Source organism: Triturus cristatus, chromosome 1_1, assembly GCF_964204655.1.
Source record: "Triturus cristatus chromosome 1_1, aTriCri1.1, whole genome shotgun sequence".
NCBI classification, from domain to species: Eukaryota; Metazoa; Chordata; class Amphibia; order Caudata; family Salamandridae; genus Triturus; species Triturus cristatus.
The window spans coordinates 27,989,283-28,277,640 of record NC_140579.1 but is presented as its reverse complement, the minus strand read 5'-3'; the positions used below and the strand labels follow the sequence as shown (position 1 = coordinate 28,277,640).

Here is a 288,358-nt window from a genome sequence, read left to right as displayed (position 1 = left end):
GCGCGTTGGGCCCGTTGCCCAGGTAATGGGGTATTCCATCTCAAAGGGGCGAGTTCCGGAGGTCAAGGGAAAAATTACAGACTTGCTCCAATTTATATGCACCCCGGAGAGATCCCCATACTGGATCAATTCTTGCATAATAGGTGATAGATTTTCGTCGGGATTGGACATGTAAAGTGTAATGTCGTCGGCGTAGAGCACGGGTACTCATAGTACGGCCCGCAGGCCGCCAGCGGCACGGCAAGCCTTCCTTGGCGGCCCGCGGACCTTGCAGGCAACATACCTCTGTGTTTTTCATACCGCCGGTTGCAGCAGCGCGGAGCTATGGGGGCCGGGCGATTCTTTTAAAAACAATTCACTTGTTAATAAGGCCTTGTTCAATTTCACCTCTTCTTAGCGCCCCTGCATCTCCACTCTGATTGAGTGGAGATGCAGGGGCGCTTTTGAGTGGAGATGCAGGGGAGCTAAGAAGAGGTGAAATTAAAAAAAGACTTATTAACAAATGAATGGTCTTTAAAAGACCTGTGAAGTACTTGGGTGCGGTGGCTGTGTGTGTTCCAGGGAAGCTGTCTCAGCGCTGCGTGAGATGACAGGGACAGCAGGGTGAGGTGAGGGGGGGCAGCAGCTAGTGAGAGCAGCGGGTGAGTTTACAGCGGAAGAAAGACAGAGTGCGACAGAGGGTGGGAGAGAGAGAGAGGGAGGGAGAGGGGGAAGACAGAGTGGGAGACAGAGAGAGAGAGACAGAGAGAGAGGGAGACAGACAAGGAGACAGAGGGAGAGGAAGGGAGAGGGAGGGAGACAGAGGGAGAGGGAGGGAGACAGAGGGAGAACAGAGGGAGGGGGAGACACAGAGAGAGGGAGACAAACAGAGTGAGTGAGACAGAGGGAGAGGGAGAGAGAGGGAGGGAGACAGAGAGAGGGAGGGAGACAGAGAGAGAGGGAGACGGAGAAGGAGACGGAGACAGAGGAAGGGAGACAGGGAGGGAGACAGAGGAAGGGAGACAGGGAGGGAGACAGAGGAAGGGAGACAGGGAGGGAGACAGAGGAAGGGAGACAGAGAGAGAGGGAGAAAAACAGAGTGAGTGAGGCAGAGGGAGACGGAGGGAGGGAAACAGAGAGGGAGGGAGACGGAGGGAGGGAGACAAGAGGGAGGGAGACAGAGGGAGGGAGACAAGAGGGAGGGAGAGGGAGGGAGGGAGAGGGAGGGAGGGAGACGGAGGGAGGGAGACAAGAGGGAGGGAGAGGGAGGGAGGGAGACGGAGGGAGGGAGACAAGAGGGAGGGAGAGGGAGGGAGGGAGAGGGAGGGAGGGAGAGGGAGGGAGGGACTGAGACAGAGAGAGATAGAGTGAAAGAGACAGAGAGAGATAGAGTGAAAGAGACAGAGAGAGATAGAGTGAAAGAGACAGAGAGAGACAGAGAGAGATAGAGTGAAAGAGACAGAGAGAGATAGAGTGAAAGAGACAGAGAGAGATAGAGTGAAAGAGACAGAGAGAGATAGAGTGAAAGAGACAGAGAGAGATAGAGTGAAAGAGACAGAGAGAGATAGAGTGACAGAGAGAGATAGAGTGAAAGAGACAGAGAGAGATAGAGTGACAGAGAGAGATAGAGTGACAGAGAGAGATAGAGTGACAGACAGACAGACAGACAGACAGACAGACAGACAGATAGATAGATAGATAGATAGATAGATAGATAGATAGATAGATAGATAGATAGATAGATAGATAGATAGATAGATAGATAGATAGATAGATATGTGTGAATGCCGGGTCTGGTGGCTCAGTGGACGAAGGCGTCCGCTGCAGGGGCCTGTGTTCAACCTCATGGTCACAGGTTTTTTAAAATCTAGCCCCGCCCCCTCCCCCACTGCCCCCACCCCCACCGGTGCGGCCCTCGGCCACAAACCACACTGCAAATTTGGCCCCCGAGAGAAAGTTTGTGAAAACCCATGGCGTAGAGGGATATCCACAAGCTGCGTGATGTGATCCCTATGCTGCGATGTGTGTGGTGTTGTCGGATACGGGCCGTCAAGGGCTCAGTGGGGATAGCAAAGAGAAGGGGCAAAAGGGTACAGCCCTGTCTCGTTCCCCTGGTTATGGGGAAGGGTTCAGAGACCAGTCCATTTAGTCTGACGCGCGCCATGGGCATTGTGTACGATAATTGTATTTGTTTAATGAAAATGGGGCTAAGCCTTATTCGATGTAACAGAGGAAAAAGGAAACTCCACTCCAGGGAGTCGAATGCCTTGGTAGCATCTAGTAAAGCTGCAATTGCGGGGACGTGTGGTGCTAGATAGTGCATTAAAGCAAATATTGTTCGAAGGTTATGGGATGTCAACCGTCCTGGTATAAAACCGGATTGATCTGGTAAAATTATTCTAGCAAGTGGTTGCAGTCGAGCAGTTAAAAGTTTTGCGAATATTTTCACATCAATGTTTATTAATGAGATGGGGCGATAGGAGTCACAGTGGGTGGGGTCTTTAGCTGGCTTTAAAATCGTTATAATAAGAGCTTCCCTTATCGAAGGGGGCAGTTGTCCTATCTCCAGAGCTTCATGGAATACCGCCAGTAGGCGAGGAGCTAGGATCTCTGCAAATTCCTTATAAAACTGGGCTGTCAGGCCATTGGGGCCAGGGGCCTTATCTGCCGGCATTCCCCCTATGATCTGTTTGATATCTTCCACTGTGAATGGCATCTCCATGTATTCTCGGTGGGCATTTTCAAACCACACTAGTGCTATGGAGTCGAAATAGTTTTTTAATAAGGTCTCAGTCAGACAGGTCTCAGATTTATACAGTTGTGCGTAAAAACTACGCATCGTGTCAAGGATAGCTGGTGGGGAGCGAACTGGTTCCCCTCCTCGTTGAATAGTTCTGTTATGATTGGGGCGCCCCTGGGCGTGCGCATGAGATTGGCCAGTGTCTTGCTCGGTCTGTCCCCCTCTCCGTATCTGCATGCTGTGGCCTGTCTATGCAGGAATTTGAGTTCCCGTTCAGCTTCCTCTTGGTGGGACGTGAGTGCGTTGCGTATCTGAGCTAATAGTGCGGGTGTGGGTGCAGTGCAATATTGTGCTTCAAGGTCGTGTAAATCCCTTTCAATCCGATTTAGGCTGTTTCATAGATCCCGAAGGACCCCTGATTGCCCTGCTATACAGTGTCCTCGGATCACCACTTTAAACACCTCCCAGACGGCGCACTCCGTCATCACCGAGCCGAGGTTGCGTTCAAAGTATTCTAGGATATGTGTTCGAACACTCCCGAAATGCTGAGTCCATTAAAGAATTATAAGGGATGCGCCACGAGAACGGCTGTCGATAAGGCTGTGGAATCAGAAGAGCTAAAGCTACAGGGCATGGTCCGATAGCGTCCTTGCGTAGTGGTGAGCCTCTTGCACCCAGACCTGAAGATCTCTGGTTAATAACCAAAAATCAATCCTGGACCAGGCTTGTCGGTGGTGCGTAATACAGGTGCCATTCCTCAACGTGGGGTGAAGTGCCCGCCAGGAGTCGGATAGGTCATAGTCTTGGATTATGCTGTGTAATGTTATTGTCGCGTGAGGGGGATGGGTGTTTGCTATGCCTTCCCTGTCAAGGTGAGGGGAGAGCATGATATTAAAGTCTCTGCCCCATAATAGTGCGGCGTCTCCCAGGGATTGGATCTTGTGCCAGAGGTGTTGGAAAAAAGTCGGATTGTCTGTGTTAGGCCCATAGACGTTTGCTATAATCAGCGGGCGATGGTATAATGTACCTTTTAGAAGAAGAAATCGTCCCTCCGGATCCTTGATCGAGTGGTGTGTCTGTCAGGGGACCCTTTTACGAATGAGAATTGCCACCCCTCTGGAGTAATTTGAGTAGCCTGCACTGTGGATTTTGCCCCAACGAGCAGCGGACAGTCACGTGCCTGTCATCGCTAGAAGATGTGTCTCTTGTAGGAGGCCAATATCTACTTGGTGTCTGGATAAGTAGGAGTGTACAAGTCTGGACTTCCGGTGGTCATTCAGACCTCTTACGTTCCAAGTAAGGCAAGTGAGTTTAGACAGGCGGCTGTAATAGCATCTCTGTCTTTGAAGCTATTGTGTCCATGTCTGGGTCCACCCCCCATTTTGACCTTGTTCTCATATGTGATTCGTTATCTGCCTTATGTGTATATCTGCATAACATCGTGTGTACTTGCCGCTGGCTGTAGGTGAAAACGTGGATGTATTTTACCGTATTGTCTTGCATCAAACAACAAACAACAACTCCCCCCCCCCACCCACACCAACCCCCCAATCAGGTTGTGTCTCCCGTAAGGAACATCTCCCACCATGTGGGACCCCAGTGAACATCATGAAACTGGGAATCATCCCTCTGGGGGCGTGGGTCGCCTGCTAACAGCCCTGTCACTTTTGGACAGGGTGGCAGAGCGTGTATGGAAGGCTCTGGTGTACAATATCAATAACAGTGACTCCCCGGAGCTGTACCTTATATTGTCCTCCCTGGTTTACTTGTTATCAGTCATTGTCACTCATCTGATTGTTCGGATCATGTGAAGCCTCCGCCTCCTGCTGTCGATTCTTCTTAGCATGCTGTTTCGCGAACTTCAGAGCGGCACCGGCGTCTGTAAAGAATAGAGGCTTCCTTACGGTTTGAACCCTCAATTTGGCTGGGTACATCATAGCGTATTTCGTACCAGATTGTTGCAGCAGTTTTTTGGTCGGTGTGAATTCGCGTCTTGCAGTTTGGACTGCCTGAGTGAAATCCAGATACAATGCTATCCTGTTGCCTTGATATTGGACGTCTCCTTTCTCTCTGGCAGCCCTTAGCACAGTGTCCCTGTCCCTGTAGTTAAGTATGTGGGCAATGATTGGTCTCGGTGGGGCCCCTGTTGGTGGCCTGGGGCCCAAGGTGCGATGCGGAGTAAGGTCAGCTGCCTACAGGTCCCGGAGCAGGTCTTCCACGTTGTTAGACCTGTCAGCCCTAGGGTGGTCTCCCCCTGTATTTTTGACCGTGCCTCATTTTTTCCACCCTCATTTTTATGTTGGACTTAGGTCTCCGGGCACCTTTTCATTGCCAATCAGTGTTAAGGTGCAGGTGCTCCCTTCTCCCAAGATGGCTGCCACAGGCCCCTGCTCCTGCAGAGTGGTCTTTCTAGTAGCACCCTAGCTGTCAGGAGCTGGCTGGAACCCCACAACAATGTTGCGACACCAGCCCGCCTTTTTTGTCCCATAGGTAGAATGGGGAAGCTCCTGGAATGTGCTGGAACCTTCTAGAAGGGAGGTGCGGTTTTTACTTTTGCCGCCTTGGATAGTGGTCACCTGACCTAGGGCAACTTAACAGAGGGAGGGAACATTTTGTAGGCAGTTGGGGTAAAGCAGACCTGGGGAACCCACGCAGGAGTTTTAGGCGGTAGGGCCTAGTCAGGGACTTATGCCTCTGGAAGTGACAGGGCTCAGGTGCTGCCTTTCAAGTGAGTGAGGGATCCTGTAACTAGCCCACTGATCTTGCCCAGCGGTAGGGGAACCCAGGGGCCGTCTGCCAAGCTTGAATAGGAGTGGACTAGTCACCAACTCAACCCCCCCCCCCAAGGAACAGAACCCCTAAGGGCGCCACAGACATCTGCGTCATTAAGACTGCTGAATGCTAAAACTGAATGCTGAAACTACATGCTGAAACTGCATGCAAAAGCTGAATGCTGAAACTGAATGCTGACACTCACTACTGAAACCCAAGCTGAAAGTGACCGCTGGACTGCTGGGGGATCAACCAGGTACTAGCGCTGTGACCCCTGCGCTCCCCGACCTTGCCTGGGATCCCCCGAGTCAGTCCTCCGCTGAGCGCTGAGCTCACCGTTGACCCCTTAATTTGTACCACCCCCCGGCGTGGGGTCCAGAGGCGCACTCACCGCTGCGACCCAGGGCCCAGAAGCCTGCCCCTCATCGAGTCGGGGCCCGCGGAGAAGCCCGGGGCCCCGCCGCTGCCGTCGCAGCTACTGCCGGAGTCGTGGAAGGCCTGGGAAGGCTGTGAAGCCGTCTTCTGCCCCCACATGACGAGGGCGGACTGCGCGTCCCGCTGAGCGCTCCAATCGCTGGGCCGCTCCCCCGCAGGCCGCACTGCCATTGGCGGCTGAGGGCGTGGGCCCCTGAGGATCCCCGGAGCGTCTGCCCGCAACAGAGGACGTCGAGATCAAGGTAACCCCCGGGGTAGGGAGGTAGCGTGGCCGTGCTGAGGCCTGGGACTCACCCCCCTGTCCCCCGGGAGGCTTGTGGAGGACCCGGTGCGCCCCCTGACGATCGGGAGCAGCACCGCACCGACTGGCGGCCGCTTCCCGGTGCCCAGCCGAGACTCTGGTTCCCCTCCGTGGGATTGCCCCCCTTGCTTCTTGACTGCTGTGTACTTCTCGCCTCCAGGGAAGAGACCCGTCCTGGAAAAGGGGACCGTTTGCTTAAGGGTTTACTACGAGTAGCGCTGTGTTCTCAAGTTCTGCTCTGAAGTGCTTATTGCCTGTTTACTACGAGTAGCGCTGTGTTCTCAAGTTCTGCTCTGAAGTGCTTAATGCCTGTTTACTACGAGTAGCGCTGTGTTCTCAAGTTCTGCTCTGAAGTGCTTATTGCCTGTTTACTACGAGTAGCGCTGTGTTCTCAAGTTCTGCTCTGAAGTGCTTAATGTCTGTTTATTACGAGTAGCGCTGTGTTCTCAAGTTCTGCTCTGAAGTGCTTATTGCCTGTTTACTACGAGTAGCGCTGTGTTCTCAAGTTCTGCTCTGAAGTGCTTATTGCCTGTTTATTACGAGTAGCGCTGTGTTCTCAAGTCCTGCTCTGAAGTGCTTAATGCCTGGTTATTACGAGTAGCGCTGGGTCCTCAAGTTCTGCACTGAAGCGCTAGTCATGTCCTGAGTAGCCATATGTTTGCAAGTCCTGCCCTGAAGCGCTAGTAGTTCTCCAGGTGTGGCGCTACGTTTTCCAGTCCTATTTCAAAGCGCTGATAATTGCTAGATACCGCGCGAGGTGCCCACGGCAGATTGAAACGCTAGTGGTGGGAGGGGCGCAGCGCTCTGGTTAACCGCTATGTTTACCGCTCCCCCAGGTTCGCCAGGTTTTGCCAATGGAACTATAATGAAGTGCTCTTGAATCTGACGCTAAGGTATACAGGTATTGCCTATTGCATCGTATTGAAGTGCTGGTGAATCTGACGCTAATGTATTCATGTACTGCCTATGGCACCATAATGAAATGCTGGTGAATCTAACGCTTATGTATTCAAGTGATGCCCATTGCAATCTCAGGAACTGTACTTGCATATAATTTGATTAGATAAAACTGATTGATTTGCATTGAACCTACTGTGTGGCGTCCATGATTGTGTGCATTTCCTGCTTCAGGGGATGTGTGTGTTGTATGGTCGCTTTACACTTAAGCCTTCGGGTGCCCAACCGCTCGAGTCACGTTACCCCCTTAGGGCCCGGTGACCCCAGGTCTTACACACGTAGTGCTCCATGTTTGGGATATTGGTGGATTCCGGAATCCCCGTAATACGGACGTTATTTCTCCTAGGCCCAGCCTCCGCTATTCTCCCGCCGCAGTATGCCGCCCCTTCCGCCCCCGCAGCCCGTGCCTCGCTCCTGGGGTGAGCGGCGGTCGCAGCGGGGGGCCTCTAAGCACACGTCGCTGGCGGTCTCAGCTGCTGTTGCCCCCGCTGTGTCCACAGGCCGCCGCGCGGGCCTCCCGGGTCTCTGTGGATTTTGCCACAGTTGTCAGGATTTCTCCGCCCTGAACCTCTCAGCTCGCCCTACAAGGGGTATGTCAACTCGTTTTATCGATTTTCACTCGTGAAGTGTACGCCAGGCCACGGATTTAAGACGGATGTTGAGCTCTGCCGGCAGAGCCACCAGGTTATGCGGCCATCTTGCGGCTCGGCTACGCCCCCCTAAAACTCCACACTTAGTCGTTTTTAGGAAGGAAAATTGTCAATGTTATCCTACGGAGGACAAACAGGTTATCGGTTTGCAGGTAGGTAAACGACTGTGGGAGTTTAGGTTGAGGGGTGAGACTCAGGGGTCCCCCAGGGTCAGTGAGGCACTGAGATTGCACCCTCAGCGGCACTAGGGCGGCCGGGTGCAGAGTGTTGAGGCCCAACGATATCCTTCGGAGGATAAGGGGTCTCCGGTTGATGGCTGCTGGCTAGCAGGCCACACGACTGGGAGCAAAAGCTCCTAGGGTTAGGTCAGGGCCAAAGGGGAAACAAGTAGGCACAAAAAGTGCACCCTCAGCGGCCGGGTGCAGAGTGCGGTTTCGATGTCGGGCGGCCTGTTGAATTCTATGGGGAACCTCCAGGTTGAAGAAATACTGCAGGCTCGGGGACGAGGATCTTCTGGGTGTGACCACCACTTCGAGGGGTAATTTGGGATGTCTTGGATTGGCTAGGCACTGCTGGTTTGGGCACACAAGGCCATAGGCATCGTCAGGAGGTTTGAGGCGGGTCAGGAGTCTCCGGATCTCAGGTGAGGATTGCCGGGGTGACCTCCTCGTGGCGTTTTTCCACTCAAGCTCGGACCGGCGGGTGTAGAGTGGGCTGGATTTGCAGTATCCGGCCAGAGCCAGAAGCTGCTGTTTGAACAAGTCCGATGTTCACGGGAGATTCAGTCTTTGAAGTTAAGGCAGGCAGGTCCTCCGGGGTTTTTGAGGTTGCTGGCTGCAGGACAGACCGGGGTTTTGCAGGAGCAGGTTCGAGGAGAGACAGGCCTGTAGGGTTGGGGCCAGGTCAGTGGGCGTCATCATCTTGTTAGCTCTGCACGGCTCTTCATCCTTCTTCTTATCTTCATTTCTTGTCATTTCTTAATCTGAGGAAGCACGGTTCAGGGTGCCCCCTAAATATTAAATGTAGGGCCGTTACAGGTAGGTCAAGGGCAGGGACCAATGGGTCCCTTCCCTGGGGTGGGTATACTCCCTATTCTGCCACTCTCCAGTGGGAGGGGGCAGGAGCCTGTCCCTGGTTGGCGGGGTCCCCCCATCCTCAAGATGCGCTTCACCTTGCCTCCCCCACCTGAGGGGTGAGGTTGGCAGAGGTGGGCACACCTCTCTTTTTCACTTTGTTTTTTCCGCCGTCTCTCTCACCCAACGTGGGGGATAGATCCAGTGGGGAACAGTTGCTGAAAGCAGAAAATGGTCTTGGAGAGGCTCACAAAGGCGGCACGCCTTTGAAGCTTCTCCTTCGTGAACCCTGCCTATCCTGGCGGAGGAGGCTTGGCACCTCGTCCCAGGAAGTGCATTGTTTCAGGCCCCCGAGAGCGGCAGGCTCTTGACCCAGGGTTCTGGAAACATGTCTGGTGGTAGCAGCCTACGCATCCACTTAGTCAGGTCACTAGTAGTTGGTCAAATTTCAGGGGGGTATCTGTGTGGTATCAGTGTGGGTTTAATGTGGTGAGAAGTTTGATACCAAACTTTCCAGTCTTCAGTTTAGCCATCATGGTGCGGTGGAGTTCGTAATGACCAACTACCAACACCATAAACTCTTAATGACGGCACTGCACTTACAGTGCCCAGGAATGGACTCGGGCACTGTAGGGGCACAGGGCTCATGCACCTGTACCCTCACCACTGGCATAGGGTGCCCAGCTGGACGGGTGGCTGATCTAGGCCAGGGCAGTGGGTTGTAGGCATGGCTCACAGGGATGTGTGCCATGTCGACTCTTCACTTTGTTCTGCACCAAGACACGCAGCCTGCAAAGGCAGTGTGTGTGTGAAAAGGTGCAGGGCCTCTAAGGGTGGCACAATAAGCGCTGCAGCCCTTTGGGGCCCTCCCTGATCACAGTGCCTTGGGTACCTGCGGTACCATTTACCAGGGGCCTATCTGTGGCCAGGGATGCCAATTGGGTTCAGGCTTCAATGCAGTTTTAGGGAAGGAACATAGGCCCTGGGTACCTGATTAGCAGGAGTCCAGGGCACACTCAGTCAAAGAACATCAGCAATTCAGCAAAAAGTGGAGGCATATCATGCAGAAAGAGGGCACTTTCTCACAAACCATTAATAAAAAAAATAATCAATTAATCTGGATCCCTCATGCCCAGGGAACTACAGGCCTATCTCCCTGCTTCCGGCTGTGGAAAAGATATTAGAAAAGCATGAAATCAAAAATCTCTCCTATTTCTGGAGGAAAACTCCGTCCTCCACACCACGCAGACAGGGTTCCGCCCACAACATAGAACTGAAACCACACCTTTTACGGAGGAGCTGAAGATGCCGCTGGACTAGGGTGGGTCTTCCGCCCTCATCCTTCTCAACCTGAGTGCGGCCTTCGATACAGTAGACCATGAAATACAAAGAATGAGTGAAGCCAGAGTAAAAGATGATGCTCTAAATTGACTCACTCCCTTCCTAAAAAACAGGACATTTCAGGTCTGCAAAAACTCCTGCGATTCAGACATCTTCCCCCTTGAAGTGTGGGGGACCGCTGGGTGCAGCCCTCAGGCCCACACTTTTTAGGTAGAGCCTAGAGTCAGCGTGCATGCTCTGTGAGGCATGCTGTAATCGCTCAGTGGAGTTTCAGCACACCTACCACTTTTTCATTGGATGCTTGTTCAGCCTTTCCAAATTGCATTGGTGTCATTGTTGAACAGGGTGCCTTTGTCCCACCTTGTGGCTGGTTTGTTATCGCCATGGCGACTGACCCTGCTACAAGAATCGTTTCACTAGTGGCCACAGGTTTCGTTTTAATGCACTACATTTTTTTTCCGCCCTATCCTCGCAGCTCGCGTGTGTGTTTTTTTAAGGCGCGAGTTTCCCTCAAGTCGTGTGGATACTATCACAGTGCTTGTTACTTTATAAACAGGTGGCATGTTTCGTATACTTTCCGTCTCCAGCTCATGGTTTAGGACTTCACCTCAGAAGGCTTTTTACACATGCCGCATTTAACCCCCTCCGGATTTGCAGCTTGACCTGTCCTCCCCCACCCTCGCGCTCCTTGTTTCAGTGGCTACATTATTATCTTTGTTTCCTCCCTCTGGCTCTGGCTGGGGTCCGAGGAGAGTGTTGTGTCCTGCTGGACGCAGTCTAGTGTTTTGCCAGCCTCTCCCTTGAGGGCTGGTCCATACACCCACACCACACCCATCCAACACAGGGGTCACCAGTCAGGTGACTGCCAATAAAAGGAGCTCGAGTGCACGTGCTCGGACCAGTTATCCAGTACCCTGCTACTGTGTCCGTGTGTGTCATTCATCAGCATGTGGGTCTAGCGCCCACAACACAACATTGGCGGCGAGCGGGTCTGACCCGCGTTTATGCCAGCAGCCATCCCGCTATTTCTCGCTAGGAGATGGGTAGCCCATGTCTGGGGGTACCCACGCACTTGGAATTTGCTGCCTACACAACAGCAGCAGAGACAAGACAGGATTGAAGCCTCCTAGGGGTGAGCTCCCATACTCATGCCCCGGCCGTCGGAGCAGCACTGAACGACTGAGGCGGGAGAGAAAAGACTGCTTGCCCCAACACCGAGCAGTCAGCCTGTAAAGTGAAGAAGCAGGCAGCACCATCGGCAGGACGCCAGTGGAGAAGGCGCGGTGACCCCTCCAGATCCAAGGAGGCCCACGGGATGATATGCCCGTTCAGCAGAGGCGCAGCAACCAGCCTGAGTCCACCGCCACCGATTGCATGAGGTGAGAGGAGCAGAGAACTTCGAATAGGTGAGCGCATGTACGTAACCTCAGCGTGGCCCGACAGCAGGCATCCTCACAAAGCAGAACCTTGCTGCTCCCGCACCCTCACTTGCCTGCTGGGCACCACGCGGTGCATGAAGAAGTCATGTGGCCACTGCGAGAAGCGTCTTACAGCATGGACCTGACATCGGCTGTAAAGCACAGCGCCCTGCCCTCAAGTGTAAGGAGTACGGCCAAGAGCCGATGGTCGCCCCGCAAATAAGCGTTCTCCCCCACACCAGCAAAGAGGCCCGCAGCATTTTAAATACACTTATGAGCCATTTCTGCACTACTACCCAGCACTGGCATCTCCAGAGGCCCCCGGTCTGGGAAGCTGGCCCGCACCTGCACGAGTGACTGAAGCACCCCCTGGGGGCCAATGAGCTAACTCGCACCAGGCGAGAAAGACTATGCTGCCAGAGCACCAGACCAAGTAAAGCAAACAAGCCGCCCTGCCTCACGCGAATCCTGCAACACCCCCCTTGTCACTCAGTAGAAAGGGCCTCGGACACAAGTAAGTTTTGTGGCTCGGTGAGAGGCATCCGACCGAGTGAAACTGTGGCCAACAAGGAGAGGGGCACAGCCGCACCCCTCCGAGTGCTGCCCCCTCCTTGCTTCTGTCCTCACAGCAGCAGCGTGCGAAACATAACGCCGACATTGGAAAGCAGCCGCAACTTCCTAAAGTGGCCGCCGTGCCATGCAGCACTTCCTCTCTGCACTACCGTCCCTACACATGTGAGAAGGACAGGTCGTTCCTCCATTGTGCAGCCAGACCACGTGGCCAACGTGGCAAAAAAGGACAGCGCCATCTAGCTGTCATTGGTAGCACTGCACCTGAGCACAGATCAGAGTTGTTGAAAACAACCCAAGAATCGGCCATTTAAACATCGGCTATGACGCCCGGAATGAGTGCGATCTGGCCAAGCCTTATACACAGTAAAAGAAGAGACAGCAAGCCCCACTGTGTCAGTGCACACACCGCGCAGCCCATGTTAGCTTCTGTTACCTCCTGTGCCATCCACACAGCACTGTGTGGTGACTTGCTGACGTGGGTGGAATATGGAACATGGTGTGTGTTCCATATTCTCAAGAAGGGAGTTTGTCCCAGGCTTGCATGGATGTACCTTTATCTAACTCCTGAAGAATAAATCTACTGTTCAACATACCTTGGTGTGGTGTTACCTCGTTATTACACTGGCGACGATTGGAAAACCATGGGAGCAAGCCTGGAGTTCTGTTATTGACAGATCACGATCCTGCCATCCATGAACACTCGTCTGTACAAATTGACGACAACTGGAAGCAGTCGGAGCCTTTCCGCCGTCCTTACGAGTACGTTTCTGAAAACCGGAGCGTTCTGAGGCAAACGGTGAGCGTGTAACATATTTTAAACAAAAATCGGCACAGACTTGACACCGCGCATGCGCAAGCGGCTGAATTTCACGCATGCGCAAGAGTGTGGTTGCACGTCATCACGGGGCCAGCGGGGCCGGCCATACTTTGGGATATCGTGAATGCTGCATTTCAATGTGGTGATGTACGTGACAGTTGCGCATCGCTGATATGCACAGCAAAACAGTGATTCGTGGATAACTTGGTGCTAAGTTTCATCCTATGATAGGAACTGGATAGCATGTGACATTTAACAGTGTCCTTTGGTATTTCATCTACGCATCTGCAGTAAATTGAGTCAAGCGGCCAATGTAATTACAATTAATGCAATTCAAGGTGGAAATAAGCATAAATGTAATTACAATTAATGCAATTCAAAGGTGGAAAGTACATAAGCATTATAGGTCATAGCTTTATTATTTTTTTTTCTCTTCATCCAATTTTTAAATATTAGGAGGAGTTCAATATCATTCAATTGGAAGGTTTTAATGCTCCTCCTCCGTTCTTGCCATCGCCTGGTGAACCAACACTGGAATGGAAACGATGGAAAGAAGGATTTGAAGCTTATGTGGAAGCCATAGGTGGTGAAGATTATACGGAAAAGAGGAAACTGGCTATATTAAAACATTGCCTAGGTGCTGAAGGGAGACATATATTAAGTCATCTGCCACCCGCGGATAGTGTGTTTTCGTCAGATGAAGATGCAGATGTTTTTCAAGACGCAATTAAAAAATTGGACAAACGATATATAAAAAAAATTAATGAGGTAGTGTGTCGTCACAAATTTTTGAGTAGAGGCCAAATTGTAAATGAGTCTATAGACACATTCGTTAATGATTTTAGAATACTTGCATCTAAATGCAATTACTCAACGTTTCACGACCAAATGATACGTGATCAATTGGTACACAAAGTTGCTAATGTAAAACTCCAAGAAAAATTGCTTGCTGCAGAAGACTTAACTTTAGACAAGGCTCTTGATATTTCTCATCGGTTTGAAGACATGGAATTAGGTTTAAAAGAGCTGGCGGAACAAAAAGCAGCAGAAGTTAACGTAGTGAAAAAACCTAATAGCACTGAGAACAAGTTAAATAAAACAGGACTTCATACTCAGAGTGGTTATGAGAAGAAAGACTACATTTGTTTTAAATGTGGTATTCCTGGTCATTTAGCTAATGACAAAAAATGTCCTGCTATAGGTCAAGTGTGTAGATATTGTAGAATGAAAGGTCACTATACAAGAATGTGTAGAAATAAGAACAGACTAAGAAACAAAAGTTTAGAGCAGAAGAGTCATATTGATGAAAGTGTCAAATAAGTTAAAAATGATTTTGATGAGGATGAGTATCTTTTGGCTGTGTATGAAGTGAATGGTACCATGAGGGATGCTCCATTCTGCACTATTAAAATAGGTGATAAGGATGTAAGAGTCATGGCTGATTCGGGAGCCAGACATACACTTATTGGAGATGAGTGGTTAAAAGAATTTGGTGATGTATGCCTATCACCTCCAGATATTAATTTAGTGGGGTACGGTAGGAAACCAATAGATGTATTAGGTTTCTTCACATCTTCTCTAACTTTTAAAGGGAAAACCATTCAATCCAAAATGTATGTAGCTAAAGAAGGTTCATGCCTTCTGGGTTGGCCTCAGCAAAGAGACTTAATGATCACTTTGGATCCTAATCATCCGGAACAAGTGTAGGATATGCAGATTTAATTGCTCACATTAATGTGGATCCTGCATCTGAGTGGGAAAAAAGATTTCCAAGTGTATTTTCGTCGACCGAATTAGGCCTACTAAAAAACTTTACACATAAAATTATTTTAAAACATGATGCTGTACCAAAAGTGCACAAAGTAAGGAATGTACCTTTACATTTAAGAGGAGCAGTTAAAGATGAACTTAAGAGATTGTGTGATCTGGGCATTATTGAAGAGATAGAATCTTCATTATGGTTAAGTCCGGTTGTTGTCGTACACAAACCTAATGGCAAGGTTAGGTTATGTGTTGACTTGATAGACCTGAATGATAATGTGTGGGTGGACAGACATCCTTTGCCAAATATTGTTGAGATGTTCACAAAATTAAAAGGTGCTTCTATATTTTCGACCCTTGATTTGTCTAATGCTTATCATCAAATTGAACTTCATGAGGAGAGTAAACATCTAACTTCATTTATTACATCTGAGGGAGCCTTTAGATACAAAAGAATGCCCTTTGGATTGATTTCGGCATCTTCTGTATTCCAAAGGTTAATGCACAAGTTATTCAAGAACATGGAAAATGTGCTATACTTTCAAGATGATATTTTAATATTTGCATCTGACTCAAATGAACATGCTGATACATTACACAAAGTATTGTGCATTCTTCAAGACAATGGTTTGACATTGACCAAAGATAAGTGCAAATTTGGTGTATCATCAGTTGATTATCTAGGCCATTCAATAGATAAAAATGGGGTATCACCTAAGAAAAATTTGATTAAAGCTATTGAGCAAGCACCTAATCCACAAAATAAGGATCAACTTGGATCTTTTTTAGGGCTTGCTGAATATTATGCTAAGTTCATACCACGATTTGCTGACAAAATCACACATATGAGAAACTTATTGAAAAAGAATGTTTCATTTGACTGGGATGATAATTGTGGATATGAATTTATGTATTTAAAAAAACAAATAGCATCTGCACCAGCTTTGGCAACATTTAATACTGCATACGATTCAATAATCATTTCAGATGCAAGCAATGTTGGGTTAGGTGCAGTTTTGATGCAAATTCAGAAAGGTCATTTGGTTACTATTGGTTTTGCGTCTAGACCATTGAAAGGCGCGGAATGGAAATACTCTACATTGGAAAAAGAGACCCTAGCTTGTTGGTGGGGTATTGAATATTTTCGGAAATATGTATATGGTACACTATTTAAAGTTAGATCAGATCATCGGCCGTTGGTAGATCTTTTTACTACAAAAGGTTGTGGAAAAGCCACGTCAAGAATTGCTAGGTGGCAATAAAAATTACAAGATTTTCATTTTAAGATTGAATATATTCCAGGTGCAAGAAATGTTCTTGCAGATTGTTTATCAAGATTACCAGTGGATGATGACAATGAAGTTATTGAGGATAATGACAACCTAGAAAAGGTAGTTTCGATTTGTGAAGTATCAAATGGGTGTATCCAAGAAAAGGAATGGAAATTAGCTTGTGAAAATGATGCGGTGCTTAAGAGTGTTATGCAATATATCAAGTCGTCATGGCCTAATAAAAGGGATATACCAGAGAGTATGCGATCATTCCATCAGATTTCGCATGAATTATCTATTAAAGATGATGTTTTAATGAGAGGTTTACAGCTAGTCGTTCCTACTGTGTTGCAACAAACCATTTTGGATATGGCTCATGAGGGACATCCCGGTATGACATGCAAGAAACGTAGGATTAGAAGTGAATTTTGGTGGCAGGCTATGGATAAAGCAGTGGAGAGAAGAGTCAGGGACTGTATGGAATGTTGTATTAGTGACAAATCTCAAAAGATTGTATCGTATGAACATCTTCCTGTTTCTAAACCATCAAGAATGTGGGAGTGTGTCTCTTTAGATATTGCAGGTCCCATATGTCTAGGTCAGAATCCTGTGTATGCAGTCGTGCTCATTGATCAGTTTTCACAATGGCCTGAAGTTAAAATTGTTCCACATATAACTTCAAGAATAGTTATTCAATTTTTAAATGAGGTCTTTGAAAGGGAAAGTTTTCCTGAGTATCTAATAACCGATAATGGTGTACAGTTGATTTCTATTGAAATGAAAAGTTATCTGGATAGTCATGGGATTATTCATAAACGTTCTTCCGTATATTACCCTCAAGGTAATGGGATTGTTGAAAGGTGGATCAAGGTATTTAAAGAGGGTTTACAGTTAGCCATTGCAAATGGAAAACATTGTAATCAAGCCATTAGTGAAGTTGTGTGGAGCTATAGGAATACTCCTAGAAGAACTGGTGATCAATCACCTTCTGAAAAGATGAGAGGAAGGAAATGCATATCCAATTTAAATCAAGCGTGGATGAGGAATTTACTGGTCGATGAAAATGACAATACTAGGTCACATGAAGATGTGGATAAAGTTATCATCTGGCCGGTTAAAGTTAATGACTGGGTGAGCGTTAAAAAAGGAAGGTTTGTTAAATCTGGTGAATCCCGCTTTTCTCATCCTTTGAAAGTTATTCGAGTTGGGTGTCAAGTGGCTGAATTATCTGATGGAAATGTTTGGAGTTTTCCAAATTAGTGAGGGTTCCTGAATGGTTGTGGCCTGATAGAGAGGCGCCTGGTAGGGAGGTTTCGATATCCAGGGGTTTAGCGTTACCTAATATCCCTGATAACACAACTGTTGGAAAGAAGGTTGCTATGTCAAGGGATGGAATGTCTGATAAATCTCTGGGCAAAGGTCCGGGAAAATCCCTGTATGGCATAAAGATTATATTGTTAAGTAGGTTGTCATTGTTTTATTTCATGATATCATTTAATGTATGTATATAATTGTAATGTATAATGTCGAGAAATGTTTGAGGTTTAAATGCAGTGGTTATTATTTATGTACTATTGTGTCTCATAAAAGTTTTGTGTTATTGTTTTTAAAGAAGGGAAATGTGTGGTGACTTGCTGACGTGGGTGGAATATGGAACATGGTGTGTGTTCCATATTCTCAAGAAGGCAGTTTGTCCCAGGCTTGCATGGATGTACCTTTATCTAACTCCTGAAAAATAAATCTACTGTTCAACATACCTTGGTGCGGTGTTACCTCGTTATTACACACTGCCAATCACCTGCCAGAGGGAAGAGAGCCTCACCCCGCGCTGTATCCAAAGTGAGAGCAGCTACTGGGACATTGGTCAGAAGAAGCAGCAGGGCCCACTGCATGAGAGTGGCTACCATGTGAAGTGGAAACAGAGCCACCTGGTGGACATTCCCCGCACTGCACCAAATTCTATACAAGCAAAGCAAGTCGGAGTCATACAGATACGACCTCTTCACAAGGCAAGCCCCGCAGAAGACTGCCACACCACACAAAGCAAAGGAAATTGTGGCCTGCAGTGCCCTAGTATGAACTGTACTGCTCTAGGTTAAGGTGAGAGACTAAAAACCCAACAGAGTGCCCCAGAAAGAGAGGTGACAGCGACTCAACCCTGCAGCGTGCAGCAAGTACCGCTGCCACAACAGGCAGTCGGATATCTTGGCCACCACTGAAGGCACAAAGTGTACTATTCTGAGGAGAGGCCACACGACCAGTAAAAGAAGTTCCTGCAGAGAGTAGTCTGTGCTACATGACCCCTAACAGCTGCCAAACCACCCCAAATTAGAGAATGGGCACGTCCAGGGCCAGCCAAGGTCGACCATGAAGGACAACTGATAGCGCGACATCAGAGGTGCGCAGAAGCCGCACCAGTGAACCTGACAGCACGGCAGGAGCCAGAAAGAGAGAGACACCTCTCTCCGAAAAGAAGAATCAGGCAACAAGAGACAATACGAAAAAATTTGGTCATACGGATTGTACCAGGTTGGTTAGAATTTACTAACGTCATTTTCAATGTAGGGGTCTTTGTCCCCATTGCTTATAAATCGCATTTGAATACTCAAGCTGAGATGCAATTTTCTTCTGCAGATAAGATTTTGACAGCTGTTCAGATGGCGATCTTGAAAGAACGCTCTCTGGCTCAGGGTAAACGCATCTTCATAGTTTTGGCGGTGCCTGCTGTAGAAGCAGTCAGGAAGGCTAGTGTACCATATTCTAAAGCATTGCATCACACGTTGGATACAACGGGCTAGTTCTTTGACGTCGGCTGATGTCAATTTTAGCTTTGACCCTTCTTTGCAGATGCAAGAGTTTTTACAATATGAACATGGTCATCCACCTCCATCGTCTTTGCTCCCTCTTGATTAGTATAAAAGCATTATTTACACAGATGGATCTGCACAGCCAGCCATTGGTTCTTAGCATGCTTATTCATCAGCCTGTGCAATAGTGGCTGGCACGATAGTTGATGGTGATTTTCAATCCTCCGTAGTACGCACACAGTCCCTTGGGGATTGCACAGCACAGTCGGCCGAGCTACGTTCTTTGGGCTCTTGAGTTTGCAGATCCAGAGGTTCCTATGCTCATAGTGTGTGATTCATTTTACTGTGTACAATGGTTTTTGTGTTTCTAAAGGTAGCGTAAAAAAGCATAAACCGCTTTGGGTCCGAGTGGCTGCTCTTAAAGGACGTTTGCCACTCACACACGTTATCCATACATTGGGCCAGCAACGTGTGGGAGCACATGCTGTTGGTAATTCAATGGCTGATGAAGCAGCCAAATCTGCAGTTGCCACATGCTCGGTAGCAGCAGTTACTAGATCCATGACTAAAATTGATGATGATATTTTGGCGGCTGTTACCGCCACAAGGGACGGAACGCAGTTTCCGCAAGGGTTCCCTTCTCGTTATTCTTATCATTTAACATCAGATCAAATTCCATTTGTGACTATTCGGTCAGTTGGTGATCGTTTGATTCCCAATGAGGACAGCAGACTTTCTTTGATCGTAGCTGCACATAAAGGCGTGGCTTCTGCCCATGCCGGCGTGACAGCAACTTTTTCACTTCTGTAGCAACGTTTTTGGTGGCGTGGCTTATACCAACAGGCACGTAAATATGTTCTCTCCTGTGACATTTGTCAACAGATTAAACATTCAACTGTTTCACGTCCACCCCATACACAACTGTACATTTCGAATCAACCACTTGGTTGCATTTATCTTGATCACTGTGGACCTTTGACATCGGATAATGTCTGGGATTGGCAAAAATTAAGAAATGAATGCCCCGACCATTCCCTCTGAGGCTCGCTTTGATAATTGGCAGACTTTTTAATTCTTCATTTTCAAGTCCTGGCAGGTGATTACTGTGGCCATTAGACACAAATGAATGTCATGTTCAACTTCTTAATTCCACACCCGGGTTCAAATCAAGCAGACCTGATCCCTGATATTGACAGTCAACATTCTCTAGTATCATAACCACCTATTGGTTAGGAAAGTTATGTCAACAAGGTTGGAACATTCCACACTGTCTGCAGTGAAGCTACATCTTTCTCTCCTGTCTGAAGACACGAACGTATCTGATTTTCTTGTTGGTCCTAAATCTCCACATTCTAAAAGATTTATATATGCTATTTATAATGAAATTTGGAAATTATCCCAAATGGAAGCTGCTTTACATTTAAGACAAATTAACCGAGATGATTTAGAGAAAGGCCTTGCTGTTGTCAATAATAGTGTTAATACTTTGTCATCTCGTATTTACAATTTATATAACATTGTGGCATCTGCTATTGCTATTGTCGAGTGACATGTCAACTTTGTATCATGAGCAGTCAGCTTAGATCTATCATGCAGTTTAGCTGGACGCTCCAAACACTAAAGAATGGGTGCGTTCCATGGCATTACTTAAATTTCAGTCATTTAGTCCTGCCTTTTAATTTAACACACAAACAACAGTCAATGGTCATGAAAGATACGACCTATAGAATGCTACATTTAGAGAAATTAGAACAACTTCCATTCACTATAGCCCAGATGCCTTTGGTGGTGTGGTTAATACACGGTTATTTCATTGCATGTTTTGACATTTCAATTTATGGCCTACATGAAACATTTCCCTGTAGGTTGATATGAACCCCTTGGCAGCAGCTACACACATGCATTATGGTAATTTCCTTTCACTTATTGTTGTGACCGTGCTGACAAGAAACTCTTTGTTATTGGGGAAGAGTGCGACTCTAGTGTTAGACAATCACTTGTTTGTCAACACGTTAAGATACATGTCACAGGAAAAATTTCAGCGCCCGGAATTCTCCCCTTCATTTAGGTACTTTCTCATGGAAGTTCCCATACTTCGTAATCAAAACTATTGGTGTATGCGGGCTGGAGTCCTGTATGTTGTGTCTGTTTCCCAGTTAGTCACTCGTTGCAACAATGTCTTGTTTCCTTCTCCGCATGGGATTGTGGCCTTCCATTCCAACTTTGAAGGCAGATTTCGACAAGCTAAGCAGACTCAAAGCATTAATGTTCCAACAAGAAGTGGCTCCCACATCTGCTTGTGCAACTTTCGAATTGCAGGTGGATAAAACATCTAGGGCCATATGTAGGAAGCCAAATACCGGTCGGTAACGGCCGAAATTCGGTAAATATCCAGTTACCGACCGGTATTGAGGCACTTGAGATGTAGGTGGCTGATTTCTGGATTCGGTATTTACCAAATCGGAATTTTAAGAAATCGGTAAAATACCGATTCGGTAAATACCGAATCCAGAAATGCTATGTAGGGGGCACTCAAGTGAGTGCATTATTGGTGTCTGGATTCGTTATTTACCACCAACTACAAGTTGATGGGAAATGACGAATACCTTTAAAAAAGCATTTTTGTGCAATTTGTGAAGTGCCATGTGGCAGACATACATGCCCTTAGGGCATGTATGTGCGCCACATGTGCACACATGCACGAATCAGGGGTGCAACAGGGTGTCAATGTGACACCCTGCCACCCATGATAATGCCTCCCCTATTACCGATTTGGTATTTACCGAATCGGTAATAGTAACTGGCTTCCCATTCATTCCTATGGGAAGGGATGCATTATTACCGATTCGGTAAATACCGATTCATAAATACCGATATTTACCGAATCGGTAATGATTACCGAATAATTACCTACATACTATTTACCGATTCATAAATACCGAATCGGTACAATTCGGTATTTATGAATCGGTAAATGTTATGTTACCTACATATGGCCCTAAGTGAAATACAGTCATTGCTGAATACAAACCTTTCCCTGCATTTCGGAGAATTGTACATCAAATCTTTAGTGCCTCTAATACGGCTGGCCTGGCCTACTTTTTAGGTTTTGCCTGCACAGCACTTGCGCTGTGCTTGTGAAATCTATTGTTTTTAATATAAGCTTAAAAGGGGCTTACATCCTGCCCCCTCTCTTTCCTGGCTTTTCATTGGTTCCTGTGCGTGCCCCTTACTGTTCCTCCATTTTCATTGGCAATAGCATGTTTTCCTGCATTTACCACTGCTTGCTCCTCGTCTGCTTCTCTTATCGTTTCCCCTTCCCAACATACTATTAAGATCCACTTTGGTGAAACTATATTTCATAAAATATTGCCTCTTTTTGCTAATTTGTCTTGCAGCAAATTTATATAGCAGCCTATCATCTGGAGAGGTTAGGAGATTTGTCCAGAATCACAGGATGTTGCATGGCAGAGACTCGAACCAGGATCCCCAGCTCTCAAGTCAGCAGCTTTGGCTGCTGTGCCACATCCTCTCCACTCCCATGTTACTTGTCAGGGAGCTTGTTTCTTCGTTCCAGACGATGATTGATAAAAATTGCTTTTTATTCATCACATAGGCGAAATTGATGCATTACCAATGCTTGTTTACGGTTGTAGGCTCTGGCCTCGTTACTTCTGTTCAGACCATCTTTGAAGAAATTCCGGCTTTTATACACTCTATTTTCTCTAGTGTATTCAGAGGATTCCCGTTGCTGTTATTCCTCATTTGCGTCATTCTCCTCCTGTTCCTGCTTCTCCGTAATGGATGCTCTTCTTGTGGCCACTCTGGAGCTGGCACCGCCCCAACACTAATATGAGCGTATGCTTTAGATCTGTGGAATGCTTCTGCTGCAGGAGCTGGATCTTGATTGGTCCTCAACATTTCAATCTGCCTGCTCTACCTGCCTGCAGCCCGTGATCCATTGTAACTGGTGCCCCTTTGAATGGGCACTGAACATTTGCCTCGCTTCACTGACACCCAATGCCCTGGACGTTGGACTGCTGATGAGTTCCTTAGCGACCCATTATGAGAACTGCTCTCTGGACCTGCGACTTCTACACAATGTGAGTTTTGCGCCATTGGACTACGAGGAAACCTGTGCATCGGCATAAGGATTACAGAATTGCAGACTTCACTGATACAAATGTATGTTGCTCGGTAACTGTCTCAGCGTCGGCTGAGACCGGGGATCATGTCTGTTCTTTAGAACTTGTGAACTGGGCTGTCCACCAATCATCATCTGCAAAATCAGACTTCTTTGTGGAGTCGTTGGCCTTTGCAATGGTAAGTGCCATAATGGAGCCGTCTAAACCACCATAATCTGGCTTTGTTTACAAATTGACATTTTCCTTTTTTAGTTAGGAATAAATGCCACCCATTTCAATATGCTTTGAATGTATTTATCTTCTGATTACATCCATTATTTGTAGCTTCCTTTCTAGTGCGATCTTCCTGACCAAATGGAAGGTGTCATGTGTTTCCTGTTCGGGTCATTGCAGTTTTCCCTGTATTAGTTTAACTGTGCACATATTAGGCCGCATTTACTTTTGCACATGTTACTATATAAACACGCCTGTCTTTGTTCCACATTGTACTTTCACCCAGAACCAGCATACATTTTTGTGTTCTGTTCTTTTCTTGGGATTAACCCGAACACAACAGACAAGGTCAAACAAGAATTTCTTTTGTTATTCATTCTAGTACGGCACTAGCACCTAGAATAAGCCCGGGCAGAGCAGGCGGAGTTGCTTTGCGCGGAGCTCTACCGAGTTGGGCAAAAACTCAGTTGAGCTCCTCTCCGCGCCTCCCACCCCCATCAATAAATATAGGAGGGCAGCCCGGAGATGCCGCGATAAAGGTACGTGCGCTTTTATTTACCTTAATTGTAATTTGTATATGATAAATATTAATTGAGGGGATGGTTGGAGGTGGGAGGGTCCGGGGCTGAACTCCGCTCCGGAGTCAGAAGTTTTGCAGGAACTTTGCTTTTTCCACGGAATGCGGAGTATGCAAAAATCCACAAATTCCGCCAGCAGAGCGGAGTTCGCGGGCCAGGGTTAACCTAGACCTAACACAAGAGTGCAGCTGCTGTTGTATGAGCATGTATGTCTTGTCATATAGATGAGCACAAAAGCACAACACGCTCAGGAAGAGAGAATTATGAGAGGAGATCATAGCGTTAGCTAAGATGTAGAACGTCCATCTGTGTATGCTAAGGTACAGGGTCCAACACTAGTCCCAAACATCATTGATATATAATCATTTAGCCTCAGAAGAAGGGGGGGTTTAGGATGCTTCGTCTTATAACATGACAGGGCTTTTCATGATAAATGGTTTATTTAACTATGTTAACCGTATTGTTAGTAGGCATTTATTTTCTAATTGTAGCATGAATACTACATCTTAGAGCAGGATAGTTGAAATAAATATTTCAAATTGCCTTCGTGTCTCTGGTTTATCATTTTGTGGCCAAGTACTAGTCAGAGAGCGAAAGGGTGTATCCTGCTACGGCGAGCCCTGAGAGGGTCGGGAGTGTTGTGTTCTGGTGTGTCAATTCACTTGTCTTTCTGGTAAGGTTAGGACGGCAAGTTAGCACTATAACTAGTCGGACTCAGGCTCATGGGTACTGAGGTGGTATGGTGACTCAGTCCGTACCTACTGATGTTCTATGGTCCCAAGCATAGTTTTGCAACATGGCCCCACCAATGTTTGGTCAGGTACTTACTTGTGGGAACCCTGAGGAGCGCGTGTGCTTGTCCAAAATACCCTTCTACCTTTTCTTGAAGACGTCTGTGGTGCTTGGGATTTCACCTCCACAGTTTTTAGGGACCACCTAGTTCTGTTGGTTTTTCAAGCTTGAATATTAAAAGGTTTACAACCTGTTTGTGCTATGCTTTCCTTTGAATCAATTTCACTATAGCACAGCCTGTGCTGTTCCTGTTAACTGCCATCGGGCAATTACTCATTACATTTGCTCTCCCCCACCTCTATTGCCCCGGCCCCTTTTACACATAAAGGGGCTGTGACGTCAACCACTGACAAAGGGAGCAGCTTATCTTCAGCAACATTGCGAGTCTGAAAGGACTGATAGTATTCCGTTGCGTTTAACTGTAGAAAATTGTTCTTTTCCTGCTTGGACCAACTTCCCCCTTTAACCCCTTTGTACGCTTGCAGGCACGAACTTAAAAACAACCTGCCGGACGGCTCTCAGCCGGTGGGAGCACCAGGGAATACTCTATGCTGAGAACGCACAGTCTGTGTCAAAGAGCAGGAAATAGTACTTCTCTTGTCCAATGTATCAGGCTAGGTGAATGAACGGGCCATGTAAAGTAATGTAAACCACCCGTCACAACTATCAACATATGAGAATGGCATGGATAGTACATTTTCAATTTTATGAGCGACTGAGGAAACCAACCAACATACCCAACATTTTGTCGTATTGTATGCAATGTGCGTTTGATGCAGAGTTTGAATTAAAACATTATCTTTATAGGACTCCTGTGCTCCCCCTTGTGGGGTGTTAGATTAACAAAGATATGTTCAGGTGGGACAGGCGGTAGTACCAATCAGTGTACGTGAATGGTATTTTTCCTCCAGAAAATGTGTCACCCCAAGTACTATTATCAAGGAAACCAAGGTGATTGCTACAAACACAACCTTACTTTTCGTAGACCAGGTGGACCAGACAGGTCCATCCCGTCCAAGACGCGGACCCGCAAAAGGCTGCTCCTTCTCCTGGAGAGAACGACCAAATGGCGCAAACCAAAACGCGGGAACAACTCTTTCAAGAATATTTTCGCCGTCGCCAGAGCGGTGTTCTCCTTAGTTGGGTACGCCTCATCCCATTTGCTGAATGCACAGACCAACACGTATTTCAAATTATTGACTCGTTCCATTTCGATATAATCCATCTGGAGAACCTCGAAAGGGAAGGAAGGTTGTGCAAAACTACCAACAGGAGTGGGGGTACCTTTTCCAGGATTGTGCCTCAGACAGATCATACAGTACTTCACCAAATGCGCTGCAACTTTAGGGATATTGTCATTCCGCCATACAGGGTCTAACAGTCTACATATCCCCCTTACACTAATGTGAGCTGGTCCGTAGTAACCACAGGGAGAACATATGGGTCCGGAAGCATCCATCTCCGCTTCCCGGATTTGTCAATCCAGAATCCATCCTCCTCTAGATCAGCCGTGCTCTCCTGCCATATTGCTAACTCCTCAATTGTCACCTCACTCTGTATCTCCTTGACATTTTCCAGTGTGTCCTCAAACATGTCATTTTCAGGTACCCACCTAGCTGGACCCGCCACAAACATCTTCCTCATCTTTGTGCGTGCTGTCTCCTTTGCTATCTGATCTGCAAATGCATTCCCCATCCCAACATCATCAGTTATTGCTTTGTGGGCACTGCACTTCACTATTGCTAACTTGTCAGGGAGTCCCAGGGCAGACAAGAGTCGATGTATTTGGGGGCCATTCTGGATCCTCATACCATGTGACGTTAGGAAACCCCTCTCTGCCCACAATCGCCCAAAATGATGAGCCAGGCCGAATGCGTACTGGCTGTCAGTATATATGTTGACAGCCAGCCCCTTACTCAACTCATAGGCACAAAGAAGGGCCACTAACTCTGCAGTTTGCGCTGATTGGTAAGGAACTTGTGATGTCTCAACTACAGTGCGTAGGGTTGTGATAGCATAAGCTGCTGTTGTTGTACCATCCGGTAATTTAAAACAAGAGCCATCGACATATAGTTCCCCTTGGTGTTCAGATAAGGGAACATCAGTCAGGTCTACCCGTCCCTTCGTCTCCCGCATCACAGCGCAGGAGCGCTTAACCCTTGCTTTGGCGACTCGTGCGACGGCACGAAGTCGCAATCATTTTTTGCACCGCATCACAGCGCAGGAGCGCTAACCCTTGCTTTGGCGACCCGTGCGACAGCACGAAGTCGCATTTACTTTGCCCCGCACCTAAGCACAGGAGCGCGTGAGCCCTTCCTAGGCTGCTCTTACATCAGCACGAAGTCGCACTGGTGCCATTTCTTCACCTCATCGCAGGAGCACTTACATTCAGGTAACCACTTAGAGATTCCTGTTGCCTGTTCCCTGTATCTACCCACTGTAACTGGTGCATGTGTCTGATCCCACTGTAATCCGCGCAGTTATTACACCTGCCTCCTCTCTCACCATTAGGTGGTGTCGACACACGACCCGGAAAACCACGGAGGGTGCCCCACCACGACATCCACTATATCGCTCCCTTCCACTTCCTGGCAGCCTCCCCCGGTTCCCTCTTTGACCTGGTTAGTGCACTTGCTTCTTCCAGTAGGAGAAGGGCGCAGGAGGGGGTTGTCCATGTCGTCCCCGTCGGATCTCTCCACAAACCAGAGGTAAGAATTGTGGGGACCTGACAGAATCCGAAGCCCACGATACTTATTCCACCCAGACAACATGGAGAACCCCGAAGTTACCTTGCAGGACATAACAGTTATGCTAACTAGTATCCAAGCTGAGAACCGTAGTCTGAGACACGACATTACTGCCTTACAAGGGCAGATGGGTGCAGGAACCGTAGGACCGTGGGGCACATCCCCGGCATATGGACCTCGGCAAGAAGGAATATTGAGACCGCCATTGTTCAACCCGGGGGGTCCAGCACCTACTCTCTCAACTACTCCTCCTTCCGTTCAGGTCATAGCCCAACGCGCAGCGCAGTTGGCTGCACCAGAACGTTTCTATGGCGATAACACGAAATACAGCATATTTCTTAACCAATGCCATCTGCACTTCATGGCCAGAGCGACTGCTTTCCCTGATGACGCCTCCAAGGTCGCTTTTGTTCTCTCCTATTTAGGAGGGGACGCCGCTCAGTGGTCCATTCCCTTGGTAGAGAACGACGAGCCTCTAGTATACAACTTTCCGGTGTTCAAAGAGACCATGCGACGTATGTTTGCCCGCCATACGTTCGTGCAAGCTGCAGGCAACGAATTACTCAATTTAAAACAGGGCAACACAGATTTGCTGCATTACATTACCACCTTCACTCGTCTGGTAGTGGAAGCCCGCTGGCCAGAAGCAAAACAAGTGTCGGTGTTCTATAGGGGCCTACGTGATGAGTTAAAGGATCTCATCTCTCAAATGACAGACCCACCAGAGGAGATCGGCCCATTTATAGATATGGTAGTCAAACAGAACTCTCGCCTACAAGAGCGGAGGACCGAAAAGACCAAGGGAGGTGAGGAGAATCCCTGTGTACCGAGACACCCCAAAACACCGAGATGTTCCCGAGCCCATGCAGATCGGAGGCGTTCGTGCCCCCTTGACTAAAGAAGAGAAAGAAAAAAGACGGAAACAGAACCTATGCCTCTATTGTGGCATGAATGGTCATTTTGTGCGGGACTGTCCTGCAAAGCCCCGCCAGCCCAGAGAGAGGACTCCTTCTGTTCTACCAATCATCCGAGGAGAAGGATTGGAAACGGGACCTCCCAGTAGCAAATGGGGTCTGTCTATTGGGACTGCTAGCCGAGAAAAAACAGACCCCTACCATCTGTGCCGACCACCACCATATGGGCGTGCCGGTATTCTTGCAGTCGTCAACCGGATCATCCTGGCACGTCGTGGCCTTGATCGACTCAGGAGCAACCAGGAATTTCATCGATGCCCAGTACATCTGGGTCTGGGCATGCAGAAACGAACAAAGAGAAAACCCGAAACAGTGAAAGCAGTGGACTGTACGGACTTGACCTCAGGACTAATCCGATACCAAACAGAAGAACTATAAATGGTGCTGGAAAACCAGCACACTGAGACCATCGCCTTCGACATCATCGATGCACCTCAGTTTAGGCTTATCTTAGGCCTTCCCTGGCTGGTACAGCACAATCCCCTGATTAATTGGGCAACCGGCAAAACGGTATTGGACTCTGATCATTGTGTTCAGTCTTGCTACCCCTCAGAGATGAAAACCGTGACCAGAGAGGTCCAGGCCTGTACACTGCCACGGGATGGAATGGGCTTGGTTACACACGAAACTATACCCCGGGAATACAGAGACCTGGCCCAAGTCTTTGACGAACAAGGTGCCAACACCCTACCCCCGCATCGCCACTTCGACTGCAGAATAGATATAATTCCAGGGTCCACGCTCCCCTGCAGCCGGGTTTACTCCCTCACGGAGAAGGAAAATGAACATCTCCGCGCCTACCTCAACCAGTACCTACAGAACAGGTTTATTCACCATTCCAAGTCTCCCGTCTCTTCCCCTCTCTTCTTCGTGGCAAAGAAAGAGGGTGATCTATGCATGTGTATCGACTTTAGGGCAATGAACGCCATAACTGTTAAGAACAGGTATCCTCTACCATTGATTCCCGACCTACTGGACCAAGTGAAAGGCGCGGCCATATATACAAAGCTGGATTTGCGAGGGGCATATCATCTGGTCAGAGTCCGTGAGGGGGATGAGTGGAAAACCGCCTCCCGAACACGGTACGGGTTGTTCGTGTATCGCGTCATGCCCTTCGGTCTCTGCAATGCCCCAGCCGCCTTTCAATATTTCATCGATGAGGTGTTAAGGGAACTCATCGACCGCTTCTGCATCGTGTATATCGATGATATACTGATTTACTCCAAGGATATGAAAGAGCACCTCCAACATGTGAAAGCTATTCTCCAGCAATTGCAGCAACACGGGCTGTATGTGAAACTTGAGAAGAGCGTGTTCCACACCACAACGGTGGAATTCTTGGGACACATTCTAACACCAGTAGGCGTTCATATGGATTCCAGAAAAGTCGACGCCATATTGTCATGGCCGTCCCCAAGCTCCGTGAAACAAGTCCAGAGGTTCCTTGGGTTCGCAAATTACTATCGACGCTTTATCGAGGGTTTTTCCCGGATTGTTACCCCCATTACATGTTTATTACGTAAAGGGGCACGTTTCTCCTGGGACACCAAAGCAGAACGGGCATTCCAAGAACTAAAGACCAGGTTCACCTCGGCTCCGATCCTGAAACACCCCGATCCTACTCGCCCCTTTATAGTAGAGGCCGATGCCTCGCAGAACGCCCTAGGGGGAGTATTATCGCAAAGAGACAACAAAACCAATCTGCTCCACCCGGCAGCCTACTACTCCAGGAAGTTACAACCAGCAGAATGCAACTACTCCATTGGAGATAAGGAGCTCTTGGCCATCAAAACGGCATTTGAGGAATGGTGGCACTACCTAAAGGACGCTAAACACACGGTGACCATCTTTACCGATCACAGAAACCTACGGTTCCTCCATTCAGCCAGAGCATTGACGGCGAGGCAACTACGCTGGACCCTCTTCTTCAATGAATATGATTTCCAGATCACCTATCGACCCGGAAGGGAGAACGCGAAAGCCGACGCCTTGTCACGATTTAAGGAAACCTAAGACCTGGTCTCCACCACAGAACCCGTACCCGTTCTTCCCATCCAATGTTTCCAGGGAGCCGTGACTTCCTCCTCCTTTTTAACACAACTACACCAAGAGTTACAACAGAAAAATCTGAAGGAATGGACCGGCAACATCCAAGGACTTACGGAAAATGATGGATTCCTGTTCAAGGATGGGCGGTATTACTTGCCGCTGACTACGCACCAGCAACAAGCACTGGTCATGTGCCACGACCATCCCCTAGCGGGTCACCCGGGGTACCAAAAGACCAAGGATCTACTGCAGAGACAATTCTGGTGGCCTACCCTAAACCTTGACACACAGGCCTACATAGCTCGCTGCACTGTCTGCACTCAAGGGAAGACACCCTCACAACCCATGGGAGGGTTGTTGCATCCCATTCCGGTTCCCCCTTGCCCGTGGCACACTGTCTCAATGGACTTCGTAGTAGAACTCCCTAAGACCTCCACAGGATACACTACCATCCTTACAATCGTGGACCACCTAACAAAAATGGCACATTTTGTGCCACTGAAACGACTACCCTCAGCAGCAGAATTAGCAACCATATTCATGAAAAACGTGGTACGACTACATGGCATCCCTTCAGTGCTAATAACAGACAGGGGAACTCAGTTTGTGTCCAGGTTCTGGACAGAGGTTTGCTCACTTTTGCATATGGAAGCCTGTTTGTCATCCTCCTACCATCCCTAAAGAGATGGGCAGGCAGAGCGAACAAATCGCACTATGGAACAATACCTCCCTTGCTTGCTGCTTTCCATGGAAACGGAATGGTCCAACGTTTTATGGATGGTGGAATACGCCTACAATAACAATAAACATGCTGCCATTGGGGTTTCCCCGTTCTATTGCCTCCAAGGACACCACCCCAGAACGACTCCCTGGGAAGAAACCCAGACTAGTGGAATACCTACCATACAGGAGCATCATGCCCTCCTCCGCACCGTATGGCAACAAACCCGTTTTGAGCTCGCTAAAGCCAGAGAATACTATAAACAAAACACTGATAAGCATAGGCAGCCCGAACCTTCCTACGTAGCAGGGGATAGGGTATGGGTGTCCATCAAGAACCTCAACACACATGGACCCAAGAAACTGTTGCCCCGATACATAGGTCCCTATCCCATAGCTCGGGTTATCAACCAAGTGTCCATGAGGCTTTCTCTGCCTTCCCACATGAAAATCCACCCTGTCTTTCACGTATCTCTCTTACGTCCTGCCCATCCTAACTGCTTGATAGCGGAGCCCCCTCCTCCTGTTCCTGTGGAGGACCACGTGGAATACGAGGTTCGGGCCATCCTTGATTCTCGCAGAACGAGGGGGAAACTATATTACCTGGTGGATTGGAAGGGGTACGGTCCAGAAGAATGCTCCTGGGAACCCCTTTTGCATGTCCGCAATGCTACTACCTTAGTCCGTGCCTTTCATGCCCGACAACCCCAGAAACCCCGTCCTGTTACCCCTCTTTGACGGTGTGTTGGTCTATTTTAAGGGTGGGTGCTGTCATGTTCCCACTCGCTCACCTCCCGGAGACCGGCAATCAGGCATTCTCCTCACCTCCCGAAGACCGGCAATCAGGCATTCTCCTCACGGAACGAGACTCCTCCCATCTGTTTCCGCCTGACAGGGTTGCAGTCTAGTCATTCGAAGGCACGCAACTGACGCCCCCGGCCAGCCGGTACTTCTGGATGTTTCTGCATTTGAACGCGGAAGACGCCCACCTCGGCGCTTCGGATACTGTTCCAGAGCTTCGCAGGCACGCAGGAGCGTAAGCGAAGGCTCCAACTTCAACCGGACATTCCGTCCGGACCGCGCAAGGGCGCCTAAAGAACCTACCTTGGTGACTCGTGGGGAGGCACGGAGTCACGATTGCACTCCTCCCTCAATTCAGTGCACAAGCACTGAATACTCGCTTTCAGCGACTCATGCGACGGCGCGAGGTCGCATTTACCTGAGCCCCGTCCCACAGCGCCATAGCGCTGTAAACCTGCCTTGGTGACTCGTGCGACGGCACGAAGTCGCATTTCCTTTGCCCGCATCACAGTGCAGGAGCGCTTAACCCTTACTTTGGCGACTCGTGCGACGGCACGAAGTCACAATCACTTTTTGCACAGCATCACAGCGCAGGAGCGCTTAACCCTTGCTTTGGCGACTCGTGCGACGGCACAAAGTCGCAATTCCTTTGCCCGCATCACAGCGCAGGAGCGCTTAACCCTTGCATTGGCGACTCGTGCGACGGCACGAAGTCGCAATCATTTTTTGCACCGCATCACAGCGCAGGAGCGCTAACCCTTGCTTTGGCGACCCGTGCGACGGCACGAAGTCGCATTTACTTTGCCCCGCACCTAAGCACAGGAGCGCTTGAGCCCTTCCTAGGCTGCTCTTACATCAGCACGAAGTCGCACTGGTGCCATTTCTTCACCTCATCGCAGGAGCACTTACATTCAGGTAACCACTTAGGGATTCCTGTTGCCTGTTCCCTGTATCTACCCACTGTAACTGGTGCATGTGTCTGCTCCCACTGTAACCCGCGCAGTTATTACACCTGCCTCCTCTCTCACCATTAGGTGGTGTCGACACACGACCCGGAAAACCACGGAGGGTGCCCCACCACGACATCCACTATATCGCTCCCTTCCACTTCCTGGAAGCTTCCCCCGGTTCCCTCTTTGACCTGGTTAGTGTACTTGCTTCTTCCTGTAGGAGAAGGGCGCAGGAGGGGGTTGTCCATGTCGTCCCCGTGGGATCTCTCCACAAACCAGAGGTAAGAATTGTGGGGACCTGACAATTCATAGGCAGTTAGACGTGCACTGGTAAGGTGCTGCGTCTTTGTTTTGTTCAAAAGTGTGTCCACATCATGTGGGGCCATGACTGTGAGATCAGTATCAAGGGCGAGCTCTGCCTATTGTGGGATAGAGATGGCCACAGCCGTGACCACTCTCAAACAGCACGGGAGGGCTCTGGCAACATTGTCCAGCAAAGCTGAGAAGTAAGCACGCGGTCTTTGCTTACCTCCAAAGGCCTGTGTTAAGACAGAGTGCGCACAACCAGCCGTCTCGTGTACATACAACACGAACGGATTTTGGTAGTCAGGGGTGCCAAGCACAGGCACAGAGCAGAGCGCTATTTTTAGTTGCTCAAAGGCATGCTTACAGTCATGTGTCCAAGGCAGGGGTTTATGTACATCTTTAATGATTATTCGCAGCAGGGGTTTTGTTGGTAAAGAAAAGTTTGAGATGCAGTAGCGACAATACAAAGTAATTCCTATGAAAGACTGCACATCCCGTTGGGTCTTAGGAATGGGTATCTTAGTTATATTAGCAATGCGGTCAGGTGTTAGTCTCCTTTCCCCCTTCGACTGTAGGTGACCCAAATAAGTCACCTCATGTCGACAATATTGGAAATTAGAAAGGGACACCATATGTCCATGACAAGCCAGATGTAAAAATAATTTGACTGTTGGGTCATTGCAACCCTTTTCAGTATCTGAAGCAACAAGTAGATCATCCACATATTGCAACAGGACATTCCCAGCGGGAAGGGCCAGGGAGTCCAGTTGCCCTTTTAGAGCTTGACTATAGATACATGGACTTTCGGTGTAGCCTTGAGGAGTCGTACAGAATCTAAAACTTCTGCCGGCCAATGAGAACCCAAACCGATACCTGCTATCTGGGTGTATGGGAATGCTAAAGAACGCATTCTTCAAATCAATGACAGAGAAGTAGGTGGCAGAGGGAGGAATCATAGTCAGAAGAGCGATAATGTCAGGGACAACAGGGAACTGGGGAACTACTATTTTATTCACCTCACGCAAGTCAATCACAAAACTATAAACACCTGGATGGTCATCCGGGGAACCCAACTGCACCTTTTTTAAAATGGGAAGGATAGGGCTAATGCACACGTTTGCATTTGTCTCTTTGACCACCCCAGATGTAATCAAATCCTGTATAATGGCAGCAGCGCCTGTTCACCAGCATTTGGTATTTTATACTGGGGAAGGCGGGGCAGGACAGCATTGGCCTTAACTGTGATGGAAACCGGGGGAATCTGCAACAGTCCTACATCCTTATCCCCGGTGGCCTACGGGGCAGTCGGTACCTTCCTAAACTCCTTGGACAGGGGCTTATCTGTTAACAAACATTGTTTGGTACTCACCACCCTGGGTCCTGTGGTCATATAGACACGATCAGGTGAGCATGATATTGTTGCATGCAACCTCTTCAACAGGTCCAAACCCATTAACGTTTCCCGACAGCCAGAGGTCAACAAAAAGGGTGAATCTACAGTAAAAGGGCCTATAGTCAGGGTCAGTGGGTCAGAGATGGGGCTCACAACTGGTATGCCCGAAAAACCTACCGAAACGTTATTTTGGCTAGACAGGGCTGCCCCGGGGTCCAGCGAATGAGACACAGAGCTATTCATTGCGGCTGTGTCTACCAAGAATTTCTTCGCTGAGCCGTGCAGATCAGCAGTAACATAGGGTCCCTGCTGATCCACAGGGATCTGAACTGATATCTCACGCTGCCCCTGGCTATCCTAGCCGTGGTTCATTGCCGTCATATCATCTAAGTCATAATAATCATGGTACTACTGCCATCCCCTTGGGTCATCAAAGTAGTTCTGCGCAGACTCATTAGGCCATTCCCGATTACCCTGACCTCCGCCATAGCCACTCGCTCCCTGTCCTCGGCCTCTCGACCCCGTCCCCTTGGGGCCTCCACCTTCTTCAGCAGGAGCGGACATTCGCTACGCCAATGACCTTCCTCCCTGCAATATGCCCACTGGTTTGGCCCCACAGGCGCAGTATTCCCTTTAGTAGAGGTAGCTGTCGAGCCGGACCCACTCCCCTTCCACAACCATTCCCTAGAGACACCTGTTTTTGTTGTTTTTTTTCTTAGAGTTTTATATAGCGCGAACTAGACCCAAAGATATCGGGTATCAGAGCGCTTTACATGAGCACCAGTTTCATTACACAAGGACACATTCATTTTTTTGTTAGGCATGGGGAGATTAAGTGATTTGTCCAGAATCACAGGATGTTAAGCGTCGTTGCCGACACCCAAACCCAGGTCCCTAGCTTCGAGGTCGACCGCTCTACCCGTAAGGCTACATCCTCTCTCCAAGTTGTTGCATCAACACCTTTGTCTGCAGTTCCTTATTTTTCTTCTCCACTCTCTCTTTCTCTTTGTTCTCTCTATGCTCATAGTACTGTGCCATACTCAATATTACAGATGGGGAGGAAGTTGTCCAGGTGCTCTCCGAAGTCTGCAACAGAGTCGCGATCTCAGGGAGCAGATTCGTAACAAACCTGTTAATATACAGCTGGATACTTCCCTCTATTGACAAATCTTGGCCACTGAAATCCAAGAACACCCCTTCAAACCTTGTGAAAAAGTCTGATACACTTTCATCTTTCTTCTGCCGACATGCCGTCAACTTATCCCAATCTACTTTCTAGGTGGGATCACAGAGTGCATGTAGGTGATAATCCGACTCAGCAGAGCTAATATCTCTGCCTTAGGCTTCTCACCAGGCTTGCGCTCCTTATCCAATGCCCTAATCTTAATCTCGTCCCAAGTACCACCCAACTCCACAACATGATCCTGCATATGCACCTGTCTCCCAATGTCCACAGGTACCAACAACCCGAAAAACAACTCAATATCTGCCAACGTCATCACCGTCGATGATGCAGCCTCTGCCAATTCTTTATAATATGCCATTGGATTCTTCCTAGGGTCTAGCAGCTGACTCTTGAGAGCTAATACCTAACTCCTTTTCCATGTGTATACCCACTGCTCCTGAAAATGAGCCTCAACTCGCTGCTGGACAATAACATTCCCTGCATCACGTCGTTCTGGAATCTCAGATGATATATAGGATGCACCTCCCTCATTGGGAACTGGGACACTGTTGTTGGCTTTTTCTGATGCAACCGACCCTTGTACCCAATCATCGTTGCAACATTGCTAAAAACATCATTAGGTGCCATGTCCTTAGCATATACACGGTCCCGAATGTTATATATTATTTGGGGCGCTACACCACCAAAACACTGTTCCCATAGCCCTATCAACGTAGCCAACATATGCTTGAGGGCATGCTGCTGCACAAAGGGCTCAAAATCTTTCACTACACTCCACACGTCTTCTACACTGTAAATCGGGATGTGTGCCCACTGTGCAGCCTGGTCGGCCACCATCTTTTTCTCCTCACTTCCCACATCAGCTCCCTCCCCAATCGCTCCTGGGCCGTAGCCCAATTCCCTTTGTTCAACCCACCTACTGGCATCCCAGCACCCAACGACATCGGGGATGTAATATCCGGAAAAGACACAATGGATGAAGGGGCGGCCACTAATGTTAACAACGACTGTATTGAAGAGGTGAGCGAAGGAGGGAGAACCTGAAATGCTTGCCCGTTGATTTACAGATATTGGAGAAACCTAGACATCAGGGTGCCCTTCTCTCCCACCCTCTGTTGTCCATCAGCTTGCCCACAGAACCCCCTCCCAACTTGTTGTCCTTGTCAATGTCAATGTCAATGTCAGATGTTTTTGTACAGCGCGCATATCACCAGACGGTCTCAGGGCGCTTTGCAGCCAAAGACAAGGAAAGTACAGTAACTATAAAGCTCAGCCTAAATTAAAGGGCAAAGAGCCAGGTCTTGAGCTTTCTACGGAAGAGTAGGTGGTTAGTTATAGACGTTAATTCCAAAGGGAGTTTATTCCACAGTAGAGGGGCCAGATAAACAAGCATTGAAAATGCAATAGGTCTCGCCTTTGATTAAGTAAAAGCCATTTGCTTTGCTAATGGTATTGTATAGCAAAGCAAATGGCTTTAACTTAATAAAAGGCGCGACCTATTGCATTTTCAATGCTTGTTTAGTTTTATCCCATTCCAGGAGAAGTATCTGTAGAAATATAGCAGATCCACATTAACTGCTCAGCTGAAAGGAATCTGGCATTTCTCTGCTGGCTCCAGCTGTTCATTCACACACAGTCCATGTTTGTCAGAGGTGGCTGAGAGCTGTAACTGGTCCATGCGAGTGTGCCGGGTGCGGGATACGACTGCATTAATGCTGTCATCTGGGCCAGGAGTTTCAAAACACCTGGCCAGTCGATTAAAAAGTGTTTTGATGTCATCTCCTCTGGTACAGCTCCACTCACGCCTGATAGATAAAAGGCCCCAGTCTTTGTTAAAAACACACACAACCAAAATCTGTTTTCAAAAGAAAACAAGAAAACAGATTACTTCAAAGTACCCATGATTTTGGGCCGCGCTCTAATTCCGTCCATTGTGGTTTTCCCAGACTCCAGTGGAAAGCCAATAATTGATAAATGCGCAGCCCATATTCCAAAATGTCGGTCTTCCCCAGCAGCAGCATTGTCTCTGGCAAATAAAATGCGCAGGTGAAGTTTATAATACGGTTAACTCCATCTAAAGAGCAGAAATTATGACCCGGTGACAGGACAGGCAGAAAGAAGAATGTGGGGAGGAAAAGCAATCCATTTGTTTCCTCGAGTTAGAACTGACCCCCAACTCTGGAGTGGCAGTGAGAGGAGTTCTGAATTAGAGGGAACGCTCTCGATCCCGGTGCCCGTGTGTTGGGTCTCCGGACGTGTCTGTCTTTACAACTAGCAGCGTGGGTGCACTGAAGCAGGTGGTGTCACCGGCTGGTGCCTGAAGAAAGCAAATGCGTGTTGTGCAGACTTGTGCTACCGCTGAAGTGCGAGCAATCACAAACTACTTCACACATAGAAGGTTCTGAGTTATATGGCATTGCTGTGAGAGACGTCTCTCCAAACTGAGCACTGGTTCAGGGATTGTACACGTCTCTGAAGAAACGAACGCATCATGGACCTATTAAGTCTTCCCTCAGAAGAATTAGCTGGGCGCGCGTGCTTGCAAAAGGCGCGGCCCTTTTAATGCAGGTGCTATAAAGTTGTCACACAAACACGCAATTGTAGAAAACATATAAAAAGAGGTGCAGGTCGATATGTGGGAAGAAACGGGGCAATAAACAGTACCCACATCTGTTAATAAGCTCGTACTTAGAATTACTGCTAAGCATTCTAAAGCAATGTTCTAACACCTCCGTTGTATACTTGATATTCAACCAGGAGCTAAATAAAACTAGGGACTGGTTTCTGCTACGCGCCGACTGCCTTTTTGAGCATTTCCGAGTTCACTTGAATTAGTAGCATTTGACTGTATCGACCCAATGACGGCTTCTTACAAGCGAGAAAAATAATTATAATCAGATTGTGCAAATTCGATTAATTCCAATGTCCCTCTGGTTTGTGATGTACTAAACTTAAGGTGAGCGCGTTGAAATCGGCTTGGACACCACACCGGCAGCATTTAACCCTTTCAGGATCTACCAGCTCTTATTTAGCATTCGACCAATACTCCGCCCACCGGTCCCCAGCGGTGCAGCATGCAAGGCCACCCAGCACTGCTACATGGCTAATGCTTCAGACCCAGGTTGCCCAGGTTCACAAACTTGGTGCCTGTTGCGCAGTGCACAAAGGAAGGCGTAAACTGGCTGGGGCGAGTGTAACCGACGGAGAAAGAAAGGGCTGCAGTGCACTTCACAACAAGCGACGAGCAGAAGCACCAAAGACACAAGCTCTTCTTGTAGAGCAGGGAAGGGCAGCAGTAGAATAACAAGCTTTCGCCACGCGGCCGCGGCCGCGAAAGTGAAAGTGATCGCGATTGCGATCGCCGCGAAAGTGAAAGTGATCGCGATTGCGATCGCGTGCTGCAGAGGAAAGACACATGGCACTGCGCGCATGCACGTTCACGTGCACTGAAGCTTTAGGCCACAGCAGCACTTTGAAAATCCCAACTATAAAATGTCTCTCCGAGCCAGCGCAAGCGCTGGGGCTCAGCGAGACCTAAAAAAGGATCGGCCACCATTACGTACCGTCCATATACGCGGCTGAGCAAGAAAAAATCTAGAGCTGGACCGCAAAGAGCGTCCAGGAACATACCATTGGAGCTTCTTAGCAAGATACATTGGGCCTGCTCCGTACATTACCTTATGAGTGAGACTAAGAATTTTAAAACGCCCTCTTTGGCGGCCAGATAGCCAATACAGGGTTTTAAGAGTAGGGGCAGAGGGAGATCGGGGAGGGAGATTGAGAACCAATCTGGCGGCCATATTTTGGAGAATCTGAAGCTTACAAAGCAGGTCTTGGTTGAGCCCGGTAAACAGGGCATTGCCATAGTCCAGACGGCTTATTATAAGGCCCTGAACCAAAGGTTTCCTTGTTTCCAAAGGTAGCCACTTAAAGATCTTCCGTAGCATACGCATGATCCCGAAACAGGTCCCAAGCACCTGATTTATATGAGTCTTCAGGGACAAAGACTTGTCAATCGTAATGCCAAGATTACGCATTGCTTGCTTTGGCTGGGGACAACTGCCCAACTCTTCCGGCCAACAGTCACTGGACCAAAGCTGTTCAGCTTTTCCAAAAAGGATAACCTCCGTTTTACCGCCATTAAGTTGAAGCTTATTCAGGTTCATCCAGTCATTGATCCGGATCATACAGCTTTTAAAACGGACACGCACATCAGTTTGATCCGACTTACAGGTGACAAACAACTGAGTGTCATCGGCGTATGAAATTGTTTCAAATCCGTAGGTCCTAATAATGTCGGCTAGAGGAGTTAGATAGACATTGAATAACATAGGGCTAAGAATGGAACCCTGGGGAACCCCGAATGTAACATGGAGTGTTTTGGAAGCAATGCCATTAACAAATACCGTAGTAAAACGGTCTGCCAGGTAGTTCTCAAACCACTTAAGGGCCTTCCCTCTGATACCTACCTCCCACAGCCGGAGTGTAAGAATGCTGTGGGAGATGGTATCGAAAGCTGCAGACAGGTCCAGAAGGACCAAAATTGCAGATTCTTGATGGTCCAATGCTAGTCTGATATTATCCACTACTTCGATAACGGCAGTCTCAGTGCTATGGGACGCACGGAAGCCAGATTGGGAAGGATCAAGGAGCCTATTCGTCTCAAGAAAAGCTGTCAGGCGTTTATTCACTAATAGTTCCAAAACCTTCCCAAAGTAAGGGAGCAAAGAAATGGGACGATAATTAACAGGCAAACTGGGGTCAGCTCGAGGTTTTTTAAGTATAGGCTTGACCAGTGCATGTTTCCATTTACGGGGGAGGGTGGCTTGGTCCAGAGATAAATTAAAAACTGTTGTAAGAGCATCCACAAATAGAGGTAAGATATTGGCACAGGCACGAGGAGGAAAGGGATCGGCAGGGGAGCCAGATTTAATCCTTCCTAGACTTTCAGAGACTTCACAACTTGTTATAGGTTCAAATTCAGTAAGGAAGAGAGAACTGTTGGGTTCCAAAAGCGGGGGCGGTTCACTGGTGAGGATCGTAGGGCAGCTATGAGTGGTTTCTGGAGACGGAAAAGAGGCATAGATCGCTTTAATCTTATTATCAAAAAACAGGGAAATAGAATCAACCCACTCCTGAGTAGGCACGCAGGAGGATTGCTCAACCGTGGGAGCAGTGAATGCCTTCAGTATTTTAAATAATTCTTTGCTCGAGTGAGCCGCCCTGTTAATGCGCTGTGTGAGGTAGGCCTTTTTAGCGGATTTAATATTGTTAATACAGATTGCGTGGAGCTGTTTATATTTCCTGCGGTGTTCTTCAGATTTGGATTTCCTCCACTGACGTTTGGCTGCCCGACTTTGTTGTTTAAAGCATTTTAATGAGGCAGAGAATCAAGGGGAGGCATTATTTTTTATTTGTTAACCCTCCTAACTCTCCCTCCAGCTCTCTATGTTGCCTTACATCCCCCAATAACCAAAAACCGCTATGATGTGATTATCGCTGGATTAGTAAGTGCTTTTTACCTCACGCCCTCCATGGTCAGAGTTGCTACACCACCAAATGCCCTCCTTCTGTTTTGCCTCTTGGAAGCATCACAGCACTTTTTTACGTTCAGACATGCTGCACAACAGCTGCACTGCCATACAACATGGCTAAAAGAAAATGACAAAGCAACTAACTCTCTTGTAGGAGAGACCTATTAGCTTTGTCATTGCTTGTTTTCTTTCTTGCTCAGTTTATTTTAACACTTCATTTGCTTCCCGTTTCTTTTACTCGTAGCCCTTTATCTTTTCTTCTGCCTAATTTTCCTACTTCCCTTCTCCATTCTTTTGCTTTCTCACTCTTGACAAATGTTTGTATCTGGCACATGCTTTTTTTTGTTCCTGATTTGGAAATAAGTCCAGATGGATGTTCTGCTCAAAGGCCTGACACTTAATTATTATGACAAGCTGCCTCAGACATCCTGGTCAGTGCGCTGCTCTCCTGCCGCTCAGCCTAGTGAGTCAGCTCCTCGCCCCCAGTCTTGAGGATGCCGGTTCGGCCCCAGGTCACAGCTGCCACTGACGTCCCTGGGCCACCATTCAATCTAGCCTTGTTTTATTTCTTTTTCATTTTTGGTGTGCATGGGTTAATATTTGCTGCAGAGTTTAGATTTATCTTCAGTAGGTTGGGTTGGGTTAGGGTTGCTTGTTGTGACCAGTCCCCTCGCCATCTCGCTTCCGCTGTTCTTCCCACCATTTCCTGCCTCCCTGCTAGTCCCTACCACCTCTCAGGGCTACAACTGGAGGCTGCTGCATGGCTGCATGCAGAGGGCGTGCCGCTGGTGTGCCAAAGTCAAGCCCGTGTGTGCCCGTTCTCGCCTTGACCGCGGCCAGCACCAGGACTCCCTGCCCTCCTGCCATCCAATGATACACCATAAAGGAACTCCTGGATCTGGACCCGGACAACGAAACAACAACTGCTTCACTGCCTCACCTTGATCAACCAAAGAACCCTTCACCTGCTGACACTGCCACTTCTCCTGCAACACAACCTATGAAGGACACCACGCCACTCCCACCCAGAGGATCAAGCACAACCTGGAATTGCTCCAATGCATCTGTCAAGGTTCCCCGATGTAATCCTCAGGATTGTGCTGATGCTTAGAGGGGTCCACCTCTCGACTGCCCCAAGTCCGAAATAAATTTTAACACGGACTAGTGAGATAGTCAAGCGAGGGAAGGAAAGGGTAGGAGCTGCAGGGAGGGAGATCTGAGAACGACAAAACAAGAACACCGTAAGTAATCTTTCCCTCAATACATAACACCTACGGAGTCTACAATGCTAATCATAGAAGTATTTTTACGGACTGTATCACACTACCTGTAAAGGAAAGAAGGAGCTCAATCAGGAGAGATGAGTGGGTGGTTGCAACATCCCAACAGAAATACCCGTCTAAGTGCTTGAAACTTGGCGTGGAAAGGCAGTTGTCTTCCTGGACACCCCCTACTAATCTCTCCTACAATCAACAAACGAAAGAACATGTAAAAGAAAGACCATAGCTCAATCTATTTATTTGTCTGTATTCCACCACAATGGAACTTCATTAGTATTCCTGTACCATTTAAAATGAGAAATGGAGTTCATACGATAAGCCAACTGAGCAGTCAAGGTTAGCCTGATCGTAAGAAGCACTCCGATTTCAATGGACAAAGAGAAAAGCAACATAGAATACTGGGCAAGGAATGTTCTCCTAGCCCTCTGAAAGTTAATGAGTTTTAGTCTCTAGAATCCGAGATTTGAGTATTAAATCCCATTGAAAATAACACCTCAATCCTGATGTCTCTGCTTGAAGTAGTTTAACGAAGACCGGGCACTTAAGCAAAAATAAACAATGCCCTCCCCACTCTTACCAGTACGAGAGTGAGCGCGCTACAATGGACTCCACAATAAACTTGTCGCTTAGATTCTTCCCTGCATGAGACTGCCGAAATTGCAGGTCTCTCCAACAGGGAAGTAATGCAGAACAACAGGCAAGTAATCAGCGCTCTCCCCCCCCATGAGATTGCCACCACCGCAATCTCTCTAACGGAAGAGACAAAAAGAGAAACAACACAATCCGCTGGAGAACCAACCAAAGAATGTGTAGAATAAGGTAACGATGGTGCACAGAGCACCCTTACCGCAACTTGCTCACGAAGAACATAAACTGCCTGTGGACCGAGATACACAAAATAATCGGCAGCCTCCTGCTCACACTCCTCAACTTTATCCGGGGTCCCTGACGTAACGTACTGATCACGCAGAACGTCTGTGTCAGGAAGAATGCTGGGAGTTGTAATTCTCGTTGCCCCCGCTCCTCTCTCAATACGATTGCCAGCAGTCAAAGTACGCCGGACTGATGCACCCTGACCCCGTATGTCAGTGGACGCCGGGCTGGTGCGCCCTGACAGCATCCTGCTCAATGCCCGCTCCACAAGCATGCCACAGAAATCTGGGACTCCATCACCACCCTCTCCACTGATGGTACCTTCATCACAGAAACGTGGCTCAACCCCTCACCACCCCCGACAGCTACAAGATGATACACCGACACCTCACCAACAAACGATGGTGACACATCATCATCATCTTCAAGGAAACCATCAGATGCACCATCACCAACGATGACCCCACGCCTCTCATGGAACACATCAACTTCCAACTACAAACAGATGCAAAGTCCACGATAAGAGGCAGCCTCGTATACAGACCCCCTGGACCCCAACCTACTTTCTGCAATGCTGTCTTGTAAATGTAAATGTAAATGTATGTGTCTTGTAAAGCGCACTGCTGCCCTGAGGCGTCGTGGCGCTGTAGACCGCTGGGGAACCCGTCCTGGCTATCCCTGTGAGATGGTCCCTCCTGGGTATCTCCAAGGTGAAACCAGGCATCCCCGGCGAATGTGGGGGGCCGTTGTGGAGATGAGGCAAGCTAATGCCCAGAGTTGCCGAGTGTGTTCCTGGTTAGAGTAGGTACCGAGGCGAGAATTATCGAGTCCGTTTTTGACTCTGGTCCACGACCCTGCCGCGTCGGGGATTGAACCCTGGTCCCTGGCCGATTCTCTGCTTGCGGATCTGCCGCCTCTAACCAGTGAGCCACACCTCTTCAACCACATCACCCCTCAGGCCATCGACTTTCATCACTACGACCTCCTCGGCGACTCAACTTCCACAACGAGGACAACAACTCCATCGCCCTCCTGGAGAACATGAAGAACATTGGCCTCACCCAACTAGTCACTATACCCACCCACACAGTGTGTCAGACACACACTCGACCCCACCTTCACCCACCCTCACCTCCAGTGAGAGAATCAAATTCAGGCACACTACAGAACTCACCTGGACTGACCACGCCATCATACACTTCACCAATGCCCAGTTTATCATCACCAAGTGTCACACCTCTTCCCGCCATAGCTGTAGCAAGGTCACCGGAACTCAGTGGACACCTGCCCTCACCACCACCCAACCCGAAACCCGATCAGACCTTGATGAGACCATTCTGAACTTTTCTGCCTGGATCACCAATTGCACCGAAAGATTTGCCCCACTGAAACTGACAAAAGCCAACTAAACCTCAAAACAAGCAAGCTTGTACACCCCTGAGCTCAGGAACACCAAGCACAACTGCCGCCAACTGGAGAAGCATTGGCGAGTAATGAAAAGCTTTGTAGAGAGAGCCGCTCACAAAATAGCCTTCCACATCTATTACCGGCACATCAAGGAAGCCAAGAAAGCAGCCATGACCGCCTGAATCGACACTGTGGCCACCCACACTAAATAACTCTTCAAAATAGTTAAAGAATTCTCCAACCCAACAGACACAGAGAACACCATCCACCCCACCCAAGATATCTGCAACACCCTCTCTCAGACTTCATCTACGACAAGATTACCACACTCTACAATAATTTCAATCTCCAAAACACCACCCTCAACCTCAATGACCTCACCAACCAGCAACCACCAGACAAACGATCACCACCTGGTCTCCTCTCACCACCCAGACCACAACAGGCATCATGTCTTCCATCCACTCCGGGGGCGCTCACCGGCCCCTACCCCCACCACTTCTTTAACCTCAGATCAAACCCAATCAGCTCCGAACTCCCCTTCATGCTCAAAACCTCAGTTACCAAGGCAACCTTCCCAAGCAGATGGAAACATGCAGAAGTCGGACCCCTCCTCAAGAAACTCTCCAACGATCACAGCAATCTCACTGTTCCCCTACCCCGCCACACTACTCAAGAAAGCCATCAATCAACTACTCACTGAATTCTTGGAACAAAACCACCTACTGGACATCTCACAATCAGGATTTTTTGCCAACCACAGCACTGAGACCGCACTGATGGCTGCCACGGACAACAGCAGGAATCTCCTCGACCATAGAGAAACTGTGCGCTGATCCTCATAGACCTCTCTGCGCATTCAACACCGTCTCCCACAACACTCTCACCAACAGACTCCACAACATTGGCATGCATCAAGACGCCCTCAAGTGGATTGCCTCCTTCCTTATAGGACGCACACAAGGTATCCAGTTCCCCCCCTTCAGCTCTGCACCCAAGAAAATCATTTGCGGCATACCCCATGGATCATTACTCAGCCCCACCTTATTCAACACCTACATGACCCCCACGCAGACGTCATGAGATCCCACGGCCTCAACATAATCTCCTACACAGATAACACTCAACTTATACTCTCACTCACTGCGGACCCCACCTACACCAAAACCAACTTCTCCAACGCCATGACCAATGTAGCCTACTGGATGAGAGACAACTGCCTCAGACTGAACTCCGACAAGACCGAAGTACTGATCTGTGGGAGCACCCTCGCCTGGGACCACAGCTGGTGGCCAGATGGTCTTAGACAAACTCCATAACCAACAGACCACGCACACAACCTAGGGATCATCCTTGACAGTCAACTGACCATGAAATGGCAATTTAATGCAGTCGCCTCCTCCTTCTTCCACGCTCTTTGCATGCTCCGCAGAATCTCCAGATGAATCCCAATCAACACCTAAAAGACCGTCACTCAGGCCCTTGTCACCAGACGCCTCGACTATGGCAACGCTCTCTCTATGCTGGTATCTCCACCCAGCACCTCGGCAGACTCCAAACCATACAGAAGGCAGCAGCCAGACTCATCCTGGACCTTCCCAAACGGTCACACATCAATCCCAACCTCAAAAACCTTAACTGGCTCCCCATCCAGAAAAGATGCCAGTTCAAGATCCTCATGAACACCTATACGGACCATCCTACATCAAACATCGATTGAAATTCCATCAACCCTCCAGACGCTTGCGTTCCTCCTCGCTTGCCCTCGCTTACACACCCCGCATCCATTGCAGCCAAAGTGGTGGCCACTCCTTCTTTTACTTCGCCACGAAGACCTGGAAATACCTGCCCCTCCACCTCCGGACATTACCATCCTTGACGGACTTCAGGAGGACTCGAGACTTAGTTTTTCGATGGAGACACGGCATCATTGGTGACCAGATACCCCTAGGGGTGACATTGCTGCACTTTACAAATGGTGATTGATTGATTAATTAAATGATAAGCAATCCGACCCAGATCTTGAAGCTCTTTCACCTCACTACAGCCTGCCCCTGGGAGTGAGATGCTGGGATAAAGAGAGGCCCAGGCAGAGAGGCGAGACAATCAGATAATGTGGGGAGGGTGAAGATGAATGGACAGGTGGAAAGAGAGAGAGGTGTTGGGCTAACATCAGTCTAATCGAAGAGTGGGTGGCCACAGACAAGTAGCTGCAAACAATAATGCACCAGGTGCAGTGACACTGGGGCCCAGGGAAGCAAGGGGCCTGCTTCATCCCAATTAGTACCATTTTTCATATGCAACACTATGGGCTGATGAGCAATTTCCTTGCTTCCATTAGGGCCATCCAGCCCTTGTTACGCTACAGCAAGCAGCATTTTGCAGTTCACCAATCACGACAGCGGGTTGCTGATGTGATATCAGCACGCGTTGCATGGAGATAGGCATGAGCCTGCACTCACTGCCATGGTGATGTATTTTGAGTGGGTCCAACGATTTTTCGCTGCTGTTATTTTGAGCATGTGGGGGCATCCAGGCACTTAGGCAGACATAGCTGCCAAGGCTTCAGATTGCTATGTGTGACATTTTCATAATTTCAGTGTATTTATGAGTGACATTTCAATGACTATGAATGACACTTTCTTGCGTGCAAAATCAAACAATGAAGATGAAGAACCGATATAAATATCAGAAATTACACCCATTTGTGCAACGAGAAACTCTCGGAAAGTCACTGAACTGAAGTGCGATAACAGCAGACTACTGAAAACTGAGCAGAGTCAGACTGCGTGAATGTCACTGCACCCTCATGCTGACCAGCCTGCCAGGTGTCTTTGCAAACTCGCAAGCGCCAAGGAGCTTTCCATCAGTTACATGTTAATGTAGCTCTACAAAATAAATACATAGGATGTTCTCTACAGAAATCAGAGGTTTACCTGTGAAAGGTTACACTTACTCCAGCACTTTAGAAATGTCACTTCATGTAAGGTCCAATCAGACCTTTAGCTCAGCACCGGCTGTTCTAAAAAGCAGGTGCCAAGACGGGTCTCTATCGGGATCTCCATTTGTGCCCTCACCATCAGGGTGAAAAACAAATCGTACCTCTGCAGCAGCATCACCCTTCACTTCAAAGAGACTTGTTATGGTTCTGGCACAGTCTCATCATTTCAGAACTGAAGCATTTTCAATATTATAAACAACAAAGACATAGTTGTTGCTTATTGATCTAATGCAACTAACAACCATTGATAAAGCAAATAGTCCTGGCTTGCTGTAGGTGTAATGTTACTTGTATTATATATTTGGATACAATGACAGAGGCAAAATACTAGTCTGGCGGCAGACTATGCTAAGCACAGATTTTTAGTTTAAATGAATTAAGCCAAGCACTTAATTACATCGATCATGCCCCTTTGAGAGACCCCTGAGATTTTTCATCCCACTTAAACACCTGCAGGCCTCCCATAATGTCTGGTTTCTCTGCGTAGAAATGCTTTAAAGTTTTCTTTAAATGCTAATCTGTGGTCAGATTAAACCTTCCAAAAAGAGCTGTTTTCATCTGTGAGCAATGTAATCAGACCGTTTCTGGGACGCTAAAATCCCAGAAAGACCCAGTGACCTATAGTACTTCCTCAGTGATCTTCTGTCTGAGGCATGGTGCAGAGGGTGAGGGGAGAGCCGTAGTCCATTGATAAAATCCCAGAAAGACCCAGTGACCTCTAGTACTTCCTCAGTGATCTTCTGTCTGAGGCATGGTGCAGAAGGTGAGGGGAGAGCCGAAGTCCATTGATAAAATCCCAGAAAGACCCAGTGACCTCTAGTACTTCCTCAGTGATCTTCTGTCTGAGGCATGGTGCAGAGGGTGAGGAGAGAGCCGTAGTCCATTGATAAAATCCCAGAAAGACCCAGTGACCTCTAGTACTTCCTCTGTGATCTCCTGTCTGAGGCATGGTGCAGAGGGGAGAGTCGTAGTCCATTGATAAAATCACAGAAAGACCCAGTGACCTCTAGTACTTCCTCAGTGATCTCCTGTCTGAGGCATAGTGCAGAGGGGGAGGGGAGACCCGTAGTCCTTTGATAAAATCCCAGAAAGACCCAGTGACCTCTAGTACTGCCTCAGTGATCTTCTGTCCGAGGCATGGTGCAGAGGGGGAGGGGAGACCTGTAGTCCATTGATAAAATCCCAGAAAGACCCCGTGACCTCTAGTACTGCCGCAGTGATCTTCTGTCTGAGGCATGGTGCAGAGGGTGAGGGGAGAGCTGTAGTCCATTGATAAAATCCCAGAAAGACCCCGTGACCTCTAGTACTTCCTCAGCGATCTTCTGTCTGAGGCATGGTGCAGAGGGGGAGGGGAGACCCGTAGTCCATTGATAAAATCCCAGAAAGACCCAGTGACCTCTAGTACTGCCTCAGTGATCTCCTGTCTGGGGCATGGTGCAGAGGGGGAGGGGAGACCCGTAGTCCATTGATAAAATCCCAGAAAGACCCAGTGACCTCTAGTACTTCCTCTGTGATCTCCTGTCTGAGGCATGGTGCAGAGGGGGAGGGGAGAGTCGTAGTCCATTGATAAAATCACAGAAAGACCCCGTGACCTCTAGTACTTCCTCAGTGATCTCCTGTCTGAGGCATAGTGCAGAGGGGGAGGGGAGACCCGTAGTCCTTTGATAAAATCCCAGAAAGACCCAGTGACCTCTAGTACTGCCTCAGTGATCTCCTGTCTGGGGCATGGTGCAGAGGGGGAGGGGAGACCCGTAGTCCATTGATAAAATCCCAGAAAGACCCAGTGACCTCTAGTACTGCCTCAGTGATCTTCTGTCTGAGGCATGGTGCAGAGAGGGAGGGGAGACCCGTAGTCCATTGATAAAATCCCAGAAAGACCCCGTGACCTCTAGTACTTCCTCAGCGATCTTCTGTCTGAGGCATGGTGCAGAGGGGGAGGGGAGACCCGTAGTCCATTGATAAAATCCCAGAAATACCCCGTGACCTCTAGTACTTCCTCAGCGATCTTCTGTCTGAGGCATGGTGCAGAGAGGGAGGGGAGACCCGTAGTCCATTGATAAAATCCCAGAAAGACCCCGTGACCTCTAGTACTTCCTCAGCGATCTTCTGTCTGAGGCATGGTGCAGAGGGGGAGGGGAGACCCGTAGTCCATTGATAAAATCCCAGAAAGACCCCGTGACCTCTAGTACTTCCTCAGCGATCTTCTGTCTGAGGCATGGTGCAGAGAGGGAGGGGAGACCCGTAGTCCATTGATAAAATCCCAGAAAGACCCCGTGACCTCTAGTACTTACTCAGCGATCTTCTGTCTGAGGCATGGTGCAGAGGGGGAGGGGAGACCCGTAGTCCATTGATAAAATCCCAGAAAGACCCCGTGACCTCTAGTACTTCCTCAGCGATCTTCTGTCTGAGGCATGGTGCAGAGAGGGAGGGGAGAGCAGTAGTCCATTGATAAAATCCTAGAAAGACCCCGTGACCTCTAGTACTTCCTCAGCGATCTTCTGTCTGAGGCATGGTGCAGGCGGTGAGGGGAGAGCCGTAGTCCTGTGATAAAATCCCAGAAAGACCCAGTGACCTCTAGGACTTCCTCAGTGATCTCCTGTCTGAGGCATAGTCCAGAGGGGGAGGGGAGACCCGTAGTCCTTTGATAAAATCCCAGAAAGACCCAGTGACCTCTAGTATTGCCTCAGTGATCTCCTGTCTGGGGCATGGTGCAGAGGGGAAGGGGAGACCCGTAGTCCATTGATAAAATCCCAGAAAGACCCAGTGAGCTTTCAAATCAAGTTTTGGAATTCTAAAAGGCATGAAAAAAAAACCAAATGCGATGTATCAAACAGGACAGTCTTAACGTGTGCTGTTCTCAAACTTTTAAATAATTCTGCACATTTACAAGTATGGTGTTTAGGATGGCCAACTTTACATTTTACATTGCAGGGCACTTTGTATGTGTAGGGAGACACTGTCTGCGCTGATATATCAGAAAAGGTTTACTGGGCAGCAGGGATTCTATGAGTCACCTAGCTACTATGGGGCATTTTGAGGTTTTAATTCTAAATCCTCTCCTCTAAATCCGGTCATGTTAATAGATATAACGCAGTCCGAGATTGAGTTTGTGTGTGATTATAATTCATAGTGTTTTTGAGTTCTAATTTCTTTAAAATCTTCTGAAGTAAGCATTGACTACCCACTCCTGCAACCTTTGAGACAAGTTTAGAAATTTATTGAAATAGTTACAAGTTTTAAAAAAGTGGTGGTAAATTTCAGTATCTATCATGAATACTTCCCAGTAGTCACCTACCACCATGGGACCTGATCAATTTGGTACATTCTAATTATGGAACTAGGTTTTTCTGGCATCTATTTTCAGCTTTACTGTAAGAGATCGCTGATACCTAGTTTTTGAGGTATTGCATAATATGGGTTCATGAGTAGAATGGCAACTAAGAATAGGGGGGCTTATTTACAAACCATGTGCACCACTGGGGCGTAATTGTTTTGATGCTCCAGTGGTACAGAGTGCAAACCAATATCTACAAGACCCTGCATGGCTTTTAATGGCCTCTTAGATATGGTGTAAGGCAGCGCAAGTTGCTGCGTTGCCTCAACCTGTATCAGGGAGGGGTGCCATGGGCGTTTCGGTGGGTGTCCCGTTGGATTTTGAACACATTCCCAGATTTACAACATAGCCTAAATATGAGAATGCGTCGAAACCATATGCCTCCCCAGGGGTGGCATAACGAGCAGGCCACATAGAAAAAGCAAATCACTTCCATTGATTGTTTTTGTGCAGGGCGGTATACCTTCCTGCACAAAAGTAATAATTATTACAACGCACAAACCCTTGCATCATGGTATAAGGGTGCATGCATCCGCACAAGGCAGCCATTTGTGTGCCAGTGCAGTGAAAGAGGACAGGAATGCACCATATCTCCTAGATAATGCTCATTTATGCCCTTTTCTTTTGATGCAGGGCAGCACAGCAACAAGCCTTGCGGCGCTGCCTTGTATCAAAAATTTAGGGTATTATCCCTGGTAACACCATACATTTTACGGTTTGTATGCATTATCTGAATTTTAACAGTTTGAGTTATGTTATTTAGTACAGCAGATATTTTATTCTCATAATGTTATATCCATGTGTAATGCGTAAATATATATGAAAATAGATGTTTCCAATAACATAATATCCAGGAAATGCTTGTATCACACATAATATTTTTAACAACATAAGATAGAATTTTTCTCTTGAGCTTTTGTGGGGTTTTCAAAGCCTGGCATGCAGGTATGTGATTACCCTTTTCTTTTGGGGATGGGGGGATGTCCAACAATAATGTAAAAGATCCTTTTAGATATTGTGCTCTGACGTCTTATCATATTAGAGCAGCAGAATATGAAATCTCCTTTAACTCAGTTGGTCATTTCAAAGAGTTTGCAGGTGGCACAATAATTTTGGTTAAGGGGCCTAATGTGTAATGTTGTTATTGACTGACAACTGACTGCTGGGCCACTCTGCACATCAGGAAAGGCCTGCTGTTCCAGTGTCCTGTGAAGGAGGTGTAATGTTCCCTTGTCAAAAATAATAATCGCTGGCTGTCATTGAAACACTGGGTAGTCTTGACTCAAAAACTATACCATGGTGAATATTTTAGAACAAAAAAGGTGTTCTGTAGAATACTTTAATACCCTCATTATGAGTGGCCCAATAAATTCCAGTATGAGAAGTAACTCTTGCTATCGCCACTATTGGAATGATGGGGTTTATGGATAACACCACACCCCAACAATTTTAGCCACAATACCTATGGCAACCCTGATTATGAGTCACGTGGACGGGAATTCCAGTATGGAATTTTACCCTGTCTGATCATGAATGGGCCGATGTTCCTACATCTAACCTGATTTTAGTTGGTGGTAATTCCACAAGAATTACACAAGGCTTTCTCATACCTCTTTGATGCAACACTAGAAACTCTCGTCATGTTTTTTCTGTTTTTCTCTTCCTCTGTCTTTCCACTGTGTTTGTTTTCCCCCCTCTTGCTATCAATAAATGTCTGATGCAGAAAAATAAGTGCCAGTCTCCAAAAATGAGTACCGGTGGCACTCATTGGCAACTACTGGCTCAAAGTAATATAAATATAGATATATGTATAATACTTACTATAATACCTTAAATGGAATTTCCATGCGTGGAAAAAGTATGCATGGTAAATTCATATGTGTGGTAAATATTTGCATGGGAAAGGCATGCGTAGTAATTGGCAGCATTGTAATGTCAAACAACCGTGCTGCGTTGTGCTCGTGGAAGATAAGTAACTTCTACTTTCTTCCCAGTGCAAAGTATCTACCATAGGTTTTGTACTTGAAGGTGACCCTTCAAGTATACACCTAGTATACACCTAGACAGACATTTACATTTTTCACAGATTGGATGTGTGCTGTATAATGCAGCACACATGCAGTGTATAAAATGTTTGATGCAAAACCATGTTTAAGAATTGCAGAAGATCTGGCATTGAAATAGAAACCATGATAGTGGTAGTGTGGGAACACCCATGGCCACCCACTTGTAGCAAAGTAGTGCAAAGCGTTATTTGTGTTACATCAAGGACTAATTTCCAGCAAAAAAAAAGAAGAGAAAATGCGCTGTAAAGTAACTACTTTATTAACATTTTATGTGACTTTGCAATGGCACAAAGATTTGATAAATCTGCTTCACAGAGTCAGAACATCACTGAGGCAATCAACTCATTTGGTTTCACTCAACTCATCAAGGAGCCAACACTTGAAGGTGGACTTAATCTGCACCCATTCTTATCCCTAAAATTGGAGCTCCATCTCCTTGATATCGATCAACTTCCTTGGAGTGTCCACTATTAAATTACATTCTGCATCAGTACTGAATTAAGTAGCAAACCTATAACTCCACCAATGGTCAGTTGTTTCCATGAAGCACTCTGAACAATATGTATCCTGGAGGCTTTACCCAAATGCTCCTCGAAGTGCCAGAACCCCCACATGGATACTCCAGGTGACAATCTTGCCCACCTTGAATGAAAAAATAACCTGCCACTGGATGCTTTGTCTTCACCAATCCAAATGTGGGCCCTCGAAAGAATATCAACTCATACACTGAAGATCAGCTTGGAATGCACCATTGACACAAATGATCCACACTCATGCACCACTGCAAGAAAAATAGGCATTGGTAGTGCAACAGGGACACTGGGTCTAACCAAACAGCAGATGGCTTTGAAGATACTACCCTTCCCTGGCAGTTCCAGCCACTGAAGAGGTTGCATACAGCCTGGTCTGGGTTGCATGAAAAGCTTAGGCAACTGGCTGACAGGCCAGTAAAGGAATGCAGTATTATACTATATACAAATGTTCCTGGCATGCAACAATTTGGTGACCCCAGTCTTCTTTTGAGATCCTCATTAATGTTTTAGTTTGTTTGGCTTGTATCAGACATAGTGAGTTACAGTAGGCTGTGTGTCTCTCAATGTACTTGTTATTTACATTGTAATAACATTTGTGCTACTTGTCTTCAATAAGTGAAGTAAACAATTCCTGTTAGGAATAAAGCATGGTTAAAACTATTTATTCCACCTTCCCCTACTTTGTCTTTGTTTAAAAACTGAGAAGAAAGTAGTTTCCTTGTGGAGTATTTTTCGGATCCAAAATCAGTGAAGTGGAAGCAGCACAATGGCAGAATGTGCTACTATTTACTAATATTTGAATGAAATGGTACACGCATGTGGAACCTTTTTGAGAAAACCTTCCCTACCAACCTTACCAATTTTGGGGTGATCTTTCCATATTGTCACTGACTGTACATTTAGTCTAGTCTTTAAAATAAATATAGTGTAAGATTGTTGGAGCTGACCAAGGTTTACCGTTGTTCTCTCCCATAAACACCCACAAGCTACCCTGGCCCAATTTGACTTGTGAGTACATCTGCACAATTACAGAGACCTCTGAGGAGCAGTTGATGATTCCGAGAGGAGTTGCAGATTGTTTATGAAACCCACAGTAGTGGAAATTTACTAGAAGCTTAGGGAAAAAAACAACAGCAGTACATTTCCAAATACTTTCACTGTATCAGTACCACAACTGCTGCTATTTGTTCACCTCATTTACTCTATGGTGTACAAACAGCTTTTTGATTCCAGATTATTATCCTTATATTTTCTAACATACGTAGGAATACTGTAAATAAGCTAGTGATAGGAGGATGTTCAAATTACAAAATATCCTTTAAATGCACACATGAAAAAAAACGAATCGCTCCCAGTCAAATGCATGTCATTCTGAATAGTTTTGTAAATCAGTTAGACAATAGTCCGCATGTACCTGCAACTGAAACTACTACTAACAGAGTCGGCTTTTGTCATGCTAGGCCAATCTTTGGAATGGCTCACGGAGCTCTCTGCATTAAGGTACTGCACAAAGCAAAATCTATATAACGTGGCTTCAGATATTCAGTTTGAAGTTGACCTAATGATACTTAACGTGTCACAGTCACTACATTTTAACATTCTATTTGCCCTCGCATCTTCCTTTCACCCCCTGCCACTATGGACCAACACTCCCTCCCCACCCCACCAAACAATTTGCCACCAGCCTGACGGAGCTAAGCTGTGTGAGATTCGAGTGTGTGTGGGGGAGGTGCGGGAATGTATTCAGAGGCAAGTCACTGCTTTGTTATGGCCAACCAGGAACTTACCTGTGAAAGGGACCCCTGCTGTCTCATTTTATTTACCAGCAGCAGCATGGGTGGCAGATTTCTATCCATACAGGACGCTCTCTAAGCAAGGGTGGCTCAGACCGCTATCATGAGACAAATTGTTGCATCAACTAGAAAGGTAATAGATGTTCTCTTAGCTTGTTTGAAGGATAAAGTAGAGGTTGAAGTGCTACTTTATTAACGTATGTTATAATTCTGTAGTAGGACAGAATGTTCGCTGTTCTTGGGAAAGACAGGATTCTGTGTGAATGTACTTTATTTTCTGTGTGAAAGTGCGTGAATGTGAAGGCATTCAGGTTAATTGTGAAACTCTAGTTTTATTTCTCAGGAGCATTGGGTCTCCAACCAAGTGTCTTAATCCTGGAGAAACAGTTAGCTAATGCTTGTTAGAAGGGTAAGGTAGAGGGATGTGCTACTTTATCAACGGAAGTAATGATTCCGTAGTAGGGCAGAGGTAAGCGCTGCTCTCGGGAAAGACTGAATTCTAGTGAGAAAGGTCTATTGCTATTCCTTGGTTTGCGAAGTGGACAATGGTGGTGTTTTTGTGTTGTTACTAACAGATTTGTAAATTTGAAACAAAACTTACCGAATTAATTTTGTAAAGGAAGGGTAGATAGGAGCAGGAGCTGCGGCAGCGGCTGCTGACGTCAGAACGACCGCGCTGGGATTGTCCAGTCAGTTGGAAACGTAGAACGCTCCTGATTGGTGCGTTAGCGTACGCCGCGCTAGTATTGGAGAATCACAGGGTGACGTAGATGCTCCTGATTGGTGCGTTAGTGTGAGTCGCGCTGGGATTGGAGAATTGCAGAGTGACGTAGACGCTCCGGATTGGTGCGTTAGTGTAAGTCGCGCTACAATTGGTCAGAAAAGCGGTACGGTCGAGAGGAGAGACTAGTGAAACACGAAAAGACAGAAAATATGTATTACGATCCACCAGAAAAGGAGAAGAAGTCCTGGTTCGGTAGAATTAAAAAGTTGTATAAAAAGGACAAACCGATTATAACTAGGGAAGGACAATTACTTCTTCCACCGGAAACCCCCGCATCCTTTATGGTGGCGAAATATGGATATCACACCTGTATTTGGTTAGACAATTGGGTTAAGTACACTAAGAATGACGGAGTTTTGGCTTTTCCAGAACATGGTTCATTTAATTTGGCAGTTTAGAGAAATTTAAGAGAAAATGAGGAATCTAGAACCGACACCTAGACCGACATAGTTTGAAGCATTGACTGAATGGGAAGATGAGATGCATGACCGAGAAAGACAGAGAAGTGGTGGAAGGTATAGGTATATGTTTGGTAGATCATACGGACATGAGAATCATGATGATCGAATGAGAAGGTGGCGGAATGCAAGTATGACCGAGGGTTTGTTTCCCGTAAGAACTGCAGGAGAGAATGAAGGAAGAAAATGTGCAGAGAAAAGACATAAGGTGAAATCGAGAGGGTATGGAGTGAATGAATCAGAGGATGATGTTCTTGATGACATGTTCTATAAAATCCATCCCCATATCGGCCAGAACCAGAAATATTAACACCAAGTGCCCCAATGAAAGAAACTTTGCGAATCATAAAATCAGAACCAGAGTTCCAAGACGTAGGAAAAAACAATTCCATTAGAGAAGCAGAGAGGAAATCAGAAAGTAGAATAAATGGTGAAAATTCAGCAGAACTAGCAAAGACAACCTTAGAATTAACAGAGAAAATAAGAGAATTAACTAAAAATATGGAAGCTGTAACAGTTCCGGTAACGATAGGTCCAGTAATGCCTATTTTTGATAAACAGAAAGATAGCGAACATTGTTTAATGGTCCCTTATAAAAGCAATAAACCGGTTGAGCAGCCAAAACCAAGTCAAAATGAAATTCCATGGAGACAGACAATAAGTATGATTGAACCAAATGTTTCAAATAATCCGTTTGTAGGCCAGAATTTTGCAGAAAGACGTATAACAACAATGGAGTCAATTTCAGAAACACAAAAGGATTCAGAACAAGGTAATGTAGAGAAGTCAGTAGGGCCATCTACAGAGGAATTAAATGAATGGTTGAGAAACTTGCAAGAAAAGATAAAGAATCTCGGTCAATAGATGTGGCCAGTTAATAGTAGGAACTATCCCTACAGAGAAGTTAAAAACCTACCAGGAGAAGTAGCAAATTAAATGGGTATAGACATTGAAAAGGTAAAAGTCCTACAGAAACCATATCGAATAGATTTCACTGAAAAGGACATTGAAAATATGAATACCACGGGACGAATGAGTCAGATTAAGGAAATAATTATCTTGCTGAGAAAATGGGGAGATGTGGACAAATGGAGAAGCAGATGGTATCGAAAACGAGATGATGCCTTAGACAAAACTTTTGCAGCTTTCCCTGTTAGAGAAAAGGAGAAGGTAGTAACAGAATGCCCTATGAGAGAAATTCCAGGAGGAGGATATGTACATGTCCCATGGACTAGGCAAGATATTTTGTCATTCACAAATGACTTCCCTCGACTACGTGAAAACCCCGTCGAGTGGTATAGACAGGTGGACAGATTTATGAAATTGTCCAAAATATTATGGATTGATCTAAACAGCCTGTTTGACATAATAGTACCAGCAGATCTATGGACAGAGAGCAAAATAATGATAGATTGGCCAGCACAAGAATACCCAAGGGATCCAAAAACAGGGGCTCCAGACCCCGAGGTAATGAAGAAATACGAACAGGTTATTGCCTTTCTGAAGAATAAGGTTCCACCTAAAGAGACAGATTGGGTAAAAATTGACAGAACGCATCAGGAAAGCAAAGAGTCAGTACATGCATATTATGAGAGGCTGGTCTTGGCCTTTAAACAGTTTAGTGGAGATGAAAATCTGAGTGAAAAGGATCTATGTCATTTTGTATACAGGTTTGTATATGGTCTTCATCCAGAAATTAGTGAGATGATAAAACAACATACTGTAGATTGGCAGAATAAAAAAAATAGACGAAGTATTGAGACATGCTAAATATTTCAGTGATGAGATTGAAGCTAAACAGCGAAAAGTGAAAGAAAAGGCTATGTGGGCACAAGTGAAGGTAAAAGAGAGACAGGAAGCTCAATTAGCCGAACAAGTGAATAATACAGGATCAAGACAAAAATTCAGTCCTGGGAAAGGTAAAGGAAATATAGAGGAAGCTAAGAAGAAATTCCCGTGTCATAATTGAGGTAGAATAGGGCATTGGAAATCCGAGTGTAAATTTCCTCCAAGTACTAACGATGAAAATGCATCATTGAATCCACAGGTGCAGAACGAGGTGAGTGGTCAACCGCAGCGACAGCAGCAGGTTGTTACCCTTCTGTTCCTTTTCTACAGAGCAAAAACTCCCAGAGGTATAGTAGTGAAACGGTATTCTACAACGGAGAACAGGTAAATAAACTGCCACGCGCTAGCGCTGTTTCGCAGTATTGGCTGCAATGCGATGAGAGTGATCCAGAAGAAAGTTATTGACGGTGCCGAAGGGAGGAAGAAAAGTGCGTACTTGGCGCAACTCTAGAAGTAGACCAGACAGGACCATTTGTGGATGGGAAGGTTAATGATGAAAATATTACTTTCCTAGTTGATACTGGAGCTACTCGATCAACTGTCAGATCAGCTGATGTTAAGAATCTTCCTCTCTCAGATTAAACGATCCAAGTAGTTGGTGTATCCAACAGGCAGATTAAAACTTACCTTACAGACCCGGTGAAAGTCAGCATAGGGAAATGTTCTGAAATGCACCGCTTTGTCGTGTGCGACACCAGCCCTGTGAATCTGTTAGGTAGAGATTTGTTGTGCAAATTGAACTGCACTATATTTTGTACCCTGGATGGCATAGCATTTGAAACCCCGGATGAAGATGTGCTGTATAAAATGACAATGACAAACAGGGAAAATAAGGTTATTGAAACCTATGCTGTATTCAACCCTGATGAATTACCTAAAGAATTAAAACAATCTGTAAAGGCAGAAGTTTGGGATTTCACAGGAGAAGACGTGGGATTAATGAGAAATGTAGATCCAGTAAAAATAACAGTAAAAGAAGGAGTGAGTTATCCAAATGTCCCTCAATATAAATTGACACCTGAAATAATTGAAGGAGTGACTCCTGTGATTGAAATAATGATAAAACAAGGTATTTTGAGAGAAATAATGAGTAGTCCATGTAATTCACCAATAATGGGACTGAAAAAGCCTAGTGGGAAGTTCAGGATAGTACAAGATCTGAGAAAGATAAACAAAATTGTTCTGTCATGTTGTCCCATTGTACCAAATCCATCTGTGATTTTATATCAGATTCCCCATGACGCAGAATGGTATACAGTAATTGATCTATGCCATGCTTTCTTTTCCATCCCATTGCACCATGACAGTCAGCAAATTTTTGCATTTCATTTCGGCGAGTGTATTTTGGCTTGGTGCCGAATTCCACAGGGGATACAGAAAGCCCCTCGATATTTAATCAGCTATTGAAGAAGTCTTTGGAAAGTCTAGAAATGCCCGAAAATTAAGTGTTAGTTCAGTACATCGATGACCTTCTTGTGGCATCGAAAACCCGTGAGGCTTGTGAAATAGACACTATAGCCTTGCTGAACCATTTGGCAGATGGAGGACTTAAAGTGTCACCATCAAAATTACAATTTTGCAAGAAAGAAGTACAATATTTAGGACATCACATTGAAAAAGGACTGAGAAAAATAACGATAGATAGAATCAAGATCATAAAAAGAATGAGTGCACCTATGACCCAAAGAGAGGTGAGAATGTTTCTGGGAATGGTTCGATATTGTCGTCAATGGATTAGCAATTTTTCGTTGATTGCAAAACCTTTGGTACGACTGACAAGAAGCGATGTGAAAGATCCCATTGATTTGAACAAAGAGGAATTGGCAGCATTTAAAAGATTGAGAGATGGGTTGTGTGAAGCAGCTGCATTAGGTATGTCTGATTATGAGAAGGAGTTTGAGTTGTACTGCAGTGAGAGAAATGGATGTGCGCTCGCTGTGCTAATACAGAAGCATGGAAAACTGAAGAGACCAGTTGCATATTTTTCATCAATGTTGGACCCAGTAGCTGTGGCCCTACATGGATGTTTGAAAGCAGTAGCTGTTACATGCTGAAGTTTGGAACAAAGTGAGGGAATTGTGATGGGATATCCTGTGAAAGTGTTTGTACCTTATGAGGTGGCAATCCTTTTAACAAGAAGTCGTACTCAGTATATGACACATAGTCGGCTGGCTAAGTATGAGAAGGTTATACTAGGTGCCACGAATGTAAGTCTTGTGAGATGTTTAAATGTGAATCCTTCAACATTACTACTTGATGCTGAGAATGTGGAAGTCAGAGATGAAGCAGATCATGATTGGATGTACTTGATTTCTGTACAAAACCTCGACCTGACATAATAGATGTACCCTTACCAGAAAGTGATTTTGTTCTGTTTGTGGACGGGTCTTGTTTGAGAACAGAGGACGGAGTGTTAAGTGCAGCATATGCGGTATGTACGGTTGCGGCAGTAATGGAAGCATCATATCTGAAAGGAGTAAAATCGGTACAAGTAGCTGAACTTGTTGCTTTGACTAGAGCATGCAAGATTGGAAAGAGTGTGAGAGTGACTGTGATAATTGACAGCCAGTATGGATTCGGAGTCGTACATGACTTCGGTCAGATATGGCTGCAGAGAGGATTTTTGACATCAAGTGGAACTCCCATTAAGAATGCTGAAGTGGTTGTAAAATAGCTTGAGGCGATACAGCTGCCTAGGCAATTGGCTGTTGTGAAGTGTGCTGCCCTTAGTCAAAGTGGTGATTATATTGCCATTGGCAACAAATACGCTAATGACATGGCCCAATACTGTGCACGAAATCAGAATTCCATTAATCGGGCTAAGGAAAGAGAAGTGATTTCTTGTTCCTTGATGTTTACTAACATTGTGGGAACATGGGAAGAAGTGAGACAATTACAGGAAGAAGTAGGAAATTAGGAAATGAAGCAATGGATAAAAGCAGGATGTGCACCAAGAGAGAAGGATCATGTGTGGGTCTATCGTGATGGAAGACCAGTCATGCCTGATAGCATGATGTCTGCCATGGCACGGATGTATCATGGTCAGGGACACATAGGGAGAGATGCTATGGTCAGGTCATTTAAACAAACCTGGTACAATGCAAAATTTAGACTTGAAGCAGAAAGTCTTTGTCAGAGATGCCTAATATGTCAGCAATACAATCCTGGAAGAAAGACAGTAGTGAGTCTAGGAACAATAGGTCGAGAAGGAGGGCCTTTTACCAGAATGCAAGTAGATTTCATTGAGATGCCTCCCTGTAACAGACTGAGATATGTTTTGGTTATGGTCTGTCTGTTTTCCAGATGGGTAGAGGCATTCCCAACAAGAAGAAATGATGGGATGGCAGTGGCAAAATTACTTTTGAGGGAATTTATCCCTAGATTTGAGTTCCCAGTGACAATTGAATCAGACCCAGGAGGACATTTCCATAATGAGATCATAAAACTGATTTGTGAAGCATTGAATGTACAACAAAAACGACATTGTGCCTACCGACCAGAGGCTTCTGGTGTGGTGGAACAGATGAATGGTACTATCAAAAACAGGATAGGGAAAATGTGTTTAGCTACAGGTATGAAATGGCCTTATGTCTTGCCTCTGGTACTCATGACTATTAGATCAATTCCAGATAGAACTACAGGGTTAAGCCCCCATGAAATCATCATGGGACGAGCCATGCGGCACGTGTTTATACCAGTCAACAAGCTGATGACTATAACTGATGACATGGTGTTGGAATACTGTAAAAGCCTGGCTGACGCAGTTCATTCTGTGTTTCATCAAGTTGGCGCGGATGCCACCACCCTTGAAAAGAAGCCAGCCCATGATCTAAGCCCAGGGGACTGGGTGAGAGTAAAAGTACACAGAAGAAGAAACTGTTTGGTTCCAAGGTGGGGAAAACCAAGACAAGTCATCTTGACCACAACAACAGCTGTAAAGTGTGCTGGATTGAAAAACTGGATCCATGCAAGCCATACATTGAGAATTCCAAATCCAGTGGACAGCACAGAAAAGGAGTATTTTGATGAATCAGAATCCAGTACTGAGTCAGATGACGGAGAGCCAAAAACAAAAGAAAACCATGAAAGGGGGGAAGCAGAACAAAGTCTAACACATGTTCCAAGAAGTATTTCCCTAAGAAGAAGGTTACAGATCTCTGATACTAGTTCAGACTCAGAGACCGAACAAGGAGCGCAGTGTTCAAGGGAAAAACAAGGGAAAACAAAAGAAAAAGACAGTGAAGAGACAATAAAAGAAATTCGTGAAAAGGAAGTGCCAGATGAAAGATTGAGAGAAATTCCACCTGAAACAACACATTTAGATGGACAGGTGCCAGATACAGAGAGAGTGGGAAAGATTATTGCGGAAGACGCCCGAGGAGGTGTAGGGAACTCCAACATCCAGTTAGAAACAGGGACAAGTAGTCAGCAGGAAGATTGCGTGACGGAGATTCGAGGAGGGACAGAAGTAGGGAAAACAAAAGAAGTGGTGGAAAAAGAAACTGTTGAGAGTAAAAAGCAAGTTGAAACAGAGTCAGACGAAAGCGAAGATGAAATACCTGAAGGTCGAGTTCTAAGAAAGAGGGCTTGGAGAACTGAAAAGAATGATAAAGGAAGTAAAATGAAAAGAACCAGAAAACCTAACCAGAAGTTTAAATCATCAGAATGGACATATGTGGCCCTGCCTGAAGTATAAGAAGAGGCGGATAGCCAAGGAAATCCAGAGGTGGTTGTACCAGAAGTGGTTGAGGAAGACGAAGAATCGGAAATCCTGAGAGTTATATTGTCCGATGTTGGAGAAGAAGCAGATGTTCAGGACATTCTGTATGTAGATCACGAAGGAAAAGTGAAAAATTATGAAATGCCAAACTGAATGAGATAAGAAAACAACTGATGGATAGACAATAAAATACAGGAAAAGACAAAAACTGGTAGAACCAAGTAGGTGCTTAGAGCCTTGGGTTAGAAAATTAGTTGTGAAGTAAAAGAGGCTAAGTCAAAAGACACAGTCCATTTTAGCAAAGATGGCAAACATAGATAGCATAAAAGGTCGATGTGCATTTTTGAAGAGATGGTGTAAAATGTGTTGTTGTTGTACAGGATTATTAATGCTTCTATGGAGTGTATTTTGCTCTCCTCATCTCATTTAAAGTTACTATAGATACAATAGAAGGACATAGTGAAAACATAACTAATATAGGAGAGATTCAAAAGGTAGTTCCGACTAGAATAGATAAAGACTATTTACATAAAGATAGGTCTATAACTAATTTTTCTAACAATGTCTGTATGCAGTTACCTGCCTCTGTATCAGAGGGAGTGACTTATCACCACCTTCCAGTAACTTACGGAATAACATGTAGTGTAATAGCTAGTCTATTTTATCAAATAGGGAAATTAGAATATTACTTTTCAGATGTAGATACTATATTTTCGCAAGTACCGTCAATTAACAAGCTAAACAAAGTAAGACCTGCAAAGGTATTAGGTGAATTTTTCTTAGAAACTAAAGAACTAACATTAGAATACATATTTGAAAACAGTTTGACTTGCAGTTTAAAGAAAGAGGAAAATACATTTTTAGATATGGTTGAAGAAAGGAGACTGAAAATGCAAAGAAAGGCATCAGAAGGAAAGGTGGAAAACAGTCTGGGATGCAGAAATAGAAAAACACTTGGAAGGGGAAACTAGTCCAACTATGGCTTTAGATTGGTCTCAGAAAGGAAAATTGTGTATTAGAAGGAATAAAACTGCATATGATAATTATTTTGTAGGAAATAGCGAGTGCCATGAAACATACCGAATCATGGGTGGATGGGGATTTAAAGGTGGAAAAGATCCAGTTTTTCCTGGGTTATATTTCATTTGTGGGAACAGGGCATATTATCGTTTGCCAGTCCATTGGTATGGCACATGTTATGTAGGCCTGGTCTTTCCAAAGATTTTTCACATGGATAGAGGAGAAGATGGTGTACATAGCTTAGGTAGCAATTTAGTACGTAGTAAGAGAGAATCTTGGTCAGAAATTGTAGGTGATATTTTTGGGGCACTAATACCAGCTGTGGGAATGTCTCTGAATGCAAACAAAATTAGAAGACTTTCAACAGTAGTGGATCGCTTGTCAACAAGCACCGCTGGAGGATTTTTATTGGTAAACACTGAAATGGTTGCCATGCGTGCTATGGTAATGCAAAATCGACTTGCCCTTGATATATTATTGGCAAAAGATGGTGGAGTCTGTGGAATGCTGAAAGTTCAACATTGTTGTACTTACATTCCTGATGAAAGTAAAGATTTGAAAATTTATATTAAAAATATCACAGAATTGCATGACGAAATTGTACCACTGGAGGTTGAAGGTGTATGGGAAAAGATTGGAAAGAAAATATCAGCTATTAAATGTTTCTTAGTAAATTTAGGTAGTACCTTTTTAGGTAAGATATTATTTCCATTAACATGTGTGATTGTCATAGTATTAATAATAAGATTAGGGTGTATCTATCGTAAAAAGAATAAAAACCAGAAAAGGTTAAAAAGAGAAAATTTAAGGAGAAAATACGTAATACAAGAGAGAGAATTTGATGTGATAGAATTGGAGGAAGTGAAGGAGAGTATGTACAAATCAGCAAAAAGAGAAGAGACAGGGGAAACTGAATTATGAATAAAAACAAGAAATCACTTTGAAATTCCGTAAAAGGGATACAAATTTTGATGGTGTGGTGATATAATCACCAAAGGGGGGATTGCTGGAGCGGGTAGTACAAAATTAGAATATTGCATGATATATGTTGCTTTTGTAATGTAATTGTAAGTTGCACCAGATGACATCGTTGTGTGAATATAAACGCTTTAAATGTTGCTATCGTGCTAGATAATTACATACACATAGGGGAATTAGTGAGGGTTTAACATTTTATTAGCCATTTCAATGTTTTAATTACGTTTTGTGTTTGTTTTGCTTAAGTTTACCGATTTGGGCCTTCGTAAAAATGGCTGACTCCGACACGACGGCCCAGTCACTGTTCCACGAGGTTTCGGGTGAAGTGCGCATGCGCCACAGCCAGCAACCAGTGGCCTCGTCTTGACCTCATGTGAGATGTACCCATGAAGGACACACTGGGAGAGTTGCCAAGATGGCTAAACAAAAGACTGTCTTTAAAACCCGAACCAGCAAGCGTGATGATCTAGCAAAATAGACTTGGGGCCATATGTATCAAAGGGTTTTACCCATTCTGTGTCTATGGGAAAATGTGTTCATACATATGGCCCTAAGTGAGAACTTCACCGAATGACCCCAAATCCTCCAATCAGGACTTTCTAAAACTGATTTTTGTTACATTTGACATTACATTTATTATAAAAGATGGTAGAATAGAGAGGGATACATCTGGAGGTTGGGAATGCTGACGGTGATGAAGAGGACGGGGACACTGCTGGACAGCTGATTATCCTGAATCTTTGACAGACTGAATTGCTGCCTGACTTTGATGAATTAAAGACTTTTCCACGACTTGATTGACTTAGAGGACGACTAATAGCCAGATTAGGTAAATATGATGCTTGGTGGTTTGATTTATGATCTATTAAAATTGCAATTGATTAGATAAACAAAATTATTATTCTAACAAACAAATGTGTCGGGTGATTTATTTGGAGGAATTAGAATAAGATTAAATGTAGATTAAAGCATTGAGTCACCAAATATCCAATTTCAACTAACTGATCCATCGACTAAATGGAGGGAATAGCTCGAGGTTCTGAGTTTAATAAAGGTACTTAATGTAGGTTCTCTAGGTGAAAAAGGTATTCCTTTCATGTCAGCGTTTGGACAATTTATCTCTCCCGTGAAAACGGATCAATGAAGTGTGAGTGTTGGTGTTATGGGCCCCACCAATGAATGTATTGAGTGAATGTGCTAGGGTGATATTTGATCTGTGACGAAGGGAGGATTCAAAATTCCACGCTGCAACAATTAACTAAGAAATGAATTAATTAACACTGTCCTATGGATCAGTGGGAACTAGACAACACTACTGCTACTGGCCTCACCGATTGCCGCGGGCAGGCCCCTCCCAGCCACAAATTGCAGAGCGTGACACAGCGCGGCGCTCCGCCCCTCGCCCTTCTCTCTTCACATCAGAAGCGTCCCCTGCTCTGTACCTGTTTGTCTTGCTTGGCCGCCCACGTCCGTGGCGGTGAGCATGCCCACACAGCTGCAGCCACACTGCTCGCCAATTGATGCGCCTGATGCACTGCCACCCATGCGCCTGGCATGAGCTGGCCCATGCGCCCTGCCTCTGCAGGCAGGCGCATGGCATCCTGCACTCGTCCGTCCATTGCCATGCTGAAAAAAAACCTTCTGTTAATTAAATAACCACCGTTTCACCTTCCCAAAATGGTGACACAGTGCGCAAAATGGTTAGCTTTATGATGGGACTTCAAGCCCAAACGACTATAACACAAAAGGAGTTCAGATGCAGCCTGGGCTGCACCACTGGCCCAAAAGCCCTGTGGTGGCACACCTCCCTGCAGTCGATTGCTCCCCAAAGCCCCACTGTAATGTCCTGTACGCTCTAGCTCTGAGGCACGTCCTCACCTCCAATTAAATGTATTGCGAAAGTGCTGAGAAGTTCAGGTTTTCTCCCTTTCAAATGAAAGAAGTGCATGAAGTCATTACCGGAGAGCACCTGTCCACTTAAAGCACTGGTGATTCCAAGTTATTAGAGTGATTGGTGTCCGCAGCACCTCCGAAATATAGAGACAAATCCTGACAGATGGCAGGGAAAAGATTTTCAGCCAAATTGGTCATCACCATATCGGGGAGCAATCAGGAAGAATGTTTTTATTTTCTTCATGGGCATTTACCATAATGTTATTCATTACTCAAATATTTGAGATTAAAATAAATAGATTGCTAAACTGTCTGGAAATTCTGACCCACAAGTCTAAAAGCCCCAAGTTGAGCTTTCTGAAACAATCACGTGGCCAGTAACAAAGTCCGTGGAATTCATATTTTTTCTGTTTACAAATTAAAATGTGGTTTATTGTCCTTCTATCGAGTCTTGGGAGATCGAACACCTTTTAAAACCTTCCCTCCTCCCGAACTCTGAAAAGACTTAGTTCACGGGACAAAAACAACATCACCATAGTAACGCTAGAGGGCAGAGGGAGGAGACACTTTCTATCTCCACACCATAAGCGGGTTTCATATTTATAATCGAAACAGAAAGTAAACGAGTTCAGCCGAGGGGGAGGCACAACAGGAAGTGCAAAGACCAACAGTGAGCCCATCAGAGAAGGTAAGCGGGCGGCGCGCGGAAGGCACACCTCCAGATACTTTAAACGTTGTTCTTGATTTTAGTTCCCATCGCCTATTGTTCTTGTTAAGTGTCATGAAAATAGCGCACACTGCGACACTTGGATGGAGGCGCTGTCCGTAATACGGGAATGGTAGGGGTACATGGAGATGTTGTTTTACGGCAGCGTTTTGAGATTATTTTTCGAATTGTGTAATTTTTTCAAACAAGGTTTGGTCAGCGAAGTTTTGCGATAGGTAAAAAACCAAACATGGGAAACAGAAACAACATTGAGTAATAGTCGGGGGCCATGAAATGTTCTTTTACGGCGCGATCATTTCACTGTTTTCAGTTTGTCTCTTGCCAGGCAGGAGGAGTAAGACCAGTCCTCTGTGTTTTTTTCCATTTAAATATTTACAGTCTTGAATTGATGACGAGTAAGACACCATTATAAATATATGTCTGCAAACAAGTTTTATCAACTACGTGCTGCTTGCTGGCTTGGGAGAACTGACGCGCATGGATGATGTGTGTGTGGCTGACACATTTAGTGTCGATATAACCAATGCCCACTCATGATAACCCATGAGCGGTAATAGGGTCAGAACCTTGGTATTTATGATATATAGAACAAGTGGTTCTGTTCAATCTATAGAATACAGCTTGAACTCTCAATCTCCAAAAATATAAAACATAAATTACAATTTCAATTTAGAAGTAGGTTCACGGCGATGTAACGGCGGGTCTTGTGTTCATGCATTAAGTAATGGACAAGAAGAATTAAGCTTGTCATTTTCATTATTTTATGTGTCACTCGTGTTGGTTATACGTGTAAAGCACGTTTGACTTCACATATCACCACAAGTCACTTATCCTGCACTTTAGTCACCGTTACATCGCCTTGTATGTAATGTTTCATTGACAGCCATATTCATTGTTTGTTGTATATAATATCTTAGTAAATAACTTTACTTTTGACTAAATTGCCTTGCCTTTGTGGTGTGTTCTCTTTTCTTTCCCATGGTTTTTAGGTCTCGCCTGAGCCAGCGCATGCGCTGCGAGACATTTAGTAAGTGGGTTTTGAAAGTGCTACCACAGACCTTTTCTGGCCTCAAGCTTGCGTTTACACGTGCAGCCGCCATCTGTCCTTCCTTCGTCACTGGTCATTAAGTGCATCGCAATCCCTTTCACTGCCGCGTCACTTTCACGGCCGCACGGCCAATGCTTGTTTTTAAAGCGCGCACGCTTGTTTTGTCTTGCTAGTCGTTGCAGATTTAGAATTTGCACCCTGCTGTGATCTCCTTTTTCACTCTTTAATTTTTGCCTTACTTATATATACTGTGCTCGTATGCTTTTTCACTTTTCCTTTACTGTACATCGCTTCACCTTTGCATCCTCATCAGCTCACCTTGTCCTCTTCCCTTTCCTCATTCTTTACATTCTAATCTCTCGTTTACCTCTTCACTTTCCACACGTCTTTCTCCTGTACTACTTTTTCCATGTATTCCATGTATTTCTCTGTTTACTTCTTTTTCGAGTCCCGTCTCTGCATCCTCTTCCATCCCAACTTCCTTTGACCTTCCTGCTCCTCCGTACATTGCTTTTTCCAATGTCTTTTTACATCTTAACACATTCTTCTCTAGTCTCGTTCCTCTGCGTGTTTCCATTTAGTGCTGCCTATTTTGGATGCCATTATTGCTGTCTTTTAAGGATGAAAAATGCTGATCTGTAGTGTCACCAATAAAGTCCTAGGTAATGAATTAAGGATGTGTTGTGCATTAATGTACAGTTTCCTAGATTTTGTAAACACAGGGGCGACAGCTTAGCTCCATGGAGTGAAAGCGCCTGTTCATTATAAAAGCAATTATGAAAAAAGAATGTTGACAACACATGTAGCACTTTGTATTCTTCTGCTACAAGTTGAACTGTAAATAATATTATTGGTAGTTTGAATGTTATTGTTAGCATGGCAGTATTGCTTCATCATCATAAATTGGAAAAGTGCAAAAATCAGTGTAATTTTCAGAAACGTTCTGAAGATAGCAAAGGTGGTCAGGCTTCCATAGAGCTAAAAAGGTGTGGCATGGGTCGAGCTCTGTAGGTGCTGGTCGTCACTGTTCGGATCCGGGCACTGGCATTAAGGCTAACCAAAAAATAAGTGTATTGGACTGCCCAACCCACAGAAAACTATCTTGTGGGAAACACAGTTCACATAAGATGCCCATGAATCTTTATATACTGATATACTGTGGAACTCTATAGTAAATTAGAACTATTTCTTTAAAGGTGGTTGTTGTGACATCTTATTACTGACCTGGTCAGTCATACTACTGTTCCGTTAAAAACTTACAGACCACTAAAAGACTGTGCATTAAAAGTGCTTACTCCTATCTTTGCTGTTGTTTGCCTAGGGCTTTCTTAATATCAATGTAAGAAACTCTTAGGAGCTCACTACGACTCCTATAGTAATCACTAGGGAAACAAGCATTGGCATAGCCAATAGGTCTCGCCTTTGGGACCTTAGAAGTGTTTAGTTACCCAGCACAATATCCTTGGTGCAACTTCATCAAGTGTTGCATGGCTAAACACTTATAAGGTTCCAACGGCGAGACCTATTGGCTATGCCAATGCTTGTTGAAAATAACTGTTGAACCTACTTCTAAATTGAAATTGTAATTTATGGTTTATATTTTTGGAGATTTATAGTTCAAGCTGTATTATATACATTGAGCAAAGTAATTGGTACCTCCCGACAGAACCATTTGTTCTCCATATCACTCATGACTTTAAGGCAGGTAAATTAGGGGAGTACAATGTCTTTCCATGTGTAGCTGCCATCTTGTTTTTTCCATTCTTGCTTTTCACTCGTCTTTCTCCTAACCTTCACGTTCCTGCTGTCTTACATCTGTTCCTTATATGGTCAGCTTTCATCTAGATTGTGGGTCAGAACCCCACTGTGCTAACTAACCTTCTAAAGTTGGCATTTGGGGTAGATTCCAGCATGGTCAAATATCTTGAATTGTGCTAATAATTCTTTAAAAAAAGAAATAACAACTTCTCAAGCTTATGATGTCTTATGGTTCTTATGCTTTGAATAGGATGGGATCTGAATTCATGTATGAGTAATCTGACGACCCCTGCAGTTTTCAGGTATCACTAGCTGCTCCATGAACTGATGTTGCCAATCTAATATGGGCAGTCCACAGGCCTTGCCAAGACTGTGTCCTCTGCTTTCTGTACCACTGTTCCATGGCACGCTGGCCCCTGGGCTTTGCGTCAGCGTCACCGCCCAAAGCAGCAGAGATTCCAGTATTACCTAGTTTGATGTCACTGACTTGATTTTCTTTAGAAGAACGAAAGGCGAAGGCTGAGACCCAAACCACGGGTTGTCTGATTACACTTTCATCTGTGCAGTTTTGCAGTTAATGCATTTAACCAGTAAGCTGGCCGATCAGCTTGGTATGCAGGACTGGGTGTGATATTTGGGTCTTGAAGAGCACATTTTCACACAATAATAGTAGTTTGGCATTGGCACAAGGTTGTGAGTGTTCTGTAGCGAACTGAGCAGAATCCAGCGGCCGAGCCAAATTGAACAGTACTGTGAAGGATCACGGACGGCTTGGTCGTGAGGAGCCAAAGGGACTTTAGTTAGCCTTCGGCAGCCGAACTGTACCACAGGGATGGTTTGTCAACAGATACCAGTGCCTCAAGTAGGACATACTTGTGGTAATAAAAAAAAAAAGCACAAATGAATAAACTTAAGAAGAGTCGAAATCATGTGGAGTAATCTATATAGTTCATAATCTGTGAGCCTGTGCGATAGGCAGGGATGCTTGTTTTACATGTCCCTGACCAGTACTACCACTACTCTTCTTCTGTGAGTAGAGTAAGCATCTCAGAGGACGCACCTTCCTTTGCATGGTAGACCTTGTGTGACCCAGATCTTTTCCACCTTTTTGACTAGATTATCGAAAAATTTGAAATGTATGATTTACATTTCTGTATGTCAGGTGCAGCTGTCAACGATTGCTATCAGAACAGAAGTTTGCTCTTACTCTATTCCATAGTTGTTCCTCCCTGATTTTCAAGGCAGGGGCACCCCATAGCAGACCATGTGACAGAGGGTGCTCCTGCTAGCTGGGCCTGTGACCTGAGCATCCAGATCAGCTAACCAGGCCATTTCTGTAAGACTACCTTTAATTTTCTGTTTTCATTTGTCACCCAGAGTGGGACTGGTATGCCCAGACGTGGGTCCCGTGCTCTCCATGCCACTGGAGTCAAGCTATCCTCGCTGATGAGGGGTGAAAACCTGAAACCGATCCTAGGATGCTTATTTCCAGTCCAGGGAGGACCTGGCTTGGCAGTTCGGGCTGGACTGTTCCCATGGGGCGCAGGGTCAAGACTGATTTGCATATGGCTGGGTTCAAACTGGAATGGCATGGGGAGCAAAAAAACGATGGATTTAGACCCAGATCTCTGTACTGGGGTGAATGTATGACATTGTTCTTCATTATGTCCATTACTTGTTCTTTTTGCATGAAGTCCTTGGTGAGCCAGCTGTATATTGTGAGGGATTAAAGCTGTTGGGATTTTAGATGTAATGTATTGTTTGTGCCTCACCACCACAGAAATCTCAGGGTGGCCTGATCAGGCCAATTCAGTGTTGGTAACTTTAAGGAACAACGTCCAGGAGTCTTGCAGCACCTCCGTGGTAACTTCTGCAGTCTCTGCTAACAAAAAGCTCCTCAGATATAATAGTTGCGCTACCATGTGAACATGGTCTTCACTTAGCTGCATTCTACCAGAGGTAAAATAATTGTCAGGATTATTCATCCCCAGATGATATAGTATCGCTAAATAACAAATTTGCAGCTGTAGTATCATGTTTTTAATCTTGGGTGGTGGATGTGGGACTCTGCCCTAAAGCGAGGGATGGGTTTCTTGTTATCGGGGTTCACTTGGAAATGTTGACTATATAGCTACAAATGAAAGTGTTGGAACCCCAACTTGAATGCCATGCCTGCCGATAAGGGAGAGAATGGTCATTCAAAGCACTGATGAGTTTTAAAAGGAGATCTTTGCGCAATTAGGTGTACAAGACAACTACACCACATTGAGAGCTGATCCCACGAAGGAAATCGCTGTGACCACCCGGACTAACACAAATGCAGGACTAGCGAAAGCTTTTTTGTCCTTGCATGAGCATGGTTACTTGAATTACCTGTACCCAGGATGCCCACTAAATACACACTACCTAAGATCCACAAACGTATGTCCAATCCACCCGGGAGACCTATCCTCGCCAGTTGTGGCTCTGTTTTGGAACCACTATGTAAGTATGGTGACATTTTTCCAAAACCCATTGCAGAGAGCACCACAGCCTACTTGAGGGATACGGTGGAAACCATTAAGTTGGTGGATAGGGGGTGGAGTCTGACCACCGACTAAAATAATGGCCGCCTCTGTGTAGAGCTCCGGGGCTCCCAGAGGGGAGAATTCTTCAATTCAGCTGTCAACAGGTGTCCTTGGAGCCAGAATGAAAGCAACATGAATGAGACAACAGTACCATAACTTTGAGGTTATTTTTCACATGAGAAATTTCAGTTAACCAGTTCTTCAATGAAATCCTGAAGTCCATCTTTCATTCAGCTGAGATTCACAAATCATTCTATCAGGAAACAGTTGGCTGCTCAAGAGATAATTGACTTTCCTTGCTTTCAAACACAGGCAAATTCAGGGGAATTTAATTACTCTTGAACATTGATTGAACTCTTCACACTGGCAGAGGGGAAGGGCAGGTGTTTTCCTGTCAGCCAGGGTGTGGAGGGAAAATTAGAGCACCATTTCTGTAGCTGAGAGAGTCAGGAAACAGCTTGGTTCTAAAGAGTTAAGAGAAATTCCTTTTCTTGAAGTGGAAGACTGCTGTGTGATTTTGAATTGCTGTTGTGTTTCTCACATGACACAGGAGAAGCATAGACTCTGCTATGTAACATTGGAATTCCTGTCAGCAGAGTGTGTAGAGGGAATTTGGCTAAAAAGGGGAAAGCTGTGTGGCATTTCTGACACTCTGCTTTTCAGCAGCCCCTGTTTGAAAACATGCAGCCATAATTTTTAGAATCCCAGAAGTGTGTGAAAAAAGGACTCATTCTGTCAGGAAACAGCCTGATTCTAAAGATTTAAGAGAAATTCCCTTTCTTGAAGTGCAAAGACTGCTGCCTGTTTTTTTGAATTGTTTTTGAAGTGCTCATATGACACAGGAGAAGCATGGGGGGTGTGGCTTGAACGCCGATGAGGACGGTCGCGTGAGCCGAGAGCTCCGCGCCGCCCCTGTTGATTATCCTGTCTATACGCTGACCGCTCTATCGGCGACCCTGGGAAGGGGGCCCTCCTGGCGTTGGGGACCAGCAGTGGTGTGGGCAGGAATCCTGCTGCCCTGGTCACGAAGCTGAAACCCACTGAAGAGGCAGCAGCTGTAACGGCGAGGGGACAAGATGGCGGCTGGACCGCTGCGTATTGCCGATGATAAGGAGAACTGCAGACTGCGGGCTGGATGGGAGTGACGAGGTTTGGTGGCAGCCCTTCCCTGCTCGGGACCCGGCGCAGGCAACTGTGAAGGCGACCTATCGACGAGTCATGGTAAATACCTGCCGAGCAGCTACGCGGGTCGCGGGGGCTGGCTCAACTCATCCCTGCTGCGGTACTGTCTCACCCGCTGCCTCAACCGTTTAAGTGCTTCGCCTGTGCCCTCTGCGGAAATAGACTGGTGTTGAGCCAGTTCGCAGACCGCTTCTTGCTTTGGGGGCGATCGGCCCGTCACATTGCATCAGGAGCGGTAGCGGCGTGGCCCAGGAACCAGCCGCCTTTAATGTATCTCCGAGCGGAGTGATTGGTCTCGCTGGCTGCGAGGTGGTGCGGGATACGAACTGCTCCAGGGGACGCGCAGGTGAAGAAACTCGGGGCGGGACCCAGGCGCGAGCAGACGCTGTGCCGCATCGTGATGCTGCCATATCCCCACGTCCCCCAGAGAGGATGAGATTGTAAATGCACCTACGTTACACTGGGGAAATAACCCTCACACAATAGGCGCTAAGGCCAAAGCAAACACAGCTGTGAGAGTTGAGCCTCCTGGGGGGCTTGTTCAGGCCTACAGTGTGCTGGCGTCCTACCGAATGTTCTCTGCAGCGGCGAGTATGTGAGCATCCCACCAGCAAAGGTCACAACGGGAGTGTCTCTTTCAGACCCCTTCTTTTGCCTCTTGTGATGGCCCTGGATAGCGAAGCCTCCGGTATCAAGGGTAATTCTCATACTCCTGCATTGGCGCTGACTGACAAGCAGAACTGCAGGTGGATCGCGGCAGTGGTTGTGGACTGTTTGCCGGCGCATGGCACTGTGGGATCTCGCCCCTGGTGGGGGGGCCGGAACTGGGCTGGCTGTGGTGCGGCAGGCGGGGGTCCACCATGAGCATTCTACCTGAGGTCAGCTACCTATTCGTGGCGTGGTGTGATTTGCCTGCCGCGTCGGTCACCCTGTATCTGTGGGTGCTGGTAGAACAAGTGGAACTGCTGGTGGCGCAGAGGTCAGGGAGGCCTGATACGGCGTTGGATTTGAGGTCTGACCACCAACGGAGACCGGCATTTCTGAATTGCAGGTGGAGGGAACTGGGTGCCCCGGTGCTCGACAGCTCCATTATTATGGGAAAGGCACGTGGAAAACAGGGAGGGGGGCACCCGGACCTGGACAGTGATTTGTCGGAGCAGAGATTGCGGGGACTGGCTGATCCGCCTCCCGAGGGGATGATGCAACAGCAGGTGGAACAGATTCTCCGGGCGATATCGGACACAAAGGAGGCACTCCAACAAGACATTGCTCAGGTGTCGCTGGGGCTGGGGCTCCTGAGAGCTGACCATGCGAAGCTGGTGGACCGGGTGAAGCAAATGGAGACGACTCTGGAGGTCCTGGAGCTGTCACAGAAAGTACTAGATGTTCAAATGGCAGATGTTCTGCGCAGGGTCCAGGTGCTGGAAAACAGCTGAGGATGCCGAAGGGCGCAACAGACGGAACAACGAACGAGTAGTGGGCCTGCCGGAGGGGATTGAAGGAGACAATATGATTGACTATCTGGAACACTGGTTACGCACTGAGGTGGACCCGGAAGGTCTGACTTTGTTTTACACTCTGGAGTGCGCACAGGCTCCCTGCCCGCCCGCTGGCGCCTGGGAGGCCGCCCCGGCCGGTGGTGGCCCGATTGCTCCATTACAAAGATAGAGACCTCTTGCTGCACAAGGCGCGGACGTCTGGCCCCTATAAGGTGGGCAATGGCAGTGTGACATGGTTTCCAGATTACACTCTTGAGGTGCAGCGCCATTGAGCTTCGTTCCTGGCGGTCAAGAAGGCCCTCCGAGAGGAAGGCATTCGATACTCACTGATGTTCCCGGCGCGGCTGCGAATATCGTTGGATGGCAACACAATATTTAATAATGTTCCCGATGAGGCATGGAGTTGCCTGGAATCTTACCGAGCTGGAAGGCCTACGATGGGGTGCACAGATGAACGGAGGGTGGATTTGCCTCGACCAAGCCGTGAGCCGCGCTACAGGAGACGACCCACTGACGCACGGAGGTCCACCGCTGCTCAGACGGAACAAGAGAGACTGGCGGTGCTGCAGGCGGTGTCGGCGGCATCACAGAAGAGCGACACAGCATTACTGAGACTGACCCACTCTGCGAAGGGCTCGGAGGGCACTGATTCAGATGAAACTGATGGGAGGGTCATGATGCCGCATGTTACTCCGGGAACGGCGGATGAGATTGTGGACGCTTGAGCTGATGATATCACTAGTAAGAGAGGCCTGGTGTAGCGAGTGCTGGTTGTTTGAGGGAACATGTGGGGGGAGTGCTTAGGCAGTGGTGGGGTTCGATGGATTGTCTAGGGCACGCTGGTCCTCGCCTGTTGGGGGGGTCCTTTCTGGGGGGTGGAGTGTCTTTTATAATGGGGGCTGGCGGGGGGGGTGTGATGAGGCAGCAGGCCGGTCTTCTTGGTGTTGGTCCCCCCCCCCCCCCCCTTGTTTCGCTATTAGAGCGAGTCTCTGAGAGTTACCAGAGGGACTTTTAGTAGACTGTTTAGATGGGTACTAGCTGTTTGGAGCCTGTTCTGGGGAGGTGCGTCGGGGGTTTGATGGATCAGTTAAGGGGTTGTTGGGGGAAGCTTGTATCACTGGTGCGCCACGTTGGGGGGGCAGTTGCAGTTACGATGCATGAACGAACTGTATAATGGGGTCAGTACCTGAGCTAAAATGTATTACTTGGAATGTGCGGGGGATGCGTACGATGGTGAGACGTCACAGGATCCATGCTTACCTGGTACGAAGAGGGGTACAGATAGCTTTCCGCCAGGAAACCCATATAGACAAAGGGGAAAGCCGGGCGTTGGAGCGCCGTTGGAGAGGGCAACTTTTCTGCACTACGTGTTCTGCCTATGCCAGGGGAACTCTGATTTGGGTGAGGGCGGGGGTTCCTTTTCAGCCGACACAGCAGGTTGTGGACCCAGAAGGTAGATATGTAGCGGTCATGGGTAGACTGGATGGGAGGGATGTGACACTGTGCAGCGTGTATGCCCCTAATGTAGACCAGAAATCCTTTTTTGCTACATTGACGGGAAAACTGGCATCTTTCTTGATGGGATCTGTACTAATGGGGGGTGATTTTAACTTCGTGTTGGATGCTGAGCTGGACAGGTCACACCCGCCATTACCCCACGCTCCCACCCACCAGATTTCGAAAATTAGGAAGGATTGGCAGACTGAGCGGGGATTGGTAGACTCTTGGCGAGCCCAGCATATAGGGGAGCGTGACTACTCCTATTATTCACCCCTACATGACCTGTATGTGAGATTGGACGCTGTGTTGTGCTCTTTGGATGTACATGCTCGGGTGCGTTGTAGTGAATATCTGGGGAAGATGCTATCGGATCATAATCCGTTGCTACTGATGGTACGATGGACCCGTGAACGGCCGCGTATCCCCACCTGGCGGCTGCGTCCGGAAACTTTGGAGGACCCAGTTTTCCGAACGGAAATCGGGGAAGGGATAGCGCGTTATTTTCATGAGAATGGGGGAACAGCGTCGACTCGAGGCCTGGAATGGGACACGTTTAAAGTAGTCTTGCGGGATAACTGCATCGCTAAACAGGCAGGTATACGGAAAACGCTGTTGCAAGATATAGAAAAGCGGGAGCAGCGGCTGCGACGAGCAGAGATATCCTGTCCGGAGGATCCTGAACTGCGAGATGAGGTTTTGGCAGCAAGGGAGGGGGTGGCAGCGCAGGTAGAGCGCTTGCGCTGCTTTGACCATAAGGAATACTTGGTCCGTGCGCATGCAGAGAGATAAGACGGCTCCCTCCTGGCATGGTTAGCGAATCCGGCTCAGCGAGGTACGCCTATTATGGCATTAACTACCCCGTAGGGAGAGCCAGAGTATACACTTTATGAGAGTAAGGTGCAGGGGGTGACTGAGGGGTTGACCGGCTTTTTAGCTGAGGTGCGGTTGCCACGTCTCGATGAAGTTCAGGGGGTGCTGTTTGGGCAGGGAATCACGGAGGGAGAAATACGTAGTGCAATAAAACATATGGCACACAAAAAAACCCCAAGGGTAGATGGTTTGCCTATAGAATTTTACTCGGCGTATGTGGACGTGTTGACCCCCAAGCTCCGGGCGGTTTATCATGAGGCCAAGGAGGTGAGATGCTTGCCGAGCTCTACCCGCGAGGCCATTATCATTCCGCTGTTAAAACCAGGGAAAGACTTGGAGTCACTGGCGGCTTATCGCCCGTTGTCAATGTTGACGGCGGACTATAAGATTTTAAGTAGGATCCTGGCGTCCCGGCTGCTGCCCCATATGTCATACTTGGTTCATGGCAATCAGGTGGGTTTTATACCGAAGAGAACCACTGCCACCAATGTGAGGCGCCTTATGCGAATCCTGGGAGAGCGACACGTTGAAACGCCGGATGCGGCGGTTCTCTCGGTAGATGTAGAGAAGGCGTTCGACAGTTTAGAATGGCCGTACTTGCCCCGAGTTCTTCATGCATTTGGTTTTGGGAAATCCTTCGTAGAGTGGACGGAGCTGCTATACAGGTCAGCGACGGCCCGAGTACGGACGAGTGCAACGATCTCCTCTGTTTGCCCGATTGGACGGGGCACGCTGCAGGGATGTCCGCTCTCTCCATTGCTGTTTGCCTTGGCCATTGAGCCTCTGGCGTCTCATGCCCGACTGGGGAACTATTATGCAGGTTTGTTCCTGCGGGGAGAGGTTCCGTTTATTTCTTTATACGCCGATGATTTATTGATGTTCCTAGGGGACATAGCGAGTTAGATGGGGCGAGACATTTGCTTCAGGTGTTTGGAAACTACTCGGGCTGAAGGTGAATTGGGCAAAGACATGCCTATTCCCAGTGGCCCCGACTGCGAGGGACCCTCCCCAATCGCTTGGAGTGCATTGGGAACCTAGATGTTTACCTTATCTTGGCACTAACATTTATCATGCCCCTGACGATTTATTAGAGAGCAATCTGGGCAGGGCTATACGCGGCCACTGGAGCAGTATGGTATTCTGGAGTGCTCTGCCCCTAACGGTGGCGGGGCGGGTGGCGCTCCTGAAGATGGTAGCACTGCCACGTTTGCTGTACTACTTTCGGACTTTACCGATCTGGGTCCCGGGATCTGTGTTCCGGCAGCTCCGATCCATGATGTGCGAGTTCTTGTGGGGGTCTGGCAGGAGGCGAGTAGCACTATCTACAATGATAAGGCCAAGAGCAGAAGGGGGCATGGCAGTCCCAGATTTTGAGTGGTATTATTTAGCGGCGCAGCTGCAGTGGCTCACGCAAGCAGTGGCAAGGGAGTTCTGAGGTCCGGATGGCCCTGAGGGTCGCTGGATTCCACAGTACATCTTATCCTTTATAGTTTTGCAACAAAAGATGCGGCTTGAGCTACTTACGACTGAGGAACGGACACTGAGGCTGTGCTGGAACCAGAGTCAGCGTAGGGCTGGTATCGCCCGTCCGTATGCCCCGGAGATACCGCTGGGGATGTGTACGGCACTACCTCATGGAGGGGATTGGACAGCACTGGCAAATTGGGAGGCCCTGGGACTACAGGTGCTGGGCGATTTATACGAGAATGGGACCTTGTTGTCCTTCCAGAACTTACAACCCAGGTATGCCCTCCCAAGGGGGGATTACCTGTTGCATTCAGCGCTTGTTGCTGCAATCCAACGCTATTGGAGGACGGGTTTGTTAGAGCCAAGAACCTCAATGGCGGGCCAATACGTAGTGATGGCAGCGGGGACCTATAAGGCTATAACGTGTTTATACCGTCGAATGCTAACGGAGAATTTAGAACCATTGCGTACACTACAGGGGAAATGGGAGGCGGAGCTTGGCAGGGAGATCCCTGAGAAGACATGGGCCCAACTCGTTAAAAGAGCATGGAAGAGTACGAGAAATTCCCGGTTTCAATTGATACAGCTCTATGTACTACACAGAGCATATCTAACACCTGAGAAGCTCAATCGATATTTCGGGGCGGCTCTGTGCCCACGCCGTGCTCTGGAGGGAGCAGACTTCCTTCATATGTGGGGGTGTACGAAGTTAGGGACATATTGGGGGGAGGTGTTGGATAACTTGAATACTATTGCGGATAGGACGGTGGAACTGGATCCGGGTACTTGCCTACTTCATTGGTTTCCGCACACTCCCAGAACAAAAGTGACTAGCAAATTTATAGACTTAGGGCTGATATTGGCTAAACGGGAGATAACAATGCACTGGAAATCGCACCAGGGTCCTAAGGTGGGGAGATGCCAGGCAGAATTGCTTAAATGGGCAAGAAGCGAGGGCATACTTGGATTACGACAGGCCTCACGTGGGAGTAGCGATAAAGCGTATGAGGCGGCAAGGGCATGGGAGGCATTAGTGGAAGCACTTCGGTCACCGGACTCGGATTCGGAGGAGGATGCCCCTGGGGAGGGGATGGAGAGCCCCAGACAACGTGACTGAATAGCTTGATGATCTTGCTCTGGGCTAAGTTTGACGATTACTGTATAGGGTAGTGCCATCCCCGGTACAACACTGCCCCAGCTAGACACTGTAACAAAGCTACACGAGGAATTATTGTAACTGACTGTACTGTAAACACCCCACGGAGTGCCGGTAGACAAGGAGGGAGGGGGGAAATTTGGAAAGGAACGGTATGCAATATGCAATATGATATGCTGGCTGCATCACTGCACTATTGCTAATATATTTGATGCTGTTGGTTATTAAGGTTATGTTTTGTTTGGAAATATAATAAAAAATATTTAAAAAATGACACTGGAGAAGCATGTACCAACTTTCAACTCTGCAGTATTTATCTCTCTCTATTTGACAGCTTAGTCTCTGCTACGTAACATGGGGATTCCTATTAGCAGAGAGTGTAGAGGGAATTTGGCTAGGCAGGGGAAAGCTGTGTGGCATTTCTGATACCCTGTTTTTTAGCACCCCTTGTTTGAAAACATGAAGCCATAATTTTTAAGAATCCCAGAAGTCTGTGGATAAAACGACTCATTAAAAGGAAGAAAATTCTTTCCTATTTAGCCTCCAAACATGCAGATAGTGCTCTCATTCAAGAGACACATCTATCCGGTGTAGAATCAGAAAAATTGAAATGAGATTGAGTAGGCCAGATTCTTTACAGCTGCAAACCTCCTTCTCATATGTCCCATACTATTACTAGAAAATGTGGTGTAGCCATTCTGATACGGAAAACACTGCAATGTCCAAATACTACAGTCCTGGTCAGATGATGATGGTCAGTTTGCTTTAGCCAAGCTTAAAATCGGTAATAACATATTAGGAGTGTGGTCCATTTATGCTCCGTTGGAAACAAAGCTCCTTTTTTCCTTCATCTAAACCGAATTCTAACAGAGATGGGAATTTCCAAAATAGCTCTGGGGGGAGACTGGAATCTTGCCCCGGATGGGATCTTAGACAGAACGGGCCCCCTAGACACGACACATGGCAGAGATAGAGCGATACTGGGAGACGTCTGTTTAGATCATAGATTGACTGACATTTGGCGTTTACTACATCCTTCTGATAAGGGGTTTACATGATTCCTATTCTAGAATATACTATTTCCTTATTTCATTTTCTATCATACCACATGTACTTGTGATATTTTAGAAATTGCACTTTCAGACCATGCTCCTATCAGTCTACAGCTTGATTTGTGTCTGAAACGTCCTTGTAGGAAACCATGGCGTTTAAACATATCCCAATACAAACTACCAACAGAAAAGTCACAATTACAATCACATTTGACTACTTATATGAACAACAAAGGTTCAGTTTCTTCTCCACAAATTTTATGGGCAGCTGCAAAAGCCACCGCTAGGGGGCAAATTATGAGGGATTCTGCCATAGCCAATAAACGTAGAACAGAGCAACAGACTATTTTAGAAAATGATATCAAAACCCTGACCCATGCTCATTTTACCAATCCAACCGAAGCTTCCAGATGTAGATTGGAAAAGGCTAAAATGGAGCTTAATACACTATATACTTCGAAAGCAGAATATATGTGATAAATACTTAAGGCTCGAAATTACGAACAAGGAGAAAAAGCTGGTCGTTTACTAGCCGCATGACTAAAAACGAGAGAAGCTATGACAGCTATTCCAGCTATTTATAATTCTGAAGGTAAGCTAACAACTGAGACTCAGGAAATAGCTAATACATTTGCTGATTATTATGTTGCTGATTATTATGAGAAGTTATATAGCTCAGAGGTTGATGATGATCACCACAAAGATCAGGAATGTTTTGATAAAATAACACTCCCCCGCCTCAATGAACAGGATCGGCTCATACTGGCCGGCGAAATAACAAAAGATGAAATTGCCCAAGCAATCTCTAATCTTCCATACAATAAAGCACCGGAAAAAGATAGTTTTCCTGGGGAATTTTACCACTGGGTAAAACCAGAAGCAATAGATGCCCTTTATGAGGCCTATAAAGAAGCAGAGGAAATTAGTAGCCTCTCCTCTCTCACAAATAAAGCTATCAAAACGGTCCTTCCCAAACCCGAGAAAGATCCATTATACTGCAGTAACTATCGTCCAATTTCCCTTCTGAATACAGATTCAAAGATATTAGCCACCATTCTCGCCAAAAGACTCAAACAAGTTATCGCTAAACTCATACATAATTCTCAAGTGGGATTCATGCCTGGCAGAAATTCTCGTAACCATCTACGCACTTTGGCTCACATACTCTGGCTTTCCAAGGATGTTGGAGAAGACAGAATAGCCTTATCATTAGATGCCGAGAAGGCATTTGACCGTATTGAATTTAGCTATATGTTCCGGGGTTAGGCAATAATTATATCTTCAAGGTCAAATGGTTATATGAGACACCATCCGCACAAGTGAATTGTGGGGGTTTCCTTTCAAAATCTTTTTTAGTGCAAAGAGGAACCCGCCAGGGTTGCCCTTATCACCCCTTTTGTTCCTTCTTTCACTTGAACCACTGGCTGCGTCAATAAGACAGTGTTCACAAATAGCAGGCATTCCTACACCCGCAGGGATCTCAAAAACACTTCTTAATGCAGATGACATATTGCGCACACTTACTGATCTGCCTACTTCACTCCCTAGACTCATGTCTACCATTTCTCGCTTCTCGATCATTTCTGGCAACAAAGTCAATTGGAATAAGAGTGAAGCTCTACCATTGTCCAGGGGTTCAACAAAAGCAGCTATTTTGAGCTATAATTTTCAATGGAAAGTGAACCGCCTAAAGTATTTAGGTATTTACATCAACACAGGTTTAGAACGTATGATTCAAGATAACTTAGATGCACTTATTGCCAAAACGAAGTCAGCGTATAAAAAATGGTCCCAGCTTAACTTGTCTTTTTGGGGTAGAGTACAGGCAGTGAAAATTATTATAGTGCCCCGTTTCACGTATGTGTTAGGTATGTTGCCTTTGACAGTCAAAATATCAATATTGTGAGATATTGACAAAGGTATTAAAACCTTTATTTGGGGATCCCTGAGACCTAGACGTAAAATCTAAAAATTGATTGCTCACAGGCGATATGGGGGTCTTAGTTTACTGTGTATTGAGCATTACTATACAGCCCTCCATTTATCTCAATTGGTTTATCTTTGGTCCAGACAGGATGATCCCCCACTATGGATTCTCATTGAAAGACAAACTGTACAGGCAACTTCAGGTTTGCACATGTTTTACACTCATAAATCACCTGCTTTACAAACTTCCAACCCTATTATTCAATCTGTGCTTAAGATTTAGATACATGCCCACAATCTCCTTAAGAGTGACCCAAGACTGCATGAAAAGGCCCCCATATGGCATAGCAGTGATATTAGAATAGGTAAACAGACTATATCCTGGGATATATGGGAGAGAACAGGTATTCTAGCGTTGGATCACTTACTCACTTTAGAAGGTGAGCTTAAAACCTTTGAAATGCTTCAGATAGAATTTCAACTCCCTGCCTCCCAAGAGGGGAAAAACTTACAACTAAAACAAGCCCTATCTCGGAGACTAGGACCATTTCCTTGGATAGTTGAGGATTCCCCAGTGTTCCAATACTTGAAAATTGGGGGGAAATTCAAAGGCGCAGTCTCTGGACTTTATAATCGAATAGTGCATAAATTACACTCATACCCATTACTAGCACAACTTCATGTCAAATGGCAAGGGTTAATTACTTTAGCTTATTCCGATGAGGAATGGGAGGATGTTATTATGAACATGGATAAGGGAATCAGAGAGGCCAGAATGAAATTTACTCTTTTCAAAATTCTTCATAACTGGTACTGGTCACCACAAAAACTCAAGTCAGCAAGTTTACTACATCAATCAACCTGTTGGAAGTGCCCACAGGTGGACTGCGATATACTACACATTTTATTCCGATGCCCAATTTTGAAGGAATATTGGTCTTCCGTAACTGCCTCTCTACACAGAGCTATACAAGTGTCCATTTCTTTAACGGAAAAATTTGTTCTATTACATGATGTTACTGATCTCCCAAATCTCACAAACCATACAAGACGATTGATGGCTATTGCACTCACTGTAGGGAAAATTTGCATGTTCAGACATTGGAGAACACCACAATGCCCTACACATGATGAATGGCTTATTGAAAAGCATAAAATAGCATCATATGAAAAACTCATTTATAGATTGTAGGACGATGTTGGAACTTTCATCCAAATTTGGAACCCCTTTCTAGCTAATTAATATTCTATTTCTGGTAATATTTCAGATTTGTCTTCTAATTAGTAAATACAATAAGGAAATCACTTCGTTTTTCATTTCCTTATTAATTCATTACCATCATTATTTATATTCATGCTGTTGATGTTATCATTAGGACTGTGGATGCTTTAGCTACTGTTATTTGAATTAGGACTTACTGTTCACCTATTGGAAATTGTTGAGTTAGTGGAAATATCTTCACTTGAAATATTATATTTGTATAATATTATCACTACTATCTTCCAACTATCTATAATACATGGTTTACTACCTTTATATACTGTCTTTATCATCTCCTCCCTAGTCCACTTTTCCTATTTCTTCCTTTCCAGGTTTTATGAGTACCTCAACTATTGTATCTTTTGATATCTGTATTATCTTTTTTATATTTAGAAATCTGAGAAGTTAACATTTCATAGTGATTTATTGTGTGGCCATAATTTGATTTGTTTATACTCCTTTTTTTAATGTATTGTTTATAAACTGACATGTACTTCTCAATAAAAATATACCCCATAAAAAGTTGGTGGATAATCTAACTTTCGACCCCAGTGAGCAAATACTGGTGACCATGGACATAATGTCATTGTACACTAGCATCCCCCAGTGGGCTGCTCTTGATATATATCATCAGGACAGTCCTGGACGGCCGACCTAGACCGTTCCAAGTCTCCACTCAATTCATAGTCGATCTACTAGAGATCACCATGACCAAGAAATTTTTCTTTTTTCAGGGGGATTACTATCTCCAGACAAAGGGGGTCGCTATGGGGGCAAGTTTTGCACCAGATCTGGCCATCATCTATATGGATAACTGTGAGAACACTCACGTTCTGAGCGACGTGAATCCATATAAATATCATATAGAAATTTGGAGATGCTATACAGACGATGTGGTGATGCTTTGGAAAGGTAATGAGCCTCAATTTACTGAGTTCCATCTTTGGCTCAATGGAAGATCTAATGACATGTAATTTTCACTTGAATTCAACAACAAAGAGATGCATTTCCTGGATATCTTGATCAAGGTAGATGAGGGCAGGCTTCACACCACATTGTATAGAAAGGCAAGTGAACGAAACACCCTCTTGCGTTACTCCAGTCACCTCCCCGGAATCTTAGAGACGATTTACCCTTTGGCCAGTTCCTTAGGCGACGGAGGAACTGCACCAAAATACATGACTTTTTTGAAGAGTCTGCTGACCTGATGATCCGCCTGACTGAGAGAGGATACCCGGTGAGCCTACTTAAAAAAGCCTGCAAACGGGCATGGTTTTGTCACAGAGAGTTCCTCTTAGAGCCCAAACAAAAGGTGGCCCCTGAGCAGGAACAATTGATTTGTGTCACAACATATTGCACCAGAAGAAATGAATTGAGTAAGATCATCAACCGTCATTGGCATCTTGTGGGTGATGAGGTAGGAATCAACAAACCTCCGATGCATGCGTTCAGGAAAGGCAAAAGTGTAAGAAACCATGTGGTAAAATCTTTACTTCCCACACAAACAAGGGACAATCAACTGTCACTGTGGAATATACCGCCGGTTAAGGGGCATTTTAAGTGTGGCAAGTGCAAGGCATGCACTATGACCAAGGAGATTACACATTTCCTGCACAATGACTACACCCATACATTGCATGATCGCACCAATTGCAACACTATGGGGGTAATAAATGCAATATCATGTCTCTGTGACTTCCTATACATTGGACAGACTACACAAAAAGTGAATGTCCGAATACTGCAGCATTGCAGCAGAATATGATGCAAGGTTCAGGGTGCACCCCTTGTTGAACACTTCACCACGTTCGGACCCACAGCAGAGAGTCTGAAGTGGTGGGTCATTGAGAAAGTAAAAACTGATCCCAGGGGTGGCAAATTCACCAATACCCTTAGTGTTAGAGAATGCAAATGGATACATACCTTTGATACTGTCCTAAGAGGACTGAATGAGTATAAGGAAATTGCCAGGCAGGTATCTACTTTAAATAATGGCTGAGGTTTTGCCTATTGCACCCTATCTGGCATATTCCATTAACCCCTTCGGTGAGCAGGTCGGCCGGGAGCCATCCTGCGCCACGGTGCTCGTGTCCCGGCCGTCCGGGAACATGGCACCCGAAATCCCTCTGGTGCAGGCACCGGAGGGATTTCTATTTCTCCCCTGTAGCCTCAGGAGCTGGGGAAGAGCTTCCCCAGCTTCCTAGGCCCCCCTCCCCCGTTTCAGTGACATGAGGATCAGCACGCACGTCGCGCTGACGTCATTTCACTGAAACCAAAACTGAAATGAGCCTTTAGGCTCATTTCAGTTTCACTTTCTACGTGCTCGGGGGCTATCTCAGCCCTCTGAGCACGTAGAAAGACTGGAGAGGTATCAATGGAAAGGGGAGAATCTCCCCTTTCCAATGGTAGCCCTCCCCAGTGGATCCCTGCTAGGGGATCGCCCCAGGAGGGCGTTCCCCAAGCAGGGATCCACCCACTAGACACCAGGGAGGGGGGAGTGGCCCTCCCCCATAAACAATTGGCATAAGGGGGGGGGCAGAAAGTCCACTAAACGCCAGGGATTTTTTTTGCGCATGTTTTTAGGGTGGGGGCTTCCCGAAACGGGCACGCCAACGCCCCCACCCCTCGCCAGCATTACAGCCATTCTGCCCACCTTGGGGAGCAGATGGGTCAGTAGCCCCCAATATGCCCCCTGGGGGGAGGGGGGAGAGAAAGCCCACTTGATGCCAGGGATTTTTTTGTTGCCATATGTAATTAGGGAACGGCTGCCCAAAACGGGTATGCCAATGCCTCCACCCACCGCCAGAATTACAGCCTTTCTGCTCCCCCTGGGGGGGCATATAGGGGCAGTAGCCCTCAATCTGCCCCCCCGGGGGCAGAAAGCCCACTAGACGCCAGAGATTTATTTTTGGCCAATTTTAATTAGGGTAGGGGCTGCCCAAAACAGGCATGTCAATGCCCCACACCCCACCAAAATGACAGCCTTTCTGCCCCCCTGTGGGACAGATGGGGCAGTAGCCCCCAATCTGATCCCCCGGGGGGGGCAAAAGCCCACTAGATGCCAGGGATTTTTCTTTGGGCAATTTGAATTAGGGTGGGAGCTGCCCAAAATGGACATGCCAAAGCCCCCACCCTCCCCACAAAAATAAGTCTTTCTGCCCCCCGGGAGGCAGATGGGAGCTATAGCCCCCAATCTGCCCCCCGGGGGGCAGAAAGCCCACTTGAAACCATGGATTTTTTGTTTTTCGTGTAGGGGCTGCCCAAAATGGGCATGACAATACCCCTCCCCTGAGAAATTCCAGTCTTTCTGCCCCCCGGGAGGGCAGATGGGGGCAGTGTCCCCTGATCTGCCCCCCAGGGGGGGCAGAAAGCCCACTAGGCGCCAGCGATTATGCTGGCTTTTTTTATGCGCAGGGGCTGCCCAAAATGGGCATACAAATGCCCCCACCCCCACAAAAAATAGCCACAGTCTTTCTGCTCCCCTTGGGGGCATATCGTGGTACCCCGATTCCCCCCCAGTGTGGTAGAAAGCCTACTAGGCATCGACTTTTTTTTTTAATAACATTATGCCTACCAGTGGATTTTGGACCCTAGCGCAGCTGGCGCAGAGGGAAACATAGCTAAACCTGTACATTTTTTAAAACTAGAAACCAAGGGGAATCCAGGATGGGGTGACTTGTCTGCCTCTCACCAGGTTCTGTTACCCAGAATCCATTGCAAACCTCAAACTTTGTAAATAAAAACACATTTTCCTCACAATTCTGTTGTGGGAAAGTTCTGGAATCTGCATGGATCCACAAATTTCCTTCTACACAGCATTCCCCCAGGTCTCCCGATAAAAATGGTACCTCACTTGCGTGGGTGGGTCAAGTACCCGTGACAGGCAAGGTCCCAAAACCTAGTGAGGCGACTTCAAAATTACCTATCATAAATCAACCTGGTTGTCAAAGGGGGTCCGCGGCCATCTAGGGAAACCTACCAAACCCACACATTTCTGAAAACTAGACACCCGGGGGATTCCAGGGAGGTATGGCTTACGTAAATCCCCCACCGTTTTGTTACCCAGAATCCCCTGCAAACCTCAAATTTAGCTGAAAAAAATCACTTTCTCCACACATTTTTGTGTGGAAAAGTTGTGGCATTGCTCCAGCAGAAAAGGGCAAATTTACATATTCTCCCTGGCTTACAGACTCGTCATTACACTAACTCATTCATACATTCATTCATTGGTGGGGCCCATAACACCAACACTCATATGTCTCACTCGAATCTGTGCACAGGAGAAAAAGAAGCGCTGGACATGTGGGGGTACCTTGTTACCTATCGGGAATAATTTCTTTACATCATATACATTATATACATTAGCACCTATAGAATCCTGACTTTAACATCAAGGCACTCCACCACTTGGTCGATGGAACAATTAGTTAGACTGGTTGATGGTGATTTAGAACGAGGTAAAACACACTTAAAGCTTCGGAAACATTTGGTTAATTTTCAATACCTTATTAAAGACTCACAAACTAATTTCTTATTAATCCAATTTTAGTTTATCTAATTTAGTTCACTCTGCATTAACATGTTCAGGGTTACAGTTCAAATAGTTCATTTATTTAAGAGACCTCCAATCTTTTGATCCTTAGCATAAAATCTTGCATAATATTATATTTACCGAATTTCGAACATTGGCGACCTTACGACCACACAGAGTATTATTCCAGTCTCTGCGACAATGTCCAGGAGAACCCGTCAACCCACAGCAATAAACAAAACCCTTCAGAAGGAATTGTTCTTTGGAATTCAAAGAAAACCTAGGTAAACCAGGAAATCTCCTTTAGTTCGACGCAGTCCCAACGCCAAAGACGGTCATCCTAAAGAACGAACCCTCCCTCTGCCGGATCATGGACTTTCATAAAAAAAAATCTCCTTACTTTAGGTCAATGTGCAACAATTTAGGGGTAGAAAGTGTTCTGATTGTCTAAACCAATTTCAACTTGCAAGTTTCCCAAATGTTCCCAGGTTTGCCTGTTTTCCCATGAGACCGGGCATGACATTTCTCAATTGTATTCTTTTGGGTAATTGACAGGCAAAAGTTCCGAAGTAACAACAAGCAAGCCTTCTTGTACAGGTCCTTCATTGTCCCCTCGATCGTTCACACCATACTTTGTTTGGCAGTCCTCCATGTTCCTATCCTTGACAAGGAACACTCTGGTTCATGTTGGAGGTAGCCTGGAGATCTTCAGAGCCATCCGATTCTGCGCAGTAGACATCGCGCTCACATGACGGTGGCACCCTCGGTACTCCATCTTAAGTACTGCCGCCTAGTAGGCCCGAATGCCAATTTAAGCAAAAACAAACATAACAGTAATTAAAATATAGAAATTAAGATTCTAATGTTTAAACCCACACTAATCCCAATGTATATTAGTATTTTCTAGCATATAGCAACATTTAAAGCAATAATACTCAACATTCTTCAGTGCTGAATGCACAAACCATCACAAAAGCAACATAAATAATGCAATTCTCTATTTTACCACGTTCTACAGTTAGTTTACGTACCACAGTTAATCATTTAATTGTTTGCCATGCAATTAGCATTTTAGTCCCACGTGAACTCGTGTTTATCAAGGTGCAAAGATTTATTAGTCATTCCATTTCACACTAGTTAGTACGAGTTAATGTTTAATATAGTTATGTAATTAATTTCATGCAAAATAGAGGAGGTATACAAAAGTTTGTTTTTACTTGCTCCATCAATCCCCCCTTTGGTGATTTTTAACATCACCACAAATCACAATAAAATGTAAATTTTCTATGGAAATGATTACTCAGTTCCCTTGCATTTGTTACATTACATCATAGTATTCCCCATCTCATCTTCTCTTGTTTTCTTGTACATGTTTTCTTTCCACTCTTCTAGTTCTATATCTCCTATTTCTCTTTCTCTTATTTCCTTCTCCTTTCTTTTCTTAATTTCTCTTTTTATCTTATTTTGCAACTTTCTTCTTTGAATACATACACACCCTAGTCTTAATATCAGTATTATCACACAAGTCACTGGTATCAGTATTTTACCCACAAATGAACTACCTCATTTTGTTAATAAACTCTTTATAGTAGAAAAACCTTTACCAAGTTTCTCCCAAACACTTTCAACCTCCAGTGGAACAATTTCTTAATGCAAATCAGTTATATTCTTAATGTATTTCTTTAAATTTTGACTTTCGTCAGGAATGTAAGTACAGTAATGTTGTACCTTCAGAATTCCACAGACTTCTTCCTCTTTGGCCAATATAATATCAAGGGCAAGTCGATTTTGCATAATCATAGCTCTCATGGCAACCATTTCGGTATTTACCATTAAGAACCCTCCAGCTAAGCGATCCACAACTGTGGACAATTTTCTAATTTTATGTGCATTCAAAGATATTCCAACGGCTGGTATCAGTGCTCCAAAAATATCCCCTATAATCTCTGACCAACTCTCCCTCCTTCTACGTGTTAGTTGTCTACCTATTTCGTGCAAACCGTCCTCTCCCCTTCCCACATGAAATATTTTCGGGAAGACCAGACCTAGGTAGCATGTACCATACCAGTGGGCCGGTTACTTATAATAAGCCCTGTTCCCTCAGATGTAATATATTCCAGGGAATGCCGGATCATTTCCTCCTTTAAATCCCCATCCTCCCATGATTTTATATATGTCATGGCATTCGCTTGCACCTACAAAGTAATTATCATAAGCAGTGTTATCTCTACTGATGCACAATTTCCCTCTCTGAGGCCAATCTAAAGCCATTGCGGGATTTGTTTCTCCCTTTAAATGGTTTTCCTCTTCAGCATCCCAAAATGTTGTTTCTATCTTTTCCCCAGACACTTTTCTTTGCATCTTAATTCTCCTCTCCTCTACCATGTTCAGGAATGTTTTTTCTTCTTTTCTCAAACTACAAGTAAGATTATTCTTAAACACTTCTTCTAAAGTTAATTCCCCTGTTTCTAAGAAAAATTCACCTAAAATTCTACCAGGAATCACCTTGTTTAGTTTGGGAACTACAGGTATCTGTGAGAAGACATTATGTACATCAGTATAATAGTATTCTAATTTCCCTGTTCTATAGAACAAATTTGCTAACACACTACAAGTTATCCAATATGTCAAAGGAAGGTGATGATAGGTGACACCCTCTGACACAGTAGCAGGTAACTGTATACAAACATAACAATCTCTAACTTTCATAGTCTTTACATATTCATACAGCAGCTTTGAAAAAACATTATTAGAGAAATCATTTATAGACTTATCCTTGTGAAAATATGTTCTATCTACCAGTTTAGTAACATGAGTATCGTCAATTTTTCCTCTATTGGTCCTGTTCTCGGTGTGGTTTTCTACATCTTCAGATGTTACTTTAAATGAAACCGTTATTGCTAATATGATCCATACAAGCATTAGTAATTCTGTACAACAAAAACACATTTTACACCATCTTCTGAGAAACCCACATGTAGGTTTTCTACCTTCTGTGTTTGCCGTTTCGGAAATGATCAGTGTCTTTTGACTTAGCCTCTTTTCATTCACAATTTATTTTCATCTAAACCTAAGGCTTCGATTGCCTACTTGGTTCTTTCAGTCACATGTCTTGTCCGGAGTTTTAATTCCTTGCGTCTTTCTTGGTCATTTCAATCCGTGCATGGATCGTCTTTGTCTCTTGTTTTCACAATCTTGGTTCAGAACTTCCTGATCATCCGTCTCTTCTCTGATATCAGATAAGATAACTCTCAGGATTTCCGAATCTTCTTCAACCACTTCCTGCACAGTCACTCCTAGACTTTCTTGGCTATCTGCTTCCTCTTGTATATCAGGAAGTGCCACATACGTCCACTCTGGTGACTTATACTTCTGGTTTGGTTTCTTCATCCTCTTTGCTCCTTTCAAGTGTGCCTGATCAGTGTCTTCTGATTTCTCTTAACTAGACACTTCATTCACTTGTTCAGCATTAGAAGATTTTATTCTCGTTAGTCGGCATCTCAATCTTTTAAGTTTATTAGGTCAAATTTCTTCTCTTGATGGCCTCTTCAACTTTGTTCCCTTCTCTCCTCGCTCCGTTTTCCAAGCTCTTTTCCTCAAAGTTCTTCCTCCTTGGCTTTCTTCTTCACCCTCTTCAGATTCAGTATCGGTCTGGCTTTTATTTTCTTTGGATTTTGTTCTCAGGACCTCAGGTTCACTATCTACGTTTATCCCTCCTCGTGTTTCTTCCACGCAATCTTCCTGCTGACTAACTGTCCCTTTTTCTACCTGGATGTGTGTCGTCCCTACACCTCCTCGGGTGTCTTCCGCAATAATCTTACCCTCACTCTCTGTATCTAATTCCTCACCTTCTAATTCGATGATTTCAGGCGGAATTTCTCTTGTGCTTGTACTTGGGGCTTCGTTATCAAAAATTTCTTGTTCAGTTTCTTCAATATGTTCTTTTATCCTTTCTTGTATTCCCACCTGTTCAGTTTCTGATTCGGAGCTAGTATCGGAAACTTCCAGTCGTCTCCTTAATGATATATTCTCCTGCTCCACTACTTGGCTCAAATCCGCTTCTCCCGTTCTTGAGGTTTGTCTTGTTCTTGTTTCTTCTGATTCTGACTCAGAACTGGTATCAGACTCTTCCAAATACTCTTCTTTATGTCTGTTTATAGGACCAGGGACTTGAAGAGTGTGACTAGCATGAATCCAATTCTTTACCTTGGCACACTTCACAGCAGTCGTTGTGGTCAGAATGACTTGACGTGGTTTCCCCCAGCGTGGAACCAGACAATTTCTCCTTCTAGGTACTTTGATTCGTACCCAGTCTCCAGGACTCAAATCATGAGCTGGCTTTTTTTCAAGGGTGGTTGCATCTGGTCCAACCTGATGAAACACAGAATGAACGGTATCAGACAGCCCCTTGCAATAATCCAAAACGAAGTCATCAGATATAGGCAGTAGTTTGTTGACAGGAATGAAAACATGTCTCATTGCTCTAACCATAATAATTTCATGGGGGCTCAGACCGGTGCTCCTATCAGTCATGAGCACAAGAGGCAAGACATCTGGCCATTTTAGACCTGTGGCCAAACACATTTTCCCCAATTTGTTTTTAATGGTGCCATTCATTTGCTCCACTACTCCAGAAGCCTCTGGGCGATAGGCACAATGTAGTTTCTGTTGTACATTCAGTGCTTCACAAATCAATTATAATTTCATTTTGGAAATGCTTTCTTCTATCTGATTCAATCATTACTGGGAAACCAAACCTAGGAATAAACTCTCTCAAAAGAAGTTTCGCTACAGTTACTCCATCGCTCCTTCTGGTCGGGTAAGCCTCCACCCAACGTGAAAACAGGCAGACGATTACTAAGACATATCTTCGCCGATTACACGGGGGCATTTCAATGAAAATCAATCTGCATTCTGGTGAAAGGACCTCCCTCCCGTCTTATGGTTCCCAAACTCACCACCGTTTTTCTTCCTGGATTATATTGCTGACATATAAGGCATCTTTGACAAAGGCTTTCAGCTATAAGCCAAAACTTGGCATTATACCAGGTCTGTTTGAAAAGTCTAATCATGGCATCCTTACCTATATGTGCCTGCCCATGGTACATCCGTGCCATGGTAGAGATCATGCTATCAGGCATTACTGGTCTTCCATCACGATAAACCCAAACTCTGTCTACCTCGCGTGGTGCACATCCTGATTTTATCCACTGTTTCTTTTCCTCTTCTCCTGCTTCTTCCTGTAACTGCCTCACCTCATCCCATGTACTCACAGTGTCAGTAAAAAGCAAGGGACACGAGTCCATTTCCTTTTCCCGATTCCGGTTCAAGGAATTTTGATTCCGCGCACAATACTGCGCTATGTCATTCGCAAATTCATTGCCCGCTGACACGTAGTCTGTGCCCCTTGAATGTGCCGCACATTTTATAACTGCGATTTGATTAGGCAGCTGTATCGCCTCAAGCAATTTTCCAACCACTTCAGCATTTCTGATTGGAGTTCCACTCGACGTCAGGAGACCTCTTTGGGACCAGATCTGCCCAAAATCATGCACCACTCCAAACCCATACTGACTATCAGTAACCACAGTGACTCGTAGGTTCTTTCCCAACTTGCATGCTCGGATAAGTGCAAACAATTCAGCAACTTGAGCAGATTTTACTCCTTTCACACAGCCGCTACAGTACATACAGCATATGCAGCACTCAAAATCCCCTCTCCAGTTCTAAGACATGACCCATCCACAAACATCACATAGTCACTTTCTTTCAGAGGCACATCTTTTATATCTGGACGCGGCTTAGTGCAAAAATCAAGCACTTCCAAACAGTCATGATCCACATCATCCTTCACCTCCACATTCACAGCATCAGGTAATATTGTCGAAGGATTTACATTAAGGCACCTTACAAGGCTCACATTTGTAGCACCCAGAATGACCTTTTCATATTTAGTTAGACGACTATGCGTCATAAATTGAGTTCTGCTCCTTGTCAAAAGGATTGCAACATCATGGGGAACAAACACTCTCACAGGATATCCCATCACAATTCCTTCACTCTGTTTCAAACTCTTACATGTAGCAGCCACTGCTTTCAAGCATCCAGGCAAAGCTACAGCTATGGGATCTAGTACAGCCGAAAAGTATGCAACCAGTCGTCTTAGTTTTCCATGCCTTTGTACTAGCACAGAGAGCGCACATCCATCTCTCTCACTGCAATAGTGCTCAAATTCCTTTTCGTAATCAGGCATTCCAAGAGCTGGTCCTTCACACAAACTGTCTCTCAGTTGTCTAAAAGCCTTCATCTCCTCTTTATTCAGTTCAAGAGGATCTTTCACATCACTTTTTGTCACGCGTACCAAGGGTTTCGCAATCAGCGAAAAGTTGCTGATCCACTGGCGACAATATCCCACCATTCCAAGAAACATTCTCACTTCTCTCTGAGTCATTGGTGCTCTCATTCCTTTTATTATTCTGATCCTGTCTGCAGTCACTTTCCTCAGGCCCTTTTCGATCTTACGACTTAAGTATTGTACTTCTTTCTTACAAAATTGTAATTTTGATGGGGATACTTTGAGTCCTCCATCTGCCAAATGATCCACCAGTGCAACTTTGTCCACCACACATGCCTCTTGCGTCTTCGATGCCACCAATAGGAACTCGAAACTCGAACCTGGTTCCCCAGTTCCAAACTCGTCAGCTCTGACAGCTGCCCCAAGGCAGTGGTGGGCTCAAGGGGGTCCCCTCTGCATCGGACTAGAGGACTCCCTGCTCTGCTGGGTGGTTTGGTTTGGCCTGCACTAACCTCTTGTTGCACGGGGTGGCATGTATTGAGGGTCTACACTCTCTCTATGTGGGAGGGCTTGCCTTGGGTGGTGGGATCCCCCTGCTTGAGGAACAGGCATTGGACTGCAGGGAACCCTGCTGTGTTGGGTGTTCTTGCTCCGAATACATCCACTGACTTCTGAATCTTCAGTTTCCTTGCGACTTTCTTTACCATCCCAGCTAGTGCCTCCCACTTTGTTCTACCTTCGCATTTAGTAAATGCATTTTCCATCCTGTCCTGTCCTTCCTTTCCTTTCTTTCTTTCTCTCTTTTTTCAGGCAATGTTTATTTTTCTTTCTCCTTTCTTCCATGTCTCTTCCCTGCTCCTTTGCATTCCTCCGTTTCTTTTTCGGCATTCATTCCTTTGCTTCCTTTCTCGCCCGCTTTTTGCTTTCTGACCCTCTTTAAGTTCTCCCCTCTTTCAGTCTTTCTTGCGCTTTATTTCTCTTCTCTTTCTTTTCAGTTGCATCACTTACATTACTATTAGTGTATTTCCTGAATTTCCACTTTCATATTGCTTTAATGCCTTCTATGCCAAGTCTCAATTGATCTTTTCTTTTGCGTTTCATGTTCTTTTTCCTCACCTTTCCTTGCTTTCTATACACGGGTTATTGTGTCTTTTTTTTTCCTTTGCGACCCACCCCTTTGCCCTGTTTTTACTCTCCATCTTTTAGAATATCTGTATTTTGTTCCCTCATCAGTGACCACCATCCACCCCATGTGGCTTTTTTTACTCTTTCAGCCTGCAAGAGGTGTAATAATTCACCTGAACCCCTTGACACGCAGGGTTTCTGGTTGAGTGACGTCAGCTTCCTCCACCCCCAAAGCCAGCTTACGTTTTAGTTAAACGTATTTTTTGACAATTGCTTCTAAAGCGGCTTGTTGACGTCACATCTATTTTGCTTATCCCTAAAACCCGTCCTTGGAACTCTTTTACACACTTCTTCTTCTTCAGCACAACCAGGGCAACTAAATGTCATTGTGGCTTTGGCAAACCGCACAGCTTTTTAGCGCTGCCCCTTTCGTCGAAAACAATCTGCCCCAAAATAACCCAGAGTCAAAATAAAAATACATATGTTCCCTAGTAATTGATGTATAACATGCGATAATAGAGTGCAGTTATATTAAACAGTATCAGAAAGCACTAGAACAAATGACACACCATCATAGCACATAACAGCACAGCAGCATACAAAATAGTATAGCGTAACATAGTATAGCATAGCATAACCGGGTGACATTATAACAGCACAACAGAAAACATGTTATAAGACGACAAAAACAATATCATTGCATTCTAAAGCAAAGCATAACAGGGTGACATTCTAACAGCACAACTGAAAACATGTTATAAGACGGCAAAAACAATCTATTCGAATTCTAAAGCAAAGCATAACAAGCATTAATAATGCAATAGGTCTCGCCTTTCATGAAGTTAAAGCCATTTGCTTTGCTATACAATACCATTAGCAAAGCAAATGGCTTTAACTTAATCAAAGGCGAGACCTATTGCATTTTCAATGCTTGTTCATGTCTGGTTCAGCACTATGTCATGATAACACCAAACCAATAGAACTGTAACAGAAAAGTTAGGGATAGAGTATTGTTGGTGGGAAGCAGAGCGGAGGAGAAGACATGGAGGAAACCTGTACTGACAGTTGCGGAGAGGGTTACACTGGCATGGAAGGTGCAAGATTGGGTGACTTTGAGCTGGCCAAGCAAGAAACAGCACACAGTGTGAAGAAAAGAAGCAGAGAGAGGATTTGGATAGTAGTCGCGGCCGGCTCACGGGTGAGGGGTCACACGGGGAGGGGGTGGCATGGGGAGTGGGGTTAATTTAATTAAAAAATAAAAAATAAACTTACCTTTGCCTCTGGTACCACCTCGCGTCTCCTTTCTCCTCTCCACACAGGAAGTAGGCAACCTCTCTCCCCTCCCCTAAGCCAATCACAGCGCTGTAATGGCAGTGTTTTGATTGGCTGGGACGCCGACCCCACAGACGTCTATGGGTAGGCCATCTTTATGTAGGCTGCATTCAGACTACATAGAGAAAATGCAGAGTGTGCATGACTGGTTTGGTTGGCCCTGGGGCCACCACTCTTCCCCTGCCTGGAGCAGGACCACCCACCCCCAACCAAACCCTGCCTTCTGCTTTCTCGCAGTGCGAGAAGCAGAAACATAAAATGGTATTCATAACACCATTTTATGTTTTTGCTTCTCGCACTGAGAGAAAGCAGTGGGGCGACGCACCACTGCCCACGTGAAGGAGATGCCCCTGTTGGATAGTTATGGGACCTATAAGGGTCTGAAGAAGGTACGGGACTGAATGCAGTGGTTTGTAGGGACCTGTAGCATACATCAGAATTTAGGCAGATGTTCACTGTGGTAGTTTGTTGGTGCCGAGGTAAATAGAGCCAAACTAGCAAAATAAAAAAAGACTGTTCCCAGTCAGGAATCTCTCGGTCGGTTTTGCTCACGAACAAGCAGGCAAATATACAGACGGCTTGACAAGTCCATTTGCTATAGCTTGACGACAGTGATGCACAAAAGGCAGACATTCTTTCTCCTAGGTGTATAGCCTTGCATATTTTATTTAATTGTCCAGCTAACCTACAGTCTTGTGTATTGTTTCAGGTTCTAAGTCTAACATGGAGGATATAAGTGAGGTAAGCATTTATGATCAGCTGGCTTGCTGTTTACTGCAAAAAACAAGTCTTCCTCTGATGAAAAAGGAGATATTTTGATCCCCAAGGATGCTACTGGCAAAACTGGAAGTGGACTAGGGCAGCTAGAGGCGGGACCCAGGCAACCGTGTGTGTGTGTGTCTTTGTGGGTGCATACACGTGTGTTGTCTATGCTTGTGTGCGTTTTCTGTCTGCGTGTGTGTATTGTCAGCCCACCCACTTGTGGCTTGACAGAGGAGCCATAGAGTGACAGACTGCTTACCCTTATAATGAACACACGACACAAAGAATGTCTTCTGGAATACTTTGCACGTCTGCAATTTAACTCCCAGGTAAGTGTGTGTGTAGCTTTCATTTTCCATGATGCATAATGGTGACACTGTTTTTTGCATTCTAATCAGCAACAGATCACTGAACATTCTGTTTTAATGATTCAAACAAACAATTAGTTGTTATCCTTTGGCTTTTCTCTGCATCCCTACTGATGGCACATGCCCTTAGTGCCAGCGAAAACAGATTTTACCTGGGACATAAGATCCACCGAAACAAAACATTTTGTTTAATTAAAATATCACAAGCAAAGTATCCTGGATTCAGATGTTAGAAGTCTTGTAAAGCTTACAAGGAAGCCCTTTATATAAAAGTAAAAAAATATACCGAATATGGCCTTAGGCACCGTGAGACAATTTAGTTAGTCATGTGTGCTATATAAACAAACATGACATATAGAAAAAAAAATAAAGTAAGCAGACATTGGTTGCTGAAGGTTTTTGCAGTGCAACAAATTAAAATATCACAGTACGTTACTGGATAGAAAAATAATATAAGTCTAAATACACAGACCAAATCATCTGAGTACACGTCTCTTGAGACTTTGAAGTCAAAAGCTGTTGAGGGAGTCAAGCCTTCAAGTCGTTTCCATTGTCAATTCTCCAGATCAGCGCATTGTGACTGAAAATTCAAGTAGAGACCTTCATTGAAAGTCTGAAAGTTTTGCAACAGGCAGTGGGGTTAATTAAGATGGTTTGTTGGCCTGGTGTGGTTGTGGTCAGATGGTTCAACCCTGGGTGGGTAGGTAAGCATTTGGCGGGCAGCAAGCTGCCCCCTGGCTTTAAACCTGCAGAGTGTGGGCTGGTAATTTTGTTGTGAATGCAGTGCCCTCTGGCCAGGCAGGGCTTACTGAACCCATCCTGCCAAAGAGCTGAATGTAAGTGACTCTCTTCTGATCTCTCTGCAATTGCCCTCATTTCTTGTGCCACATCCAGCAAACTGTAGGCCACAGATGACACTTCAAAGGCCATACTCCTCTCTTAAGGTCTAAGGCCCTTCTGAACAGTTAGTGCTTCACACCCAACACTTCTTAGACCAGGTATGCTTAGCGAATCTATTAGTAAAATTACATCAATTCCCTTATGTGTTACCTTGTTGATGCACTTCAAAAACTAGTACCATGTGCTGCTGACTCATCAGACTCTAGCATGAAGGGAATTGTATCTCTTGTACAGTTATTGGATGAGAGTGATGACTAGAAAAGCAACTAAAGAGAAGCACATCAAAATCTAAGGACATGATTTGGCAGTTGCTCCACTAACTACATTTCTTACACCAGCCTTCCAAAATAAAACTAAAGAAGTTAGTAGTCAATCCACCAACCAAATTCCTTGTACCATTCCTTGTACTATTGTTCTTCCAGAAGAAAAGTGGCCAAGTCAAAAAGTGGCCTGTCCAAGGAACATAATTGGGTTAGGACTAGTCTCTGTTCAATAAAAGCTAAAAACGACAGGCTCTCGCCACCAGATGCTGGTGCTTTGAGGTTTAACAGTAGCAGGAATAGTATGGGACCGTCAGCAGGAGGTTCTTTCTATCTCTTTAGTTGCTGCACCTAGGTTAACCATTCAACCTATGTTGTGCAGTCTCCTCACATATATTTCAATCCTCATTTGAATTTGACTCAGGAGGCCCAAGCCCCTCTCAAGCTGTGCTGCCACATCCCAAGTCTTTCTATCCGCACAGGAATGGCATTTGTCAAATGGCCCAAACAGACTCTCTTGGGTCCAAGAAAGTGATAACTATACTGCACCCCTTCAGATAAATGAAAGAAAAAGATAGTAGACATCTTAAGATGTTTGTGATATTGAACTATCTGCTTCAGAAAGAATTTGTGAAAGGAAAAAAAATAGCTAAGCCTGTAAGATTTGATCAAGGCCACAACACAAATAATGAGATAATGAGGCTTTAGCCCAGATTTAGTTCTTTGTCAACCAGATACACTTAACAATATATTTTCTGTTGCCAACTTTACAGTTCATTCCCAGTCCCGTCAGTTATGATGTAAGGGAGGGATGCAAGAAAGCATAATGTGTGGAGCAATGAATTATTAATAAGGTGTGTCCCTTTGTCTAGTAGGCTTTCTTTGTGAATAATTACAGTCTCTCTCCCAGTCTTTCCACATGTAGAAATCAAATTTTCATCTAGAGGGCTGGACTGTGGTTGTAGTTTATGTCTTTGGGGTCGAATCAAGACTGGGTGATGCCAAGTGCTTGAAATATATTGAACAGATATTGCGGTGCACCTGGAAGCGTGGTTGTTGTCATCTGTAAGGTCACTTTACTGGTCATGTGTTGGCCCAGTCAAAGAAAGAATCTCTTGTGTACTTATTATGGAGCTCAGGCTTCACCAATAGTGAGGGATTTTGTGAAAATGGGAACAATTTGATGCTGACGAGGCAGTGTCTGTCCTGGGCAGCTACTTTTTACTGAATACTGTGACCAGCAGACAGCAAGTCTTAGATGTAGAGCCACAAACACCGGTGTAGGGATACACTCAGACACTAGCAGGGAGAGACTCACATGGACACTGGGGTAGAAAGAAACTAACTGAGACCCTTTACCAGAGAGACACTGACACAGAGTCTTGTGCCTTGGGGAACTGCCACACATTAACACATGCACACACACTTGGACGGGGAGCACTGCCACATGCTTCGGGGCAGTGAGGATCTCACTTGCTCACTGGGAGACATGAACATTAGGCGTACACAGAGCACACAAATCCTGGTTTGTTACCTAAATTGCGATATTCCTCTTTAGGTGCACTTGCCATAGGAGTCGGTCATTTGTGCAGCATGCAGTTAAAAGACAAACCCAATGACCAGATAACAGCAGACATTAGCCAAGACAGCTGACCCAGAGACACACTCACATTTTGTATTGTGGATGTTCACAATATCCAACATCCCTCCATTAAATAATGACTAGCAACAAAAATCCCTAGATGTACCATCACTTCACAAGTACTGTGTATGCATTAGTGCAATGAGCAGATACCTCATTCACTGTGTGCACAGTTCACTTTCACTCTTCAGTGATTTCAGTACTAATTACAGATCATTTCTATGGCTCTAACTCACCCAACTCTCTAGCTAAGATGTTCTTGTTCAATATTCAGTCCTATTGGAAGCAAGCCTTTCAACTGCAAGTTCAATGCAGTGATTGTATTTCCTATGGAGTTCTGTTTCCAGATATGCGTTGCTAAAATTCCCCTATTGATTAATTTCATAGTTTGTAGAGGGCCACTGTCTCACAACAAGTGTAAATGTAAGTTAGGACAACAAAAGCTCCCTTGTGTGCCGTGTTTTAGTAATAACCATAAGTAGTAACCAAACAATTAATAAATATCTGACAATTATAAAATACTGAAATACATTTATTTAGTTCCATACACATAGAAAATAATTTCATAACAAATCTGCATTTGAAATTTACTTACTAAATACAATCACATTTTTTTTCTAGACAAACAGTACCTAGTTTCTAGATCAAAACTTATCAAAATATACATTTACATAAAATCTACTTGCATGTATATAGAGTACTTTACAGAAACCATTCTTTAAAAATTTAGCAAATTCACTGTTACAGAGTCCATTTCATTAACATTGAATAAATGTCGACAAAGCGTTTCGGCGGATCATTTGTTTTATCTCTGCCTTCTTCAGGACTTATTCAATACACACAGAATTTTCTTAAAATATTAAAAATCATTTCAAATCCAAAAGACTTGATCAGAAACACTTCCAGACCATGGGCTCCCTTCATATTACGGTGCACGTATTTTCTAGGATACAGTATTCAGTTTATATCCCTTGTGATAATAGCCTCTTAAAAAAGGGCAGAAAGGCCTCGCAATGTCTGCAGGGCCCCTCAGGGTTTATTCATCTGTTTAAAAGGCTGTATACCCTTGAGCGATCTGTTCTTAATTTATTTGCCGCAATGGTGGTATTTATTCAGTCCTTTATATCACACCTTGCTATTCCATTCCAGTTTGGTTTCAATTAATCAGATCTACTGTATCTATTCAATTTGGTAGCGTGTCAACCTTCTGGTTCCCATGCACCTTACCACTCCTTGTATTAGTGTCCATTTGTGTCCCTCTTGCCCCGGTAGAAGCCTGGACCCTTGTTGAGCCTCAGTTATAACAGTTTGTGGATCTGGTTTTGCATTCATGTGAGAGGAACCAAATCCGCTTTGTTGAAGACATCTGATAATTATGTCTTTTAATTATTTATTCATTTTACAAGCGATTGGTATAGCTTGTTAATAAAAGTTAACTCTTTTTAGGAATTTGTTCACCTCGATGGAGCCAACGGAGGATTGACAGCAGACGCCCTCAAGAAGGAAATTGGGAAATTGAAGGTATGGAGTGAGAATGTTGGAGCTCAAAGTGCTATAATATAGATTACTGGCAGGGCACTTGTGCTACCCTCAAGCTGCTTCCAACAACTGAATCTCTATGCAGGGGGAATAGAGGGCTGGGAGTAAAGTTTTTCTGGTATGTTTTCTTCTTGTGTATTCATGGGTTAGAAGTGATTTTAATCCTCAGGCTTGTAAGCAGCTGGCTCTTCATATGATATATCAAAATGAGATATATCGTGTAAAGAGTCCAGAGGTTCCCTTATAAGTGGACAGGGGCTTGCTCTAGAAATCCCAGGATGCTCCTCCACGGGGCAGTGTGGTCGAGAAGCCTAAGGCTTATCATAGAGGAGTGCAAGACACCTGAAAATACACACACTGGTCAATAAATGAGACACACAACTCAATAAGGCGATCCACACCAATTTATTGGAAAAAATATATATCTTTATATATGTTTAGGCACCAGAAGCAATTCGTTCAGTAAGTATGTTTTTAAGTGGAAATTGTTTTCAGTTCAAAAAGTTGACACTTAGTGCAATTTTCGGAAGCTGCAATGTTATCCTACATCCCCGCCAAGTACTGCATCAGATGTGAGACTAACGCATTTTAATGTAGTGGTCCGCATAACCTCTCTAAAATCCATTCGTTGCGCATTATAGCACCCCTTGACCACCCTGGTGCGCTAGGAGGAGCAGCGTCCAGTGCACACCTGGCAACGTCTGCTATTGAGACCGGATTTCCTGTGCTCAAACTGTTTATCAAAAATAACCAATCCATGAACGCTGGGCGCCCCGGGAAAATCATTCAATCACTCGAATCTGAATTAGGTGAGCAGAGCTACTAACCTAGTGCTCTCAATGGGGTGCCCGTGCTGGTCATCAACAATACCAATAATTAGACCAGCCACTGCCCCACGTGGATCTGAGTGGGGGCGGTGTCTTGCCTCTTGAGCCAGTGAACTCTGGCTTAGCGCAGTCAAGTCATTCATCAGGCCCAGGGCAAGCCGAGCAGGCTAGCAGTGTCTTCATCAGTGCTACAGAAATAACAAAATGCCGCACTGGGCTATAGTGGCTCGCGTCGAAACTGGTGCAGCGCCTCTGCTGTTGTGTTCTGGGAAGGCCTCTGCCAATCAACGCATGGTGATTGGCCCCAGAGGCAGACTTTGAGGAGGCAGTAACTTTGCCTTTCCTTGCCTGCAGTTGCCAGTGTGGCCTTTCCTCCTGGAGGAGGTCTTACTCACTGAGTGGCACGGTCGGTCCTCATGAGATCAGTGAGTACAGGACTGATTTGTGGTGGCGGGTGGACAGAGTGGGCGGCGTTGGAGGGTGCAGGGTGCTGTTTATCGGTGTCAGGGAGAGCTCTCTGCAGGCCCTCACTGAACCTGGATTTCGCCGGCCCCATCATTTATAGTTTTTAGATTCACATATTAGTGACACTCTCCTGAAGGAGGCGAGTGAAACTGACGCCTGTGGATCGTGATAAAGCAAGCCCACGAAGCTCTCATCCTGGAAGACACACTCCCAGACACTTGTGGACAGACAGCGATCTGGTGAGTCAGGTGCTCTGAGTCGAATGACTGCACTGTCTTTATCTGATCTCTTCAGCACCCACTTCTTAAACATGCTGGGCCAGACTTCCTGGTAGTTTACAGCCTTCACGGGCAGGTTTTCCCTCATCTATACTGCTGGCCCGGAGCACAGAAATGCGGCGGGAAATTAAGGGGAGGGAAATGATCTTGTGTTTCACAAAGAGAATGAATGGTTTTTATATATTAATGGCCATGAAAGATATGTGGCAATCTTCAGCCCCATACAGCTGTAAAAGCCATAATGTCAGCATCGATTGAAATCTACGGCTTAGATGCCCTGCTCCGAAGCCAGTCTTGCACATCTGCTGAAATGTTAAACTGCAGAGGGTTTTAGGGCGCTACCTCTGACATGCAGCCTAGGGCTCCCAAAAAATCAGAAACAGGGAAACAATATTCTCTAACTATGTTATTAATCTTTTATTTAGGTAACTTCATACAAAATAACCACACACCTAAATAAAAGATGATAAATCCAACAAGTTAAAGACATTTATTGGAAATACATTATTTTATGTTAACATTATGAAACCTCAATTGGTTAATGAAATAACTGCAAATGTTTTGTGTGGCACTAGAGAGAAGCCTCATTTTGTCTTGGTTGGCAAAGTGGGGGTAGTGACTTCTGTATTATAATGCTATGATGGCCCAGCCTGCGACTAGAACCACTGTGAATATACACCTTGTTTTAAACTTGTATCACATACAGTATAAGATAGACTGCCCGGAAATATGCAGAGTATTCGTGGCTATTGTACAGGAAGTGTTAGCCTTCTATTTCAGGGGTTTGCAGCAGTTTCAAGCTATTTTTAGAGCTTCTCATTGCTGAAAAGGGTGTCATCTGTGATATTTATCTGTTTTCATGCACTTCATTGCTTTGTTTTGCTCCAAAGTGTCGCTCTAAGTGTCACACATGTGGCAGTTCAGTGTGACTCATAAAACCACGTGAACCACAGAAATGTCACACATAAGCAATCTGAAAACTTGCCATCGATGTTTACGTTTCCCTCGTCTTCATTGCTTAATTTTGCTTGCGAGAAAGTGTTACTCATAGTTATTGAATGTCACTCATAATCACACTGAATTTATGAAAATGTCACACATGAACAATCTGAAACCTTGGCAGCTATAATCCTTTGGGAGGAAAAGTCAATGTGGCATTCAGGTACAATACAACGATGAACGGGCCCAATCTCCAGGATTTACATTGAGTGGTGGGCAAGGTCCAAGGCAGCACCAGCAGAACTCCACCAGCAGCACTAGGGTGGCCAGGTGCAGGGGGGCAAAGCAGCATTGGGTGCCCAATGTTACTCTAAGGGGATCGATCCTATTCCCGTAAAGAGGCGGTAGGCTCGGACTGGAAGGGCATTCAGGCTGAAGCAACAGGGGGGCTCAGGTCTCACAATGCACGGGGACCTAGGGACATCTTTGCTCCTATTCTCTGCAGCCTAGGGGCGACAAGTGCAGAGGTGTCCTTAGGCGTCGGGTTTTTCTTACCAGCAGCAGTCACAATAAAGGAGGCCTGCATGCAGAGGCTGCAGACGCTGTTAGGGAGTCCACGAGAGGTGTCACCACACTGGATTCAGTCTCTGGGGGGCTGAGGGACCATGCTGACACTATTGGCCCACTTCAACTCAGGCTTGCAGCAACGGTGCAGTGATGTCTTCAGGCATTGGGCTTCTGTGGTCACGAAGTCCTCTCAGGTGTCTTTGGATCCCTACAGGATGTAGGGAAGCAGGTTTGCTACTTCTCAGGAGGTCTTGGTTCCTGGATGAAGTGCTGGCAGGTCTCCCGGGCTTTGGGGACTTAGAAGCTGCAGGACAAGTCTCCTTTTGGCGCAATTGTCAAAGTCAGCAGGCAGGGCAGGAGGGTTGGTACCAAGTCAGCTGCTAGGACTTCTGTTCTTGCAGTTGCGGCTCTTCACATCCTTCTACATATTTGATATAATTTCCTGGGGCCAAGGGCTCCACTGAATACAAAATGTAGGTGTCTTATGGGAATGAAGGGTGGTAGCCAATGGGCTACTGACACCTGGGGTCACTATGCCCACTCTATGACCACTTCCTATGGGAAGTGGGCGTAACCCTACCTCAGAGTTTCTAAGTGTGCCAACATAAAGATGGCCTCTTCTGAAAAGTCATACCCACATCAGGGTAGGCCATCTTAGGGGTGGGACTACCCTGGTGGTGTGCACACCTACCCGACTAGCTAATTTCCTGCCTGTTCAGGTGCCAAAGGGCTCAGGGAAAAGGAGGTTCAGCCTCCTCTCCTATGAGGGGGGCTAGGTTTGCATTTCAAAGGCGGGAGCTTCTTTGAAGCTTGCTGGCCTAGGAGTGCTAATCAGTTGGTCATCCTGAGGGAGGGGATTTGAACACCCTCATTCTGTGTAGACTTTGTTTCTGACCTCCTGAGAGCAAATGCCCTCACTCTGGGAGGTCAGAAATGTCTCTGGTGGCAGGCTGGCAGAGGCTAGTCAGCCAACACACCTGAGGCTGGTAGGTTTTCAGCGGGCACCTCTAAGGTGCCCTCTGAATGCCTGTATTAATATATCCAACGTTGGAATCAGTGTGGGATTTTTAATATGGGATGTTTGATACCAAACATCCCTATCTTCAGTGAAGCCATTATGTAGTTGGGGAAGTCATTTTCACCATTGTCCTACACATGTTCTAAAATGGCTTCCCTGTTCCCTTGCATTGGTAGTAATGGAACTGACAGTACAGGGGCATATCTGCTCATACAGGTGTGCCCTAGTATTAAGCACTCTGCCTTAGGGGTATAAGGTCTGCCGTAGGGATGACTAACAAATACTTCATGCAGTGTTAGGGGACATGACACCCATGCTTGTGTGCCATGTCTTTATTTCACTTTTGTCTGCACCAAAATACGCAGCCTGCAGTGGCCGTCTTTAATGTGTTTGGTGAGGGGTCCCCTAGGGTGGCACAATTCGTGCTGCAGCCCTTGGGTGACCCTCTTTAATACCCCAGGCCCTAGGTTCCAGGGGTACCATTTACTAGGAATTTACAGAGTGGGCCAAAGGTATTGCCAACTGGGGAAACAATTGTACAGTTTTTGGGAAAGAAACCTGGCACTGGGGACCAGGTTAGTAGGAACCCAGTGCACTTCAAGTCGAAATCTCATCATGGCCCAGGCAAAAAGTGGAGGTGACCATGTCAAACAGGGGCACTTTCCTACAATGCTGCATGCCATATGAAAAGTGAATGAAGTCTTTTACCAGCAAACATTTATAAACATAGTAATCCACATTTGTAAAGCGCGAACAATCACCCGTAAGGGTCTCTAGGCGCTGGGGGCCGTCGGGAAGATTAAGCAAGCTATTGCCCAGAGTCACATGGTGCTGGGCTAATCTGCCGCCGGCGCCGGGGATCGAACTGTGATCCCCAGATTCCGGAGTCAGTCGCCCTGGCTGCGGCGCCACACCTCTTCCACCAAAACACTTCAAATACTCTTCATATCACGATTGAACATCCATTCAACCATGCCTTGCCACTGATTAGCATGACAAGTGTCCACTAATCTGCTTTGATGTCATTTCAGGGGTATGAAGCACTCCATAAAATCAACTATTATAAAATATAACAAAGTTAGGCCAAAATACTAGATAACTAATGTGATGTATATGGAGGGAAGTTGTATACAGTACTCCCACATGCCAGCATGTTGCTTGGCACATAAAAGCTTAACAAAAAGTAGAAGACTACAACAGGCAGGTCTCAAGGGTATTTGGAAACCTCCCTTCATTTGAAGAAAAGGCCGAGGTAACTGGGGAGACTATTTCAAGTGGCTGACACAAGGATGAGGTAGTGCAGCCCTCCCTGACCTGTTAAAGAAAATGGGCAGGAACTTTCTTCCTTATAAATTCATGCATCATTTAATGGACAATATCAGCGCTCAAAGCCCAAAATCATTGGATTTTGGCCTTCACATTACACAAATGTGAAGTTTTCAAAAGAATAGAAGCATACTCAGGTTTTTTGTGCACCAAAGCCGAGATGGATAGCAAAGTTCAAAAGTTTTACTTGCGAACAAGCACCCCATTACAAATGCATAGCTAATAACGGATGCAGTAAGGCAGCCAAAACCTCTTTTATGTAAGCTAGTAGCACCTTTGAAAAGACATACAGTTATACAGATCATTACAACACAATGTGTAGCATAACAAATTAAAATTGCTTCTAGTTCTGAGACCAATTACAACACATCAATTATAATTTATAGAGAATTTAGAAAAATACACCGCATCAATTATAATCAATCATTCTAATATTTTTAAATCCGAGGGGCAATTTACTAAATCTTGAGACTGACCATGAAATGAAATTAATATTCAACATAATTCAATTGATACAGTTGAAATTATCCAGTGCCTGTAATACTGTTCTTAAGTACTTAACAATTGGACCCTCGCAGGTTTTGCACATAAAGTAGCCCATGGAGGAGTGGAAGGAATTCCAATCACACTGGCACAGGACAGGGACCGGCTCAGAAATCCTGTTGTGCAGCTCCTGAATCAAGCCAATCCTAAACCAGAACAGTAGGTTTCTTTCCATGCACCCAATGCAGGTATGATTCTAGCCCCTGAGCCTTCTTAATCGAGGCACGAGCCTTCACTGACTGCTTTGTGAGTTCAAAAGGTGAAGTACTTACTGTTTTGTTTATAACTTACCACATATCCAATGTCTGGACACTTTGCAGCCAAGAAATCAAAGTAGGAGTTCTCCTTACAAAATTGTATTTCAAAGTTGCCCTGATCAGCTCTACAAAAGGTTTAGTCCAGACTGATATTCTCACAACTCTGGGAGTGCAGCTTATCTTATCCTCCAGGTAACCAAAGCCTTAGAGCCCAATAGAGAAATTAATTTTACTTCAACCTACGGAGAACTTGAATTAGCACTCTTTGCCTTCTAAACCTTAAGAATAGACCACATCTATAGCTCCTCATTAGAGTTTGCAAAGTTTCAAACTTCCCAGTAAGATGACTCCTAAATGAGAACCCTCTTTAGCATCACAACTTTCACCGTAAAAGGTTTTAACTTCATTTTCCCTGGGCCAATTGACATTGCTTTTGAATTGGAAACATGTTTCCAGGTCTAGCTATTGCCTGTAGCTGACATAGTTGGTCAAGAAACGATCCAATCCAATCGCACTCCTAGATAAAAGGGTGGTATCACCAGCATATAAAAAAGGGGCAGCCCTTACCATTGATTTTTGATGAGTCTGCTTGTACCAAGGCTCAACCCCAAATCATTGAAGTGTAAAGTAAACAAAAAGATGGGGAGCACTCGTCCTTGGCGACCCTTTTCACAATTTCAAAAGTAGCTGTACACTCCCTCGGCAGACCTTGGTAGAGAGTGCAACTGTTGTAAGAGTGATTAAAGTCCTCCTTCAACTCCCACACTAACCACTTTAACCCATGATTTGGGTCCGTCACTCAGTTTGAAAGCAGTTGACGGGTCTAGAAATTCAAGGAGATAGCGCAGTGTATTTTGGGGTTAGATGTGAATGGGTAAGTTAGTGCAGTGTCCTGTGGCTCTGATGCCCAGGTATCTGTGTCGTGCACAGTGCCCTGCCATTCCCTGGGCTTTGTGCAGTATTCAGTGGGATTGAGGTCCCAAGGGTGTTGTACTGTATCTTGAGTTTCCATGGTCTCGGATGCTTATGGGCTCGTATAATGTACTGCGGGCTCAAATGCTCCAGGGTTATTGCAGTGTCCTGTGGCTCTGATGCCCAGGTATCTGTGTCGTGCACAGTGCCCTGCCATTCCCTGGGCTTTGTGCAGTATTCAGTGGGATTGAGGTCCCAAGGGTGTTGTGCTGTATCTTGAGATTCCATGGTCTCAGATGCTTATGGGCTAGTACAATGTACTGCGAGCTCAAATGCTCCAGGGTTATTGCAGTGTACTATGTGATGGGATGTTCTGGAGTTTATCTAGTGTACTGTGGTTTTTAATGGGTACTGCAGTGTGTGATGGGATGCCATTGAGATAGTGTGGTGTACTGTTAGTGCAGTAGGTAGTGCTGTGCTGTCATATGCTCCAGGGTTAGTGCAGTGCTCTGTGGAACCAGCTGATCTGGGGTAGTGCAGTGCACTTTGAGATCAAATGCTCTAGAGTTAGTGCACTGCGGGATCAGACCATCTGGGGTTACCTTAGTGCATTATGGGATCAGATGCTCTGGGGTTAGTGCAGTGCACTGTAGGATCAGTCCCTATGGGGTTATTGCAATGTTGCAAAGCCCTGTGGGATCAGACTTTCTGGGGTTAGTGACGTATTCTGTGGGATCAGATGTTTTGGGGTTAGTGCAGTGTACTGTGGGGTCGTATTCTCAGTGGTTAGTGCAGTGAACTGTGGGATTAGATGTTCTGGGGTTAGAGGGCTGCACTGTGGGATCAGATCTTCTGGGGTAGTGCAGTGTACTGTGGGGTCAGATACTCAGTGGTTAGTGCAGTGTGGGATCAAATTCTCTGGGGTTAGTGCTGTGCACTGTTGGATCAGACCTTATGGGCTTACTGCAATGCACTGTGGTATCAGACGCTCTGTGGTTAGTGCAGTGTACTGTGGGATCATATGCTCAATGGTTAGTTCAGTGTACTGTGTGATCAGATGCTCAGTGGTTAGTGCAGTGTACTGTGGGATTATATGTTCAGTGGTGAGTGCAGTGTACAGTGGGATCAGATGCACTGGAGTTAGAGCACTGCACTGTGGGACCAGAGGTTCTGGGGTTGGTGCAGTGTACTGTGGAATCAGATGATCAGTGGTTAGTGCACTGTGCTGTGGGATCAGATGCTTTATGGATAGTGCAGTTTACTGTGGGATCAGATGCTTGATGGATAGTGCAGTGTACTGTGGGATTAGATGTTCTGGAGTTAGTGCATTGTACTGTAGGATCAGAGGCTCCATGGTTAGTGCAGTGTACTGTGGGATGAGATGTTCTGGGGTTAGTGCAGTGTATTGTGTGAATCATATGCTCAGTGGTTAGTGAAGTGTACTGTGGGAGCATATGCTCTGGGGTTAGTGCAGTGGACTGTGGGATCAAATGCTCTAGAGTTAGTGCACTGCGGGATCAGACCATCTGGGGTTACCTTAGTGCATTATGGGATCAGATGCTCTGGGGTTATTGCAGTGCAGTGTACAGTGGGCTTAGGTGCTTAGTAAGTAGTGCAGGGCACTGTGAGATCCTATGCTTGGGTTAGAGCACTGCACTGTGTGATCAGATGTTCTGGGGTTAGTGAAATATACTGTGGGATCATATGCTCAGTGGTTAGTGCAGTGTACTGTGGGATCAGATGTTCTGGGGTTAGAGCGCTGCACTGAGGGAGCAGATGTTCTGGGGTAGTGCAGTGTACTGTGGGGTAAGATGCTCAATGATTAGTGCAGTGTGGGATCAAATGCTCTGGGGCTAGTGCTGTGCACTGTAGGATCAGACCTTATGGGCTTACTGCAATGCACTGTGGGATCAGACGCTCTGTGGTTAGTGCAGTGTACTGTGGGATCATATGCTCAATGGTTAGTTCACTGTACTGTGTGATCAGATGCTCAGTGGTTAGTGCAGTGTACTGTGGGATTATATGTTCAGTGGTGAGTGCAGTGTACAGTGGGATCAGATGTGCTGTAGTTAGAGCACTGCACTGTGGGACCAGAGGTTCTGGGGTTGGTGCAGTGTACTGTGGAATCAGATGATCAGTGGTTAGTGCACTGTGCTGTGGGATCAGATGCTTGATGGATAGTGCAGTGTACTGTGGGATCAGATGCTTGATGGATAGTGCAGTGTACTGTGGGATCAGATGCTTGATGGATAGTGCACTGTACTGTGGAATCAGATGATCAGTAGTTAGTGCACTGTGCTGTGGGATCAGATGCTTGATGGATAGTGCAGTGTACTGTGGAATCAGATGATCAGTGGTTAGTGCACTGTGCTGTGAGATCAGATGCTTGATGGTTAGTGCACTGTGCTGTGGGATCAGATGCTTGATGGATAGTGCAGTGTACTGTGGGATCAGATGCTTGATGAGTAGTGCAGTGTACTGTGGGATCAGATGCTTGATGGATAGTGCAGTGTACTGTGGAATCAGATGATCAGTGGTTAGTGCACTGTGCTGTGGGATCAGATGCTTGATGGATAGTGCAGTGTACTGTGGAATCAGATGATCATTGGTTAGTGCACTGTGCTGTGAGATCAGATGCTTGATGGTTAGTGCACTGTGCTGTGGGATCAGATGCTTGATGGATAGTGCAGTGTACTGTGGGATCAGATGTTCTGGAGTTAGTGCAGTGTACTGTGGGATCAGAGGCTCCATGGTTAGTGCAGTGTACTGTGGGATGCGATGTTCTGGGGTTAGTGCAGTGTATTGTGTGAATCAGATGCTCAGTGGTTAGTACAGTGTACTGTGGGATCATATGCTCTGGGGTTAGTGCAGTGGACTGTGGGATCAAATGCTCTAGAGTTAGTGCACTGCGGGATCAGACCATCTGGGGTTACCTCAGTGCATTATGGGATCAGATGCTCTAGGGGTTATTGCAGTGCAGTGTACAGTGGGCTTAGGTGCTTAGTAAGTAGTGCAGTGTACTGTGAGATCCTATGCTCGGGTTAGAGCACTGCACTGTGAGATCAGATATTCTGGGGTTAGTGCAATATACTGTGGGAGCATATGCTCAGTGGTTAGTGACGTGTACTGTGGGATCAGATGTTCTGGGGTTAGAGCGCTGCACTGTGGGAGCAGATGTTCTGGGGTAGTGCGGTGTACTGTGGGGTAAGATGCTCAATGATTAGTGCAGTGTGGGATCAAATGATCTGGGGTTACTGCTGTGCACTGTAGGATCAGACCTTGTGGGCTTACTGCAATGCACTGTGGGATTAGACACTCTGTGGTTAGTGCAGTGTACTGTGGGATCATATGCTCAATGGTTAGTTCACTGTACTGTGTGACCAGATGCTCAGTGGTTAGTGCAGTGTACTGTGGGATTATATGTTCAGTGGTGAGTGCATTGTACTGTGGGATCAGATGCTCAGTGGTCAGTGAAGTGTACTGTAGGATCAGATGCTTCGTAGTTAGTGCAGTGTACTGTGGGATCAGATGCTTCGTAGTTAGTGCAGTGTACTGTGGGATCAGATGCTTCGTAGTTAGTGCAGTGTGCTGTGGGATCAGATGGTCTGGGGTTAGTGCAGTGTACTGTGAGATCAAATTCTCCGTGGTTAGTGCAGTGTAATGTGGGAATATCTGCTCCGTGGTTAGTTCAGTGTACTGTGTGATCAGATGCTCAGTGGTTAGTGCAGTGTACTGTGGGATTATATGTTCAGTGGTGAGTGCAGTGTACAGTGGGATCAGATGCACTGGAGTTAGAGCACTGCACTGTGGGACCAGAGGTTCTGGGGTTGGTGCAGTGTACTGTGGAATCAGATGATCAGTGGTTAGTGCACTGTGCTGCGGGATCAGATGCTTTATGGATAGTGCAGTGTACTGTGGGATCAGATGCTCTGGGGTTAGTGCAGTGCACTGTAGGATCAGTCCCTATGGGGTTATTGCAATGTTGCAAAGCCCTGTGGGATCAGACTTTCTGGGGTTAGTGACGTATTCTGTGGGATCAGATGTTTTGGGGTTAGTGCAGTGTACTGTGGGGTCGTATTCTCAGTGGTTAGTGCAGTGAACTGTGGGATTAGATGTTCTGGGGTTAGAGGGCTGCACTGTGGGACCAGAGGTACTGGGGTTGGTGCAGTGTACTGTGGAATCAGATGATCAGTGGTTAGTGCACTGTGCTGTGGGATCAGATGCTTGATGGATAGTGCAGTGTACTGTGGGATCAGATGCTTGATGAGTAGTGCAGTGTACTGTGGGATCAGATGCTTGATGGATAGTGCAGTGTACTGTGGAATCAGATGATCAGTGGTTAGTGCACTGTGCTGTGGGATCAGATGCTTGATGGATAGTGCAGTGTACTGTGGAATCAGATGATCAGTGGTTAGTGCACTGTGCTGTGAGATCAGATGCTTGATGGTTAGTGCACTGTGCTGTGGGATCAGATGCTTGATGGATAGTGCAGTGTACTGTGGGATCAGATGTTCTGGAGTTAGTGCAGTGTACTGTGGGATCAGAGGCTCCATGGTTAGTGCAGTGTACTGTGGGATGAGATGTTCTGGGGTTAGTGCAGTGTATTGTGTGAATCATATGCTCAGTGGTTAGTGAAGTGTACTGTGGGAGCATATGCTCTGGGGTTAGTGCAGTGGACTGTGGGATCAAATGCTCTAGAGTTAGTGCACTGCGGGATCAGACCATCTGGGGTTACCTTAGTGCATTATGGGATCAGATGCTCTGGGGTTATTGCAGTGCAGTGTACAGTGGGCTTAGGTGCTTAGTAAGTAGTGCAGTGCACTGTGAGATCCTATGCTCGGGTTAGAGCACTGCACTGTGTGATCAGATGTTCTGGGGTTAGTGGAATATACTGTGGGATCATATGCTCAGTGGTTAGTGCAGTGTACTGTGGGATCAGATGTTCTGGGGTTAGAGCGCTGCACTGAGGGAGCAGATGTTCTGGGGTAGTGCAGTGTACTGTGGGGTAAGATGCTCAATGATTAGTGCAGTGTGGGATCAAATGCTCTGGGGCTAGTGCTGTGCACTGTAGGATCAGACCTTATGGGCTTACTGCAATGCACTGTGGGATCAGACGCTCTGGTTAGTGCAGTGTACTGTGGGATCATATGCTCAATGGTTAGTTCACTGTACTGTGTGATCAGATGCTCAGTGGTTAGTGCAGTGTACTGTGGGATTATATGTTCAGTGGTGAGTGCAGTGTACAGTGGGATCAGATGTGCTGGAGTTAGAGCACTGCACTGTGGGACCAGAGGTTCTGGGGTTGGTGCAGTGTACTGTGGAATCAGATGATCAGTGGTTAGTGCACTGTGCTGTGGGATCAGATGCTTGATGGATAGTGCAGTGTACTGTGGGATCAGATGCTTGATGGATAGTGCAGTGTACTGTGGGATCAGATGCTTGATGGATAGTGCAGTGTACTGTGGAATCAGATGATCAGTGGTTAGTGCACTGTGCTGTGGGATCAGATGCTTGATGGACAGTGCAGTGTACTGTGGAATCAGATGATCAGTGGTTAGTGCACTGTGCTGTGAGATCAGATGCTTGATGGTTAGTGCACTGTGCTGTGGGATCAGATGCTTGATGGATAGTGCAGTGTACTGTGGGATCAGATGCTTGATGAGTAGTGCAGTGTACTGTGGGATCAGATGCTTGATGGATAGTGCAGTGTACTGTGGAATCAGATGATCAGTGGTTAGTGCACTGTGCTGTGGGATCAGATGCTTGATGGATAGTGCAGTGTACTGTGGAATCAGATGATCAGTGGTTAGTGCACTGTGCTGTGAGATCAGATGCTTGATGGTTAGTGCACTGTGCTGTGGGATCAGATGCTTGATGGATAGTGCAGTGTACTGTGGGATCAGATGTTCTGGAGTTAGTGCAGTGTACTGTGGGATCAGAGGCTCCATGGTTAGTGCAGTGTACTGTGGGATGAGATGTTCTGGGGTTAGTGCAGTGTATTGTGTGAATCAGATGCTCAGTGGTTAGTACAGTGTACTGTGGGATCATATGCTCTGGGGTTAGTGCAGTGGACTGTGGGATCAAATGCTCTAGAGTTAGTGCACTGCGGGATCAGACCATCTGGGGTTACCTCAGTGCATTATGGGATCAGATGCTCTGGGGTTATTGCAGTGCAGTGTACAGTGGGCTTAGGTGCTTAGTAAGTAGTGCAGTGTACTGTGAGATCCTATGCTCGGGTTAGAGCACTGCACTGTGAGATCAGATATTCTGGGGTTAGTGCAATATACTGTGGGAGCATATGCTCAGTGGTTAGTGACGTGTACTGTGGGATCAGATGTTCTGGGGTTAGAGCGCTGCACTGTGGGAGCAGATGTTCTGGGGTAGTGCGGTGTACTGTGGGGTAAGATGCTCAATGATTAGTGCAGTGTGGGATCAAATGATCTGGGGTTACTGCTGTGCACTGTAGGATCAGACCTTGTGGGCTTACTGCAATGCACTGTGGGATTAGACACTCTGTGGTTAGTGCAGTGTACTGTGGGATCATATGCTCAATGGTTAGTTCACTGTACTGTGTGATCAGATGCTCAGTGGTTAGTGCAGTGTACTGTGGGATTATATGTTCAGTGGTGAGTGCATTGTACTGTGGGATCAGATGCTCAGTGGTCAGTGAAGTGTACTGTAGGATCAGATGCTTCATAGTTAGTGCAGTGTACTGTGGGATCAGATGCTTCGTAGTTAGTGCAGTGTGCTGTGGGATCAGATGGTCTGGGGTTAGTGCAGTGTACTGTGAGATCAAATTCTCCGTGGTTAGTGCAGTGTAATGTGGGAATATCTGCTCCGTGGTTAGTTCAGTGTACTGTGTGATCAGATGCTCAGTGGTTAGTGCAGTGTACTGTGGGATTATATGTTCAGTGGTGAGTGCAGTGTACAGTGGGATCAGATGCACTGGAGTTAGAGCACTGCACTGTGGGACCAGAGGTTCTGGGGTTGGTGCAGTGTACTGTGGAATCAGATGATCAGTGGTTAGTGCACTGTGCTGCGGGATCAGATGCTTTATGGATAGTGCAGTGTACTGTGGGATCAGATGTTCTGGAGTTAGTGCATTGTACTGTGGGATCAGAGGCTCCATGGTTAGTGCAGTGTACTGTGGGATGAGATGTTCTGGGGTTAGTGCAGTGTATTGTGTGAATCATATGCTCAGTGGTTAGTGAAGTGTACTGTGGGAGCATATGCTCTGGGGTTAGTGCAGTGGACTGTGGGATCAAATGCTCTAGAGTTAGTGCACTGCGGGATCAGACCATCTGGGGTTACCTTAGTGCATTATGGGATCAGATGCTCTGGGGTTATTGCAGTGCAGTGTACAGTGGGCTTAGGTGCTTAGTAAGTAGTGCAGGGCACTGTGAGATCCTATGCTTGGGTTAGAGCACTGCACGGTGTGATCAGATGTTCTGGGGTTAGTGAAATATACTGTGGGATCATATGCTCAGTGGTTAGTGCAGTGTACTGTGGGATCAGATGTTCTGGGGTTAGAGCGCTGCACTGAGGGAGCAGATGTTCTGGGGTAGTGCAGTGTACTGTGGGGTAAGATGCTCAATGATTAGTGCAGTGTGGGATCAAATGCTCTGGGGCTAGTGCTGTGCACTGTAGGATCAGACCTTATGGGCTTACTGCAATGCACTGTGGGATCAGACGCTCTGTGGTTAGTGCAGTGTACTGTGGGATCATATGCTCAATGGTTAGTTCACTGTACTGTGTGATCAGATGCTCAGTGTTAGTGTAGTGTACTGTGGGATTATATGTTCAATGGTTAGTTCAGTGTACTGTGTGATCAGATGCTCAGTGGTTAGTGCAGTGTACTGTGGGATTATATGTTCAGTGGTGAGTGCAGTGTACAGTGGGATCAGATGTGCTGGAGTTAGAGCACTGCACTGTGGGACCAGAGGTTCTGGGGTTGGTGCAGTGTACTGTCGAATCAGATGATCAGTGGTTAGTGCACTGTACTGTGGGATCAGATGCTTGATGGATAGTGCAGTGTACTGTGGGATCAGATGCTTGATGGATAGTGCAGTGTACTGTGGAATCAGATGATCAGTGGTTAGTGCACTGTGCTGTGGGATCAGATGCTTGATGGATAGTGCAGTGTACTGTGGAATCAGATGATCAGTGGTTAGTGCACTGTGCTGTGGGATCAGATGCTTGATGGTTAGTGCACTGTGCTGTGGGATCAGATGCTTGATGGATAGTGCAGTGTACTGTGGGATCAGATGTTCTGGAGTTAGTGCAGTGTACTGTGGGATCAGAGGCTCCATGGTTAGTGCAGTGTACTGTGGGATGAGATGTTCTGGGGTTAGTGCAGTGTATTGTGTGAATCAGATGCTCAGTGGTTAGTACAGTGTACCGTGGGATCATATGCTCTGGGGTTAGTGCAGTGGACTGTGGGATCAAATGCTCTAGAGTTAGTGCACTGCGGGATCAGACCATCTGGGGTTACCTCAGTGCATTATGGGATCAGATGCTCTGGGGTTATTGCAGTGCAGTGTACAGTGGACTCAGGTGCTTAGTAGGTAGTGCAGTGCACTGTGAGATCCGATGCTCGGTTTAGAGCACTGCACTGTGAGATCAGATATTCTGGGGTTAGTGCAATATACTGTGGGATCATATGCTCAGTGGTTAGTGACGTGTACTGTGGGATCAGATGTTCTGGGGTTAGAGCGCTGCACTGTGGGAGCAGATGTTCTGGGGTAGTGCGGTGTACTGTGGGGTAAGATGCTCAATGATTAGTGCAGTGTGGGATCAAATGATCTGGGGTTACTGCTGTGCACTGTAGGATCAGACCTTGTGGGCTTACTGCAATGCACTGTGGGATCAGACACTCTGTGGTTAGTGCAGTGTACTGTGGGATCATATGCTCAATGGTTAGTTCACTGTACTGTGTGACCAGATGCTCAGTGGTTAGTGCAGTGTACTGTGGGATTATATGTTCAGTGGTGAGTGCAGTGTAATGTGGGATCATATGCTCAATGGTTAGTTCACTGTACTGTGTGATCAGATGCTCAGTGGTTAGTGCAGTGTACTGTGGGATTATATGTTCAGTGGTGAGTGCAGTGTACTGTGGGATCAGATGCTCAGTGGTCAGTGAAGTGTACTGTAGGATCAGATGCTTTGTAGTTAGTGCAGTGTACTGTGGGATCAGATGGTCTGGGGTTAGTGCAGTGTACTGTGGGATCAGATGGTCTGGGGTTAGTGCAGTGTACTGTGGGATCAAATTCTCCGTGGTTAGTGCAGTGTAATGTGGGAATATCTGCTCCGTGGTTAGTGCAGTGTCGTTTGGGATCAGATGCGCTTGGGTTAGAGCACTGCACTGTGGGATGAGATGCTCTGGAGTTAGTGCAGTGTACTGTGAGATCATATGATTAGTCATCAGTACAGTGTACTTTGGGATCAGATGCTCCGTTATTAGTGCAGTGGACTGTGGGTTCAGATGCTCTGGAGTTAGTGCACTGCGGGATCAGACCCTCTGGGGCTACTGCAGTGCATTATTGGATCAGATGTTCTGGGGTTATTGGAGTGCAGTGTACAGTGGGCTCAGGTGCTTAGTAGTTAGTGCAGTGCACTGAGAGATCCGATGCTCGGGGGTAATGCATTGCACGTGTGGGTTCATTTTTCCAGGGTATGGATCAATGAACGGTGTGGGCACATGTCTAAACCATTCCAGTGTGCTGACATCATACCCTGACACTAGATTGTCAAATTTGACTAAGATTTGGGATCACATACTCTAATAACCTCTTCCTCGCCCCTAGGCTGCTTACACACAGTTTGAAAAAGATAAAAATGAGTTGGAAAAGACAAGATCTGAAGCAGAGAAATTGGAAGAACAGATAAAGGCTCGGTCCGCACCATTGGTCAAAAGGCTTGAAGATGGGAAACGAGCAGACGCGGAGCTGGAATCTATTTGGAAGGTTTGTCCTTGGAATGCACAGTCATGGGTCTGAGGTTTGCTTCTGGGGGTCTGAGCTGGGATGGTACTTGGTGCTGAAAAACAAACACTGCAGCAGGGCAGTAGGTGACATTGTGACTCGAATACCAACCCATCCACCAGGACACACTTACTGATGGCACTTCGGCCCTCATTACAAGGTCCCCCAACCATCAGGCTGGCCCCATTTAGCCCAATGTCTATGTACTTACGCACTTCTCATCATATTCTGCAAATGGTAGGGCGCCCCAGCAGAAAATTCTGCTTTTGTGCCTTCCAAGTGTAAGCCAGTGTGTAAGAAAGAAGATGTTTTGTAAAATTCCCTCTGAATCACATGCTAGAATGAGTGCCCACAAATGCAGAGATGTACAAGTAACCTCTGTACCTAAAGTCCATATTTTGTGCCCATTTCCGTAAAACATAGTTTTCCTTGATACCCATTTTTCACTCTATGGTTTTCACCTTGAATTTGTCTATATTTGGTACACAATGAAAAACCATTGTAAGATGCAACTTCGTTTTTTTGGCTTTGGGTACCTCGGGTTCTTTGACGACCTATAAACCCTATATATCTCCATAACCAAAAGGGTCTTGCAGACGTAATGGTACATTACTTTTGTAAATCAGCCATCGTATCAAAAAGTTACAGATGAAAATGTTGTCTCAAACGTCCGTTTTTTCCGAGTCATTTTCAATATTCCAGCTCTGTGCATTTCACTGAACTTTACTCCAGTATAGTAGATGTCCATAGAAAGGTTATAACCTTCACGAAGGAGTTGCTGAAGAAGCTCCCATATAATCTTTGGAGTGTCTCCTAGCATTGGATGGCAACCTACAGGTTTAGAGCAGGGTCCTTCCCTGTATGCCCCCTCAAGCTGTATGCATGGCCACAAGAGCTCTCTCTCACGCAGCATGTTCAGTTTGATGCCATCATCAGCTTTATTTGCTCTGTACGTACTGCGGTGATGGGCAGACACGCTCTGTACTGGATCAAGGACTGCTCAATAGCTGTATTCTTTCCAGGAGTATAAACTCTGGAAACTGGAAGACAAATGCTCCACCCCAGGCTGAATTCTGAACACCCTGTCACAATCCAGACATTCGCCACTGCAGCCCAACAGAAGTGAAGCTACCACTCTGGGAGTGGGTGTGTGAGCCACACCGGCCTTGCCGTTAGAACTGCAACTCTATCCAGCATGCGAAAGGAGGCATGCGATTGAAACGCGAGAAGAGAATGCGCAGAAGAGCCTGCTGCATGGAACGAAGACATTTTGCAAAGGGGTGAGAAACGTTTAAATGAATTATGCAGCCGATGTTTAGGGTCACTTGAATAATCTGCACCTCACCTTAATTAATATCTCTGTCCATAGAATACCAGGAATAGTAGCTATTGGAAATCTCCTAGAGTAGGAACTGAATACCTGAAGATCTATTTTTGCCTTTAGGTGCAATACGAATTAGAAATTATTCGAGAAAAGTAGATTAAAATCAATTAAAAGCGTGAAAGGAATGAAAAGCAACAATCCTGAAAATATGAGCTCTGAAAACAGAACATTATTTGAGGTAGACAGAGACTTTCAGCATTTGGTGTAGAACACCTCACATGAGAACATTATCACTAGAAGTTAGGCTGAGACCTCATGGGGGAGGTTGAACCCTTGGAATAAGGGAGAGACCCTATGGATTGAGGAAGATGCATAATGCATTGAGGCACTGATCCTGACTAAGCCATGGACACACCTGAGTCTAGTAAACAACCCTTGGGGGGAGGCAGACATGCCAGGTATGGTGGCCGTGATCTCCTCAAGTGAGGAATACACCAAACAGAGCGAGATGGAGACAAAGAGGGGTAAAGCTGAGTACATGTGGGACAAGACATCAGCCTTATAGTGTGAGAATGTCACTCATTACTTTGAGGCAGAGGTTCCTCACGAGCAGTCACCTATAACCGTTTCTTTCTATTTCTACTTATCATATTTAACCTTCGTTTTGTACTTTTGCAGAACAATTTGTTGAAGGCACAAGAGGAACATGACATGTTGCTTGAGAAACGCTCTAATCTGCAAAGGCAACTGAAAGAAGAGGAGAGAAGGACGGCGATAGCACAGGAAGAAGTGGAGGTAAAAGCGAAATTAGAGGAAGAGATTGCGAGGGAGTTGTGCCTATGCCGGTCAGAAAATTGCAGATGGGTATTCATGCCAAAATGTGTTTTTTCTATCACTGTGAATGTAATAGACGTGTGAAAGCACAACACGCTCTCACCACAATGTGATGTTTTGCACTACATAATGCCAGGAGTTTCAAACATGCTTCTAAATGGAGAGAATTACATCTGGGCCGCAATTCACGTGACAAGATCTCAATCCAATGTGTATGTCAAGCGAGATGAATTAGGGGAAAAGGAATGTTGAATGTGAGATAAATTAAGATAGATAATGCTCTTATTTCATTAGTGTCAGAAAAGGGCTTCTGCATTATGCCAACTCACTACCAAATATCGTACTTGACATCACCATTCCAGTAGAAGCATAGGCTATTATATGCTCTTCTATATGCTATTGAATGATCTTGCCCCCGATTACATATTTTCCTTGTTAGCTAAAATTTTATTATATATGCTAAAAAAAAAGGTATATTATTATTTTCGTTAGCGGCGCCTGAGTCAAAATACTGACTGGTCCAAAAATAAAAAGGGAAAGGTTTATCATAAGCTCACAATAAGCCAAGGCAAACAATACAGTAGTTAACACACATTCAATGTGTTTACAGAATTGGATGCATGGTGCATGTGTGCACCAGATTTGCTGTTTAATCTTGACACCTGAAGCTTGATCAGTAAGGGCTACATGTTTATTGGTGCAATGTACAGAACAATGAGAGGTTAATATTTCTATAATAGTCCCTATGACAGTGTTCTGTTTTAGTAGTTTCCTCTTTTTACCTGGGATCAACCTCTGAAAGGAATCCATGAACAGACCATATACACTTAGAATTTGTTTATGATATTGAATAACTTATTATTTTAAATTTGCGTAATTTATAATTATTGTGCATTTTCTTTATGTTTTTAGACAAGATACATTCACTTAAAGGTACCTTGTCACTTGAAATACCTCAAAGACAGATGCTAAAAATTGACTTATTATAAGACGTATACTTTAAAACTTCTTCGGACCTGCGAGTAGTCAGTGGCGCAGCACAGGTCTAAAGAGAATGCATTCTAAAGTTGGTGGCCTGAAATTGTAAAGGCCTAACTGAAATGCATTACTCTGAGCAGGAAGTGAAGTCCCAATCTAAGCTCTGCCTGGGATGTAAGGCCAGAAAAGCTGGGCTACAGATAACACAATAACACAGATTAGATTTCAATGCACTGTCAATTCTTCTGCAACAAAATCTCAGTTCTTCAGCAAAAAGTAATAACCGCCATTTACTAGCACTTCAACCAGACCTGACAGACCTTACCAAACATCTATTGATCTTATCCAGAGAAACAATGCTAACTTCATGACCCCAGAAAAAAACTGCTAAGAAATGAAGTCCATTCACTAAGGTGGTCCATCGGACTAGTGCCCCGCACAACGCCCACTCTAGAGGACTACAACCCATCAGCCCCATGTGCACACCTATTCTAAGCGCCCCCACCTTTTGTGCAGCCATTCCAGATGCATGCACTCATGCAAGTGACCTCTCACTGCTGAAGAAACCCTCCTTGGACCCTTCAATGCTCGCCGACTACAGCCCAATCTTTTCTGTGACCTATCCACAGATGCCTCACCCAATACCTCAAAGACCATCACTCCTCAACACCACTCAAACACAGCATAGAAACTGCCCTCTTTGCCGCCATGGATGACATCGGCGTGACTCTGGACGGAGGAGTTATGGTGGTCTTCATCCTTCTGGACCTCTCTGCAGCATTTGTCATGGCCTCCCACCTCATCATCCTCTAATGCCTGTACAAAATTAAAATCCAAGGACTTTCATCTGATGGATTAGCCTAGCACCACAACCTTCATCTGCGGAGTTCCACAAGGATCTTCCCTGAACTCTAATATCTTCAATGGATATATGATCCTTCAGACAGCGTCATCTGCTTTTACTACATTAACGTCCGCTCCTCAGATCAAGTTAATTGCCTGTATGATGGAAATTGCCCACTGGATGAAGACCAACTGTCTGAAGCTGAACACCGACAACACCGAAATTGTGACCCTCGGGAAGGACCGTGGGACTAGGACCAACATACCACCCCTATGCCAAAACCTTGGGCTCGTCATTGACAGCAAACTCAACATGACCACCCAAGTCAACATTTTCCACACCACGTGCTTCCACACCCTGAAATGCTGAGGAAGGTTTTGAACTGCCTCCCAATCAGCACTCAGACAACCATCTCATACTCTCTTGTCAATGGCAAGTTGGATTACGGGAACACCCTTTTTGCTCAACTGAAAACTCACCTGAAGGCTGCAGACCATTCAGAGTTCGGCGACCAGAATCACTTGCAGCCATCAATATATAGCAATAGGATGCAGGCACCTACCATCTTGGTGAACATTGAAGAGGGAGGAAAGGAGGAAACTTTCATGATAAACGGAATTAGCGCCGGAAAGGGTTTTTGACAATCACCAGATCCTCTGTTTTGTCACCATTGATCTGGAAGAAATTATTCGCCATCTATCCTTTAGCGGTGTAGAATTTTGAAACAATATCTACTTTTCCAAATGACGAGATGTCTCAGAAGTGTACTTGTCCAGTAAAAACCTTTGCTGCCCCATTCAATGCCATGTAGTGAGGTGGCAAATTATAGCAGTGTTCTTCTTAAACCAGAGCTATTATAATAGCTTCTGCATCTGATGATGCCATGCTGTCATTATTCCAGGCTGTCATTATTGTAGCCTTTCTGAGAATACCACACTCAGTAAATATCAGTGCTCTTTTCCGTCAGATCTCTCTTTTGAATATTCACATTCTCTGCATATGGAGAGGCTCTGTTTATGCCAGAGTTCTGGCCACGGTAGGTCTCTAAATATGGCAGCACTTCAATTTTGCCAGAATTCTGATTATAGCAGAGTTAGGGATAGATCAGTTTTTTAATTATACCACTTCTCTGTTTCTTACTTTAGTTTTATAATAAGTGTCTTGTGCATTGCTCTGGCAAATTTCGTTTTAAGTATCCACTTGGTTTCGCAAAATGTTACTTGAAATATACTTTAAGTTCAGTGCATGGAGTGCCCACTAAGGATCAAGAAGACCACTCACAGTCTAAGACTCTGTGCACAGTGTAGTTCAGCAGATCCATTCATCTCAGTGTATCTCATTTCTTCGTGGTTGCTATAGTTGTGAGATAGGCCTGATTCTTACATCTGTTCAGATGTGTAAATTTGGCATGCCTGCACAACATTTGGTTTTGCACTCATTTAAAGAGTTGCGAAGTGTAGAGTCAGGACTGGAACGCCCAGTTATATGAAATATGCATATAGTTACATGTATATGGGTATTCACCAACTACTCCCCAACCCCTTCTGATCCTGAAAGAGGTCATTCCTTTTCTCTTGACCGGGACAGCAGCAAAACCTTTTCCAGGGGGGAAAGGGACTCCACCACCCCTTGACAAAAGGTGGGGTGTAGGAAAAGAAAGGTGCTTCTCCATGAGGGAGAGCATTGTTGCCCTGGAGAAGAAAAAGCAAAAAGAATTTATACTTTGCAAGTTTTCACAAGAGCAAATATATGTTTGTATAATTGCTCGAACAAAAATGGATTTCAGAAATATTTGCTAGCAGTATACTCTGAGAAACTTGCAGCTTCCAGGAGTTTCCAGGCCTACTTCTGTATACTGTTGTGACTACCGTGACATTAATGAATCTACAACCATACCAGGCCGTAGAGAGGTGGGTGTACAGTTGTGACTTTCTTTAAGAACGGGCCCCTCATTTATTTATTTTCACCTTGCCATAGTGGTTTTGCCCTTCTTCATTATTATTTTTTCCAGACATATTCACATGTATCAAACATGTTTTATTAAATGATGCTTTAAAGAAATGGCATAAAAGTTATTTCAGAATTGCACTGCACCATTTTGTCGAGTTGCATACATTTTGATAGCACTTTGTATTAAGCAACAAATTGCACAATAGTTGAGCACATCTGGCTGTAACCATCGTTCATTTTTTTTAACTTGCAGAGGGGAAATTTTATTCTGAATGGAGTCACCAACCTTGCTTCCATTTTTGAACATGTATATGTATTCCATCAAAGAGCATTGTAGAAGCTCTATTTTGCAAACGTGTATATATTGGAAATCATTGTCAGTAAAGTAAGGTTATCCTTGACTCTAAATAATGTTGTGGTTGTTGAGCAATAGAAATTCCATACCGCCCATTGAATAGCACACAAGCAGTTTCTATAACGACTGGTAGGGATTGATGACATGTTGTCATATTTCTTTAGGAGTTTAATATATTTTGCATAAGAAAAGTTTTTAAAGCTAAAGGAATGTACTACTTCCACCAGTTGATAAACATAACATTTAAACAAGGTGCACTAAAGGTCTGTTCAGAGCATATTGGAGGAAGGGGAGTTGTTATACATCCTAGGGTCAAAGTATTGCTTCCTTGGGGACATCGTAGAAAGCGGGCCCTTGACTCTTTTGGAAGCCTTCAACTTTGATGTAATGAAGAGCTATCTCTAATCAGTGTGTTTTCAGGACTTGACTACATTTATTTTCTGGGTGGAGGCCTCCTAGACAAGCATGCTTCCAGACGGCTGTTCCTTTGGGCATTGGAAGATTGTTGCAGGCGCTCTACCTTGACATATGTGTGACTATAGGAGGCGCCCACCCAGAACAGACCATGAGGCAAGTAGCCCCCGGCACTAGGTATTTGTTCCTGGTGAATGAGTTAAGAGAGGTAGGTCCTCTCAACCTCTTTTATTGCACCTTTCACTATATTTTAAATAAGTTTAGGGATACATATATTTAGCCCTGATGAATGCTTGAGATCTCCTCTAGGCTACAATAGAAGGGCAGAAACATGTTGGTATAACAACTCGGCGGTACTTAAGGGTCATAGTAATCACGTACATCCTCTGAGTTTACCATGTGGGATTTTTTAATCAAGCCAAGGATACCACCTGAGTTAATGATACTTTGTGGTATATCTTAAGGTTTTTTATAGATATAGAACTGGATCCAAGTATTTAATCCAGAAGAAAAATTAATGTTCGAGTAATATGAGCTGCAGATTACACACTTTTGCATAGATCGCCATCTGGTGTTGGGCCCGGATGTTTGCAGTTTGTTTTTCCTGTTGGAAAGTCTTTGGAAGTCACGAGGTCGGTGACTCCTCCCTTGGATCGTATTGCGCATGGGCTTTGGCTCCATCCTCAGATTGTTTTTTTCCGCCATCGGGCTCGGATGTAATACTTCGCGCTCCGGTTCCGAACTTTCCAGTTCAACAATCGACGCAATATACTCGCTTATCGGTATTCTTCAGATCCAGATCTCCTTAATCATCGACGCTTCTTCGATTCCAGTCGTCGACGGCGGCCTTCGGGCCTATCCCGGCTCCGGTCTCGGCTGGTGGAAAGAACTCCATTCAAGAAGTGCCCTCGATGTGGGTCCAAATTCCCCCACACCAATCTTCATGAGGTGTGCAACCTCTTTCTCACCCCTGAACACGAGGCTCAAGACTGTCCCGCCTGCAAGTCTTTTAGATCGAAAAAGACTATTCGAGATCGAAGAGCCAGACGCAACATTGGGCACTCCTCGACCTCTGCTCCATTCGACATCTTCGGGGACGACGTCGAAGCTCCAAGACAGCAGCACACCGAAGAAGAAGACCTCGTCAGTGCTTCAGAAGCCGATGACTCGGATGTGGAGGACATCAACCCGGCGCAGAGGGTCGTGAGTACTATACCCCCTCCCACACCCGCGCCGACACCCAAAAAGGCTCCGGTCACACCTTCGCCTTCGGGCCTAGGCAAGACCAAAGACACTGCTTCAACCACCCCACCTTCGGGCCCGGTGAAGAAGCCAAACAAGCCTTCCGGTGGCTCGGGCTCGAGCCAGCCTGCCAGCGGTACCGAAAAACACACTTCGGGACCGAAACACAAATCGGCCTCTACCTCGACACCGAGCTGCGCATCGAGGCCCTTGGGGTCCAAACCAAGTATTTTGATGCCGACCAAACCACATAAAGCCATCGGCACCGACACTCCCGCGCCGAAGTCCACCTCAGCGCCGACAAAAAAATCGGAGGTTCCTAAAAAACACAGCACGGACAAGCATAAAAAGTCATCGGCCCCGAAATCCTCGGCGCCGACGGAACAACCAATTTCACAAGAACTGTTTACGCCGGATCCCTTACAAAAGACACTTACCAAGGATTCAAAAACTGGACATTTGGTTCTCTCTTCTAAAAAGAGACACTTGGACAAACCAACTCCACCTCCACCTCCAAAGAGGAAGGACACTGCTACCGCCCCTTTCAGAATTCCTTCCCCACCTCTTCTACCTCCTTCACCCTCTCCCCCTCCGCCCCCTCCACCTTCTCCACCCCCACCTCATCGCTCCGCGACCCCGTCTCCGGACGATGATAATGAAGGGGACCTATATTATCCAGGGGATGTGCCACAGGACCCCACCCCTACAGGATCCCCAGACCCATCAGATGACTATAATAATCCTGACGTTCCAGATGTCCCACAAAATGACCTCTACCCATCCAGGCCATCTCCACCGGAAGACTCATTGGGTTTTCATCACCTTCTACAGAGGGCGGCACATTACCACGGGGTAGAACTACACACTGACCCAGTAGAGGAGGATTTCCTCCTCGACACCTTTGATACCGCTCATAGGTCTACAGCTATACTACCTATGCCTAAGGGGGTGATAAAACATGCACCAGAGGTCTTTAAAGACACAGTTAGGGCTAGGGTCATTAACCCACGTATAGAAAAAAAGTATAAAGCTGCCCCTACAGACCCTGCTTATATCAAAGGGCCGGCGCCACTGGATTCCCTAGTGGTCTCCACCGCACGAAAGAGATCAAACTCCCTGGAGTCAGACGAAGCACCACCTCCTGACAAGGAGTCAAAGCTCCTAGACGCGTCAGGAAAGCGCACTGCGTCACAGGCAGCCAATATATGGCGTATCGCCAACACTCAGGCGCTATTGGCCAGATACGACAGAGCTCATTATGATGAGTTGGAAATCATGCACCATCTCCCAGAAAAATACAGAAATAGGGCCAATGAATTAATCCAAGAGGGTAAAACCATAACTAATACCTCTATACCAATGCGCCTTAGACGCAGCAGACAGAGCCTCCAGGGCCGTTAACACTAGCGTCCTCCTCCGTCGCCATGCTTGGCTCAGAGTTTCAGGCTTTAAGCCTGAGGTACAGGCCTCCATTCTAAACCACCCTTTTGACCAACAACATCTATTCGGTCCAAAGGTAGATGAGGCCCTAGAGAAAATGAAGAAGGACACAGATACGGCGAAATCTATGGGAGCCCTGCAGTCACACCCTCCAAGACGCTCCTTTCGCCGCTCTTCCTTTCGGGGTACGGCCAGAGGCTACTCCTCAGATAGCGCCTCCACTTCCTACAAATCCCCTACTCCATCCACGTTCACATGGGGTTATCAAAGGGGCGGATATAGAGGCAATAACAATAAAGGCAGAGGCAAAACAAATACCGCCCGCTCTGCCACAACACCTACCCAATGACTTCCCCCCGCTCCCCCCAGACCATTCCACTCCAGTCGGGGGCAGGATACAAAATTTCCTTCGCGTCTGGGAGACCATCACCTCAGACAAATGGGTAACCCAAATTATTCGTTCAGGGTACTGCCTAGAATTAACATCTACCCCCCAAACATCCCACCCAGGCAACGCCCAATGTCACAAGAACATTCCACGTTACTAAAATAGGAGGTAATCTCCCTCCTACAAAAACATGCCATAGAACAAGTCCCCGCCAATCAGCAAAATTTAGGGGTCTACTCCCTGTACTTTCTGATACCAAAAAGAGACGAGACTCTACGACCTATTTTAGATCTCAGGCCTCTAAACACTTACATAGATTCGGACCATTTTCACATAGTAACCCTTCAACAAGCACTCCCGCTCCTCTCCCAGAACGACTTTCTCACCACTCTGGACTTGAAAGACGCATACTTTCACATTCCGGTACACCATGCTCACAGAAAGTATCTCAGGTTTGTAGTGGACGGGCAACACCAGAATCACAGAATGTTGAGCTGAAGCAGAAGCTCCAACCTGGTTCCCCAGTTGCAAAGTCTGCAGCTCTGGAAGTAACACCACATCCTCTCCCCTAGGTGCAACATTTAATCAAGTGGTCAACTGGATAAAAAAACATAAAGAGTACAAATAATTTAAAAGTTCTTTTTCGCTATTTGAAAACTCAGAAAATATGTCCTCATTTTAGTTTTTTAGAGCACTAACCATAATTTTGTTGCAAATAAGACCCTCTCATATATGTATTTTCTAAAGGAAATGCTCTAGGTATTACAGTTTTGATTACATCAAGATGACATCAGGCGTTCCACACTTTTGTAATAAATATAGAATGTTAAGAATCTAGTTGTTCATTGGGATACTGTTGAGAGGCAGAGGCCAGGGGCACGGACTCTGAAAATTGAAGGCAGGTAGGAGAGTGCAGAGGCAACAATTTGACCACACTGGGCAGGCAGGAAGGGCAGTAGCAGCACAACAGACTATGGAGGGCAGTGGAAAGGGGGGGCAGGGGCAACAAACCAACAATACAGGACTGGCAAGAGAGGCTGTGGCAATATAATAGACCATTGTGGGCAGAAGGAAGAGGCAGTGGCAGTAAAACCATACATGCCAACAGACCTGTTTCAGCCAGGAAACGTCCAATGTTTTTAAGCTCAAATGGGCTTTATTTGATCTGTCTCCTGTCTAAAATCTCCTCTTTTTCAATGTAAATCAATACAGTTTTTTTTCAAAATCTCCCTCTTACCAAGTTCATAATGTTCGCAAGTATGGTACAGTGAATCATGGTAGGCAGGAGGAATTGGGGTAGGGACATGGACTCGGATAACAGAGGACAGGAGGGACATGGAGAGGTGCACCAAACAGACCCTACAGGTCAGGCATCAGGGTTTGCAGCAGCAAAATACACCACACAGCGCATGCAGGACTGGAGTGCAGCACAACAATCCATAGAAAGCAATAGGGAGGGGACAGGACCATGCACATGGACAACAGAGAACAGAGGGGAAAGAGGCAATGGTAGCTAGCTGACCATAATGGACAGACAGGAGAGGAAGCTGCAGCATAACAGACCATAAAGGGCAGGAGGGACGGTTCAGGGGCATTACAATGGAATAGACAAGCCAGGAGGGAGGGAATAGGGGTCTGCACATGGAAACAGAGGGCTGGGGGCAAGGGGGCAGGGCAGGAGCAGCAAGATGACCGTGGAGGTCAGGCAGGATGGGCACTGGAAACAAGACACACCATGGAGAGCAACAATGAGACTATGATGGCATACACACAGACCATGGAGGGAAGGTGGAAGGGGGTCAGGGGCAGCTAGCTGACCACACAGGGAAGGTGGGAGAGGCCATGGCAGCACAGAAGACCATGCATGGCAAGCGGGAGGGTTAGTGGCAGCACAATGGCTATGATGGGCAAGAAGGAGGGTGCAGGGGCATGCACAAAGGACCATGGAGGATAGAAGGGAGGGTCAGGACCTGGGCACAGACAAGAGAGTTCAGGGAAGGGGCCTCACAACAGACCGCGCAGGGCAGGCAGGAGGAGCAGTTGCAGCACAACAGACCAGGGGGGGCAGAAGGGTGTGGCAGTAAAATGGGCCATGGAGGACAGGAGGAAGGGGATAGGGGCATGGCATGTGGACAGGCAGGGTGGAGGTGGCAGGGACAGGTTACAGTCATCTGATAATGCTAGGCAGGTGGGAGGGGAGTGGCAGGTCAACAGAACACTCAGAGTAGATAGGAGTGGCAGGTCCATGGAACGTGGTGGGCAAAAAGGATGGAGCAGGGGCATGCACAAAGACATCGGAGGGCAGGGGGAGGAGAATAGGGGCAGCAAGCTAAGCACAGAGGCTAAGCAGGAGGTCAATGATGGGCCATAGAATTGGGCAATGGAGGGCAGGAAGAGTGGACTGGTACATCATGCTAAATGGAGGGCAGTAGCAGCACATCAGACCATGCATGGCAGGAGGGAGGAGGCTAGTCCATGGATTCAGACAACAGAGGATAGGGAGGAGGTGGATGGGGCAGCAAGCTAACTGTTCAGAGAAGGTGGGTATTAGGAACTTTATTGTTTTTAAAATGTGTGTCTGTGCGAACTACTTAAAATATGAACAAGTATGCAGCATAATCTCACTTTTATTCAGGAAGAAGAAGATGTTTGTGACTGTGACTCCGGGCTCACTTGGCAGAAACATCCCCTGACCCTCCACCCCCCCATCGCAACATGTAATGCCCGTGAAAAGGGTAGGTGGACGCAGTGTTATATAGAACATAGTCCTGAGAGAACGATTGAAAAGATATAGTATATGGTATGAACTATGCACCAAAAAGTGTGATATAAGATGAACCAGGCGTAAAATATAATATGCAATACATTGTGCGCAATGACAGATTCATTGGAGAGCACGAGATAGCACAGGCACTAGCGCGTGCTATGCGATATGCACAGGGCACTGTTGTGTAACCTAACTAGTCTCTAAAGTTGTAATATAAAATATGTGCTGGGGAGTGTAACGTTGCATATGCACTGTGACAAAGATATGGATCCCAGATTGTAATATGTATGGCATAGCGCTGTGCGTTATAACATAGGCATCGAGGAAGGCACGTTAGATGGGGCAATATAACCCGTGCGAAGTCAAGTGTGGCATGACATATTCACGGGGTGGTGTTACAGTGCACAAGGGCGAGAGAGTGTCATAGCATACGCACTAGCTGGTGGAATACAACACAGTGGTGTGAGGCACTCGACGGGCACTGGTGGGTGTAACACAGCATCGGGCTCAGCCAGGAGCACGCTGTGACTCTCAAGTGAGGTTCGTCTCCTTTCCAGAGAGTAAAATAAAAAGTATTACACATCCAGCGGTGGATGTGTGTTTTATTAACCGTGAGGGGGATTTCTTGCATAGTTTGGTCGAATTTTTGTCGTATCCCCTTTGAATGGCTTGGTGTGCGTGTATATTAAATGTGCCCGTCAATAGCTACCCATGTTTGTATAAATAAACAAGGGTGTCTACTTGGAGAGTACCCACCGGCGGGGGCGCCGGAATTAGGCACGGTAGGGCGTCAGACACGTCTGAGCTTCACTAGCGGTGTAAATACATTCCATGTGGATTCATTCTATGCATAGTCGCCTTTTAATGAATATCACGCAAATCGTCATGGTGATAGGTACATACGGTTTGTCCAGCATGTCCTAGGTGTTTCTATAAATATATTCAAAAAAATAATAATAAAAATCAAAGGCCGGCCCCGGGGGATGGGGTCCCCGGGGCCATAAGTGGCCTGAGGAGGGGGGCAACGCATCCCCCTCCTAAAGAATTTTTTTAAAAAAAGGCCATGACCCCGGGGTTGGGGTCCTCGGGGCCGATTAAGGCCTTGGGAGGGCCAAATTAATTTTTTTCAACAAAAAAAATTAGGGTGCAGACCCTCGGGGATGGGGTCCCCATGGCCAGTAAATTAGAAAAAGAAGGGGGGCCACACAGCCCTCCTTCTTAAAAAAATAAAATAAATAAAAGACCGGCATCGCACCGGAGGCCACGCCCCCTCCTTGCAGCACTCTGCAAACACACCCCCTGGCCAGTTGTAAGTTGGGGAATTAATTCCCCTTCAAAACTGAGGGTCTCTGAGGGCCAACTAGCCCGACAGGTATCTCCAGTATGCGCCAGGGAGCTGCGTTGCAGACAGGTGTTCTGAGGCCACGTCCCTTTTTTACACCTCTATGCAACGCAGCTCTGTGGCGCTTACTGGAGGTTCCTAGTGGGCTAGTTTGACCCTAGGGACCCTTAGGATTCAAGGGGACTTAATCTCTCAACTTAGAACGGCCACAGGGCGCGTTTACACAGTGGTGAAGGGAGGGGACGGGGCCTGAGGTGACATGTGCAAACACGCCCTGTGGCGCGTTTTAAGTTGGGGAAATAATTCCCTTTCAATCCTGAGGGACCCTGGGGGCCAACTAGCCCACCAGGTGCTTCCAGTAAGCGCCACTGCTCTGTGTTGCAGAGGGGTGGTGCAGGCCGTGCCCCTTTTTACACCTCTCTGCAATGGCGCTTACTGGACGTACCTAGTGGGCTATTTTGCCCCTAGGGATCCTCAGGATTCAAGGGGACTTAATCTCCCAAATTAAAAAGCGGCCACAGGGCGTGTTTACACAGTTGGGAAGGGAGGGGACGGGGCCTAAGGTGACGTGTGCAAACACGCCCTATGGCGCGTTTTAAGTTGGGGAAATAATTCCCCTTCAATCCTGAGGGCCCCTGGGGGCTAACTAGCCCACCAGGTGCTTCCAGTAAGCTTCACTGAGCTGCGTTGCAGAGAGGTGGTCCAGGCCGTGCCACTTTTTACACCTCTCTGCAGTGCAGCTCTGTGGCGCTTACTGGAGGTACCTAGTGGGCTAGTTGGACCCAAGGGACCCTCAGGATTCAAATAAACGTAATCTCCCAACTAAAAACGGCCACAGGGCGTGTTTACACAGTGGTGAAGGGAGGGGACGGGGCCTGAGTTAACGTGTGCAAACAAGCCCTGTGGCGCGTTTTAAGTTGGGGAAATAACTCCGCTTCAATCCTGAGGGACCCTGGGGGCCAACTAGCCCACCAGGTGCTTCCAGTAAGCGCCACTGCGATGCGTTGCAGAGAGGTGGCCTAGGCCGTGCCCCTTTTTACATCTCTCTGCAACGCAGCTCTGTGGTGCTTACTGGAGGTACCTAGTGGTCTAGTTGGACCCTAGGGACCCTCAGGATCCAAGGGGACTTAATCTCCCAACTTAAAACGGCCACAGGGCGTGTTTACACAGTGGGGAAGTGAGGGGACGGGGCCTGAGGTGACGTGTGCAAACACGCCCTGTGGCGCGTTTAAAGAGGTAGTTTTAATCCCCTGCCCTATTATATACTAGGGGCTTACAGAGGAGGTTATGCTGATCACAGGGGGACCCCAACGCATAGTGTTCCCTAGTGTATATAGGTGTTTTCACTGTATTCTGAGTGTCTTTTAACATAGCATTGGCTCTAGGACTGGTTAGTCAGACTCAGTTAACACCAGTATCCGTCTGAAAAAGTTGAGGATACAGGATGATTTTGCAACAAGGCTTCTTTCTGCTCTTCTGTTTGTTCTTTCTGCACGTTATCCTTCTTCCTGCACTTTTCTTCGTCTTTGAGGACTTCTGTTGCTTCTTTCTGCATTTCTTTTTTTTCTTTCTGTGTGTTTTTTCTTCTTTCTTCACATGTCCTATCTCGGTAGGCATAGTTAGAAATTAGCATTTAAAAAACCTTTGAAATTCACAGAAAAAACCATAGGTTTCAGGCACGTTATAGTTAGGAATTAGCATTTTAAAAACCTTAGAAATTCACTGAAAAAAACATAGGTTTCAGGGGCGTTATAGTTAGCTGGACTTTTCACTCGTACAAAACCATTGAAATTCCCCCGTTATATGCACAGCTGATGACGTCACATATTACATCACTCATGACATGGTCAGTGACATCACTCATGACATCACTGATGACATCTCAAATGACATCACTGATGACATCATCCAGTGAATGTGTTTTTCTGAAAATTACATATGTTTTATATATGTATATCTCAAGGTCGATGGAAGAATAAATGAGTATATAAGTGTCTAAATGGATGATTTGTTTTTGAAAAATTGATTGTATAACTGACTGATTAAGTGTATCTTAGTGAATACATGTCTTAGTGAGTAATGTTTAAATATGTAAATATCTGTATCAGTCTCTCACTTTGTGTATAAGTGGCTGCATGGGTTGGTGAGTAGCTACATGAGTGTCTATATAGGTTATTAGTTGGTTTTTTGAGTATCAGTATGAGTGTCTGAGTGTCTGTATGGTTCGGTGGGGGGTATTACGTAGTGCATAGGTGCATGAATGAGTGACTCACTGTTTGTATGTTTTGAAGACAGCATGTGTGCAGGACTCTATGGGTGGATGAGTGTGTGCATGGGTGTGTTAGTGAGTGAATGACTGTCTCAATAGTGTCTTTATGAGTAACTACATATGTTTTAAACTAGTATATGTGACTATTGGTGTATATAAGTGAGTATATGTGAGAGTGAGAGATTGAAAGAGTTCCTGTATGAATAAGTATGTGTTTCTATAAGTGATTGTTTAAAAGAAGTAAGTGTGGTGGTGTGTGCATAACTGTATATGCAAGTAAATGGATGTTTGATTCTTTATTAGCATGAGTGACTATGTGTTTGAGTAACTCTATGGATGAGTGGCGTTGTGTAACAGGATGTATAGGTGTATGACTACATATGATGAGTGAGTACATGTATGAGTGACTGTATAGGACTGTTGGTGAATGAGTGGATGTGTATGTGGATCTTAGAATTACTGAAGAGGTTGTTGTAACTGGTATTGGTATGTCCATTTTTTTGAAATATTAGGGGGAGAGGAGGTCAGCCACTCTATCACAAAGATGATGTCTTCAGCGATGTCATTTGAGATGTCATCAGTGATGTCATGAGTGATGTCACTGACCATGTCATGAGTGATGTAATATGTGACGTCATCAGCAGTGCATTGCCGGCGCGCAAGTTATAGTTAGCTGAACTAACTATAACGGGGGAATTTCAATGGTTTTGTACGAGTGAAAAGTTCAGCTAACTATAACGCCCCTGAAACCTATGTTTTTTTCAGTGAATTTCTAAGGTTTTTTAAATGCTCATTCCTAACTATAACGTGCCTGAAACATATGGTTTTTTCAGTGAATATAAATAAGAATGTAACAGTCTGAGTCTCAGTTCGTATTAATCTGCCTGAGTACGTAGGACTGTGTGTGAATAGGAATGTGGGTGAATATGAATGTGGGGTCAAAAGAATGTGGATGTGTATACATGTGGTGAATATGAATGTTGGTGGCATCCATTTTGTGATGTCAGGGCTCTTTCATATTTCTACCTTGTTTCCACAGTAAGGACATGTCATCCCCTCTAGAAGGGTGGGATCATACTCCCACACCAGTTACTGGTGTGGGGGTATGATTCCAAGTTGTTTGACACCAAACACAACGTGTTTTGATGCAGTCATTCCAAAGTTAGCATTTACCGGGAGGTTATAATGCACTTAAGAGTATATGGTTTAACCGCATCCACAAACAGCCACAGGGAATAGACCCTGCCAGCTGCAGAGGGGCCTTGCTCAGGCAGAGGCACCCCCTCACATTGTAAACCAAGCACCCTGCCCTCAGGATTGATAGGGCCTGCCTTAGGGGTGACTGATAGGTTTATATGTGTGTGTATGGTAAGATATAGGAACCTATACCTCAGTGAGGAGTGCTAACACTAGCAGGCCTGGGGTGTCAGATTTAGTCTGCTTCCCGGAGGTGGCATAATACATGCTTCAGTCCCTCATATGCCTGTGAAGTACCTATGCCCTTGGTACCTAAGGTACCATATACTAGGGGCTCATAAGGTACCACAGTATACAATCACTAGTGCATCTAATATGCACTCCAAGTCGTTTAGAGAGATTGGGGCCCTGATTAGCAGGGACCCAGCCAGACTATAGCCAGAAACCAGTGTTAACATCAGAAAAAAATTGGGGGCAACATAAGTGTAGATCCTACTCTCCTACACAACCCCCCCCCCCCAAATGCAGGGACATTAAACTAACCTTGACCAGTTGAGTCTGGACTCTGTAAGATGGGGCAGTGCACATGGCCTGCTTCAGGTCATCAAATGCCTTTTGACAGCTAGCTGTGCACTGAACCTTCTTTGGCATTTTCTTAGATGTAAGATCATGTAAGTGGGTCACTATAGATCCATATCCCTTAACAAATCTCCTATAGTACCCAGTCAGGCCTAAAAAGGCACTCACCTGTGTATGGGTGGTTGGAGCTACCCATTCCATTATGGTCTGGATTTTGCTCTGCAATGGTTGAACCTGGTCTCCACCTACAAGGTGGCCCAGGTACACAACCTGACTCTGCCCTATCTGGCACTTAGTGGGCTGCTTTCTGCAGGGCCTCCAAAACATTTCTGAGGTGGACCAGGTGATCCTGCCAGGTGGAACTAAAGACAGCAATATCATCTAGATAAGCTGAGCAATAAGTTTCCATACCTGTCAGAACTTTGTTCACTAACCTCTGGAAAGTGGCAGGTGCATTTTTCAAACCAAAGGGCATTACCACAAAGTGATAGTGCCCACCAGGTGGCGTGGCTTCGGCGCGAAGCGGAATGGCTTCCATCTAAGGGAGCTCTGCCAGCCAGACCATAATCCGATAAATCCCATCCTAAGTTCGACCTGTGCACGGCTCAGACCCGGTGGCTCCAGCCGCGCTGACTGTGCTCCTGAGTTGTAGAGCCGTATCTTTGACGGCGTGTGCTATCCGGTATGAGGAACCAGACCCGATGCTGGAGTGGCCTGAGGGGAAAATGGCGCCCGCGCTGGATCAAAGGGAGAGGTGACGCGCGACTGATCTGCTGTGCCTCGCTGCTTCCGTGGAGATCAGCGTGCGGAGAGAGGGTGCGGCGCCGAGGCTTGCCGATCCCGTGTGCCCGGTGACTGCCGCCCTGCTGTGGCGGTGCGGGGAAGTGGAGCGGGCGGACGCGGCCGCGGAGGCCGTACCGTCGGAGCTGCCTGGGGGCTGGATGGTGCTCCTCCGGGCGCATGACATCGGCCCTGGGATTCAAATGGCTGCGGCGCTTGTGGACTGTTATTGGGGCTGCTGCATATCTACTCTGCCCTGAAACGGTGAACGGAGACTGCGGATTGCACCGGTGTAGCATTACGTGACCGGATTGGCAGAGGACGCAGTGAATCCCCATGCTGCGGTGTGAATGCTGCAAGACTCACCCGGATACGTCGCTGGGACCCACTGCTGAGCAGGCAGACGACGGGGAGGCCCTCCGAATGCAGTAAGTGGGGTGTGGGGCGGCGGCTGGGCCGGGTGCTGGTCCGGCGGAGTGGTCTTGATAGACGCAGGCAGTGCTGTGGCGCTGTGGAGGCTGGCGGGGCTGGATCTGTCCGGGCGGCTGCGGTGCGGGGCCGTCACATTCCTCACAGGCGCCAGGAGTGGGGGCCCGGGGCTTTGTGGTGGGGGGTCCTCGCCGGGGTACTCCAGCACCCTGATCAGCCTATTAAGCTGAGCTGGTGGCGGTGGGGGGCCCTGATGGGGCCCATGCTGCTGGGCGACGGGTCACTACCCGGAGACTATGAGGCTGACCCTAAGACCTGCAAGCCTCCTGGGTGTGCAGCTGACATAGGTCCTGCGTTGGGTGGAGACTGGATCCTTATCTGACTGGAGCCATCATGCTGTAGAGAGGCTTCACTATGAGGCTGGCTTGGTGCTTGAGCAGAGAACTGCGTGGCGGCGGGTCCCGGTCGTCGCGGTGGGGGCCGCTTGCAGTGTTCCTAGAAGGGCTATCCCCTGTGAATGCGACAATCTCTGAATGGTTGAATAGGGACTCGCTGAGAGGACCATTGGGCTGACGGGACTACTGAACCTGGTGGCGTGCTAGACTACTGCGTGGCATTACACACTGGGTGCTGTTGTTTCAATATGGGAAAATCTGATCCTAAACTACAGTTTGAGAACAAGCGCAGCACACGTGCCACTGAATCAATGGGGGATCAGGCCGGAATGCAAGGTGCCCCGGGATCGTCTGCGGATGTTGAAGAGGACACTAGATCTATACTATTGGAACTGCGTGCTGGCATGAGATCGATTGACAGCAAGAGAGATGCGCTGGCGACCGGCTTAGACATAGTCAAGAAGAAGGTAGATAAGCACGAGAATAGGTTGTATGCTCTAGAAAATAGACTGTCTGATACGCAAGATTCCCAAGCCGAGAACAGAACTCAGTCATTACAGATGGAGAAGGTCTTAGAAGTTATAAAGGCGAAGAAAGAGGACTTGGAAGCGCGCTCTAGGCGCAACAACCTTCGCATTATTGGTCTGCCAGAATCCACTGTTATTTCAAAGATGGAGACTTTCATAGATGGGATGCTGAGGGATTTATTTGGCACTGTGCTGTCCGCAGTGATGATAGTAGAAAGGGCACATCGCTCTCTAGGACCTAGACCTAGGCCGGGCGCGCCACCGCGGCCGATAATTGCGCGCCTCCTAAATTATGCTGACAGAGACGCTATACTGCGGAGGCGAGATCACGGGCGCCAGTTACATATAAAGGAGACACATTGTCTTTTTTGCCAGACTACACCCCCACAGTACAGGTGGCTAGAAAAGAGTTCATTTCAGCGAAAAAAGCACTGCAGGCTGCCTCGATACCTCACGCTATGCTATACCCAGCTAAACTAAAAGTAACACATGATGGTTAAACACACTTTTTCACTGACTCAAAATCAGCTCTGAAATTTGCAAAGCATGCCAGTAAGTCTGCGCCTCGCCGGAGCGGAGGGGAGACCGTAGCGGCAGCATCGGGCCTGGATGACACGGATTAGTTTTGATACACGGCATTAGACCGGCCACCATGGTCGGGGAACTGGATTTAGACTCTAATAGTATTGCAATCATACTTATATCTCTGTTTTCAGCTCCTCCTTGACTTTCCAAAATGTTCTTTCTTTCTTGAAATGTACTGGTTTATACTTCATGGGCGAGCTCGCAGAGAGTGGGTAGCACTACTCTGGCTGTGTGATACCTGGCTCATGGGCTAGTTAGCGACTTTCTACGGGGTGGGATCGGAGTCGTGGGTCGCAAGAAGATTTTCTTTTCCATGCGTAATATTAGGTGCCATGGTGCACGGTCGACTTTCATAGCTTTAATCTGGCGACCACACCTCGGTGTGAGCACTCGTTGCTGGTCCACGTTCCACAATGGGCATTCCCCAACTGGTGTGTTACATGGGTTATGGGGTGAAGGGGTGGGTAGATGGAGATGTTCGAGCTCGGCCTAATTGGGAGGTTGGAGTGGGAGGGGGGCGGAGGGTATTAGATGTGTGGTATGTTTATTTGTGTTGTTTTTTGGCTTTTTTTATTATATATGATGCGCTGAAGTCGGTTGCAGTGTGGTATGGGACACATACGAGTGTGACTGGAGGGGGACCTACTGATGCCCTCCTGCAGCTGTTCGAGGGATCACTAGATCGATCACATTCAGATAAAGATAGCTATGAGTGATGCGATTTGATTGCTGACGTGGAATGTGAGAGGTCTCAACTCACCTAAAAAAGTACGACAGGTATTGGCCTACCTAAACAGACATTCGGTGCATATAGCCCTACTACAAGAGAAACATTTGACAAAGCACAAGGAAAGGGGTATTGCAGGACGATGGACGGGGTTTAAAATAGCGGCTTCATACTCCTCTTATGCAAGGGGCACGCTGATCTTGGTCAAAAAAGGGGAGGAATTCCAACCAGTCCATATGCATGTGGATGAGGAGGGCAGGTGTGCGATGGTGCAAGGAAAGCTACAAGGATCACTGGTAACTATAATTAATATGTACTGTCTAATTGTGGACGACCCGGTATGTTTCTCTCGGATGTACACTGTACTCAGGAGCGGGCAAGTAACAACTGTATTATGGGGTGGCGACCTGAATACTTATTTAAACCCAGATTTAGATAAATCTAACCAACTGATTCACCGCACCCCCGAGTTGCTAGGAGCATAGCTGGCGCACTTGAGGAGTTTGGCTTAAGAGATGGGTGGCGTGCGAGACATCCTATGGGGAAGGAGGGTACACACGCGACACCACTGCATGGAAGCTGGTCGAGATTAGACTATTGGCTGTTGGGGAAGGAGGCCATGAGCTGGTTGCGTGGGGTTGTGCATTGAACTCGCATGCTCTCCGATCATAATTCTGTCCAGCTGGATCTAGAGATTCCATCAGTTATACATCGTCCATTTATCTGGCGACTATGGTCAGAGGCATTACTAGACCCGATCTATGATGAAACTATAAGGGGAGCAATCATACAATACTTTGAAACAAACACGGGCACGGTTGACAAGGCTTCCACGCTGTGGGAGGCTTTCAAGGTCACGATTAGGGGAGTATGTATCAGCACTGCGGCGGGTACACTGCGCGATATACGGACGCAGCTGCTAAACAAAGAGCACACCCTAAGGGAATTGGAATGCGAGTATGAAACATCACAATCGGCAAGGGTACTTGCTCGCATACAGGAGACACTCACTGAATATGAGAAATTGGAGGAAACTGAATTAAAATACATATCCCGCAGACACACAGTGCAAAGTTATGGGGAGGGTGGCAGACCGGGGCGCACATTGGCGAACAAGATCAAAGATCGTCAAGGTCAAACGCGTATAGATATGATTACAGATGAGGACGGGGTAGTACATTATCATCCGTTGGATATCGCAGAGCAATTCAAACGGTTCTACGAAGACATATACACATCCAGAGGTGGCGCGACTGAGGCCGAGACGGAGGAATACTTGGAAGAGGTAGCGTGCGCCTGGCTTTCAGACGCCCATAGGGAATATATCTGCAAGCCTATAGATGAGCAAGATGTTTCGGCTTTATCCAATGGCAAGGTGCCAAGGCCTGACGGTCTTTCGGCGGAGTTTTATAAGAGATATGTAGACATAATCACTCCTCACTTACTTGAAGGTTACTGGAAGATTACCGTCGACAATGCATCCAGCGCTAATCATCACTCTGCTTAAAAAGGACAGACCCCCAGATAGATGTTACTCTTACCGTCCTCTGTCGTTGATTAACATAGATGCAAAGATATTGGCCAAAATTCTAGCAACCAGACTGCAACCGCTGATGCCACGACTGGTGTTGCCTGATCAATCAGGATTTTACCAGAGAGGTCCACATCGCATAATCTCTGAACCATCTACTCTATGCTCCACATACTTGAACCAAGTCTGCCTGCGGCAGCTGTATTGCTAGACGCTGCAAAAGCGTTTGACTCGGTGGAATGGAAGTATATGTTCTATGTCTTACGGCGGATTGGCTTTCCCCCGTTATTCTTACAGTAGATAGCGGTGCTATATGCAGAACTGGGTTTGACTTCGGGACCCTTCAATATAGGGAGGGGAACGCGCCAGGGATGCCCATTATCCCCGTTGCTATTTGCGAATATTTTAGAACCATTGGCGTGTGTTATTAGGCAGCGACATAGACAGACTGCACTCAACTTCACCTATCGCCCGGTTGCTTTTTGTTTGCGAGCCATCTCGGTACCTGTCCCAGCTACTATCTATCATCATTCCACTAACGGAGTCCACCTTACAACCTGATGTGGAATACCCACTTGTATGGTCTACCGACCCAGTTAAATACTTGGGGGTTTGGATTCACAGGGACCCGAATACGGTGATACGCGAGAATTACGGCAGAGCATGCACGAAACTAGAACAACAGGTAGAGCTATGGCTCTCCCTGCCACCGTCCCTGGCGGATCGAATTGCTCTGATTAAAATGGTGGTGCTGCTGTGTTTTTTATATTTATTCGATAATATCCCAATGGTGCTCACGAAGGAGTTCTTTTGCAACATTTGACGAATGCTGGTACGGTTAGTCTGGGGTGGCAAGAACGCACGGGTGAAATGGTCGACTCTCACTGAAGGATACGGAAGGGGGGGGTTTGAGGCACCGGACTTCTATATTTATTATTTGAGCGCACAGGCCAAGTACGTGTATTACTGGCTCAGGCCACATGCATACACTCCGCACGTTGCGGTAGAGAAGGGTGATACCTACCCGGTCCCATTACACAGTGTAATAACACCCCGAAAACTGAAATCAGTTTGATAGATGCGACAATAGCAGCCTGGCAGTTGATAGGGCATCTGGCGCAGAAGCTACCGATTTATGCACCAGCTATGTACATTGAGCATCACGCTGCAATGACAGTGACTCACGAGGCGCCATCAATGCGCCTACTCCACGAAGCGGGGCTTCAACGAATGCAAGACCTATATCCGGCATGTGCGTTTCTTATGTCGGACGATCTGCAGTATGTAAGCAATCAGACACTATCATTTAGATTTCGCTGCATAGACTGCGACATGCGACCAAACTACATTACACCACATACCCTCTAGAACCGCCTACACTTCAATCATTGCAGTTTGCCCTCCCTACTTCTATTAACAGAAGAATGGTCTCCAGACTCTATAAGTTGATAAAGAGTGAATGCAATCCTGAACCAGATAGAAGCTGGGAAAGGTGGAATTTGTGTCTTACAGAGCCCGTAGTTGAAAAGAATTGGAAGCACATTTGTGAACTGACGGGTGCGCTAGGTACAAATGGTAACTTGCGCATTCTACATTGTAAATATATACATCAGGTATACTATACGCCTAAACGCTTACACAGCTTTGGGATATGTGACACTGATTGCTGCACACGATGTGGACAGGAGGGTGCTGATTTCATGCATTTAGCCTGGAGCTGCCAAAAGGTGAATGAATTCTGGGAGGGAGTGGTGCAGACTTAAGTGAACATGACGACGGCGGACATACAATGCACCCCGCTTGTTTGTCTACTCTGTTGTGTGCCACACCTCAGAAGTGTGACAGGGAAATTTGTGAGATTGGCTCTAATGTTGGCGGCACGCAGAGTGGCGGTGGTCTGGGGGGGACGGCGTAGGCCTACAACAGAACAATGGTTAAAAGACTTAGTGTATTGTAGAGAGAATATGGAACTATATGCGGAAGAACTGCCAGAAATGGCCAGACCCTGAGATATCTGGGAACCACTGCGGGCCTTCCTACTGGCCAGTACGACTGATAGTGAGTGAGGAGTTTTGACAAAGATGCCGAGGGCACTGATGGAGGGACAGACAGTTGTATTAGGGAATGTGACTACACTCTGATAAGACTATGTAATTCTTGATTACGTTTTGTAAACAGATGTTCGTGATATGTTTTTATTTTTTATTTTTGCGTAATTCTTTTTGGTTTTTATTATTTGCTTTGTTATCTTTAATGATATACATTGCTCTCTCCAGGGAGTCTTGAGAATAATTCAAGATATACGTTTATGGTCATTGCTATTTTATGTTTGTTTTGAAAATGTGTTAAATAAAAATAAAATTGACAGTGCCCACCAGGGGTTGAAAATGCAGTTTTGGCCTTGGCATCATCAGCTAACTTGATTTGCCAGTAGCCAGCTGTTAGATGAAATGTACTCAGATATTTGGCTGAGGCCAAAGTATCAATGAGCTCATCTGCCCTTAGAATTGGGTAGGCGTCAGTCCTGGTGACTGCATTGAGGCCTCTGTAGTCTACACAAAACCTAATCTCTTTCTTGCCACCCTGGGTATGAGGTTTTGGCACAAGGATTACTGGACTAGCCCAAGGGCTATCTGAAGGCTCAATAACTCCTAATTCCAACATTTTCTGGACTTCAGTCCTGATACAATCCCTGACATGGTCAGGTTGCCTGTAGATTTTACTCTTTACAGGCAGACTGTCTCCAGTGTCCACCTCATGGGTGCACAAAGAAGTCTGACTAGGGGTCAGACTAAACATATGTCTAAACTGTTGCAGCACTTGTCTGCATTCAGTTTGCTGATGGTCAGTGAGGCTGCTTGCCAAAGCAACACCATCTACTGACCCATCATCAGGGTTCTGTGAGAGCAGGTCAGGGAGAGGGTCACTCTCCTCCTCCTGTTCTTCATCAGTTGCCATGAGCAAGCCCATGTCAGCCCAGTCAACATATGGCTTTAATCTGTTGACATGGAGCACCCTAAGGGAGCTCCTGGGAGTTCCAAGATCCACCAGATAGGTGACTTCTCCCTTTTGTTCAACAATTGTATGGGGGCCACTTGGAGAGCTGCTGGGGCCTCAGGCTCCAACACCCACACCTTCTGTCCTGGCTGGTATACAGTCAGCACAGCCTTTTGGTCATGCCAGGCTTTTTGCAGTTCTTGGCTTGCCTCCAGGTTTTTGGTTGCCTTCTCTATGTATTCAGCCATCCGGGAGCAGAGACCAAGTACATAGTCCATCACATCCTGTTTGGGAGGTTTTGAGAGGTAACTCCCATCCCTCCTTCACCACACATAATGGACCTCTGACAGGGTGCCCAAACAGAAGTTCAAAAGGGCTGTATCCAACCCCCTTCTGTGAGACCTCCCTGTATGCAAACAAAGGCAGGGAAGTAAAAGGTCCCATTTTCGCCTAAGCTTTTCTGGGAGGCCTTTAATCATTCCCTTTAGGATTTTGTTGAATCTCTCTACTAACCCATTGCATTGTGTGTGATAGGGAGTAGTGAATTTGTAATTGACACCACACTCCTTCCACATTGCTTTCAGATACCCTGACATAAAGTTTGTACCTCTGTCAGATATAACCTCCTTAGGGAAACCCACTCTGGAGAAAACTCCAATGAGAGCTCTTGCCACCACAGGGGTGGTCCTGAGGGGAATTGCTTCTGGGTACCTGGTAGCATGATCCACTACCACCAGGATAAACCTATGCCCACATGCTGTTGGAGGGTCAAGGGGACCAACAATGTCAATCCCTACCCTTTCAAAGGGTACCCCCACCACAGGTAGTGGTATCAGGGGGGCCTTTGTTGTGCTACCTGACTTGCCACTGGCTTGGCAAATGACACAGGAGCGACAAAACTCCTTGGTGTCCTCTGACATGTGTGGCCAATGGAAATGTGGAACAAGCCTGTCCCAGGTCTTGTTTTGGCCCAAGTGTCCTGCCAATGGGATATCATGTGCTAGGGTCAAGAGGAACCCCCTAAACTTCTGAGGTATTACCAACCTCCTGGTGGCTCCAGGGGTAGGATCTCTAGCCTCAGAATATAGAAGTCCCTCATCCCAATAAACCTTATGGGACCCACTAGCACTCCCAGCAGCCTCAGCAGCAGCCTGCTGGCTGAGGGGTTCAAGAGAGGGGCAGCACTGCTGCTCCTTACTCAGATCTTCCCTGGAAGGTCCCCCTGCCCCCAAGAACTCAACCTGATCAGGCTCAAGTCCCTCTGGGGCAGTTCCTTCTTCAAGATCTGCTTCTCCTCCCTCGGGAGGGGAATCTGAGATCTGAGACAGAGGGGAAGGCACTGCCTTAACCCTACTGCTCCTCCTCTTGGGTAGCATCTGGTCCATAGTTTCAGGATCCAGAGCTGGTTCAGCTTTATGCATTTTGGCCTGTGACCTTGTCACTGCAAATACCTCTGCAGGTATGCCCAACATCTCAGCATGAGTCCATAACTCTACTTCAGACCAGGCTGAAGTCTCCAGATCATTGCCCAATTGACATTCGACAGGGAGGTCTGCACTGACTGCTACCTTCTTGAGGCCTGTTACCCCTCCCCAGGAGAAATTCATAACTGCCAGACTATGGTTGGTCCTGACATTGCTTGCATTGGTCACCTGGTACATTTCACCCAGGATGATCTGTGCAGGGTCCACCAGATCCTCTGCCACCATGGTGACACTAGCACCGGTGTCCCTGAATGCCAAAGCCTGTTTGCCATTTATTACAGGCTGCTGTTTGTATTTGCCCAGATTACTGGGGCTCACTAGGAAAGACATATCAATGTCTCCCTCACAAACCAGCAATGCCTGAGTGGGTACTCTGACTAGGCCAGAGTCCACTTCAGAACCCAGGGTCAACCCTACTACATCCTTATTCTGATTACCACCTCCACCAGTAGCTGCACTAGGGGGAATAGTTGCCTTAGGGGCAGGAGTGGTGGTGGTGTGGTCTTTGGACTTGGTACAATCAGAAGTCCAGTGCCCTTTCTGTTTACAGAATTTGCACCAGGGCTTCTTTTGGCCTTTTCCCTTTGTAGACTGTGAATCCCCACCAGATGCAGATTTTTGGGGCCCTTGTGAAGACTTCTGGTCTTTTGCCTTATCCCCACCTTTCTCAGAGCCTTTAGGATCTTGCTTGTTGTTGACACCCCCTTGGTTCTGGGTCTTCTGCCTCACCCTGGTTCTGACCCATTTGTCTGCCTTCTTTCTCAATTCTTGTGGAGAGGTCAGATCAGAGTCCACCAGGTACTGATGCAACAACTGTTTATGGCAATTATTAAGGATCTGTTCTCTCATTACACTCCCTTAAAATCAGTAACTCTACTACCAACCAGCCAACCCTCCAGAGCCTTGGTTGCACAATCAACAAAGTCAGTCCAGTCCTGAGTCTGTGCTTTCTGGGTATCTCTGAACTTCAACCTGTACTGTTCAGTGGTTAAGCCATCTATCAGTGCACTCTTCAGGACTTCATAATCATCAGCATCCTCTTCTCTAACAGTGAGGAGCTTGTCTCTACCTTTATCAGAAAAGGAGAGACACAATATTGCTGCCCACTGTTTCTGGGGGACCTGCTGTAATTTACAGGCCCTCTCCTAAGCAGTTATCCACTTGTGAATATCATCCCCACTCTGGTAGGGAGGAACAACCTTGGACAGGTTCCTATGGTCTAGAATGTAATCTCTGCCTCTAGGGACACTGCTGCTACCACCAGGGGGTTCTAACCCCTCTTTCTTAGAAGCTCTCTGGAGCTCAAAGGCTTCCCTATCGAAGGTCAATTGCTTGGTTCTGAGGGCAAGCGTAGCTTCCTCATACTGGAGCATCTTGTACCTTCTTTCAGAGGAGGTCTCTCTATTAAAGTATGAGTTCCTCTGATGGACAGATTCTCTGCCAGAGTGATATGAGTGGTTAGATTCCCTTGAAGGGGGCCTAGTCCTCTCTTCACTTCTGTCAGCTCTCTTAGGGAGAATTCATCTGTCCCTTGCAGACCCTTGTGGGTCTGGCCCTTCAATCACAGACTCCAGGTCATTTTGATTTTCATCATCTGACCCAGAGACTATGGCTGACCCACCCCCTGATCCAGATCCACGAGTTCCTAGAGCTAGTCTAAGATCCTCTGCTGTTAGCAAATTTATCAGGTGTTGTGTGGAGGGACTCTGTCCTAACCCCAGGTGTCTTGCAACACACATGGCCTTCAAGTCAAAGGAGGTCATGTCCTTATACTGAGGTTGGGTGGACCCACTGGCTCCATCCCTTAAGGACATTCTAGTGTTGTGCAGTGTAGTACTACCTACACTAGTTTGTGGCCTACTGATCCTAGCTTGAGCTGTAGCAAGGGTGTGCTATCCCTTCACAAACAGCTCTAAGTTCAGTAGAACTTATTGATACTAAGCTTGACTTTATATGTACCTTGAGTACCTTAAGTGGTTTTCAGTTAGTAATTAAAATAGAGATTTTCTGGTAAAACAATGGCAAGCTGGAATCCCACACGCTGTCCACCAATGTGAGAAGCTGGCCTGGCATATGCTGGTCACTAGTTATAGTGGCCACCTTGCACCAGTCCAATTCGACTCTTATGGTAGATAGGTTTAAGACAACCTTTTAAAGAAAGATATCCTAGTGGTAGCTGTGGAGAGCAGCCTTCAGGCTAAGTTGCAGAGGAATGTAAAGCAGCTTGTTTTACCTTATAATCTCTTGAATTACCAAATGATCGGACACCACACAGGTATATATAGCAAATATATATGTATTTATTTCTAGACACACTCTACTAATCTCTTTATCAGATTAGAAGCCAGGAACACATTCAAATATCAACGTTTCACAATAAGTTAAGCACAAATATGGCTGGGGCCCTAGGGGCGTACCAGACCATATACTAAAAAAGAGGTTTAGGAAAGTCGACTTGCAAGGGGACAAGGCCTAGAGCCTGTAGAATCGCTGGGGCTTCACTAATCCATCCAAGGCAGGTAAGTAAAAGACCCATGGGAGACACGTGCAGTGTGAGAACACAGCCGCGGGTTCCCTATTGATTACAATGGAGCAAGTCGCGGTTGGATTTTTAAAGTTTTAGGGTACTTAGAGGAAGTCTACAAGCAAGCCACTTACAAGGTAAGTAATTCGAGGGCCAACACACACTAGGGCACCGGAGTGCACGAGTTACCTCACCCAGGGAAGCCGGGTGCATAGGTGTCTTTTGGTGTTGGGTTGCGTCGCTGTTTTCTATGGAAGCCAAAGAAGATTTGCTGCTTGCGAAGACTGAAGAAGTGTGCGGTGAAATCCAAGGCTGGATTCAAGATGAAATAGACCTGAAAGCAGAAGGGACAGTGTTCGCATTCACTTGCCAGTGACCCGGGGCCAGGAAGATGGATGCCCACGGATATCGGGTGATTTCAGGTGCTTGAGGGTGTTTTGACTCTTCGCCCACGAGGTCCAGGAGAGATTGACGATGACCAGCAGCTGGATTCGGAGTGTCCCACGACGTCTGCAGCTGACTAAGGTGTCGGCAACCGGATTGGAGCCAACAAGCCTTGGCAACAGCAAGTCTTGTGAAAAGTGAATAAAGTCAATGGTGCAGACCAGCAAGGTCTGAGGGACTCACCCAGCGAGGGTGAGTGAGGGCAGGCCTGGAGCAACCAGGGGAGCCCTTTGGTTTGATAAGAAAGTCTTCAGGGGACCCACAAGCCAACAGGCAAGGGATCGCGAAGACGCCTCACGAGGAAATGCTTTACAGGAGCCCATGGTCACTCGGGATGGGGTAAGCCTCTGATTTTCGCTGCACAACCTGCTGGAGGCTTGGGCCACCAATGGTCCAAAGCACAAGTTCGTAGAATGTCGTGAAGGGGTTGCACTCAACAATAGTTCACGATACCCAGGTATTGCAGTTACTCGTCACTCGTGGGGTCCACTCGCCTCAGCTCTGTTTGGGACTCACAATGGCCGTCGAGAAGTCAGGAAATCCACTTCTGGGTCTGCAGGGACTTCGAACTCCGGCGGGAGCGGAAAGTTTGCGACCGTTGATTCAAGTTTTTGGTGCCTGCCAAACAGGGGAGTCACTCCTTGACTCCAAGGGAGATTCTTCCGTCTTCCAAAGGTAGTGGAACGTCGAAGGACCAGGATTGTTCTTGTAAAACGTCGTCCAGGGTTATCTAACTTGCAATGGCAAGGTGTACCTATCTTATAGTAAAAGAAAGGGAGGGACTAGCTCTGTGACCACTCCTCTAGGAGGTTCAGGGGGGTGGGTAGTTACACCCACTTCCCTTTGTCCAGTTTCGCGCCAGAGCAGGGGCTGGTAGCCCCTGAACCGGTTTGAGCTGGCATATGCACAGAGGAGCCTACTGCTCCCCCAGTGCAGGACTTCAAAGCACTCTAAGAGTGCACCCACCCAGCTCCAATACACTAAATCCTGTCTGGAAGGTGGTGACACCTCCCTGTGACAGGATGCCTATTGTTGGGCCTCCTCCACTGCGAGTTTCAGTCAGCAGCAGGAGGGCAGCCCAGTGTCTGTGCTGGTGGCATCCATTTTGTGATGCCAGGGCTCTTACAGATTTCTACTGTGTTTCCACAGTGGGTCCATGTCATCCCCTCTAGAAGGGTGGGATCATACTCCCACACCAGTTACTGGTGTTGGGGTATGATTCCAAGTTGTTTGACACCAAACACGACATGTTTTGATGCAGTCATTCCAAAGTTAGCATTTACCGGGAGGTTATAATGCACTTAAGAGTATATGGTTTAACCGCATCCACAAACAGCCACACGGAATAGACCCTGCCAGCTGCAGAGGGGCCCTGCTCAGGCAGAGGCACCCCCTCACATTGTAAATCAAGCACCCTGCCCTCAGGAGTGATAGGGCCTGCCTTAGGGGTGACTGATAGGTTTATATGTATGTGTATGGTGAGATATAGGAACCTATACCTCAGTGAGGAGTGCTAACACTACCTCACCCAGGCTGCAGTAGCAGGCCTGGGGTGTCGGATTTAGTCTGCTTCCCAGGGGTGGCATAATACATGCTTCAGCCCCTGGTAGGCCTGTGAAGTACCTATGCCCTTGGTACCTAAGGTACCATATACTAGGGGCTCATAAGGTACCACAGTATCCAATCACTAGTGCATCTAATATGCACTCCAAGTCGTTTAGAGAGAACAGAGAGACTGGGGCCCTGATTAGCAGGGACCCAGCCAGACTATAGCCAGAAACCAGTGTTAACATCAGAAAAAAAGTGGGGGCAACATAAGTGCAGATCCTACTCTCCTACAACTATATTTACCTTGAATGGTGTGAGGACCTAGACATCAGAGTATCAAGGATTCAGGACAGGTTCAGGACCGGGAAGGTGACCTCTTCTAGTGTAACTCCAGCGTTACACACCTTTCTGGTTCTACTCTCAGCGGCTCAGGCTCGTCCAGACCCCTTCCTAGATGTGCCTCCTCGGTTGTACCGCGATCTTTCCCTAGTGTTGGATTCTTCAATCAAATTGCAGCAAAATCGGGCAGCATCTCAGCATAGCATCGGCATCAGGTGGGTCAAGTATGTCTAACAAACTAGAACTTATTTCTGTTATAGCAATCCAAATGTATGATCCACCCCCAAATGTTTCAATTCCATGTACACCACTCAATTTGATTGGGCCAGGCAATGGGGTGAGGACATCACACCATACTAAGTGCAATAATCTTCTTTGGTTCTATTGTCTAATTCCCCGCCCCTTAATTTTAAAACCCACAAGCTTTATTCCCACAAGCATTTCATATGTGGATCGATAAATCTGTAATACGTTTCGGGTTCTTCCTCTCGTAGGGTTAGGAGTTGATCTTCCCATGTCCTTGCTGAGCACATGGATTGGCAGCCATTCTATCATTTAATTAGTTTCAGAACAAAGAGGTTTTGCGCATGTGTAGTTGACACAAAGGATAAGTACATCGTCACCCTGCAAGGCCCAAATGTGAGCTAATAATAAAGTCGGAGAAGAACATGTTAGAATACAAAATTAAATGAATTCACTGTATACCACTTACTTCTACTCTAATCCCATTTACTTAATATTTCTTTGGCATTAATGGCTTAGTAAAACTTGCATAGGTTAGTTTCAGCACGGCATGGCATGTGCATGAATGCGAGGTTTTCGAGCAGCCATGTTAAAAGCTATTGCGCAGCTGCAAAGATTTCCCACCAAGCTAGAGAAGACGTCATACTACGTAGATGTAGTAGACGCATGCGCAGAAAAGTTCCCGCGTATTTTTTTGGCAGCCATTTTAAGGACACTCGGGTTACTCATTAGTAAAGCACATAGAAAAGCTTCCCCTAGATACAATATGTAAAATGTAATGCAAAATTAGTACTCACAAACAGGTTGGTTATAATGTTACAGGTTATTCGAGAGGATTGCATACGAGCAATTTTCTTTTTATACGAAACCTTGCTCCATCAATCCCCTCTCAGATCACATTTTATGCCATCACTAGCTTCTATTAAATCAGATGCCAACTTTAGCATTCTACCATTTCAATTTCTTCAAATCTTTTACTCCCTCCTTTATCTTTCTTAAATTGTGACCCTTTCATTCTTTTGTAGATGTTTCCCTTCAAGTCGTATTTCGTCTACTTTTCTTTCCCTACACTTACCATTCACTTCGTACCTTTTTCTTTTTCTACTGCATTTGTGGCAACACATTATCATCAAAATTAACAGAGTTATGCCCATGATCAGTAATAATATTTGACCTAAGATACTCTTACCTATGTTAGAAAACCAACTACTAATAGTGGAAAAACTATTAGTTATTTTCTTCCATACACTGTCAACCTCCAGTGGTTTTAGTTCCTCTTCCAAATGTGTAATATTTTTAATATAACTTCCAATTTCTACACCTGTATCAGGTATATATGTGCAACAATGTTGCGCTTTCAACATTTTACAGACTCCACCCTCTTTTACTAATAAGATATCAAGGGCAAGTCGATTTTGCAAAACCATAGATCTAACAGCAACTAATTCTGTATTGATCAGTAAAAATCCTCCAGCAGTGTCAGTAGATAACCGATCAACTACTGTTGACATTTGACAGATTTTTTGAGAATTCAGCAGAACTCCCACTGAAGGTATCAATGCACCAAATAGATCACCTACTATTTCCGAAAAACTAGCTCTTTCATATCGGGTTAGTCCATTACTGTCATTATTATTTCCAGTGATTCTTTTAACATGATAAACTTTAGGGAATACTATTCAGAAACAGCAACTCCCGTACCAGTGATCAGGCAATCTAAAATAGGCTTTGTTTCCACAAATATAATAAATTCCAGGAAATCCTGGATCAGTTCCTCCTTTTATTCCCCAATCCCCAATTACTAAGAAGTTATGTTCACATTCACTGGAATCAATAAATGCATTGTTATATTCTGTTTTTAGTCTATAGAGACAGATTTTCCCTTTCTTTTCAAAATCCAGAGACATAGCAGCATGAGTCTTGCCAGTTGCCAAAAGATCTTCCCTTTCAGCCCATTTAGGTATCTGAGGTTTCGGTTCTGAGGCCCTTCCTTGGAAATCCTGTCTCCTTTGTTCTACAAAGTTCAAAAATATCTTTTCTTCTTCATGCAGTTTACATGTTAGGTTGCGTTTGTGTGCATTGGCTATATCTATTGTCTTCATTGTTAGGAAATATTCACTCATGAATTGTGAGTCTCTAGTATTAAGGAAAGGGTTCATGCTCTTTCGCATAGGGACTTCTGAAAATATTACATCTACATGTGAATAATAATACTGCAGTTTTACAGTTCTATAAAATAAACTAGCTAATACACTACATGAAATACCATATGTCAACGGTAAGTGATGATAAGTTGCCCCTTCAGCTACTGAGTTTGGCAATTTCATGCAAACATAACAATCACTAGCTTCCATTGTTTCTACACAATGTAGTAAGAGATTTGCAAATACATTTAATTCAGTTTCATTTTTATCTACAGTGTGGTGTAAATCTAACTCGTCTGGTGTTTCTAAGTCTACTATGCCTCCTTTAATGTTTGCTACTTCTGTATGTGCATTAGTACTATTCTGTTTGTCGGTAACCATCAAATAGGGAATAGCTATTGCTAATATTACTCATATTATGAAAACTAATAATAAGCTACATATACAGATCCTACCACACTTCTTTATACAGCTTTGTTTTGGATTTCCAATAACCTTATCATCAGACATTTTGAACAAGAAGATTTTTCTCTTCTTTAATTCAGAATTTGGTATGAGGTTACACCTTATGCGTCTTCTCTCCATTTCAAGTTGGTCTCACTTCTTCAATTTTTTCGTCGTTCAGCTCTTCATCACTTTCTTCATTTAAGTTGAGATTTTCAAAATCTTCAAGAATGACATATGTCCACTCAGGACCCTTGAACTTGTTATTTAATGTCTTCAACCTTTGACTCCTTCGTTTTGGGGTTACTGTGGAAGGTCCAGATTGACTGGATACTTCGTTTACTTGATCAGGTTCTTCACTGATTGTTTTAAGACGGTATTTCAGTCTCTTGATAATTCTTGGCCAATTATCACCTGTTCGACTTTTCTTAAATTTCACTGCTTTGCCTGGTTCTTCAAGGCTTCTTTTATTTTCCTTTATTTTCGGCCCGACTTGATCATTTTCGTCTTCAGATTTCCTCTCTATCTGATCTTGTCCAGGGCTTATTGTTCTGGCCTGTTCTACCTGGATTGGTTAATCTACCTCAATCTGACCCTGTTCAGGATTGGCGATGTCAGGTTTTTCTTCTGTATCCTGAACTTGTGTTTCTATGCCTATCTGGTCCTGTTCAGGTCTTTTTACCTCTTTACCTTCTTCTGCCTGAACGTTTTCTCTATACCCTATCTGTCCCTCCTCAGACTCAAGAGTGGGGCTTTTGTTTTCTTCTGTCTGAGTATATTGTTCTCTCCTTAACTGTTCCTGCTCAGGTACCCTAATAGTCGTTTCCCTACTCTCCTGAGCGAGTTCTTCTACACCTGACTGGTCCTCATTCTTTTCCGGTCTGCCTAACTGTGTTTGGCTCCTAGTTCTTATAAATACTTCAGGTATGTCCACCACTGGGATCCAGTCATCCTGATAAGTGCTCAGTTGTTCTTGGGCAGCTACCTCAGGATCTTCTATAGGAAGTTCTTCAGCTGCACAACCTTCAGCAACTTCAAATTCTCGTTTCAATTGAAACTCTTCTTCTTCAGGAGCTTGTACCCTTTTGGTATGACTTGCATGAATCCAATTAGGCAATCCTGCACACTTTACAGCTGTTGAATTAGTCAGTATAACCTGATGTGGTTTGTCCCACCTTGGTGCTAGGCACGATTCTCGAGTGTGATGCTTCACAACTACCCAGTCACTGGGATTCAGATCATGCGCTTGTCTCAGCTGTCTGTTGACTGCGTCTTCCCCAACCTGATGAGAGATAGAAAGCACTCTGTCAGCCAACTCTTTGCAATACTCCAAAACCAAGTCATCAGTTCTATTCAACAGCTTGTGTCCTGGTACACATGCTTGTCTCATGGCTCTTCCCATGAGTATTTCATGGGGACTCAATCCAGTATTTTTGTCTGGAATACTTCTGAGTCCCATCAGAACCAGAGGAAAGCATCAGGCCATTCCAATGGGGTGGATGCACACACCTTTCCGAGTCTTGACTTGATCGTGCCATTTAATTGTTCTACCACCCCAGAAGCCTCTGGACGGTAAGTGCAGTGCAATTTTTGTTTGACTTTGAATGCTTCACAAATTAGTCAAATTATTTCATTATTAAAATGAGACCCTCTATCTGATTCAATCGTTACTGGAAAACCAAGTCTAGGGATGAGTTCTCTTAATAAAAGTTTAGCCACTGTCAAGCTGTCATTTCTTCGGGTCAGGTATGCTTCCACCCACTTTGAAAATAAACAAACTATGACAAGTACATATTTCAACCCTCAGCAAGCAGGCAATTGAATGATATCTAATTGAAGTCTTACAAAAGGTCCTTCTGCCTTTCCAATTTTTCCCATACTAACTACAGTTTTCCTGCCAGGATTCATTTGTTGACATATTAAACATCTTTGGCAAAGACTCTCTGTTACATTCCTGATTTTTTGCGTTAAACCAATCTTGTCTGAAAAGTTGAATCGTTGCATCTCTGCCCACATGTGTGTGTCCATGATACATTCTAGCCATTGGTGCAAGCATACTGTCTGGCATTACTGGTCTGTCATCATAACAAACCCACACACCATCTTCTGCCCTTCTTTGACATCCTATTTTCACCCACTCTTCCTATTCTCTCATGTCTACTGCATCCTGCAGATCTTTCGCCTCCTCCCAGGTTCGCTTGCCTGCAAGTAGCATAAGTTGACAGCTGATTCCACACGTTTCGATTTTCTTGTGTAGGGCAATTTTATGCCTCGCACAGTGTTGGGCAACCTGGTCAGCATATCGGTTACCGGCTGTCACATACTCATCTCCTGATTGGTGAGCAGCACACTTAACCACGGCCACCTCTTTTGGTAATTGAATTGCCTCAATTAATTATTTCACAAAAATTCAATTTTTAATAGGAGTCCCTGAAGAAGTCCAGAAATCCCTCTGCATCCATAGTTGGCCAAAATCATGCACAACCCCATAACCATATTGACTGTCAGTGGATATGGTCACTCTCCAATTTTTCCCAAATTTGCATGCTTTAATTAAAGCAATCAATTCGGCTACTTGTGCAGATCTGACCTCTGGTAAATAGGATGCTTTGACTATTCCAGTTAATGTACATACAGCGTAAGCAGCACTCAATCCTCCCTCCTCATGTCACATGCATGAGCCATCTACAAATAGCTCATGATCAGCATTTTTCAAGGGTTCCTCTTGCATGTCAGGACGTGGTTTGGTGCTAAGTTCAGTCACATCCAGACATTTATGTTCAACCTCATCTTTCACCTCTTCTTGGTAGGGATCAGGTAGTAAAGTGGCTGGATTAAGAACAGCCCCCAGTATTATTCTTTCATAATTTGTCAGCCTACTGGGAGTAAGATACTGCGTTCGGGTTCTGGTCAGTAAAATCACCATGGCATGGGGAACATACACCTTGACAGGGTTACCCATCACAATTCACTCACTCTGTTCTATGCTGACACAAGTTGCGGCTACAGCTTTCAGGCAACCTGGTAATGCACAGGGCACAGGATCTAGGGTAGCAGAAAAATATGCCACTGGTCTTCTCATTAATCCATTTCTCTGTGTCAGAACTGAAAGTGCACAATTACCCCGCTCATAGCAGAATAATGCAAATTCTTTTGAATAGTCCGGCATTCCTAAAGCAGGTGCTCCCCACAAACAATCTCGCAACTTTCTAAAATATCCCATGCTTTCATCATCCATTCTATAGGGTCTTTCGCTCTCTTTCTGGTCATCTGTATCAGGGGTTTAGCTAATAAAGCAAACCCTACAATCCACTGCCTACAATATCCTTCAACTCCAAGGAACATTCTTATTTCTTTTTGGGTTCGAGGCAACTGCCTTTGTCTTATTATGCTGATTCTTTCAGAGGTCACTCTTCTAATTCCTCTTCCTATTTGATGTCCCAAATATTTGACTGAGTTTTTACAAAACTGAAGTTTCTCAGGGGACACTTTATGTCCACCCTTTGCCAAATGATTTAGCAATGCAATTGAATCAGTAACACAGTCATCTCGTGTGTTTGACGCCACCAATAGGTCGTCAATATACTGCACCAGGACTGACTCTCTGGGCAATACAAGAGATTCAAGGCTTCTTTTGAGAATCTGATTAAAGATTAAAGGACTTTCTGTGTACCCTTGAGGCACACGATTCCACATGTAAACATGCTCTTCAAATTTAAATGAAAATAAAAAATGGCTATCTGTATGCAATGGAATAGAAAAGAATGCAGGACACAAATCGATTTTTGTGAACCAACCTGCTTTCCATGGTATCTGATAAAGAATCACAGCTGGGTTGGGCACTACTGGACAGCATGGTACAACAATCTTATACATTTTTCTAAGATCTTGACCCACCCTATACTTACCCTTAGGTTTCCTAATGCCAATTATAGGTGAGTTACAAGGGCTACTCATTATTTCTTTCAGAATGCCTTGTTCGACTAATCACTCAATCTCTGCTGCAACACCTGTCTTTATTTCTGGACTCATTTTGTATTGTTGAGTATTCGGATAAACAGCACCTTCTTTCACTGTCACTTTTACGGGATCTACATTTGCCATCAATCCTATTTCTTTTCCAGTAAAATCCCATATCTCTGCAATTACAGTCAGTTTGACTTCGGCAGGTAATTCATCTTTGGTTATCATTGTATACATTTCATTCACTTCTGTCCCCGGTTTAGCTAACATGAACTTGTAAACTCCATCTTCATCTAGGGTTTGTTTGCGACACCATCCGGTGTGCAAAATATGGTGCAGTTCATTTTCCACAACAAGTCTCTTCCAAGCAAGTTTACAGGACTTGAGTCACAGACCACGAATGTATGCATTTCTTTAAAATTTCCAATTCGCACCTCCATTGGTTCTGTGATCGGAGTTCTAATCAGTTTGTTCGAAACACCTACGACTTGGATGTCTTCACCCGAGAGGGGCAGGTTAGGAATGTCTGCTGTTCTCACAGTAGACCTGGTAGCACCAGTATCCAACAAGAAAGTGATATCATTTCCTTCTACTTTACCTTCTACGTATGGACCTGACTGATCTACCGGTAGGGATGCGCCAAGTACGCACTCTCCTTCCTCCCCCCTCAGGCACCGTCATTCCTGCTCATAATCAATTAGTGGATCCTGCAAAAGAAACTGCGATGTTACACAATTTTTCTTACCACTTCCTTCTGGAAATCCGGCGTCCACACTGTACTTGGCTTGACTCACAAAATTTGACTTAGGGGCAGGTGGCAATTGACTCTGAAGATCTGTACCCTGTTGCGGATGACTCATTAACACCTCATTCTGCATCTATAGATTTAAATTTTGATTCGGGCCATTATTAACTTGTACTAATTTACGCTTGTTCTTCCAATGCCCCAACTTCCCGCCCCGTGACAGGGAAATCTTTTCTTTGCTTCCTCCCTGTTCATTCTTCCCCGTGGCTTACCCCATTATTTTCACCTTGACCTTGCACTCTTCCTTGACTCTCTGACTGTTTATTCAATTGAAACTCTTGCTGTTCAGCTAACTTTACTTAAGCCCACATTACCTTTTCTTCTAAGGCTTTTCGTTTGTTATCAATCTCATCCCAACAATATTTGGCATATTTTAGAATCTCGTCAATGGGCTTTGATTGCCAACACAACATGTGCTGCTTAATCATTTGTGATATGTCCAGTCTTAACCCTGTTACAAATCGATACACAAAATGAGTCATGTCCTTGTTCTCTAAACTTTCAAACCCACTATACTTTTTGAACACCTGTAAAAGACGTTCGTAGTAGGCATGTACAGACTCGTTCTTTTCTTGGGTTGTTCTGTCTATTTTTACCCAATCAGTTTCTTTCGGGGGAGTTTTACTCCTCAGAAAAGTGATTACTTGATGATATCTTTTCATTGCATCTTCTGACGGGGCTCCTGTCTTTGAATCTCTTGGATATTCCTCAGTAGGCCAATCTATAGAAATTTTACACTCTGTCCACAAATCCGCAGGTACTACTATGTCAAACAGACCATCCAGATCCTTTAACAAAACCTTTGAAACGTTCACAAACCTCTCAACTTGTCTGTACCACTCCACTAGTTTCTCTCTCAATTTTGGGAAATCATTCGTAAATGACAAAATATCCTGTCTAGTCCATGGTACATGTATGTACCCCCTCCCGGGTACTTCCCTCATCGGATACAACCTTTCAGCCTTTTCTGTTTCTCTCATGGCATATTCAGATGTCGTTCGATTTACCTGTGCTTCTTCCTTTTTCTTCGCCCACCTAACTTTCCATCTTTCAAGATCTCCCCATTTTGTAGCAGAAATAACAACTCCCTGATCTGTAATTTTCTTCCAGACACATTCATGTTTTTCAAATCCTTATCAGAAAATTCTGCTCTATATGGTTTCTGCAACACCTTTGACTTCCCTATGTCAATTCCCATTTCAGATGCCAAATTTGTCAGTTTTTCATGGAATGTTTTTGTATTTCGTGTAATGCTTTTACAAATGAACAGTATCTCTTCTTCACTGTATGTGTTTAATCTGTCTAGACCCACATTTCCAGCAACCATTTCTTCCAATTCTACTCGTAATTTAAAAATGTCTAATCATTTTGGCTGTGACTTTGGTTTCTCTATTTCTTGAGACCATCTCTCTATATCTTCTGGGGTTACTATTGTTGGACTTCTAGTTCCTCTTGAGGTTTCTAGTCTAACTTCCTTCAAACAACTGGGCAAATTTCTCTTCGGGGTTTCCATTATTGGCTCTCTTATGGGCAAATCCATTAATGATATTACTGATTCACATTCACTTGCTTGGTCATCTACTATCATCTTTTCTCTTCTAGGTTCTATGCTTGGGGTAGGCATTACAGGAACTTTAGAATAGTTTGACTTTTCACTATAAAATGGGACTACTGGACCTATGGTTACAGGTATGGTCAATGCATCAGGATGTGTGTTCATCTGAGTTATTTTCTGGATCAATTAATCTCTATTCTTATTTATTGCTTCCCTTTCCTTTTCTTGAAGTACCATGTTTGCTGTGTCATGTACTATTTGTGGAACCAAAGGTGTTCTTACCATTGGGGCACTAAGGGTCATTCTATCAAATCCTTCATTATAAGGTGGAGGACTTTTCATCAATACGTATTCTAAATACCCTTCTTCTGTTTCTCCGCTATCTATCATGGTTAAGTGTTTTTTTTCTGTACTTTTACCTCCTATCTGCTCTTCTGATGTTAACACAGTATATAAACCTTTTGCCACCATGGCCTGTCTCCATTGTTTCATTTGACTATCTCTAGTCTCTCAAGGAAATTTCAGATAATATTTGCTTAAGGTCCTGTTACTTTGTGGTCTATCACGTTCAAAGGCTTCCATTTCCCATTCTTCTAAAGCCTCATACTGGGTCAATCTAGGTCTGGGTTCTAATTCATTCATTCGTGTTCTTAAATTGTACAATATTCTTCCATTAAAGCTTCCGTACTCAGGAAATGCTAATATTCCATCATCTTTTGTGTATTTTACCCAAGTTCGAGGCATGTGGGCTGCTGAATTCATATCTGTGCATAGATCGCCGCCTAGTGTTGGGTCCGGGTGTTTGCACGTTGTTGTCCTGGAAGAGTCTTCGTAGTATCCTGAGATAGGTGACTCCTCCCCTGGACCACAGTGCGCATGGGCATCCTCTCCATCCTCAGGTGTTTTGGTCACCCTGGTCTTTTTGCGATACACCGGCTCACCTACCATTTATCTGGACCCTGAACTCTGGTCCCTGTCTACACCTCGGCGCACCCGCTTCGCGGGCGCCCCTTCGCTTGTTTCGTGGAGGAAACTGCACTCGACACCTGCGAGGACCATTGTGGACGGGAAGCGGCAGCTGGCGTGTTGGTGTTGGTGCTCCAGGGCTGCGAGCGTGCGGGGACTTCAATTCCCAGAAGTCCCTGCCAGACCGACTAAGTACTTCCGGTCCGCTCTCCCTGCTGGCCCGCCCCCCGCCCTCCTGAGGATTTAAAACTCCAGCTGTAGTTAGACGAGTGGGTCACCCTGGTCTTTTTGCGATACACCGGCTCACCTACCATTTATCTGGACCCTGAACTCTGGTCCCTGTCTACACCTCGGCGCACCCGCTTTGCGGGCGCCCCTTCGCTTGTTTCGTGGAGGAAACTGCACTCGACACCTGCGAGGACCATTGTGGACGGGAAGCGGCAGCTGGCGTGTTGGTGTTGGTGCTCCAGGGCTGCGAGCGTGCGGGGACTTCAATTCCCAGAAGTCCCTGCCAGACCGACTAAGTACTTCCGGTCCGCTCTCCCTGCTGGCCCGCCCCCCGCCCTCCTGAGGATTTAAAACTCCATCTCACTCCCGCAGCGCGGGACGCAGCCTGGACGAAGACCGGACTAAGGGCGGACCCTCTAAGACCCTCATAGACACGAGGAGACTGGACTGGGCCAGAACCCCTGCCTGAATATCTATCAACATAGACCCACCGTGTAAGTGTTTGTTTGTGGTGCGTATTGTACGAACATTATGTCCATTGAAATCCCAACACCGGAGTTACCTGGCCAGGTGAAGTCGGTGGGTTTGGTAGATGGAACATTAGACAGGTATTTTAAGAAATCCCTACTTGATCCTTCAATTACCCCTACCCTTGAAGAACTACGAATTGAACGACGGCGGTCGATTGAAAGTTTAAAGAACAGACCACTGCCGCTGTCACCGGCGCAAATGAGCTCTAAGGGTGATATTTGCACTACCACACAGGATAGTATCCCTCTAATATTTAGAGAAGGTACATCTACGAGGGAACCCGAACTCTTGGGCACTAATAGCAATCAGGTAGTCATAGCTACCACTTCCGGTATCATTAATCCAGCTGTGATTACTAAAGCGCAAATTACCCCAATTCCTACAAAAGTAGCCAACAGTAGGGTTAGAAAAGTTACGCAAGTTAAAATTCATGGCCCCCCTCCGGCTAAACGGCGTAAAAGTAACCTTTCCAAGAGGAAATTTAATCATGCAGACTTTGGCACGAAGAAGGGTGGTAGTACCAAAGGAGAATTGGTTAAAGCATTAGACGAAGGAAGGAAAGGTATCTCTCCAACGTATACATGTGTAACCCCGTTTACTGACCCTGTTATTTCTGTTATCGATAGCCCCCCTGTGATGGGAATGATACAGGCATCTCCAGACAGGGCTCTGATTGGGAGCATAGAGTCCATAATGAGGACCTATTCCCTGGCTATCATAGAAAGACTTGATAAACTAGAAAACAGACTTGGGAATATAGAACAAGAATTGGAGAAAAAGCTCGTAACCAACAAAGCACCGTTTATCCTCCCTATACAAGCCCCAACGGTACCTCCTTCATCAGGGACATCCGCTACAATAACATCAACTATCCCTGAACAGATTATTACCCAGCCTCAATCCTCAATCTGTATGAGTGGATGTGTATCAGGGAATATTCCTGTTGGACCTAATAGTAAACCAATATCAGAACAGGCTGAAATGCCCAACGGACAACGGAATAACTCTGGTCAAGCCGTAGGGAATATAAATAGAGAGAGAGGTAACGAGCGACTTGCCCAAGATAAATTTAACAAGGGTCCCCTTCCAGAACTCCCACCAGAAGCAGTACCCCTAGTAGTAGTTCTTACTGGGGTACCGGAGCTGGAGAAAGATAAACGGGAGAGCTTTTCCCAGCTGAGAAATAAGATATCACACTGGCTAAGTTTACACAGACCTATTACAAATAATATTAATGGAGAAATTATTCATGTCCGCCGCCTTCCCTGGTTGGGAGGAAGACCCAAGGATATTGAGGGTGACATAGTGATCATTAATTTTAGAGATCGGAATGCCGTCCACTTTATACTTAATTGGCCGACAGACCACGATAGCAAACTTATCACCCCCCGCCCTCTAACCTATTTTTACCCACGTTCAGTGGTGTTTCCACCAAATCATCGTTTACAGCGAGCCCCCCCCCCACTTCTATCGAGGCAAATGCAATCAAACCCATATTGCCCACCCATCTACAATAATGGACCTATGGTTAGTGAGAGGCAACCACCACCAGCAGTAGATCTGTATGGGTGGAACTCTATAGGCCCAAGATATAACCCTCTAATACATAGGAGAATGGAACAGCTCAAACCTTTTACACCCTTAGATACCACCAACAGGTTTGAGGTGTTTAGTGGACTGGAAGATTGCGATTGATGCCATCGAGACATAGGGAAGGGGGAGAGGGATTTTGGTGTGGATAGAGGGGCAGATATGGGCAGACGAACGGGGGAAAAAGGTCTACTAGATAATGATACACCCATTGGATACAATGTCACATGTAGTCCTGGGGGATGCACAAGAAATTTTGCCCAGTTTGACTGCAACCTCAAGGCTTTTTCCCCGGCTAATGGAAGTACTAGTCAGATTTTACCAACTGTAGATCCCGTGCCAGGGGATTTAACCCAAGTTCACATCTTGCCCCCTTTATCCACTGAGGCTAATTGTTTAATGGAACGGGGATATAAGATGGCGAGTTGGAACATAGCGGGATGGAATAACAAGGTAGAACGTCTAGGATGGTTAGAATTTATAACCCAGTTTGATATTCTGTGTCTCCAGGAGACTTGGGCGGCCGAAGATGTCTATCTTGATGGGTATGTTGCCTATAATTGCCATGCCCAACCATCTAATATGGGGAGAGCCAGAGGTGGAATGGTGATACTGCTTTCTGTGAATCTACCGGTCCGAGTAAAAATACACCGGACAGTCGGTCAACACTCTCAGTTGCTGTGGTTACAAAATAGGAATGGGCGAAATGTTTTAGTTATAAATCACTACAACAATGCCTTTAACCACTTAAATACTGATACGGTTGATGAACTTGAAGCTGAGGTGGAAAGCCTATATGGGTGTAATGACGTGCATTTTGACATTTTGTGGGGTGGTGATCTTAACATTTACATGTGCCCACTTGCTGGCGATAGGGTGTGTGGGTATGGGGATGATGGAGGGGAAGAACAGACCCACTTTATGCACTCGGTTTATGGGGATTCTCTTAATTCGTTTTTGTTAAAAATGGATTTATGTATTATGATTCCTAGGGGTGACAGTGAGGGTAATTCGGTACCAACCTTTATTGGGAGGAACTGTGCCACGATTATCGATTACCTCATTGTCTCTACCAGTATTGTAGCTAAGTGTTCCTTACCTGTAATAGTAGATCCGGCACTTAGTGATCATAATTGTCTAACAATGTTTCTTTCTTTGTGGGGGGCCAAAGAAATGTTGATACATGGCGTTGTGACAGATATAGTCCCACACAGACCCAACGGCCCTAGAATTAAATGGGGTAGGCAAAATGAGGAACATCTACTTTGTGCTATCGTGTCAGCCTGTATAGAAGAGGTGGAATGCTGTCTTGAACCTGGAAAGAATAATGTTGACATTCTAGTTAGCTTCGACACTATTAATAAAAATGTTGCGGAAATTTTAACTGGAAGAATAAAAAAAAAGGGCCCTAGGAGTAATGGGGGATGGTTTAACAGAGAATGCACCAAATCTTTACAAAGACTTAAAGCTGCTCTCAAGGGAAAACCAAGAGATAAGGAAGCAGTTAATACCCTCAGAAGGGAATACACAATCCATCTGAGGGAAAGGAAACAGGAATTAAGGGAAGAGGCTTGGAACAATTTGACAAAAGCAGTGGACCTTAAAGATACTAAGCTTTTCTGGTCCACGGTAAATAGCCCCTTCCTTCAAAACGAAGATGTCCCGGTAATGTCAGCCCAGGTATCTGAGGAACAATGGGTGTCTCACTTTACTAGTATTTTCAACCCCGAAGGATTATCTGAAGGGGGGGATAATGAATGTATGGCAATAACCCCCATACCTCTCAATATTACAATTGTAGAGGTAGATGCAGCCATTCGGGCTAGCAAGGGGGGAAAGGCACCGGGCCCGGACGGGGTACCCGTTGACCTTTATAAAGCTGAGATCTCCATTTGGAGCCCATTATTAACAAAGGTTTTTAATGCAGCTGCGACGACTGCGGCTCCACAGACCTGGGGGGAATCAATCATTATTCCGGTATATAAAAAAGGGGATAGGGGCGAGGCAAAAAATTATCGCCCGATCTCCCTTCTTACTGCTTCCCTAAAAATAATGAGTAGAGTATTATTAGGTCGTCTGGAAGATTGGGTAGAAGACAATGGGATCCTTGCGGATTCACAGTATGGATTTCGCAAGGGGTTGGGCACTATAGAACAGTGCATTAACCTAGATCTCATTATATGTAAATATACACGAGCCAAACAAGGCTCGTTGTTTCTTTGTTTTGCCGATTTATCCAGTGCCTTCGACTTGGTTGACCATGGTCTTCTGTGGTCAACCTTGTTGGATATGGGGGCACCCCAAGATATTATTTACTTCCTGGCCCAATTGTACAGGAATCTGACAGCAAAAATACGATATGGGCAATCGGGGGAGTGTACCCCTAGTGTTAAAATAGGATCAGGAATTAGGCAGGGATGTGTTCTTGCTCCTCTTCTTTTCTCCCTTTTTATTAATGCAATTGAGACGGAACTTCGCTCCGTAAGTGCAGATGTACCGACTGCTGGTGGCTTGCCCATCCCAATTCTGCTCTACGCGGATGACGCGGTTCTGCTCTCTCAAACCCCTTTAGGGCTGCAAAAACTAATGAATAAATTTGCAGATTTTATCAAGGGGAGAAAATTAAAAATTAATAATTCAAAAACTTTTATAATGCCCTGTGGGAAGAAAATTAAGAACCTAAGGCCCTTTACAGTTATAGATCAAACCATAACAGTGGTGGATAAATTTTGTTATCTGGGTATCACTTTTAATAGTGGGGGGATGTGGACCTCTGAAATAACAAATGTTAGGGCCAAGATGGCTAAGTGCTCTTTTGGCCTATTCAGGTTTGCATCCAAGCTAGGTTCTAGACGGATACCCGACATGTTATACCTATACCGTCATAAATGTGTTGCTCTGGCTCTATACGGATCAGGAGTGTGGGGCCACTGTAACAATAACATGCTCCAGGTAGAGGAGAACAAATTTATTAAAAAACTCCTTTGTCTGCCATCTTCTTCTTCAACAAAGTTGATCCATCAAGAGTCTGGCCTAGAACATCTATCAGACCTGATTAGGTTAAGACCCCTGTTAGTATGGAGATCTATCTGGTCGAAGGAACAGGCTGGTTTTACTAGAAAGATAATCCTTGATTGTCTAAACTTGGATAAATGTTCCCGTATCCCGTGGCTTAACTATATCATTCGAACGTTTGAAGATCTTTTTAATCTTAGGGTTTGTGTTAACCCTTCTTGTGTTTTAGACATCACGAAGACTGAGATTAAATATGAATTTCTGAGGGATAGCAGGACGAAGCGTATCGCAGCTACTGTCCAGTTCTCCACACACGTTTTTTATGACAAATATAACAAGGAAGAAATGGGGCTCCCAGGATACCTCAAAATGGTTAATATTCGTTCCCACCAATTTGTGTTAACAAGACTCCGGATGGGGACTGTTCATTTGCTTGTTGCGTATCCTATAATGAAGACATATACTACTGCCCCCTGTCCGTGTGATGGGACTACTAAACAAAGTACGGAGCACTTTTTACTGCTATGTCCTCTTTATCTCTATCTTCGAAAAATATATCTGAAACCACTTTTTAAAAAATATAAAGTATTTAATACTGCTTCAGCCATGGGGCTTTTATTCGGGCTTAACTCACAGGACATTTGCTATTTTACTGCTGTATATATTTTAAAATCGATATGTATGAGGAAAAGCACCGTTTTATGACATGTGATTAATTTTAAAATTTGCTGAAACCTCATGTTTTTTTATTAATGTATGTATGTACTTTTATGATCATTAATTTATGATCGAATAAAGTTTTTGAATTGAATTGATTGTTTTTTTCCGCCATTGGGTTCGGATGTGCTTATCTTGACTCAAGTTAAGGAAAACTTTTTTCAGGCCAAAAGGCCTTTAGTTCGCGTCGGTACTGTTCCCGATCGGTATCGACAGTTACTTGTTAGTTTACTGACTTAACAAAACCAACTTTTTCGCATCTTATCCGACCATCGACCCCACATCGACGATGGAATCGAGGACACCATTCAAGCGGTGTCCTGTTTGCAATGCGAAATATTCCCATGTCGACGTCCACCCGGTGTGCAACAAATGCCTTTCACCGGATCACGACGAATCCACATGTATGGCCTGTGCCCGATTCCGATCCAAAAAGACTCTCCGGAATCGACGAGCAGCGATACTTGAAGCGCAGCAAGCGGCACCGGCCCCGACCAACATCTTCAGCGCCGAGGACGAAGATGTGGAAGGCGTGGAGAACCTACCCTCCAGCCCCGCTTCCGAACACGATTCCGGATCGGAAGACATCGAAGAACAACTCTTTCACAGAGATGAAGACGACACCGAGGTAGGAGACTACGATGAGACCTTAGGGGCCGAAGAAAGTAGCTCCGGTGACGAGCAAGGCCTACCCGTACAGACAGAGGATATCCCAGTGCGTCAGTCTATGGCTCCGGTCGAGGGATCGCCTTCGGGCCTTACCCAAGACCTATCCCGCAGTTCTTCTGCCCCGCCCTCGGGCCCGGCCTCGGACATACAGCGACAGCCATTAGTACCCAAAACGACTGGTTTCCCTTCCTCGAAACCGAAACCAAAAGTCGTGTCGGTTCCACAGAAACCGAAACTGAAAGTGACACTGGTCGGATCGAAGCCCACTACACCTTCGACGCCAGCCAAACCCGTCGGCACCGACCGCACCAAACGGGACTTCGGTGCCGAACTCGCAGCAGCCGACGTCGGCGCCGACACACGGAAAAAGGCCATCGGTACCGCCAAACCGCCTCGGCACCCGGCACCGAAACCATCGGCTCCAGCCACGAAGGTCAAAATGGCCGCTGCGTCGCACACCGCTTCGCAAGCAGCACCTAAGGCCCAATCATCGACGCCGTCGACGGCTACTACCTCTCCTCGACTCGATGACCCCGTGGCCCCGAAGAAGTCCACGCCGGCCTCTACAGAACCGCTCGGCGCCAAAGAACCGTCAGCGTTCCAGGTGCGACAAGTTGCAGCGTCCTTGCAACGCATCAAAGAAAAGGCTGCCCTCCAGGACACGTCAGGCTCCGAGCCGAAAAAAGCTCAGAAAGCTTCTCCAGCACCACCCCATATCACTTTTGGCCTGCCGCCATCCACGGCGCCCAAAATGTTTGAAATAAGAACACGTGTCACCCAAACTAGGATCACACCTGCCGAACGCTCTCCTACGGAGACGTCACCGTCCCACATCATCGATGCCGACACCGGCAGAATTATGCTCCACAAGCGGAGAATATCTTCCGAACACGCTTTGGACTCCTACCGGATCCCGCTAAAGAAAAAGCTGCCAGCGGATTCGGAACCAGTTCTTTACGAACGTCTCCATACCTCTTACCCAGATCCACAGTCATTCTCTCCGACACACTCCGAAACCGACGTTTTGGTGGACTATATGGGTGACGACGTCCCCTACCCCAGAGAGATGGACCCTGAAGGCCAACAGGACCCTGACCAGGCTTGGGATGACCCTGTGGACACGGGTGCATCCATGGATACACAGGACACGCAGCTATATGGCGCAAAAACGTCTCCCACAGAGGACACTGCCGCCCTAATTGAACGTGCTGCGGCCAATCATGGTGTGCAACTCCACTCTGACACAATCAAGGACGATTTTCTAATGGATACTTTCGCATCCTCAGAAAGGAATATCAAAACTCTACCCATGTTGAAAGGTGTCCTCAAAACAGCAAAGGACATTTTCAAAGAACCCACCAGGGCAAGAGTAATAAACCCCAGGATCGACAAGAAATATAGGTCGGCACCTGGGGACCCTACGTACATTAGAGGCCAGTTGCCTCTGGACTCCATCGTAGTCGCTAATGCTCGCAAACGGGCGCACTCGCAGACAACTGGGGATGCTCCTCCCCCGGACAAAGAGTCCAAGGTGCTAGAGACCTCCGGCAAACGGGTTGCAGCCCAGGCAGCTAACATATGGCGTATTGCCAATACCCAGGCGCTCCTAGCTCGCTACGATCGCGCACACTATGACACATTAGAAACACTACTCCAACATCTCCCTGACCAATACAAAGAGGGAGCAGAGATCCTCATCAGGGAGGGACAACTCCTCACAAAAGCATCCATTAAGTGTGCACTGGATGCCGCAGATACAGCTGCCAGAGCAATAAACACCAGCGTCATGTTACGACGACACGCCTGGTTACGAATCTCCGGATTCAAACCTGAGGTTCAAAATAACATCCTCAATCAGCCGGTCAACCCCGACTACTTGTTCGGACCAGAGGTTGACACCACCCTAGAAAAAATAAAAAAGGACACAGACACTGCAAAGTCCATGGGGGCTCTCCAAACGCAGACCTTTCGGAGTGGCTCCTTTCGTCGCCCCGGAAATAGAGGAGCAGGTAGAGGACAGGGGTCACAGCAAACCTACAACAAGGGCAACACACAAAGTACCTACGATAAAAACACCCGGGGTGGATATCGTGGCTCCAGCACAAAGGGCAGAGGACGCGGATACGGCAATACCAGGTCCTCCCCCAAGAACAAACAGTGACGCCCTCTCCCTTCCTCCCGACCACATAACACCTGTCGGGGGAAGGCTACAAAGGTTCCTGTCCACGTGGAACTCCATCACCACGGACAGGTGGGTCAAAGATATTATCAAACACGGTTACTGCCTAGAATTAACCTCCACTCCACCCACAATACCGCCAAAACACCGTCCTATGTCCTCAGAGCACTTAGCGCTATTACAGCAGGAAGTGCTAAGTATGTTGAAAAAAGGCGCAATAGAGGTCGTACCCGTCCACGAGCAAGGTACGGGGGTGTACTCCCTGTACTTCTTAATACCAAAAAAGGACGGGTCACTCAGACCTATACTAGACCTGAGACCCCTCAACCGCTACATTCTCTCAGAGCATTTCCACATGCTCACCCTACAACAAGTCCTCCCGCTGCTCAAACAGGGAGACTTCCTGGCCACGCTAGACCTCAAAGATGCGTATTTCCACATACCCATTCACCCCTCACACAGAAAATATCTCCGGTTCACTATTCAAGGGCAGCACTACCAATTCAGGGTTCTTCCCTTCGGCGTGACAACGGCACCCAGAGTTTTCACAAAGTGCCTAGCTACTGTGGCTGCACATCTACGGAGGCAACACATTCACGTCTACCCTTACCTGGACGACTGGCTTGTTCAGGCAAAGTCAGCCCAGCAATGTGCCAGCCACATGTCCCGCACCATTCACCTTCTTCACAGTCTGGGGTTCTCACTAAATTACCCGAAATCACATCTCCAACCCGCACACGTACAACAGTACCTAGGTGCGACCATAGACACTCTGGCAGCCACAGCTCAGCCAAATTTAGTGAGGATCAACAGCATGCAAATGCTGATTTCCAAGTTCACGCCCCAACACTCCCTTCCCGCGCGAGTGTTCATGCAGCTGATAGGCATGATGGCCTCCTGCATTTTCATAGTCCCACACGCGAGACTACATATGCGCCCGCTTCAGGAGTGCTTAGCACGTCAATGGAATCAGGCTCACGGGCAACTAAAAGACCTAGTGTTGGTGAGCGGTCGGGCATACAACTCTCTGCATTGGTGGAATCCACAAAACCTTTGCAAGGGCTGACCGTTCCAAGAGCCTGTTCCACAAATAATACTGACAGCGGACGCGTCTCTCCAGGGATGGGGAGCTCATGTACTCAATTACACAGTGCAGGGACTATGGACTACACAACAAAAGAAGATGCACATCAACCTTCTAGAACTGATGGCAATCTTCCTGGCAATGAAAGCATTCAAAGTACACCTGTGCAACAAAGTCGTGTTGATCCGGACGGACAACATGACTGCCATGTACTACATACAGAAGCAGGGAGGAACACACTCTCCACAGTTGTCTCATCTGGCTCAGAGCATGTGGAAGTGGGCCATTCAGAGGAACATGTTCCTCATGGCGGAACACCTCCCGGGCAAGGACAACCAGATGGCGGATCTGCTCAGCAGACACAGCCACCAAATGCACGAGTGGGAGTTACACCCATCAGTACTCCAACCGTACTTCCAGCAGTGGGGTCATCCAGAGATAGACCTATTCGCCACAAGCGAAAACGCAAAATGCTAAAGCTTTGCTGCCAGGTTCCCACATCCGCAGTCGCAGGGCAATGCGATATGGATGAACTGGTCCGGCAGATTTGCGTACGCTTTTCCCCCAGCACCATTGATACCGCTGGTGGCACGCAAACTCAGACAACACTCACTAACACTCGTCCTGGTTGCTCCAACATGGGCACGCCAACCATGGTACACCACCTTTCTCGAACTTTCCGTGGTGCCGCATCAAAGGCTGCGGATCAAACCCGCGCATTTGACGCAGAACCATGGAGAGATTCAGCACCCAGATCCGCAACAGCTGAACCTGGCAATCTGGCTCCTGAAGTCCTAGAGTTTGGCTACCTCAACCTGCCACCTGACTGTATGGACATCATTAAGGAAGCCAGAAGACCCACTACCAGAGCTTGCTATGCAGCCAAATGGAAAAGGTTCGTCATTTATTGCAATAACAATGACATTAACCCGCTAGACGCGTCCATCCAAAACATAATTTGTTACCTCTTACACCTATACCGATGCAATCTAGCATACACCTCAATACGTGTCCATTTGACCGCAATATCAGCCTATCTCCAGAACAGGCAGCACCTCTCTTTATTCAGAGTACCTGCCATCAAAGCATTCTTGGAAGGACTCAAACGAGTAATTCCTCCACGCCACCCACCAGCTCCAATGTGGAACCTCAACTTGGTCCTCACACGCCTGATGGGTCCACCCTTTGAACCTCTACACTCATGAGAGATTCAATTCCTCACCTGGAAAGTAGCTTTCCTAGTAGCAATCACTTCTTTGAGGAGAGTTAGTGAACTCCAGGCACTAACCGTTCAAGAGCCATTCATACAGGTTCACGCCAACAGGGTCGTACTACGTACCAACCCCAAATTCATGCCCAAGGTGATATCGCAGTTCCACATGAATCAAACTATTGAACTGCCTGTTTTCTTTCAAAACCCACAAACTGTCGCAGAAAGAGCACTCCATACACTGGATGTAAAGAGAGCCCTCATGTACTATATAGACAGGACTAAAGTCTTTAGGAAAACAACACAACTTTTCGTTGCCTTTGCCCCACACCACAAAGGTAACGCCATCTCCAAAGCAGGTATAGCCAGATGGATCGTTAAATGTATTCAAATTTGCTATCAAAAAGCTAAACGCACATTAACGATTCCCCCACGAGCCCACTCAACACGTAAGTTAGGGGCCTCCATGGCTTTCCTAGGAAACATTCCTTTGCATGATATATGTAGAGCAGCCACCTGGTCCACTACACATACATTTACCAAACACTATTGTGTAGATGTGCAATCAAAACAGCAGGCAGCTGTAGGACAGGCTGTTCTCAAAACTCTTTTTCAGACCGCTGCAGCTGGCACTGGTAGCCGCCGCTAATAGAGGGTACTGCTATATATTCTATGCACAGATATGAATTCAGCAGCCCACATGCCTCGAACTGAATATGCTACTTACCAGTATGCATCTGTTCTTGGCATGTAGGGCTGCTGACATTCATATCGCCCACCCTCCTCCCCGGCGCCTGTAGCAGCTGCAGCTCTCAGAATTACTGTAAGCATGGTCATCACTTTCTGTATCTACTCCATCACTGCCACAATGGCGAAAAACAATCTGAGGATGGAGAGGATGCCCATGCGCACTGTGGTCCAGGGGAGGAGTCACCTATCTCAGGATACTTCGAAGACTCTTCCAGGACAACAACGTGCAAACATCCGGACCCAACACTAGGTGGCGATCTATGCACAGATATGAATGTCAGCAGCCCTACATGCCAAGAACAGATGCATACTGGTAAGTAGCATATTCATTTTCTAACCATACACAGGTATGGAAGACTCTTTCCACCATCATGTATGATGCAGGCGTATTAGGAGGAGGAATAAGAATCCCTTCTCTACTTTTAATGGGTTTGTCCTTTTTAAAATAATTCTTGATTTTTTGCATGAATGACATTTTTCTTTTTTCTCCGTACATTGCGTGCTTATGCTTGTTAAGGTATTGTTCGTAAGCAAACCCTATAAATCTTCTGTCTGGACGAGTCTCTATTAATGTCGAATCGTACATGCAATCTCCACTATCTATTATTATTCTTGGGACTTCTATTTTGATGACCAATCAGACGCTCGCTGTAATTCTAATAAGTTCTCCAATACCAGCGCGTTTTCTGGTCTGAGAACCAATTTAACTTCTACTCTGTTCGCTCGCTCAGCCAATGCTTGCGCGGCATTTCTGTGATGTCAGTATCACTCCTTACTACTGACCTCTCCTTTACAATTTCGCATCAACTACACGCCCGCTGTTTCAACCAATCCCAGCGCGGCTCTTCGTGACGTCAGTGCAGCACCCGCAACTGACCCCTCCTTTACAAGGTAATGCGAAAACTTATTTTCTCTCAAAATGTCACACAATTTTCATTAATTAACAACATATAAACATTCGCTATTGTGTCTGACCCACTAATTCAAAGAAATAGTAAGATTATTTCACTGCGAGTAAAACCCTTCCGCTTACTCTTCACACACTATGAGTAAAACCTTTCTGCTTACTCTTCACACAAGCATCAGAGAACCTTCTACTCCTTCAGTATTACCCTTTCTAGGTGATATAATACCAAACTTTCACCAGTGAACTCCTCGCTACCAATTACTCTCACTATCATACAAGAAATTATTCCCTATCGTAGTGCTTGTAGTCCTGCGCAACGTTCAGCACTTTCTCGATCCAGACCAATAACCTCACTGCAGTGTGGCTTCCATTTACCACCCGCTATTCAAAATTCCCGGGAATTTCCAGACAACATAAAATAATACATAACGGGTTTTGGTTAAAACATAAATCAATCATTCAAAATTTCAAATACAATCCTCACCTAACTAACTATACTAACCATGCCTCTGCTACCAAGAAAAACGGATGCAGCAGAGTTTACCAGCTCTTTACATACATACACACAACATTCATTTGGGCCCATATACATTCATACATTCAGTGAGCTAGCAAATGTCCGCTGGTCATCAATTTTGATTTACCTTAGAGAACTTTTTATACCAGTATTCTTACCAACCCTGCCTCCTAAGTAAATGTACGTGTCGAAAGATCTAGTAGTAGATTAGAATAGGGAGGAAATGATAATAGTAAAAACAATACATTAACTTTATTCAAAGAACCACAGACTCAGTAGGAGTTTTAAAGGTTTATCTGAATTATTAATTTTGTGAGTCAAATCAAAATACACGTAGATACATTAAGATTCTCCATCAGGAAAAGTAGTTCAGTTAGTTTATAATTCAATTCACATTTATTAATTTCATGTGATGACAGTACCTTAGGAGAGAAAGAACCGAGAGCAAATACGAAGCACAACCCCACAGAACTATATTTACCTAGAATGGTGTGAGGACCTAGACATCAGAGTTCAAGGATTCAGGACAGGTTCAGGACCGGGAAGGTGACCTCTTCTAGTGTAACGCCAGCGTTACACCCCTCTCTGGTGCTACTCTCAGCTGCTCGGGCTCGTCCGGACCCCTTCCTAGATGTGCCTCCTCGGTTGTTCCGCTATCTTTCCCTAGTGTTGGATTCTTCAATCAGATTGCAGCAAAATCGGGCAGCATCTCAGCATAGCATCGGCATCAAGTGGGTCAAGTGTATCTAACAAACTAGAACTTACCTCTGTTATACCAATTCAAATGTATGATCCACCCCAAATGTTTCAATTCCATGTACACCCCTCAATTTGATTGACCCACGTAATGGGGGTGAGGACATCACCCCATACTAAGTGCAATAATCTTCTTTGGTTCTATTGTCTAATTCCCCGCCCCTTAATTTTAATACCCACAAGCTTTATTCCCACAAGCATTTCATATGTGGAGCGATAAATCTGTAATACAATGTTTCGGGTTCTTCCTCTCGTAGGGTCAGGAGTTGATCTTCCCGATTGGTAGCCATTCAATGATTTAATTAGTTTCAGAACAAAGAGGTTGCGCGCATGCATAGTTGACTCAAAGGATAAGGACATTGGTCACCCTCCAAGGCCCAAAAGCGAGCTATTAATAAAGTCAGAGAAGAACATGTTAGAATACAAAATTAAATGAATTCACTGTATACCACTTACTTCTACTCTAACCCCATTTACATAATATTTCTTTGGCATTAATGGCTTAGTAAAAAATAGGTTAGTTTCAGCACGGCATGTGTGTTAATGCGAGGTTTTCGAGCAGCCATGTTAAAAGCTATTGCACATCTGCAAAGATTTCTCACCAAGCTAGAGAAGACGTCATACTACGTAGATGTAGTAGACGCATGTGCAGAAGAGTTCCCGTGTTTTTTTTGGCGACCATTTTAAGGACACTCGGGTTACTCATTAGTAAAGCACATAGAAAAGCTTCCTCTAGATACAATATGTAAAATGTAATGCAAAATTAGTACTCACAAACAGGTTGGTTATAAGGTTACAGGTTATTCGCGAGGATTGCATACGAGCAAGTTTCTTTTTATACGAAACCTGCTCCATCAGTGTCTCTAATAGGTGTCTGGATGTGTATGAATGTGGATGAATATGAACATTGGTGTGCATCCATTTGCTCATTACATTTGTGATGGGAAGTAAGGGATAGAAAGTAGACTCGTGAAGGTGCAGAGGTTCACTGATGCTTCCTGAAAAGATCCATGCATATGGTGGAGAGTGTTGCGTTTATAGAAATCTCCCACATAAACATTTCACCATATTGGAATGTGCTGTTAAGAGAGGGGTGTGTGTCAAAGTTACTGACTTCAGTAAATGTTCCCTTTTATGATATGTCCTCATGGTATTTGAATCAAAATTGTCTCCCAAAAAACAGCATGCCTAGGGTCAGTCATGTAAGATTTACTTAACTTCAGTTATATTTCCCTCCTGGACCTGTTCAATAGCTGCCATATATAAGATGAAGAGGGTGGGAAACTGTGTGGTTGTACAAAGTGCTACAGAAATGTTTGGACTTCATTGTATGGCGGTCTTGGGGAGGTGCTCTTGTTATTGAGTTAGTTTTAGTAAGTGATCGGTAAAGGTCACAAGCAGGCTGCAGGCAGAATGAACTAACCCGAAAGATCAATCACAGCTGTTATTACATAGACACCGGGTATTGCGCCCCCACTCTACCCATAACGTGCTCAGTAATTGTTTCAAACCTTTCATTTTTATCACAACATTATCTCTTTCAGATCTCAAGTATTTGGCCAGAGAGACAAGTGGTTTTTAAAGGTGCCCTCAGTGAAGGGAAGTCAAAAGAATGCTGCACCGAGATAAGATCTAAAATTCTGTATCCAATGTCTGGAGGGACTGCTTTAATCACCTTTGAAAAGGCAGAGGGTAAGAATGATGGGTGCCCCAGAACATGCTAAGGTCCTGGTCGAGGAGAAATTCAGTCTTGGGCACTGCACTAAAGAACTGTTCAAACAGAACCCTCTGTTGTATCCGGTTATGTTTGGAAGGACACAGGCACCTTCAGACAGATACAGTGTAGTGTTGAGCATGTTTAGTCTGTACCCTGGGTCACAATTCACCATCCCTCAAAACATGATCATAAGTTGAATGATTAACTGGATATGTGGTATGTCGTTCTAAGGCAGCAGGCACATCAAAATGAAATCCATATACAATGCTTCAGGAAAGCTCAGGGACTTAATATTTAGCCGGGGAGCCTTGGAAGCATCTCGCTGATCGTGGTATTGAATCCTGGCAGGCAAGTAAATTAGCATCGTTAAGTTGTGTTATATTTGTTATCTACTCACCTGCAGAATGGGGAAGTGGGAATTTTCTGTAATTATTAAGCTGTACCATGGCTTAATTTGTGTTCTGGGCTGGATAAATGCATTTTAGTGGCCAATATATTTGTGTGGGAAATAATAAAAGTGTTCGGGTTTGAAAAGAGAACTTTAAGGCGGAGTGGTAGGGTTTCACTGGGCGAGCACAAGTGACTTTAACCAATAATATTTGCTGCTTTCTGTCTTCAGTGGCACAGAGTGTGATTGAGCGGAAGGAGCACAGAGTCCAGATTGAGGAATGCTCCATGCGAGTCCAAGCCAGTGACGTTGAGCTGCCAATGCCGTCTTCCATCGAGGTAACGTTCCCCGCCTTCAGTTGCAGTTTGTTCATTACAAGTTGACAAGTATATTTTATGTTTACATAGCAGGCCTAATGTACCAGGGGAAGGGTTTTGTTTTCCCCTAATCTAGAAACTAGGGTAGTTGAGCCAGAAATCTGGCACTGAACACATTTGCAGTAAATGCCTTGCGAGTAAATTGGAAGAAATCATAGAGATTGTTTAACACATGAAGGAATTTGAACCAGGAGTTAGAGACCACATTTATGTTTCCTTCCTAATCCTTACTAAAGTAAAGTTCTCTGCTCAAACTGCCAAGATGCGAATTGTGATACTATTATTCTTGCGTCTGTTGCCGCACATCTATCCATCAACAGCACAAGAGAAAACTTGGAAGTTCTCTGCGGTGGTGTCTACATCTCTTCCTAACCACACTACCATCTGGTTGTCATCAGCGCGCTTCTAAAGCCTGCAGTCAGGGCTCAGCCATGTGTGTTATCAGAGCTACATAAATATTACCTTTGATTACTAGAAGATCTGGTTAGATACTTTAGATAGCAGTAACTTCTCCATGCCAGTGACATGCAAGTGGTTATTAAGTTTGATTACTTTAGCAATAAAGTCATCAGTCGCCTGCATGAGGTATCAGAAGATATTCGTCAGTGCTAATTGCATTTTGGTAATTGACTGCAGAAAAGGCTGAGATTCTATTGCTTTGAAAAGTCCCTTCTTTTGAACCTCTGGTGAACATCGATGGTCAATTGTCATGAGTCTGTGACTGGGTGAAGGGATGTTGTTATATTTGGACCCGCACTAACTTGAAGTGGTCAGCAATGTCTATTTTGTTCCCAGTTGTAAAGACTGTGAAAATGTTTGCCTTTTGTTCTTTCATGCCTCTGTTGCGGGAACACACATACTCTCTCTCCTTGATTATGGGCATGCTCTTCATGTTGGCTCCCCCGCATTACTCTTAAAAGCAGCATGGTGTCCAAGATTTGCAGCCTACCTCGCAATGAAACTCTGTAATTTCACCCATGTTAATGACGCTTACGAAGCTTTGCATTGGCTCCTAGCCGAACAACACATTCTGTTCAAGGTTCTTTGCGGCGTACCCCAGGGATCCTCCCTCAGCCCGACACTGTTTAACATTTACATGGCCCCGCTCGCACACGTCGCACGACAGCACGACCTCAACATAATCTCCTATGCCGACGACACTCAACTGATCCTCTCCCTCACCAAGGACCCCATCACCGCCAAAGCCAATCTTCACGAAGGAATGAAGGCCGTCGCCGACTGGATGAAGATCAGCCGTCTGAAGCTGAACTCGGACAAGACGGAGGTCCTCATCCTCGGCTCCAACCCTTCAGCGTGGGACGACTCCTCGTGGCCGACGGCACTGGGGGCAGCCCCGACACCCACCGACCACGCACGTAACCTGGGAATTATCCTCGACTCAACACTCTCAATGACCAATCAAGTCAACGCCATCCCCTCCTCCTGCTTCAACACCCTCCGCATGCTCCGCAAGATCTACAGATGGATCCCGACAGATACAAGAAAGACAGTCACCCAGGCCCTCGTCAACAGCAGACTCGACTACGGAAATGCCCTCTATGCGGGAGCCCCGACCAAGCTCATCAAACGACTACAACGCATCCAAAACGCCTTGGCACGACTGATCCCCGACGTACCATGACACGGCCACATCACTCCCCACTTGAGAAACCTGCACTGGCTCCCCGTCAACAAGAGGATATCCTACAAGCTCCTCATCCACGCACACAAAGCACTCCACAAGACCGGCCCAGCCTACCTCAACAGACGACTCTCCTTCTAAATCCCCAACCGCCAGCTACGCTCCGCCAACCTCTCATTCGCCACCGTCCCGCGCTTCCGAAGAACAACCACTGGCGGGAGATCCTTCTCCCACCTCGCCGCCAAGACATGGAACACCCTCCCACTGAGCCTACGACAGACCCAAGACCTGCTGACCTTCAGGAGGATGCTCAATCAGCAGCGCCCCCCTCCCCCACCCCCAGCGCCTTGAGACCCTCCCAGGTATGTAGTGTGCTTTACAAATGATTGATTGATTGATTGATTGCATCATTCATCAAATCTATTCAAGGATTTTCTCATGCCACTCTTGTCCCTGCTGTTGCTTCAAGTTCCTCATTTCATCACGATAGAACTCAGTAGGGTTGTTTGGCACATTTCAGCGGCTGGGCTAAAGCTATTGAACTCACCCCCTTTACACATGTGTGCCATCTCTGATCACCTAACCTTTTCCCAAGGCAAAAAAAATATTTTGCTTGGTGATTGACTTTGTCTGTTGGGTTGGTTAGACTACAGATGTAAAAGTACTTGAAAAATAATCCCAAATCAATCAATTAATCAATCATTCATTGCGGAGAAGGCGATAATGGATGGCCTTTGTGACCCCATACAGTAACCACTGCAAATAGGAAATGACAGGAGTGATTGACAGCTGTCGGGAACCTTTGTACAAAAGTGATGTGTTCAAGGTCAGTGCAGTATGCAACATGTCCAATGACTGACGTTTGATGAGAAACTGCAGATAGTCAAAAGCAACTGAATTGCCCAAATAGGACCTTATGTCACAATAGCTCCAGAGTTTTTACTGGAGAGAAAGCTCCAGTGCAATCTTCAAATATTTTGTAACGTGAAGTATGAACATATACATTTTATAGTTTGTGAAAAACACTTTTACAATGGAACAAAATGGAAGGAGCTCGATATGAATATGTCTTGCTTTTGTATGCCTAATGTCATTTAACTACATTGTTTCATTGAAAATGGATGCAGAACATCCACCTATGCATTGAGCCCATGACGGTCGCTGTTGGACGTGGTGTGGTTTGGCGCGGGGTTGAATACAAAGTCAGCTGGGTGCAAGGCCTCGACACAGACCATGGCCGATGTTGTCCTTGCAGTTGTTATTGTGTGGAGCCAGAAATGGTCCTCCATTGTCTTCCCCCATGCCTTTACTTCCAGCCCCCTACATGTCACAGAAGTTGGCCTTGTGCAGTAGCTGTTGGATGCGGGGTCTAGTCTATGGGGAGCTCCACACTTGACCATGCATCCAGGCTCGCTGCACACATTCTTCGGCTAGACGTGCTGGAGGCTGAACAAGGGGCCTGGCACTTGCCCTGGCTTCGGTCACCAACACAACCTGGAGGTCTTTACGTTTATCTCAGATTTACTTCAGCAAAATGTATATATTTACTCAAACTTCCAAATGTGTGTATGTGAGCTCCCTGTTTACAAAACAGATTTGATATGCTTAAATAGTAATTGACCTGTCCCTTCCTTAATGCACCCTCACTCTCTGTCTTTTAAACTGGCTTCCAGCTGCCTTTTTTGTGTATTCTTTTTTGCTTGGTTACTTAAAATTCACCTTTTTTTTAAATTTGTGAGCTTGGGAAAATGAAAAACGTGTTTTTCAGATACAAAATAGTAGAATGTGCTCATGAATTTTAGAATTTGCCTTCATGCGTTTGCGCGTGCTAACTGCATTTGCATTCATGAATTTGCAGTTTTGCTTTTTTTTTTTTTTTTTTACATTTGCCCTCGTCTGTGTTCTCGTGTACTCTCTATAGTGTTCACAACCAGTCCCCATACCTCGCCTGTAAAAAAAAATTCTTAGGTGCAAAATTCACAAAGTTGATTGAATTTATGAATTCTAAGACGTCAGGGAAAATAATTCAACCCCTTTTTTAGCAAATCACATCTCACGAAAGGTTCAAAGGAGAATGGCTGTTGGAAATTTAAATTACAAAATGTACAAAAGGGTTCTCCCTTTTAGGTATGACTAACACTTTATACACGTATTAGAAAAAAAACTCCTGAATGAATTTACACCAGACCACAAAATAGAGGAACATATGTTGTTTTAGAACTTTAGTTAATATTTCAGAAACGCCAAAAAAGAAAAAACAATGAAATACCACACAAGCATATTGTAGAATAGTACATTATATGCATCACATTTCCTCTCACATCAATATGACATCATACAACAACTGCATTTGGGATATGACTTGGATAATACCAGTCCTTACACTTCCTTATTCGGAGTGAGCTGTGCTAGTGTCTGCCTCAGCAGCCTGTGAGGGCGTGTCATGACCGGGCGGTGAGTCTGCCATGTACTGGAGTTCTTGCAGATATGTACCAAGTGGTTGCCATATATCTTGTGGTCTAGATGTCGGTGGCTGCAACTGTGCGTATAGGTCGCTGTTTGTGTTGCAATATATTTGGAGTGAGCTGTGCTAGTGTCTGCCTCAGCAGCCTGTGAGGGTGTGTCATGACCGGGCTGTGAGTCTGCTATGTACTGGAGTTCTTGCAGATATGTACCAAGTGGTTGCCATATATCTTGTGGTCTAGATGTCGGTGGCTGCAACTGTGCGTATAGGTCGCTGTTTGTGTTGCAATATATTTGGAGTGAGCGGTGCTAGTGTCTGCCTCAGCAGCCTGTGAGGGTGTGTCATGACCTTGCTGTGAGTCTGCTATGTACTGGAGTTCTTGCAGATATGTACCAAGTGGTTGCCATATATCTTGTGGTCTAGATGTCGGTGGCTGCAACTGTGCGTATAGGTCGCTGTTTGTGTTGCAATATATTTGGAGTGAGCTGTGCTAGTGTCTGCCTCAGCAGCCTGTGAGGGTGTGTCATGACCGGGCTGTGAGTCTGCTATGTACTGGAGTTCTTGCAGATATGTACCAAGTGGTTGCCATATATCTTGTGGTCTAGATGTCGGTGGCTGCAACTGTGCGTATAGGTCGCTGTTTGTGTTGCAATATATTTGGAGTGAGCTGTGCTAGTGTCTGCCTCAGCAGCCTGTGAGGGTGTGTCATGACCGGGCTGTGAGTCTGCTATGTACTGGAGTTCTTGCAGATATGTACCAAGTGGTTGCCATATATCTTGTGGTCTAGATGTCGGTGGCTGCAACTGTGCATATAGGTCGCTGTTTGTGTTGCAATATATTTGGAGTGAGCTGTGCTAGTGTCTGCCTCAGCAGCCTGTGAGGGTGTGTCATGACCGGGCTGTGAGTCTGCTATGTACTGGAGTTCTTGCAGATATGCACCAAGTGGTTGCCATATATCTTGTGGTCTAGATGTCGGTGGCTGCAACTGTGCGTATAGGTCGCTGTTTGTGTTGCAATATATTTGGAGTGAGCTGTGCTAGTGTCTGCCTCAGCAGCCTGTGAGGGTGTGTCATGACCGGGCTGTGAGTCTGCTATGTACTGGAGTTCTTGCAGATATGTACCAAGTGGTTGCCATATATCTTGTGGTCTAGATGTCGGTGGCTGCAACTGTGCGTATAGGTCGCTGTTTGTGTTGCAATATATTTGGAGTGAGCTGTGCTAGTGTCTGCCTCAGCAGCCTGTGAGGGTGTGTCATGACCGGGCTGTGAGTCTGCTATGTACTGGAGTTCTTGCAGATATGTACCAAGTGGTTGCCATATATCTTGTGGTCTAGATGTCGGTGGCTGCAACTGTGCGTATAGGTCGCTGTTTGTGTTGCAATATATTTGGAGTGAGCGGTGCTAGTGTCTGCCTCAGCAGCCTGTGAGGGTCTGTCATGACCTTGCTGTGAGTCTGCTATGTACTGGAGTTCTTGTAGATATGTACCAAGTGGTTGCCATATATCTTGTGGTCTAGATGTCGGTGGCTGCAACTGTGCGTATAGGTCGCTGTTTGTGTTGCAATATATTTGGAGTGAGCTGTGCTAGTGTCTGCCTCAGCAGCCTGTGAGGGTGTGTCATGACCGGGCTGTGAGTCTGCTATGTACTGGAGTTCTTCAAGATATGCACCAAGTGGTTGCCATATATCTTGTGGTCTAGATGTCGGTGGCTGCAACTGTGCGTATAGGTCGCTGTTTGTGTTGCAATATATTTGGAGTGAGCTGTGCTAGTGTCTGCCTCAGCAGCCTGTGAGGGTGTGTCATGACCGGGCTGTGAGTCTGCTATGTACTGGAGTTCTTGCAGATATGTACCAAGTGGTTGCCATATATCTTGTGGTCTAGATGTCGGTGGCTGCAACTGTGCGTATAGGTCGCTGTTTGTGTTGCAATATATTTGGAGTGAGCTGTGCTAGTGTCTGCCTCAGCAGCCTGTGAGGGTGTGTCATGACCGGGCTGTGAGTCTGCTATGTACTGGAGTTCTTGCAGATATGTACCAAGTGGTTGCCATATATCTTGTGGTCTAGATGTCGGTGGCTGCAACTGTGCGTATAGGTCGCTGTTTGTGTTGCAATATATTTGGAGTGAGCGGTGCTAGTGTCTGCCTCAGCAGCCTGTGAGGGTGTGTCATGACCTTGCTGTGAGTCTGCTATGTACTGGAGTTCTTGCAGATATGTACCAAGTGGTTGCCATATATCTTGTGGTCTAGATGTCGGTGGCTGCAACTGTGCGTATAGGTCGCTGTTTGTGTTGCAATATATTTGGAGTGAGCTGTGCTAGTGTCTGCCTCAGCAGCCTGTGAGGGTGTGTCATGACCGGGCTGTGAGTCTGCTATGTACTGGAGTTCTTGCAGATATGTACCAAGTGGTTGGCATATATCTTGTGGTCTAGATGTCGGTGGCTGCAACTGTGCGTATAGGTCGCTGTTTGTGTTGCAATATATTTGGAGTGAGCTGTGCTAGTGTCTGCCTCAGCAGCCTGTGAGGGTGTGTCATGACCGGGCTGTGAGTCTGCTATGTACTGGAGTTCTTGCAGATATGTACCAAGTGGTTGCCATATATCTTGTGGTCTAGATGTCGGTGGCTGCAACTGTGCGTATAGGTCACTGTTTGTGTTGCAATATATTTGGAGTGAGCTGTGCTAGTGTCTGCCTCAGCAGCCTGTGAGGGTGTGTCATGACCGGGCGGTGAGTCTGCTGTGTACTGGAGTTCTTGCAGATATGTACCAAGTGGTTGCCATATATCTTGTGGTCTAGATTTCGGTGGCTGCAACTGTGCGTATAGGTCGCTGTTTGTGTTGCAATATATTTGGAGTGAGCTGTGCTAGTGTCTGCCTCAGCAGCCTGTGAGGGTGTGTCATGACCGGGCTGTGAGTCTGCTATGTACTGGAGTTCTTGCAGATATGTACCAAGTGGTTGCCATATATCTTGTGGTCTAGATGTCGGTGGCTGCAACTGTGCGTATAGGTCGCTGTTTGTGTTGCAATATATTTGGAGTGAGCTGTGCTAGTGTCTGCCTCAGCAGCCTGTGAGGGCGTGTCTTGACCGGGCGGTGAGTCTGCTATGTACTGGAGTTCTTGCAGATATGTACCAAGTGGTTGCCATATATCTTGTGGTCTAGATGTCGGTGGCTGCAACTGTGCGTATAGGTCGCTGTTTGTGTTGCAATATGTCAAGCTGTGCAACCATGCCTTGATAGTTGGCGGATGCTTACTGCTCCAATTGATGGCAAGCTCCCTCTTGGTGAGCAGCAACGTAATCGCCACAAAGTGTTGTTCAGATTTCGGGACGTCATGCACAAACCCCACCAATGCCAACAATGGAGCTGGTGTAAGTGCAAGGTGTGTCATCGGTGACAATTCAACAAAGACTGTCCCCCTGTATTTCCCCAATTGGACACATGTCCATGTCATGTGCGCAAAGTCTGCTGCCTGAGAGCGACACTTGAGGCAAGTGTGTGAGGGACGGTCCATGCAATGCACCTTGACAGGAGTAATGTATGCGCGCTATAGGAATTAAAAATGTAATAACTTATGTCGGTGATTTAATGACACTTTACATGTTTGCCTACAGCAGTAGAACCATTGGAAGTCTGAAAGTAGATGTCCCAAATCACGCTTCCATGCCGCTCGCACACCCGCATCTCACGTAGGCATCAGGTCCCTGTTAGTGTCCTTAATTAGAAATGACAAAGGTGGGAAATTCGAGGGTTCAAGAGGATAGCAAGGAATTTGTGCCCTTAGCGCACCACGCAGTCTCCAGTACAAATTGGTCCATCAACGGGGCATCTTTAAAACGACTATCCTCTGTGCCTGAAAAAGCATGCCAATTTGGGAACAAGTCCCCAATTTTTCTTTACCCATACTTGGACAGAGTACGTTTGACTAGGAACGCCTGCATAATGGGTATGCAGGTATTACCTGGCAGTGGTATAGCAAGATAGTATAGTACATGATTTCCCTTTGCCCTGATTAGTCATCTCCAGGCCTAGCTAGTCGTGTAAACTTTCTGGATGTCTCGAGGGTCATGTGGTAGTAAAATTGCTCCAAGTCGTGTAGGGTAAGTTAAATCTGCTTCCGGTTTAGTATAAGGGATTCTGACGTCGACGTGGTACCAGTACCTGGCTAAACTACACTGGATTACCAGATAATATATGTAAAAGTTAGGCACCCTGAACCCACAGCGTGCGTAAGGCGATATAAGGGTATTCCAGCTAATCTGCCGTTGTTTGCCACCCCATATGAGTCTCAACAATAGTGTACGTAATGTTGTGAAGAAGACCTTCTAATAGGGATGTTTTGAAATAAATATATAAACAGGGGCAGTACAACCATTTTGATTATTGAAATACGGCCTGCCATTGACAAGGGCATTTTCGGCCATCTCTCGACACCACTGGCTAGTTTGTCCATTGCCGGCCCATAATTAAGCCTTATTAGTTGTTAAGAGTCCCTATGTATATGGATGCCCAAATATTTTAATGGAGTCCTCGCATCGTTTTAATGGGAAATCAATGTCCCCGTCGAATTTCGGATTCACCCCGATTTATGCGCAGACTGGACAATGCCCCATATCGAGTTATTTCTCAAAGTCAAGGTCCCAAGTTACTGTTGGGGTGTCGCGCGAGAAATATAATATCACAACCCTCGGTGAAGGTGTTTATCCTGTAAGTGGCGCAAAAGTGGATCCATCGCAATCACGAACAGCAAGGGGGAGAGTAGGTACCCCTGCCTCGTTCCACGTGAAAGATCAGATATGGATGTCAGTGTACCGTTAATCCGTAAAAACGCCATAGATTGTGTATACAACAGCTTGATGAGTGAGACGAACGCCTGTGATATTCCCACTCTGCCCAATACAGAATGTAAAAATGGCCACTCCAGAGAATCAATATCTTTTTCGGCGTCCAGTTGACTCGCAGCAGCAGGAACACTGGGTGTAATTCTGTGGAGTGTCGGAAACAGTGTGCGTAAGTTCATGGCAGTGGACTTATGTGGTACAAATCCTGATTGGCGGGTGAGATTATCTGGTCAAGGAGGAGCGAGAGACAAGTGGCCAACATTTTGGCCAATATTTTATTGTCAAAGTTTAAGAGTGAAAACGGTCTGTAACAACCGCAGTCTAGCGGGTCTTCTCCAGACTTAGGGAGTAATATTATGACCACCTCGCGTAGTATGGGTGGGAGTACCCCATTTTCCAAAGCTTGTTCAAACACCTCTAGCAGGTGCGGGCCAGTAGATGTTTGTATGCTTTGTAAACACAACCTGAAAACCCATGTAGTCCCGGTACTTTTGAGCCATTCATAGCATCAATTGATTGAACAATTTCTTCCTCAGTGAATGGCTCAGCAAGGAATTCCTGACGGGCAGCACATAACCATACCATGGCTATTTCATCCAGATATTGGGCAATGTCTATACTAGCCGCATTAGCTCTCGATGTGTATAAGTCTGTGTAGTAGGCAAATGTCGTTTTTTGTATGCCAATAGTGTCAGAAATGTATTCACTATTTGGGCCCTGGAGAGCAGTAATGTATGTCCGGCCTCTTGGGGGTTGTAATAATCTTTCTAAAGTGCGACTAGGAGCTTCACCCTCCCTGTGCCGTCAGGCTTCCTTGTCCATGACTTGTCCTCTGTGTTCTGTGTGGTACGCGCTAACAGAGAACCTCCCACTTCCTATCTTCAACACAGCAGCACTTCCAGTCAGCTGATCGCGGATCGCTCCGTATAGACGTAGCCATCGGCAGAAGCAGAGGCAGCCGAGTCTCGAGTCCTTACGAAAACCGCAGCCCGGCAAGCAAACTATCAGAACGATCAACGACGTGAGCAGACGCGCTGCGGACCGCGAGCCCGGTAACGGGGGAGCGCGAGTCGAGTTGTGTCACCTCGCAGATCACGAGTAGCAGCTTGCGAGGTGGCTTGCCAGAAACTGAGCCAGATAAGGGAAAGGTGAGCTGCAACTCGGGAGGCCCCGGATGATTAAAGGGAAAACGCTGCGGTCCATGGAAATGTAATCAGTAGTAAAGTTCAAGGCATTGAAGTCCAATGAACAGGAGAAGTTGGACTGGGAGCAGACGGGGGAAGTAAAGCTGATATAACTGAGAAGTGGTGGAAGTGGTGGGGGTAGAGTGCGGGCCCACAGACCAGAGGTAAGTGGAAAAGTTAGTACGTATCCATATCTTTTTAAATAATATTAGGGGAAACTAAAGCATACAGAAAGCCAAGGGCCCCCAAGGGCCTCGAAGTTTAGCTCATCAAAAGGGAGCAAGGAAAAGGAAGGAAAAGTCTTAAAAAAAAAAAATAGGGGAAAAATAAATTGTGTATATCCAGGAGGAAAAGGCGTCAAGAAAAGTAGAAGAAATGGCTCCAGGGAGAGCTAAAACGAGGAGAATTCCAAAAACTCTCAAGAAAATAGGGGCTAAAAGCCAGGGGAGGGATGACATATCCGCTTTTTCAAAAGGTTTGAACGATACTAATGGTGATATGGTTACACCCCCCGGGAGTAAAATACCAGCGATGGAACTTACCCCCTCCCTGGGCGCAAGCCAGCAGAAAACATTAACAACTTTCAAATTGGCAGGCGCGAAAGGAGGGTCGGCAGTTTCAAAATCTATTAAGGACTTTATCGGCAAGCATTTTTCGAAGGAGAGACCAGATAAAGAGATGAGCGTGATAGGGGCACCACTAACCATGGAGGACGATGCTGTATCAATCGTGGAGATCTTGAACCAGACTTATTTTAGTATCGCGGAGATCCCGACGGAACCACGTTTGTCTTCCTCGCCACGGTTATTCCAGTCGCTACTTACTCAGAACAGAGATGTAGAGGTGGAGGAGGAAGAAAGAACAAAACAGAGTAAATCCTCATGTGATGAAGATCCTGCCCAGAGGATATCAAGTATGATTGGGAGAGTAAGACTGGAATTTTCCAATGATACCCATGTTGATTTATCAAGTCTCCCCCCCCCCCATAGCCTGGAGGTGACCGGCTCCTCCAGTTTATCCATGCTTGAGGTTATGCTGACACTGCAGAAAACCTTACAGGGAATCCTCGAGGTATCAGCTGTAAACAATGAAATTTTAAAAACACAAAGCAATCAGTTTAGGATCATAATTGGGGAGCTGACACAGATTAAAAATCAAATGCCTTCATTAGTAAGAGCTGTAGAAACACAGGAGGAAATAATTGTGGATAAGGGGATAGATGTGGTAGAAGCGAGTGGTTCTAAGGTGGCAGAACCATCGGTATATATATCTCGTTGCCCCATGATTACAAAGAGACTTGGAGAAAGGTGGGGTATAAAACAAAACATCCGGGGACGAAGAAGGGGAAAAAAGGCCCCACCCAGAAACCCACCCACAAAGCATCAGGAGAAAGGGAAGGGGGTAAGTTTAGAGCAAAGGCCAAGGAAAAAGGATAAGGTAGTAAGGCAAGGAATAAAAAAGCCAACTTGTGAAGAAACAGGAGCGAGTACCGGTAGACCTGGGGGGAAACTAGGAAAAAATATGGCAATGAGCTCTAGAGGGGCTTGGTGGAAATACCCAGTTGAAAAGGAGGCTGTAGATCAAAAATGGGGGATGGAGTCGCCTGTAGCTGCAGGGCCCAGTAATCCAGCCCTAGGGGTGAGGTGCAGGAATAGAGGTAAAGAAGAGGTAACCTATCAAAGAAGGGAAGAAATATTAGAAGAAAGATCATTAGATATGCGATGAGCTAGGTCCGTAGATACATGGCTATTTTTAGAACCAATAGGTTATAGAAAGGGGGGGGAAAGAGCTAAGAAATTAAACCCCCTAAATCGTGCCCAGCTCCTCTCCTCATTCGCAAAATGCCCTAGTCTAAGATATGTGAGTACAGAAGACCTTAAAGAAGTGGGGTTCCTGATGAACACTAAAGGACAAGAAATAACAAAGGTTTTACTCCACTCAGCACTAATAAAAGTAGCGCTGGAAAAGGCAGAAGCCGAGATGCAAAGGGAAGGAATAAGGATAGTAAAAAGAGAGGATGTGCTGAGAGATAAAAAAGAGAAACCTTTCCTTAGGAATCATGCAGGGTTGGGAGAAAGGCAAATACCAATGATTAGTTCAGGACGGGATATGAAAGAAGCCCTCGAAATTACTATAACCCCTATAAATTTAGGGTGGGATGAGGTAGATGCCCGGGCAGGAAATGGACTTGGAGAGATTATATATACGGATGATGAAGAGGAAGTTGGGGATTTGAGTGAGGTTGATTAGGAACAGGGGTCGTTGCACAGCCTAGCCATAATGTCTTGGAATGTTAATGGATATAAAAGAATATGTGATCACGAAAACTTTGAAGATATTCTAAGGAAGACCAATATTGCCTGTCTACAGGAGACTTGGCTGTGCGACGAAACCCTTGCTATGGAAGGCTTCACATACCATGTAAAGCTTGGAAAAAAGAATAGATTTTGGAGACCATCAGGAGGTCAGATAACATTGGTCTCAACAAGGATAGCGACAAGTATAGAACCACTTGAACTTAAGTGTAACTGGGCTTTAGGAAGCAGAGTGTTGTTATTGAATAATAATGTAGAGGGGGAAGGTTTATGCATGGTAAATGTGTATATATGTAAAGGCAGAATAAAAGCGTATAAAGCAGATCTGGAACGATTAAAAAAGGACTTGGAGGTTTTACAAGATACATACCCAAGAGATGTGTTATTGTTATTGGGCGACTTTAACCACAGACTAGACCCTCCAAAAACCGACTCTTGGCAGAGGGAGTTGCTAAGAGTATATAACATAGAGTTTGCTAAGTTCCCTAGGTGTGGTAGCTCAAGCCAAGATATGGAGCTGGGTAAACTGCTGGGGGGTATGGGTCTGTTCTGTGTAAATGGAAGAAACGAACCGGATCGGCCTGCAAAGCGTAGTTTTAAAATAGGGCAGCAAAAGTGCCCCATAGATTAGGCATTTATTCAGGCATGGAGCTTTCATTTAATCAAACACTTTGAAGTAGGGAGGGTAGATGGTAGTGACCACTACCCACTGATGATAGAACTACAAGTAAACAGGGGCCCGCAGAGGCAAAAAGTGTTACAAGTAGACGTGGAATACCCGAAGCGGCTGACAACTAGGATTAGTGATGACCATATAGAGAAATTGAGTGCACTCCAATTAATAGTGGAAATAGAAAATCGACCAGCAGGAGAGGATTTATCCTGGTATGAGGATATGAAAAGGCAATTAGTAGATTGCCTTAGGATTAATATTAAATTGGGTACAAGGGGTCACAAAATAGACCAAAAGTACCCTCAAATAATAAACCATGGTTTGATGATGACTGCCGAAAAGTAAAAGCCGCTATTAGGCGGAAAGAAAGATGCCTAAGAAATACTTATAATGATGCATTATTGCATGGACTAAAGGAATTAAGGATGAAATATAAGGCAACCATCAGAGAAAAAAAAAGATCCTATAAAGATAGATGCTGGATGAATTTACTGGAGGCTATTGAAGATAAAAATGTCAAAGGCTTCTGGAAAATGATACAAGAATGTATGGGGAAAGATGTAGGGATCCTACAGTGTTCGGTCCTGGAAGACAAGTGGGAAAGCCACCTTGAAGAAATCTATGGCAAATGGCCAAGGAAAGAGGAAATAGTACCAATTAATTGGCCTGGGGTCAGGGAAGATGTGAAAGAGTACTTCTCCACCGATCATATTAAGAGTATTATATCAAATGTAAAATTAACTCGAGCAGCAGGTCCTGACAATCTACCAGCAGTTGTTATAAAAACGAATTCAGAGTGGTGGGCCGAGTTCTTTTCAAAGATGTTTCAGAGGATATTGATTACAGGAATTCTCCCAGACAGCTGGAAAGGGGCGATAATTAGGCCAATACACAAAAAAGGCGACGTAAAAGATCCAAAAAACTATCGCTTGATAAACCTCCTGGATATAGGCAAAAAAGTATTCTCCAAAGTAATCCTAGGTATGCTAAAGGATTGGGCATATGATAATCAGATAGTACCCCCAGAACAGGGAGGATTTAGAGAAGGACATTCGACGGTGGACCACTGTTTTGCTCTCTGGGCCATAGCGCGGAAGTCAATAGAACACAGGGGTTATTTATTCTGCTGCTTTGTGGACTTCCGCGCGGCTTTCGATCTTGTGGACAGGGAGCAGTTGTGGACAACTCTAATAGGGTATAAAATAAAGGATGATCTTTTGGCCCTGATTCAAGCCTTACACATTGAACATTGGGCCCAGATAATTTTGGATAAGGAGGGAGGTCTATCAGGGAGGATACAAATTGGAAATGGATTGAGGCAGGGGTGTGTACTTGCCCCCCTGCTTTTTTCCCTGTTCATAGCAGATTTACCTCAAAAATTAAGAGAGGTCAGAGGGGCTAGCCCGAAACTGGGAGGGAATCATGTACCCTGTTTACTATATGCAGATGACCTGGTGATTATGGACCAGACGGAGATAGGTCTCCAGAGAAAGTTAAATAGGTTTAAAGAGTACTGTGTGAATAAAAAACTAGTAGTGAATATGGAGAAGACTAAAATGTTATGCTTCGGGAAGAATAAAACAACGTTTTTATGGAATCTTGGTATGGAACGCCGAGCGAGAGTTACGGAGTATAGATATTTAGAAATATGGTTTACGAGTAAGTTAAAATGGAATACTCATCTGGAAGCGCTAAAAATGGGGGCAGCGGCCTCTGTGAAGGGCCTAAAAAGATTTAATAGCGTATATGGAGAGATGTCGGATAGGCCGGTTATAAAGGCCTATATAGCAATGGTCCCGCCACAATTCCTGTACGGGATAGAAGTACTATACTTAAGCGGAAAATCCAGCTGGGATAAAGAAGAGGGAAATATCCTAAAAAGCTTGTCCTCGCTGCCAAAATCATCAATGGTACAAGCAGCAAGACTAGAGCTGGGAATTACCTCTTGGGCCATAACAGCCTGTATGGCACTAATACGCTTCTGGCAGCGCTTAGGGGCAGAGGAGACTCATAAAGTTTCCCAGTGGTGTAAAGCTGAAATTGCCATGAGTGAGTTGTCCTGGGCAAAAGAGGCAAAAATTGTAATAAAGGAAGCGTATGGAATATTAGGTTTAATGCTGGACCCGCAACTAGGTTATCCCCGAATAGATAAGAAAGAACTCAGGTTATTGGGTTTTGACATGTCCTGTATATATGACCGGGAGTATCTTTCACGAAAAACTTCAGTATCCCATATGACTTTGGCTTGGGAAAAGGATCAACATTACCCTTATATAGATAGGCTACCAAGTTACTATTTACGAAGTGAGGTACTAAAAGTGCGAATGGGAATAAATCCCTGTTATATGAATAATGGGGTGAAAAATCTCATGATAGATCATAGCGGGAAATGCACTTGCACCTTGGGGACCTTGTGTGATATTGTACATATGTTATTGGATTGTATGAAATTTTTAGATTTACGAAAGGAGATTCTACGCCCAATATTTATAAAATACAGAATAGCGAGTAGGACGCAAGCTGTTGAACTTTTAATGGGAATGAGGATTTTAGACATAGCTTGCGCCATGGGGAAATTTATGTGTAAGGTCAATGTGATTCTAAAGGGCTCAGAGTAACCTTTGTAAGTGTATGGTAACGTTGTTATGAGATAGTGCAACTAAAAGATATCAGTTCTGTATTTGATCTATCGGAAATATTGGATGCAAAGGTATAAACGTATGAATCACCCAGTCTTATTAATTTTAGAATATTTTGTAATTTTTAAAAAAACAGGATATGGATCATTTTAGTTGTGTTGAATATGTGATATATTTTATATATGTATTTTAACAGATGAAATAGATGTAATGTATACTTTTATGGTTGTAACAAACTAAATAAAGTTAAATTGACTGACTGACTGGCCTGGCAGCTGCATATTTACCCAGGTAGTGTGCTTCACTTTCCACCGCTTCTCTGTACTCGGATAACAATGCAGCATGACGCTTTCATTTAGCAGGTTGGTAGCATGATATTTGGCTTTTGTCCAATGCGGTTAATTGTACCAACGCACGCCATAGATCTCCAAGTATCCCAGACCTCTTGGATATGCACATCCCCCTTATGCATGCCTTAAAAGCCTCCCATAATGTGGCCTTGATCTGTGCCGTGCCTGTATTGAGTTCTAAATATTCCACTATTGCTGTAAGTAGTTCGGATTTGAATAGTTCATTCCGAGGTAGGGATCTCCACGTCCTCTCCAACCCACCCGTCCCCGGAATGGTCAGCTTCAGGAGGACTGGAGCATGATGCGGCAAGTGCGTCATTGACAGTCCAAGGAGACATCATGGACCCAATAGGCCAGTAATATAAACGAGTCCAAGTATTATGCGGCGCAGAGTAATGAGTGTATGCAGCTTGCACGCTATATTTATGCCGCCAGGCATCCGGTAGCATTTGCGCGTCCATGAGCATTGTCGGTGTGCGTCTGCCCCTAGGTTTTGTATCCGGGGTGGAGGCTGGGCTGTCATGCTTGGGATCGAGCAGCATATTAAGATCGCCGCCCATGCAGCTATGGTCTGCCTCTATTAGATCTATTTGGGTCAATAAGTCTAGGTAAAATTCCGGGTCATCTACATTCGAGGCATAGACATTGACCATGAGTATGCTATATCCCAACATGCAGCCTTTTATCAAAATTTAGTTGTGTCCTCGCGTACCGCTAACAACTGAAACGGCACCCGCTTGTGAATCAGGATAACTACTCTTCTTGCATATGTGCTATACCTGCTTACATTTGCTTGTGTTATTTAGACCCCGAACGTTCCAGGACATCAGTGTAAGATTGGCAAAAGGGCGAATCCTATCCTCCATAGCCACCACTCAGCAGAAGTGTATGTGCTGCACTATACAATAAACCTAGTACGGTTGTAACAATAAACATGAATACAAATACCCTCGAAATAGTTTGTGGATGTTCAACCCTCCCCACCCTTCCCCATACCTACTATTACAGGGACCCCACCATTACCCAACAAAAACAAAGGATACACAATCCTTCAGAACTCCTAAAGATTCTCAAAACGACCTATATGTGCAACCGCATGTGGGGGGTGGCAACACCACGCCGATACCCCATTTAGGCATGAGTATGATAACCAGTTTAACGTTTTTTGCAGTGAGCCCCAATTAACATGCTATCCAACATGACGAGCAAACCCACTCCCTTCGGAAAATGTGTACATTTCTGTGCATTTCAGGGGCAGCCTCACAAGGCCCTCAGCTTTCAGAAAACAGATCAACGCTGGCTTTAGAATTAGAGCCCGGGAGGGACCAATCGGAGATGCTGTTGGGCAAGTTCTCTGTGAGTTAGAGAGGGTGTGGCAAAACTCCTGCACGGCGGCCATTGTGTAGAAGAGTCTTGAGCTGCCCTCAATGTCAACTCTCAATCATGCAGGGTACAACATCCCATATCTCAAGCCTAAATTACGAAGGGTAGCCTTGAAACTGGTGAATTTCCGGCGGGCGTCTTGCACCATTGCAGTGAAGTCCGGATATAGCGTTATTGCAGCACCTTGCCAGCTCAAGGGACCTTTTTCTCTCGCCAGGCGCTACGTAGTGTCTCTATCTTGGAAATTCAGTAGCCGGGCAAATATCGGGTGTGGAGGACAGCCTGGATTGGGACGGGCCCCAGAGTACGATGAGCCCCTTGTTCGTGGATCCTGGGATGCCGACTAATGGAATTTTATTACACCTTCCCCCAGCGTCCAAGACCCCATTCTTAATGGCCATAGTTTTCAAAAGCTTTTCTATGTGCTCTAGATGTTTAGTAGTTTGCGCGGAGCCATCTTCTAGATCAGAGATCCCGCCCTCTGCAGTGTCCAAGCTGCCCTCATGGCGATCCAAACGCGGACCCATGGCATCTCATCGTTTGTCCAGTGAGGGTCTCCATGTCCGGCAAGGCAGTTGCTAAAGAAGCCTCCCGGTCTCCCCCTCCTCCGCCATCACAGAGCGGGGGGGGCTCCTCCAGTCTAGCCTTCTCAAAATTTAGCCTGCGCTGCATGGGGTCGCCACATACCATGACCCACACTGGTGGAAGGTGTCAACTTCACTGTACCGCATGCATAATTGTACTGTGCCGGCGAAAAAGGAGGAGTGGGCAGTCAGCCTGTTGGAAAACGAGGCAGCATCTGTGAGGCCTGCACAAATAACATGACTACATTTGTCATTCACTGGGAACCAAACACCCAATTGTAGCGCCTGACTCTCAGAGGGTAGCGTTGCAGAGCAGTCTGAGGCTTACTCAAGGGAGGTGGTGTGGGCTAGTAATCGCCATTTGCAGGTGCGCAGAAATAACACTCAATAATTGATTGTCCAGTCTGTACTTTGCTTTATAAAAGTAAGAGTACATTTATTAAACACACACACCACTCAATACTATGCACCAATTTACAAATATACATAAGCTGTTGGAATTACTTTGTGACATTGCATAACATCTCCACCCCTCCCGCAGGGGGGGTGGGGTCTAGTACCACCACTCCCATGTATGCACATCAACTTGCCCCCAATGCAGTTAGTTGAACATAACCTGGAGCTAGGGCCCTGCGCACTGGCACCATCCCAGTGGCGACCCACCCCATTACCTCAACAAGCATGACCCTGACTGAGCATCTCCTACTGACCATAAAGTATGCACCTCTATATCTTAAGGGCTAGCAGTCTGGGGTCTTTACCTAAGCGCAGCAGCAAGGATCCATGTTTAGGCACACTTTAGAATGACAGTACTCATCACCTTGGTTGATCATTTGAATGCATTGCAATTACAGCCCCTAAAGGCATCACATTTGAAATCACAGGATTGCGCATATACAGCCAGACACCCTAGCAGTACTGTCTGGCAACATAGCCCCACTTGGCTTATGACATCTCCTTACACATGTGACTTACAGTCCCTTCAAAAGAAGTACTCCTGGCAACTACACTTCTCCTGCAGTGTGCCTCTTCACTTTAAAAGGAATCACAGGTAAAAGCATGGGATTACATAAATACAGCCAGACCCCCTAGCAGGAAGGTCCAGCAACATAACTCCATTTAGCTCAACATCACCTTACACAGGTACTTCACTTTACACATGTGACTTTCAGTCCACCTAAAAAGAAATAACCAATAGTAAATGCATTTCGGTGCAATTACACCACTTCACCTCCAGGGGATGCCCTTCTCCGGACAACCCCCAACTCAGCCCTTCACTCCGTGATGCACTTCATAGTACACCCTCAGCTGTAGAACATAAGTTCCAGCCTAGAAGGTGTTAAAGGCTGGCAGAGCCCTTGAGAGGTTATTCTTTCAGATGCCCCGTGAAACATAGGGGTGGACTGTTCTTCTTTATGCTGGGGGAGACTGCGGTGCTCCTGCAGCCCCCCTGCACCCCTTTTCACACGTGAGGGTGACCCCCTCCTCTGGGGGCCACCAGGCACCAAAATGGCAGATTTCTTCATGCTGGGGGGGGGGAGACTGGGCCTCTCCAACAGCTCCCCCAGCACCTGCTCCTGCAGCCCCCCTGCACCCCTTTTCACACGTGAAGGTGACCCCCTCCTCTGGGGGCCACCAGGCACCAAAATGGCAGATTTCTTCGTGATGGGGTGGGGGGGGGAGACTGGGCCTCTCCAACAGCTCCCCCAGCACCTTTTCACAAGTGAGGGTGACCCCCCTCCTCTGGACGCCACAAAGCACCAAAACGGCAGATTTCCAAATGCCTGGCGACGCATTATGGGGCGCTTCATGCTCCTCTTTACCAGCCCCCGCCACTGGGAACACTCTCCTCTGCCCTCTGGGAGTCTGAGAGCGTAGATTCAGCAGTGTGCTGTCTTCACTGGCTCCCTGCGCCAGCCTTTCGCCAGGCTCTCTTTCTGGGCCCCTCTTGTCCCTGCGCAGAGGCCCCTGTTTCTGTGCACCAGTCCTGGGCTCTTCTTCTGGTGCTGATAGGGTCCTGGGGGCAGTCAGGTGGTCTCTCCTTCCAACTGCCCATTGCGCCAGGCTTCAGCACCTTCAGCCTCAGCCGAGCACACACCCCAGAGAGCTTCTCTTCCTGTGCAGGCACTTTTTAAAAGTTGAGTAGGGGGCTGGCAGGAAGTCTCTGTTGGTCCTATCAAACAGCGACACATCACGTCCCTGCCCCTGCTCCCTCCTTCTTGTCCAGCCTCTGGGTTTGTTAAAAATGGTGTCATCCAGTGTCTCAGAAGCCCCTTTCGCCCACGCTGCCTTCCCTCCTTGGTGCAGCCTGGTGCCTGGCACCCAGTGACCGCTGCTGATGGATGAGCCTGTAGCCCCTCCCATCTTCTCTTCGTGGAGAGGAGGCCCTAGCTTGTGGAAGAAAGGTTATCAATCCATCCAGCTGAGGTCAGCCCTCAGCCTGGGTCTGGCTCACAGAAATATGACAGTTCTGGATGACCCAAAAGCAATACAAATATGACTTTGGACTCTGCAGAATACTTCTTTTCACCTCCAATACAATGGACTTTAGTGCATGTCTGGAAACTGTAGGCCTTGTGGAAGTTAATTTAGCCATGGGCCCCCCACTCCCTTAGGGAAATAATGAAGTGAAAACACAGTAAAACACACTGACTTTCCCTGGCATGTTTCTTTCCAGCGTATAAAGCCTATTCCATATCACCATCCAATACTTCATAAGTCCTGCCACACCATTCACTTTGTAGCTGCTCCTGGACTGCGCACGCTAGGAACCGGCTGGTTACATGCATGTACACATGTGTCTGCATGTAACCAGCCGGTGTCCCTTACTCCAGCTGCTGCGCAGTGGCCTGGTCAAGCCAGGGGAACACCAGTAAAATCCCCATACAGTCTCTTACATCCTGAGTTCACTGTGGGTGAGTCCCAACTTATGAGGCTCTCCCACAGTAAAAGCTCAACAATTAGGTGCTCAAAAATCAAAAAATCCGGGCGGCCCATAGTGTCAGAACCACCTTCTAACACAGCCCCTCCCCACGCAGCTACCAGAGGACCCACACGTTTGAGCTATGCGGGCCAGGGGGGCTGGGAACCGGGCACAGTCGTGCAGAGAGGTCCTTTAAAGGGGGGGGGGGGAGGGTCCACACTTCCCCCACGTCACCACCCAGCTACTGTTTCCTCGATCATAGTCTAAGCAGTGGGGAGGACCACACGGCAGGATCTAAGGGCCACCCAGATCTCACACAATGTATGATATTTGCATGTTCTCCTCCAATGTTAAATCGCACCGTACATCGTTGCGCGGCCAGATACTGTGGCCCTTAATTGGCAACACATAAGACCTAGGGGCCGCAGGCATCTGCCGGCCAAAGAACTGCCTGGTGCACCATTAGAATGAAGGGGAATGCAGGCCTCTGCAGGAGCATGGAAGTGGGGTGGGATGGACAACCGCACTCGGTAGGCCCAGCACGGCCCAATGGCCGGCACGTAGGCTCACCTGTGAAACCTGTCACCACGGGGCCACTGGGGGTGTTACTGGTGCCTCTCACCTCATACTTTGTCTCCTCCGGTGCAGCGCTCTCCCAGAGTGTCAGCTTCGCCCGCACCGCCGCCATCCGGATGTTCGCAGGCCCAGAGCCAGCATGCAGGATGTCGCAGGCAGTGCTTCCACGCCCATCTCGGCCCACGGTCCTCAGCTGCTGGCTGATCTGGCTTACAGGGGTATCCAATCCCCACACGCAATCCAGGCCTCAGCCAGCGAACGCCAGCGTAGGATGCGCTCACCACAGCCGTCCAGCCCGCTGAAGCTCCCGGTCACTTCTCCGGCCCGCCCTATCCTGCGCCCACACCGGAGCCTCTCCGTACTCAGCGCATGTTCCTGCAGCGGGCGTGATGCTCAGTAGCCATCTGGGTGTTACGCGGGTTCCACAGCGCTAAAGGATGTTGGGGAAATTGGTGGCGCTCTGAAGCTACACGGCCATCTTGGTCATCATGTGTGTTAATTGTCCTGTCTCCACAGGTGATGCTTGCACCCTGTGATATAGAGGATTAGGACTATTTGAGGTCGTATTTATTACTACTTTTCTGGTTTTGTTTAGTTTCACATTTTTCTATAAGTGGGGGCACATCGCACCATTTGGAAATGTATCAATTGAATGCAGTAGCACAATTTTGAAGTACAAAGGTCCTGAAGAAAGCCGCAGGCCACAATCCCTTGAAGGCTGAAACATGTCGACCCTCATCTAGCAGCGACTAGTCAGCACTGCTGGTTACTTTGTCACACTTTTTTAATTAAGGTGTGTGGAGTGAGTTGAATTATATCGTACTCTTCACACAACCTTTTTTAGAATCCACAGTCCTCTTTTTGCACTGCACTTCTACTTTGTTTGGTGGTCACAGTTTTTCACGTGTCTTCTTGACGCATTTCCATCAGCCCAAGGGAGCAATAGAGCCTTTAACTAGTGAGGCAGTCTCTACGATCGAGAGACATACCTCTGTTCTAGTTGGATACCATATGATATAAACGATCATGAGAGGTGTCTTTGCTCTCACTATTTGTCTCATTGGTTGAGTAAGGTTGATGGTAATCCATGCTCTGCTCTGATAACGCATGGGCTTGATTGATTCTACACACCCTACTCCTTTCTTAATCCTTGTGCTGTCTGCCATTAGACCCCCTATTCTCTTATGTGTGCATGTATGTTACGCCAATATTCCTGGATCGGCTCACAGTGCCATAGTATGTGCATGAACGTGCCCAACTGTGTGCATCCCCGCCTACAAGATCCGTCCGTCAGCCCACCCATATGCATCAGTTGGGGACCAGTTATGTAAATTCTGTGAAGGATCTTTAGTTGTACCAGTCTGAGTCGCGCCGGGATCGCAACAGTTTTGGGTGAGGAGACCGCTGTCTGCCAACTTTCATCGTCTAGCTCTATTCCGTTCTCAGTCCATTTGTCTCGTAGTGCCAGCAGGGGGTCCTCCATATTATTAATATGTTTTCGATAGGTTAGGGAAATGGCCTTTTCAGGCAGGTGGCCGTCTAGCAGCCTATCCTCTAATGGGGAGGCATCCGGTGGAGTTGTGGTACTGGACAATGCTGTTTGCAAAGCGTGTCGGATTTGCAAGTACCGAAAAAACTCGGAATCTGCCAGCGCATATTGGGTTTGGAAAGTTTTAAGGGGGGCTAGGAACCAACAAAGGGAAACCCTCATGGAAACAACAGTGAAAGAACCCACGAAAGATCTTGTTACCTGTGTGAGCAATTACAGCTTGGTATCCAACGATGTTAAAAAGATCATTAACAAGAATTGGAAAATTCTTACATCTGGATCCCTGAAATGGCCAAAACCGAGGTTCTCAAACAAACGAACCAGAAATTTGAAAGATATGTTAGTACACACAAGACCTCCATCAAAACCAAGTTTGGCAATTACTTCTAGCCTCTGGAACTTCACACCAGTAACTGGACACTACCCCTGTGGCTCCTGTTCTGTCTGTCACCTCACTAAGGCAACCAAAACCTTACAACTACTACCAGACTTGAAATGGACTATAAGAAGCCATACCAACTGCAATACTACTCACGTAATCTATATGATCACTTGCCCTTGCGAATTACGTTACATTGGGATGACTTGTCGCAAAGTCAAGCAACGACTCTGCGAACACAGGAGTAACGTTAAATGCAGGAAAAGTACGACCAAGATGAGCAGCCACTACCTTGAGAAAGGTCACACAGTTAATCACCTTCAATGGGTGATTTTAGAGACACTAACAACGAAAAATCATAATGCAGAAAGTATTCTGTTCGAAAAAGAACAAAGGTGGGTCTACCGCTTACATACACATACTCACGCACTGAACGATAACATCCCGTGGCTCAGCATTAAGAAATGAGAATTTGAGTATAATGAATCTAGGACCACACTAGGAATGAATATGACAGAATTTTGGCTTGATGCAACAACACCCTCAAAGAGACATTTCTGACCGTACCACATCGAAACAAATCATCATAAAGCATGATGAATCATGGCGTGAATACGGGTTCATTACTCCTGAACTCCAGTGATATGAAGAGGCTGACAAAGGTAAATGATACCCTGTATGTTAAGTACCATCGTGCCTTGCTTTTGAGATATGTACTTTCCTCCCCATCTTTCAGAAAGCACGTTTTTCGCCTATAAACAAATTGTTGTGTGTATGAAGGTTAAAAAACGATTTGACCATCCTTTGCCCTCTCGTTGTGCAAGAAAATGGGATCTGCCTCCTTCACTTCTAACAGAAGCTAGAACTTCATTGGCGAAAGTAACACGCTATCCTGTAAAGAATACCCTTGAGGACAAGTAAAATCCTGATAAAAAACGAAGCCTCTATCTCTTTCTTCTTTTTTTTTTTCTTTTTTGACAGAAACTAGAACTTTATTGGCAAAAGTGAAACGCTATCCTGTAAAGAATATCCTTGAGGGCCAGCAAATTCCTGATAAAAACGAAGCCTTTATTTATTTTTATTTTTTATGACATTCCTCATTAATCGAATGACTAGAGTACTAATTATATACATATATATTGTCAGCAGCGAAACAGATCAGTTAACTGCGACGCAAGTCCTCTTTTGTTATCCATGAATACTCCTTTTATTTCGACCCGGTTACTCTGTGAAACTACACCGGGTGGAGAAAAGCAGTGACAGAACAAGTCGCTTATTCCCGTCGAAAAGGTATCGCTCCTAACACACGAGGACACCGACGAAGAGACGTAATGTATTTAAGTTTCTAATACTTTCCGTTTTCCTTTTAAAGAGCGGGCACAGCTTTTTCCTCCCAGATGTAACCCTCCATTCGAATTAATAAGGTATTCTTTTCCTTTATTTCTGAAACGCTAAGGAAGTCATTTTATAAGTCTACCTGTGAATATGGAAGTAATTAATAATGTTTGGCAATTGGCTCTACTGCCCGCCTTTCTCACATCGACTAACATTTAGGTAGTACTGGCTACAATATTAACAACACTTCCTACCCTGAGTGTCACCTCCTCCGTTATCTTAATGAGATCTGTTACGTCAGTTAACTGACACTTCTAAGTCCCGTTCCCTCAATGCCTTACTTGAGAGACTCTACCTTTCGGAGACCGACTGTACTACCTCCTGTACATGTGTGTACCCCAACTTTTCCCTAGAGGTAGACTTGATTGTATAACTAATGAAACCAGCATGAAGGCGTAATGCCTGGACGCCATGAGATACTAACCTCTATGGCACCCCACGTGACTGACTTTTCAGTGCCAAGAACCTAGTGCCCCACCAGGGACACATTACCTGTTCGCAGTTTCATAACAAATTGGTTGTTGTGTTTGTGTTTTTATGTCTTTTCTTATAAATTGCAATCTAATAGAAAGGAGGGCTTATTTTGCCGTTACTGCATATGAACGAGAATTAGTTGCCAATTTGGCTACATTACATAAAAAAGTATTGCCATTTTTTAGTTGCTACGACAGTTGATGTCTCGAGTTTTGAACATCCTTACAGCATACACACTGACTGAATTCGGTTTGTCTGTTTTATTTCTTTTCTTTCCCTTCACCCCCTATTCCTATTCTGAAACAGGTTCAAATCGAACACAGATTGGCTGGTGAAGAACATTACTCACCCTTTTCACGACGGAGACCTTTTAATAATAGAGTCTCTACACATACGCTAGGGTCCTGATGAAAGCCTATATGACCCCTTTGGGCATGAGATAAGGCTGAAACATGTGGACCTATTTTCTGGACACATTTTTACAGTGCACCAGACCCTAAATAGTCTGTTCTGTGCACGATAAGCGTTTTAAACTCAACTCAAACCCAGTTCCATTAAAATTACAAACTGGTTTTACGAGTTTTTTAATTTTATTTTCACTCACTATATAGCACTTCACTATACACCCAACACGGTTCTCTGATCACAACTGAAAAAACCAGAGGAATTACCTCCGGGTGGAGGAAGCATTCCTTAACCCGATGATGATGCTGTCACGCTGTCAAGCAAGTAGCGGATAATCGAACATACCGCTAATTTCCACCTGCAAAAAAAACACGTGATTGAGGGTTTCTTAACAGTACTCTGTACTGTTTTTGCTAACCCTGGTTCTTTCAGGACCTGTGATCCACTCTCCATTTGATATTTAAACGTTTGAGATAAAGAAGCTGAGTGGGTCATAACCCCTTCTTTCTCCCTCCTCTTTGATTTAAATATGAGTTTTAAAGGGTTTCACACCCTCTGTGCACCAAAGTTCCCTAACATGGGAGATGCCGATTAGATCCCATTTGTCAAAGCCCTTGGAATTTCCCAAGTGTCCAAGTTCCTGCGAGTCCCACAGAGGTGTGGCGAGAGTCAACCTATTGTGCCAGCCAAGCGACTTGGTTGCAGAGTGCCAGATTTTAACTGTGTGGTTGGTGGGGCCAGTGAGTGGGTATCTGCCTGGTTTAGAATATAGCGCACAGGAATCGGCCCTGTTTGGAAGAATCCAACAATCCATAAGGAACCCCGGGTTGTCAGGGCGACCATAAGTGCCATGATTTATTGCTGTGAGGTGTACTGCCCAGTAATATTGTTTAATGTCGGGTAAACCAATACCGCCGTCATACCAGCTGAGTGTGAGCTTCTTTAAAGCAATACGCGGTCTCCCTCCTCAAAGAGGGTCTCGCTGGAGCCCTTCAATTTCTTTAAAATACGAGTTTGGGACAGGATCAGCCGAGTTCTGTAGGGCAAATAAGAAACGGGGTAAGGACATCATTTTAAATAAGGCCGCTTTGCCCAATAGTGAGAGCGGGAGCTACTTCCAGTTTGCTATATCACTTCTGAGTCTTTGCAAGGGGGGAGCCAGGTTACGGGCGTATCTGACAGATGGGTCAAGAGAAATGAATATGCCCAAATATTTGAAGCCTTCTGAGGCTATTGGTATAGGACAGTTTAGGGGTAAAGGAGGGAGGCCCCCCCAGAGGACATACAGCAGCGATTTTTGCAAATTGACGCGAAACCCAGAATATCTGCCAAAGGTGTCCAGGATATCAAATAATGCAATCAGGGATCTCTTTGGGGACGTGAGATACAGAAGAATATCGTCTGCATATAGAGAGATTCGGTCCTCCCAGTCTGCAGACCACTGAATGCCACGGATCATTACATCCTTGCGGATCCATGCCGCTAGTGGTTCGAGGGCGAAAGCGAACTATAAAGGAGAAAGGGGGCATCCCTGGCGGGTCCCCCGGCTAAGTGTGAAGGGCTCTGATTTCCTGTTGTTCACGACTATTTGAGCCATCGGCGCGCTATATAATAGTCGCACCCAGCGGCAGAAAGTAGGCCCAAACCCCAATTTAGCAAGTACGGCAAATAGATAGGGCCATTCCAGTGTATCAAATGCCATGGTGGCATCTAGGGAGACTATAATTGCATCCTCGCGTATCGTCGGTACCCTGCCCAGGACCCCGTGCAATCTACGCAAGTTTAGAGCAGTGATTCTTCTAGGCATAAACCCTGATTGATCTGGGTGCACTAGGTCCCCTATAACCCTGATCAGCCTAGTGGCAAGCACTTTAGCTAAAATTTTTGGTTCCGCATTTAGTAAGGATATGGGCCGAAAGGAGGCGCATTCAGTTTTGAGTTGCCCTTCTTTGTGTATCGTAACAATGGTTGCAATTCTCTGATCATATGGCAGTGATCCTGCTTAAGGCTGTCTTCGAACATTGACTTTAGATAAGGGGCCAATTTATCTGGACGGAGCTTGTAAAGTTCGATTGGGATTCCATATGGGCCTAGAGCTTTTCCCAAGTGCAGCGCTCTTATTGCAGTTGCTATTTCGTCAGCGGTTTGGACACTATCCATAAATGTTCGGTCAGTGTCCGAGAGCATAGGAAGGGAGATATCTTTAATAAGGTCAGAGAATTCTATCTCAGGGTACGGCGCCACCGAGTCATATAATGTGCGGAAGTGGGCTGCAAAGTGATTGGGGGTCTGTAACGGGGGACATGTCAGCGCCTCTAAGTTCTGGCACGAGCCTGCTTGCATGGTCCTTTTTATCCAGCCAGGCGATTAATTTGCCAGCTTTGTCACCCTAGTCATATATCCGGCCCAACCTGTCTTGTCCCATTAATTTGGCACGATCGTTGACCAGTGCCCGGTATTCGTCCTGGTGCAGACGGAGCGAGTGGAGGGCTTCAGGTGTGGCATATGAGTTAACGTCTTGTTCAAGACGGTAGAGCTCTTGTTCTATGTCAGAGATGTCTTTTACCCTGTCTTTCTTGGATCCCGCGATTAGGGAAAGGGCTTGTCTCCGGACTACTGTTTTGAAGGCTTCCCATAACGTTTGTGGGGACTCAACGGTGTGTTCGTTCTCTAAGAAATAATCGTCAATAGATTTATTTCGGTCTTTTCGTATTTTTGGGTTCTTTAGGTACTAGGGATTGATAGGGGCAATGCGTCCCACTTGTGTGTGGTCTAGGACTATGTGGACACATAGAGGGGAATGATCAGAAATACCTCTAGCCAGATGTCGCATCTCATGAATATCCGTTATTTGTGGAGCTGGGACAACTATATAGTCAAGGCGGGAGAGACTGTTTTGTGCCCCGGAGTGGAAAGTGTGTTGGATTTTGCCCGGATTGTATGCTCTCCATCCATCTACCAGCCCTGTCGCCTCCAAAAAACTGGAGAAAGTGTGCGCAGCTTGGGGGGTTGTGCGAGGGGGGTGTCTGTCCAGTGAGCCCGCATGCTGTCATTCTTGATTTCTTAGCTAATTCTTTGTTTAAACCCTTCCCATTCAATGTATTCAATTTCCAGAACCATTTCCTTTCACACATTATTCACAGAACAGATTAGATACAATTTTTATGAAATTCTACAGTTGAAGAACGTTCCCAGGCATCTGTCCTTGGTTCTTGGCAGCCTGTCAATCATCCAATCACCAGGTCACTTTAAAACTTCAGTGCGCAGACTCAACTTGTGTTACGTCTCAACCGCCATCTTTTCCTTTGGCTCATCAGGCCCAAACGCACACTATTGATAAAGGAATCATAAACAGATGTTAATTTCTCAAATATGTTTTTATCACTGTTCACCACCCACTTCTATTCTATCCCATGTTATTTTCTTCTTTGTTAAGCAAAAGCATTAGCAGTGATAGATCTTTTTAAAATCCAGGCAAGCATATGCCGGGCACGCGGTACCTCGAGACCTACAGTTAGCAACTCCTTGCGCATGTGTGAGGATTTTCCGCTCGCATGGGTTAATCACATGGTTATTTGCGCTGTACTAGTTCGCACATGGGCAAGACTATTTTCGGTTTCAATCGTGATTTCAGTTACGTAGCAAATTATTCTTTGTTATTTAAGCAAGCATAAAGCCTTATTCCCATGTATGAATACCGTGTGTAAGTTAATTTTCTTTTATCTATTGTTTCTATTTGTTAGTATCTGTTAACGAGAGGTTGATCCGAGCAAGTTTCTTTTCCTCGAATCCTTGCTCCATCACATAGGGTTTTATATAGATCAGAAAACATTTTATGAAACCAGAAAATAAAGTATGACAAGGATGCACAAGCCAAGAACCTTGCTTGTAGCTGTGTCCTCACCCGATACTTCACAGAAGGGATGGTTGACAAGTCACATGTTGTACCAAGAATTATGCACCCGGACTTGTAAGTATCAAGGAACCGCCGTGCGTCTCTCCGAAAAAGGATTGCAAACAGCAAGGTATGAAGCAACAGGGACTCAAGGCAAGTAGGCTTCAGTAGGTCTGTAAAGGGAACGGGTACCAGGGGAAAGGAAAAAACAAACAATTGCTCATGACACCAAACTGTGACGCTCCTGTTTCTCATTGCTCCGGAAGGCCCACCCATACCTACGTCACCCCACCCTCCATAGACTGGTCTTCCTGATCTTCCATCAGACCTGTCTGTTTATGGGTCAGAGTTATCGTGTTCTGCAGCTTTGTATTAGTACTGCGCAGATTTACCTGCTTCTCCTTGTTCTTGAATGTCTCCTGACAATCCTACAATAATTGTATAGAAATGTTCTAGCTGACTGGAACACCGAACACTGTAGCCCTTGTATCAAGCACCTTCAACATTTAAAAAATGAGGAACAAGAACATAGGAGATTAAATGGGGAAGCAAGTAGAAGCAAGGAAAAAAGAAAGATAGGTAGAAAGAAAAGTGAAGGAAGGAAGGTTAGGAGAAAGGGTAAAAGAAAGGAAGGAATGGTGATACAGAGGCAAAGATAAATGGCTAGAAGGTAGGATGGATGGCAGAAAGAATGGAAAGATAAGTGTGAAAAGATGGATGTTCAAAAGGATCAACTATTGTTAGATGTATTAATTGATGAATGGCTAAGTCACAGGATGGGTGGATGGATGTTTACATGGATGTATGCATAGATGATGGGTGTGTGAACGGATGGTTTGTTGGAATAGCCCAGGGATTGATGGATGGTGAACGATTGAATGATGGTTGATAGAATGAATGGATGACATAGACATGTGAAATGGCTATTGCATCTATGGCAACATTTCATTTACCTCCTTTAGTAGCTGGGAAGTTTCCTCCTTTGAATGAACCTTTTTTTGGTCCCCTGCATGGAGGTGTCTTGTCTAGCTCTAAGCAATATCGATAATGTATTATGTTTAGGATCCATTTGTCTGAAGTGATCTTCCTTGACTCCTGAGGAAGTTTTTTATTCTGCCTCCTACTGGTGTTAGCTGTAGGAGTAGGTGGTATTTTAACTTTCCTCTTCCTGATGTTGTTAGAGAGTGTTTTGTGATGGTTGGTAAAGCACTTATTTGCAGGTGGTGGTGTCCCTACCCTTTCTGACTGCCCTCTTCCACGTGTTTGACCTCAACAGGACTGTTTTCCTTGTTGGAATTGCCAATTCTGCTGCTGTTTAGTCTCTTGACTTGCCCGTTGGTACATCTGATGGGATTTCCCAGAATGGAAGCTGCCCCTACCTGCAGGTTTTTTCAAAGACCCTGACCCCCTGCGCATACTGCCTCTGAACTGTAGAGCTCCTTTGATTTGGCTGTTTCGTTGTCTTTTTTTCAGCTAATTAAGTGTCTCATCGACAGCACTTCCAAACAGCTGTTCCACATTAAATGGTTCATTCTGGATATTTGCTTGAACTTCGGGTTTAAACCCTGAGATTCTAAGGCAGGGGTGATGGCATAGAGTTACTGCTATCATCATCTGTCGGCTAGATGACGCTGCCGCATCTAGTGCTGACTTCAAGCATGTATTGGCAATGTTCTTGCCATTGTCCACCAAGGGTGCTGCCCTCTTTCGATTACGTTCTGGGAGATATTTCATAAGCTCCCTGACCTCCTTCCAGTGTTAGTAGGCATGGTGATTCAATAGTGCATTCGAATTTGCGATCCCCCACTGATTTGCAGCACTTCTTTAGAGTTTTTGTCCATGAGATCTATTCTTGTACTCTCCTTGTCAGGAGGTGGCCCTGTGGTAGTTGGGACGTTAACCCTCATCCTCGTTGTAGCTGCAATAATTGAGTCTGCAGGTACAGAACCCCTTATGTAGGCAGGATATTTGGATGAATATTTATATTTTTTCTTTGTCCTTGGTGTGATGGCTCGACATGTGACAGGCTCTTTTCGGATTCCTTCCCCTAGTCCAAAACGCTTGGTAGCATAGGCAAGAATTACCTCATGCTTTGGGTTTCTCCTCTTCTAGTTGAACCCCATATCTATCTGCTGCCTTTTTTATCACCTTGTTGTATGTGCCTATGCCTTCCAGTGGAGATGGTCTTGATGTGCAACTGTCTACCCCCTCTTTTGGTGAGTCTGTGTCTAAGACCTGCCATTGTATTTCAGTGTATTTAGAAGCCTTTGTACCCTGATATTGTATGCCATTTGTTCTTCCTCCTCTTCATAGAGGTTTTCTTCCTCCAGTTCTTCCTGAGGCTCAGGAGTCCAAGGTGGCTCTATCTCCTTGAAGCTCTTCTGCCCCATATCATTTGATGTCGAGGATTTTCTTGGAATTTGAAACTCCTTAAGACTTTTTTCAAAGTCTTTACATTTCTGGAGCAGGACTGCCATTTTGACTTCGAGACACTTTTTCTTCTTTTCGATTTCAGCTTCTTCTTTGATGTCAGAGTGTTTCATTGACAAATTGGTTGGAAAACCTTGTAGGGCTGTTTACAACCTTTCCAGTTTGGACGTCGAGGTGTCCTTCCCTCGTGCGTCCTTCGACGACTTGGCCTTGTCAGGCTTCGTGCCCGCTGCTGTCTCCCTTTCAAAGGTACCAAGTGGTTCCTTGTCTCAGGTTCGTTGAGTGCTTTGTCACCGAGGCTCCCTTCAAGGTTTTTGAGACTGATTTTAGCGACTCTGGTAAGATTTTTGAGGACAATGGTTCTCTTACCTCAGTTCTAGATGTCTTCCTGGACCATAATATGTATGTTGACCTCCGTTTCCCCTTCTGGGTCTTTGGTGATGTTCACCTCTTCGTCGCTTGAGAGGCCTAAGTCTCATAGAGAGGGTCGTGAGTTTTGACTCTGTATGGTGTGCTGGGCTAGCCTCTGCCTATCTCTTACCCTCAGGGTCTACGGTGTGAACATGGAACAGGCATTACAGTCCTCACTTCGATAATCTATGGCAGGTAAAGATTGCAGACCGGATATTTCACTTTCTGTGCAAATTTGTGGTGGCAGCTTTTGCATAACTGGAAATGTGTTTTCTCTATAACGTCATACAGGGAGCCCCCCACACATGCATTCTCAGAACCCGTCAATGAAATTATTCTCCTCTTCTTGAAATCTCCCCTGGTATCTTCTTTAGATGCTTTCCGTAACTTTGGTTGAATTTTGGTGAACTTCTCACGATCTACGATTAACTTCTTCCAAGTGTTGTAGAGCCTTCAGCATGTATCCAGACCCAACAGCGGAGAAAAAGAGTCTGAAAATGGTGACCAAACGTGGGAGCTTCTGGAGGAAGCACAATGTCACAAGGGGACACCAAATGGTGGGCGTTGGAAAAAATTCACAGATTACCAAACAGAACAGATCTGCTGTCAGTGGATGAAGGAAGGATGCTACACCCAGAATCAGAATCTTTAAGTCTGGCAGCATGGCCCCTGAAGACTGAGAATTTGAATACCAAAAGCTCCCAGAAAATACGATGGCTGTCCTGAAAGAGGCAAGGAAGCCAACAACAAGAAGGTGTTATATGGCTAAATGGAAAAGATATTCATTCACTCTGGTGTCTTCAAGAGGGATCAGTAAGGAAAAACACAAGAGACAAAACAATGCTAAAATATTTAACACATCTCTAGACTGCAAACTAACATATGCATCTTTAAAGGTTCACTTAGCAGCAATAGTGGCATACACAAGGGGCCATATTGGGACAAGTTTTTTCACAGCACCTGCAGTAAAGAGATTGCTTGAAGGAGCAAAGAGAATTGCACCACCAAAAAAGGTACCTGCACCCACATGGAATTTGCATGTAGTGCTTACACAGCGGACAAAAGCACTTTTTGAACCGTTACAGAAGGCAACATTGCAAATGTCACTCTAATACTGCCTTTTTAGTGGCCATAACATTACTACGCAGGGCCAGGGAGTTACAGGCACTCACGTTACAAGAACTATATTTTCAAGTCCACAAGGACAGAATTTTCATGAGAACTAACCCCCAGTTCATGCCAAATCAAAATATTAAAATACCAAGTTTCTTTAATAAACCAAGGACGCACGCAGAAAGGACATTACACACATTAGAATCAATCATTTTATTGCGTGGTACACGTTGAAAATTACACAGCTCAACTGCCTACAACCATCGGTCGGCAGAGCGTAACGGAATGGTCAGTACACAGCGTACAGGTCTACAGCCCGGAGGGCGACCCCGCGAAGAGACGTTTCAGCTTATAACATACCTACAAGGCAACTGCTCAGATACCACTTTTATAAAAATAGAAGAACAAGAAAATAGACAAACACCCAGCCCTCCATTCCCCCAAGACCACCCACTCCCTCCGCATCAGTCTCTGGTTCCCCAGCCTAGTCACCCGAGGTCATCGGTCACAGCTCAGGATAAGTCAGACTACCCTTGTGGCCCCCGCCGGTTCCACAGGAATGAGCTGAAGAATTTGTAAGTATTTTGGGCACGTTACTTCCCTCAATTCCTTTAAGAGGAGCTTCAGGAATGGACCCCAGAGCTTTGCGTACTCTGACCCCTTCCCATCAATGCTGAGCGAGAGGTGCTCCATTGCTAAAAGGTGCCAGAGTCTTCGGATCCAATCCCGCGGGTCAGGTGCGACCGAGGAACCCCATTGCACCAGGAGAACCTGCCGCGCTGCAAGCAATGCTAATGCAAGTTGTCTGCCCCTCAGCAAGCGCAAAGGAAAGGATTTGGGATGAGGGAGGCCCAACAACGTATGCTCAGGTTTCCGGGGGAATGTAATCTGAAACGCCTCATCAAGATCATCAAGAACCGCTGCCCAATACTGCACCAGCTTCGGGCAATGCCACAGCAGGTGTATCAGGGCGCCAGGAAAGCCACAACCCCGCCAGCAGAGGCCTGACTTAGTTCTATCCCAAGACTTAATACACGCCGGTGTATAGTACCAATAAGCAACCACTTGATAAGCAGATTCCGCACCCACTGTGTCAGAGGCAGTTTGATGAGCGCGGTAGAAGATATGCTCACATTCTTTGTGCGTCAGAGGGCGCCCCAACTCAGTCTCCCAGCGAACCTGCGCCTTCGACCACCGGTTCTTAGGATGCGCCATGATCATTGCATACAGTTCTGATATGAGCTTACGGTCATCCTTATTGCAAATTAACCAGCGCTCAAAAGTGGTCAAGGGAGCCCAGCCTTTTACACCCCTCCTCCCTCCAGCGATGAAAGACTGGGGAGGCGCACCCAGGCGGGAAGTCAGGGTTGTCCACAATAGGTGTCATAGGGGAGGGAAACGTAGTCCAACCCTTGTGCCCCGCTAACTGATCCCACGCTTTGAGAGTCGGCGAGGTCACCGGCAACGAATAGAGACCCCATGCCCTATGCTTCCGTGGAAGCCAAAGTTCACACCATACATTACAACCAGATACTGTCTGGTCCATAAAGTTCCAATGTTTGCTGGACAGCGGCATATTCCACTCCGTGATGTAGCGGAGACAAGATGCTTGATAATAGGCACCCAAGAGTGGGAAGCCCAGCCCCCCACGGCTTTCGGCGAGGTAACAAGTGATAATGCGAGCCTCAGTCTCCTGTTGTTCCACAGAAACTTATTAAGGAGCCCCTGCAATTTCCGAAGGGTGCCCGGCGGAGGCTGCACTGGGAGCATCTGAAACAGATAAAGGATACGCGGGAGTACAGTCATTTTTACTGCTGCTAGTCTCCCGTACCAGGCCAGATTGAGGCGAGACCAGTCGGAGAGCGATTTGGAAGTTTGATCCACCAACAGGTTATAGTTGAGGGAGACAGTTTTAGGGATAGAGGAAGTCAGCCGGATACCCAGGTATGTAATGTCGGCGTGCACCCACTGAAAGTCAAAGTCTCGTTGCAGGTCCTGGACCTCATCGTCAGGGACACAAAGATTAAGAATTTGTGATTTCGAGAAGTTCACTTTAAACCCTGCCACTTTACCAAATTCATGAAGATCCGCCGCCAAATACCGCAGTGATGAGTGAGGTTGGGTAAGCGAAAGAATAACATCATCTGCATACAGACTAATTTGTGGGTGTCAGCGCCAAACTTAATTCCCACTATATCCAGTTTCGAGTATATGCGTTGGGCAAAAGGCTCCATATAGAGAGCAAAAAGTAGCGGGGATAAGGGGCACCCCTGCCGCGTCCCCCTGGAGATGGGGAAAAGGGAAGATTTACACCCATTCACTTTCACCGACGCCTTAGGGGCTGCATAGAGACATTGCACCCATCGTACAAAATTCTCACCAAGCCCAAAGGCCTGCAAAACTGTAAACAGATAGTCCCAGTCCACCCGATCAAAGGCCTTCTCTGCGTCGATGAAAAGGAGAAAGGTCTGGGCTCGAGATCAGTGAACCAGGTCTATAAGGTGAAGAATTCGCTTGGTATTATCCCCGCCCTGTCGCGTTGGGATAAAGCCGGATTGGTCCGGATCGATGATACTGTTCATCAGGGGGCTAAGGCGCACCACCAGGATACTCGCAAAGAGCTTTGCGTCGATGTTTAAAAGGGAAATCGGCCAATACGAGCCACATTCGCTCGGGTCCTTCCCAGGTTTAAGGATGACCGTAATCGCTGCCTCTGACATGGAGGGTGTTACTTCTCCAGTTTCAAGGAAAGAGTTGAAAATACGTGTTAAAAGCGGAGCCAGCTCTACGCAGAAGGTTTTAAAAAACAGAGCTGAGAAGCCATCCGGCCCCGGAGATTTGGCAATCATTAGACAGGATATCGCTGATATGACTTCCTCTATGCGAATAGCGGTATCCAAAGCTTCGGCCGATGATTTAAACAGCAGCGTAATTCCGGCAGGACGTGAGATAGTCCGCCATCCCTTCCGAGCTTGGCGCCTCTCTACTATATAAGCTCTGATAAAAGTGACGGAAAGAATCCACAATAAGGGTGTCTGTGGTATGCTCAACCGCCTGGGAGTCCCTAATGGACTGGATCGCTGACCTCTGTGCGTGCGCTCTCAACCTATGGGCTAACAGCTTCCCCCCCTTATCCCCACTAAGGGAAATTTATGTTGAAGGCGCAGAAGGGCATGCTCAGCTCTATCTAAGTCTAAATGTTTCAGCATGCGCCGCTTTGTTTCCAGCTCCCTCCAAACCCTAGGGGCCCCCGTCCGTTTGTGCACGGTCTCTAAAGCTCTCACCTCCTCCTCCTGCTCTGCTCGCTTAGCTTTACGTATACGCATAAATGCTGTAGCCAGCGCGATGAACTCCCCCCGCACCACTAACTTCAGGGCTTCCCATACTGCCGCAAACAACATACTCCCCTGGTCATTATCTGCGAGGTAAGCGGTGATTTGATTTGATTTGATTGATTTGGTAGAGCGCAACAGCTACCCCGGCAAAGGGGTGTCCCGGCGCTAAGAACAGACAAACTAATCTGAGGTGGAGGGGGAGGGGTAACTAGGCAGCAGGGAAGAGATGAGTCTTAATTGCTTTGCGAAAAGCAGGGAGGGAGTCAATAGTGCGAATGCTGAGGGGGAGATCGTTCCACAGTTTGGGGCCAAGGACCCCAAAGGAGCGGCCTCCAGTTCGGCAAAGTCGAAACCTAGGGATTGACAGGAGGAGTTGGTTGGTAGAGCGAAGAGCACGGCCAGGGGCGTAGGGTTGGACAAGGCTTCGGAGCAGAGGGGGGCTTCCCAGTTTCACGATCTTAAAGATCATGACTAAGGCCTTGAATTGGATTCTGTGGTCCACGGGTAGCCAGTGGAGCTTGCGGATGGTGGCTCTGGCTGAGCACCTCCGTGGGAGGCCAACCAGCGTTCTAGCTGCCGCATTTTGAATGCGTTGGAATCTGGCTGTTTCCGCTTTATTAGCTCCCAACAGGAGGACATTAGCGTAGTCCAGGCGTGATAGAATGGTGGCCTGGATAATGAGCTGGCGGGCCTTGGCATCGAAGAGCCCAAGTATGGGCCTGAGGTTCCTTAAAAGGCCTATGCAGGTGGCTGCCACCTTTTTTGTGTGGGATTGGAAACTAAGGTTGGCATCAACCCAGACTCCCAGATTTTTCACACAGCTTTTGGGGAGTGGGGTGTTGCCTAAGGATGACGGCCACCAGTGCTCGTTCCAAAGGCTGATGTTACGGCCCAGGAGGAGCACCTCGGTTTTTCCGGCGTTGAGTTGGAGGTAGTTGTCCGTCATCCAGCGAGCCACAGCAGACATACCCTCTTTGAAGTTGGATGCCATGGCGGACGGGCTTTCCGAGAGGGTGACAACCAACTGGGTGTCGTCCGCGTATGATACAAGCGTGAGCCCCCATTCTCTAGCTACGTCCGTGAGTGGCTGGACGTATAGGTTGAAGAGGGAGGGGCTCAGCGCTGAACCCTGTGGAACCCCCTGAGCGATGGGGTGAGGTTTAGAGAGGTAAGGAGGGGCAGACACCTTGAATGATCTATCCTTGAAAAAGGATCGGAACCATGCAAGTGCCGGGCCAGTCACACCGGTAGTCTCCAGACGTTCTAGCAGGATGTTATGAGATACCGTGTCAAAGGCTGCGCTGAGATCGAGGAGAATCAGCGCAGCACTATGACCGGCATCTAGAATCATCCGGAGACGCTCCGAGGTAGCTAGTAGGGCAGACTCCGTACTGTGGCCTGCACGGAAGCCATTTTGGGAAGGGTCCAGGATTCCATGATTGTCCAGGTGTTTCGACAGAGACTCATTTACATGGGTTTCGGCAATTTTGGACATCCATGGGAGAAGGGAAATGGGCCGAAAGTTTTCTGGCTTGGTGGGGTCCAGGGTGGGTTTTTTAATTATCGGTGATACCCATGCTTGTTTCCAAGCGATGGGTACGAGTCCTGTGGCGAAGGAGATGTTGAGGATGTTCAGCATGGGGGATGAAAAGAAGTCCATTGAAGACATGAAATGGGAAGGGCTCATGGGATCCGCTGGAGAGCCAGACTCCACTTTCTTGCCTAGTTTGGTCAGGTCTGCAGCGGTGATGGCAGGGATTAGGGACAGAGGTAAGATGTTAGGGGTCGTGGTCATGGGAACTTCCTTGAGAGGAGCAGTCTGCGGAAAGGTTGCGTAAATTTTCTGAATTTTTTCGATGAAATAGGTTGCAAGCTGTTCACATTGCTCGTGGGAGGAAATTTTTGGGGGGGGCGTCCTAGGGCTTTGGAGCTCTTTCACAAGTTTAAAAATGATTTTGGATGGGTTCGCATTGGAATTAATTTTGTTAGAGTAAAAAGAAGCACGGGAGGATCTACTAGCCTTGTGATAGGTCTTGAGCTTGGATAGATACACCGCCTTATCCTGGTTAGCATATTGTTTCCTCCAGATGCGCTCAGCCTTTTTACACTCCTTGCGCAAAGTCCTAAGGGTGTCGTCGAACCATGGGTTGGAGGGTGTATTGCGTCCTTTCGACGGCCTGGCCGGGATGAGAGTGTCGAGGCCGTTGCTAATCCAGGTGGTGAACGAGGAGTAGATCGCGTCTATATTCTGGTTACCTTCATGTTGGAATTCACCAAGGGTTTTATGTAGGTCGGGTGGGGAAAGTTTGTGCCAAGGTCTTTTTAGACTCTGAAGGGATTCGGTTTTGCGTTGACGTTGGGGTGCCGGGACACTCATTTTAACTAGGTGGTGATCCGTCCATCCCATAGGGATGGGGGTTTCTGCTGCTGCCTCTTGTACGTTAGAGAAGATCGGATCTAGGGTGTGTCCAGCTATATGGGTAGAGGTGTGGACAAGGGAATTCAATTGCAGAGCCGAGAGGTCGGCAAGAAGATTAATGATGGTATTATCACCCGTCGCATCGAAGTGTAAATTCAGGTCACCTAGGATGGTGAAGTTGGCGAACTTAGTGGTGAGCGTTGTCGCCGTTTCGAGAAGGGCGTTAATGAATTTAGTGGCCTGGCGGGCGATAGATATATAGACCAGATAACATGAATTGGGGGGTCACACTAATTTTAAATTGGGCGCATTCACAATCTTGAAGAGGTTCCTTAACAAAGGAGCAGGTCAGTTGTTTTTTATAGATGATGGCAATGCCGCCGCCGCGTGAATCACGATTGACGGTGACCAGATTAAACTCCTCTGGCAGTGATAGGTTGGGGATGGTGGTCAAGCTATCTTGGAGCCATGTTTCACATAGAAATAAAACGTCGGGGTTTTCTTCCTGAAGAAGCGTGTTCACCTCCGGGTGGTGTTTGACGAGGGATCTGCAATTTAGTTGGAGTATCCTTAGTGGCGGTATTGTAGTATTAGGGGGGTCACACCGTACCCTGGTGGGTGCGTTGGTGGAGAAGTGGCAGTGGGTGCATTGTAAATGCGTAAGACCTAGGATGCCAGTGGTGTTAGGGCATTTTTGGTAGGGGTTCAGAAGTAGAAGTTCCTTACCGTCATAGCGTATGCGATGACAAGGTCTGGGCGAACCAGGGGGGGTGGCGAGAGGCGATGACTTGGCGAGGACGGGCGAAGACGGGCTTGCCTTAGGCGCGCCTTCGGCGCGCAAACGGCGCGCCCGCTGCGCCCGTCCGCTGCGCGTCCGATGAATGCACATCCTTAAGGGAGGTAGAGAGGGAGGATGGGCGTGGCCTGCAAGTGGGCGTGGCCTCTGATCCTCGCCGGTAATGGCGGCAGAATTGACTTTTTCTGGCGGCCTCGTTGCAGCGAAAGGTTCGCTGTTCCAGCGTGCTACTAGCCCAGGAGGAGAAGCCTGAAGGGTGAGTGCGCAGGTTTAAAATACAGTTTTTATATCAAACAGTGACACAAGAAATAAGTTTTAAAAAGTGCGTTTGTTGTCTCCCGGCTTCCGCCTCAGGAGTAGCTTAGTTCTAGCTAGGTCGCGCTGTCGGCAGCGTTTATATACTCGGGCGGGTGGGCGTGGCCTGCAAGTGGGCGTGGCCTCTGATCCTCGCCGGTAATGGCGGCAGAATTGACTTTTTCTGGCGGCCTCGTTGCAGCGAAAGGTTCGCTGTTCCGGCGTGCTACTAGCCCAGGAGGAGAAGCCTGAAGGGTGAGTGCGCAGGTATAAAATACAGTTTTTATATCAAACAGTGACACAAGAAATAAGTTTTAAAAAGTGCGTTTGTTGTCTCCCGGCTTCCGCCTCAGGAGTAGCTTAGTTCTAGCTAGGTCGCGCTGTCGGCAGCGTTTATATACTCGGGCGGGTGGGCGTGGCCTGCAAGTGGGCGTGGCCTCTGATCCTCGCCGGTAATGGCGGCAGAATTGACTTTTTCTGGCGGCCTCGTTGCAGCGAAAGGTTCGCTGTTCCAGCGTGCTACTAGCCCAGGAGGAGAAGCCTGAAGGGTGAGTGCGCAGGTTTAAAATACAGTTTTTATATCAAACAGTGACACAAGAAATAAGTTTTAAAAAGTGCGTTTGTTGTCTCCCGGCTTCCGCCTCAGGAGTAGCTTAGTTCTAGCTAGGTCGCGCTGTCGGCAGCGTTTATATACTCGGGCGGGTGGGCGTGGCCTGCAAGTGGGCGTGGCCTCTGATCCTCGCCGGTAATGGCGGCAGAATTGACTTTTTCTGGCGGCCTCGTTGCAGCGAAAGGTTCGCTGTTCCGGCGTGCTACTAGCCCAGGAGGAGAAGCCTGAAGGGTGAGTGCGCAGGTATAAAATACAGTTTTTATATCAAACAGTGACACAAGAAATAAGTTTTAAAAAGTGCGTTTGTTGTCTCCCGGCTTCCGCCTCAGGAGTAGCTTAGTTCTAGCTAGGTCGCGCTGTCGGCAGCGTTTATATACTCGGGCGGGTGGGCGTGGCCTGCAAGTGGGCGTGGCCTCTGATCCTCGCCGGTAATGGCGGCAGAATTGACTTTTTCTGGCGGCCTCGTTGCAGCGAAAGGTTCGCTGTTCCAGCGTGCTACTAGCCCAGGAGGAGAAGCCTGAAGGGTGAGTGCGCAGGTTTAAAATACAGTTTTTATATCAAACAGTGACACAAGAAATAAGTTTTAAAAAGTGCGTTTGTTGTCTCCCGGCTTCCGCCTCAGGAGTAGCTTAGTTCTAGCTAGGTCGCGCTGTCGGCAGCGTTTATATACTCGGGCGGGTGGGCGTGGCCTGCAAGTGGGCGTGGCCTCTGATCCTCGCCGGTGATGGCGGCAGAATTGACTTTTTCTGGCGGCCTCGTTGCAGCGAAAGGTTCGCTGTTCCAGCGTGCTACTAGCCCAGGAGGAGAAGCCTGAAGGGTGAGTGCGCAGGTTTAAAATACAGTTTTTATATCAAACAGTGACACAAGAAATAAGTTTTAAAAAGTGCGTTTGTTGTCTCCCGGCTTCCGCCTCAGGAGTAGCTTAGTTCTAGCTAGGTCGCGCTGTCGGCAGCGTTTATATACTCGGGCGGGTGGGCGTGGCCTGCAAGTGGGCGTGGCCTCTGATCCTCGCCGGTAATGGCGGCAGAGTTGACTTTTTCTGGCGGCCTCGTTGCAGCGAAAGGTTCGCTGTTCCAGCGTGCTACTAGCCCAGGAGGAGAAGCCTGAAGGGTGAGTGCGCAGGTTTAAAATACAGTTTTTATATCAAACAGTGACACAAGAAATAAGTTTTAAAAAGTGCGTTTGTTGTCTCCCGGCTTCCGCCTCAGGAGTAGCTTAGTGCTTAGTAGATAGTGTCCCTTATTCGAGTAACAACCGATTTCGAGTGGAGCAGAGAATCGCAAAGTCGCCAGCCAGGGGGTGGCGGGCGCTTGCCGTGGGAGGTGAGTTGTACCAAAATTAGGGCATGGTCCGAAAGTGAACAGGGGGTGATAGTCGCTGCAGATAAGTGGGGCAGAAGAGAGGTTGAAGCTAAAAAGTGGTCGAGGCGGGCATAGGTTTTGTGCGCTGCGGAGTAGTAGGTGTAATCTCGCTCAGTGGAGTGCTGTACGCGCCAGACATCATTCAAACCACCATCAATCATCCACTGCCTCCCCCCCTGTGATAGCACGCACGTTCGATGGGACCGCTGCTCAGACCTATCCATATGCGGATCCATCACCACATTCAAATCTCCACCCACCAGAATCGAGGCATCCGGAGAAGCCAGAACCTCAGAGAGGGCCGCATGCAGGAAGAGTTTGTGTTCTTCGTTCGGGGCATACAATGACCCTATTGTCAGCTGCGTGTCCCCCCATTGTACGCGGACAGCAAGGAACCTACCCTTAATATCAACGACCGGGGAGAGAACTTTGCAGTGAGCGCGCGTGCTAAAGAGGATTGCCACCCCATGCTTTTTAGCCGGGCCTGAGGACCACAATTGTAATGGGAAGCGCTTGTCTCTCATCCGTTTAGTGTCCTTAGAGAGGAGATGAGTCTCCTGAAGCAGACACACATCACCCTCCGCATTTTCCTCGAGGGACAGGATGGCAGAGCGCTTAACAGGGCTATTCAATCCCCTGACGTTCAAACTCACAATCTTTAAGGTCCTACCCACGGTAGTCAGGGAAGAAGGAGCAATGACCTAGTCGCACAGTGCCAGAGATATGAGGCGGGTGAGAATGCAATGACCACTGACCATACATCCCCCATGCCAGATGGAGAACTGATGCGGAGCCCCAAAGCAACCTCATAACCCCAACAAACCCCCCTCTCCAACCCATAAAACAAAACAAACACATGAAAAAAATGGGACGCAGGAGCCCCGTATAGGGACAACAGTCTGTCATGTAGATCAAACGGTGAGGGGAACATGGCACTATTCTGAATTACGCAACGCACCTGAGACAGTAGACATCCAACACACAAGGGACAGATGATGGTATTAACGCTCAACAGAGTACCTCCCTCCTCCGGCGCCGAGAAAGAGCCCACCTGATGCCAGCTGTGTGTAGCTCAAGGGACGCCGGTGTTGTCCTACTGCTCCTAATGCACCAGGCCCCCTACAGCCAGCTAAAACCTCAGAGGGAGTGGCCAGTCCAGCAGAATCTCCAAAGCAGGAGGGGGAGGGAGGAGCAGTGCGACCCCACAACCAAGGAACGCCCCACAGTGCTCAGCGGGGCCCCCCACACTCACCTGCCGGGCCACCCGTCACAACACCGGCCGCCGATACACAGCCCGAGCACCACCTCTATGGGGGCCGATGACCCTCCGAAACCGCCGGTCAATCCTCTCTGCACACGGGTCCACTCAGAGCAGCAGGCTCAAGTAAACCTCTCCAGTGGGCCCCCAGATCCCACTCACGGCAGGAAGCCGCCGCCCGCCGACTCGCTAGCCAAAGGTAGGTCCTTGAAGGGCAGCAGCGCAGTTCTCCTCGGCCCTAAACCCCCGCCAGCCCATGGAATGACCGCGCGGGGGGGTGCCCACTACCACAGTCGCCGCTCCAGCACAGCCAAACAGGGGAGAGGCAAGGGCCGACCCAAGCAGCAAATCCAGGTTGGGGCCCTCGAAGAGGCCCTGCGCTCCCTCCGCCAATCGCGCAGCACACCGTCCGCCGGCTTGCGGACCGAAGACCACCACTCAGCAGCTGTTGCCCCTGCACTCCTCACCTCGATATCTCTGGGCCACACTCACCCCTATCTCGCCGCTATGTCCCCTCCGCTCACCAGGGGATCAAACACCACTGCTCTACATCAAGGAATGCCGAGGCAGGGTGGCGCGGGGCCGGACCTTCCATGCGGGCAAATGGCGGCCGCGGCGCGGGCCCTACTGCTGATTTCGCACCGTCGCCCGTCTGTAGAGGCTGCTGACACTGAACCCGCACAGGCACCACCTCGGCTGTGCCGACGGGCGTCCCAGAATCAGCCAGTGCACCACAGGGCAGGGGGTCGCTGCGGTGGTCCCGATTCACCAAGGCCGCCGGGCCGCAGCAAGGCCGGGGCCGGACCGCCTCGAGGAACCAGCAAACCGATTCGGAGCACAAAAAGAATCACATCAACAATGTCAGGGTGGCCAGCAAACACATCAGGGCACAGCGTCCAGCTCCGATGGGCACCAGGAGGGACGATATTCAAAGCTAAAGTCGGGCGGCGCCGGAGAGACAGGGAAACACGTCTCACTCCGCCGCCATCATGGCCACGCCCCGACATTACACACATTAGACGGAAGAAGAGCTGTAATGTATTATATTGAAAGAACAAAACAAGGCAGGAAAACAAAACAGCTATTCCTTTCGTTTGCAAACAGTTTCCTAGGAAGGCCAGTAACTAAGAACACAGTGCAAGATGGATAGCACAAGACTATTCAGCTGTGCCACAAGAATGCAGGAAAAACATTACATTCAACGCCAGGGGCACATTCTATTGGAAAGAAAAGGGCAACCATTGCCTTTCTGCCAAATGCACCGTTAAAAGACATTTGTATGGCAGCAATGTGGTCATAAGTGCACACATTCACAAAACAATATTGTGTGGTTATACAGATGAACAGAGAAGCACAAGTGGGACAAAAGGTCTTACAACATCTGTTTATTAATCAAAGCTCATCTTCAGCTCAACCACCACTGAAGTAGTAAACCGCTACAAAGTGAATGCACAGCATTTAAATCCAGAAAAGATTCACGCTGCAAAACATAAAGTTTCTTACCTGTCTGTGTAGTTTTGCAGTTTGAATAATTTTCTGGATTCACAAGCAAACCCAACCACCCACCTCCACCAGGAAGATGAGAGGAGGGAACAACATACAAAAAAAAAAACCAAAAAACAATATGACGATGGCGACCAAAGGTGGGAGGTTCCGGAGGAAGCATGATGATGTCACAAGGGGACACCAAATGGAGGTGCGTTGATGCCCACCAATAGCAAAAAACAAAGGACAAAATATTTTATGGCGAATTCCGTACCCAACCACTAGATGGTGAATAATGTACAGCTTTTGAATCCAGAAAATACTTCAAGTTGCAAAACTACACCAACAGATAATAAACTATATATTAGCTGTTCAGTGAAAGGATGAATGGATACATTCTTGGCTTGCAGAGTCAAGGGAGAGCCAGGCTCACTTGCTTCACTTGCTTGGTCCATCAATGCTTTGGTTCAAAGTGGGGGATATTTTAATTTTGGGGCTACTCCCTTGTAAGATAGTGCAGCAGTGAGTAACCTACAGAGCATCCTAGAGATAGAGCTGGAATCCAAGACAAATATTTTCAACTTTTCAACAGCAAGATCGAACTGTTCCTGAATCTTCAGGGCCAAAGGCCGCCCAAAAGAATCATCTGTTGCTACTCCCGATGGGTTTAATAAACAGTTCTCATCTCAAACAGAGTGAAAATTCCAGGCTTTACTTTTTGAGTCTGCCCTATCATTGAAAACCAAAATTTGTGCAGTAATCTGTGTTGAACTTAGCTTGAGGACTATCTTGTTTGGAGTGCACAAGTTTAGTGTCTCTGGACTTCATGATCATGGAGTCTCAGCCCCTGCATTGGCTTTGGGTAATACAGAGCACTGTAGATGTGCTCTCAGTAGCAGTAATATGGAACATATTTGTCTGCCAATTTAATGGAAACAGAACTAGTATAATTTCTAGGCTATTGTCGGACAACGCGAAGGGCAATTGAGCAGTGATGGGCTCAATTAACCATATGGGAAATGCCCTCCAGTTGCATGTGATTGTTTATTGAACCATTAATTAAGGGCTGGTAATAATAATTGTAGATTTTCAAACAAACAAAATGCTATAATCATTTCTTTCAGTTCCTGGTGTGTGGTAATGATTATAGAGTTGTTTTTTCAGATTTATTTTTGGAGTTATGGAAACATTTGTTCAATTCATATGTTGTTATAGATACTAAACACAGTGCCAACGGTTTCAATCTACCTAGTTATACTAATGCTAGAACATTTAATTTTAGTATTTTAGACACTATTGGACATATAGTAGATTTTTGGTGGGCTTTTGCTAATATAGCTCTGTATAATATGGCATGCTCCTGGGAGAAAGATCTCGACTTGTGTTCCTAATAGAGAACTATTCAGATAGTAATAGGAGTAGAAACATATTTGGTATCTACAACTTGAAGCAGTTAGGAAACCGTTTCCAAAGTGAATTGCAGATCTCCAAACCATAGTTATTTTCAAATGCAATGTAGCAACTTTGCCACAGGAAGCCATTGCTCCTGGCCACACATCCATTTTTCACCATGTGAGGTCCTGGGTGAGGTAGACTACTGTCTATTGTCTAATGCTTTTGGAAATGTTATTTTGCACCTTATCTCTTTCCATAAGAACTTTATTTAAGAAGATTGTTGACTAGTTTTGTGACTTTTCTGCATAAGTATTAATATTATTGCTACTAGTGCAATGTTTTATACTTCATGTGATGGACCAATTTTTAGTTCCTGCTTTCTGCCTTCTATATAGATTGATATGCATGTGTGCAACTTCAGAGTCATGGTGTCCAACATCCCAGAGAACATACCTGAAGACCGTATCATTGACAAATTGGAGATTTTCTTCAGCAAGAAGAAAAATGGAGGCGGTCAGGTGGAAAAGTGCGAGTTTCTACCAGATTCGGGACACGTGGTCATTACCTTTGCTGAGGAAGGAGGTATATTTCGATCTATATTCTGATTCTGGTGCTGCCAGAGACATCACATATGAGATAATGTGTAAATTAAAGGGATTTTCGCTAAATCTAACTAAAATTTACACTACCAGGTACTCCTATTCAGGTGTTGTGTTTTTGACGGTCCCTTTACAAGGAGTACAAAGATACCACATTTCCTGGATGAGAAACCATGCTCTCAACCACTAAACGTTGGGTGGCCGGTTCACAAAGAAGCTAGAAATTGCAATAGGCATACACTTACAATGTGTGTAGATTTCCCACACCTATAATTCTTTAAATAAGCCCAAATCATACCCCACTGATGCTTATCATTGTCATAGCTTTCCTTGGCATACATCTTTATTCCCCCTCTCATCTGTGTAGATCTTCTGATTTTTTTTTTGTTCATATCTGTTTTATTGAAATTTTCCAGGTACCTACAAAGAAACGTACTTTCACATTATTCATGCATGTTGCCACCTACCAACCATAAGATCGTGTTTTCATTGCATGTCAGCTGAGCCCTTGAACATACACGGCGCATTCGCCGCTCCGAATTGATTACAAACACAACTTACGGCTCCTTACATTAGTGCGATGTTTGGTTAGTTACGACAGTCCCACAGGTACAGTCTATCAGTTGATTCAGCGTGGACTTCAATACAGACAATGTAGAATAATAACAATTATGAACAACTAACCAACTCAACGCAGACCGGTGTTAGCACCCCATTTTCCCTTCCCCCCGCCCCTTCCCCCACCTTCCTCACCACACATCACAGTATGTCAGATTGACTGTTATTTTCTTGCAATAGCGACCACCGTTGTCTTCACAGATAACTATACAAATCAGTTCCCACATGAGAACACCACAATTGCACACGTTGAGAGGCTCCAGTATCCTCCCTGTGTCCCTGTCCTCCCCTTCAATCTGACCCCCTGATCACTCTTCCCCGGCTCTCTGTAGTGCCTGAATCAAAACCTCCCACTGGGCAGCTATGGGTTCCTTCCGCAACCCCATCGTCTCCTCCCTCCCGATGGCTGTTCCCTCTGCTCTGGCCCACGCAAGCAATGAATTTCTCCATGCCTGCGCGTGAGGCGGATCCTGCGCCTTGCATCTCTTGGTGAGCAATCTCTTAGCTACTATTATACCCAGGTCTATAAACCGAGACGCTACCTTCGTGGCCGGAGTTCTGCGGAACAGGTGTAACAGGTATACAGTCCATTCAAACGGTAGGGTACGGCCAGTGCACACATGTAGTAATCCGCTGATTGTATGCCAGTACGTATGAAGCCTGCTACAGCTCCATAGCATGTGGACAATCCCCACCCCCAGCTCGGCGCATCTGGGACACTCTGCATCTGTGCGGTGGAAATACCTATTGACTGCCCTGTGAGGTACGCCCTGTGTATAATGAACAGCTGGATCTGCCTGAACCTCATATTTCTAGGTATGCGCACTGAGCTCCCCAACACTCGCTCCCATTCCTTATCCTCCAATGGCCTCCCCATGTCAGCTTCCCACTTATGTCTGAGAGGTTCCAGCGCGATCGCTGTATGAGTGCGCAGCGACGCCGCGAACCAGCGGATCAAATGCTTGCCATGCCCCATAACGTGAAGGTATTGTATGGTAAGGTGCTGATGAGGCTCTATGGACATGTCCCCCCATTTTGCTGTCAGGGATGCAACAAGCGAGCAATGCAGGAGGAACTGGCCTGGTGGCAATCCCTCTTCTTCCATCAGATGGTCATATGACATAAGGGCACCATCTCGGTACAGATCTCCTAGGGTCCATACATCAGCATCCCGCCAGTCCGTAAGCATGTGAGTGGTGAGTGTCCCAACCCCGCTCGGGGATCCCTCCTGCGGCAGCGCCGGTGCGTATGGGGTTAGAGCTCTGGTGAGAAATAGGCTTCTGCGGTAACAATTATGTGCCACATGCAGGAGAAGCGGCTCTGGCGCCGCTCGCCTGACAGTCGGGTGAAAGAGCTCAAGGAGTCGCTCCAACGAGTAGGGGGGTAGCATTGAGGCTGTGTCCTCTCTGCCTTTATCCGCAAACCAGCGAGCAATCCATTGTAACTGGGCAGCTAGATAGTAGTGCTCTAAGCAAGGCGCCGCAAGTCCCCCCTGAGCGGTCGGAAGGTACAATTTTGCTAGTGACAGCCTATGTCGACTATTCCCCCAGATGAAGATCCGAAGTGTTCTGGGGAACGTGGCAAAAAATGCCGCAGGGACATATAATGGCAGGTTGGCAAAATAATACTTGAGTCTGGGTAGAATCACCATTTTGGATAATGCCACCCTGCCCGTGACCGTAAGTGGCAATGTGCCCCAGAACCGCATCTGCGACTTGATGGCTGTGAGAGCCCTGCCCAAGTTTCCGTCGAAAAGGTCCGACGGCTGGCGATACATCTGTATCCCCAGGTATCGGAAGGTATCCCCTTTCCACATCACCCTCGCTCCATTGAGGGTGTAGCCTCCCCTCCCCGAACGCATAAAGACAGGACCTACTGGCGTTTACCCGCAGTCCCGACACAGTAGCGAAATCCTGCAATATGCAATATGCGGTCCAGCTGTCCTGGGATATTTTCGATGTCCCTCACATATACTAGCAGATCGTCTGCATACAATGACACTTGGTGAACTGCGTCTCCCAGCGGGATGCCGTCTCCCATCAATGCGCGCAGGGCCAACGCCAGGGGCTCAATCGCCAGCGCGAACAGGAGCGGCGATAGCGGGCACCCCTGTCTGGTGCCCCTGCAAACAGGCACGGTCTCCGATATATATGGACCCAGGCGTACCCGAACCGAGGGATTCTTATACAACAGGCCAACCATCTGCAAAAATTCCAACCCCAGATCATATCGCTGCAGCAGTGCTGACAAGTACCCCCACTCCAAACAATCAAAGGCCTTTTCCAGGTCCAACATTAAGCAACCTGCCCTAGGCCACTCATTTATGCTATCCGTCGCTACTCTAAAAAACCTCCGCAGGTTCAATGACGTGGATCGCTTGGGAACAAACCCATTTTGATCCCTGTGGACCAGAGTTGCGACCACTGGCGCCAGACGATCCGCTAGAATTTTAGCCAGTATTTTATAGTCTGCGTTTAGAAGTGCCAACGGTCGGTAAGATCCCAAGGCCATTGGGTCTCGGCCAGGCTTCAGCAGAGATACCAAATACGCCTCGTGCATCGAGGGGGGCAGCGTATTTTCCTCCATCGCTACGGCGAAAAGCGCGTGCAATTGAGGCACTAGGGTCTCCCGGTAAGCTTTATAAAATTCGGCCGGCAGGCCATCCGATCTGTGTAGATTTTCTGATGGTAAGGTTAGGGGAAAGGTGAAATGAATTTTGAGTGTAAATTTCTATGTGAATTCTTCCTTTCCTTTAACTTCACACTTTAAATATCAGTTATCTTTGGCCCTTCCAGGCATAGGTGTAGAAGGGCATGTTAGTGTGGGAAAGGCATATATATGTGCGAGAATGCTCATAAAGTTCTGACTATGCGAGCATTCACATCATGTTACGTAATGTTACCAGCATTTATTAAGCATATTTCTACCACACAGTCCTCTAGCGATTTCAGAATCTGGCCTCCCCTTAAGGTCCTGAGGCCATCGTTTTGTTTAGCAATGGTTTATGTTAAGTAGTGGAAATAAATATATGTGTGATCTTGCTAGGGTTCCTTTTACTATACTTTGTGTATGGATAGCACGCTAGAGGGCTTGTATATTAATTTTATTCCACTAAAGAGCACGGTTCTTCTTTGCTTGGCCTGGGGAGACAGTTATGTAGAGAAGAATCATTTGCTGATTACATGGCTTCAGTGCCATGTTGGGCACATGTGGGCATGGTATGTTTAAGCCAATTTGTTCTGATAAGTAGGTTGTTGTGAGGGTAAGAAAGAGCTGCTGTGGAGGCGATGCTTAGCAGACATTGTTTTACACTAACCACTCCCTTAGAACATTGCCTTTACTCTTAGTCAGTATCATGTACGACTGTACAGTCCTAATTGACACCTCAGCACAGAATAGTTTGCAGATCCTCACTTTGTAAATCAGGATTTATATTCTGTGCATTTGCCCTATTGTATTGTACCAATTGTATAGTACTTCATACGACTGTTGTGTCCCCAGTTTTCCCTGGGTAGGATGGTAGCGCCAGTGTTCTTTCCCACATACTGTTCCACAATTGGCCCTTCAGGCCCCCTGTACGTCCCTAGTAAATGGTACCTTGGCACCCAGGGAACTGAGACCGAAGAGGGTCTCCTAGGGACCCTCTCACCTAGGCCATACAGACTACCACTGCAGCATGCATGACCTGGTGGAGACAAAACGACAAAAGTCGATATTGCCATGTCAACTAGCACTGATAGGTAAGTCACCCCTCTAGCAGGCCTTACTGCCCAAAGGCAGGGTGCACTGTACCCCAGGTGTGGGCATATCTTCATGAGAAGATATGCTGCTACAATATTTACGTCTATTCTTAGATATTGTAAGTGCCAGGGCAGCCATAGAGCTGGAAACTCGACAACTCAACTCGAGCTTCGAGAAGCCTTTGTTTAATTTGTTAGAACAGTCTGCCCTCTAGTGGCAGAATGTTCTAATAGCCTAAGGGCTATACCGCTATTAAAGTCCGCTACGGCGGGCTATAAGGCTATAATATTTCCCAGCAGATGTCTAGGTGGAAATACTGGGTTATTAAGGACTTTGCAGGATAAAGACTCAAGCCATTATGAACAGCATTCAAGAGTATAGTGGACGTCTTCAAAGGACTATAAAACGTCCCACAAGAGTAGAGTTAGTTTATTTCCCCGCTGTGGTTTGTTGAGAACCTTTGCAGACTGGTCATGGTTGATATGCTCAACATCCTTTGTCTGCTTTAGTGATATTCAAAATATGAGAGCTACTTTCTACCCGGGATGATGGCTCCTAGAGGGAGAAAACCTTACCACTATTGTCACAAGCACAGTGTGTGTCCATAATTTCAAGGGGGACTTCTAGAGTCTTTAAAGGGATCAAACAATATCGACGGACGTTTCAAGGGGCATAGAGCTGCTTTGTCAGAGACTGGAGCACATATCTGACAAAATGACATGCGATCAGACTCAACTTGGTTCAAATCTGTTGCTAGTCACAATGACTAACAAGGGAAATGGCTTTTGGCAGAATTTTGGTTTCGAGATGGAGCTGTCCACTGCAAAAGCTCCATATGTGTGGAGAGAGGTATTGCAAGAGTCGTTGATCACTATTTAGGACGCTTATAGGGTGATAGCCTGAATTCTCTACTGTTAAGGGTTTCATGAATACACTGAAGGCAGATTCCTTAAGAACTTGTTCATCCTAACCATTGGCCAGGAAGAGGCTAAATGGCAAATAAATGATAATATTGATGTATTGTCTTAAGGTGACAATGTCACAGATCACACATTGGAACACAAAGTCATAATAAACATACTTACATTACCTATGCGAACTGGGATGGGCTTTTCATTAGTTTGGGTGGTGGCTTTTGGCACAAGGATGACGCAGTGTAGATTATCTTCCCTAAATTGACACATAACCCCTACCACTCTGCCTCAGAGGCACAAGCCGACACTACAACGCACACTGGAGGACATCGCCAGAGACATAAGGGCTGGGGTCTTGTCAGGTGCTGCCTCTCCTTGCATATCGTCATGCACTGTGCTCTAGTTTACACAGCGCAAGAAATGCCCACACTCGAGAGTTTAAAGGCACACAATATCCAGCCAAGTTTGTGAGGACCACTGGTAAATTTGACAGACACTGGGGCAGCTATAACAGTAATGTGGAGACAACTTAAAACTTACCACTCTGATTATTATGTAACTCCTGCCTTGGAAGGAATTGAAAAAGAGATTGCACCTTGGTGGCTCTGATTGTATTTTTGCACGGCTAATGTAAGCACTTTGGAGTGACAACAAAAGTGAGGGCCTGATTTAGATCTTGGCGGAGGGGAAAACTCCATCTCAGATGTGACGGATATCCCGTCAGCGGCATCACGATCCCATGATATCCTGTGCAGATTGTAATACGGCGGACAGGATATCCGTCATGTTTGTGACAGACATCCGCCAAGAGCTAAATAAGGTCCTAAGATTTTTATTTTTGCCCTTGTCATTTCATTCTGTGGAATTCTGTTGAAGCACTTGCCGGACAATGTATTATAATTGATATTGCTGCCTTAGCTGAATTCTGGCTTTCCTCTCTATGCCACCACTCTGAGAAAACTGTTAAGCGGCAGTAGCGCGCTACCCCGAAGGTCAAGGGGTAAAGGAATGTACTTTACAGCTTTGGGTCCAATAGTATGGCAAGTCACAGAACTTCAAAGGTAAATGGCTCTCATTGCTTCAGAGAGCTCAGTGTCCACTGATTGCTCTGAGACGCCTCAAAAGATTCCCAGATTATCATTTTAAGTATGGCTGGCCAGCCAGCCAGCCAGGACCAAGGTCTGCACCTGGACCTAATCATTTAAAGTTTGCCATCACTCTCCTCTTGTGTCAGCATTCTTTGCTTCGCCACACAGCTCCTGTCTCTATGAATGGAGTGAATTGTCAGATAAAAAGAGGGACAGCAGTTGCACCATGCCAGCAAGGCAAAACTGGACGTTGTCTTCAAAAATGAAAGTTTTTATGAACATGCAATAATTGGCAGTGAGCTAATATGATCTGATTTTAAATAGTATTTATTTTTTGCTTTTATAAATATTTGATTATCCTTCACTCAACACTAGCATTTGAATCTCCATTTCTGAGGTATTGCAAAGTACATTAAATAATTCAGGCTTAGGCAGGCACTGGTTTACCAGTGTAACTACATTCATCTGCAGCTTAGTATTTACATTTGAAATGCAGTTTTTGCTTCCTTAAATTCCTTGGTAGAAGTGGGACATGTACATTGAACTAGATGAAAGCATTAACATTTTAGATTCAGAAGGTGCATCCCAATGTTGTACCATCCGCAATACTATAAACTGCATCTTGGCACCATATGTTACTGAAAGTAGTATTTTAACAAATAAATGTTACAGAAAAGATATAGATAGGAGTGATCGAAAATATACTATATGTTTAATAATGATGTGGGAAAGAATAGATTAAGACCAACGTTAAATTGTTACATTCTTTGTCTTTTTTTATCTTTATCTTCCTCGCAGTGGCAAAAAGCCTGACACTCAAAGAAGTGTGCTCTTTCCCGGTGGAAAATCAAACCTATCAGTTGAAAGTGACACCATATGTAAAAGGCGAAATTAAAGATTTGCAAGTAGGTTGGCTGATCTGCGCCACTTTTCTTTTAGCGAGTATGTATACTGTTTACTATGTGCAGTACAATTACATGCGTACTCTGTTCCTATTTGTTTACCTTTTATACAGTTATGTTCTATAGACCACACATTTTTGTGCTGTACTGTTAAGAAGGTCTTTCTGTGGAGAGACCCATTAACCTGTGATATAGACCACATTGATTTACTCTAACTCTAAAATAGTCAGGCCTACCAGTGCCACGGCATGCAGACTTACCGTGGGGGTAATCTGCGAAAGCTTTATTTCTGGTGCTTGTGGCAGGTGGTACTCGAGGATGGCAGGATGAAGTTGGGAGACTAATATGTTCGAGGCATGTGGGCTGCTGAATTCATATCTGTGCATAGATCGCCGCCTAGTGTTGGGTCCGGATGATTGCACATTGTTGTCCTGGAAGAGTCTTCGAAGTATCACGAGATAGGTGGCTCCTCCACTGGACTACAGTGCGCATGGGCATCCTCTCCATTCTCAGATTGTTTTTTTCCGCCATTGGGTTCGGATGTGCTTATCTTAGCTCAAGTTAGGAAAAACTTTATTTAGACTTAGATATCGTCGGTATCGTTTGCGTTCGGTATCGATAGATTATTTCATTCACCTTATCGGATCGAGTTCGGTCCGAACATCAACCGAAGCTTCGAGGATGGAATCGAGGACTCCTTTCAAGAGATGTCTGTAATATTCAGGATAAAACCACAGGAACACGCATTGGGTTATATCAGAGGTTTATTATTAACACCCCATCCATCAGCTCCATCAGGATAACTGACCACAAGTACAAGCTGAGTTCTAGGTTCTATGTTCTATAGAACCCAGAACTCATGGAACAGGAGAAGGGACATCACACATCTCCCTTCCAATAACAAGATAAATAATAAATCTTTTGAGAAATACAGACACAGTATTATCACTTAAAATGAAAAGCATCATGACAATTAAGTAAGTCTTTCATGTGAACAGGTACTGAGGTCTTTCGACCACTACGTCTCAGATCATTTTTTAACAAGTCATCTGTATCATTTGACGAATTTTTACATAACATATCTAACTCAGAATTAGACTTTATAATTACAACTCGATTTAAATTCAAAATTTTCCCATTTTCAAGTTTGACAGCATTTCTTAAACACATTACCACCCTCATAGGAGCAGTAAACTTGGACCAGGATAATGCTCCGATTGGAGCCTTAACACGTACCCAATCACCTACCTTTACCTCTACTTGTTTAACTTTTTTCCTCATATCAAAGTGCATTTTATTTTTAAACTGTAGATTCTCCTCTCTTTTCCTCCAAAGACCAATGCTATTGTCTTTCACACCTTTACTCCAAGACATCCAACTAGGACACAATCTCGTGTTTGGAGCCCTCCCTTTAAATAATTCAAAAGGCGATTTACCTGTAGAGGTATGAGGAGTGAAACGATGTGCCAAAATACATTTTTGTAATTCATCTTTCCAATTTAAACAATTAATTCTAGAAAGTTGTATATTTTCTTTTATAACTCTATTAAATCTTTCTACTGTACCATTTCCTTCTGGATGATATACCGAACATCTCTTATGAATGATACCACATGATGAAAGATAATCATTCATTTGACTTGAACAAAACTGGGGACCATTATCCGATAAAAGAGTTTTCGGGAAACCCTCTCTCATAAATACATCTTGTAAAAATGAAATGACACAACTTGAGGTGATCTCTGAAACACATATAACCTCAACCCATCTCGAATAAAGATCAATCAAGACAATTAAATATGGAGTACGATGTTCTCCATTAAGAGGACCAACAATATCAATGGCAATGTCCTCCCAAGGACCATTGGGAAGCCTTCTACAAATCATGGGCACAGTGTGAGGGGTAAGAACCTTATCACTAACTTTGCATTGTAGACATTCTCGAACCTCCCGCTCAACCTCCAAATCCATAGCAGGCCACCAAAAACTAAGCCTCAACCTTTCCTTAGTTTTCACTATACCTAAATGCCCTTGATGTGCCTCTTCCATCAATCTTTTCCTTAAAGAAGAAGGAGGAACCAACTTATTCCCTCTCAACAATATTTCTTTATCTATCGATAACTCATCAGCCACCAAACGCCAAGCTTTTGATAACGAATTATCATTTGAACCTTTAGTTTGAATCATGTTCATAACTCTCACCAATTCACCATCTTTTCTTAATTCCTCTTTCCACTCATTTTCTTTTACAACACCTGAGGTAATTTCACACACACTGACATCTTCTTCTACAAAATCATCATCAATCCATTCCTCACCTACTTTACCAACCAAACGAGACAGACAATCAGCTGAAACATTATCAACCCCAGGAAGATGTTCTACACTGAAATTAAAATCTTGTAAGCCTACAACCCAACGTCTTATACGAGATGAAATTGAATCAAGTCCCTTTTTCATGAAAATTTCCTTTAGTGGTTTGTGGTCTGAACATACTTTGAAACACGTTCCCCATACAAAATTTCTAAACTTATTGAGAGCCCAGAATATAGCCAAAGCTTCTTTTTCAATTACTGAGTAATTTACTTCTGGTCCACGTAAACTCCTTGATGCACATGCAATCAATTCTTCTTTACCATCTCTTGTTTGCTTTAAAATGGCACCCAACCCTTTTGAACTCGCATCCGTCACTACAGTGGTCTCTCCCCCTGGAATGAATGCCTGCAAACTCGGTGCATTTTTTAAATTTTCTTTCAATTCTACAAACTCTCTTTGACACTCTTCCGACCAAATAAATTCTTTGTTCTTCCCAAGCAATTGTCTCATGTTACTTGACTTACTTGCAAGATTGTTAATAAATTTCCCATAATACTCAATCATTCCCAAAAATGAGACCACTTCTTCTTTTGTCAGAGGAGTTGCTAAATTTATAATTGTTTCTACCAACTCTTTCTTTGGAATTATTCCAGACTCCGTAATGCAATGACCTAAATAATTCACCTGTTGTACTGAAAATTTGCATTTTTCAAATTTTAATGTCAAACCTGCTTTCTCAAGTTTACCAAGTACCATTCTCACATACATATCATGTTCTTTTTGATTTGAACCAAATATCAAAAGATCATCCTGATAACATTTCACGTTTTTTACACCTTTCAATACAGACGCCATGACCCTTTGAAACACCGACGCAGCAGATACAAGACCAAACGGCATTCTCCTATATTTAAAAGCTCCCATAGGAGTGATAAATGCCGTCAAGTCCTGAGAGTCCTGCGTCAGCTCTATTTGATGATAGGCCTGCGTTAGATCTAGAGTAGTAAAAACCTTTGCCCCACCCAAAGTAGACATTATTTCATCTATATTGGGCAACGGAAACTTGTCAACAACTACTTCCTTGTTAAGAGACCTCAAGTCCACACAAAGTCTGATATCGCCATTAGGTTTGTTCACGATAACAACCGGAGCCAACCACTCCGATGCTTCTACAGGGGAAATTATTCCTTGTTTAAGCAACTTGTCTATTTCTTGTTCCACCTTCTCCTGTAGAGCCAATGGAATTCTTCTTACCTTTGCCACTGATGGTACAGCTCCATTCTTAAGTTTAATGCAATGCTTGTAACCTTTCAAACAACCTAAAATGTCTCTAAACAAATGTGCACAAAGCGATTATCTGTACCTTCAACCTTTTGTATCTGAACTTGTGGTTCTGCATTGGGATTCAACATAACTCCCAATAACCGTTGATGTGGCCAGCCAAGTAAATTATCCCCTACCTTTGAAACATAAATCTTTCCTACAATCATTTTCTTTTCCATCTCTATGCAAGCATCAAAATATCCCAACATACTAATGGGTTGACCTCCATACCCTCCTGGATTTACATCCATTCTTTTTAACTTGTTTTTAAATTGAAACCATTTGCAGAAAACATCTTTTGAAATTATAGTTAAGTGTGAGCACGAGTCACATTTCATTTTCATGTCAATACCATCAACTTTTACACTTCCAACAGGATGTTTGTTATCCTCATTACCACTAATCTGACAAATAATTTCCTTTATCTCTTTACTTTGAAATTTCTTCTGTTTAGTTCTGCAAAATTTTATAAAATGTCCTTTCTTGCCACATCCATGACATACAAAATTCAAAGCTGAACATGATTTAGAATTAGCTTTGTGTCCAGACTTCCCACAACGAAAACATTCAAACGTTTCTTTTGTACCTTCCTCTTTAGTTAACTCTTTTGAATACGCTTTTACATTTTTAATAAGATTTACACTTTCCTGTACTTCTTCTACTACAGATGTAATTTTATTTTTTTCCACTTTTAATTCATTTACACATTTTAACATGTGTTCAACCCTTTTTGCTATAATCACCACTTCTTCCAAGGGTGGCTCATCTTTAAGCCATAATTCTTCCCTTATTTTTTCTTCCCTACACTTCAACACAAATTGATCTCTTATTCTTTCCTCATTTGCCGCTCCGAACTTGCAAGTTGAAGCTAATTTCCTTAACCCAGTTAAAAAATCCTCTATAGTTTCTTCTTTCTTTTGTTCTCTTAAACCAAAATGATATCTTTCCATAATGGTGCTGACTCTGGGCAAATAATGTTTATCTAACTGCAGTATACATATCTCATACTCATTCAAACCTCTTTGCTCTTCTGTAGATAATTCTGGCAAATTTTCTAATACCTCTTGTCCTTCACCACCCAAACAGTGTAACAGTAATGAATTTTTTCTCTCCGCACTTAAATTTGTACCACAAACGCGTGCATAGTGCGCAACATTTTTTTTCCACTTACTCCATTTTACAGGAGACTCCCCTGGTGAACTTAAAAAAAACGGTGGAGCAGTAACGTTCTGCATAACTTACTGTATAATATTTAATATGAATAACAAACTATTTCCCTTTTTTTCCTACTTGACGGGTAACCTTTCTTACTTGACAGGTAACCCAAAAAAAACAATACAAAATGAATAATTCACATTATTCAAACCTGAATGCACCTTCCTAGCTTATCTATTTATATATATATATATATATATTTTTTTTTATTATTATTTTTTTTTTTTTCAATTCAGTGCCATAAACTAGAAATACTTATTCTCTTTATACTTAAAACATGTATAATAACAGAAACAAATGACTAAATAAAAGATCAGCACTTGTAATGTTGCCTGAAATAACAACACACCCACAGCGTTATTATTTCTTTACAAATGAATTATACTTCGCGCAGCCAAGCTTCTTAAAAGTGTTCTAAACACAGACTTGGCAGCTCTCTAATCCAAGTCCACGACGTCACCTAGCTGATAGAACACATGACTGATGACTCACAGGAATTGCCAACACCCTCTGCAGAGTTCCAATACGTCATCAGACAAAGTCGACAATGAAAGAGAGAAGAGCTCCTGTTTCCGATTAACTCTCCTCAGTAACGTTGCTCCCAACGATTTCCTTGCTTCAAGAAAACACACGCTGGTAACAGGAACATGACGACGCTAAATCAACAAACAGACTTCCCAGTCAAACCCCCCTTCACATCCATTAAAGGGTGAGTCAGCCGCCGGAGAAGCGTAATTAATCTTCTCTATTTTTTTTTTTAATTGCCGCCGGAGGGGATGCGAACCTGACTGTGTTTAACAGAGAACGAATCTTTTAATTTCCAGCACAATTCTTCACGATATTCACAATCACGCTGATTTAATCTTCCTCGCACTATCATGTAAAGTGCACTTTCATTAAATCAACTTCATGTAACGCGATACTTCCATAAGACTGTTTGCTTCCTTTCTTCCTTTCAAAATCACGTAATGAATGAAAATGAATTTACAGTACCTTCCAAGTTCATTTCACCCGCGTTCTTTTTATCGCAAACTTCCACCTTTTATTTCTCTTTTTTTTACGACATTTTTTCAACGAAGTAACCTTGAACTGTCACAACAAATGATTCCAGCTTGATGTTGAGGTGTTTCTTTCTTCGTATTGCTCCTCAATCGTCGCCAGTGTAATATTCAGGATAAAACCACAGGAACACGCATTGGGTTATATCAGAGGTTTATTATTAACACCCCATCCATCAGCTCCATCAGGATAACTGACCACAAGTACAAGCTGAGTTCTAGGTTCTATGTTCTATAGAACCCAGAACTCATGGAACAGGAGAAGGGACATCACAATGTCCTCTATGTCATGCTAAATATCCACACGTCGATGTCCACCCGGTGTGTAACAAATGTTTATCACCGGATCATGATGAAACCAAGTGTATGGCCTGCGCCCGGTTCCGGTCCAAGAAGACACTTCGGAATCGACGAGCGGCCCGTTTGGAGGCCAACAAGTCGGCGCCTACTCCGGTTCACATATTCGGTACCGAGGATGAAGATGTCGAGAGCGTCGAAGAAATAGAATCGGACCCTGCTTCGGAGCATGACTCCCACTATGACGATGACGATGAGGAGATCTTCGAGGAAGAAGAAGTCATCGACGAGGTAGGAGACGACAATGAGGCCCTTGGGGCCGAGAAAGATAGCTCAAGCGAGGAGCTAGGCCAATCCGTCGATGCGGAGGCCGAGGGACATAGTCTCCATAAGGCTCAGGTCGAGGGTTCGCCTGCGGGCCTTACCCAAGATCGGTCGGATCGTTCTACAGCCCCGCCTGAAGGCCCGGCTTCGAACATTGTAAAGGAGCCAGAAATGTCTAAAAAGACTGGAGTCGATCCCGCGAAACCGAAAGATGCACCCGCAAAATCGAAACTGAAAGTGCAACTGGTCCTGGTCGGATCGACGGCATCGAAACCTTCCAATCCGTCAACACAAAAGAAGGACATCGGAGCCGAACACCCTCAGAAGGCCTTCGGTACCGAAAAACCAAAACAGGACTTAGGCACCGAGAAACAACCGAAAGCCCTCGGTCCCGAGACGATGCAGCGGCCTATGGCGCCGAAGGATGGGGCGCCGAAGACCAAGGTCAAGGCGGTCGATCCGACTACATCAACACCTAGGAGTGCCGAAACTGCGACCATACCCGCTCAACGGAGCGTCAATACAAAGCTTCGGATCGAAGCCCCTAAGACAGGAAAGAAACCGGAGGACACGTCGAGGCCTGTCTCCAAAGAGCCTGTCGGATCGAAAGCACCGTCACCATCCATGATAAAGCAGGTATCGGAGTCCCTACAGCGCATCAGGGAACGGGCCACTCTCGAACCAAAACAAGGCCCCGACCCAAACAAGGTCGCCAAAGCTCCCTCCATGCCGGCACCGATCACGTTTGGATTGCCACCACCGGGAACACCTAAAATGTTCGAACTTCGGAAGAGTATCGAGCACCCAAAAACCACGTCGATTGCAAGAACGGATGTCGAAGACTCCCAGGAGCAGTTTATCGACGTAGACACTGGTAGACTGCTGTTCGGCAAGCGCAAAATTGTCCCTGTAAACACTTTGGAGTCATACAAGATTCCACTCAAAAAGAAAATGGCGTCAGGTTCCACACCACTGTTTGTGGAACCTTACCAAACTTATCACCAGGAACCACAATACTTTTCCCCCACACACTCGGAGGCGGATGCAGGATATGGCTGTTATGAGGATACCACTTATCCTATGGATGATGACCCTGATGACCAACAGCAGGACCAGGCTCAAGCATGGGGAGACCCTACTGACCCAGGAGACACACAAAATGCTCCGGACTCTCATGTTTATAATATCAAACCATCTCCCGCTGAAGATGCCGCTGCTTTTAACGCCCTCATTGAAAGAGCAGCTGCCAATCACGGAGTGGAACTTCATTCTGACTCCGTGGAAGAGGACTTCTTGGTGGACACGTTCTCAACATCGGAAAGAACGGTCAAGACTCTACCAATGCTAAAAGGGGTTATTAAACATGCTAAAGACATCTTTAAGGAGACAACCAGAGCGCGGGTATTAAACCCTAGAATAGAAAAAAAATACAGACCAGCCCCGGGAGACCCAATGTACATTAAGGGTCAATTGCCATTGGACTCCATGGTAGTTTCTAATGCTCGCAAAAGAGCAAACTCGCAGACTACGGGTGATGCTCCTCCTTCAGACAAGGAGTCCAAAGTGCTTGAAACATCGGGAAAGAGAGTGGCAGCACAAGCAGCAAACATCTGGCGCATTGCCAACACCCAGGCACTCCTAGCCAGATACGACAGGTCCCACTATGATACTCTAGAAACACTGATAGAACACCTACCAGATGAATACAAAGATGGAGCGGAGCTCCTCATCAGAGAGGGACAACTCATTACAAATGTGTCCATCAAATGCACACTAGATGCAGCTGACACTGCAGCAAGGGCAATCAACACTAGTGTGATGTTGAGGAGGCACGCATGGCTGAGAATATCAGGTTTCAAACCTGAGATTCAAAATATCTTGAATCAACCAGTCAACCCAGACTTTTTATTTGGCCCCGAGGTTGATACTACACTGGAAAAGATTAAAAAGGACACTGAAACTGCAAAATCTATGGGGGCTCTACAATCGCAGCAGTTTCGGAGTGGCTCTTTTCGTCGCCCCAGAAATACAGGAGCAGCTAGAGGTCAGGGGTCCCAGCAGCAGTACAATAAAGGAGGTTCCCAGAGTACCTATAATAAGAACAATAGGGGTGGATACCGTGGATCCAGCACCAAAGGCAGAGGCAAAGGAAACAACAACACCAGGTCCTCCGCCAATAACAAACAGTGACGTCTTGTCACTGCCCCCCGACCACATAACACCGGTCGGGGGGAGACTACAACAGTTCCTGCCGGTCTGGAAATCCATCACCACAGACAGGTGGGTCACAGACATTGTCCAGTACGGTTATTGTCTAGAATTAACTTCCAATCCACCCAACATACCACCAAGACACCGTCCTATGTCCACAGAGCACTTGATGTTATTGCAGTGGGAAGTACTAAGTATGCTGCAAAAAGGAGCCATAGAGCTCGTGCCTGTAGAACAACAAGGGTCAGGGGTGTACTCTCTGTACTTCTTAATCCCAAAAAAGGACGGGTCTCTGAGACCTATACTGGACCTAAGACCTCTCAACCAATACATTCTGTCAGAGCATTTTCATATGCTCACCCTCCAGCAGGTTCTACCGTTACTCAGTCAGGGAGACTTCCTAGCAACACTAGACTTAAAGGATGCGTATTTCCACATACCCATACACCCATCACGCAGGAAATATCTCAGGTTCACTATTCAGGATCAACATTACCAGTTCAAAGTCCTCCCCTTCGGAGTAACAACAGCGCCCAGGGTCTTTACCAAGTGCCTGGCAACGGTGGCTGCACACTTACGGAGACAGCACATTCACGTCTTCCCTTACCTGGACGACTGGCTTGTTCAGGCAAAGTCAGCCCAGCAGTGTGCCAGCCACATGTCCCACACCATTCACCTTCTTCACAGTCTGGGATTCTCACTCAATTATTCAAAATCACATCTTCAACCCGCCCACGTACGGCAGTACCTCGGCGCCACCATAGACACTCTAGCAGCCAAAGCTCAACCAAATTTAGTCAGGATCAACAGCATACAACTGCTGATAAAAAAAATTCAGACCTCAACACTCCCTTCCAGCGCGAGTGTTCATGCAGTTAATAGGCATGATGGCCTCCTGCATCTTCATAGTCCCGCACGCGAGACTACATATGCGCCCGCTTCAGGAGTGTTTGGCACGTCAATGGAATCAGGCTCAAGGACAGTTAAAGGACCTAGTGTTGGTGAGCGGTCGGGCATACAACTCTCTGCATTGGTGGAATCCACAAAACCTTTGCAAGGGCCGACCGTTCCAAGAGCCTGTTCCACAAATAATACTGACGGCGGACGCCTCTCTCCAGGGATGGGAAGCTCATGTACTCCATTACACAGTGCAGGGACTATGGACGACACAGCAAAAGAGGATGCACATCAACCTTCTGGAACTGATGGCAATCTTCCTGGCAATGAAGGTATTCAAAGTACACTTGTGCAACAAGATCGTGTTGATGCGGACGGACAACATGACTGCCATGTACTACATACGGAAGCAGGGAGGAACACACTCTCCACAGTTGTCTCATCTGGCTCAGAGCATGTGGAAGTGGGCCATTCAGAGGAACATGTTCCTCATGGCGGAACACCTCCCGGGCAAAGACAACCAGATGGCGGATCTGCTCAGCAGACACAGCCACCAAATACACAAGTGGGAGCTACATCCATCAGTACTCCAACCATACTTTCAGCAGTGGGGTCATCCAGAGATAGACCTATTCGCCACAAAGGAAAACGCAAAATGCCAAAGCTTTGCCGCCAGGTTCCCACATCCACAATCGCAGGGCAATGCGATATGGATGAACTGGTCAGGCAGATTTGCGTACGCTTTTCCCCCAGCGCCATTAATACCGCTAGTGGCACACAAACTGAGGCAACACTCGATGACACTCATCCTAGTTGCTCCAACGTGGGCACGCCAGCCATGGTACACCACGTTTCTAGAACTTTCCGTGGTGCCGCATCAAAGGCTGCGGCTAACACCCACACTTTTAACGCAGAACCATGGCGAAATTCAGCACCCAGATCCGCAACAGCTGAACCTAGCGATCTGGCTCCTGAAGTCTTAGAGTTTGGCTACCTGAACCTGCCTCCTGAATGTATGAATATCATCAAGGAGGCCAGGAGACACACAACCAGAGCTTGTTATGCGGCTAAATGGAAAAGATTTGTCATTTACTGCAAGAACAATAACATTAATCCACTGGATGCATCCATTCAAAACATCATCTGTTACCTATTACACTTATACCAATGCAATCTGGCATACAGCTCCATACGTATACATCTAACTGCGATAGCGGCCTATCTTCAGAACAGGCAGCACCTCTCCCTATTCAGAGTGCCTGCCGTCAAAGCCTTTTTAGAGGGACTCAAAAGAGTGATTCCTCCACGACACCCACCAGCACCAGTGTGGAACCTGAATGTGGTCCTCACCAGATTAATGGGTCCACCTTTTGAACCTCTGCATTCATGTGAGCTTCAATTCCTCACCTGGAAAGTAGCTTTCTTAGTGGCTATCACTTCCTTAAGAAGAGTTAGTGAACTCCAGGCACTAACCATTCAAGAGCCATTCATACCGGTTCACGCAAACAAACACCCTTATGCATCAAGCCAAAATCCAGTCGGTAAAATACCGATTCCTTATTAGCTCCCGGTATTAAGTAAAAAATACCCAATCCCAATGCATCAACCCAAAAGCAGAAATCGGCATTTAAGGAATCCTTAAATAGCGATTCTTTAAATAGGGATTCCTTAAATACCGATTCCTTAAATAGCGATTGCATTTAAGGAATCCCAAAGTGAGATTCCTTAAATGCAATGCATCAAAGTTAAAAAATTAGCGATTTCGCTAATAAGGGGAGCAAATTACCATGAAGATGAACTGCATGGTAATTTGCAAAAACTTTGAAAAATGCACTTTTGTGCATTTTTCAAAGTGTCATGTTGCGCACACACATGCCCTTAGAGCATGTGTGTGTGCAACATATGTGCACATATCATTTTCAGGGGTGCAACAGGGTGTCCTTTTGACACCCTGGCACCCTTGAAAGTGCTCCAGCTATTAGCGATTCGGTAATACCGAATCGCTAATACAGAATGGCTTTACATTCATTCCTATGGGCCTCCAAGCCCATAGGAATGAATGGGTAGGTATTCCTTATTACCGATTCGGTATTACCGATTCGGTAATAAGGAATGTTAAGGAATCGCTATTTGAATAGCGATTCCTACATGCATAGCCTTTTGCTATTCCTTATTAGCGATTCCTTATTTTTCGCTAATAAGGAATCGCAAATGCTAATGTTGATGCATATGCCCCATAGTTGTTCTACGTACGAACCCCACATTCATGCCTAAAGTAATAACGCAGTTCCACATAAATCAAACCATTGAACTGCCTGTTTTCTTTCCAAATCCTGAATCTGTCGCAGAAAGGATGCTCCATACACTAGATGTAAACAGGGCCCTCATGTACTACATAGACAGACCAAAAGAATTTAGGAAAACAAAACAACTGTTCGTTGCTTTTTCTCCAAAACACAAGGGCAACGCCATTTCCAAAGCGGGGATAGCCAGATGGATAGTTAAATGTATTCAAATTTGCTATGTCAAAGCTAAACGCACATTAACTATTCCTCCCAGAGCCCACTCAACACGAAAGTTAGGGGCGTCCATGGCTTTCCTAGGGAACATTCCTTTAGAGGCAATATGTAAAGCAGCCACATGGTCCACTATACATACATTTACCAAACACTACTGTGTAGATGTACACTCACAACAGCAGGCAGCTGTAGGACAGGCTGTTCTCAAAACTCTTTTTCAGACTGCTGCAGCTGGCACGGGCAGCCGCCGCTAATGGAGGGACTGCTATCTAATCTATGCACAGATATGAATTCAGCAGCCCACATGCCTCGAACCGAATATGCTACTTACCAGTATGCATCTGTTCTTGGCATGTAGGGCTGCTGACATTCATATCGCCCACCCTCCTCCCCGGCGCCTGTAGCGGCTGCAGCACTCAGAATTACTGTATGGCATGGTCATCTCTTACTGTATCTACTCCATCACTGCCACAATGGCGAAAAACAATCTGAGAATGGAGAGGATGCCCATGCGCACTGTAGTCCAGGGGAGGAGCCACCTATCTCGTGATACTTCGAAGACTCTTCCAGGACAACAATGTGCAATCATCCGGACCCAACACTAGGCGGCGATCTATGCACAGATATGAATGTCAGCAGCCCTACATGCCAAGAACAGATGCATACTGGTAAGTAGCATATTCGTTCTTGGTGGCTGTATTTGGCCCTGACAGCTTGTAAAGCTATTTGTACATTAATACAGAGATGAAGAGCTGGCAGAAGTGGGCAAATGAGGGTGAAGAATTGGAGACCTTGAACGTGTCTCTTTTGCGCTTACCTCCTCCCTTCACCTTAGCTACCTCCAGGGATCCCGGTAGAGTACGTATTATTACCAGTCCCCAAACTGAAACGTGCTGCATTACAGGTTCCAAGGAAGTGAAGTGCAATGGATCACTCTCAGATTCATGGGGAGTGCATGGCGAAGGGCTTTCTCTACAGGGAAAATTATTGTATCCATCGAGAAAAAAGTGTGTTTTGCATAGGATGCTGCGTTTCCCCTGTGTTAAGCTCTCTGCTATAGGCACAATCGATATACAGGTCATCACAAAATATTCACACCAACATTCTCAGATGTACTCCTGGAAACCTGCGTACCGCACAGGTTTACAGGCACACTTCTGGGAGTCTTAGTGAACAGGAAAAAAACTGAAAAGTACAACTCAGGAAGAGGCATAAATCTCTGTCCGTACTTTTCAGTTCATTTTGCTGGTAAGACCAACCATGCTTTAAATATAGTCTTTGAAAAATATTATAGCGAGAATATCAATTTACCACAGTAGCCCAAAGGCAGATATTTATGGAGAAGCATAGATTTAGTATTCTTAACTCCATTGGTATGTGTCGATCTAGCGGGTGATCAGCTAGAGATACTCACAAACCAACATACTCACCTAGGCCCATTAAACACGCATACACATGAGCTAGTGAAGTACCGCTGGGCTGAATTTGTTGTACTTATACCTGTAAGATGGATTTACCTTGTAATTTCTTACCAAACCTTCTGACCGAATGTACTGTTCGAGCCATATGAGCTGCAGATCACACACTTGCATTAGATCGCCATCTGGTGTTGGGCTCGGATGCTTGCACCTTCTTGTTGTCTTGGAAGAAGTCTTTGTAGTCACGAGATAGGTGACTCCTCCCTTGAACGATAGGTTCGAGGCATATAAGCTGCAGATCACACACTAAGGATAAGATCGCCCTCTGGTGTTGGGCTCGGATGATTGCAGGTTGTTGTTGTCTTCGGAAGAAGTCTTTGGTCACGAGATAGGTGACTCCTCCTCTGGACAACAGTGCGCATGGGCATCCACTCCATCCTCAGATTGTTTTTTTCCGCCATTGGGTTCGGATGAACTTTTTTCCGCTTAAGCAGAAAACTTCTAGCAATTACAACAACTCTCAAAACTTTATTACTCGACGTCGAAATACCATCGGACCGGCTCCGGACGCGGCTGATGGAAAGAACACTCTTTAAAAAATGCCCCCAATGTGGAGCAAAATTCCCCCACAGTGATCACCACGAGGTCTGTAATTTGTGCCTCTCACCAGACCACAACGAATCCAGCTGTCCAGCCTGCGCCGCATTCCGTTCGAAGAAAACCATCCGGGACCGAAGAGCTCGACGCCATATCATGGCCAAACCGGTTCCGGAACCAGAAGACATCTTTGCCCAGGATGTCCCTGACGACGATTCCGAAGACCTCCAGATCGTGTCCGAGGCCGACGATTCTGATCCGGGGCAGCGCGTGAGTACCAGCTCCCCTACCCCAACCCCACCAAAAAAGACATTGGTCAAGACTCTGCCAGCTGGGCCCAGTCGCGACCCAAAATCATCTTCAGAAGCCCCGCCCCAGGGCCCGGCTCCGAAGAAAAGTAAGCCTGCAGGTGGCTCGGGCTCGAGCAAACCTCATATTATTGTGCCTACAATACCTCCGGCACCGAAGCAGGCTCCAAGGCCGAAATCTCCATCGGCACCGAAACGTCACTCGGCACCGACGGCTCCACCGGCACCAAAACGTTCTTCGGCACCAAGGTCTCCACCGGCACCGAAAGGTTCATCGGCACCGAAAGGTCCTTCGACACCGAAAGGTTCTTCGGCACCGAAAACTCCATCGGACCCGAAAAGCTCTTCGACACCAAAAACATCCTCGGTGCCGAAAAAACCCCTTAAAGAACCTGCCGATCTCACAAAATCCAGATCGGAACCGAAAAAGTCGGCGCCAAAGCCACCTTCGGACACTGAGGAACTTTTTCGGCCAGATCCAACGCAAAAACGAATTTACATCAATCCTAAAACCGGACATGTAACAGCGGTGCCATACAAAAAAAGGAAGCTGGACACACCACCTCCTCGGGCTCCTCTAAAGAAGAAGGACTGTGCCACTTCACCCATACGTCCTTCCTCTCCTATATTACCTCCTATCCCATCCCCCCCGCCCCCACCTCCTTCTCCTCTACCATCTCCTTCTCACACACCACCTCCACAGGATGATGATGATTTAGGGGGAGGGGGAGACCCGGATTTCCTTAATGATCCCACTGATCCTAATGATCCCTTTACGCTCCCGGACACGGCACCCATAGATGACTGGGCTTACCCTATGCCTGACATGCCTGATCCCACTCCATACCCCTCAAAACCCTCCCCTCCTGATGACCATTTAGGGTTTGGTCAGCTCATAAACAGGGCGGCACTGTTCCATGGCGTCACCATGCACACAGACACACCAGAAGAAGATTTTCTCCTCGACACCTTTGAGCAGTCGCAAAAAACCGTTCACATTTTATCCATGATTAAGGGAGTGATAAAGCACGGCACTGAGGTTTTTAAAGACCCTGTTAGGGCCAGGGTTCTTAACCCCTGGATCGAAAAAAAATACAGACCAGCACCACAGGATCCTGCGTACATCAAAGCGCAACTCCCCTTAGACTCTTTAGTCGTGTCAAATGCCAGAAAGCAGGCGAACTCCCAAACAACCGGAGACACACCGCCCCCAGACAAAGAGTCTAAACTCTTGGAGGCTTCCGGCAAAAGGGTTGCCGCACAAGCTGCTAACCACTGGCGTATTGCCAATACACAAGCCCTATTGGCTCGCTATGATAGGGCTCATTATGATCAACTGGAGGACCTTTTGCAACACCTGCCTGATCAATACAAATCCCAGGCCAATTACCTCATCCAAGAGGGCAAACTAATATCAAATGCCTCAATCAAATGTGCATTAGACGCAGCGGACACCGCCTCTAGGGCAGTCAACACAAGCGTATTACTTAGACGCCACGCATGGCTCCGCATCTCCGGCTTTAAGCCGGAAGTACAAACCACCATTCTTGCTCAACCCTTTAATCAGGAGCAACTATTCGGACCCGCAGTAGACACTGCATTAGAAAAAATGAAGAAAGATAATGAGACTGCCAAATCAATGGGAGCATTACAGTCTCCTCAAGCCAGAGGCTCCTTTCGTCGCTCCTTTTATAGAGGGGCCTCCAAAAATGTGGGAACAGACACCTCTTCCACCTTCAAAACATCAGGTCAAACATCCCCTAACAGAGGATACTTTAGAGGAGGTTACAGTGGAAATAATACCAAAGGCCGAGGGCGGGGCAACAACACCCGCACCTCTACAGCCACTAAACAGTGACTTACCACCACTCCCCCCAGACCATTCCACTCCGGTCGGGGGAAGACTCCAACAGTTCCTACCTGTCCGGAATTCCATCACAACAGACAGGTGGGTAAGACAAATTATCCAGTCTGGCTACTGCCTCGAACTCATACACCCCCCCCACCCCAAACATACCACCCAAACACCGTCCCATGTCGTCTCACCACCTCACGCTCCTCAAACAGGAAATTCAGTCTTTGCTTCAAAAACACGCAATAGAACCAGTTCCACTCCAACATCAGGGCACAGGAGTATATTCTCTATACTTCCTCATTCCCAAAAAGGACAAGACCTTAAGACCCATACTAGACCTCAGACTACTAAACCAGTATATACAATCTTATGGAAGGTCTTAAAAGAATTATTCCTCCAAGATTACCACCTTCCCCAGTGTGGAACCTTAATATTGTTCATGGGTCCCCCATTTGAACCAATGCACAAATGCGAACTGCAGTTCCTAACATGGAAAGTGGCTTTCCTTGTCGCAATCACATCCCTGCGAAGAGTAAGTGAAATACAAGCCTTAACTCTTGAAGAACCCTTTCTACGACTACATCTTTACAAAGTGGTTCTTAGGACAAACCCAAAATTCCTCCCTAAAGTCATCTCCTCTTTCCATCTAAACCAGTCAATAGAACTGCCAGTGTTCTTCCCTAATCCAGACTCAGTAGCTGAGAGGGCACTTCATACCTTAGATGTTAAAAGAGCCTTGCTTTATTACATCGACAGAACCAAACCTTTTCGAAAAACCAAGCAACTGTTTGTTGCTTTCGCTCCACCACACAAGGGCAACCCTATTTCCAAATCGGGTATAGCCAGGTGGATAGTTAAATGTATCCAAATATGTTACCAAAAAGCTAAACGTACTCTTACAGTTCCCCCTAGGGCGCACTCCACGCGTAAAATAGGGGCTTCTATGGCATTATTAGAGAACATCCCCATAGAAGATATTTGCAAAGCAGCCACATGGTCTACTACACACACCTTCACTAAGCACTACTGTGTCGATGTGCAATCCAAACAACAAGCTTCAGTAGGCCAAGCTGTCCTAAAAACTCTATTTCAAACTGCTGCAACGGATACAGGTGACCACCGCTAGGGGAGACACTGCTATATAGTCTATCCTTAGTGTGTGATCTGCAGCTCATATGCCTCGAACGGAATATGCTACTTACCAGTATGCATCTGTTCTTGGCATGTAGAGCTGCAGAGCCACACACGCCCACCCGCCTCCCCGGGACCTGTATCTGTTCCAGCATTGTCTTAATTAGACACTACACATGGACATCCTTTCTCTTTATTTCTTATACACTCCATCATTTCCCATCATGGCGAAAAACAATCTGAGGATGGAGTGGATGCCTATACGCACTGTTGTCCAGAGGAGGAGTCACCTATCTCGTGACCAAAGACTTCTTCCGAAGACAACAACAACCTGCAATCATCCGAGCCCAACACCAGATGGCGATCTTATCCTTAGTGTGTGGCTCTGCAGCTCTACATGCCAAGAACAGATGCATACTGGTAAGTAGCCTATTCCTTCGCAGGGGCATCGACTCCATCCTTAGATTGTTTTTTTACGCCATTGGGTTTGGATGCAACTTTTGCGCTCCGGTTCGAAATTTCCATTTCAAACTTTTTCGACGCGCAAAACTTTCACAAACTCTTTTTTAAAACTTTTATTTTTGAACTTTTAAGCGAACATACAGCTGCAATCACAAGTGCGACAATGAGTACACATTTCTAACACAGTTAATACATAGGAAGCAGGGAGAAGAAAACAGGCAAGACCACCCAGGCAGTGGCGGTGTGGACACTACCACCAAAACAGTGCAACATATCAAGCAGTTACCCACCCATAGAAGCCACTGTGGTGCTTACAGACCCAGAGGGGCCCTTCACTCATCTTCCCACGCACCAATACCATACATTATCACATCCGAATGGAGACCCTCAGTGTGCAGTGTCTACCCAACAATACCCATAGGGCAACGGACCCAGGCAGCCCACATTCCAGAGCCCCTGAGGGCGTCAGGCGAAGACCTCTATGCGGACGACCTGTCGTCCGCGGCAGCCTCCCCTGCCAAGAGATAGCATCGCAGCGGAGCTCAGATATCCGTGGTCCGTGACGTTATCGGCATAAGTTCAGAATACGTGCTGATCTGTTCTTGGCAGTATGTAAGATCTCGCACCCAGTCCTTGAACTTCGGGGCCCTGCCCCTGCCTCAACGACATGCAACCCTTCTCTTAGCAAGCAAAAAGGCAAGCGCGATGAATTTGCGGTGCGCCGCCTGTATAGGCTCTACATATCCCAGCAAAGCCAGGAGAGGGGAGGGTTTCACCACTGTGTTGATCATTTTAGAGAGCGCTTCAAACACCTGGCACCAATAGCGGTGCACCGCTTCGCACGCCCACGCTAGGTGAAGAAAGTCCGCCCCAGGAGCCTGGCATCTATCGCACCTGTCATTTTCTCGAAGCTGATAGCTGCGTAGTCTAGCAGGGGTGTAATATAATCTGTGAAATTATTTGTAATCTATGATTCTGAATCTACTACTGGAGGAGATGCGTTCCGTCTGTAGTAAGCATAATTCCCACTGTTTATCCGTCAGCGGGGCCTGTAACTCCCGGTCCCACTTTTCCCTAGCTGCCAACTGCGGCGCTGGTATTAACGTGTGCACCGATCGGTATATTTTGGAAACTAGCTTGGCCGGGGCTTCGTCAAGAAGGATGCGTTGCAGCGGAGCCATATACGGGGGTTCCTGTGGAAAGCTGGGTGTGAGCGCCCTTATCCCTTGTCGAAGCCGGATGTACAGAAAAACGTCAAGGGGAGAAGGCTGTATGCCTTCATACAAGTGGTCCATGGACCGGAATGTACCATTGTGGTACAAGTCCCCCCACGTCAATACGTGTATAGTGTGAAGTACTTTCCGAAATCCCGCTTCCTGCAACAAGGGCATACTAGGGTGGTAAGCAAGGGGCAAAAGCGGCGCATACAACAAGTCAAGCCCCAGTGTGGTAGCCAGTTGGTTCCATGCAGTCACCGTACTAATCACCGTCGTGGGTGTTTTATCTCTACCCTGCACCGGGATATACAATGCGCCTTCTATAGGGATCGGGTGTGCCAGCCAGTGTTCGGCTGCAAGTTGGGGCATGTATCTAGGTTGTCGTATCCAGAAATAAGCGTAATGCGCCTGGGCTGCTCGATAATACAGCTCAAAGTTGGGGATGCCAAATCCGCCCTGATTGTACGGCTTAATGAGGATCTCCCACTTGAGCCGGGGCGACTTCCCGCCCCAAACCAGTCTACTGAGCTCGGTGCGTAGTTGCCGAAAAAAGAAGGCGCCCGGATAAAAGGGAATGTTCAGGAAGAGGTACAGCAACTGCGGCAATATTACCATTTTAATCAACGATGATCTGCCAGCCATGGAGAGGGGCAGAGTGATCCAGCGAGCAATGCAGTCCGTAATGCGGGTCATCGTCGTGCCATAATTAGCCCTCAGGAGCTCCTCCCTGTTTTTCTCTATGTGTATGCCCACATATTTAAAGTCCCCTTCACACCAGGCGAGGGGGTAGTCCAGCCCAAACCGCCCAGTGGAGGCCGTTAGGGGGAACAAACAAGACTTGCTCCAGTTGATCTGGACTCCGGAAATCCTGCCAAAACAGATAAATTCCCTGAGAATCGGATTGAGATTATCCCTAGGCTCACGTATATAGAGAATGATATCATCAGCGTACATAGATATTAACATCTGCCTCTGGAAACATCGCAACGCTTTTTTTTTATGGTGTTGCCGCAACTTTGCAGCCAGGGGCTCCATGGCTATAGCAAACAGCAGTGGTGACAGGGGGCACCCCTGTCTGGTGCCTCTGGTAATGGGGAACGCAGCAGAAAGCTGGCCATTCACCAGTACTTTGGCTGTAGGAGCGGTATATAATAGCTTGATCCATGAGATAAATATGCCTGGGAACCCCATGCGCGCCAGCACTTGGAATACATAGTCCCATTCTAGGGAGTCAAATGCCTTCGTGGCATCAAGGAAAACGGCGGCCATTGGCTGGTCGTCATGCACCGAATTTAGGATCGAAAAGAACGTGCACGGGTTATGGGACGTCGCCCTTCCAGGCACAAACCCAGCCTGGTCGGGTAATATCAGGTTGGGGAGTAGTAGATTAATACGAGTAGCTAGTATCTTAGCTAGGATTTTCACATCGCAATTGAGCAATGAGAAGGGGCGGTAGGAGTCACATTTATTCGCCGCTTTCCCGGGTTTAAGGAGTGACGTGATGAGGGCCATGCGCATCGAAGGGGGCAGATGGCCCACCTCTAGAGCATCTTCATACACCTCCCTCAAGACCGGTGCCATAAAGTCGATGTAGGTCTTATAGAATTCGATTGGTATCCCATCTAGCCCGGCGGCCGTGCCCGACCAATTCAAAAGGGGAGCTCAGAAACTCTCTTTGCGCATCGCTAAGCCACCCCAGGGACACATCCTCTAGGTATTCATGCAAGTGTAGCTCCCAGCCCTAGTCGATGTGTACAACTCGCGATAGTGTGCAACGAACGCGTTAAGAATTTGCGCAGTGTCACTGTTTAATGTGCCGTCCTCACCTACAAGCTCCATGATAGTGTTAGTAGGCCGCATCAGCCTCATCGTTGGAGAAGTGTAGCTCACTGGTTAGAGGAGGCATACCCTGAAGCAGAGGTCAGACCCGGGACCAGGGTTCAATTCCCGACGCGGCAGGGTCCGGAGCCCAATTGTCCACGGACTCGATAATTCTCGCTTCGGTGCCCACTCTAAGCACGAGTTCACACTATGCAGCTCTGGGCAACAAGCTTGCTTAATCTCCACAACGGCCCCCCCGCGGCGGGATGCCTGGCTTTCACCTTGGGGATGCCCAGTACGGGTTATCTCACAGGGAAAAACCAGGACGCGTTCCCAATGCAAGCGCCAAGATGCCCAAGGGTGAGTTGAGCGCTATATAAGAAATAATAATAATAATAATCGTTGCTGCCAGGGCTTTCCCCGGCCTCTCGCCCTCGCCATACCGGCGGGCGATCCAGTGTTTGCTTCTAAATTTCGTCTCTCTAGCGGCTTCGGCAGTATACTCTGTGACTTTTTCACGAATACACGCTAGTGTGGCATCATCAGGATTGTCAGCCAATGACGTCTCCAGCGTCTTAAGATCAATTTCCAGGGCGTGTAGCCGCGCCAATATACTCTTCAGTACACCCGACCCCTTGGCAATGCACACGCCCCGCAAGGTCACTTTGAATGCATCCCAAATAGTTTCAACATCCTTCACAGAATTCTTGTTACGCTGAAAGAAATCTAAACAGTCTTTCTGCAGCTCCTCCTGGAAAGAAGCATCTAACAGCATCATGGGCTGTAGGCGCCAGGCCGTCAGTGGGGGGCCAAGGTCCGCAGCCCTCAAGGTAACGCGTACCGGCGCATGATCAGAAAAGGTTCTTGGGAGATGGTGTGCCCGAACAAGCGCCGCGTGAAAACGTGGGGCCCGGAAGACGTAGTCAAGCCTTGCCCATGATCTTGCTTGCGCCGTGAAATGTGTACCTTCCCGCTCCGCAGCGTGTAGGTGTCTCCATGTGTCAATCGTCTATGCTCCTCTAGTATCTCTAGAAGCGCCCCTCGGGATTGGGTATAATGATGTGGGGCCGGGTGGGACCTGTCCATTGGCGGATTGAGCGTGGTGTTGAAATCCCCCCCCCATATGAGGTGTTGTGTGCCTACGCCTATTATGAGTGCTCCGAGGTCTGCGAAGAAGTGTGGGTCGTCTATGTTGGGGCCATAGCAGCAAGCCAGGGTAACCGCCCTATGCCCTAGTCTACCCCACATCAGGCAGTACCTGCCATGGGTATCGCTTTTGTGCCTGTCAGAATAAAGGGGGTCCCCTTTTTAACCAATATTGCAACACCTCGAGAGTATGAAGAATAGGAGGAAAAGGCAGTGAATTTCGCCCATCTACCGGCAAAGGTTTGGCTAGCCTGCGCCTTAAAGTGGGTCTCCTGGATAAACGCTATGTGTATTGAATGGCGATCTAGGTAAGAAAGGATGTGTCTCCGTTTCCTAGGGTCCCCCAGGCCTCTGACGTTCCATGTAAGTATGTTCAAGTCAGTGTCTCCCATAGGCGGGTTGATAAGAAGAAGAAATATAGCGCACTGGTAAGGGGCCTCCGAACACATTACCCCTACTAGTCAAGAACGACATCTGCCCTACTCCTCCCGCGCGGAGGCAACGCATTCTGTGTACTACAACAATACTCAGGATAAAGCAGCAACTACCGCCAGTATTTGTGTGTACTACATGCCGCACGAGGGGACCGCTTTGCAATCCCTCAGCATAAACCCTCGTCAACTCTGTGAATAGCGTCTCTGTGATATTCGCTGAGCCCAACATTATAACAACATTTACAAACATCACTAACCCCCCGCCCTTCCCCACAGGTTTCCCCAACATGCATCTCGTACCATTTACAATTGCAATTCTATCTGATGACGTAAGACGACCCATTCCATCGAATACGGAAACAGGAGCTCCCCCCATCCCCCAAGAACCGGTTCCGAAGTATATCCACCCCTCTCCAGTGCCTGGAGTCCGATTCTTGGTGGAGGCAGGCCGCACAGCGCACACACTAAGCAGCACTGAAACATAAGGGGTCAAAATACCACCACCCCCCAGGCCATACTTCCCCCCGCCATAGCCGGCAGACACGGCCAAGGCGGCAAAGGTCCCTGCAACGAGCCCTGGAGTCGCTACGCCACCCTGCTCCCAGTGGGCAACTAAGATCAATAAGGCTATCCCAATCTGCACTGTGCCCCAAGACCTAGCAACAAGCCGAGTAAACCTCCCCAACCCTCGACATGATCCAGCAAATAGTGCCCGCAACATAGACCCCAGGTAAAGCGCAATGTTCCTCGTGAGCAATGAGCCATCAGCACCATGAAAGGAAATGGAAGATACCAGGGAGGACACGAAAACCCCTACCCCACCCCCCACCCACTGAAGCAGTCCCAACTTGCCAGAAATCACTATCCACCCCCCTCCCAAAATTGCCACCAAACAGCTCAACAGAAGCAACGTAGTCAGTTTGTTCATTGGGGTACACCCTACGGGGGTCATCCAGGGGACACACATATCCACCCTCTGCGTCCCACTCCCCATCACAGTCACAGGAAGGGGGAGGGTGGTGCCTGGAATACATTACCAACCACCGACCAGTACCCGACCAGGGCAATCTCGATCGGCCTCGACGCCGTCTCTCAGAGGGGCTCGTGTGGTGGACCTCCAATTAAACGACAGCCGAGCCGCCCACAAGTTCAGAGGTCCGGCCCCAGAGATCAGTAGTCTAGCAGTTACTGTTCATCCTCATGATCAGCTTCTTCCTCATTTGGCTTCTCAGCCCGCGCCCTCCTAAGAGTCTTCAAGAAATCATCCACTTGTTGCGGGTTCGTAAAAAAATGTTGCTTTGCTTGATGGGTGACTCTCAACTTCACCGGATATAGCAACGCATAGTCAATTTGGAGGGCACGGAGTTTTTTCTTGACATCAATGAATTTACGCCGCTGCTCCTGGACGACAGGCGTGAAATCTGGGTAAACGGTGAAGCTGACACCATCACATGAGAGTTTTTGGTTCATACGCGCGGCCCGCAGTGCAGCATCACGATCTCGGTAGTTTAAAAGCCGTGCAATGATGGGCCTAGGCGAAGCTCCGGGTCTTGGTCGCGGCCCAAGTGAGCGGTGCGCTCTCTCGACGATGAACTGTTCAGAGAACATCTCTGATCCAATGGAGGCCAGGAGTATCTTCTCCACGTATTCTTCCATGCGCCCAGTGTTGGTGGACTCCGGCACACCCACCACGCGGATATTATTCCGCCGGCTGCGGGCCTCCAACTCCTCATTCTTAGCAGCGATAACCCTCAGGACATTGTCCATTCTCGAAAGTTGCGTAGTATGTGAAGCAGTGGTGTCATCGTTATCAGAGATCCGCCTCTCAGCCTCAGTTATACGTTCTTCATGGACATCTATTTTCTGTGCAAAGGCATCCATTCGCGATGAAAGGCGGTCCACCTTGTCAACTATGGTAGCAAAGCCTTGCCTCATTTCCTGCATCAGCTGTTGTAGGTCCGACGGCGGAGAGGCTGAGCCCGCGTCAGCCGCCGGTGGGCCGTGCGAGCCCCCCGCATCCTGCGCACTCCGCAGAACCGTCTTAGCCGCTGGGGTGACAAATGTAAGCTTAGGTTGCCTACTGTCCTGTTTACCCATTGTGGGCCTTCTGTAGGGAGCCGCAGTCAATTATGAGGGAGCGAAGACCGCGGTCCTCTCAGGCAGGGCAAAGGCCAAATATCCCAGGCACGACGTAGTCGCAGCCGACGACCGTGTAGAAGAGGGCACGGGCCGGCACTTAGATGTAAAGACTGGTAGGGAGTGAGTCATCTACCCCCGCCGTCACCAGGGCAGCGCCGGCCAACACAGCCTATCGACATCCACATCACTGTCACGCCCCAGGTCCACGGGCCAGCGATCTCAATCCCCCGGCAACAGTAGAGGAAACAGGGCTAGGAAATAGTCGCAGGGAGCCTCAGCAGGGGCCGCAAAGCAGCAAGTCGTGTCCAGGTGCCACCCAGGGTATCTCCTTCAGTTGCCGTAGGGGCACGCGCATCCAGGTCTGCGCCCCCGCGCTACAACCCCGACCCTCAGCACTCACAAGTCGACAGCCTCGAAGCAATGGCGAAGCAATGTCTCCGCCACCCGTCTTCCGCACACCTCACCAGTGATCACAGCGTGTAGGCCTTCTGCGCACTGAGCCCGCAATCAAGGGGAACCGCAGGTTCGGGCCGACCACATCACAACATCGACCATTGGCCAAGCAGGTATGCGCGGCGCCGTCCAACTCAGCAGCTGGGGGGGCGCTGGTCATCCACCCGCCACCCGACTTGTATGATCCGTCCGGGGTGGGGGGGCCAGGCAACACACCACCGGAACGACTCTAAGATGCCCCTCAGGCCGTGGATGCAACGCGGCGAGGTGGCGCCGCCCCCAGCAGGTTCCAGGCCTCTACGATCCGCGGCAGATCCCAATTCGCATGCTCACCGGGGGCACCACCAGGCTCAGGACGTGTCCCACGTCAGGGCGGTACCGTCCGCTCGCTGTCGGCAATCAGCCTCCGCAATCCGCAAACCAGTGGGCTCCGCACCAGCGATGCTCCCTCCAGGGCCCAACTGCCTCGTGGTGCGCCCCGGCGCAGCGTAGATCCGAGGCCCGGCCGCTCGCTCCACCACCCAGCAGCCCAGGGTGCGGTCAAGCCTGCGCCGCCTCCAGCTTTGTCCCTGCTGGGCGTACGGCTCCCAAACTTGCACCGGAGCCGCAGGATGGGAACAGCAACATCCGTATTCAGTTTTTGTCGGGCAGGCAGTCAGTTGCGAAGGATAAATGTAGGATTTAGATTCCAGGCTGCAGGAGCCTCACATGAGTGCGGCCATACTGCTTGTGCGCCCTCTAGCGCCCCCTACTTTCACAAACTCTTCGGATTAACTTCGAACATCTTCATCTTCAACGTGCCTTTCATTGGCTCGATTCTGGTCGTCGACGCGAGCCGCTGGGCCTATCCACGCCGTAAGGCCTATGGCTCATGGAAAGGACGCCATTCAAGAAATGCCCCCAGTGTGGAGCAAAGTTCCCGCACAGTGACCATCATAAGGTCTGCAACCTGTGCCTCTCACCAGAACACGACGAGTCAAGCTGTCCAGCCTGCGCATCCTTTCGATCGAAGAAGACTATTCGAGATCGAAGGGCCCGTCGACACATCATGGCGCAGAGATCAGCTCCGGAACCAGAGGACATCTTCGACGAAGGCCCAATGTCCCAGAAGAAGATTCCGAAGATCTCGAAATCGTGTCAGAGGCAGAAGACTCAGACGAACCCATCAGTCCTGGTCAACGAGTGAGTACTACTGCCCCTACCCCACGCCCAACCACCAAAACCGAAGGCACTGGTCAAGACTTCACCTGTTGGCCCCAGTCGCAACCGAAAACACACTTCAGAAGCCCCGCCTCCGGACCCGGCTCCGAAGAAAAAAGAGAAGTCTTCCGGTAGCTCGGGACTGAGCAAACCTTATATAATCGTCCCGCCGGCGCCTTCGTCACCGAAGCCAAAGGAATACTCGGCTCCAAAATCGGTTCCGACTCCTTCCACCTCGAAAAACAAACCGGCCCCGAAAACCTCGAGGCCCGTGGATAAACGGGCTTCGAACGCTTCTAAGCCTAAAAATCCCACTTCGGCTCCGAAACCAAAATCCTCGGAACCAAAAGACAAGCCTAAGGACTCCTCCACGCCTCCTAAGGCTAAAGACAATAGAACTCAACACCAGCCCCGCTCGGAACCGAAATAATCGACACCGAAAGCGGTTACCGCGGAAGAGGAACTTTTTCATCCAGATCCTATCGATCCTAGGCAAAAAAAGATCTATATTAATCCTAAAACAGGACATGTCACAGCTGTGCCATGCAAGAAGAGGAAGTTAGACACAGCACATGCCCCTCCAGTGCCTGTGAAAAAGAAGGACTCTGCTACATCTCCTATGCCGCCTTCTTCTCCTGTACTTCCCTCTAACCCACTTCCTCTCCCTAAATCCATTATACCACCTCTGCATGTAACTTCTCCACCACAAACACCACCTCCAGATGATGATGATGACCTAGGGGTGGGGGGTGGCCCTAATGACCCGTTCACAGAACCAGACGACCCACCACAAGATGATTGGGAGTACCCTGTCCCAACAGATCTACCAGACCTTCCAAGACCCCCGCCATACCCCTCAAAACCATCTCCCCCAGATAATAATATTGGTTTTGGACAACTGCTTAATAGGGCTGACGTTTATCACGGCATGACAATGCACTCAGACACAGCAGAGGAGGACTTCCTTTTAGATACATTCGAACAGTCCCAAAAAACTGTGCAAATATTGCCAATGATCAAGGGAGTCATTAAGCATGCCCCTGATGTGTTCAAAGATCCCGTACGTGCCAGGATTCTTAACCCTAGAATCGATAAGAAATATAGGCCTGCCCCTGAAGACCCTGCTTACATTAAAGGACAACTGCCTTTGGATTCTCTAGTAGTTTCCAATGCTAGAAAGCGCGCCAACTCACAAACCTCCGAGAATGCACCACCCCCGGATAAAGAATCCAAATTACTGGACGCATCTGGCAAAAGGGTAGCTGCGCAGGCAGCCAATCACTGGCGCATAGCCAACACGCAAGCACTACTGGCTAGATATGATAGGGCCCATTATGACCAACTGGAAACCCTATTACAACATTTGCCTGACCAATATAAAACTCAAGCAAATGACCTCATCCAAGAGGGCAAGCTAATATGAAACGCGTCAATTAAATGCGCACTTGACGCGGCAGACACTGCCTCTAGATCCATCAATACCAGTGTGCTCCTTAGACGACATGCCTGGCTGCGCATTTCAGGCTTTAAGCAGGAGGTCCAGACAACCATCCTCAATCAGCTGTTCAACCAAGAACAACTTTTTGGCCCGGCTGTAGACACTGCCCTTGAAAAGATGAAAAAAGATACAGAGACTGCTAAGTCTATGGGAGCGTTACAGTCTCCGCAAACACGAGGCTCCTTTCGTCGCTCCTTCCGTAGAGGAGCCTCCAAGAACATGGGCGCAGACACCTCATCTTCTTTCAAAGCCACTACACAATCATCCCACAATAGAGGATATTTTAGAGGTGGATACAGAGGAAATAACAATAAAGGGAGAGGCCGAGGTAACAACAACACTCGCACCTCCCCCACTACAAAACAGTGACTTCCCTCCACTCCCCCCAGACCATTCCACTCCGGTCGGGGGAAGATTATCACAGTTCCTACCTGTCTGGAATTCCATCACAATAGACAAGTGGGTAAGACAGATTATCCAGTATGGTTACTGCCTGGAACTTACAGCTACACCCCCACACATACCACCAAAGCAGCGTCCAATGTTCACAGATCATCTCACGCTCTTAAAACTAGTTCTATCACTGCTGCAAAAGCACGCAATAGAACCTGTCCCATTACAGCATCAAGGAACAGGGGTTTACTCGCTGTACTTCCTAGTACCCAAAAAGGACAGGACTCTAAGGCCAATACTCAACCTCAGACCCCTCAATCTGTATATACACTCCGATCATTTTCACATGATCACGCTCCAACAAATGCTCCTGCTGCTGCAACAAGGCAATTTCCTTGCCACACTAGATCTCAAGGATGCCTACTTCCACATTCCCATACATCCTGCTCACAGGAAGTATCTAAGGTTTACAGTGGACGGACAACACTATCAGTTCAAAGTCCTTCCATTCAGAGTCACCACTGCACCCAGAGTATTCACAAAATGTCTTGCCGTTGTAGCAGCACATTTGAGAAGACAACAGATCCATGTCTGGACGACTGGCTAATAAAAGCCAAGTCATTCCAACAATGTGTTCAGCACACTCCCCAAACCATCCAAACATTACACACATTGGGGTTCACAGTCAACTACACCAAGTCGCATCTCCAGCCCTCTCATATGCACCAATATCTGGGGGCCACAATTAACACTTCCACAGCTCTAGCATATCCCAGTCCAGCCAGGATAGCCAGCATACAAACCCTCATCACAAAATTTCAAGCCCAACACTCTCCCAGCCAGAGTGTTCATGCAACTCATAGGCATGATGGCATCTTGCTTCTCTATTGTACCTTATGCAAGACTTCAAATGTGCCCATTACAGGAATGTCTAGCACATCAGTGGAATCAGGCTCAAGGACAACTTACAGATCTGGTGTTGGTAGACAGCCGCACACATCTCTCTCTGCAGTGGTGGAACACAAAAAACTTGTCCAAAGGGCGGCCGTTCCTCGAACCTGTTCCACAGATAGTACTCACGACAGACGCATCACTCACAGGATGGGGAGCCTATCTCCTCGGACATACAACTCAAGGCAAGTGAACCACTCAACAAAAAGTGCTCCACATCAATCACTTGGAACTACTAGCAATATTTCTAGCATTAAAATCATTCCAAGTACATGTACAGAACAAAGCTGTCCTGATCCGGACGGACAACATGACAGCCATGTACTACATACAAAAACAAGGAGGCACACATTCTCTGCAGCTGTCCCAGCTCGCACAGAACATTTGGAGATGGGCCATTCCACAAAATATATATCTACTTGCCGAACACCTTCCAGGAGTTCACATTCAGATTACGGATCTGGTAAGTCGACAGACACAACAGATTCACAAATGGGAACTACATCCCCAGGTTCTTCTACCATTTTTCCAGATGTGGGTCCAACCAACATAGATCTGTTCGCAACACACGAAAACGCAAAATGCCCAACCTTCGCCGCCATGTTTCCACACCCATTGTCCAAGGGCAATGCGATATGGATGAACTGGTCAGGCAGATTTGCGTACGCTTTTCTGCCACTCCCACTGATTCCACTAGTGGTACGCAAGCTCCGACAACAGTCTCTCAAACAAATCTTAGTAGCTCCCACATGGGCAAGCCAACCGTGGTTCACAACACTGTTGGATCTCTCTTTGGTTCCACACCAAAAGCTATGCCTGTCCCCATCCTTGCTAACACAGAACCATGGAGAGATCAGACATCCAGATCAAGGTCAGCTGAATCTGGCGATCTTGCTCCTGAAGTCCTAGAGTTCGGTTACCTTAACCTACCATCAGACTGTATGAACATCATTAAAGAAGCCAGACACCCTACTACTAGAGCTTGCTACGCTGCAAAATGGAAAAGATTTGCCATTTACTGCACCAACAACCATATTGATCCACTGGATGCCTCCATCCAGAACATCATTTGCTACCTACTGCACTTGCAAAGATGTAATCTAGCACATTCATCCATACGTTTACATCTACCAGCACTTGAGGCTTATTTACAAAACAGACAACACTTGTCACTTTTTAGAGCCCCTGCAATTAAAGCCTTTATGGAGGGCCTCAAAACAATTATTCCTCCCAGGTTACCACCCTCTCCAGTGTGGAATCTAAATATTGTTCTTACAAGGCTCATGGGACCCCCATTTGAACCTCTACATAAATGTGAACTACCTTCCTAATGCAGCGGAGCGGGTAGGTGAGCCAAGAAGCTCCGAGCGGGATTAGAGACACTACACTGAGTGTCCAAATTACTCCGCTGTGATCTGGTGAGGCAGCACATTAAAACCAAAGAGGTTTGTTGCCCTTCTCCGGGCTTTAACCCTCGGATAGAAAGAGTGGTAGGTAGCGTTGCACCACACCACCCACTGTAGATAGATTTTAGTCACCTGGTCCTGAGAAATTGCCAACTGATCACTCGGTGACATTCTGAGGCAAGAAACATGTTGACCATCTGGGGCTAGAGTGAATTTTTGTCACATTAAAACAAAATAGTCACCCCCTCTCTTCCCTTTTTAGTCAGATTGGGACCTTTCCAGAATAAAAATAATCACAAAGGATTCCCTTACCTGTTTTAATCCACACACCACATCTACACGCCTCTAGGCCCCTCACACCTACAGCACCTATACAGCAAGGAACTAAAGATCTCTGAAAAAGAGCCCCTTTATGGGTGCCCGTCGAGCATTGCAGCGCCGGTTCGACGAGGAGCAGACCCATATGATGAAGCATGACACCTAGCTTGCTGGGTGTGTGAGGGTCCTGTAATGCATGTTAGCATTCCGACAGGAGATATCCCCCACCTCCACACTACCTTGAGTACACACCAGGTGGCCAACTTGCCACTGAGGAACTCCGTACCTTTCATTGTCTTCTAGCTTAACTCAAGGCAAGTATGTTGGACCTCTATTGAGCCCTAGCTGTCCCTCTCTTTGTTGATTAACTACAAATCCTCACATAGAAAGTAGCTTTCCTTATTGTGATCACCTCTCTTAGAAGAGTAAGTGAGATCCAGGCTTTAACCATACAAGAACCATGTGGTTCTCCGAACAAATCCTAAATTCCTTCCTAAAGTCATCTCTCCATTTCATCTTAACCAATCGGTGCAGTTACCAGTGTTTTTTCCAAACCCGGACTCCGTAGCAGAGAGAGCTCTACACACCCTAGATGTAAAAAGAGCCCTGCTCTATTACATTGACAGAACTAAATCTTTTCGCAAAACAATTGTTCGTAGTTTTCTCCCCACCGCATAAGGGTAATCCCATCTCCAAAGCTGGGATTGCAAGGTGGATCGTTAAATGTATCCAAATATGCTACCAGAAAGCAAAACGCACATTAACAATTCCCCTAGAGCGCACGCCACACGCAAACTAGTGGCCTCCATGGCATTCTTAGAGAACATTCCCCTAGAAGACATTTGTAAAGCAGCAACATGGTCTACAACACACACCCTCACTAAACACTATTGTGTTGATGTGCAAGCCAAGCAGCAAACTTCTGTGGGCCAAGCTCTTCTTAAAACTCTCTTTCAAACTACTGCAACCGATACAGGTGACCACCGCTAGGGGAGATACTCCTGTACAGTCTATGCAACTGTGTAATCTGCAGCTCATATGCCTCGCACGGAAAATGCTACTTACCAGTATGCATCTGTTATTGGCATGTAGAGCTGCAGATCCACACACGCCCACCCACCTCTCCGCCGGGACCTGTATCTGTTCCAGTTCTATCTTATTTAGATATACACACATGGACATCTTTTTCTTTCCACTAACTCCATCATTTCCCATCATGGGGGAAAACAATCTAAGGATGGAGTCGATGCCCATGCGCACTATCATCCAAGGGAGGAGTCACCTATCTCGTGACTACAAAGACTTCTTCCAAGACAACAACAAGGTGCAAGCATCCAAGCCCAACACCAGATGGCGATCTAATGCAAGTGTGTGGATCTGCAGCTCTACATGCGAAGAACAGATGCATACTGGTAAGTAGCATTTTCCTTCCTCTGGTCAATAGACCTTTTAGTTTACTATTGTAGGTAAAAATTGACATAGAATAAAATCTTTTAAATAACCACGGACTCGGGAGAGTTTTAAATGTTTATCTTGTTAAATTCATGTGAGCCAAAAACCCAAATACAATTCGTACACAGTTTTCTTCCAGGAAGTAAAATCAAATTTAAGTAATAAAAAATCGTTAAACAATGTTATTACGATGACAGTACCTGAATAGGGAGAAACAGAGAGAGCAATACAATGACATACTACACAGAATTATAGTTACCTAGGATGGTGTGGAAACCAACCCCCTTGGCCAAGAAGCTGGAAAGGGTCCCCTGCGACAGATCAGGTGACAAAGGTTCAGGACAGGATTCAGGGACAGGATAGATGGCCTCTTCTAGATACGACGCCTGCGTCGCACCCCTTTTCTGACACTATCTTCCTCCTCAATTCTTCTGCGATCTTCTTCTATTATGTGCCTCCTCGATACTTCCACGATCTTCTACTAATTAATCTGGGTTTAGGCTCTCAGGGCCATATGTAGGTACCTAAATACCGGTCGGTAACGGCCGAAAATCGGTAAATATCCTGTTACTGACCGGTATTTAGGCAATTGAGATGTAGGTGGCTGGATTTCAGGATTCAGTAATTTACCGAATCGGAATTTTAAGAAATCGATAAAATACCGATTCGGTAAATTACCGAATCCTGAAATCCAATGTAGGGGGCACTCAAGTGAGTGCATTTTTGGTTTCTGGATTCGTTATTTACCACCAACTACAAGTTGATGGTAAATAATGAAAACCTTTAAAAAGCAATTTTGTGCTTTTTGAAAAGTGCCATGTGGCAGACATACATGCCCTTAGGCCATGTATGTGCGCCACATGTGCACACATGCACGATTCAGGGGTGCAACAGGGTGTCAATGTGACACCCTGCCACCCATGAATATGCTCCCCCTATTACCGATTCGGTATTTACCTAATCGGTAATAGTGAATGGCTTCCCATTCATTCCTATGGGCCTCCAGGCCCATAGGAAAGAATTGGAAGGGATGCATTATTACCGAATCGGTAAATACCGATTCATAAATACCGAATATTACCGATTCGGTAATAATTACCGAATGTTTACCTACATTCTATTTACCGATTCATAAATACCGAATCGGTAAAATTCGGTATTTATGAATCGGTAAATATAAATTACCTACATATGGCCCTCAGTCTGCAATTCGAGTCTTCTTCAATATTTGCTCAGTTCTCGAACAGCATCCCGGTCTCTCAGCATCTCGGCAGCATGAGCAGTGCAGCATCAGCTTACTAACTAACTAAACTACCTCAATTATACCCTTCTAATGGCATGTACCACCCCAAAATGTTTCAAATTTATGAAACTACTAATTCTGATTGGACAGGAAAGGGGAGATGATCATCACACCATGCTAAGTTTTAATATTTGTTTTTTTAGTCTATTGTTCAGTTTTCCCGCCCCTTAAATTTATTTTCCCAAGCTTTATTTCCCACCCGCATTTCACATTTTTATCAATAAAAGTATACATTTAATAATTTTCTCATTCATCATCCTGGATGTCTTCTGCTTTCCCAGGACATGTTGCGATCGTGGCCTTGGCTGAGATTCATGAACATCATCATGGTTCCTGACGGATTACGAGTGCACATTCGTTGGGTATCACATGGCATATAGACTTTAGTATTGCTCTGAGGCCCAAATACGAACTAAATAGAAAGAGTCAAAGAAACATGTTAAAAATCAAAATAAAATGATTTCACTGTATACCACCTATCTCTACTCTAATTCCATTTACTTATAAAAATCTTTCGCATTAGCATTTTAATAAAGTTGCATGGTTAAGTTTCAGCAAAAGCATGCGCTTTAACATGTAAGTTCCAAGCGGCCATCTTAAAAGCGATTACGCAGCTGCAAAGATTTCCCTCCAAGCAAAGACTCGTCATTACTACGTAGATGTAGTTGACGCATGCGCAGTACAGAATTCTGCATTAGCAGCCATTTTAAGTCACACTCGGGTTACTTGTTTTTACGACACATATGCAAGCTTCCCCTAAACTTAAATGTATAAACTGTAATGCATGTTAGCATTCACAAACACAATTATTATGGTATTACAAGTTATTTTGAGAAGATTGCATCCAAGCAAGTCTCTTTTATACGAGTCCTTGCTCCATCAATCCCCTCTCTTATGGCATTTTATGCCATCACTAATTTCCCACCACCAAATCAGATGCCAACTTTAACACAATTCCTTCTTCAACCTTTCCATTTCCTTCTTTTTCGTTATTGAACTGTAAACTCTTCATCTTTTTATATAGATCTCCTTTCATTTCTTCTAATTGTATTTCATCATATTTTCTTTTCTTTCCCTTTTCGTTCACTTCATATCTTTTTCTTTTCTTACAACATTTGAACCATATCATTATTGCTAAGACCAATAGTGTTATTCCCAAAATTGGTAATATTATTTGACCTATGATGCTCTTACCTATGTTAGAAAACCAGCTCCCTATGGTAGTGATGCTATTTGTTAATTGTTTCCATACAGTGTCAGCTACAAGTGGTTTCAAATCTTCCTCCAATTTTGTAATATTTTTAATATATCCTCCAATTTCAACACTTTTGTCCGGTATGTAAGTGCAACAATGTTGCGCTTTCAGCATTTTACAGACTCTGCCCTCTTTTGCCAAGAGCAAGTCGATTTTGCAAAACCATAGATCTAATTGCAACCATTTCTGTGTTGATCATCAAAAATCCTCCTGCAGTGACAGTTGATAACCGATCAACTACTATTGATAGCTGACACATTTTTTGTGAATTCAGAATTACTCCCACTGAAGGTATCAATGCACTAAATATATCACCTACTATTTCTGAGAAACTAGCTCTCTTAGTATGTGTTAGTTCCTTTGCGTCTTCATTGCTTCCAGTGATTCTTTTCACATGGTACACGTTTGGGAATACTATTCCAAAATAGCAACTCCCGTACCAATGGTCAGGCAGTCTGAAATAGGCTTTATTGCCACACACGTAATAAACTCCGGGAAATACTGGATCTGTTCCACCTTTTAGTCCCCATCCCCCAATAACTAAGAAATTATGTTCACATTCACTGGAACCAATAAATGCATTGTTATATTCAGTCTTTAATCAATGGAAGCAGATCTTCCCTTTCTTTTCAAAGTCCAGGGATATAGCAGCATGAGTCTTGCCAGTTGTATACATTTCTTCTTTCTCAGCCCATTGAGGTATTTGAGGTTTCGGTTCAGAAGCCCTCTCCTTTGCTCAACTAAATTCAAAAACATCTTTTCTTCTTTGTGTAATTTACATGCTAGATTGTGCTTGTGTGCTTCAGCTATATCTATTGTTTTCTTAGTTAGAAAATATTCTACCATAAACTGTGCATCCTTAATACTAAGAACTGGGTTGGTGCTCTTTCACATAGGAACCTCAGAAAAAATCACATCTATATTAGAATAATAATATTGTAACTTTCCTCTTCTATAAAACAAACTTGATAAAATACTACAAGAAATACCATAGGTTAATAGAATATGGTGATATGCTACACCTTCTTCTACCGATACAGGTAATTTCATACACACATAACAATCACTAACTTCCGTATTGTGCACATATTGCACTAATAACTTTGGAAATACATTTAAAGCAGTGTCATTATTTGTCTCAGTGTGATGTACATCTAACTCTTTTAGTATTAGACTCATCTGGTGCTTCTAATGCTACTCTATCTCCTTTAATGTTAGCTACCCATGCATGTGTGTTTGTGTTATTCTTTTCTTTTGTAACCATCAAATAAGGGATGGCTACTGTTAGGACTAACCAAATTATAAGTACTAAAAATATGCACCACACCTGAATATAAGTGATGGGGCTTTCATTGTTGCCTAAAAACTGCTGGATATACAAGGAACTTTGCAGTGTCAATCCCCAGTAACAAAACCGCCCCCACCTTTCCAGCCTCCCAGGGAAATGCCTGATACCCGGTGTAGCCAGTCCGGCCTTGCTACCACCCTCCAATGGTGCCCCTCATTTTCGCATAGACCGTCCTTCATGTGTATTTGATTTCTTTTATAGTGCTATTCATCCCAAGTATGTACGGCAGGGTGTCGGAGTGCGTTACATCACACACATTATATAAATACAATGAGTCATATAAATATGAAAGTCAATGTACTTAAGATAATTGGGCTACAAGGTGTAATCATTCTTTCATCCATCATTCAGTCTTTAACCATTCATTCATTTCACCATGACCTTCCATCTGTGTGCCCATCCATAGCCACACATTTTCAACCATTTGCAAACCTTTCCATCATATATCCTTCAATCCATCATTTAACTCATCCATCCCTCCTTTCACTCATCCATTACTCCATATACCCTTTCACCCTATCATCTGTACACTCGTCCATCCAACCAGCCATTTACCCTTTCACCCATCCACCCATCCACCCATTCACTCGCACATCATCCACCCTTTCACTCATCCATCCATCCATCCATCCTTTCACTCATCCATCCAACCTTTTACCCATCTATCCACCCTTCCACCCATACTTCCATCTATTTACCTTTTCTCTCATCCATCCTCCCACTCACCCATTCATCCTCTCTTTCATTATCCATCCATTCACCCTTTCATTCACCCATTCACCCTTTCACTAATCCACTCAGTCATCCACCCATCCCTTCACTTACCCACTCACCCACCATTTCACATGAATTATGAGCTAAGCTTTCGTTTGCTGGTCTGAGGGCTTAGTTTTCTCTGGGACTAAAAACCTTCGGGTGTACTTTCAAACACCTGCAGGATACTTGCATCAGCCTTTGCCTCATGTACCTCCCAAGAGCCCTTGTCGAAGTAGTGCATGGACTGTCCTGATCCTGAGGTCACTGTAAACAATTGCCTGAAAGTATTTAACTGCCACAAAAGTAGTCATGACACAGAACATCCCTTTGGAAACACCTTGTCCCCATGTTCCAGCCCTTCAACTACACCTGCTGAGTGAACCAGAACAAGGTAAAGGTGGAATGTACGCTGCACTTGGTTCTTTCAGCAGCTTCACTGCATCCCCACTACCCGATTTAGGTCCATGTATTTTCACTGTTCAGTTTTGATGGGAGATGTACTCATTCATTCATTCATTGAGTGATTATGCTTCAGGCCATGATAGGTTGTCAGTCAGCCTGTATGGACACACTTCTTTTGACCACCACTTTAAGGGGTGAAATGATTAACTCACTCAACAAGCAGACATCAAAATGTCCCTCAGCTGACCTTTGGCCATTTCCTTCCCCATTTTCTTTCTAACTATATCTTGCTCATCCTTTGCCCATCTCAGTTTTTTGCCCCAATGCTTTCATGAACGCACTCTGGAAGTTAGGTAAACTTCAGTGCTTCCCATTCCTATCCAGAAAATGGAACAGTCCCTACCTACATTATACACCCAGACTAAGCAGCTTAACTTCACCAGATCTGGGGCGTAAAACAGGCCCCTGCAAATCCTGCGGCGCAACGGGCCCCTCATCCATTCAGGGGGCGCCCCATTCAGCCCAAGACCAATAAGCATATGTGAAACTCTGAGACCCCTCCACACATTCTGCAGGGGGGACATCTTTTTGTGTTATGCCACTTCACCAAGCACTTAGAAATGGGGACTGACAGTCATTTCAGTTGCAGTAGTAGGCAGGGAGTCTCCTCTGCCATGAAAGGGAACACGAAGGAACAGACAGTCCACTGTAGACTGTCTGTTCGTTTGCTTTCGGTTTCATAGCAGAGACTCCCTGCCTCTCACTGCAGCTGAAGCATATCCGCTCTAGCAATTAACCCATTCCTGGGACAGTTAGCTCTTCCCAGAAGGGGCAACGTTTCCCTTGAAATAACAAGCATTTACAATGCAATGGTCTCGGCATTGGTAAAGTTAGAGCTATTGGCATTGCTCATGACATTATTTTTGTTTATGTTTTTGTTTTTAAAACATTTAAAGAAACGGCATTGTTATTTACAATGTCAATAGCTTAATCACTCTCAAATGCGAGACCTATTGCATTTGCACCCACACACAGATTAGGCTATTGACATTGTAAATAACAATGCCGTTTCTTTACATGTTTTAAAAACATAAACAAAACTAATGTCATGAGCAATTCCAATAGCTCTAACTTTAACAATGCCGAGACCGTTGCAATGTAAAGGGTCAGCTTGCTCCCCTCATGCCGAGGTCTGAGTTGTAAGCTGTGTGGGTTACAGGTAGTTGGTCGTCAGTAAGGAGTTCAGCCTTCCACATGTAGGTACATAGGTTCAAATCTAGATTCGGGCCGTCCATTCTCAGCGCCCGGTGTGACGTCAGCTCTACATTGTTTGAGGCCAAGTTGAACATTAGCCCACTCTGAGCCAGAGGCTGGCCACAGGCCCAGTGAAGTTAGAGTGCATCTGGGATATCTTTGAGTGACGTGCAATGCCTAGGTTGTAATGTGAACAGGGATCAAGTTGGATACCTGGACTCCTATGAAGGCAGAGCAATACCCATCATTACAGCGCCACGAAGCACCAAAACTACAGAAGCAAGCACTGAACAAAAAATATAGAACTTTCACTCCCAAAACCACGCCCACTGACATAACCCATGGACATGTATTTACTTGTGTCTCAGGAAAGTTTAAAGTATACTCATGACAATGTGCACTGGCATCAGATGTAATTCTGGACTTAAGGGAAACTAGTGGCAAAATGCTGGTATACTAGGGGATCCTATGGCAAAACACTGGTACACTGGAAGTAATTATTGGCATATGGGATAACTGTGGCAAAATGCTGGCATTGGCAGGAGGAACCCAATTTGTGGAATAAAGGGGCACTCTTGGGAAGAGAGGTGCTGGCATATTAGCACATGGAATATTGAGGTAGTAAATTCTGGTACTGTCATATTGTATGTAACTATTGGCATAAGGGGGCACCGATGGTATGAGGGAGATCATCCATGATAAAATGCTGGTCCGGACACCATCGAAGTGATTGACAAATGGGGCCTACTGCATATTTTAAAATAAATTGGGTGAACCCCTGGGGAGCGTGAGGCTTTACTGACTTGGCACACCATGAAAGTTACTATTTAATGGGTGCTCTTTCTGAGCCTACCGGCTTTGGGCAAATTTAGGTGAAAATTGTTCTGTATAACTACAGCACAGTTTGTGTGATTCATTTCCATTTTTTCAAAGCATTCGTGTGAATGGGCTGGAGGGGGGGCGGGGAGGGGACAAACCTTTCCGAACCCCTCTTACAAGAGCAATGTGGGCTTGCTTGCTTGACTAGGCAGAGTTCAGGGCAAGTACCAAGTCCCACCACTTCTAAAGCACCAGCGGCCAATGGAAGTAGGATCTCCGAGGATAAGTTAGGTCTGGCCATGAACATATAGAAGAATAAAGCATACAATTTAGCCATCCACGGATGATTGCTTTAGCTTTTGCTGTCCTTGCAAAGCGAATCCTCTGTCAGGGTTTACGAGATGGTATAAACATGGCAGCTTTTCGTGATACTGACAAATGACCATTGAATTAATACACGTTTTGTTCATTTACTGGTATTCTTCCAACGAACAAAACAGACCTACTTTGCAAATTAGATCATAAAACCTAAAACGATCTGTAGTATCAACAGGGCTGGGTTTTACATTTTCAGCGCGGTACTCAGCAACGATGTTAAAGGACTCCACGCGATGTACTTTATCGCATGAATTTGTTTGTAAAACACTGTATTACCAAATCATATACCGCATGACGAGGTTTTTAGGAGTTACCGAGATGGTAAAACATGCGTGCTTTCTTAACAGGAGCCATGAGTTTTCGCTAAGAACGGCTCCCGCTGACGCTATTCCATTTCAGCACTACACCCCCGCCGCCACCACCGCCCACTCGCACACTGTCACGAATTCTAGCTGCTTCTGAATAAGAGAGGCAGCTGAAAGGACCGTTAATCTCACACAAAAGAAAAAGACCGTGCACTAAAGCAGCACACCAGCACGAAAGCCGCACGCCGCCTTCGCAGCACGCCATTCATCGCAGGCAGGGAAACCGCCACTGTCCAAAAATAGGAACGTATCTTACGCACCAGCTCCCTACAATCGTGTCCGAGATCACAACGCAAACGCACAAATAGCCGACCTCGGTCCTTGAACCACAAGGTAAAATGTAAGCACTGTGCTACGTAATGTAGTCAGTTCTCTCGTGAGGAAAAAAAACCACGAAGGCTAAATGAAGAAAATGCCCCCCTCGTGGGTTTCTAGATGCATGAAAGCCGATTGTCACAGAAAACATACTTTAGGTCCACCACGCCTGCTTTTGGCACGATGGAATATTCGATTCGAAGGAGCACATGAAAATGCAGCTGCCTCCATTTGGAAAGAGAGCATGCTCTGGCATCTGACATAGCTAAAAATAGCTCGCTCGGTCTGCACCCTGCCTTACATGAGCAAATCATCCAGTTACAATTCGGCTTTAATTCCGCGGCTCATAGTACAATCTGGTTATACGTTTGGTTAAAATTCTACTTCGTAGCACACGATGATTATAAAGCGTTAAGCTGCATTGTCAGAAAAATGCCCACGCGTTTATGGTGTTGTTCAAAACACAATCGGACCATAACAACCGCTCCCTTTACAAATCTAGATGCTGCTTCTGAAATATAACACGAAAAGGCACAAATACATGCAAATAATACAAATCGTCTGAAGATTACGGCCAAGCAAATAGAGGAACAATGCAGAGCAAAAGGCACACCACTGCCTTTCTCCGAGGTCAAGAAGAAATGCCTCGGAGAAAGGCAGCGGCATTTTCGGATTCGGGGGCGTGTTTGTCTTTTCTCTCCTCCAGCCATTGGCTGGAGGAGATAATTAGACTTTCTGAAAAAAACACGCCCCCGATCCGAAAAGGACGGGGCCTGATCGGAGAGACAAACCTCTTCTCCAATGGCCAGCATTCAAGAGGCCAGCCAATGGAGAAGAGGCGAGAAGAGGGGCGGGTTCAAGCCCCTCTTCTCCAAAACATTAAATCTCTCGACTTCCGGTTCTGCCTTCGGCAGACCGGATGGTCCCGAGACCTAAAAAAGCATGGGCACGTCGTGACCCTTCCATTTCCCCTCCAACCCTCCGCGACTGTCGAACCCCCTTCATGTCCTCCCACTCCCCTCCTCTTCCCCCTGCCCCCCGCCCCCCCGCGCAGCATTAAATGGCCTATCAGTATATTAGGGCGCAATTCTATTACAAAAGCCCATTGCACTTACCTGTTGGTGATCTTCCAAGGTGTCAAGAGACCAGCAAACTCCTTCACTGCGCAGCGGTAAAACCAGGAAAGCCTCCACAGCACACAAAGCAGAATCAAGGCAGAAAAGGCAGCAAGCACGAAGCAAACAGCAGGAATGTAGAAAGAAGTAGGTGTATGCAGGCGTTATTTGCACACAAATTCCGTGGCACTTCCTGCCATCTATGCTGCTGCCTCCTCCTTTGTGGAACGTCAGTGGTGACATTCCTAGTTTATTTTGTCAGCTTGGTGAATGCCATTCATTGAGAAAATAAATGGGAAATAAAACAAAGGTCCTCCGAACTGGTTTCAACAAGTTTTGGTTTTGTTCTCCAAAGTCACAAACAACTGGGTTGGGTATTTACTCCTGATCTATTTTGAAACCACAAAAGATATTTCACAAGGGCACAGACCTGCTGTAGTTGGAGCGTACATTCGGCTTCTGGGAACCTTTCCATCTATTGAAGAAAGGGTTGTCTTTATTGCTATATTTTAACGTCTTGACTGTTTCTTCCTTCCTGATAGTTCCGAGATTCCATTTGTCAAAAGACAGTGCTGCTGACCGGCATCCCTGACATCATGGACGAGGAGGCCTTGCAGGATGTGCTGGAGATCCACTTCCAGAAGAGGAGCAATGGAGGGGGCGAGGTGGAACTTGTACATTACGTCCCCCTCGGCAAGGACGCAATCGCAGTCTTCGAAGAGGATGTGGAGTAGGACTGGCTCCACACGAAGACAGAGAGCCAAACCCTCTTTCTAGAAAAGATAATCTTATGTCTTAGATGAACAAGTCTACAACTGCTCACCAACACATGAACATAGATCCCTTGATTATTAAATATGTGTTGAAATAAAGGAATGTGCTTTCTCAGTCTAATAATATGTTGAAATGAAGGAAGGAGCTTAGTAGTTATTTTTCCTCTTGAGAATACAATTACTGTAATTTGGCTGCCAGGGATATAAAAGCAATGTATACAAAATGAGTATGTATATTTCAGGTGAGGCCATGTGTCATACCTTTTGGGTTTTGACCAAGCAACAAAGGTGCATGTGTTAAGCACCACTTGGCTACTCACCAGAAAATATAATATAATGCAGATGGAAAATGTAGGCTCTAGCACAGGAATACATTTCAATTTAGCTCCTCACCATGTTTACTACAAAAGGTGTTGAGGCTTTCAGTGACGTCTACTGTTTTCTTTACTGCTTACATTTATTGATATGGTAAATATGTTCGTATGAAGTTACACCATAGCCAATGGAAGTAGAATGAGATTGCAGAACAGAACAGGATGTATTCGGATATAAGGACATCCAGATAAATGTGTTGATAGCTGTTTATGTTGCTTGCTAGTGAAGAATTGTATGAGACTGGCCGATCTGCTTTAGGGTCCTACCTCCTTCCTTAGCATTGTATCAAGAGAGCCTGTTGAGGTCTTCGTTCTAAGTCTGGCATACATTTGTTGTTGTAATTTTGCATGCACAATTTGTGATACTGGGGTGGGTTAATTAGTGGGAGCACCATTTCTGGACTTCAAGAATGGGGGATAAAACCTTAATTGCTTATGTTTCCACCATTCAGCAGTGCACAGATGCAAAATGTGCAATATTTACCATCAATATTTTCACTGTCTTTTTTTCAACCTGCCGATAATCTTTCATCCACAAAACCTTGAGTGCTCAGTTTGTGTCCCAGTATGAGATTTGGACTTGTGATTCTAATGAGGGCCTTATGGGAATGTCCAACTTTTAATATGGGCCTTATGGTTTCTGCAAATACCTTAAATCGGTCTAGGGCGTACATGAGAAAAAACAGTTCATACATGGGCGCAGAGCTACACAAACAACTAAGGATTGTGCTGTGGGGCTTGTAGTTGTTTTGATTCACTGAAACAAAAATTGGAACTGGTGTGATTAATTGGAGGAATGCTGTTATTGACCAGATTTTAGAGCAGCCAACGCCTGGGGACAAAGTTGATACACAGAAGAGTCCTAAGTTGTAGAAGAAGAACACAGTCCAGGTGTGGCAGTGGTACCAAGTTAAGAGCAAAGGCTGTAGATACATTTCAGATGCCTTATGGCCATTACCAAATAACAAATGGTGTTGTACTTTTAAGAAAGGTAGAGAAGGAGCCATTTTGTTGCCTAGGAATGGTGTTGGGGCCTTACTAAATAATGTCAGGTTTTGAGGCAGGTTTTGAGGCAAGGTGCACGTGTAGCTGTTATGAAACAAAGCACTGTGAAAGTCATGAGTAAAAAGCCAGGGGTTGAGTGCAGAGTCCAATTTCTTTTCCAATCACTTTGACAAGGGATTGAATTTGACAGCACAGACTGATTTATGATCCATGCTGCATCCAGTGCTGGGAGATTTGGGACATTTTGCTCTGTGATCGTATTCGTGATTGGGATACTGGAGTTTGGCTACTTTTTGTTGACCTGCTCTCAGTGAGTTTGATCATTTGGACCATTGAGCTCCTGGGTTATGTCATCATTTTTTCTTTAGCTAGATGGTTTTGCGATGAAGAGACCTAATGGTTGTTTTCCCAATTAGTCGAAATGTCAACAGCTTTCTCATAGTAAGACTGGCTATAGGATATGTTTTGGACTAAACTATATAGAGTTTCTGTGGCTCTATTTTATGTTAATAACAATCTAGCTAGATTGTGTAGCACCTTGTGTGTGTGTATATTTAATCACTAATTATTTTATCAAGTATGGCAGTGTCTGCCCTACACAATTGAACCTTCTTATGTTAAGCCAATATAAATATTGTGGCATTTGCTAAGCCATGGTCCATACTTTATTTCATGAGCACTAAGTTTAGCGTTCTTCCCTGTGGCGTTTCCTTGGGGACAATTGTTTCTTATGCCCTAAGCTCTTCCATTACATTGTCAGCTTATTTGTACTAAGTCATTTTAAGGATAACTTTGAAATGATTTGAGCGCCTGGACTGTACATCTGATAGTCACCATGAGTCAAAACAATCAAGAGGAAAATTATAATCCATCGTACTACTTCTTGGTTTGATTTAGTCTATTGCAGATATTGCTCTTGAGTCATGGGATTGTCAATTCATGTATTTTGGTTTAAACATGCTGTAGTTGCAGATTTGTTGTGGTTGGCAGCAGAGGAAGCATTTGTGGAAACACTCTTCGGTGAAAACTGAGGAGGAAGGATGGTGTTCGTGGAAGTGATTTGCAAGTGATATTCAAAGTGTTGTTGACAATAATCAGGGTGGACAAAGATTCACACCCCCATGTATTGCCCAGTCAAAACAGAAGCTTGTTTCATACTCTTGTATCTATTTGAAAGCCTGTTCTTGCCTTCCCCACCTGCATTAAGTGCATGTAATAAAAGAGTTTGAATTGTATGGATGCGTCCTGATACGCCGTAATTAGAAACTGGTGTTGTATAGATCCTTACGGTGTTTGTGAAGAGGCACTACTCTCATACTTTATGTGAAACAAATCATTGAACACTAATAAAAAGCTCTTTTAAGAGCCTAGTGATCCCACCAGTAGCAGTATGTGGTTTTCATTTACGAACTGCAGGAACTTATCATTAAGGGCCACACCAATCTGAGGATTGGGGACGTGTTAATCTCACTTTCGGGTGCAAATTCAAAGGTAACTCCCCGATTGTAGTGATCTTTAGAGACTTGTTCAGAGGTAAAGCAAAGACGATATGCAAATAATGTAATTATTTTGAGTCAGCGAAAACACTCGGCAGCATTTCAAAAGAGGGTTATTTATTTAGTTATTCACTGAACATTGTATTTCTTTCTTTGACAACGGAGTAGATACCTGGGAACTGCGTGGGGAGGTGGCGGCCTCACAGTTTGTCCCACTTCTGTTAAATGATGTAATATAACTGAAATACAAAACCAAGGACATTTATGGATATAAAACATTACTCTCTTATGTCCCCCAAAAAGCATTTATATCTTCAATCACCATAACATAACGGACTTGTAATCTTTACGCAATAGAGAGCCTCGCAGCCACAGTTTCCAACACAATGTCATGTGACGTTTCGAGAAAATGTGGTCCCCTTTTTTGATGTTCATAAAGTGACAGGACTCAACATCGTATACCCACTGAGCCCCAAGAATGCTTGAGACGGAATCTGTTTCTCCGGGGGATTGGCTAGGGAACCCCTTTGGAAAAGAGTGGCACGGATGAGTTGGGGTGGGGGAGTGCTTGGTGGACTTTTTTGGCTCCTATGTGTGTTTCTTGCTCATGGCAATGGGAGGAGGAGCACCTGGATACATAACGGAGGGTTCATGAAGACTGTACGATTTCAGACCTTGCGCCCATTGTATAATTGCTATACTCACTGTGTGTGAGTCCTCACAGTAGTATCACTTAAAAACGGAATGTACTTGATCGAAGATGTCTCTGTTCTATGGCCTTCCATATGTTCGTTGCAACTTGATAGAAATAAAATTGTTTATAAAAAAATTCTGACTTTGTTAATTCACGTGCTCTTGGCACATGTTCAATCCACGTTGGTCTTAATAACTGGGTAAACAAAGGAGTCTCATAAATCTTGTGCATTCAGACCCTTGTGTTTCACTCATGTTACATGCGATATTCCTTCCACTTACCATAGGCAGAAGCATTTCCTTGGCATTTCACACTCAGAAGTGGCCTTCACCTAGTCTGTGGTGGCACACTGCCAGGGGTGGGGTAAACAGAAGCGTGTCCATTGGTGTGTGGTGTATCTCTCCTAAGATCCTCAAGGGTTCACTTTTATGTGGGCATTGCCTGCAGTCCAGTGCTGGAGAACAGAAAGCATCTTACATGACTGTGGGTCAGTGTCAGGAGCAGGGTCACACCCTTTACCTTAAACTCGCCAGCTGATGTTGGTATCCCTAGCAATGCTGACCCTCTGCACTTACGCCTGACCAGGATTTATCTGGAACAGGTTCTGCTGACTCCTCTCCTTCTTCTGGTTGGCTGCCCACAGTGGCTCGGAACTGGGCAAGTGCCAGATTCATCATGAGGTCCATGCGGGTCAAGTCAATCCTCAAGAAGTTTGCCTCATGCTACCAGGGTCATACTCCAGACAGATTTTTGCTCTGTCCTACTCTAAGCTGGAATGACCCAGCCAAAGACCAGCAGGGCTACTTGTGGGCCACACACCAGTGAGCTCTTCCGGCCCATGAGAGCGACTAGATGGACGAAGAACTGACTGGAGCTTCCAAAGACCCTGTCTCTAGACCCTAAATCACAAATCCATCCAGTTAAATTTATGTTTAACAGGCGCCCATTCATACCATTGACGTATCCAAGCACAGCAATCCACTAAAATAAGCTTGCTCCTAACATACATATTTGGCTCCAGCATGTTTAGTCTTTAATATTTCTGTGACCAGCAAACCTTTGGCGAACATTTCTCTTTCACCGCCCTTTGAATCTGAGCAACTTTGGGGGATCTCCATTTTCAATTACCCATCGAATCTGGCTCGGTGAATGCGTCCATACCTAACAATATGCTGGGTCACACAGCAACCTTATGTATTTACTGCTGTGTAGCTACAGGGTGCTGTACAATAATAGGGGCATTGGGAGAACAATGTTATTCACTGGAGAGTATTGGGACAATATGTGGGAGTTCTACATTGAATTGAGCAATGACCTAATTTCCCTGCCTAGAGGTGGTCAATATACGTCGATCACAATCATAACACCACATCACTGGCTCCCTCAGGCATCTACAAGGTGATAACTTGTAAACCCCTTAAATCTATGAGTACCCGGAGTGGACACTCTTCTGCCTCAGGATCACCTGCTTATTACAAATTGGCAAGACAAACAAAAGATCACATTTGTTGAAAGGGAAAGAAAGGATGCTGGAGTATAATGTTTTTTTTCTTATAGTGCAACTCTGGTTTCCATCTGGTGAACAACCAACCACAGATTTTCTCAACAGCTTCCAGTTAGTATAATGCTGTTCAAATCTGGTTACCTCTGCTATAAAATCTCAGTCATACCATTTCTGAGCTATCTCGGTTAAGACTGGGTTCTAACCTTCCAATATTGACCAAGAGCTTGGGCAAAACTATTGTCCAGCAGCTGCAGACATCCCTATATTACTTATAACTTTCCAATATTATCTTTTGTCCATGTTCTGACCTTGTCCTGGCACTGAGACCTCCTCCCCTTGCTGGGGATTTGTTATGATAACCTCAATTTTGTTGATAAGGGGGCAGCATCCCTACTTGTGCTTCTCAAGTCCTATGCAGCCTTCTTCGCAGTAGACCATCACATGTTAGAAGAACGTCTGATTACCACTCAGAGGGATGCAGGCAGCATGGTTAATGGGTTCACTCCTTAGTGGATGTTGGCTCACAACAGTAGAAACTATGGACTTTCTGATCCAAGACCAGTAGACAACTGGTATTCTGCAGGGGTAATTTCTGTGCCCGCTCACATACAGCAGTTGGAGCTGCTATTAACTCCCAATTAAACTACTAACATGCACTTTAATTGGGGCTCCCTCACTTCCTACTATGCCTGCTCCTAAGAGCACAAAATGAGACTGTGATAGAGGATAGGTTTCAACCTGCCACCTTTGTGTCTATTTACCTGAGGAGAAGAGACACAGGTAGCCTTCAACATATGGGTGAGCCAAGACTGGTGCAGTCAGGGGTGGGTAAATCGAAAGGAGGAGGACGGCAGCAGCTCAGACTTTGACAGTAAGGTGCATTCTCAGAACACTGTTGGAAACAAGACAATGGAGAGAGAATTTGCTTCCGTGGGGAGGGCAGCGACCCAGGATAGAAGGATAAGCAACCGACCAGGGAAATACCACTGTGAAGTTAGAAACCCTTGGAAGGGGGAAACCCTGAAGTACACTTATCAGAGCATTCCAGGATGGGACACTGAATCACAAAGAAAAGAAAAGTTACTTAATAAAGGAGGGCAGGTTTGGGATGTTCAGCACAAGGAGACCACCTTTAGGTATCTAAGATAAATCATGAATATGCGACCGCAAAGTGTGGCATCTTCCTCAGGCACTCCCAATCCTATCCCTATGTAGAGTAGGGTCTGCGAGTAGAGGCCATGGAGATTGTGACTGATGACTATTCTCCTCCCCAGGCAAGTGAACACAGGGATTGTTACTATGTGAGCTTTGGAAAGGCTAGGACAATTTATATGAATAATTGAAAGGAAAAAAAGAATAGAGATTCTGTAGATGTTAATTATGAATCTATATAACTTTTAGTTCATAATAAATCCGCTGTTTGCATCTATCCAGTCTTAAATCGAGCATGGTGGATAAGGTTATTGTGGTGTCAGAATTGGGATTGGAGATCCTACACATGGATAACTTAATGCAAAACCTCACTCAGGGGCAAAAGCAACTGAATCAGACTGCAAATACTCCAACGCCAATCCAATGGACAGGATTTCCACCAGCAATACAGATGCAAGGAGTCCAACAAGTAGCAGCTCATGAGAACCCGATACCATTACAACTGCCTGAGTTCATGCCACACTGCTCCTAGCCCTGCCAATACCTGGGCCTCACCACCTAGCTGGAGTTACAAACTGAATATTGACCACTCTCCCTGACACAATAGGCTAGTTAGACTGCTATCGAATAATGATCTCCTCTCCCTACTCGCCACTTAGAACCATGCTCCTGCTCACCAAGTGATACCTGCTGGAAAATGGGAATCTAGCGCTAAAGCTAGGTACATTAATAACAAGAACCTAAACAAGTGCCCATCTCACATTTGTCTACTATTACCGCTAAAACATAATTAAAATGCTCGTTATTCAGTTGTCGCTCAGTGGTGAAACATGCAGCTAACATAGCTGATCTTGTACTTGACATCCTTACACTCACTGACACCTGGTTGAAGGATTACACATCCCTAATTCTGAACATACTAGTCCCTCCAGTCATGACATCAGACTAGACCATTCAGGTCCCCCCGTGGGTGGAATAGCCTGTATACTCAGGTCTATGCTAACTATGAAACTAACACACTCTCTATTACTTCCCTCATGCAAATACCTTAGGATCAACATTACCACCAATGTCAACTCTACGTGCTCGCTCCACACGATTTAACACCCTCCCGGTGAAAACCAGACATTCATTAAACAGATCATGGAGATCATCTCCTCTAATGATGAAGAGCATAACAACTAGATTGTTCTTAGTGACTTCAACATTCACTGGAACAACACTAGAGACCCACGTGTGAACAATTTTAAATGCTTCCTCCAGGACCTTAACTTCATCCAAGCCTGCAACAGCCCCACCCATAGGAAAGGGGCCACCTTAGATCTAATCATTGCAAAAAAAGAACATCATTAAAATTGAATCTATCCTACCCTGTGACTGGACTGACCACCATTGGATCACCTTCTTCATATCAAAAAGAGCAGTTACCTCTAAGGGTCGACCTTCGAAAGCCAAACATTGGGTCAGAGACACCTGTAACATCAACCAAGTCACTGTGTTGGCTATTAGTAACTGCAACCTGCTCCCTCCCTCCAACATGCATGACGGTCATGACTCACTGAACACTACTTCAATTCCATGACAAAAATCATGGCTACTAATGCCCCCCAACAACTAAAAAGAATCCCATTAAAAAGATACAACCCCTGGTTCAGCCATAACCTTAACGAAGAACGTTGAGGCTTCAGACTTGCTGAAAGAGCATTGATACATACCCCATCTCTGCCTAACCACAAACTTCTACAAAAAAAGGAGCACCTACAACAGGCACATTGGAAACTTTCATAATCAACTTGATACAGCAATGAATTGACAAAAGAAACTGTTTGAAATTGTCAAAAACCAAATGAACAGGGAGAGCAATGCCCCATCCTCTGACACCAAAATCACACCTAACTGCTAGACGTTTGCCTCATGTGCTGAGAGAACCATGCTAATCAACACCCCATGCTAATCAACACCCCATGCTAATCAACACCCCATGCTACTCAACACCCCATGCTACTCAACACCAAGATCCAGAATGCTGTGAAACTTAAAAACAGCACCGCCTGGTCCAGCTTTAAAATCTTCAATGAAAGTGACACCTGAAAACTTCTAACTTCTCTGAAATACTCCAACCACTTCAACGATCCTCTTCCTTCCAAACTCCTCAATGTGTCCATTCTCTCCCTGCTCCCCTTATGGCTAGGATTAACAATGTTTCACTTATACAAGGCTCCATACCTGAATGCCTAAAAATTGGACATGTTCCTCTTATCTTAAAAATCCCCAGCTCCGACCACTCTGACCCCAATAAATACAGCCCTATCTCCAACATCCCAATTTTTGCTAAACTCCTAGAAAAATGTGTGTATATACAACTTCGCAATCACATTAATAAATTCTATCTCCTTGACCAATGTCAATCCGGTTTCAGACTAGGCCATAGTACCAAAGTGTCCCTGGTCCACATTGCTGAGAACGCTCTACGCTCACTTTATCAGAATGAATCTTGCTTACTAATCCTACATGACCTATCGGCTGCTTTCGACACTGTGAATCATGAAACAGTTTTGAACCTTTTAGAACACAGGATGGCCCTCTCTGGTATCATATTAAAATGGTTCTTCTCCTTCCTTCACAACAGATCTCAGCGCGGTCTAATAAATCTCGCTGGTTCTGATCACTTGCCCGTTACCCTAGGCATCCCCGAAGATTTCCCTCCGACCCCAACACTGTTCATCCAGTACATAGAGCCCTTGACTGAAATCCTCAATCTCTCTCACATCTCCTGTCACATGTATGCAGATGATACTCACTCTACATGAAACTTACATCACCCGATGAAATCAGCGCCCTTAACAACACCGAAGAAAACGCAACATTTGCTGACTGTTAACCACCTCAAACTCAACGACCTCAAAATAGAATTCCTATTGATCTCACCACCCAGTATAACCCCTAATTTCAAATTACTACATCTTGAACTGTACCCCCCACATCATTGACTACGCTAAATCCCTAGGAATAATCTTGGACAATACCCTCTCCATGCAAAAGCACATCCGTGCCGTAACTCACCAGAGGAGCTAACGTCAACTACATGCATTAGGGAAACTAAAACCTTTCTTTCCCACGACAGATCTCAAAACAGTGGTTCAAGCACTTATGATATCCAAATTACACCACGGTAGTGCTACCCTGGTGGGCCTCCCGAAAAGCTAAATCGCTGTGCTCAAGGCCAACTTGAACACGGCAGCAAGGCTCGTCACTGGCTAAAAAAAAAAAGATCATGTCTCCCCTGATCGCCAGTCACTGAAATGGTTACCCTGTGAGGCTAGGATCCATCTCAAAATTGCCTATTTGGCCCACAGAGCCCTGCATCACAACATCCCTTCTTACCTGTCCCAGAAATTGACCCTATTTGGTGGAAACAGAACTTCCAGAAGCACAAGTTCCTTACTACTTATGCCACAAATATTCAACAAAAAGAGAACCTACAATGAATCCTTTCCAGAATTACCCTTAGAATGTGCAACTCTCTTCCTCCAGAGATCAGGCGCAACCCCTTCCTCCTCCATCTTCAGAAACCATCAGATTTCTCTCACACTTGAGGCCATACCCCCCTGTCCTGAAGTGCAACACTTACCTGCCTGTGTAAGGTTCCACTTACCAATTCTTGTCCACATCTCTGAGATCCGGGCTGCTTGTCTCTTTCCCAACCATCTACACACTGCCCCAACACCTATCGGACTCTACCTATGCCAGCATTTCATATGACTATGTGTTCCAGTACTGTTCTTGTTATTTTCTGTATTATTTGCTTATGAAACTTTTGCTGCATTACCTATACTACTTACATGTACATAGCTTATCGTTTGTATCATTACATCCTTTCGTTATCATTGTGAATCACTCTGTCACCCGAGAGGGTCTTGTCCGCGCTATATAAAGCTCTTTCAATACTTAAAATCCAAAAGTTCCCTCTTCTTTCTTAATGAAATATTTCCCAGTTATTATTTTTTTACTGTGTTTGAGGGTGCAGTTGCAACGCTGCTTGGCACCAGGATAGATGCAGCCATCTAAGCCTTCAAATTGTTTATTAAACAGCCACCAGCATGAAACATTGTTTTCTATCATTGAAGCACGGACATAACATAAGTATTGACAATGCCAATAGGTCTCACCTTTGAAAGGCATTAAACAAAGTTTTGGGTTTGCCAATGCTTGCTGCCAACTATGAATGGCATCACCAACAAGCATTGGCATAGCCAATAGGTCTCGCCTTTGGGACCTTATAAGTGTTTAGCCATGCAACAGTTGATGTTGTTGCACCAAGGATATTGTGCTGCATAACTAAATACTTATAAGGTCCCAAAAGCGAGACCTATTGGCTATGCCGCGAAGGCATGGCTAAGGCGGAGTTAGGCGCCATCCGTATTGCTGTGATATAGTAACTGTATCTGTATGCTATCATGCCACAGATTGCTTTGTACATAAATGACGCCAGACTCGTGCGGAGCTTGGACGGGCGAGTATGTTTCCACGTACAGCATACAACATGTGATTGGCGCACTATATTGCAACTTAGTGCAAATCTGGATTCTGCTGCTGTAAAAGGTGCCAGGTTTGTAGAACAAGAGCCCGAAGGACCTGCAGGATTCTGACGGATGGACTACCGAGCTGCCCAGCCTGGGCGCTCAGAGGTCATGCTTGAGCATCCATTGCTTGGCCTCCCTGCTGAAGTGCAGAGCTTGTTGTGATGGTGGTTTGGGGGAAAGAATGAAAGGCAGATGATACTCCTGGTTCTGTAACGAATCTGATAACATTTACAGTCACACCCTAAAGGGAAAGGGGGATAAAAAAGTGCCCTGTTCACGCCAGTGAGTGAAAGACTGATAGAGCTGTAATGCAAACCGTGCCCCTGCTTATCCTCTTGTTCCTCAGACTGTCACCCGTGCCTGTTTGAAAGTAAACGAGGAGCCTTTTGTAGAGGACACTGGAAGTTTTATGCTCCAATCTAAATTACAGTTACTACGGAAACGAAGCGGATTCATCATACAGGCGCATAGGCAAGGCATATTCATAGGCAAGCTCTTTAGTTACAATTTCAGGGTTTATTCAAATGCTGCTTTGGCAC

The 288,358-nt window shown here is 46.0% G+C and overlaps 1 protein-coding gene and 5 pseudogenes across 1 annotated transcript; all 6 read left to right on the top strand.

Annotated features, from left to right (window-relative positions):
* The first annotated feature begins 67,913 nt into the window (after positions 1-67,913).
* Positions 67,914-279,768, top strand: LOC146869217 (interferon-induced 35 kDa protein homolog). The gene is made up of 10 exons (XM_085644035.1): positions 67,914-67,959; positions 99,277-99,308; positions 103,946-104,020; positions 120,974-121,132; positions 123,153-123,269; positions 179,201-179,348; positions 179,993-180,099; positions 227,103-227,289; positions 234,466-234,572; positions 276,781-279,768. Exons 2-10 carry the CDS (start codon positions 99,291-99,293, stop codon positions 276,970-276,972), a joined length of 1,110 nt encoding a protein of 369 aa, XP_085500161.1. The 5' UTR covers positions 67,914-67,959; positions 99,277-99,290; the 3' UTR covers positions 276,973-279,768.
* LOC146869222 (uncharacterized) lies at positions 111,298-114,000 on the top strand (annotated as a pseudogene).
* Positions 114,115-115,026, top strand: LOC146869221 (uncharacterized; annotated as a pseudogene).
* On the top strand, positions 116,253-117,197 carry LOC146869220 (uncharacterized; annotated as a pseudogene).
* On the top strand, positions 117,312-119,558 carry LOC146869219 (uncharacterized; annotated as a pseudogene).
* LOC146869218 (uncharacterized) lies at positions 119,673-120,787 on the top strand (annotated as a pseudogene).
* Positions 279,769-288,358: the final 8,590 nt, after the last annotated feature.

What these genes read in the sequence shown, in the direction of transcription:
- LOC146869217 (XM_085644035.1), top strand. An exon ending in CACCTTTGAAAAGGCAGAGG is followed by an intron (nt 179,349 to 179,992) that starts GTAAGAATGATG and finishes TTCTGTCTTCAG; the next exon opens with TGGCACAGAGTGTGATTGAG. An exon ending in TACCTTTGCTGAGGAAGGAG is followed by an intron (nt 227,290 to 234,465) that starts GTATATTTCGAT and finishes TCTTCCTCGCAG; the next exon opens with TGGCAAAAAGCCTGACACTC.